This window comes from Rhinoraja longicauda, chromosome 22, assembly GCF_053455715.1.
Source record: "Rhinoraja longicauda isolate Sanriku21f chromosome 22, sRhiLon1.1, whole genome shotgun sequence".
NCBI lineage: Eukaryota > Metazoa > Chordata > Chondrichthyes > Rajiformes > Arhynchobatidae > Rhinoraja > Rhinoraja longicauda.
Window position 1 is genome coordinate 21,453,809 of NC_135974.1, and position 288,358 is coordinate 21,742,166.

The window sequence follows — 288,358 nt, forward strand, 5'->3', positions numbered from 1 at the left end:
AAAGGAACTGCAATACTGGTTTATACCAAATAAAGATATTAAAATAAAGAATAAAAGTGCTGGAGTAACTCAGCGGGTCAGGCAGCAGGTCAGGGGGAGGGGGTGTGTGTTTGAGATTATCTAAAATTGGAGGATGCAATGTTCATACTGTAAGCTACCCAAGCGGAATACGAGGTGCTGTTCCTCCAGTTTGCATGCGGCCTCACTCAGGCAATGGGGAGGCCAGGACTGAAAGGTCAGCACAAGAATGGGATACTGGTCAAGGCCTACTGGATCTCCTGATTGCTAACCATTTTAACTACCCTTCCCATTCCCATCAATTCTAGTAGTTTATTTATATTGCTAGTATTTGCAATCTACAAATTGATTTGATCTGATTGAAATGATCTGTAATCTGATCATTTTGTACCTGTAAAATAGGGGGCTGGTCATTCAAAACAGATATGCAGAGAAATTAATTTTCTCAGAAGGTAGTGAATATCTGAAATTCTCTGCCCCAGAGGGTGGTGGGGCTCAAGATAATTTGATCTATTTAAATAGCTGAAAGATCAGGATTTTAGGGTTTTGGGGAACTGGCACAGAAGAGTCGTAGAGGCCAGCTTCGATCAGCCATGATCATATTGAAATGTGGGACAGGCTTAGATTCAGATATAACTATTAGGGCTAGTGGAATCAATAAGGATATGGGGTGAAAGTAGGAATGAGGTACTGATTTTGGATGAACAGCCATGATCATATTGAATGGCAGTGCTGGCTCGAAGGGCCAAATGGCCTACTCCTATACCTATTTCCTATGCTTCTATGTTTCTAAATTCTTCCCACATACCAAAGAAGAGCTAGTATGTAGGCTAATTAGGCGCTGAAAAATAGCCCCCGGTATATAGGTGAGTGGTAGAATATGGGGAGGAATGGATGGGAATGTGAGGAGAATAAAATGGGCTGTGTAATCCCATTGACCTGCTGAATTTGTCCACCATTTTCTGCTTTTATTTCAGGATTATAACATTGTAGTCTTTTGAATTTTTGTCTATTGTCTATTAAGTAGGCACCAGTCTTGAATTATTTAAATCATGGTAGAATGTCATGACACTTTAATGACAAGAGATGTAGTTTGTCGATTTTACAATAGACAATAGATTTTAATATAAATATAGACAATAGACAATAGGTGCAGGAGTAGGCCCTTCGAGCCAGCACCACCAATCAATGTGACCATGGCTGATCACTCTACCCCGTTCCTGCCTTCTCCCCATACCCCCTGACTCCGCTATCCTTATGAGCTCTATCAAGCTCTCTCTTGAATGCATTCAGAGAATTGGCCTCCACTGCCTTCTGAGGCAGAGAATTCCACAGATTTACAACTCTCTGACTGAAAACGTTTTTCCTCATCTCCGTTCTAAGTGGTCTACCCCTTAATCTTAAACTGTGGCCCCTGGTTCTGGACTCCCCCAACATTGGGAACATGTTTCCTGCCTCTAACGTGTCCAACCCCTTAATAATCTTATATGTTTCGATAAAATCCCCTCTCATCCTAAATTCCAGTGTATACAAGCCTAGCTGCTCCAGTCTTTCAACATAGGACTGTCCTGGCATTCCGGGAATTAACCTAGAAAACCTAAGCTGCACGCCCTCAATAGCAAGAATATCCTTCCTCAAATTTGGAGACCAAAACTGCACACAGTACTCCAGGTGCGGTCTCACTAGGGCCCTGTACAACTGCAGAAGGACCTCTTTGCTCCTATACTCAACTCCTCTTGTTATGAAGACCAACATTCCATTGGCTTTCTTCATTGCCTGCTGTACCTGCATGCTTCCTTTCAGTGACTGATGCACTAGGACACCCAGATCTCGTTGTACATCCCCTTTTCCTAACTGGACACCATTCAGATAATAATCTGCCTTCCTATTCTTACACCAAAGTGGATAACCTCACACTTATCCACATTAAACTGCATCTGCCATGCATCCGCCCACTCACACAACCTGTCCAAGTCACCCTGCAACCTCATAGCATCTTCCTCACAGTTCACACTACCACCCAGCTTTGTATAATCTGCAAATTTGCTAATGGTACTTTTAATCCCTTCATCCAAGTCATTAATGTATATTGTAAATAGCTGCGGTCCCAGCACCGAGCCTTGCGGTACCCCAATGGTCACTGCCTGCCATTCTGAAACGGTCCCATTTATCCCCACTCTTTGCTTTCTGTCTGCCAACCAATTTTCTATCCATGTCAGTACCCTACCCCCAATATCATGTGCTCTAATCTTCTATGTGGGATCTTGTCGAAGGCTTTCTGAAAGTCGAGGTACACCACATCCACCGGCTCTCCCCTGTCAATTTTCCTAGTTACATCCTCAAAAAATTCCAGAAGATTAGTCAAGTATGATTTCCCCTTCGTAAATCCATGTTGACTCGGAATGATCCTGTTACTACTATCCAAATGCTCCGCAATTTCGTCTTTTATAATTGACTCCAGCATCTTCCCCACCACTGATGTCAGACTAACTGGTCTATAATTTCCCATTTTCTCTCTCCCTCCTTTCTTAATAAGTGGGATAACATTAGCTACCTTCCTAATGTTATCCCACTTTTTAAGAAAGGAGCAATTATAATGTTATAAGGGCAACTAGAAAGCTAAAGGAATAAAAAAGCATATGAATGTAGCACAATTGCTTTGATTTTATGATGGCAATGATGGCTTAACTACCAGTGCTCACTGCTCTAACCTTTTGCTATTGACCACTGTTTTTTTTTTAGCTGAGCAGGAAATGCCATTATTTCACCATTGACTGCAAATTTTGTTCTGCATTGATCACATAGCCATTTGGCATTATATTTCAAAAGTACCGGTTATAATAATTGATTCAGGTAAAAATAAAACACCCCAAAGATGTACAACAGTAATCTAAGCCTGTCAATTGCATTTTTATTGGAAAATTTCATCAAATTTACCTCAGAGATTTCCACAGTAATCTGAGTTTCCAACCATGGAACATTAGTTGGACCAGCATATCATAAAATATCAAGACATTCATTAATCGCTTGCTATTAAAACCAGGGATCATAATTAACTGGAACTGAAGCAGAGTTTGTGGTCTTTAAACCACTTGCCTTTCCAGATGAATATTAAAAATCTCATGGGCCTTTTGCAACTTACATTTCTGCCTTCACTGTTTTAGGGAAAACAAAGGAGACAAGGAATAAAAGCAGGTTCCACTGCTTTATACTCACATCTATTATTTTTTTCTAAAGTTAATCACGGCAGGAATTTCTGTTCCTTTGTTCGTGTGCCAGTTTTCGTGAAAAAAGAAGATAGAAATGCTGATTGAGAGAGCTTGGCTTCTGTAGTTTCGCTAGATTGGCTAATGTAGGGCTAATTGACAATTAATTTTATCCAATGAAAAAATAATTCATATCTAGCACAAGAGCTAATGAGTGTACTTTATGCCAAATTCTCCAGCCGATGATATTTCAGTGATCTTGCAGGGAGAATGGCACAAGTCTTATCACCGAAGAGGGATGCTTCTGTGTATGTGTGTCTGTGTGGTCTGATATGATTGATGCATAAGAAAACAAAGCATATCTTAAGGCTATTAACCATCAAACTTAAAAAAAGAACTGGAATTCTGACCCCTGTGACCCATGAATCATGTTATGTGTGATCTATTGTTGTCGAATACAGAGAATAAAGAGATATTCTCAATGCTATCTTTACAAATCTGGTACATTTGATGAAAGACTTTATTGATTGATGCTCCATAAGATCCACATATCACAGAAAGAGACATACAGCTATGCCTTATCTCGATGTCACTATATGATTATATACGGAATATTTGAAAATTAAGGAATATTTTACCATCTACTTGGCTATATATCCAGAATCCTGCAACTCTCTGGGGTCTTGGATGTTGTATCAGGTGTAAACTAGTATATGCAAAAGATCCAAGTGCCTATATCCTCTTATGTTTTTTTTATGTACACTTGTAAATATAGGTAGGATAGAACTGCAGATGCTGGTTTAAATTGAAGATAGACACAAAATGCTGGAGTAACTCTGAAGTCTGAAGAAGGGTCTTGACCCAAAACATCACCCATTCTTTCTCTCCAGAGATGCTGCCCGTCCCGCTGAGTTACTCCAGCATTTTGTGTCTACCTTGTGAACATAGGGATGTGCACAAATGGCTAACTTGCCTAGAACTTTTCGAGAAAGCACACTTCGTGTTAGTCACAAAGCTCACCAGTGCACTTGAGTGTGAACCTACCACTTAGAAAGTCCAAAGCATAAGATGTTATGGGATTGGCTTGACTCAAAGGAAAGCCGCTCTTTTTTGCATTGCACAAATGCACAGTATGCAAAGGAAAGCAAGTAAGATTAGGGAGGTTGTAGAGGAAAGAGTTAGGGGAAGGAATGTGAATTGGGAGGTTGATTAGTGCCTGAGGAAGGATGGGATGGGCGTAATGTTGCATGAACTACGTGAGCTTGTGGGATTGATTCCGAAGAGGAGTGAGGATATGTGGGGGCAGAGCAGTAGGTAAATAACTCAGAAGAGGCCTGTTGAGACTGACCTCCCAGCAATCCAAAATAAAGAAAACTGCAGAAATCTAAAATAAGAGCAGAAAATAGTGAAAAAACTCAGCCAGGCTGACAGTGTCTATGAAAAGAAAAACAGAGTTAAATGTGTTCTGATGAAAGACCATTGATCACAAACGTTAACTCTGTTTCTCCTTCCACAGATGCCGTCTATATTTCCAACATTCCGTGTTTGTAATTTGGGTTCCAAGTCTCAGTTTGTGGGGTTTCCAATGAATTAACATATTCCATTTAATTAACAATTAAATTCCATAATTAACCATTCAATTTAATTAACATAACAGCAATGCTATGAAAACCTGCTTGGATTGTGAGTGACCAATGGCAGCAATGAATTTGATCAACTCACAATGTTCTAGATGAGTGACATCGATATGTGCAGCTCCAATGCATAGAATCATGATTCATGACGGAAAATGTCAAGGATTTGACTTTGAAAACCATGCAGTCACATAATACTTTCGATGTTCATGTGTTCTACTGAAAGAAAGGGCACACCAGCATATCATTGTGTAATTGAATTCCCCATTTGCCTGAAATCTGCCAAACCAACGTGACCAATTGCAAATGCATTTGCATATATTTTATCTTTGGTTTATAAGGCTTCCAACTGCAAGCAGGCTTCCCCCATTAAGAAAGCCTAGCTCGCAGACTGAAGTAATAAAGGTGTTGAGTTTCCATCACATGCATGTTCAAAACATGATTATTTTAAGGTGCAAATGATTTACTAGTCATATATTAACATTTTAAAATGTTATAAACTGATTAGTGTAGAGCAATGAAACTAAAATATGGATCAGTATAATTTTCTGAAGTAAAAAAATTTCTTCAGTGATGAAGGAATCGGGTTATTCACACACAAGTGGTGTTGAGTCAGTAATCACTGCCTTGAGGATAAGACATTAAATGCAGACATGCCTTCTCTCTCTAGTGTGCATGAGATTCACAAAGGAGAGAAGTAGATATTCCTGGTGTCCTGACCAATATTTATCCCTCACTTAACTTTACCGAAGTAGTTTATCTTTTCATTATCTCATTGTTGTTAATGGGAGACTGCTGTGCACCAACTGGCTTCCATCGTTGTTCATTATAACCAACATTCATTTGTGTAGGAAGGAACTGTAGATGCTGGTTTATACTGAAGATAAACACAAATGCTGGAGTAATTCAGCAGGTCAGCCGACATCTCTGGAGACCAGGAATAGGTGATGTTCCAGGTCAGAACCCTTCTTCAGACCTATTCCTTTCCTCCAGAGATGTTGCCTGACCCACTGAGTTACACCAGTATTTTGTGTCTACCTGTCCACCAACATTACTACATCTATTATGAAGCACTTGGTGACATCCTACAAGAGATGTACGACAAGTTATGTAAATCCACGTTTGGTATAACACACCATTTCAATAGAATTAATAGCTAGTTAAAAAATAAAATAAAAGTCATGAATATAAAATGTACTTTTCAAAAATAAATGTGATTTGTAGTAATGCGATTCCTACATCTCACTGACCAGCACAAAGACTGTTGATATTTTAGACAGGTGTTTACTCACTATGTAACCGTACAACTCCTCCCCCTTCTGTCATGGGTTAGACTGAGACTGAGAAATCTTTGCACATCCCCAATCCTTTCCACTCATCACTTTAATTTCATGTTTCATGTATTTTGTGTTTTTATGACTGTTGGCAGATCAATTTCCCTCCTGGGATAAATAAAGTTCTATCGTATCGTATCATATCGTATCGTATCCTACTCAGTGCAGGTCAGCTGTGTAAATGACACAGTTCTATTGAAAGTCACAGCGAGTTTTTGTATATTTACACGGTGAGCAATGTCTAGTGAGAAGAAACTTCGAGTGGGACCTAAGAAGTTGAGGAGATGATTTTATTAATGTTTTGAAGCCAGAATTGAAGTTAGTGAGCCAGGTGGCTTGCTGTCTGCTCACTGGCAAGGGACATCAACGTCATGAAGACATGGGTGAGGATTTTACATCAGTGAGATGAGATGAGTAAGCAATGTTTTACTGGGGGCTAATATTGGGGACTGACAAGTTATGGGATCAACATAGAGACAAGCACATCTGGAAATTAATGTTTTCAGTTTAATTTTGCGGCTACTCATTCCCACTACCCTCTACACCCGTGACCAGCATTCATACTTCAGAACAAATATTGAAACGAGGCTCAAAATTGTTTTGATCTTCATGCTCAAGTTTTTAGATGGAAAGCACATTTAAGCTAACCATTGCCTAAGTGTGAAACTAATCACGCCTGCTACTCATTTCCATGATTATCATTTTCCGCTTTTGATCATAAGATTGGGATAAAAAGTTGGGACCGTGGCTCTCTTTCCCACATGCCTTTTCGAATACCAGTATTAGGGAAACCCTTATGTCCTGCTTGTTTATTCACCTTCTGCATCAACTAGGTTTGTATTGCACTTGTATTGGTCAAGAACCAATAGGCTCAGCTCTGAGAAAGTTCTGATGAAAGTACATTGAATATTTTCTTGGAAGTACTAATTTATTGAAGTCCTAAGTTGATAATTTATTTCATATGCAACAACATTCTGGAAATTCTTAGGCAAATACAACAAATACTTGCGTCATGTTTCCTATTGAGGTTTACACATTTTTGTTGCAAAATGGGTATAGTTTAATAAACTGCCTGAAAAATGTAAGGATGACTACTATTCTAAACAATGGTAAGAAACTCATCACTGCTCTCCCTTGACTCTTAAGGAATAAAGCTTGTATACAGAGGTTCACCTGCACCTCCTCCAACCTCATCTATTGCATCCGCTGCTCTAGATGTCAACTTATTTATATCGGCGAAACCAAGCGCAGGCTCGGCGATCGCTTCGCTGAACACCTGCGCTCGGTCCGCATTAACGCAACTGATCTCCCGGTGGCCCAGCACTTTAACTCCCCCTCCCATTCCCAGTCTGACCTCTCTGTCATGGGCCTCCTCCAGTGCCATAGTGAGGCCCGCCGGAAATTGGAGGAGCAGCACCTCATATTTCGCCTGGGCAGTTTGCAGCCCGGTGGTATGAACGTCGACTTCTCCAACTTCAGATAGCTCCTCTGTCCCTCCCTTCCCCTCCTCCTTCCCAGATCTCCCTTTATCTTCCTGTCTCCACCTATATCCTTCCTTTGTCCCACCCCCGACATCAGTCTGAAGAAGGGTCTCGACCCGAAACGTCACCCATTCCTTCTCTCCCGAGATGCTGCCTGACCTGCTGAGTTACTCCAGCATTTTGTGAATAAATCGATTTATACCAGCATCTGCAGTTATTTTCTTATATAAAGCTTGTATACTTATTGACCACATGGGGAGAGCAATGAGCATTTCATAACACAGGCATGTTCTCCACTGAACAACAGAGGACAAGCCAATCTACAAACTTTTGAAATTCAGCAGATTGTCTTCTGAGAGCACAGTGCTGCCAGACTGTTATAAAATAGTGACTTTTTCTTGGTTCATGTTTTCAAGAGATACTGTAATTAAAGCCAGAGCAGAAAAAGCACACATTCTTGAACAGTGGCTTCATCTTCTTCTCATTCCACCCACACCACTGTCCAACGGCAGCCCAGAATCTGTTTGTTGTCATCACCAAAAAATAGCTGCTAAATATAGAAGACATGGATCTGGAATAAAACATTCCTGAATTAACTTTTCAGAGCCAATTTTGTGGCTTTCATCGTTGTTTTCAGTTGTGTGCAATGTTTGATAGTGTTAAGCATAAAAAAAAGACTTTTTAAGATGAATTTATCTTATTACATACAACAGTAAAAATGCCAGATTATGGGCATATTTCTAACCCACTCTACCTTAGAATGTGGCCCTGCACCGGCTCTTTAATAGGCAGTTCATTATGCTGCACTATGCAAAATCTCATTTGTTGTAGGTAGATCTTAAATTTTCTCGAGTATCCCAGTTATAAAACAATCAATGCTAAACTGATTCATAAGATTCTTTTGACCAATGTGCCAAGGAATATCCGAGGGTACTACAATATCTGTGTGTCAGAAATCATAAATTGAAGTTAGAGAAAAAATAATAACACAGTAAACAATAAAATTAAAGACAGGCATCTGGCAAAGAAATTGTGGAAAATTATTTCTTATTTTGTATGTCATAAATGCATTAGAATATAGGAAATAATTAGTATTAAATCCAAAAGACTAAGTCTCGATTAATTAACTTACTCTTTGATGAGATAGCAAGAAGGCTAATCTATTTGTATTTTCAAAATGTTTTGATGAAGTGATGCATGGCAACCTCACGACCAAGGGCTGGGATTCCAATGTCATGGAGTCGAGACGGACTGTGTGGTGAAGCAGAAACTTTCAGTTCAGGGAACATAGATAGTTCTGTGGTCTCCGTGTTCTTAACTGGACCACCATTACTCATAAAGAACACCAATAACTTGTGTTGATGAACAAGTAATTCCATTTTATAATGTGAAAAGTATAGCTAATACCGAGGAAGAATGCCACAGGGACAAGAAGTCGTGAGAACACTTTCTGGGATAGATGAACATTGATACATGTTAATTTGAAGTAATCTTCTCAGTCCCTTGGAAACGAGGATGATTTGCTTCCACTGCAGGTTCTGTTGGTTCTGAGATGGCTAATGACACCAATATGGCAACTGGCGGATCTTCTACAGATGGGGCAGGAGGTATCTGATAATGTGGGCACAACATATGAGGTAATGTACTTCTTTCGGTACTTACCAATACATGGAACATAGAACACAGAACAGTACAGCAAAGGAACAGGCCCTTTGGACCGCAATGTCCAAGCCATACTGATGCTAAGTTAAACTGATCTCCCCTGCCTGCTTGTGATCTATATACCTCTATTCACTGCATGTAGTGCTTATCCAAAAGCCTCTTAAAGGCCACTATCATATCTGCCTCCAACACCACTCCTGGTCATTCAGCTTAGACACTTACCATTCACTATATAAAAGACCTACACTGCATATCTTCTTTAAATGTTACCTCTCTCACCTTAAAGCTATGCCCTCCAGTCATTGACATTTCCACCCGAGGAACATGGTTCTGATTGTCTACCCTATCTGTGCCGCTCAGAACTATCACAGTTCTAATAGGTCTCCCCTCCCCCTCCGATGCTCCAGAGAAAACAATACAATTTTGTCCAACCTCTCCTTATAGCTAAGGAATGGTTAATGCAGTCAGGGTACTGAGTTCAGAAGTTGAGATGTCATATTACATTTGGCCAAGACGTTGGTGTATTGGAGTTGGTGTACACATTTGGAGTATTGTGATCAGTCTTGGTCGCCCTGTTATAGGAATGATATTGTTAAGCTGGAAAGAGTGCAGAGAGGATTTATGTGGATGTTGCCAGGACTTGAAGGCCTGAGCTATAGGGAAAAGTTGGGACTTTAATCCTTGGAGCACAGGAGGATGAGAGGTGATCTGAGAGAGGTATCTGAGATCATGAGGGGAATAAATGGGGTGAATGCAGTTTTTTCCCCAGAGTAGAGGAAGCAAGAATCAGAGGACATAGGTTTAAGGTGAGAGGGAAATAACAGGAAGCTATCTCTCCTTACCTCCTGTTGTAAGTTGTCCTCCCCCAATTTAGTTCTTTCCACCAAGGTCATTTTTCTTAACTATCTTCAAACTTACGAAGTTGTGATCACTGTTCCAAAATGTTGTCCCATTGAAAAAACATGCTATTTTAAGAATATGCTGCAAAGTTTTCAATTAGTTCTGAAGATCAGCTGTACACTCACAGGACGTTTGTTGTGGTAAAAAAGACACAAATATTGGAGTAACTCAGCGGGTCAGGCAGCACCAATGGAGAACATGGATAGGCAGCGTTTCGAGACAGGACCCTTATTCACACCGAAACGTCACCTATCCACCTACCCAGTTTTCCAGGGATACTGCCTGACCCACTGAGTTACTGCAGCACTTTGTGTCTTTTTTTGTAAACCAGCATTTGCAGTTCCTGTTTCTAAGTTTGTTGTGGAGTCAGATTTAGGAAAGTATTAGGGCAATATTTGACACAATTCATCACACCTTGGTACAATATACAAAAAAAACGCACCTCAGGAATTAAGGAACCAAATGGGTTGAAAAGCAATGGTGACCAGACAAAAAACAAACATAGCAGGTCATCAATCCAATTAAAATGTTAATAAAACATTAGGATTTATTTCCAATGATAAATAATTCAGAAACAAAATATAGTTACATTAAACATTTAGGATACATCAGACTGCACTTATAGTACTGTGCATGGTTTGAGTCCCTCTACCACAAAGGAATATAAGGAAGACTGGAGAAACATGAAGTAAAGTTTATACAGCTGGATAGGAATTGAGAGATTATAATAATTGGCAAAAATGGAACAGACTGGGACTTTTGAACCATAGAGAAAGGAAGACTTAGAAGAGACAGTTATTATTTTGAACGCCTGTGTTACCTCTTTGAAAAAATCTATCATATTAACTAAGCCTTGTCTAGCTATTTAGAATCCACATGAACTATTTCTAGACCGTGGCCGAACATCGAAAATGTGTCTAGATTTTGATTTTTGTGACCCATCTCTGGTATCTACTTGAAATTTGTCACAAATTTAGATTAAAAAATCATTGAGATGGAATTCATAACTCGTCAGTGCAAAAGTTGCACACTACTTAATTAAGCTAATTAGAAAAAATCAGCCACGGGCTCTGTCGATCCGCGAGACCCCGCTCTGGCCTGCTCTGGTCCCGGCTTCTCCGCGGCTTTCCGAGAGCTCTGAGAGAGAATTCTGAACATGCACTGCAGGGTGTGGCCAGGATTTACTGCAGAGATATTCTGTTTGTGTTGATATGAAAACTAAATTGGACAGAGAACTTCTTAATCTGTGAATTTGCGTTCTTAAATTGGTATCAGTGAATGCACTCTTTATTTAAAACATTCATTCAAGAAATGTGAGCATCACAGGCTGTGCCAGCATTGAATTACTCATCTCTTGATGGTCTTGAGAAGGTGCAGGTGAGCTGCTTTCTTGAATCGCTGCAATCCTTCTGTTGTTCGTGAGTGAGTGAGTTCCAGGACTTTGACCCATCAACAGTGAAGGAACAGCGAAACGTTTCCAAGTGGGGATGGTGTCTGGCTCGCAGAGCAACTTCCAGGTGGTGGGTGGCCTAGTCTTATGGATTTAGAAGGTGCCTTCTCAAGAGTTTCAATGACTTGCTCCAGAGCATCCTGTAGATGGTGCAAACTGCTGCCACTCTGTGTCGGGGGTAGGGGTGAGTGGATGAATGTGAATGGGTGTCAATTAAGAGAACCACTGTGTCCTGTTTGGTATCAAGGCTCTTGAGTATTGTTGAAGATGTGCTCATCTGGACAAATGGAGAGTATTCCATTACACTCCTGACGAGCTTTGTCGATGGGGGACAGGTTTTGGGGAGTTAGGAGGGGAGTTGCTTGCTTTAGTTTAGTTTAGTTTAGAGATGCAGTGTTGAAACAGGCTCTTTGGCCCACCAAGTCCGTACCGACCAGCGTTCCCCACTCCTCAACACCATCCTGCACACACGAGGGACAATGTATATTTACATTTTTTTCCAAACCATTAACACTATTCTACACACACTAGGAACAATTTACATTTATACCAAGCCAATTAACCTACAAACCTGTAGGTCTTTGGAGTGTGGGAAGGAACCAAAGATATCGGAGAAAACATACGCAGGTCACGGGAAGAACGGCGGCACGGTGGCGCAGCGGTAGAGTTGCTGCCTTACAGCGAATGTAGCGCTGGAGACTCAGGTTCGATCCTGACTACGGGCGCTGTCTGTACGGAGTTTGTACGTGCTCCCCGTGACCTGCATGGGTTTTCTCCGAGATCTTCGGTTTACTCCCACACTCCAAAGACGTACAGATATGTAGGTTAATTGACTGGGTAAATGTAAAAATTGTCCCTAGTATGTGTAGGATAGCGTTAATGTGCGGGGATCACTGGGCGGCGCGGACTCGGTGGGCCGAAGGGCCTGTTTCTGCGCTGTATCTCTAAATCTAAAATCTAAAACCTCGTACAGACAGTACTCATAGTTGGCATTGAACCTGGGTCTCTGGCAGTGCAAGTGCTGTAAGGCAGCAACTCTACTGCTACGGCACCATGCCACCCTGCTTGCTGCAAGATTAATAGCCCCTCACCTGCTCTTTTAGCCACTTTGTGTAAATAGCTAATCTAGTTCAGTTTCTGGTTAATGATAATCCCCAGATATCTATATTGCGGATTCGGTTAAGTAAATCCCAGTGAATGTCAGGAGATGATATTTGGATTTTCTCGTTTGTTATTGTCACAGCCTGGTACTTGTGCCGGTGAATCTTACTTGCCGCCTATCAGCCTATTGCTATGCATGGGTTTCAGGTCTTTCGGCATTTGGACGTAGAATGGTCTCAGTATCTGTGGAGTCATAAATGGTACTGAACATTGTGCAATCATTAGCGCACATCCCTCCTTCTGACCTTACGACTGAAGAAAGGTCATTGATGAAGCAGCTGAATGTGGCTGAGCCCTGGACACGAAGCTGACGAACTCCTGCAGAGATGTTCTGTGGCTGAGATGACCTCCAGCCACCACAACCATCTTCCTTTGTGCTAGTGTGTAGGAAGAAACTGCAATTGCTGATTTAAACCAAAGGTAGACGAAATATTCTCTGCTATGATCCCAGTGGGCTCCCTGCCTAGCTCGCCTGAAACAAAGCGCGTGATTGGTCAATTGGCGTCCGACTCAATGACAAACGTGCTTTGATTGGACAATTACTACTCGGAAAATTGACAAGATTTTGGAGGTTTTTTCCATATTTTAAAAATATGTGCAGGTTTTGTTCTTGACGAGTTTCAGATATAATTTCTATAATAATTTTACACAATATGTTATAAATGCAGGTAGATATGGGATGTGGGTCATGTCATGAAACAAAAAGGCACCTCGGCCCACGTTCTATTCAGAATTATTAATAGTTCGAAAGGGGAGAATGACCTAGATATTGTTCAGACTGAGTCCACATGGAACTGATACTCTGCAATAAAAAGGAACCGTAGATGCTGGTTTACACTAAAGATAGACCCAAAATGCTATATCTGAGAAAGCGAGACGCCTGACCTGTTGAATTTCTCCAGCATTTTATGTCTATCTTTGGGACTGATATTCTGTTGCAAGGAGGGGCTTTCTCATCAGTGGGAGGCTCCCAACATCCATTGACCCGGTTCCTTGATGGGTTTGTGGCTTAACTGGTCTGCTTTTGCTGAATGGGAAAGAGCATTGGAGAATTTGATCTTGAGATTGAGAATTTTATATTGCTGCTGCACCAGAGACGAATGCAAAATCAGTGAGCACTCAAGTGATGGGTGACTGAAATTTGGGTTCCAGATTTCATCTCCGAAGGATGGCAAATAATATACATCAGGCCTGTGAAGATAAAGGACAAAACAATGTTTAAATCTGAGCTCTACTTCAGAGGAAGCAATTATAAATTTAAGATTCTCTTAGAACGATTTTGTACATTTCATTTCACAGTTCCAATGATAAGTCTGGTCTAACATCTAAATCTCTTAGAGAATTGGGAGGACCTTTTCATCTCCAGGTTACTCATTTTTCAGTGTGAATGGGAGTAGAAGTTCCCTTTCTAACTATTAATGATTTTGAAATAGTTCAAATGGATTCTAAATGGCCAAATGATGTCTTGCTAAGAATTCTGAATTCTTTGAAGTAGTAAATGATGTTGTCATTATCTCCTCCAAGTTTAAGAATCTATTATTTTTTTGTCTGAGGTACCATTGTTCTAATTTCCAAATGGATCTTGATTTCTGTCCCTTCTTCTGTGACATTCCCTAGGGCGCGAGAACAACTCTCCACCCACTCAAATTTGTGTGTTCTGAGATGGCGATAGTGACCTTAGACTTCCACAAATGGGGCAAATGGTGCCTGATGGGACAAGTGGGTGGTATTTTGTGAGGCAATATACTCCTTCTGATGCTTATGCATCGTTTCTATGTGTCCTAAGGCACGATAGACCAACAAATGCTTTCTAAAGAGCATAAAGAGCATTTTCCTCTTGGGGTCACATATGCTGCTGGAACTGCTGTGATTTCCCAATTCCCCCAGCCTCCACGTCTGCCACAAGCCCTCACCTTTCCAAGTCTTTCTACTTCCCACAGGCCATCAGGACTGTCAACTTTTATAACCCCAGAGACTAAATTTTTGTCGACACTAATAGTAACTTATTAACTTTATTTATATGCTATAACTGTAATTCTTTTTGTGCACAACCCGCAGGCATTGCCACTTTCATTTCACTGCACATCGTGTATGTGTATGTGACAAATAAATAAATTTGACTTTGATTTGACTTTGACTTGATTCACTCCACAGGAGCAGTGATATATTTATATATTTCTAACCACCCAACTGCCTGCCAGCAGGGCAATGATGAAAGTTTACTGACTTTATGTAAATTATAAGGTCATAAGGTCGTAAGGAATAGGAGTAGAATTAGGTCATTCGGCCCATCGAGTCTACTCTGCCATTTAACCATGGCTGATCTATCTCTCCCTCCTCACCCCATTCTCCTGCCTTCTACCCATAACGTCTGACACCTGTACTAATCAAGAATCTATCTATCTCCGCCTTAATTATTTGATATTTGATCAACGTGTACCAATGACATGAGAAGAGTAGAAAAACCACTTTACCATCCGGTACCTCTATGTAAGCTTTAAATTATACCTGTGTTTACTTTCAATATTATTTAGATAAATCCAGGTGCATGTGAAATTATGATATACAATGTCAAGGAAGGTAACTTATTTTCCTGTAAATTATTGATGAAGTCTATAGATTTTATCAAAGCATTTGTTGATGGCTGACCTTTTATATATTCTTGCTGAGTAATTACTATTTATTTAGCTTAAATCAACAGATGCAACAGCTCTTCAGGATATGATATGGTCACAGGAGAGTGCACTGAGGAAATGTAATTGCAATTAAGTCTACCTAGGTGTTCAAAAATGCTTTTCATGTCTTTCTCCATTTATTGCTGCATTTACTGACTCATTGTCACTTTTTCCTTTATTGCTTTCATTCATCTATTAGGTGTGGCTATTATAACGTTGATTTTTTTTGTCTGGTGAAAGATGGCTGGGTACTAGACCGAAGAGAAAAAAGATAGTGGGGTGGTATCTTTGTGTTTTATGGTATCACAAAATGCTGGAGTAACTTAGCGGGTCAGGCAGCATCTCAGGAGAGAAGGAATGGATTGTAGGGACATACGGATTAGCGGGGGGGTCTCGAACCCTCGGTTGGGCTAACGAGTCACGGGATGCGGGAGCGCGAGGTATAGTTGTGTCTGGCGCCAAACTCAAGAGATTAGATTAGATTATGTAAGCGGACAGGTGGATTTCCAGGAGCTAGCGGAGGCTCAGCGCCTGGAAAAAACGGCCGAGGTGTACGCCTCCACAGCCTCGGGACTGCGTTTGGAGCAGGTGACGTATGGCCCCACAGGTACCAAGTTGTGGTGTGACGTTTCCCTTTCACGCCCTCGCCCAGTGGTGCCTGCCGCCCTGCGGCGTAAGGTTTTTGAGGCCATTCACGGCCTGGCACATCCGTCCATCAGGGCAACTTCTGCCATGGTGGCCGCCCGGTTTGTCTGGCACGGCCTGCGGAAGCAGGTGGCGGCCTGGGCACGGGCCTGTATTCCGTGCCAAACCTCCAAAGTTCATCGCCATGTCCAGCCCCCATACCAGAGATTCGAGGTTCCCCCAGTCCGTTTTTTCCACATCCACGTGGATTTGGTGGGTCCATTGCCTTATTCCAGGGGTTATACTCATCTCCTGACGGTGGTGGATCGGTTTACACGTTGGCCGGAGGCGCTCCTATTGTCGGACACCTCGGCGGCCTCCTGTGCACGGGCCCTGGCGTTGCATTGGGTGGCACATTTCGGCGTACCGACTATCATCACCACAGATCAGGGAGCCCAGTTCACCTCCTCCCTCTGGGCCGTGCGGGCACAGTTGTATGGGTCTCGTTTACAGCAGACCACCGCCTACCATCCCCAATACAACGGGATGGTTGAGCGCTTCCATCGGCAGCTGAAAGCGTCCCTCTGTGCCCGACTGACCGGCCACGATTGGGCTGACCAGCTGCCTTGGGTTCTCCTCGGCATTCGTACGGCCCCAAAGGCCGAGCTAGGCACGTCCTCTGCCGAGCTCGTCTACGGTTCGCCCCTGCGGGTACCAGGTGACATCCTCCCTTCCGCCCCCGCTTTGCCACCACCCGTTACGTCGGTGTTGGGTTCCCTCCGGGCACGGGTAGGTTCTCTGGCTCCAGTCCCGACCTCCTGGCACGGAAGCACGGCGGTCCACGTCCCGTCGGACTTGCGGGACTGTGATTTCGTGTTCCTGCGGAAAGATTCCCACCGCCCCCCTCTTCAGCCGGTTTATCAGGGCCCATTTCAGGTACTTAAGAGAGGGGTTGTCACTTTTACCTTACAGGTGGGTAATCGCCAGGAGCTCGTTTCAGTATCCCGGCTCAAGCCGGCCCATTTGGACCAGGACCTCCCTGTGTCGGTGGCCCAGCCGCCGCGCAGGGGCCGGCCAATGGCCGCCCCCCTGGTGCCGCCAGCGGTGCCTTGTTTGCCACCTCTCAGCCCCCCGCCGCCTATGGTTGGGCCCGGGCCCCCGTTCCCAATCAAGCGCTCTCCGTCGCCTACGCTCTCCGCTTCCGTGGCCCCTCCATCGCCTCCGGCAGCGGCGGCCTCCCCGCCTCCCGTCACTTTGGCGGTATCGGTTTCCCCCCTCCGTACGCGTTCCGGGAGGGAGGTCCGGGCACCCCTGAGGTATGGTTTCGAGGGTTCTGGGGGGGGGTCATGTAGGGACATACGGATTAGCGGGGGGGTCTCGAACCCTCGGTTGGGCTAACGAGTCACGGGATGCGGGAGCGCGAGGTATAGTTGTGTCTGGCGCCAAACTCAAGAGATTAGATTAGATTATGTAAGCAGTTAAGTTTAGTGGTGTCCAAAGTAAGTGCGCAGCTTGTTACGGTTTTGCTACGAATAAAGACCTTTGAACAATAACGCTCGTTTTGGACTCACTACAGGATGACGTTTCGGGTTGAGACCCTTCTTCAGACTTGTTTCATGGTGTAAAATGGGCAATAATGAATCATCAGATTTTTTTTAACATTTACAATTACCTTTATAGAAATAAATGTCAATGTTGATTCGAAACAGACTGCCAATTTGCTTTCAGCTGCTTTATATTATTGAATAAAGTCGAGATCAGCCGCATTCTTGATTTGGGGTTGTAATGAAGAATTTGGGCTTGAGGAAACTTTAGAAAGCAGGGGAAAAGTTAGGGATGCGGAAACATTTAGAAACAATGAGGGCATGAGTCTGAAAGAGCAATCGTCATAGAAACATAGAAACATAGAAAATAGGTGTTGGAGGAGGCCATTTGGCCCTTCAAGCCAGCACCGCCATTCATTGTGATCATGGCTGATCATCTACAATCAGTAACCTGTGCCTGCCTTCTCCCCATATCCCTTGATTCCACTAGCCCCTAGAGCATTATCTAACTCTCTTTTAAATTTATCCAGTGAATTTGCCTCCACTGCCTTCTGTGGCAGAGAATTCCACAAATTCACAACTCTGGGTGAAAAAGTTTCTTCTCACCTCAGTTTTAAATGGCCTCCCCTTTATTCTTAGACTGTGCCCCCTGGTTCTGGATTCCCCCAACATCGGGAACACTTTTCCTGCACCTAGCTTGTCTAGTCCTTTTATGATTTTACACGTCTCTAAAAGATCCCCTCTTATCCTTCTAAACTCCAATGAATACAAGCCTAGTCTTTCCAATCTTTCCTCATTTGACAGTCTCTCCGTCTCTGGGATTAACCTTGTGATCCTACGCTGCACTGCCTCAATAGCAAGGATGCCCTTCCTCAAATTAAGAGACCAAAACTGAACACAATACTCCATATGTGGTCTCACCAGGGCCCTATACAGGTGCAGAAGGACTTCTTTGCTCCAGTACCCAAATCCTCTCGTTATGAAGGCCAACATGCCATTAGCTTTCTTCACTGCCTGCTGTACCTGCACGCTTACTTTCAGTGGCTGTTGTACAAGGACACCAAGGTCTCGTTGCACTTCCCCTTTACCTAATCTGACACCATTGAGATAATAATCTGCCTCCTTATTTTTGCCGCCAAAGTGGATAACCTCACATTTATCCACATTATACTGCATCTGCCATGCATCTGCCCACTCACTCAACCTGTTCATGTCACCCTGCAACCTCCCAACATCCTCTTCACAGTTCACACTGACACCCAGCTTTGTGTCATCTGCAAACTTGCTAGTGTTACTTCTAATTCCATCATCCAAATCATTAATATATATTGTAAATAGTTGCGGCCCCAACACCGAGCCTTGCGGCACTCCACTCTCCACTGCATGCCATTCTGAAAAGGACCCGTTTATTCCTACTCTTTGTTTCCTGTCTGCCAACCAATTCTCTATCCATGTCAATACCCTACCCCCAATACCATGTGCTCTAATTTTGCTCACCAACCTCCCGTGTGGTACCTTATCAAAGGCTTTCTGAAAGTTTAGATACACTACATCCACTGGCTCTCCTTCATCCGTTTTACTTGTCACATCCTTTACTTTTCAGTCAGAGAGTTGTGAATCTGTGGAATTCTCTGCCTCAGAGGGCAGTGGAGGCCAATTCTCTGAATACATTCAAGAGAGAGCTAGAGAGAGCTAGATAGAGCTCTTAAGGATAGCGGAGTCAGGGGGTATGGGGAGAAAGCAGGAACGGGGTACTGATTGAGAATGATCAGCCATGATCACATTGAATGGCGATGCTGGCTCAAAGGGTCGAATGGCCTACCCCTGCACCTATTGTCTATTGTCTATTGTCTTTCCAGTAGTGAACCAGAGAATAAAGAGTAAGCCAATACTGGGAGAATGAAAAGTGAGGGGAGGGTGAAGATCTTGAAGGTAGACACAAAATGCTGGAGTAACTCAGCGGGACAGGCAGCATCTCTGGAGAGAAGGAATGGGTGACATTTTGGGTTGAGACCCTTCTTCAGACAGATGTCAGGGGAGTGGGAGGAAAAATCCCGAGTTCAATTTGCAGGCACGGAGGCCCGGCGGAGATTGATACAGATCAGGTTTACTAACTAGACTTTTGACGACGAAACGATGCTGTGGTATCATCAGCAGACTTTGGTTTGGAGAGGGTGAAATGACCATGCCAGTTTGAATGCTTTTTAAGATTTTAAAACTTTAGGTACCAGAAATGATTGGGAAAGGAATAGAGAGAAGAGATAAGGGAATCAAAACTTTTTGGAGTTAGATTAACGCCGTTTTGATGGCAAATTGGAAAAGGGAATACATGTTACATAAGATTAAGGAAAGTTCTCAGATCACTGGTTGGAAATCAAAATAAACGCGCACAGATGACACAGTGAGGCAGCTGCAGCGTGATCAATAGTTGAGTTGTCAGAGGTGGGGGGCAAGCATTGAATGCGCAGTGATGTTCATGGGGAAATATGAGAGTGAGAAACATAGAAACATAGAAAAATAGGTGCAGGAGTAGGCCATTTGGCTCTTCGAGCCAGCACCACCATTCAATATGATCATGGCTGATCATCTAAAATCAGTACCCCGTTCCTGTTTTTTCCCCATATCCCTTGATTCCTTTAGCCCTAAGAGCTAAATCGAACTCTCTCTTGAAAACATCCAGTGAATTGGCCTCCACTGCCTTCTGTGGCAGAGAATTCCACAGATTTACAACTCTCTGGGTGTAAAGGTTTTTCATCATCTCAGTCCAAAATGGCCTATTGCTTATTCTTATACCCTGACCCCTGGTTCTGAACTCCCCCAAAATGGGGAATATTTTTCCTGCACCTAGCCTGTCCAATCCCTTGAGAATTTTATAAGTTTCTATAAGATCCCCTCTCATCCTTCTAAATTCTAGTGAATACAAGCCCAGTCGACCCATTCTTTCATTGTATGTCAGTCCCGCCATTCCGGGAACTAACCTGGTGAACCTACGCTGCACTCCCTCAATGGCAAGAACGTCCTTCCTCAAATTAGGAGACCAAAACTGCACACAAAACTTCAGGTGTCGTCTCATCAGGGCCCTGTACCACTGTAGTAGGACCTCCTTGCTCCTATACTCAAAATACCATTTGCTTTCTTCACTGCCTGTTGTACCCGCATGCTTACTTTCAGTAACTGATGTACAAGGACACCCAGGTCTCGTTGCACCTCCCCTTTTCTGAATCTGACATCATTTAGATAATAATCTGCCTTCTTGTTCTCGCCACCAAAGTGGATAACCTCACATTTATCCACATGGATAAATGAATGAATTTAATGAAATAATCTTTATCTTTTGCTTTTTTGCTTATTTAAGCCAGTTAAGAAATTAAAAAATAGAGGAAGCTGAGTGAACATGGGTGCAAAGAAATGAATGGATTCTCAGAAGGAAGGAGGCAGACAGTACAAATAGTGGGCATAAAGTGAGGATAAGATTAATGAATGCTATGAGGTAAAATCAAAACGGTTGAAAGGGGTGGGGGGGGGGGGGGTGGGGGGGGAATATAAGAGGCAGAAAAGATTAGAAAATATCGGTCTAATGGTATTTTGGGCCCATTAGTATTTTGTCAGGTTGCCACCATTAACCCTGCTCCTAGTTTTCTAAAGTAGTAAATGAGTACGTTGGGAAGGAAGGTAAAGTATGAGTTAAAGAACAGGCCCTTACAAAAAAAATTTAAATGACCAAACTCGCCACTTTTGGGAAGGCCTTGGCCGTTGTAAGCTAAGCCATCCAAAACTAAAGTCTGAGACTAGAGGGAAATAGTACCTGTGTGAACTGAGGGCACATCAGCTATTGCTCTGCAAACTGTGATAAGCAGAGGATCTACATTTTGTTTATCTAATTAGTTTCTCGTGTTTTACGAAGGAATATTGGTCACCTATTTAAAATCCTCCCTAAAAAAATTGATGAAGGCAGGAAAATAGGCACCTCAGACTTACGGATGCCAGTCTTGGAATTTTCAGAGGCGCAGTTGAACATTTCAGCCAAACTTACTGAGGAATGGTTGTGGAAACATTCTTAAATAGTACTTCCTACTTTGACAGCGGCCACTTCCTTTATTCTTACACTGTTTTGGGAGTATTAGTATCTCCCAATATTCATGCCTTTTTGAACTTGCATATCCTGAACTGTCTGATGAACTCCCGTCCAGTCCATCTCCATGTTTGGTGGTCTGCAATGCTAATTGAACTATTTCCCTTCCTATTTCTTAATTCCATCCATATGGAGTCTGTTTAAACACAACCTTTAAGTTCTAGTGCTCTGATAAAATCATTAACTAACACTGTCCACCCAACTCTTTGTTTGCCTTTCGTTCAGTGCTATAACCAGGGACATTAAATTCCATCCCATCAAACCCAATTCATGTAGCCATTACTGCTCCGAACGCATTCATTTTGTTTTGACTGTTTCACATATTTATGTTTGGCCCGCTCAGTTAACCTCATTTTAACAACGTTATCCCTTATGCCATGTATTTCCCCTAATTCAGCTATTCACTTATTGGTTTTCATTTGGAAATACAATATTGAATTGATCATTATTTGCTGAGTGATATTGGATGGCATCATCACAAATTTATCTCAAGGGACCGTGCGCTGGCAACATCACTGATAGATCAAGGATAACAAGGAATAAACATCGGAAAAAAAGGGAAGGGGAAAGAAAAATGTGCTCAGCATGTCTGAGTTCCTGGATAAACAAAATACAAATTGCTGATTAAAAGTTAAAACCACTTGGACAAAAGCTTCCATGAATATCAGTTTACTACAAAAATGTAAGGCTGTTTTTTAAATGCAAATCTCTTCTAAAAATACATCAGGAGTTCGACTTTAAAATGTTGCAACACATTTCATATTCACTGAGCTAGTAAATTTCCCTGCTGTTTCCTCTGTATAATTGTTTCCATTTGTCTCTGCATATAGTTCATTCGCCTTGCTGCCTCCGCACACAACTAATCAGAATTTGATTGGCTTTCTCAGCAATCTACTTACCTCTATCACTTGTTTTCTTTTCCCCACACTGTTGCTATCTTGGTTAAATTATGTCTTTTTGCTGGATTTACATATCCTTAGTGGATTTATGGCAAGATTGAAATCAAGGAAAAAAATCTAAGTAAAACATAGAGACGAGGAGCATAGGAGTTCAGAAAAAGCGGCAACAAAATAAAAATTTAGTAAGGTAACTGAAAACACAAAAAGAGATTGAGGAAAAAAAAATGAAGACACAAACAATTGCAAATGCAGAAATCTTGCGCAGAAAACTAAGTGCTGGCAGAACTCAACATATCTGGCAGCATCTCTGGAGGGATATGGGTGGAATGGGATAGGGGGACAGCAAAGATAGGGGATATAAGGAAAGACGGGACAATGGGATGGTGGATGAGTGTATGGAGATGGAAAAAGGAGCAGGGTGACTAGGATTGTGAGAGATGGCTGGAGAAATGTGTAGGAACCAGGAAGGGGATAGGGGCAGGGGAAAGAGAAAGGGTTGAAGGAGGGGTGGTGGGGTATTACATGAAATTGGAGAATTCAATGTTCATACTATTGAATTATAAGCCATACAAGTGGAATATGAGGTGCCATTGAGGTGCAGTGAGAAAGTCCAGGACCAAGGCACACAGAGGGGTGCTAAGCCCCAGTTCCAGCAGCTTCTCAACCAGTCTGCTGGGGACTATTGTGTTGAATGCTGAACTAAAGTCAATGAACAGCATCCTCACATAGCCCCCCTGGCTGTCCAGATGAGAGAGAGCGGTGTGTAGAACCTGGGAGACTGCATCATCCGTGGACCTGTTCGGACGGTATGCGAACTGTAGTGGGTACATGTTGCGAGGAAGGAGGGCGCAGATGTGCTTCTTGACTAGCCTCTCAAAGCATTTCATGACAACCGAGGTGAGGGCCACCGGTCGGTAGTCATTTAAACCCGCTGGAGAGGCATTCTTTGGCACCGGTACAATGATGGATCTTTTGAAGCATGCAGGGACCACGGACTTTGCCAAGGAGAGGTTGAATATTGTGGTGAGCACTGGAGCAAGCTGAGTAGCACAAGACTTTAGTACTCGCCCAGATATACCATCTGGGCCTCCAGCTTTCCTCGTGTTCACACGCGTCAGAGCTCACCTCACCTCATGCTCGGACACTGAGAATGTGTGCACATCCCCGGCGGTGGATCCCCCTCCAGTCTCGCTAGCCAGCGCCCCTTCGGTGCTGTTTTTAGACGGCGAGCTGGTGGTGTTACCCATCTCAAACCGTGCGTAAAAAGAGTTCAGGTCATCAGCTAAGGAGGAGCCGGCACTTCCGGTTGAGGGGGTGCTGGACCTGTAGCTAGTTATAGTCCATAGCCCCTGCCAAAGGCGCCTGGTGTCCTGCTGCTCCATCTGTGACTCCATCTTGTCCCGGTACCTCCTTTTTGCATCCTTCACTGCCCTTCGCAGTCAGTAGGACTCTCCCTTATAGTCGTCCATGTTGCCGGATGCCAGGCCGGAGTTGTAAGCAGCGGTGCGAGCATTCAAGGCCACGCGAATAGACCTGTCCACCCAGGGTTTTTGGTTAGGGAAGATACTGACCCTTACCGTGGGGATGATGGTATCGGCTATTGTGGCAATGAAGTCTGTAACCGCTTCCGTAAACTCATTTACGTCTCTGGAACTTGCTTGGAACATGTTCCAATCGACTTCGCCCAGTGCATCCTGCAGCATGGCCTCTGAATGGTCAGCCCACCGCTTTACGTCCCTCGTCACTGTCGCTTCCCGTACTACAACGATGAGAAGGCCTACCGGGAGGTGGTGGCTGATCTGGCACTCTGGTGTCAGGACAATAGCCTCCTCTTGAATGTCACTAAAACAAAGGAGCTGATTGTGGACTTCAGAAGGGCTAAACATCCAAGGACGTACACGCCACTGGAGATAAATGGGTCTATTGTGGATAGGGTGAGCAGTTTTAAATACTTGGGAGTCCGCATCGCAGAGGATCTGACGTGGGCAACGCACATTGCCGCACTGGTGGGTAAGGCTAAGCAGCGCCTTTACCACCTTAGACAACTGAGGAAATTCAGAGTGTCTCTGAGGATCCTTCATTGCTTCTAGTCTGGGGCTGTAGAGAGCATCCTGTCCGGCAACATTACAGTCTGGTTTGGGAACAGCTCTGCCCAGGACAGGATGGCCCTGCAGAGAGTAGTGCGTTCGGCAGAACGCACCATGGGAACTACACTCGTCCCCCTGCAGGACCTATACATCAGGAGGTGCAGATCCAGAGCAAGCAAGATCATGAGGGACCCCTGCCACCCCAGTAACGGACTGTTCCAGATGCTATGGTCAGGCAAACTCCTCCGCTGTCACGCTGTGAAAACGGAGAGGATGAGACGGAGCTTCTTCCCACAGGCCATCAGGACTGTCAACTTTTATAACCCCAGAGACTAAATTTTTGTCGACACTAATAGTAACTTATTAACTTTATTTATATGCTGTAACTGTAATTCTTTTTGTGCACAACCCGCAGGCATTGCAACTTTCATTTCACTGCACATCGTGTATGTGTATGTGACAAATACATTTGACTTGACTTGATTGTCAAGTAAATGTGATATAGTTTTCAAAGTTTAATTAAGTGAAGAGCAAATGTTCCTGGATCAAAACTAAAATAGAAAATGAGAGAATGAAAAACCTAAAAGTGATATAGGAAAATAGAGTTAACTGATGTAAAAATAAGATCATAAGATAAAATCTCACTTATAGATTGATGGTTCATTGCAATAGTGAGTGGTACCGACCTTGAAAGTTGCATGGTTGCTACTACAGTAACTGACCTTGACAAAGGTACCAGTTGCCATAAGCAGCTTCAGGATAGGAAGAAATCTACTCAGGATTTCTGCTGCTGATCATTATGTAATATCCCCCACTGGAGAGTGGGGTTTTGCATGAGTCCTTGAGCAAACATGTCAAAAGAATCATTTACAATTCACTTTCCCTCATTTCACGCTTTCACTTGAATCAGTTACACCCCTCATGCAAACTCGAATCACTCATGGAAAGACTGCAAAGGGGTTCCCAGTGTTCAAATACTTCCCTCGGTCTTTTTTCAGTCATTCAACAGAACATTGCTGCAAACACCAAAGTGCTATATACTGTAAATAACCGTAAACTACATCCCAGATACAGGCTGTCCTCGCCAAATCCTTAATGTTGACTTTTATATTTCCCTTGAGTATCTTTACATATTTTATTATTTAACACTATATGTTCTTTCCTCTCTCAAATGTTTACATAATTTCTCTTCAAATGCATCTGTCCTATCCTCAACTACTGCCTGTGGGAACGTGTTTTGTGTTCTTTTCTCTGGGTGAAGTGATTCCTATTTGTTTACTCTTACCAACTGGAAAGATGCTGTAACTTGTTTTATATTCTTTCCTTGAATATATACATTAATGACAAGGCCAAAACTTGGTGTCCTTCCATAATTGACCTTGGAGTGACATCGAACCAGTTTATTGAAGGTCTTGTTAGCAAACATTCTCCAGCAGTGCTGGTGTATAGTGAGGTCCATGGAGGCATAATTGTAAGCCTATAATGATGCAGCATTGATTCAATTTTATTAGTTATTAGAATTAGAATGATTAGATTGTTTTTCCTTTTGTAGACTGGACATATCTGGGCAAATTTCCATGCTCGCAGGTAGTGAATGGGGTATCTGGAGTGTAACAGCTTGGGTAGAGGTATTACTATGTATGAGCACATCTTCAATATTAGGACCCAGATAAAACATCTTATAAATTTAAAGATCTCCTGTAAATCTTCTCTAAGTTATCACTTTTCAAGTGTGTTTATCATTTCCTGATAGGCATAATTTGATATTTCCAAAAATGTGAGTTAGAAACATTAGTCAGTCTGCTGGCCCCAGATCATGGTTGGTCTAATTGTAATAATGCTCCACATTCCAGTCTACCTGTGGTAACCTGTCAATACCTCCCAATTTTGCTTATCAGGTATTATCTACTTCTGCCTTAAAAATATTCAAAAACTTTGCTTCTACCCCCTCTCTGAGAAAGAGAATTCCGATGTCTCATGCCTCTCTGACAGAAAATAAATTGCTTCATGATTACCTTAAATGGATGACTACTTATTTTTAAACAGTAACCCCTAGGTCTAGACTCCTCCTCGGGAGGAAACATTCTCTTCACATCCACCCTGTAAAGGCACTCCCACACCATCCCCCCAGCGCCACCACCCCCTTCCCTCCATGATTTTATACCATCTGCTACAATCTTGGGGATGTTTTTGGCAATTCTGTATCCCTTTTATAAGACATTCAATGGAATGTACATCATACTCCAAATGTGGTCTGACCAATGTTCATTATAAGGTTTGCATAACTTCTCTATTTTTTAAATTCTATCATTTTCCTTCCTATTAGTTGGCATACATTTTTATATTGGCCCTATTGACCTAACTTGAGGAACAGCACCTCATATTTCGTCTGGGCAGCTTGCAGCCCAGTGGTATGAACATCGACTTCTCCAACTTTAGTTAGTTCCTCTGTCCCTCTCTTCCCCTCCCCCTTCCCAGATCTCCCTCTATCTTCCTGTCTCCACCTATATCCTTCCTTTGTCCCGCCCCCCTGACATCAGTCTGAAGAAGGGTCTCGACCCGAAACGTCACCCATTCCTTCTCTCCTGAGATGCTGCCTGACCTGCTGAGTTACTCCAGCATTTTGTGAATAAATACTTTCGATTTGTACCAGCATCTGCAGTTATTTTCTTATAATATAACTTGTTACTTTTAGTTATTAGTGTATTTATTCTTTGAGAACCTTTTGTTCCTCCACCACATTCAGATCCTACTAAACTGTTGAAAAGTATCATGTTAAATTCATAATAATAATAATAATAATAAGCATTTATTTTATATAGCGCCTTTCCAGAAGCTCAAAGCGCTTACATAAACAATCAAACATAAAAACAAACAGACAAACTATGTTTAGTTTATCTATTTAATTTCATCTATGTTGAAATTCATTCATTAATTATATTTACATTTCACAAGCTTATTAATGCCATCTTCTAATATGTTGTTCTTCAGTGTTGATATATTGCACAAGTTGGTGCCATCGAAAAGTTTATAAAATATATTTTTGATTCCAATGTAAGCCATTAGAATGTGTTGGGAACTTAAGTGGCTCCAATCCTGATCCTCATGTGACTTGATTCCCCGACTGTTGTTACTTTGGAAAGCTACCCTTTACCTCTACTCTACTTTCTGTCTCAGCCATCTCTTTTTGTCCAAGCTTTCCATTCTGTTATTCATCTGCTGCTGTCCTCATCTTTGACAACATTCATTAGTCTATTGGAGACACTGGGAAATGCAGATGCTGGTTTATAAAAGACACAGTGCAGGGGTTACTCAATGGGTCATGCAGCATCTGATGTTCCTTGTGTCAGACCCTCTCTCACTGCTCACTCTCTGTGATTGCTGCTGCTCTTTACTCCTGCCCTGACTAATCCATCTACATTTATATTAACATGAAGTATTTTGTTACTATTTTGTGTTATATTCCTTATGTTCATAGTTCCTCTTGTCTTTTCAGCTGTATTTTGATTTATTTCCTAATTTTGTTCTTTTAACGTACTCATCCAGAGTTAGTACACTTAGCATAAGCTTCTTTATAACATTCAATCTTTCTCTTATGTCATTGTTTATCCATGGAGTCTCATTACAGTTTAATTTGTTCTTGTTTATTCATTGAATATATTTTTCCTGGACAGATCAAAAGGTTCAGATTTACTTTGTTGTTTTAAATCATTGTTTGCCAATACTTTTGTACATTTTATTTTCCCATGTTCTCAAATTGCTCTTTCTCCAATTCATTACATTGGTCTTCGTCATACTTGTCCTTCTCACTCATTAAATCAAATTATATTGTGGTCACTGTTACTTAACTACTCCCTTGCTTTTATTTCTAATCTCTGACTAAATTCTTTGTTGACTTTTTAAAATCTATCTGGTTAGGAAGTAGTCCTGTACACATTGTCAGGTCTCTCTTCCCTTCTGCCTCACTGCCTACCTTTTCATGCCAACTAATTCTGGTGTTATAATGATGGGATTTACATTTTCTTCCTCTGCTTGCTTCCTTTGTTAGAGTGCCTGCATACTATTTTAATTGGCCTTTTATAAAATCTCTTTCACTGTTTTGTTCAGATGGATTCCTTTTATTGGTACTGAGTCTATCCCTTTTATCATCTCCGCCTTTTCTGAATGTGTCATATCCTGCAGGTTCTTTATTCAAATCCTGATTTTTCAACACCAATGTGAATAATCACTGTTAAACTTAGTTCTAGATGTTGTTGTCTCCAGCTGCCTTGCTTTACCACGGATGCTAAATTAATACCTTACCAGTCCAACTTTTTAATTTTTTTTCATTCACTCATTGGGAGTGGACATCATTTGCAAACTTTGTGTTTGTTGTCCATTCCCTTTTGCCTTTGAACCAAATAGTTTTTTTGTCATCCGAGTGGGATTTAAAAAGTAACTACATTGTTCTGTGCCTTGAATCATAAGTAGGCAAAAATGCTAGACTTCCTTCTTAAAGGAGCTTGCCAAAACAATTGTTTATTTTTACAACCTGGTAGTTTCATGGTTACAATTATGGAAAACAGATTTTTATTTTGGATAAATAATTTATTGAATTTATATTCCCAGATCATGGGATTGGATTAAAATTCATGTTTCTGGAGTATCGCTCCAGGATACAAGTTCAGATACAAGGAGACAGAATTTAGATTAGTGAGTACGCATGATAACAGTTCCTCCTGTTTCAATTCTTGTAGATCTTTGTCCAACTGGTGTTCCCCATGAGTCTCATCCTACACAGTTCTCTCTAACTCTTTACAAGTGGAACTTTCAATAGGTTCATTCTGTACTGGACCCGTGTGGAAATCCATTTTGTGGAAACACACTGCTTTTACTCCAAGAGTTGAGTGCTGGCATCACTTGCCAGGATTCTGAGTCTTAAAGTCTGTCTGACGTTTCAAACTCTTGAGGGATCATTACACTTGAACCTCTGACATCTGCTGGGCCTCAAGGCTGAAGGCAGGTGGAGCAGTGGGGTCACAGGCTTTGACGTATTGGAACGTGTTGGCTTGTTAGAATAAGGAACAAGTGCCAGAGGAAGTGGTTGAGGGGGCCTATATAGCATTTAAAAGACACTTGAACAACTACATGGATAGGAAAGGTTTAGATGGATCTGGGCCAAACAAGCAAATAGGACTAGCTTAGATAGGACATTTTGTTCAGCATGAATGAATTAGGCCAAAGGGCATGTTTCTGTGATGCATGAGTCTATGACTGTATTACCAGCAGAGGCTGAAAGAGGAGGGAAAAGGCCTCTAGCTAGGAAGTTCTACTCTCCAAGTGTCTTTGGAAACATAGCTTTACCGTTATAGATGAGCAATGTATCAAAAGGGTAGGATTTTGAAAAGATTTGTTTACTGAGATGTACTATAAATTCCAGACATGGTTTAGGATTTGAAGTTTTCCAACAATCCATTCTCAGTTGAGTAAAACTGCTCAGGTGCCTCCTCGATGGAATGCTTGCAGTTTTTGAGGAATGCTTCTGTTGCCATCACAGAATCTGTGATTGAGCGACAGATTTGAAGGCGCCTTGTTGTTGTCCATCAGTCACCATGACTGTAACCATGTCTGGACCATTCTTCCTGATGCTGATGGCTCACAACCTTGCCTCTGGCTCATTGCTAGTGGTGGTGGGGTGGGGTGTGGCTGGTATGAGTTGTATATTACAACTTGCAGCTACTAGGTGTGGAGGATGACAGTGACTCTCAAGTAGAAGGGAATTCATTTCCTTCCACCTTGGTAAAGCAGAGGCAGCATAAAAATACAGTTTGCCAACATGGATATTTTCTAAAGGTTCAAGGAATAATAGATGAAATGCTGAGCTCCTGCCACTAATCCAGACTGTTTAGAATGAATTGCAGAATTAAAGAAAAAGTGGGAGTGAGAAAAATGAAGCATTGAAAATAGTTTCTCTCTGAATATATTGTAAGGGTGGGGTTAATCACTCTTTACTCAGCTGACAAGCAAAAGCAAATGCTGCCTGACATCAGGGAATGAGGAAAACCATGCCATATGCTGAAGTGTAATAAAAAAGAACTGTAAATGCTGGTTTATACCAAAGAGAGACACAAAATGCTGGTTTATACCAAAGATAGACACAAAATGCTGGAGTAACTCAGCGGGTCAGGGAGCATCTCTCGTGAAATTAGATACGTGACATTTCGGGTTGGGTCTGAAGAAGGGTCCCGACCTGAAACGTCACAAATCCATTCTCACGTGAGATGCTCCCTGACCTGTTGAGTTACTCCAGCATTTTGTGTCTACCCATGTGCTGAAGTTTTGGACATCTGCTTCGGATTGATTAATCCACACCTTACATATGGTGTGAGTCAATATCCAACCATTTCTCCTTGATAATCAACAGTATTACTATTCTCAAATCCCAGCATCAATATTATGGGGTTCACAGATAACTAGAAACTGACTGAGCTATGATGGGTGGGAGATGGTGTCCGGGGTATGATGGTGGAGATGTGTCTATTGTCTATTGTCTATTGTGTCTTGGTGTCTCCATTAAAAAACATGTAATTTCTTCCGTGGTTCCAGATATCCCCAGCAAAGGAACCATCCACTTAGCATAAACACTTGAGACCCTTCAAAATCTTGAAGGAAGAGGAAGCTTAAGGTGCTCTGTAGGATGATCAGATGTAGCTCGGAGCCTGGATGGCTCAGCTTTGACCTGTACAATCTTGTCATGAGTGGCGATAGTCTGGACTAGGTGACTGATGGGCAACAATAAAGCACCATTATGGTGGCTGTAGTTCAGGCACAACTTCTAGGGATGGCAACAGATATGTTCGTCAAAAAAACGACTGCCATTCTGTTATATGGATGCCTCAGTAGTCCTATTAATCTACTGGAGAATGGGTTGCTGAAATGCTGTAACAACCTCAAAGCCTAAAGTAATCCACCAAAGAATGGATTGTCGATGTACCATAACAACTTCAAAACCCAGAGTAATCTACAGAAGGTGGTTTCATGAGTCAAAACTTTAAGGGTATTTATTTTCCCTATATTGACCCTGAAAAACGTTGAACATGCAGCTGTGAATGGAAAGTAGTTAGTAGAAAGCTAGTTTAGATTAGAAAATCAAAGAACACAGAGAGAGGCCGTCTGCCCAGCAATCTATGCAGTTTTCTGATGAGTTTAAATCAACCATGTCACTGCTTTCCCTTTTTATCCCTGGAAATTTGTCCCTTTGTATTATCTTATATTTTAGTTATAGAGTCATAGAGTGTGGAAACAGGCCCTTCAGCCCAACCTGCCCACTCCGACCAACATGTCCCATCTATACTAGTCCCATTTGGCAGTGTTTGGCCCATACCCCTGTAAACCTGTCCTATATATGTACCTGTCTACTTGTTTCTTAAACATTGCGATAGTCCCTGCCTCAAGTATCTCCTCCGATATCTTCTCCACAGCTCGTTCCAAACACCCAGCAACCTTTGTGTGAAAATGTTCTTACGGTTAAGAAGGAATCCATTTGACCATTGGAATGCTGGTTTTCAAGCAACTCCATCAATCTTTCCCCTCACTAATTTCCTTGTCACCAACCTTCTCTCACATGTCCATCAATTTCTCCTGATGGTCCTACTATCCACCTATTCTAGGGTTAACTTGCAGAAGCCAATTAACATACCAACTTGTCTTTGAGATGCCGTGGAAATCAGGTGACCATAGAAAGAACATTCATAATCTATATTGACAGCAGATCAACCTCTGATCACTGGAATTATGAATCATGGTATCAGAAAAATATCTGGAAACAGGGCCTCAGCCCACCAAGCTTGCACCAACTACTCATTTACACTCATCATACATTAATCCCATTTTATTCTTCCCACTGTTTCATCAACTGCCCCCAGGTGCTATCACTCACCTACACACAGTGGCCAATTAATACAACAACCTGCACATTTATGGGGTGAGGGAGCAAATTGGAACATCTGAAGGAAACCACTCGTGCACAGAAAGAATGTGTAAATTCTGAATCTACAGCACCAGAGGTCAGGATTGAACCCATTTCCCTGCAGCACTATCTGCTGAGCCACTGAGGCATTCTAAGTGGAGACTTGATTCTATTTAAAGTTTATTTCCAAATATGTTGTTACTTTTTCACAAATGCAGAGAAATTCTCCACACCTCCCCATCAGTCTTTTGGCCACGCCTCTGGTATCCTCTGGTATACTTAGTTTGAGATACAGCATGGAAACAGGCTTTTCGGCCAATTGAATCTATGCCGATCATCAATCACCCATTCACACTAGTTCTATGGAATCCCACTTTTTCATCCACATTTTACACATTAGGGGCATTTTCACAGAGCAAAAATTAAACTTGCATATCTTTGGGGTGTGAGAAGAAACCGTAGCACCAGAAGGAAACCCATGCAGTCACAGGGACAATAGACAATAGACAATAGACAATAGGTGCAGGAGTAGGCCATTCAGCCCTTCGAGCCAGCACCGCCATTCAATGCGATCATGGCTGATCACTCTCAATCAGTACCCCGTTCCTGCCTTCTCCCCATACCCCCTCACTCCGCTATCCTTAAGAGCTCTATCCAGCTCTCTCTTGAAAGCATCCAACGAACTGGCCTCCACTGCCTTCTGAGGCAGAGAATTCCACACCTTCACCACTCTCTGACTGAAAAAGTTCTTCCTCATCTCCGTTCTAAATGGCCTACCCCTTATTCTTAAACTGTGGCCCCTTGTTCTGGACTCCCCCAACATTGGGAACATGTTTCCTGCCTCTAATGTGTCCAATCCCCTAATTATCTTATACGTTTCAATAAGATCCCCGTGCAAACTCCACACGGACTGCATCCGAGGTCAGAATCAAACCTGGGTCTCTGGAGTTGTGAGGCAACAGCTCTACCAGCTGCGCAACAGTGTTGCCCTTAAAATCTGAAAATTTTGGAAACATTCAAGATGTCAGGCAATAACTATTTCTTTCTTCATAGATGCTGCTTGACATGTTGATTTTTTCCCCAGCATTTTCTGTTTCGTTTTGGATTTTCAGCATCCACAGTTTATTTTTACATTTTCATTTCCTGTATTCTTTGGTTATTGGCTGTCTCACCATTTGAAATGGATTGTTTATGCTCACCCAATTATGGGTAGTTCATTGGAAATCAATGCATTTTCTAACACTAACTCCAAACAAGATAGATTTGCTCGGTCGTGGCAAAGAGTTTCTGCGAACCACTTCACTCTGGTGAAGCTCAGTGACGGAAAAGCGGAATAAAAATGTTCATTTGGATTTCACACTTGAGGATTGATTATGATTTGGAACTGTGCCAATGGAACTGAACTCCAGCGACTGTTGGGGAAAGGCAGGGAGAATATTGTAAAAATAAAGAGAGTTAAAAGATGGCCTCAAAATTAAATTCAGAAGAGAATGAAACAGCTATGAAACTGCATGCAATTGTGTTTCTAAACAATGTGCGTTGCAGGCCAAAAGTTCATGTGACAAAGAAGCTAAAAGCATTTTAAATGCTGATTTTCAAAATTTCAGAATATTGTGCAAGAAAACTGAACTTAGACACAGTACAGCACTGTAACATCACAACCGGGCATAGCTGTGCATCTTCAGAGGTTGAAAACACTGCACGGATCATATTGCTTGTTAGTTCCGAGGCTGCTCGGGAGAGTATTGAAATGTTGCCACAAAGCATACATCCCATCCAGCCCAAACTTCTGTATCTTATGCTATTACAACAAAGAAGATGGCAAGTTTCCATTAAAACTCTTTGAGATCAAATCCATTGGAGGTTGCATTTAACAGTTTCATGATGTGTCACAGAAAAGGGAGCCTGCTCGCTTGTCAGGAAATGTTGGCAAGCAGACAGGGGGGCGGGATTCACTGGATTATTGAGTGGAAAGAGGAGTGCCAGTTTGTACAGTGACATAGTAGCTCAGTAGCTCAGACGGAGTTGTACTTCTAAACTCAGTGTTAGATATTGCAGAATTATCTAGGGCTTTTTACAGCTGTTACGCACAAAACAAAAGCAAGCCGTGGTATATGAAAGGGCCTTTGTGTTTCGACAAGCTGTAAGCCTATTTACAATGTGGAAAGGAGAACCTAACACATTTTTCTGGCTGTGCAAGCACCATAAAACTGAGAGGAGCACGGGGTTCTCGATGACAAGTGCAAATATTTGCTGCAAGATTAATGTATCCTGTGAGAATAGAGGCAAGAATGGACTTCTGCGCAATAAAGCATGAGGCAGTGTTAACTTACCTGAGCAGGAAAACCTTCTTGGAAACCTTTGCATTTGGAAATCTTTAAAGAATCATGATTTTGCCAGCCATAACTGGTACTTCAACTCTCAGTGAAATGTTCAACTGAAGCTTTATTTCAACTGGTTCAAGCTTTTGGAATTTCTGAAGACAGCTTTATTTTTGTAGGCCTCCTCCACTCCCTCCCCTTTTTAATCAGCCTACTTGTCCACTGAAGGAGGCACATTCATGCATTGCTTCTCCCACAGCAAATCACTTTTCTAAGTTCAACAGAGCTCTGAATTCATCGTGTCATGCTGCATTCTTCAAGCTTGCTGCTCCGATGAGATCCTACAGTGTGTGGCTGAATGCAGGACTTTGATCGTTATGAGTGGGGAGTGCTGACCCTTAGTACAGACTTGTTCTTCTGAACACAGACAGTGTGGGCGGACCATACATCCTGAAGCAATGCGGTTGTTCAATGGGATAACAGCGATATACTGAGGAAGATGGTAAAGTTCTTTCAATTCCTCTTTTGAAATAGCTGTAAGCTTAGCGTTTAAAACTGCCAGTTCAAAAACGAAATGAAAATTTAAACAAGATTGTAAGAAGTAATAACATTAAGAAATATTCTTTGATACATTATCTATGTTTTGTTGGTATTATAAAACTGTTTAATCAGCCCTGCATTAATTATTATTTCTAGTCTTTTTGCAAAAAAATTAAACTTAACCAAAATGTGACTGTTTCCAAAAGAATTTTATGTGAATGACGTTGGGAGATATTAATTTCAATATTATCAGAGAGTTTCTCTTCAGTACTTGGCTTATGTTTCTGTCAGAGAAAGAAACAACATTGGAATTGATCAATTTGCCTTTGGGGATGGATTGTACATCTTGCTGATGAAGCAAAGAATAACAATGAATACTTGTTAAAGTTGTTTTCCAAGAGCTTGCACTGTTGTCTTATCACAGGCCTTGATGTCAAACCCACGCGTCACACGATTCCTTCCATTCACAGCGGCAGAGAATAATTAAAATCGACAAAATCAAAATTCCATTTCCAGCATTGCCTTGTTCCTGCTAAAAGTTCCTAATGTTAACAGCAGGGTTCAGGGCCTCAGTGATACTCTTGTCGTTAACAAGCGGGACCTTTCTTAACGATGCAAGAGGTGCAACCTCATAACTTGGTTTGCACTGAAGTGTCAATGTTAAGCAAGAGGGAATTTTGCAGAACAATGAAAGGGCACACTGAATAGGGGTCAGAAATTGTAACAGCCTGGAAATTGCATTCTGCTTTTTTTTTTCCATGTGATGTAATAAACATTTTGCTTTTCTGGGGAGAAACATAGTATCAACCATCTCTGATTTGCTTCACTTGCACGGAAAATATATCAGGCACTTTCCTGTTGGCAGTCACCCTCGCAATACAAACACGATATCTATATCAGGGGTGTGCGTGGTGACTCCATTCTCTGTGCAATTGATAGAAGGGGAAGCCTGAAGTCTCGGTGACACGCACCTGTTGTTGGATGCCCTGGAGTCAACAGGTTTAAACTTAGATTCTGAGCTGTGTACCAGCAGAGCATGTGCAGTACAACATACTCATAATCACCTGCCGTCCTCACCTGTAAAACAACCCTCCCGTGTCCACTGTGCTCCAGCCAGCTCACTCGAACTCCCAGTCTGTAGTGGGTGCTTGTTACTTGGAGGAGATAGAGTCACCTTGTTTACGCAGCACCTAAACACACTTAAATAGGCAAGGCAACGAAGAAAAAGGATCTGTATATTCCCGTGAATGAGATCTCCTCCAACTGCATAGTCCCCATTCCCACCTAGCAGGAGATTCAGGTTCCCTGATTTTCCTTTGCTGATGGTCTTGACCCCACTCCCATGCATCAGAAGATCTTTGTCCTTTCTGATACCCCCGTAACCCCTGCAAATCCTATATTCCCTCAATCCCAGAGGCTCCAGACTTCATCTCCAATTACCACACCCCCATCCCTTTCACATCCATTGTGATTCATGCCCTCCCACCAACAATCTGATGACTCTGACGACTGTTTCTCCCCCAGCAATCCGCTGGTTCTAATGCCCCACTCCTCCCCCCTGCACTCCGCCCCTTATAATCTACTGCTTCTGAATCTCCCCCTCAAGCTCTGCTGGCTCTCATAACCCAGCACACCAACAACCCATTTGTTTTGAATACTGCTGACCCCCCTAGAGATACTACTGTTCCTCACCACACTCACTACCAGCTGCCCCCGTGAATGCTGGGCTTTGGTGATTCAGCCTCTGGCTGAAGATGTACTAAACCCAGTTTCAGTAAAAGAGGGCCAGGTGTCCCTTCCAGCCTAACGTGCATCCTTAACTCTTTACAGACCAGAATCAATAGGAAAGGTCTTCCCAAGGTATTCCAGCATCCAATCATGGCACACAAATTTAATTACAACCTGTCTTGGTTTTTTAAATTTGCAACTTACAACACTTTTGGCTTTTGATGGCACTGGGCCTGTACTCGCTGGAGTTTAGAAGAATGAGGGGGGAACCTCATTGAAACGTACCTAATAGTGAAAGGCTTGTATAGAGTGGATGTAGAGAGGATGTTTCCACTAGTGGGAGAGTCTAGGACTAGAGGTAATAGCCTCAGAATTAAAGGACGTTCCTTTAGGAAGATGCAAAAGAATTTCTTGAGTCAGAGGGTGGTGAATCTGTGGAATTCATTGCCACAGAAGGCTGTGGAAGCCAAGTCAATGGATATTTTTAAAAGCAGAGATAGATAGATTCTTGATTAGTTGGGTGTCAGGGGTTACGGGGAGAAGGCAGGAGAATGGGGTAGGTTGGGTTAGATCAGCCATTCTGTTCCTATCACTTATGACCTTATGACTTTCCCATGCAATGGCAGGAAATGCAACAGTTGTCCTTTCAATTCCACCTTTTCCAGCTACCAGGTGAAGAAGTGACTCACTTACACAAGAACTCAAGAGAAGTAGAAGTCAGCTACCAGTCACCCCAAGCCTGCCCCATCAGTCAATATGATCATGGCTGATCTACGCTGGCTTCAGCTCCACTTCTGTGCGAGTTCCACATAATCCTTGGTTCCTTGATGTTTCAAATATTTATCTATCTCCACCTTAAATATATCTAATCTGGCCTCCACCCCCTCTCAGGGGCAGAGAATTCCAGAGGTTCACTCTGCTCTGAGGGAAGACATTTTTATGCACTCCGTTTTAAATGACGGGCCCTTTATTTTGTTATATGTCCCCTTGTTTGTGACCCCGAATTATTCCCCTTGCATTTCCAATCTAGTCCTATATTTTCTCTCTCATCCATCTGCTTTATTCTTTGCTAACTTGTAGTTGTCAACAAGTTCCAAAGTAGATGGAAGGTCCAGGAACAGCCGCACAAGATTATGTTTCCTGATAATATTGATTCGTATCTTCTGTTTATAAAAATAATTCAGGAGCTAAGAGTAAATTTATTCTACACACTAAAACATCCCATTTTCCAAAACTCATTGACTTGTAGCAAGAAAGTCTTTGCAAATTAATCACTTCCACAAAATAACTACTGTTTCACTTATTGCACGTCACATAATTTGGACTGATGTTTGCCTTCTGCTGTCAATAGATCCCAGTTTAAAACAGTGTGAACAACTGGGACCAGTATCTCACCAAAGACTACCACAGGCCAGCTTTTACAGACCAATGTCAGAACTGTAATCTGTTTGGGGAGAAGATCAGAATTCAATAGTATAGGTCAAGAGCCAAGAGTGTTGTATTGTCATATGTACTGAAAAGGAACAATGAAATTCTTACTTGCAGCCGCTTGAGAACAGATTTATAAACACAGTACTCAATAGATAATCTAATGAGCAAACAAAAATTCTTCAATAAATAAAGAAACCCAATATAGGGCAAAAATAAAACAAAGCTCAAAGTCCCTAGTGCAACCTAGGCAGTCCGTAGTTCAGAGTTTAGTTGGAGTTCATAGTGTTCAATAGCCGAATAATTGTTGGGAAGAAGCTTTTCACACTCTTCATGATGGCAGGAGTGAAATGAAAGTGTGGCCAGGGTGGTTGGTGTGGGTCCTTGATGATGCTCACAGCCTTTTTGAGACAGTGCTTCTTATATATCCCATCGATGGTGGGGAGGTCAGTGCATCAAATCACAACAAAACAACTCTATCCACACAGAACAAATCACATTCATTCTGCAGGAGAAGGCAGTGTCAGTGATGCTCTTTTTTTTTGTGAAACAGGCAACTCTATTTAGTTTAGTTTAGAGATATAGCGTGGAAACAGGTCCTTCGGCCCACTGGGTCCGTGCGCACCAACAATCACCCGTACACTAGTGGTACCCTACACAGAAGGGATAATTTACAGAAGCCAATTATCCTTCAAACGTGCACATCTTTGGAATGTGGAAAGAAACCAGAGCACCCAGAGGAAACCCATGCAGAAAACTCACAGGGAGAATGTGCGTATTCCATACAGACAGCATCCGTAGTCAGGATTGAACCCGGGTCTCAAGCATTGTAAGACAGCAACTCTACCACTGTGCCACACTGTTGTCGTACATTGTGTCTTGAGCATTATGCTTTGACAGCAGTTTGATTGGTTGAGTCCCAACGACATTCAATAACCCAGGGCACGACGACAAAATCAAGAGAAATTACCTGCACTGGTGTGAACAGAGGATATTTATGAACTAGTATCATTGTCAAAGATCACAATGCAGCACATTAGGGCAGCTGGGATCTGTTACCTCACAGGATGTGACTCAGGTTTAATCTTGACCTTCGGTGCTATCTGTGTGGAGTTGTTCTGTTCTTCCTGTGATCTCCAGTGTTTTCACCTGTTACTCAGGCTTTCTCCCACATCCCAAAAATATGGGTTGGTGGGTTAATTGGCCACTGTAAGTTGCCCCCTACCGTGTAGATGGTTGGTCGAATTACTGTGGGGGGAGGGGTCGGGGGTGAGTTTGATGGGAATTTAGGGAGAATAAACGATGGAACCGATGTTGGATTAGCCGAAGTACCTGTTTCAGTGCTGTATCACTATGACTATAAGACCACAATATTCTTGTATTTTGTGTATGAGATCTAAGCGAGTGCTTACACTGTATTTAAAGCTTCCTTGTGCTCTCAAAAATCGTGAAAGAAAATGTAATTTATGTGTTTTGCCATTTTTTGGCAAATATTTCAAAACAACTTTATTTTTTGCGTTGAGTTGTGATATTTCAATTTCCATCCCAATCACATATGTTACAATTGTTACCACTTTGAAGTGTTTGAACGGTTAATTAAATGTTATCTTTCTTCCTTCCTGGCTTGCTCTTTGCAAGAATTCTTTCATATAGTTGGTTACTTCACCAGTTGGGTGACGTCACACCATATAACTGCGGTAGCGATTGCTAAACCTTTAGCTAGATCTTTTTGAAGTCTGCATCAGGTTCTGTTGCTTTCCCTTTTTACTGTAAATTTTAGCCATAATGGTTATCCTTTCATGATTTGTACACAGTGGGTTCAGTATGTACCATATACTAACCATATTATGCACTGTAGCACCTCAATTAAGCTATCAAAGCAGCCATAATATAATATCTCCTCCAAATAGTTGTTTGTTGGCTCGTTAACATTTCTTTCCCTCCATCTCATCCCTGTGTCCCACCTGGATTTGCACCAATTTCTCCCTTTCCCCCTCCCCAGGCTTTGTCCAGACCCCTCATCTCTTCCAGCTTTCTCCCCCCTCCACAATCAGTCTGCAGAAGGGTCCCAAACTAAAACATCACCTATCCATGTTCTCCAGAGATGCTGCATGACCCACTGAGTTATTCCAGCATTTTGTGTCTTTTTTGTCCCATGCTTAGGCTCAGCATAGAGTTAATGAATAGGCTCAACACTTCATGGTATTTAACAGGCATAAGGGTTGGCACAGTATACTAAGCTTCCATAAGCTGTGGAGTTGTTATCCAAAATGCTCTGAGCGACAATGGTTATGGAAGTCTAAAAATTGCATTTCGTGAAAATCTGAAATAAAAACCGAAAATGCTGGAAACACTCAGCAGGTCATGCTGCATCTGTAGAAAGAGAAGCAGGATCAATGTTTCAGATTACTGTCTATTCATCATGTAATTCTTTTTTTTCACTTTTGTTGTGTGTTGTGTGTGTGTGTGTGTGTGTGTGTGTGTGTGTGTGTGTGTGTGTGTGTGTGTGTGTGTGTGTGTGTGTGCGTGTGTGTGTGTGTGTGAGATGTGTAAGGAAAAGAAGCCCTCTGTGGTTACTGGCTCAATTCTTCATTTGGAAACATTGCAAACAAGTTTTAGCATTAGGCAGTGTTGTATGTGCAAAATAAGGACACACTGCTGAGGCTTCTCTTGCATAGATAACTTGAACTTTGCTAGACTTTACCCCATCACCGTAACCTTACCTTCTTTCCTAGCTAATCAATTAGCATCAACTGTAACAATGTCTGGTGGAAATCTAGACTAGTAATGGATCAGACCAAGAAATAATTCAAATTCAGTTAAGGTCTTAGATTTTGGGGATTTGATGATGACCTCTTTCTCTTTCATCTGTCGCAAACCATTCTTATCCACTCTTAAATCTAAATACTTAATTTCCTTTTGCACAAAAGCACATTAGTGTGTTTTTTTTAAAAGCTTGACGAATCCCTTGCAAATTCTTACCATTGTTGAACAACATCATGAAAGTGCTTTATCGCAGACGCAATCAAGGCTACGACCAAGGCTGTATAAAATGGAGAAATAATAGATGGACACCGAAGGAATTACACAGGGAGATTTTGGAAGAGTTCCATGCAGAACACTAGGCTACAGAACATATAAAGATAGTGCCTGGGGAAGCTACCAATAAATCTGACATGTACAAGTTAGAAATCTAGTAAATCGATGTAAAATATGTTTAGACTACAGATTACACCATCCTGTACGGTTATTCAAACACGTCCATTTACCATTGAAAGGGTGCAGAACTTGGTATTACTTCAGAACTAGTTGAGCTGCCTCATAGTAAAACTTTTTAAAATTCATCTCAGTTTGTAGAGCAATGGAATGAAACACAACTTTACTTCTCCTGAACACCCTCTTCAAATGAGGAAGCAGAAAAGTAATTTTGCTTGGTAGAGAAGGTTTGAAGAAATAGGGGTATGGAAGGCTGACTGACCATCACCACAGTTTCATCTTGCTCCTTAAGAATAGGCCAATACACACCGCCTTTCTGTCGGTGGTCTCCTCCATTATCAGAGTGAGGCTAAACGCAAATTGGAGGAACAGCATCCCATATTTTGCTTGGGCAGCTTACAGCCCAATGGTATGAATATTGATTTCTCTCACTTCAGGTCACCCCGGCATTCCCTCTCTTTCTATCCCTCCCCCACCCAAGTCGCACTAGCTTCTCGTTTCACCCTACAAACAGCTACCTGTTTTGTTTAAAAGCGTTACTTTTTTGCATATCTTTCATTCATTGTTCTTTATCTCTACAGATCACTGTCTATATCTCTCGTTTCCCTTATCCCTAACCGGTCTGAAAAAGGGTCTTCACCCAAAACGTCACCCATTCCTTCTCTCCAGAGAAGTTGCCCATCCCGCTGAGTTACTCCAGTTTTTTGTGTCTATCTTCAGTTTAATCCGGCATTTGCAGTTCCTTCCTACACAATACTCACTGCAGTGCAGGATTTCCTACAGCTGAAATGTTAATGAGCAGAAGACAAAATGTAGTTGAGACTTGTCCAATCCAATTTGGAAGAGAAAATGTGGGAGAAGCCATTGAAGCAGGGAAATCATCATGGCATCAAAGAGGTGTTTGACAGAGTCTGTGTATGAGGATATGGAGGTGGGATATTAGGGCGATACTGGAATTTTACATGTTGAGAATTACCTGTTGAAAAGCAGTAAGAAATTTGGTAAGGTTAGTGTTGACCCTTTAACCTCATATATGGGACCTCGGTGAATAACAAATCTGCAAGGTGAAAATGTTTATAAACAGAGTCCAACTATTTTGCAGAAATCCACATGGGATATCTCTAATGTCAGTTAGGGTGAGATAACTGGCATCATCTCAGCCTAACTGGGGAGATTAGGCCAGTTAGGCCTAACATTAACTCCTACATTAACACCTACAACACTAGGTGAATTTGCACCTTCAACATCAGCATTACTGCAGCAATTATAGTGTGCAGAAGTCAGTTCCTCAAACAAATTTGTAATGTATGTTTAATTGCAAAGGGCATTGAGAGTATAAGAACCCACTGAGCTCCATACTTTACTCCCACGTTGTTACCCCTGGACAAACTCCAAACTCTTTCTTTAAGTTCTTCCTGCTGCCTGTGTATGGGTTTGCAACTGGGCTTTGAGAGTTTAAGAACCCACAGCTCCATACATTGCATCTCCCATTGTGCAGTTTTAACTCTCAACCAACACTTTGACACTTCCACACTTGGCATGATCTCGCTTACATTCAGAGCACCAACTAGCTGAAAAGATGAAAAATGAGGAAACAGCAAGAACAGCAGCAGGAAAAGCTTTCTGATTATCCAAGCGTAATCTAAACAGAAGGTAGATAACATTCGGGTAATGGTTGATAAGAATTGATAGGTCTGTTGACTGATTGATGCTGTAGCAACCAGATTATGGGTATTTCTCTGGAATCATATTCTGCAAGTTTATGTACATTTCGTGGCTTGCCCTTTGAGTAAGTGCTTATTTAAAGCATTACATCACAATCGCTGGCTTCTCTAACCTCATTATTTGTGTCCTGGGAGTCAAAATGTTTTCTAAGATAATTATAGAAATAACAAGGTAGTAGGTTTGAATTAATATTCCTGCATAGTGGTTTTTATTTGGAAAGTATTAGTTTCTGGAAAACCTAAATGATTACCAGGAAAATGTTTGTGCCGCGACAAATTTTCCACATTAATGCAACGCATGCTGTTAGCTTGGTGGTGGAGAATGGGGCCATTCAGCCTGTCAAGTCTATGCCAGCCCACAGTCTGATACCATCCCTCCATTCATTTTCCTTGTAACCTGTTTTTCTGACAATGTCATCAAGTCTACCTACAGAAGAGTTCAATTTACAGCAGCTAATTAACCAATAAACCACATGTCTATGGGATGTGGGAGGAAAACAGCATTTGGTGGAAACTCACAGGGTAGAGAGACAACATGCAAACTCCACACAGACAGTATTAAAGGCCTGGATGAAACCTGGGTTGCTGGAGGTGTGAGGTAGTGGTTCCACTTGATGTTCCTAAGTTCATATGTTCTAGGAGTAGAATTAGGCCATTCGGCCCATCAAGTCTACTCTGCCATTCAATCATGGCTGATCTATCTTTCCCTCTTAACCCCATTCTCCTGCCTTTTCCCCATAACCCCTGACACCTGATGTCCCATTGTGCTACTTCCTGATCATTGCATCTATTGCGGAGCAATTCCGTAGTTATTTTTTAAATTTAATTTTAATTCTATCTTTTTAATTAAAGATTTTTTTGCATGAAATGTTACAATGGCCTTGAGTCCAAATCTGAGATATAAATATTAAAGATTAATAAAGCAAGTCAGTGAGAAACTTGAACTTTGTAGGACCCATTGTCTTGATGCTAAAGATGTGGTGGCATTGCAACAATCTGGTTGGTGTCCCATCTGTTCGTTCCTACTGGCGCTGTACCTTTATTGAATGCCCCACATGGTTTCAGGGACACCTACCAGCACTTACTACAATACACACAAGATGCATGGAATGGTTTTAATTGTCCAATTAGTTTTAGGTAGCTCTGACTGGCACCAGCCAGCCACAAAATCAGGCCTCCTGTTGAGGTAATGAGTGTATTTTGAATGAATTTCAGGAAAAGATACAATGCACTGATGGTCTTTCAGTATGTTTAACACAAACAACTGGTGATGCATTTCTAGGTATTTTCTTCACAATAGAAGCACCAGGCCAAGTGGGTTTGAATTGCTTGGTGCTTACAAGAAAGGAGCAGCCTCTCAGTATTGTGCAAGCTAGGCTCTGTTTAGAAGTGGGTCTTCTGCTCAAAATATTGAATTCCCAATCTCAATGTAATTACATTTCCCTGTATTCAAGTCTACGCAATTGTAACATGATTCCAATCTCACCATCTAATCTGATCCTTCCACGAAGTTTAGACATTAAAAGCCTTGGTTCAGAAGACCGTATGTACTTCCTGCATTTTCAGATAATATTAACAAGTAGACAGCAAGGAATGCTTCCGCAACCTAATTATGTTTTGAGGAAAAGCAAGTTTATTTAGGTTAAGGAGATGAGTAAATTCAAGTACTTAAATAGTTTAGTTCAGTTTAGTTTAGAGTTAAAGCGTGGAAACAGGCCCTTCGACCCACCGAGTCCGCACCGGCTAGCGACCCCCACACACCAACGCTATCCTACATACTAAGGACATTTTACAATTATACTAAGACAATTAGCCTTCAAACTTTTGAAATACATCAAGTTTCCAGCACTTTCAACTGATCAAAACTCGTCCTGAATCTGGAGGTATGTATTTTCACACTTCTGCATCTCATGCATGATGGAAGAGGAGTGAAGAGGGAGTATCTGGCTTGAGACTCATCCTTGATTATGCTGGTGGCCTTGAAATGTAGATGAAGTCAATGGAAGGGAGGTTGGTTTGCGTTATCATCTGGGCTGGATCCACAATTCTTTGCAATTTCTTGCGGTCTTGGATGGAGCAGAAATGGAAATTGTGTAGGCAATCAGATAACATAGAGATAGCATGCTGATGGGTGATCAAAAGTCAGTGTTGACTCGATGGGTTGAAGGGCCTGTTTCCATGCTGTATCTCTAAACTGAAACTACAGGAAAACAGTGACATAATACAAAATTAAATTAATTCTTTAACACACTTGGACATAAATGTATGAACCAGTTCATTGGCAGAAGACATGACACCATTATCTATATACTAAAACTTTCGTTTGTTTGTTCCTGAACTACAGCCAAAACGGTACACGATAGTGTGACAATTTTAGGCCCACCTTACACACCGTCGTCCCTTTGGTGCTAATGGAAGTTTCATTGAAATCGGTGTTATATTTTTAAAGTTATTCACATTTTAAAGTTTAAATCTATCTCCGAGGGAGGGAGGGGGAAAGGAGGGAAATGGGAGGAGGGAGGATAAGGGGGGTTGAGGGGGATGGAGTGGGGAGGAGGGGAAGGGGGAGGGGAGGAGGGAGAGGGACGGGGAGGGGGGAGGAGAGGGTGCTGCACCAATGCAGGAGAGGTTTGGGCCCAACGGGTCCACTTGGTCTAGTTGGCTTTAAAACTGGCCAAGTCAACTTTTTCTCAACACATATTCTTTGTAAATTCATTATCAATTGCCGAATGCAACTTTGTTAAAAAAAATCTAAAATATTATTTTCCTGACTATTCACCAGCTCCCCTTATCTCTCAACGACTTTGTCCTTCAAAATGAGGATTGTTCATTAATTAAGGAAACAGTCACAATTTTATGATCGTAATTACCGAACACATCCAATGGAAAATGCACCTCATGATTAAATTGCGAAAGCATAGTTTAAATGGAGATGCAAGAGATGGCAGATGCTGGAATCTTGAGGAAGATCTAAACAAACTTCTAGAGGAACTTAGCAGGTCAGGTAGCTTCTGTGGAGGGAAATGGACAAATGACATTTCAGGTCTTGTTCAGTGATAAAGGGCAGATAATTGGTCGAAAGAGGGGAGTGGAAGGAGTGGAGCAAGAGCTGGCAAGTGATAGGTGGATCCAGGAGAGAAGGGATGGATTGGCAGATGAGCTAGGTGGGGGATTGAAGGGGGGAGATGGTAATCAAGGCTGGAGGTGATCAGTGAAGAAGACAAAGGGGTATAAATGGCAGAATCTGATGAGAAAGGAAGAGGGGGAGTGAAATGTAGAACCAGAGAGAGGGATGGTGGGTAGAAGAGGACAGAGGAAGGGAAGATAAATGGGTCACCCAGAGTAGGGAAGTTTGGGTGATGTGGAGATGTCGGAGGAGGAAGGAACTGGATGACAGGGCAGGTGAGTAGAGTAAGGTCTTGCAGTTAGGTCTGTGAACTGATCATGTATTAAAAGCTAGATATATCGTTTATTTGAAAGCTTAGGCATTCAGTCATTAAGTGCCTTTTTCTTTTGGTGTTGTGAGTCCCAATTTGTTAGCTTTATTATGGAACCAGAACATACAGGAGTGCAGCACAGAAACATGCCCTTCAGCCTGCAATGTTTGTGCTGAATTTGATCCCAAGATTAGTTTATCTCATCTGCTTGCACATGACCCATATCCCTCCATTCCCTGCATATCCATGTTCCTATTAAAAAACTTATTAACTATCACTGTGGCATCTGCCTTCACCACCACCCTTGACAATGCATCCCAGGCACCCACACCCCTCAATATAAAAAATAAATTGTCCCATATATCTTCTTTAATGAAGGTCAAATGAAGGACTTGCAGTTATGTCAGAGTTTAGCAATGGAGAAGGGAAGGACACTTAGCAGTGACAGGGCTGAGGGGTCTTTTAAGCGAATGAATACTGAGCTATTAAATCATGAATTGGATTCCATAAGAGGAGAGCAAGTCAGCTCATTCTCTTTTAATTAACACCAAAGCTGACTGCAGCTCAGGCCTGCTTTGGTATGAGGGAGTTATAGAATTTGTAAGGACCATATGCACAATTTCTGCTGCCAAATTCTGTTTTGCACACAACTTGACATCAGCGCATGTGGCTGGCAGTGTTTCTGCTGACGGCTGAATCAGTCGAAGAGCAGACAAAGGAGATGAAACTCATTTGCATGGCACATAAAACTGTGACATTGTCTGTAGGAATTTGTTGTCCCCTCTTTTTGGATGTACTTCGGAACAACAACCTCCCGTTCGTATATAAAATGAAGCTTGTGTCATTTCACACGGGTGACTAGTAAAACATAATTGATACTGAGCCACAAATGGATAGGTGATGAAAAACTTGGTCGATGAGTTATGTTTTGAGGAACATTTTAAAGCAGCATACCTAGCAGAAAGAGGGGGAGTTGCAAAGCAATAAGAGAGCAGCAGTCAGTATTATGTAGTCATAGAGCTGTATAGCACAGAAACAGGCCCTTCATCCCACCAGGTCCATGCCGACCAACTGGGCATTTTGCACTTGTCCCACTTGCCGGCATTTGGCCCATAACCCTCTAAATCCTCCCTATCCATATATTTGTCCGAAGGTCTCCACTTCTACAGCTACCTCTGGCAGCTCATTCCAGGTCCTGACTAACCTCTGAGTGAAATAATTGTATCTAAGGTCCATCTTAAATCTCTCCTCTCTTAACTTGTTTTGAATAATTGAAATAACAGATGCTCCAGGAGTTAAAAGAGGAGCTGAAGATTCTGGTGGGTTAGAAGAAATAGTCGAACTATGAGGCAAGGGAAGCTTCACTGCGACTTAAAACCAAGGGTGATAATTTGAATATTGAGATATTGTCACACCAAGAAACATTATGAGTAAACAGGACTGGTGTGAATTAGGTTACTAGATTACAAGGTGAAGACAAAAGAATGGAGTTGCCAGAGCACAATTTTGTTAATTAACCCACCACAGTCGCCTCACAGTTTGAATTAATTGTGTATCTCCACGATAATGTTAAAGTTAGGTCCTCAGTTACAACCTGATTTGGTTCTTTTGAGAAATGGAAGTGTTTGCTAACAATAAATCCTTTTGTCGTCTTATGGTTTTCTTCTTCATTCGTGATGAGAACAGGTTATGCAGCAACGTCCAGTAAATCAAAGAAGTGGGGAAGAAGCTTGAATCGAACATTTTTCAAACAAAGCTATCAGTGTTCGTACCACCAGCAAAACTCATAGCATGAAAAGCGTAACAGTTTCCACAATTCTGTGAGGAGAATTTTTATGTACTTGGTATATTGTTGTCCCTTAAGATCTGTAGCTTGGTTTTCGGCAGTGCCATTAATTAAAAAATAGGCCTTTTTCAATGCATTCATAGACTTTAAACAAGACCTTTGGATTTGTTTCTTCATACTGAATGAACGTATTCACATAGAAACTCAGCCTCACCAGGTTAACTCAACTAGGCTCTTTAATTTAGTTTATTTCCTGTTTACACTGCAGGCTGCAATTTCAGACGGGAGTCGCCTAAATGTAGTTACAGAGCTTTTAGGCTATGGTTATTCTACCCTTAACAACACACTGGAATTTACTATGGCATTCGGGGTTTTTTTGCTGGCGAGGAGTAAAGATAAAATGAGTTTTCCTTCTCCTTGACAGGCCAACATTTTGTCATTGATATTGTGGATTATCTTTTGACACCATTCATAAGGGTCATACAACATGCAAACAGGCTCTTCAGGCCACAAAGTCTATACTGACCCATCAAGCACCCGTTTGCATTATCCCCACTCTATACTCTTCAGATTCCCATCACCTATCTCCAGATTCTACCTCCCATTTAGGGGCAACTTACCGTGACCAGTTAACCCATCTTTGCGTGTCGTTGGGATGTAAGAGGAAAGTGCAGTACTGAAGGCAGGATTGAACCTGGATTGATGGAGCTGTGAGGCGGTAGCTTTTAAAAAATTCATTCAAGAAATGTGGGCTTTGCAGTGTGAGCCACAATTTAATCGCCCACCTTTATTGCCCTGGAGAAGGTGGTTATGAACTGTCTTCTTGAACGCCTGCAGTCTTTATGGAGTGGATATACCCATAATGCTGCTAGGGAGAGTGGTCCAGTATTTTAACGCAGTGACAATGAAGAAACGGCAATATATTTCCAAGTGTAGTTTGGATCACAATTTTCAGATGGTGGTGTTCTCCTGCTACTGTACCACTGTGCTGATCCTATTGTGTTGGCCAATTATTTTTAGTGTGCCCGACAATGAATTGCAGGCAAATGAGATTTACAACATTTTCCCAGCAAAGGGAAATTTCTGATGAACCCCATTTGGTGATGTTGATGCAGCTTTGTGCCATTTGGGAATGTGCCATTGTGTCATTTGGGAATGCTATGCAAAGAGCTCAAACTTTAATTGCAATGTTGACAGAGCAACGCTGTAAGGTTCCTCTACATAATGGTATTGGTAAAACATCACCTGTGCAGTTCCTGATAACAGCTCCCAAACAAATTGTTGCCAATAGTTGCCTCGCCGTTTGCCCAGGAGTCAATCGCCTTCGAACGAACACATACCATGCCAACCAGGACAAAGCATCATGAAAAGCTACCATAGAGACAGGAGAAAATGTGGGAAGACAGTCTAACCAGGTAGTCATCTTACTGTAGTGGCCCCAAACCTTTACAATTTATGGTTCACAAAAGGTGGTGAACACGACCCAGTCCATCACAGATGCTGACCTCCTCACCATCAATGGGATCTATGGGAGGCGTGCCTCACTAAGGCAGCCAGCATCATCAAGAACCTACACCATCCTGGCCAAACTCTAATTTCACTCCTGCCACAAAGAAGGTATGAAAAGCCTGAAAACTGTAAATGTCCAGGTTCAGGAACAGCTTCCCAATAATCATCAGGCTATTGAACACTAATAACTCCAACTAAACTCTTTTTATTGTTTATTATGGCATCTACCATGTTTACATTTTCATTGTTCAATTTTTGGACATATGACAATAAAACCCTTTTGACTCTTCGTGACTCTAGACTGAGGATATAGGTATAGAACAGAGGTGTTGTAATCATTTCCAGTTTAGCTTGAATACAGAAAAATGAGCTGGATGGGGCAGTATGCAAATCTTTAATGTTTCTCTGTGGATCCATTTATTTTCTGTTTTTCAGTGGGATTTGCTTCGTAGTTTACTTAGAGTTATAAAAATTGGTCATAGGTTACACTTTTATTGATCAGTTTCTGTGAGTAAACAGTAAATGGCATCTGTGTGTTAGATGACATCATTAAGTGCAAATCTGCAGTGGGTCAGATATCAGACTTGCTGCAGTTAATGGCCCCTGGAAGACTCCAGGCCTAAACGTTGTTCATCTACCCAGGGATTATCACTTGCGTAATCCATCACCTGTGAAGTGGCATTCGTGTACAAATTGTACTTAAGACACATTTCAAATGGGTCCAATATCCAAACAGTTGACTTTACCTATACATAGAATATACTAGCAGACAAATTGTTACCTAAAATTATTCTTCAACCCTAACGCTTGATGGATATAGGAGTGGAAAACCAATAACTGTGGTATTTGTATTGGTTTATCATTATTGTCATGTGCACTAAGATACAATGAAAAACTTTGTGTGTGTGTGTGAGAACTCCATTAAAAACTTAATTCTCACTTGATTCTCAAGGCCTCTGCCACAACTGACTGGGTGCAGTGCAATGTGCTTCACAATACTCTGCAGTGTGGTAGCACTTGTGAGGGCTGTAACCAAAGGTTGAATAAGGCCTGTGCTGTTGACAGAAAGGCTGGAGAGAGGCATGAAACTGCTGGGTAAATTGCCCGGTGAGTGTAAGGCTAATAATTGGTGGATTGGTATGACTATGCATGGCATTGGTGTCTGTTAGTTGGGTTAACTCATTTCAGTCTATTCCTTAAGGTTAGGCTGTGAAAGAATTGTGGGATTCACCCTAATCAATGGAAGTCCATTGATGGCTGCAGGAAGGACAAGGTGTTAGCCAGATGACTAATGAACTAAACCTATAACTAAAGCCATATTGAGTACCGCTAGGAATTAATTGGGTTACCTCTTTAATGCGAGGTGGAGGTTGTGATCGCACATATTCAAATCAGTCTAAACCTCCGAAGAAGGGTCCCGACCCGAAATGTCACCTATTCCTTTTCTCCAGAGGTGCTGCCTGAGCCGTTGAGTTACTCCAGCTTTTTGTGTCTATCTTTAGTTCACCAGACAGTTATCAGCAGTCTGAGAGCAAATTCCCAGTTTGGATTTGTGATAATGATTAACTCTCTCTCTGCCATTACATTATCTCACTCGGTGAATGAACTATTAAAACTTCACAACCTGGCAGGAACAATTGTGCAGCCAGTGGTATGTTAGATAAGATCCGATTGAGGTAGTATTTGTGGACAGTTTGATTTGCCAGAACTAACAGATCGATTCCCCATGCTGCTTACTTTTCGAGCCTTTTAACAGTCCTTCAGAGTGCAAGAAGGGGGAAATGCAGAGTGAAGTTCTGAGGTAACGTGTTGGTACATGAGGGAAGTAGTCGATGGGCTGTGCTATAATCAAGCTAGAAGTTCCTGTCATATACAAATACAACATCTTAATTTTCATTTTTGTGTTCAGTTAATGTTATCTATGACTTTAATCAACACCTTTAATCTCAAGCCTTAGTCAGTAGAGCCACTGTACTTCTGTGAGCTGTGGGGAGGAACCACATGTTAGAGTAGCTCAGTTTACCTTAATGAATTTTGAACTTTGGAAAAGCATAGAAGGCGCCCAACCTCTAATTAATTTCTGCCATTCAAACTTGCAGATATAGCCCTGACATGTTGATGGCTCAGGATAAAAGGACAGCCGTGGTATGAGGTGATTATTAAAAGCGGGTACGAAAAATAGGCTAAGAGTGTGTAATGTTTGCACAATTGGCTGGATTTATTATGCTAAAATAGAATGGAGAAACATCACTTTATATTCATTTTACAGAATATTACTGTGGTATGATATTTAATTGCGATTGTTTCAAACATTTAATAGCAACTGATTGCAAAATTGAAAGAATGAGATCAACAGAGGAGAAAAATTCTTCTCTATGTGTAATTACATTGATGAATGTGTGTGCTGGATGGGTGTCGCAGCATGACCATTAATGATTAGTTTTAAATACATTATTTTCAAGATTCTTGGTAGTCATAAACAACATTTGTTACAAATTTATCTTTATATATTTACAAATGTTTGTATGTTGGATGGATAATAACTATTATTCTAATATCATTGGAACATCTACACTCAGTTTAAGTTTATTTTTAAACTCATGACAAATTTTAATGGCAAAATGAAAGTTAGTTTTGATCACAAGCCAAACAATAAATTTAATAAACATTTTGTTTCTGCCACAAAAAAATCTAAAAGGGAGCTGAAGTCAATTTTTATCATGCTGCTGTTAATATTTGATTTCTTGGCTGGGATTAACACAATGTTATATGTGTTCATTGCTGGCCTGTTGTCTTTAATGACCCATGATAGTGGTAGAGCTGCTGACAACCTAACAGTGAATTATCAGCATACATGTCTATGCTTTTGGAAGGTCATATTTAGTATACCACAGCAAATTCACTTCAGGTCTATTCATAGCATGTGGTAGCCAGTGTTTGACATCAACAGCTGGCTTCCCAAGTTCTTGGTGCAAATTTATTTGCAAATGCCATGGAATTAACCTTTTTAAATGTTGAATATAAATATTAATAAATTGAATACTCTTTGGGTTGTCTTCCTTTGCATCTGTGAGGACATATCTGATACACAGTGATGTTATTTGCTAAGAGATCGGGCATTAATGATGCCAATTGGTACAAGTATGTACTTTCCTTGTTCTCCTAAAGGTACCACTGAGACACAGTTACAGTACCAAGTTGTCACTTATCATGTATCCACAACCGAAAGAAATTGAAGATAGAATTAGATCAAAGAAGAAGCAGTCAATGCTGCCAAGCGAAAGCTTAGAGATTGAAAGAATTTTATGAACCGGAAATGATTGGCTAAACATTTGATGAAAAAAATAGATTGTGGATGAATTAATAAGACATAAACTTTTAAAAATGTTAAGAGTTGTTCCAGTTCTGTAAGAAGGAGGAGTGTAAATAAGAGCCAGTCTAATTGAAAATTAGCAGAAGAAATACAATAGTGAACAAATAAATCTCTGAGGTATTAATAAATCATTTGTATCTGCGTTCATTACAAAGGACATGATAAATTTAACAAAAATAAAAGGGTACCAGTTATCTAGTAACAATGAGGAGCTTAAATTGGATAAATTAAAAAATAACTGTTGAAAATTAAGATTTTGCTACAGTTTGCTAACGGAATCAGGGGATATGGAAAAAAGCAGGAACGGGATACCGATTTTGGATGATCAGCCATGATCATATTGAATGGTGGCACTGGCTCGAAGGGCTGAATGGCCTGCTCTTGCACCTATTTTCTATGTTTCTATGTTTTTATCTAAAATAATGACTGAAACAGCTGTAAACACAATAGGTCATAAGTAACATAAGTAATGTTCTAGGTCAAAGATCAGAAATTGATCTGAGGAACAGTGTTCAGACTGAAGCAGGTCTGTTTCTCTTCTCAGATGCTGCATGTTTTGCTGTGTTTACAACATGTTCTGTTTATATCAAAATATCACTTTAATGATGTTAGACAAATCTAATGGAGCATTTGCAAATGAAGCCTGCAGGGTAGATGAGAGGAAAGTCATAAGATGTAATCTCTAGACATTCAAAAGGTATTACATTGCATTAAGTGAGGGCTCGAGGGGTATGGGTGAAAAATTGGTTCCAGACAGAAAAGCATAAGTAATTCAGGTCAACAGGCTGGGATCACTCTGCTGTTTACAATTTATATGAATTACTTACATATTACATTAGTTTATGATACATAGCTAGATGTGATAATGAGCTGCCAAAGTAGGTGAAAAGAATTTACAAACAGATTGACAATAGACAATAGACAATAGACAATAGACAATAGGTGCAGGAGTAGGCCATTCAGCCCTTCGAGCCAGCACCGCCATTCAATGCGATCATGGCTGATCACTCTCAATCAGTACCCCGTTCCTGCCTTCTCCCCATACCCCCTCACTCCGCTATCCTTAAGAGCTCTATCCAGCTCTCTCTTGAAAGCATCCAACGAACTGGCCTCCACTGCCTTCTGAGGCAGAGAATTCCACACCTTCACCACTCTCTGACTGAAAAAGTTCTTCCTCATCTCCGTTCTAAATGGCCTACCCCTTATTCTTAAACTGTGGCCCCTTGTTCTGGACTCCCCCAACATTGGGAACATGTTTCCTGCCTCTAATGTGTCCAATCCCCTAATTATCTTATATGTTTCAATAAGATCCCCCCTCATCCTTCTAAATTCCAGTGTATACAAGCCTAATTGCTCCAGCCTTTCCACATATGACAGTCCCGCCATTCCGGGAAGTAACCTAGTGAACCTACGCTGCACGCCCTCAATAGCAACAATATCCTTCCTCAAATTTGGAGACCAAAACTGCACACAGTACTCCAGGTGCGGTCTCACCAGGGCCCGGTACAACTGTAGAAGGACCTCTTTGCTCCTATACTCAACTCCTCTTGTTACGAAGGCCAACATTCCATTGGCTTTCTTCACTGCCTGCTGTACCTGCATGCTGCCTTTCAGTGATTGATGCACTAGGACACCCAGATCTCGTTGAACATCCCCTCTTCTTAACTTGACACCATTCAGATAATAATCTGCCTTTCTATTCTTACTTCCAAAGTGAATAACCTCACACTTATCTACATTAAACTGCATCTGCCATGTATCCGCCCATTCACACAACCTGTCCAAGTCAACCTACAGCCTTATTGCATCTTCCTCACAATTCACAATTCCCCCCAGCTTAGTATCATCTGCAAATTTGCTAATGGCACTTTTAATCCCTTCATCTAAGTCATTAATGTATATCGTAAATAGCTGGGGTCCCAGCACCGAACCTTGCGGTACCCCACTGGTCACTGCCTGCCATTCCGAAAGGGACCCATTTATCCCCACTGCTTTCTGTCTGTCAACCAATTTTCTATCCATGTCAGTACCCTACCCCCAATACCATGTGCTCTAATTTTGCCCACTAATCTCCTATGTGGGACCTTGTCGAAGGCTTTCTGAAAGTCGAGGTACACCACTAGATGGTCTAGTTTAAAGGGCACAGAAAAAACACCACCAATTCTTCAAGCAGCTTCAATGTCGGGAGCCCCGACCGCCCCGACTTACAGCGGGGCTTGGGTCGGCCCGTTGCGGACATTTCACCGTCCGGCGCAGCCTGGAACATGGCAACGACAACAGCCTGACCGCAGGAGAAGACGGCAGGGGAAGAGAAAAAGACATTCTGGCCTTCCATCACAGTGAGGAGGGGACTGGAGGAGACTCACTGTGATGGATGTTTCTTTTTGGGGGGTTTTGTGTTGGCTGGGGTTGTGTAATTTGCTTATTTTATTGCTCTTATTGTTGGACTGTGGGTGACGAAATTTCGTCCAAAAAACTTGTTTTTTGGATGACAAATAAAGATATCTTGAATCTTGAAATAGTACATTGATTGGTCTCTATTGATCGGTGTTTCAGTCAGGAAGACCTGATATTGTCTAAGTTCTAGCTGAGGAATCTAGAAAAAAGGGAATATAATGGTTATGTAATAACCTAAAGCAGATATAGTTTACATAAGCTTGAAAGTAATCTTTCAATTTGTATCTGAGTGTTGTTGGACAATTTCTATAATTACTGGACCTTTGATTTGTATGTATAATTTCTATAATACCCTTACCCCTGCCTCTCCTTCAACGTGTAGCATTCTTACAAAATATACCCGAAGATGCCTTCAAGTATATGACTGCTCCTTTATTAATCAATGTGCAAAACAATACAAAATCAAATTATGGTGCAGAAGTGAGGCAGAGAGGCACAGTGGCACAGCTGGTAGAGCTGCTGCCTCACAACACTGGAGACCTGGGTCGGGTGCTGTGCATGTGGAGTTTACATGATCTCTCTATGACTATGTGTGTTTCCTCCCATATTCCAAAAGACCTGCAGGTTTGTATGTTAATTGCCCAATGTAAATTGCCCTAGTGTGCAGGTAGTAGATGTGAAAGTGGTGTAACATAGAACTAGTGTGAACGGGGGATCGATGGTCAGTAACTCAGCGGGTCAGGCAGCATCTCTGGAGAGAAGGAATGGGTGACGTTTCGGGTTGAGATCCTTCTTCAGTTTACTGGCTACGATGGTCACGGTGGAGTCGGTGGACCCAAAGACTTGTTTCTATGGTGTATCTTTCAATCAATCAACAATATAGAAGCATTTCAAGTTCAATTGTCTTTCGGATCAGCTGGTGTATTGTGCGTCCATGGACAAGATCTAATTTCAGTTAATACCACTGATACCCCACGATAGATAATTTTAGAGCTCAGATATATAGCGGAACTGAAGGACTGATTATATACACAGTGTCAATAAGAACTACATGTTAATAATGTTGTACCAACACCTCAGTTTGCAAGGTATCTTTACAAACAAACCTATCAGACTGAGTTTGGAAACTTTCAATTGAAATAACTTATCAACTCTCTATTCCTCCATCCAAATCATTTAGACATATCTTGAATTGCCAAAATCCCAGTGCAGCTGCCGGGGAGATGTCCCTAGCTGTAGTTTGACAATCTGAGTACATCGCCTTCAACCTTACCTTCTAGTCCCTACCAATTCTTCAATCAGGAGGGAAAGTCCAATTTAACACATTCTCATTTTTACTTGATAGTGTTTTATCTGGAACCTAGTTGTATGTGTACTGGAAGCCGAAGTGAATAATATCTATAGTTACTCCCTTATAATTAAAAAGCAAAATCCCTTCTTGTCCTTACAATTGTATTTTAGCTTTATAGAAATACAGCATGGAAATAGGCCCCCACCTAGTCCACACTGACCATCGATCACCCATTCACGCTACTTCTCTGTTTTCCCACTTTGTCACTGGTGCAAAGTTCACACAGATAGCACCTGAGGTCAGGATCAAACCTGGGACTCTGGCTCTGGGAGGCAGTGGCTCTTCCAGTTGTGTCACTGTGTGATTTGGTATTCGAAGGTTTAAGAAAAATTATTCAGCTAAAGAATTGATCAACTGTAATGTCCCTATCTGATAAGGTACTTGAGCACAATTTAATGTCTGTACGGAGTTTGTATGTTCTCCCCCTGACTGCATGGATTTTCTCCAAGATCTTAGGGTTTCCTCGCACACTCCAAAGACGTACAGGTATATAGGTAAATTGGCTTGGTGAATGCAAAAATTGGCCCTAGTGTGTGTAGCATAGTGTTAATATGCAGGGATCGCTGGTTGGCGTGGGCCCGGTGGGCTGAAGGGCCTGTTTCCGCGCTGTATCTATAAATTAAACTAAACTAGACAAGAAGTTTAATTATTTACAATTCAGCACTGGAAAAATAATCTGAGCTGATTACATTTCACTATGCTTTTAATGGCATGCTAACACATAATTACTATACAGCAAACACCCTGGCCCTACTTAGTTAATGTTATGTCTGAAAGCTGTCATTTCCTTCTTTAAATATTTCAAAGTTGAATGGATTTTATAGTGATAAAACCATGGTTTTGTATATCTTCATACAAGTGTATTTATGTGAATTATTTATTTGGCCTTTATCATACATTTCTGTTTACTTAATACCATGTAAAAAACTTAAAATATTGTAAAAAGATTATGCTGAAGATAGACACAAAAAGCTGGAGTAACTCAGCAGGGCAGAAGAAGGGTCTCGACCTGAAACGTCACCCATTCCTTCCCTCCAGAGATGCTGCCTGTCCCACTGAGTTACTCCAGCTTTTTGTGTCTATCTTCGGTTTAAACCAGCATCTGCAGTTCCTTCTTACACAAGTAAAAGTTATGCTGATCCTTTCTGATTTCATGTCTGTGAGGATTCATGTGATCAGTTGCTCAGTCAGTTTAATGGCAGCACAATTGCTAGACGCCAGGAATTCTTCTGAACTTAAGCGATCTCACAACTTTGTGCCAGCTGTCACTGGAACTTGGTGAGTAGTTTGCTTTGGGTGTGCCATACTGCAAAGTCTAGGCCTTTGACAAGGAGCAAAATGTCCGATTAAAGTGGTAGGTTTTATGAACGAAGAGGGCATCACAATTTAAAGAAAAATCAAAATACTGCAAAGAGAGGGAGGTGCTCAGGTTAGCAAGATTCCCATAGGTCTTTTCTGTTAACTTTTCTATAGCAGAGTGACCAAAACTAAACGCAGTAATTCAAATGCGGCCTCACCAATGCCTTGTGCAAATGTAATATAATGTTCCCAATTCTATACTCAATTTCCTGACTGATGAAGTCCAGTGCCAAAAGCCTTCTTCACCACTTTATCTATCTACATTGCCACTTTCAGGGAACTATGTACTTGCATTCCTCAATACCTTTGCTCTACAACACACCCCAGGGTCCTACCATTCACTGTGAAGGTCCTGTCCTGGTTCCACTTCCCAAAATACAACACTTCACACATCTGACAAACTCCAGTGGCCATTCCTCGGCTCACTTGCCCAGCTGATCAAAATACCGCTGTAATTCCTGATCACCATCTTTACTTGTGCAATACCACCTATTTTAGTGTCATCTTCAAACTTTCTAATCATGCCTTGTACATTCTCATCCCAATCGCAGATATAGATGACATACAAAAATGGCCTAGCTTTCTAGATGTGACACCACTCATCATGGACCTCCAGTCCGATAAACAATCTTCCACCAGCACCTTCTGCTTCTGCTTCTGTTTGTTAATGAACTCAGATACCAAAGCCTTAAATTTTCGATTTCCCTTTTTCAAACTCCCCACCTCTGTATCTCTCCCCAATTTAAATCTCCTGTGACAAGTTCCTCAGTTATTGTGTCTTTATGCAGCTTCATGTTTTGTTGTTTGGGGAAAAATGACTTGACTATTTTTATTGAGTGAACATTGATCACTGCCCCTCGCAGACTTTCAGCAGAAGTAGCAAATGGCACAAAATCAGAGGAAGTGAACCTATGCTGCAAATCTAGGAATTATACATCTAGTGCTGGATGTGGTGTATATTTCACAATATTTCTGTTGATTGTCACAATTTGAGAAGTTAATCATATTTTGGATTGACCCAATAAGACAAAGTGATTGCAAGCAGATCCAGACAGTATTACTTTGCAGGTTACATGGTTAGCCAATGTACATTTGCTATATTATTAGGTGTGTTTACTAATCTGAATCAGGACTGTGTGGGTGTGGGGTGTGGCCATTTTTCTTATGATTCAAAAGGCATGTATCAGCTAATGCCCTAAAGTATAGACACTACAGCCAAACACACGATTAGTTATCGCTAGAGGAAAGATATTCATGTAAGTACAGTATTTCCTTTTGCCATTTTTAGAGTTAATGAAGATTATTTTACTATACCTCTTACACTTATCATTTTTTTCATGTAGTCATTTTTTGCAATCTTGAAGTTATTTTCAGATGAGGTAAAGCTTGCCAGAAACATTGCCACAATCATTCGTATTTCTGCCTGTATTTATTGTGTCTACAAGATGATACTGTTGTTTCATGTTAAAAGTTTAAACTCTTGTTAAAGGTAAACCCATAACCTTTTCCTGGTGTATCCTTTATCCTTGTTTATCGCAGTCTTAAGGGAACATTAAGAATTTGGTTTGTTCAAATGAAATTGTTGTCGAATACTTGTACATTCCAACAATGAATGCAATGCATTCCCCAAGCTAGCAGATCATATACATATTATTTCAGTTTCATTTATTAAATGAAATGTGAGGAATATAAATTTATACACAGGAATTGAAGGTGTGATCTGGCTGGCCAGTTTCATATTTTCTTCAAGGGAATTATAATTTTATCAATGTACTTGAATTAAAATAATACCAAAAATCTCATGCAAACCTGCACATATCCTGGAATCTAAAGCACTTGATTTTTTTTAGACTTTCATTTGTAAGTGCTATTTCACTGGCCTGAGGCAAACTAGAACTCGACAGTATATCAGACAAAGGTTACATTTCAATTTATGTCGCTGGAAGTCCATATATTATCTGTTTGATAATCTCCCAAATATTCATGCAGATAAAGGGTGGAATTTATAAATGATGCACAGATGGCATTAGATTCACTGACATGAACGTTGTTAAACTTTAATATTTAATCAGTGCTAGAAATGTTCCAGATTGGCATCATTTCTCTTTAACTGAGTTTGCATGGCAATCACAGAAATCATAGAGATGAAGCAGGGCAGTAGTTCTGTATGTGGGCATCTGAAAAAAAAACATTGATGCAATTGGTTTCACACCAAAATACTGCAACAAAAATATCTGGGGGGAAATTATGCATAAATGGTTCAAAGATTGAGAAGTAAAATCTGTATTTCTGATCTTTATAGCCCCTGAAACATTAAAACACTCCCATGGCATTCCTCCAATTTTGGCTAGATGTATCTCCCACTTTCTTCACCCCATCTTTAGTGGCTGCTGCAGACCCTTAGCTCTGCAATTCTCTTATTAAACTCTCATCTCACCTTTGAAAATTTATCTTGAAAACATTGTTATTACTACTCTGAGAAAAACGTAGCTTATTTTGTCCGTCGGTTATCTTCAAGGATCATGATGCGTGCCTAACTTTGCTTCAGTGTTAAAGGGTTTTGCACGGCTTACTTCTCCTCTCTCTAAACTCAAATGAGCCCACGGTGTTGAAGGTGGTGCTGAGTTTGGAATTTGGCAGTGGATTTTAAGCTAAGGTGAATTTAAAAAAGCTAGTTGCGACTTGTGTGAAAAAATGTTCTGGCCTCAAGTACATTTCTCGTGTCAATGCTGTTCACTGGCAGAATTGATGTTAATATATGAGAATACCATTGCAATGAAGAAATTACTTAAAATTACACCAAATCTGACTGACAGTTCAGAAGAAATACAGCACATATATTTCAAACAATTTTTATTTATTTAAGGGATTTGTTGGTTGAGACAGCGCTTAATTGTTTATCTTTAATCACCCTTAAGAAGGTGGTGGTGAGCTAGCTTCTGAACTACTGCAATCTTTGAGGTGTGGGTACACCACAGTGCTATTAGGGAGGGAGTTCCAGGATTTTGACTAAGCTATGGTGAAAGAAGGGTCATACATTTTCAACTCGGGATGGTGCATGGCTTCAAGGCAACTTCCAGGCGGTAATTATGTTCCTTTGTGCTTATTGGCTTTATCTTTGGTACGTTTGGAAGGTGCTATGTGAGGAGTGTTGATGAGTTGGTACACACTGTTATTTCTGTGCATTGGTTGCAGTGAGTGAATGGTGTAGATGGGGTGAAAATGAAGCGGGCTATCATGCACGAACATTGTGAACTTGGTGTGGTCAGCGAATAAATAAATAAATTCCAGAATATTGTGTTCATTGGAGTTTGCAGACGTATCTCACTTGACCACAGCTGTGTGTGATATTTTGTTTATTTGACTACACCCAATTAGAACATGAGCATCAAATATACTTCACTCATAAGATAGTTTGGGTTTGGATTCAGATGTTGTTCATTTCATGTGTATATCCCATCCCTGCATTATAAAGGCTCTAGTGTTGCTGAAGGAGTTTAGTTTAGTTTAGAGATACACCGTGGAAACAAGCCCTACGGCCTACTGATTCCATGCCAACTAACGATCACCCACACACTAGTTCTATCCTACACAAAGGATAATTGATAAAAGACAATTAACCTACAAAACTGCACATCTTTGGGATGTGGGAGGAAACCGGAGCACCCGGAGAAAACCCACATGGTCCCAGGGAGAATGTACAAACTCCATACAGGCAGTACATCCATGTCAGGATTGAACCTTGGTGATCGATCTCTGGCCCTGTAAGGCAGCAATTCTATCACTGCACCATTGTTCCACCCAAGTTCACCAGCTGGACTTGTTGCTTTTCGGTCCCGTCTTTCCACAATTACTTGGTTTAGAAGATTGAACTTGCTGGCCATCAGTATTCAAGAGACAATCAACAGTGCGTGTATAAAATTAGGGCCTTGTGTGGTGTATCTGGATCACATGGACAAGGTTAAAAAAAACAAGTTGTTGGAGGTACTCAGCGGGCCAGGGGGTATCTGTGGAAGCAAAGTGATGGTCGATGTGTTGTTCCAGATTCCAACATCTGCAATCTCTTGGGTTGACATGGATAAAGTAATTTTCCCACAAAGCTACTGGGTGTATCTTTCCACACCCCAGCAATGCTGCCTATCAGTGTTGACAAGCCTTTGAAATGCTTCTGGATATTGTTTGCATTGAGAAGTACTCACATTTTTTTTCTAAAGAATTAGAAAAATTAAACATTGTTAACATTCTGCCTAAAACGAACAATCATCTCAAAAAGAACCTTTAAATATTTACATCCAACTCAAATGATTAAAATACATTTAACTCATAGCTCTGCCTTCCTTCCTGGCCGACGTAATGTTTCCACCAAAATACTTGGAATAGCAGGTCTTGGCATGGGTGCAGCATCTGCACCAGATTCTTCACCAGGTTCATGCCTGATTGCTGGATCTTGTGTGGACTCCAGCAGCAGAGTGTATTGGCAAGAATCTATCAGCGAGTCTGAGACTTTGGATTCGCATCCACCAAAGTCCTGGACCTTAACCAGGATAAACATCAGCAGTTCATCATGGAACTGTTAGCATCCATTTGCAAGATTTAGTCCAATACCTCCATTGGGTTTCTAAGGAAAACCACTGTTAACTGATTGTTATCAATATTAAATGCTCTAGACATGAATGCACCTCCTTCCTTAAAAGTAAAGAGAATATGTTCGAAGCAAAACATTTAACAGATGATCCTTAAGAGGTAACATTTTGCTCACAGTTCCCACTATGAGCACCAGTGATTTAAATTTTAAGGTATGTAAATAAATGCACAACAGGGAACAGCAGTGTATCAAAGAACATATGATTCTTATTTGATTGAGAACAAGGCTATTATTTTGCTTACTGTTGACTTTATTTCAGAAATACTTTCAATTCAAATGCAGCCATAATAATTTAAACTCCATCAAATAATTTAAATTGACTTCATTCAATGCATTCTGTGGAAGAACGGAAGACTGGCTATCAAAGAACAACAGTCATATTTTACAAACTTGTCAATGCTCAGAAGAAATAAACCTTTTATTAAATACATTACATCAACTAAAGTAGGCTGCAATATGAATAAATCTTTAATGTGCCTCCCAGAACAACAGTAGGCTTTTCAGTGTGGTGAAGTTGTAAAATACTGCCTAAATCAGGCTTTTGCTGAATACCCTATTGATCTCGAGCACATAGTTTATCATTGATACTATACCCAATGCCTGAAGAATGCACATTTGTTACTAACTAAAATACCATAAGCTGAAGTTTGAGCCAACTCTCTGCAAGATTCATATAATCACTTTGTTGTGTCTATAATGTAATACTTTAATGAAGCTGAGCTCTCATCTTAAAGTAATGTTGGAGCCACAAATCCACAGAACTGAAATTCCAGTATTTCTGTTTAATCGTCTGGGGGTGATGGGATGATTTCCCCAGGCCCTTTCATTGATTTTGGCAATAGTCTGCTTAGCTCATTGAGCAAGGGGTTCAATCTTCCATTTAGTGATTGTCCAGGCTATTTCTCTGCCTAGATCCCGATTAGTAACTCAACCTCATTCAAGTGGAGTCCATTCAACTTCATTCGTGTCATTATCCTGGTGTGCAGTCCTCCTGACTTCAACACTCCGCACTTATTGTTCTAAACCAAAATTGCCACCCTGATGCTATTATTTGTCATTTAAAGAGAATGAAAGGATTTCTCAAAAGTTCCCTGAAATTGCATAGAATCCAGACCTAAAACATCACCTAAGATAGACACAAAATGCTGGAGTAACTAAACAGGTCAGGCAGCATCTCTGGAGAAAAGGAATAGGTGATATTTCAGGTCGAAAAGTTTCTCCAGCCTGATGAAGTGTCTCGACCAGAAACGTCACCAATTCCTTTTCTCCAGAGATGTTGCCTGACCCGCTGAGTTATTCCAGCATTTATTGCCTATCTTTGGTGTAAACCAGCATCTGCAGTTCCTTCCAACACCTGAAACATCACCTATTCATGTCTTCTGGAGATAGTGCCTGACCTGTTGAAATACTCCAGAACTTCCAGCAAAAAATGCTGGAATGACTATGCAGGTTAGGCAACATCTGTGAAGGGAGAAACAGTTATAATTTCATGTCTGAAAATCGATACAAAAGACTGGATTAACGCAGCGGGACAGGCAGCATCTCTGCTGCCGGTCCCGCTGATTTACTCCAGCATTTTGTGTCTATCTTCGGTGTAAACCAGCATCTGCAGTTCCTTCCTACCCTATCATTTCATGTCTTGGATCTACGGTTCTTTTGATTTTAATTGGACATCAGTTGTTTTGCCAGCCTCCAAGTTGAGACATACCAGGAACAGACTGAACTGTTTGGAATCGTGCCACTGTTATTGCACAATAAAAATTCCAACAACACCTTTTTGTTTATACACACACAAGGTAAAATTCTATAAATCGTATTCCAGTCTATGATTATATTAGTTGCATGCAATAGCACCATGGTAAAATTATCCTTGATATTTCTCCATCATGTGTTTCACCACATAATTGTCCTTCTGAAGAAAATGTTCCTTTAAAGATATGACTTAATTTGTGCACTACAAGATCCCGTAATAGGTATGAGATCATGATGAAGGCTGAGAAATTAATATTATCCATGACATCAAGTAGAACGTCCTTATCTAATTGTGTAGGAAGGAACTGCAGATGCTGGTTTAAATCAAAGATAGGCACAAAATGCTGGAGAAACTCAGCGGGACAGGCAGCATCTCTGGAGAGAAGGAACGGATGTCATTTCGGATCGAGCCGAAACGTCACCCATTCCTTCTCTCCAGAGATGCTGCCCGTCCCGCTGAGTTACTCCAGCGATTTGTGTCCATCCCTTATCTAATTTATACTTTTTATACAGGTGGGGACATGATTTAACATCTCTTCTGGAAGACATTTCCATGAGTGCAACCCACTTTAAACTGAGTGCACAGACATTACATGACTCTGTCTGGAGCACGATTTGAACTCACAGCTTTCTGATTCACCAAAGGTGCCAGCCACAAAGCCACAGCCCTGTGTGGCTGTCTGTTCTTGATTCCTGCCCATCCCACTGCTGACAGCATGCCATCAACCCTTCGTGTCTCTAACAAGATTCAATGACTCACAGATGGAAAATCATTCCTTCTGGCATTGTATTGTTACTTTATCATGTAAGTTGCCTGAAGTCAAAAGTTTATTGAATCCAATATTCAAATGCAAATTGACTTCCTAGTCTGAACAAGGGTAATATCTGTCCCGAAATATCACCTAATTGTGTTCCCCAGAGATGCTGCCTGACCCGCTGAGTTACTCTTGGACTTTGTGTCGTTATTTTTCAAATGCATATTCAAGAATTTTCACCAATGTAAGCTCTTCAAACATGAATTAGTTGCAGAGTTGCTATGATCTGGAATTTGGTGTGAAGAATTATATGAGGCTATTGGCGCCCATTATTATCATGAAGAGAACAACATCAAGTTCTTAGTTTAGTTTAGTTTAGTTTAGAGATACAGCATGGAAACATGCCCCTCAGCCCTTCGAATCCACACTGACCAACGATCACTACCCTAGTTCTATCCTCCATGCTAGGGATAATTTACAGAGCCAATTCACCAACATACCTGCAAGTCATTGGGATGTGGGAGGAAACGATATGATATGATATGATACAACTTTATTAATCCCCGGGGGGAAATTGGTCTGCCGACAGTCACGACAAAAAAGGTACACAAAAACCTGAAATGAAAAGTAAAACAAAAAGAAAAAGACAAGCGATTGTTGGCTGGCTGCCCTGTGCACAGCGACTTCACAGGAACAAATGAACAAACAAACAAACGAATACAGACTTACCCCCGGGCAGAGGATTCTAAACTAGAGTGCCCACCCTCCTCCACACTGGGTCCCCCTTTATTCTCCCACCGTCCTTCATGGGGGTCCCCCCGTGTCGGGTCCTCCATTGTTCTTCACAGCGGTCCCCCCATGCCGGGTCCCCATTGTCTTTCTTCCCCCTCCCCTCCACGCTTATCGACTGCGAGGCCCCACCGCCACTGAGGCGCCTGTAGCCACCGAGGCCCATGTTACCGCTGCGGCCCATGCTGCCACCGAGGCCCATGCTGCCGCCATCGAGATTTCCGCCGCCGCCACCAAGGCTCCCATCGCTGTCACCGTTGAGGCTCCTTCGGCCCAGACAGGCTACACCGCAGTCCCCTGGGAGGCCTATGGGGCGAGTTGGGCCCATCGGGGTGCGTTCCAGTCCTCAGTCATGGTTCTGGTAGTCGGCGGCGTGTTTATTTGGCACGTAGATTGGGCCCGCGTGGTTCCCCGGGACACTCCTGCCGTGTGCGCGGCTCTCCGAGAAAAACCGGAGCACCCAGAGCAAACCCATACAGTCACAGGGTCTGCAAACTCCGTACAGACAGCATCTGTAGTCATGATCGAACCTGAGTCTCTGGCACTGAAAGACAGCAACTCTATCACCCAAATTACACATGCAGGGTTAAACAAGGAAATGCAGCAGCAGCTTTTAATGATTTATTGCTCGTATGTAGGTCAAGTTTTGCTTGAACCTTCTCCAATGTAACATTACAGTATGAATGAAATGATGAGAACATAAAATGTCTATAATCCATTCTCACTTTGAGGCAAATTAAAAATATTACGCTTTGTTGCATGAAATTTTACTGAGCACTACTTAATATTTATCAGCCTCTTCACTTTTAAAAATGTGAGTCCTATGGAATTTATGGTAATAAATTATATCAAGTAAAAAGTGAAGAGTGTCACATGTCCCAAAACGGAACAATTACATTGTTACTTGCAGCAGCATACAGATATGTTTACATAGTACTCTGTAAACACCATTATAAACAACAAATAAAGCTTTTATATATATACATTTATATATCTATACATACATAATGCCCCTTCGTGTATGTAGTTTGGAGCTTATTTGGGTGATGTTGAATAGCATGACGGTTGTTGGAACAAAGTTGCTCCTGAACTTGGACTTTACAGTTTTCAAGCTCCTATACCTCCTTGCCGATGACAGGAGTAACATGAGAGTGTGGCCAGGGTGGTGTGGGTTTCTGAGGATGCTGCCTAAAATATCTAAAATATAACTACTAATTTATCATTTTTCAGTTTCTATCTTTATCAGCAAGAATGTTGTAATCTTTATTTTATTGCCTGTGAAATGTGAGTAGTTTCTTTTATTTTTATTTCATTTGCTCCCTGTGTGAATTCTTGAAGGAATTGATGGAAATCCTGTAGGACTGTAAGCCGTTCAGCACATAACGCCAGGAACAATGAAATCTATACCGTATGGTTTTCTATATTGTCATGGGTAGCTTCCTTTGAGGTTCATGGCCAACTGTGCTGGTCTACTGTAGCATAAAATCCAGGCGAGTGTTTCATTGTACCACATGACTCCACTGGGTTGGGATTTGCTGGAGAGGCAGGATGTTTGGAATCATTGCTTGATTGCTGTTGGGATCAAAGTATGTTTATACCATCTCTCGGGAGATTAAGTAAATGCAATTGAAGCCAGGGTCACGTAGATTATATGTGCTTTGTGGAAAGAGCAGAGATGTTGAGCAGAATCCTTTCTCCTTGTGTGTAGAAAAACAAATCTAATGTTTCCTGATTTCATTGCATGGATTACTCTCTTCCACACTTGGGTACCTCCTTTGATTTGACATTTGTTTCTTTAAATTGAGAATCTATCAGAATGCCACATGCAGAAGAAACTGGGCTATAAGATCTTCTTCATTTCTTGTTTTTTTAACTCTGGGACAGGAGAACTGGGTAAGGGCTGTGGGATATAGAAAGGAGGATCAGTATTCGAAGAGCAGTAAACACATTGATTAACGCAATCAACACTTTAAACACATTTGGTAATAATTGTCATTTGGCAATAACAAAAGTCGTACCTATAGACGTACTCAGGGTAGACGATAGTACAACTAGTAGAGCTGCCGCCTCACAATGCTAGAAACCCGGGTTCGATCCTGACCTCAGGTACTGTTTGTATGAGTTTGCACGGTCTCTCTGTGACCGAATGGATTTCCTCTGGGTGCTCCGGTTTCCTCCCACATCCTAAAGACGTACAGGTTTGTAGGTTAATTGGCCTCTGTATTTTGTCCCTAGTGTGTAGGGCTGAGAAAGTGGGTAACATAAAACTGGTGTGAACGATGATCGCTGGTCAATGTGGACTGGATGGGCAGTAGGGCCTGTTTCCATGATGTATCGCCAAAACTAAGCTAAACGAAACTAAACTGATAGGGCCAGATGAAGAATTGCAAGGAGCAACGTGAATTTGTTTGGAACAACCAGGGCAAATGATTTAAACGCTACCCAATCCTCCACACACCTGATAGATTATTTGGAAAGGAACAATACAGCTCCTTGCGGACTCCGAACAATTGAAATTGCCATTGTATAAACAATTCCTTTTACGAATATGGTGTATTGAACATTTGCATTAATTTAAAGGCTGCTTATCATCTCACACAAAAAACAGCCTCTGAGAGAGTGTTGAAATCCAAAGGCAATTTTATGACACACATAGCCTAAGGATATATGCAACTCTCTTGCAAATCGTTACAATAACGCTTCAAAAGAATGAGTCAAAATAGAGTCATCATTGCCTTGGCATTGATAGTCAAAGGTGTGTTTATGTACAATCAGCATGAGGTTTGTGATTTATTGTTTTATGACCCTTCTTATCGTGTTGCCATCCTTCCTGTTACTGAAAACGTCTCAAGGTGTAATCACAAAATGTACTACCCTACTTTCTCTTCGCTTCTTCAATCCATCTCTAACTGATCAATAACACATATGTTATTGATGTTATTCTGCATTTCTTCCCTTTTACAGGGAGGGCCTTCTCCATCTCTTAACTGCTGATGTCACCAGACATCACCGGTTTCTCAGCTGACACTTCTGTCCATGCAACCATTTTAGTTTAGTTTAGTTTGGAGATACAGCGCGGAAACAGGCCCTCCGGCCCACTGGGTCTGCGCCGTGCTTGCCATGACTACCATTGCACTGTGTCCAGCTGGACAAGTCATGCTTAGTAATGCATTGTGACTTACACAAGGATATGGAGGCGAATGCTATTAATGATATTACACAGCCTGATTCTGTGGTATCTGTCTTTTCCCGACCCAAACTGCTTTATTTCACCCAAACTGTTGGACTGCTCTTGGCTGAACTCTTCAGAATTTTGAATTTGCCTTCTTCTTGTCTCTCTCTTTCTGCCATTAGTTGAAAGCTAAACTGCTAGATATTTGATAACCATGTCACTGGTCATCCTCTGGCTCAGTGGAATTTGTCCCAATAGAACGTTCCAAGTCAAGTTAAGTTTATTGTCAAATGCATGAGTACGGTGAGGTACAGGCACGATAAAAATCCTGCTTGCAGCTGTATCACAGGCTCATAGACTCAGACAACACACAAAAACATCAATTAAACTTACATTAAAGATTCATTCTGAAAGAGAGAAAAAAAACTGTGGAAAAAATATATATTCATACAAACCAGGCGGAGAAAACAAGTTCATGGTCATGGAAGAGTTGGTCCCAATGTTTCTTTGATGATGCAGGATTAAGGTTGTGCAGATCAATTTTAAGAGACTGATTTTAAAGAAATTTAAAGAAGACCAAAGGAACAGGTTTTCGTACAGATGGTGGTATTGTTCTTTAAGCTCTTCCTTGTGTTTTTACGTAAAAAATAATTAAAAACCTATGAAATTGAGTAGATAGCATTTTGGATCAGTTTGGATCAATTGATAATACATATTTCTTTTCTTACTCAGAATTCACATTCGCTGGACACCTGTATTCAGAGCATTCTCTCTGCTTTGTATCCCCCATTCAACGCTACTGCTCCCACTGTGCTCAGTCAAATCTTCAGGGTGATCGACACCGTGTACAAAGGAGATGGACTCTGCTGCTTACTAGATTTCCTGATTCCAGCAAAGCGTATCCTGGAGACTGTGCAGCAAGATGCTTGTGTAAGTATGCTGAAGGACTTTATGCTTATCTTAAAACACAATCTCAAGGAAGGATCCAGGTGACAGATGTTAACAAGACCCAGTCTAGGACGAACACTTTTTTATCTCATAATTTTATCTCATAATTTTAAGTCATAAAGCCACAGCTCCTGCATGTTGCTCCACCATATTCTGTATGCATCCATCCAGAATATACAACCTGGAAAATTGCACAAAGTGTTACATAACCTGTCTGTTTCCCCCTGATGTCACTCATCGTGCTCCTCACAGTCTACACTGCCACCCATCATTCTGTCTTCAGCAAACCTGGGTCATTTACGGTTTGTCTTAACATCCAAGTTATTGATAAAGACCGTGAGCATTTGGAGTCTTAACCTCTGATCCCACTGGTACCCCACTAGTCATGGCCTCCCAAATGGACAATGTTACTCATTCCTCAATCCAAGCGTCATTAAATACTGTCCAACAAAACTCATCTGCTCATTTTTGTTTAATAATCTTTTGCATGACTCCACTGTGTGCAATTCTAGTCGCCCAGCTGAATGTCATTAAATTGGAAAGAATGCAGAAGAGGTTCACCAGGCTGTTGCCTGGACGTGTGGGCTTGAGTTAAAGGGAGAAGCTGGAAAGGCTGGGACTTTGCACTTTGCAGCATTGGAGGCTGAGGAGTGAGCTGATTGAAGTATGTAAAATTGTGAGGGACATGGATAAAGTGAACAGTCTTTTTTCCCAGGATAGAGGATTGTAACACTAAAGGACATGGGATCAAGGTGACATTAGAGTGATTTAAGAGGGACAACTTTTTCGGTCAGAGGGCAGTCCATGTCTGGAATGAGCGGCTAGAGGAAGCTACTAAATTGGATACAGTTATGACTTTCAAACAACATTTGGACAGGTATATGCACAGAAAAGGTTTTGAGGGGTATGGGCTAAATGGGGGCAAATGGGGCCAGCTCAGCATAGACAAATTAGGCTGAAGGGCTTGTTTTCAAGTTCAGCTCACAGATCTCAACATTACAAAATGAAATGCTGTTTTTTTTCTGATTGCTCCCACTTTCAATTACAAGTGCTGCGAAATGCAGTAGGTTCTGGCAATCTGAGAAAAGATAAGAAAGGTTGGAAATATTTGATAGGCATCTCATTTCCTTCGTCCGTGAAGGAAAAAGCAATTGTGGCCAATAATATTGTATCAGAACTAGGAAATATTAGACATGATTGAATTTTGAGATGAAGAGGAGTAAATAAAAGAAAAGGTCTTTATTGGGGGAAAGAAAAGAGAAATTCATTGATTAAAGGGGTGGTGGTGCAAAATGACAGAATGGCAATAGAGAAAATGAAGAAGCAGAGGGATGGTCAAGAGCATCCTTACTAACTGTATCACAGTATGGTATGGCAACTGCTCTGTCTCCGACCGGAAAGCACTGCAGAGAGTGGTGAAAACTGCCCAACGCATCACCGGTTCCTCACTCCCCTCCATTGAGTCTATCCAGAGTAGGCGATGTCTGCGAAGGGCGCGCTGCATCGTCAAGGACAGCTCTCACCCCAACCACAGATTGTTTACCCTCCTCCCATCTGGGAGGCGCTACAGGTCTCTCCGTTCCCGGACCTGCAGGTTCAGGAACAGCTTCTTTCCTGCGGTCGTTACCTTACTTAACTCTGCGCTTCGGTGATTGCTGCCACCCCCCCCCCCCCCCCCTCGGGCACTCCTCCCATCAGTGACTGATCTCGCTCACCGGAATTTCCACTACCGCTACTGTGCATATATGTATATATTATATGTTTTACTATTCCATCACATGCACTCTGGTTAAGATGCTAACTGCATTTCGTTGTCTCTGTACTTGTACTTGTACACTGCACAATGACAATAAAGTTTGTATTGTATTGTAAAGAGGTGTAAGTGTAAGTTACTGTCGTAAAAAATAGTAAACTGGAAAGATGGGATGAAAATGGTCTGTCATTTGTCTGCACCTTACTCTTAATGGGCTGAACGTTGTCAGCTATGTCTCCAGTGGTTGGTTCAGTTTGAGGACTTCTTGCACAGTTGTATTGGTAACGTGGAGCTTGGAGTCCAGTCCAGAAAGTGTAGAAACACTGGGTGCAAATGAACGAAAGAAGTAGTTAATGAGAGACAAAAGTTAGCTTCAGCATAAATGTCTTTTTACACTGCATTTCTTTGACTAATACTGTCTACTTACTGCACGAGCTGTCTGAAATTCGTATTGATGCAGGTTTACCTGGATGAGTACAGATGAGCAGATTATTAGCGATTTACCAGACAATTCGCCTGGAAACAATTAAAGTCTGAATTAAAGTTTTCATTTGCACAAATAACATGGTTATCAAAATATAAAATATAAAATCATTAATCATTAGCCCTCATCATTGGCTGAAGTGGAACCAAACCTTTGCAATTCATACTGAGTTTAGTTTTCTATCTGAATAAGGAAAGCAGGGCTTGAAGCTTTATTCCTCAAATTAAGTCTTGACACATTTGTAGTCAATAATTCTTGTCAAACAAAATTATGAAATTATTTGGCTGCTCTCCTGGCTGTTTACTAAATTCCACAAGAAATTCCACTGTGCTACTAAAATTGGTGATATGGTAGATAGTGAAGGTTACCTCTGGGATCTTGTTAACTAGATCAATAGGCTGATGGAATTTTGCTAATGGTTTTAATTCAGATAAATACGAGGTATTGCATTTGGTCAAGATAATCCAGGGCAGGACTCGCACAGTAAACACGAGAGGCCTTGGGGCATGTCAATAGACAATAGACAATAGGTGCAGGGGTAGGCCGTTTGGCCCTTCGAGCCAGCACCGCCATTCAATGTGATCATGGCTGATCATTCACAATCAGTACCCCGTTACTGCCTTCTCCCCATACCCGTGGCAAAGAAAGTCCTAGGAATGCTGGTATGTGGTTCCATGAACGTGGTGACACAGCTTGATAGGTTGGTGAAGAGGGTGTTTGGCAGAGAAAATGTAATAAAAAGGAACTGCAGATGCTAGTTTATACCAAAGTTAGTACAAAATGCTGGAGCAACTCAGCAGTTCAGGCAGCATCTCAGGAGAAAATAAATAAGTGACGTTTCAGATCGGGATCCTTCTTCAGACTGATTGTAGTCGGGAGAGTGGGGGGGAAAAACTGGAAGCAAAGAAAAAAACAGGATAACTCAGGGCTGTTAACAGATGACCTCAGGCAAGGAGGTTCCCTGATAGGCTGACTGTTGGCGAGAGACAGGATTGAGCCCAAGGGGATTACATAGTTGCGAACTGTGGAATTAGTTAACTGACCTACTGACTTGTCGTGAAGATAGGGAGAAATGAGGGAGGGGGAGGAAGGCGTTTGTAGAAGTTACCTAAAATTGGAGAATTCAACATTCATACCATTGAGCTGTAAGCTACCCAAGCAAAATATGAGGCACTATTCCTCTAATTTGCGTGCAGCCTCACTCTGGCAAAGGAAGGGGCCCAGGACAGAAAGCTCAGTAAGAGAATGGGAAGGGGAGTTAAAATGGTTAGCAACTTCTTCTTGCGTATGGCGTGCACAACCAAAAATTGTAGGTCACATCCAAGCCAGGGCAGCATCAGTTGCTTGGTGGATGGCCTTGATGCCACTAGGGAAAAGCCTCAGTGAGCAGTCATTCACTATGTGTGGGATGGTCTGGTCTGGATATCCGCAGTCACAGGAAGGGCTGTCTGTCATCCTTCAGTTGTGCAGGCGTTGGGCTGTTCTTGCATGGAGGGTGCGGATCCTGTTCAGGGTTAGCCATTGCTTGTGATGGAGGTCAAATCCCGGTGGTTTCACTGTGGGGTCTATGATGACCTCTCTGTTGTTGGTGTTGGCATCTTTCCAGGCTCTGTGCCACTCAGTCTTGGGGGTCAAAGTCTTCCAGGGATTTGGCTGAAGACCAGAATGGTTCGTGGGACTTCAGCGCATGTGGGGCAGATTGTTCAAGTCAGCATGGATGGAAAGGTCAGAGTTAGCCTCGATAGTGCACCAATCTTTCACCATCCTCTCCCTTCTGTGTATGCTGGGAGGGGCGATGTGAGAGAGGACAGGGAGCCACTGCAAAGATGTTGACTTAAGCGTCCCTGTGATGACCCGCCTTGCAGAGTTAAGGAGAGTGTCAACTTGTTTGGTGTGGCAGCTATTAGCCCAAGCTGTTGAGCAAAACTCGGCTGTTGAGTAGACTAGGGTTAACCTTGCGGTATGGAGGCTATGTGCATTGGATCCCCAGCTGTTGCCTGCAAGTTTCCTGATGATGTTGACCCTTGCTTTCAGTTTATCAGCCACCCTCTTCAGGTGTTCACGATAGGTGAGGGTGCGGTCCAGGGTAACTCCGAGGTACTTGGGGAATTCCTCATTCTTCACCGGCTTACCACAAAAGGACACTCGGAGCTTTGCATTGGCAAGACGATTGCTGAGGTGAAAGGCAGTGACAGTTGTCTTAGATGGGTTGGGGTGAAGTCGCCAGAAGGTGAAGTACTCCTCTAATCCTCTTCAAGTCTTGGTTAGCAACTGGGAGATCCAGTGGGCCTTGGCAGAGCAAGAGTTCAGCGACATGGTCGCCTAGTCTATGCTTGGTCTTGCCGACGTACAGAAGCCCACATTGGGAACACTGGATAGCATAAATAAGGTTAGAGGAGGTGCATGTGAACCTCTGTCTCACCTGGAAGGACTACTGGGGTTCCTGGATAGAGGTGAGGGAGAACGTATAAGGGCAGGTGTTGCATCTCCTGTGGTTGCAGGGGAAAGTACTTGGAGAGGGGGTGGTTTAAATGGGAATGGGTGAGTGAACCAAGGAGTTATGGAGGGTGCGGTCTCTGTGAAGATGGAAAGGGGTGGAGATGGGAAGATGAGATTCGTAGTGGACTTATGTTGGTGATATGTTGGATGCAGAGGCTGGTGGGGTGAAAGGTGAGGACCAGGGAAACTCTTTCCTTCTTGCGTCTTGGGGGAGGAAGCAAGAGCAGAACTGCAGACACAGAGGAGACACATGTGAGGAACCAATCTATGACAGAAGGGGGAATCCAATATTTGGCAGGCTCACATTCATCGGTCAGGATATTGAGTATAGGAGTTAAGACATCATTTGCAGTTGTACAAGATGTTGATGAGGCCCCATTCGGACTGCAGTTCTGGTTGCCCTGCTGTAGGAAGATGTCATTAAACTGGAACGAGTGCAAAAAATATTTACTGGGTTACTGGGCTTGGAGGGTTTGTGTTAAAAAGAATGACTGGATAGGCCTTTTTTCCCTGAAGCATGGAAGGTTCAGAAATGACCTTATAGAAGTATATAAAATTAAGAGAGGCATATATAAGGTGAAAAGTTCCCAGGATAGGAGAGTCTACAATAAGAGGCATAAATTTAAAGTGAGAGGAGATTCATTTAAAAAGTACCTGAAGGGCAACATTTTTACACCAAGAACAAGGCATGTATGGAACAGGTACGTGGATAGGAATCATTTGGAGGGATATTTCCATATTCGATTAATCTTTTTTAGGCAGAGATAGATAGATTCTTGATTAGTATGGGTGTCAGGGGTTATGGGGAGAAGGCAGGAGAATGGGGTTAGGTGGAAAAGATAGATCAGCCATGATTGAATACCATAGACTTGATGGGCTGAATGGCCGAATACTGCTCCTATCACTTATGACCTTATTGGCCAGATGCAGGCAATTTGGACTAGATCAGTTAGAAATCTTAGTCAGAATGGACAAATTGAGCTGAATGGCCTGTTTCCCTTATTCTAAATCAAACATTAAAAGCTGAAGGAATTCACCGAGTGGATACTGTTGAATCATCTGATCCATTTAAAGATATTTAGTGGTTCTATGGATACATAATTGCTGAAAATAAATGTGGCTCCCTTTTGAAAATTAGGAATGGGAAAATACATTTATTCCAGTTAAAATTATATGTAAATCTTTTATATAAGTGACACCTTGGGTATGGATGAAACAGAACCAAATTAATTTGAATTAACTTTAACAATACACACTGTGTCTTCTTATGAAGGAGTTTAGTTCTTGGAGCAAAAGATTGCTTGGCACACTCTCTTGATTGTTTACTAGATTCCGTAGCAAGGGGAATATGCCTACTCCAGAACATCACCAGCACCCACACTCCAAATTCATCCTTACCCACAGCTTTAAGTCTTTTATTTGGAGAAATAACAAATGACAAGATTGAATAATTGACATTTTTTTATTTTACTTCTCATTCCCAGAGTGAAGTAAGGTTGCAATGGAAAACACCCTAGCTTTATGCTAATACAATATTTTAACCTCATACAAGCAACCGTCACTGCACAATCAACTATTTCCTTTCCCGGTAGACTCGGGTTTGTGACCTCTTTCAACATACTTTCTTCAGTCAATGTACTGCGTAATTCAAACTAGTTCAGCGTTTGCTTGGCTGCCATCTGATTAGATTGAGATTGTCCCAACCCCAATTGTAGTGTAAAGATTAACGGGGAAAAAAAATCATCAGTTTCAATGTTACCTCCACCCTAACATTTCATTGTACACTAGACATGGGTGTGTTAGTAAAGCTCCAACATTCTGGCCCAGGACCAGAGGAATGTTGAATGCAGACATTGTTAGTTGAATATGCAGCTGGCTGGTTGGAATCAACTTTATACACTTTTCCTGGCCAACGGGAGGAAAATAACTGTATAAAATCCAGATGATTTATTTGTTGTTTGGCTGATGTACCACAGAAATGTAGCAGTTCATTTTGAATGTACTGTCCAAATCAGCGTCCAAAGTTATTAAAGGTGAAAGTTTACTTTCTGTTTATGTTGGAAAGAAGCTTCCTTTTGGAGAACATTAATTAACTACTGTGAATGGCGATGTTGCCAAAATTTCAAAAATAGCAGATCTGAAAATTATTACTCTGAATGATTGTACAGTGTTCCCAGTGATTCCTTGAACTGAATATTATGTCTGATATTATCCTCTGCAGAAAGGAACACATTTCAACTGTTGAGTTCTTGTTTACATTAATCCTATCAATTAGCAGTGTTTTATATTTGCGTTCTGCAGCAAGCAAGCAAGCTTTGTGTTTGGGTGCTGATTCCACTCGCACATAATTGATGCATAAAACGTTGCTATCCGTTGACATGGCTCGAGATCCTACATTGGCTTAGATCCTTTTCAAACCTTTTGGCATCAGATGAGCTTTCCATTCACAATGGTAATTCTTTTTTTTCTTTATTAGCGTGGCTGACTCTGCTCTGTATTCCCTGCACATTCTGTTTTGATCACATATTTTAAGAGCCAAGAAACAGGAGTAGGCGCAAGTTAGTCTCCAACTCAAAACCACTGCCATTCATTAAGAGCATGTGTCAGATTCAATCTTGCCCTCAGCACTGCGTTTCCAGTCTCACTCCATAGTCTTTAACTTGCTTGCAATTATTTATGTTCGAATACTGCACCTCCACAACTTTCTGAGAAACAGCATTCACAACCTTCAGAGAGATGGATTTCCTCCTCATCTTTGTCTTAAATAGGTGACTCCTTGTTTTAGAACTATGCTCATAAGTTCTAGATACGTCCATTCGAGGAATCCCCTCGGCATCCCTGTTTGGGATCTTATGTTTCAAAAATTTCCCTCCTCATTGTTCTTAACTCCAATGACTATAGGGTTAATCTGCCAAAACCCTCTTGAAACATCAACCTTTTCATCCTAGGAATCAACCTAATTAAACTCTCTGCATTGCCTTCAATGGAAGCATATAATTTCTCAATCGCAGAGACCAAAACTATCGGCAGTAACTGGATAAACACTCACCAGTACAATAGACAATAGACAATAGACAATAGGTGCAGGAGTAGGCCATTCAGCCCTTCGAGCCAGCACCGCCATTCAATGCGATCATGGCTGATCACTCTCAATCAGTACCCCGTTCTTGCTTTCTCCCCATAGCCCCTCACTCCGCTATCCTTAAGAGCTCTATCCAGCTCTCTCTTGAAAGCATCCAACGAACTGGCCTCCACTGCCTTCTGAGGCAGAGAATTCCACACCTTCACCACTCTCTGACTGAAAAAGTTCTTCCTCATCTCCGTTCTAAATGGCCTACCCCTTATTCTTAAACTGTGGCCCCTTGTTCTGGACTCCCCCAACATTGGGAACATGTTTCCTGCCTCTAATGTGTCCAATCCCCTAATTATCTTATATGTTTCAATAAGATCCCCCCTCATCCTTCTAAATTCCAGTGTATACAAGCCCTATCGCTCCAGCCTTTCAACATACGACAGTCCCGCCATTCCGGGAATTAACCTAGTGAACCTACGCTGCACGCCCTCCATAGCAAGAATATCCTTCCTCAAATTTGGAGACCAAAACTGCACACAGTACTCCAGGTGCGGTCTCACCAGGGCCCGGTACAACTGTAGAAGGACCTCTTTGCTCCTATACTCAACTCCTCTTGTTACGAAGGCCAACATTCCATTGGCTTTCTTCACTGCCTGCGGTACCTGCATGCTTCCTTTCATTGACTGATGCACTAGGACACCCAGATCTCGTTGAACTCCCCCTCCTCCTAACTTGACACCATTCAGATAATAATCTGCCTTTCTATTCTTACTTCCAAAGTGAATAACCTCACACTTATCTACATTAAACTGCATCTGCCATGTATCCGCCCACTCACACAATCTGTCCAAGTCACCCTGCAGCCTTATGGCATCTTCCTCACAATTCACACTACCCCCCAGCTTAGTATCATCTGCAAATTTGCTAATGGTACTTTTAATCCCTTCGTCTAAGTCATTAATGTATATCGTAAATAGCTGGGGTCCCAGCACCGAACCTTGCGGTACCCCACTGGTCACTGCCTGCCATTCCGAAAGGGACCCATTTATCCCCACTCTTTGCTTTCTGTCTGTCAACCAATTTTCTATCCATGTCAGTACCCTACCCCCAATACCATGTGCCCTAATTTTGCCCACTAATCTCCTATGTGGGACCTTGTCGAAGGCTTTCTGAAAGTCGAGGTACACCACATCCACTGACTCTCCCCTGTCAATTTTCCTAGTTACATCCTCAAAAAATTCCAGTAGATTTGTCAAGCATGATTTCCCCTTCGTAAATCCATGCTGACTCGGAATGATCCCGTTACTGCTATCCAAATGCTCAGCAATTTCGTCTTTTATAATTGATTCCAGCATCTTCCCCACCACTGATGTCAGACTAACTGGTCTATAATTACCCGTTTTCTCTCTCCCTCCTTTCTTAAAAAGTGGGATAACATTTGCTATCCTCCAATCCACAGGAACTGATCCTGAATCTATAGAACATTGAAAAATGATCTCCAATGCTTCCACTATTTCTAGAGCCACCTCCTTAAGTACCCTGGGATGCAGACCATCAGATCCTGGGGATTTATCAGCCTTCAGTCCCATCAGTCTACCCAAAACAATTTCCTGCCTAATGTGGATTTCCTTCAGTTCCTCCATCACCCTAGGTTCTCCGGCCCCTAGAACATTTGGGAGATTGTGTGTATCTTCCTCAGTGAAGACAGATCCAAAGTAACGGTTTAACTCGTCTGCCATTTCTTTGTTCCCCATAATAAATTCCCCTGCTTCTGTCTTCAAGGGACCCACATTTGCCTTGACTATTTTTTTCCTCTTCACGTACCTAAAAAAACTTTTGCTATCCTCCTTTATATTATTGGCTAGTTTACCCTCGTACCTCATCTTTTCTCCCCGTATTGCCTTTTTAGTTAACTTTTGTTGCTCTTTAAAAGAGTCCCAATCCTCTGTCTTCCCACTCTTCTTTGCTATGTTATACTTCCTCTCCTTAATTTTTATGCTGTCCCTGACTTCCCTTGTCAGCCACAGGTGTCTCTTACTCCCCTTAGAGTCTTTCCACCTTTTTGGAATAAATTGATCCTGCAACCTCTGCATTATTCCCAGGAATACCTGCCATTGCTGTTCTACCGTCTTCCCTGCTAGGGCCTCCTTCCAGTCAATTTTGCCCAGCTCCCGCCTCATGCCTCTGTAATCCCCTTTGCTATACTGTAATACCGACACTTCCGATTTTCCCTTCTGCCTTTCCATTTGCAGAGTAAAACTTATCATGTTGTGATCACTGCCTGCTAATGGCTCTTTTACCTCTAGTCCCCTTATCAGATCAGGATCATTACACAACACTAAATCCAGAATTGCCTTCTCCCTGGTAGGCTCCAGTACAAGCTGTTCTAAAAATCCATCTCGAAGGCACTCTACAAACTCTCTTTCCTGGGGTCCATTTCCAACCTGATTTTCCCAGTCTACCTGCATGTTGAAATCTCCCATAACCACCGTAGTATTACATTTTTGACACGCCAATTTTATCTCCTGATTCAACTTGCACCCTATGTCGAGGCTACTGTTTGGGGGCCTATAGATAACTCCCATTAGGGTCTTTTTACCCTTACAATTTCTCTTTTCTATCCATACTGATTCAACATCTCCTGATTCTATGTCACCCCTTGCAAGGGAATGAATATCATTCCTTACCATCAGAGCAACCCCACCCCCTCTGCCCACCTGTCTGTCTTTTCTATACGTTGTGTACCCCTGAATATTCAGTTCCCAGCCCTGGTCCTCTTGTAGCCATGTCTCAGTGATCCCTACAACATCATACTTGCCCATGACTAACTGAGCCTCAAGCTCATCCACTTTATTTTTTATACTACGCGCATTTAAGCACAACACTTTAACTTCTGTATTTACCTCCCCTCTCACATCGGTCACAATTGACCCTGCCCTTAATTTCTTTCCCCCTCTAGAACGTCTGTTCCCATTCTTCCGAGAGTCTTTTACAATATCTCCTGCATTCCCTTTTACCTCATCTTCATATTCACAATTTGTTAACCCCTCCCCCCCACTACTTAGTTTAAAGCCACAGGTGTCGCACTAGCAAACCTGCCTGCCAGAATGTTTGTCCCCCTGCTGTTAAGATGTAACCCGTCCCTTTTGTACAAGTCACCCCTAGCCCAGAAGAGATCCCAGTGGTCCAGAAATCTAAATCCCTGCTCTCTGCACCAGTCCCTCAGCCATAAATTCATACCCTCTATCTCTCTGTTCCTGGCCTCACCAGCACGAGGTACCGGTAGCAGTCCAGAGATAACCACCTTCGACGTCCTACTTCTCAGTGTTTTTCCCAACTCTCTAAACTCCCGCTGTAGCACCTCCTTCCTCTTCCGCCCGATGTCATTCGTGCCCACGTGCACAACGACTTCAGGTTGATCGCCTTCCCTCACTAGGATTTTCTGAAGCCGGTCCGTGATGTGTTGAACCCTGGCACCAGGGAGGCAACAGACCATCCTCAAGTCCCTCCTGCTGCCACAGAATCTTCTGTCCGTCCCTCGGACGATGGAGTCACCGACCACTACGGCTCTTCCTGACTTCGGTCTCCCCTGTCGAGTATCCTTGCCAACAGGTCCGCCAACGTCTTCTGCACCGACAGTTCCCAAGAGGGTATACCTATTTGCAATAGGCACAGCCACTGGGGTCTCCTGTAGTCCTCGTCCACTCCCCCCTGAAACAGTCTCCCACCTTCGCTTGACCTGGACCCTTGGCGTGACAGTCTCACAATAGGTCCTGTCGAGGAAACTCTCGCATTCCCGGATGGCCCTGAGGTCATTCAACTGCCTCTCCAACTCCACCACACGTCCCTTCAGGAGCTGCACCTGGACACAGTTCTTGCAGGTGTAGCTCCCAGAAGCTCCAGCGACGTCCCTGTCTTCCCACATCCTGCACGAAACACACTGCACCATCTTTTCCGCCATTACCTTATGTCTATAACCAGTTCTGGCTTAAAACAATTGTATCCTCCTCACCTCAGCCTCCTCGCCGAAGACTCGCAGCCAAAGACTCGCACTTTTCTCACTGGGCTGCACCTGAACAGGGCTGCACCCTTTTGCAAGTCTTGCTTATATCTCCAATTAAATTGCCTGATTGTCCAATTTACTCGACTTCTCACTTAAATTAGCACTTACTTTTCTGCTCAGCCAACGGGCGTCCTTGCTCTGCTCCCGGACTTTTCAAACTGACTACTAGGTCCTTTTGGCGCTCTTTTTAAACTGCCTTTTCCACTGTAATTAGCACTTACTTTTCTGCTCCGCCAACGGGCGTCCTTGCTCTGCTCCCGGACTTTTCAAACTGACTACTCGGTCCTTTTGGCGCTCTTTTTAAACTGCCTTTTCCACTGTAATCAGCACTTACTTTTCTGCTCAGCCAACGGGCGTCCTTGCTCTGCTCCCGGACTTTTCACTCACTGTAGTGATAATAAAACTTTCTGACTTGAAAGTTACATATGCCGTGCAATAAAGATCAATATTTCATTAGACTTCCCAATTATTTGCTGTATTTGCATGCTAACTTTATGAATTATTTCCCTCAGATCACTTTGAATCCACCCCAACATTTTGTGGTCTCACTTGATTTCCTCCTTTTTTCTTCCTTACAAATTGGATAACTCCACATCACATTCCACCTCGCACCCTCCCACACCCTCCCACACCGTCCCCCCTTTTCCTCCCGCACTCCTAAGAGGTACAGGTTTGTAGGCTAATTGGCTTCGATAAACTTGCAAATTGTCCCTCGTGTATAGGATAGCGTACGGGAATCGTTGATCGATGGGCTCAGTGGACCGAATGGCCTGTTTCCGCGCTATATCTCTAAAGTCTAATGATAACATCTTGCATTTATATAACTTCTTTAATGTATTGAATTTCTCCAAGGACCTTCATGGAAATACTAATTGTATTAGGACTGGGGACCAAAAGTTTGCTGATAAAGATCTGATTTGGAGACCAGACTAATGGGGGACAAAAGATAGAGCAGCGGAAGTCCAAGGACAGAATTTCAGATTGGTGCTGGTGGGGAAATGGAGGTATGGCCAGCAATGGCATGGTAATTACATTTGGGAGCAAACAAGCCAAACCCCTACATATCTGAAGGAAATAAATGATTTCCCTTGGGCTTTTATGGCTGGATGAAAGTACAGTATATTTTTCTGATGGTTCATTCTGCTTTTTAAAACACATACACACTCCACAACTGGAGCAGCTGTGGAAGAAATTGCTTTGTGGGATAGTGTGCTGACTGCCAGCCAATGCAAGCGATTGGGGAATCATTGGTCTTTTCATGCTCCCTTGTTGATGGCTTGTAATACTAAGCCTAATATAAACCAAGTGGTCCTCTAAGCTAGCTGGAACACAAGTTTCCATCAATTCACAAATCTGTTCTGAATTTAATCATGGCAGTAAAAGAATTTTGTACGCTAGGTTCTTGAAAAAATGCCTGTTTGGTAAGAGGGAAAAATGACAACAGATGAATTCGGCCAACAAATTTGCAATGCCAATTGTATGGGCAGTTTTTGTAGCTGTGCTATTTGTGGACATCCTTCTGAATATTCATCGTAAGTGGAGAGAAATTCCATTTCACGTAACTAACCATTGTAAACAAACTGGCCATAAATGCCACAGGACTTTACTGCTACGTATTCCTTCTGTCACAGTAATATAGGCACAGACCTATTCTACACTCAATGGCAAGATGACTGATGTGTGCTCATCTTTGTCAAAAACCCACAAAGGTTATTAGAAATTGTTGTAATTTTAATTGCCAATTCGAAGAGTGTTCCAAATGTATTCATCCTATGCAAGTAGTATTGTTTCTTAAAATTGTTTGTGCAAAGCCTGACTCTAGTTTTGAAACTATAACCCCTTCTTTTAGAGTCGTCAACCTACAGGATTGGTTTATCTTTATCTAATCCATTGACCCCTTAACATCTTGAGAACTTCAATCAAATCCCAATTAACCATTTAATTTCACCCTTTGAGTCAAAGCACCATCCTGCTAAATCTATGGTAGATTGCCTCTTAGATCAATATATCTTGAACAGTTTTACATAGAAGTGGTCATAATACTGAATGTGTTCGACCAGGGCTTTACATAACTGCAGTTTAATTTCTGCTTCATTTCATTCTAATCTCCAGGTACAAAGCCCAACCTTCCAACAGACTTTCTGATTATATTCTTTATCTATCTATGACTTTTTGATCATCTATGTACAAGGAACTTTTAAGTCTCGTTGGTTGTTCAATAGCTGTTCATTATTAAGGAAGTTCTTCATACTACTGGTTTTTACTTCAGTGGGTGACCTCACATTTGTCTGTATCCCACATTTTTTAAACTAATATTCCTGATTTATTATTATTTCTTAGTAATTTATTATTTCATCTGCATTTCTTAGTGTTTAGATTAGTGTCATCAGCAAATTGGGGTATTTGTCCTTCTATCCCATATCTTAAGCTATTTCATAAGTGGTCCGGTGAATAATTTCAACCCCCCAACACTCATACTCCCAGAACACTACTAGTTGCATCTTAACAGTTCCAGTCCTTTCCCATTATCCCTCCTTTCCTTAGCTTCTCAAGCAATTTCACATCCAGAATAATAATTCGCTCTTGAAACCATCATTAATAACTTTAACAAATATCTCTCATGAAGGATTTTGCCAAATCCGTTCTGAAAGTCCATATCAATAACACCCATAAACCTTTCCATGCTTCTTTGTGCAACTAATATTCTGGGAATTTCTGGGTACACCACAAAATCATTTATGTAGGAAAATAACTGTAGATGCTGGTACAAATCGAAGGTATCACAAAATGCTGAAGTAACTCAGCAGGTCAGGCAGCCTCTAGGAGAGAAGGAATGGATGACGTTTCGGGTTGAGACCCTTCTTCTGTCTGAAGAAGGGTCTCGACCCGAAACGTCACTCTTTCCTTCTCTCCTAGATGCTGCCTGACCTGCTGAGTTACTGCAGCATTTTGTGATACAAAATCATTTATAGTAATTCATTCATTTATAGTAATTCATGCATTTGTCATATGAGAGAGATTAAGCAGACCAGCAGAGGCATGAGAGGTGATCTCATTCAAATGTACAAAAGTTTTACGGTGCTTGACACAGTGATGATATTTCCTTTTGCTCTGATGTCAGAGATTGTGGTCTCAAAATAAAGAGTCAGCCATTATCTGTTCACCAACAGGATGGCGACTCTTTGGAATTCACTACCTAAATTAAATTTGGAGACCCAAGTCACAGTCACATAATGAAGATTAATAAATCTTTGGATATCAATAGAATCAAGGGCCATGAGGTTAGTGCAGTAAAGTGCTGCTCAGGTAAAAGACCAGCCGTGATGTTATTGCAACATGGAGCACACTGAATCGAATGGCTCACTCCTGCTTCTATTACTAATGTTTTAATGAATTGCCTTTGTGACTGCTCCTTGCAAACTCTGATCTGCCTTTTCCAAATTCTGTAATTTCCTTTGTCTGTCAGTTAGTCATCTTGTTCATAATGTTTCACAACAAGTCATATCAAGTTTGATGTTTATGTAATCGTGAAATAGGAATGCTCTTCAAAATCATGCAGTCATTAGGTTAATAAAATCCAACTGAACAAGATTAAAGGAGTGTCAATTCTTATTTCATGGGATACATGTATTATGCTAAAATATTCTTCTATTATTTCCATGTCCACGTCTAATGAGAATGAAAATCCATCTTAATAGCATTGATGTACAGAGGGATCCATAACAGCATTGATGTAAAAAGGGATCCATAACAGTGTAGGAGCCGACTGAAGAAGGGTCTCGACCCGAATTGTCACCCATTCCTTCTCCCCAGAGATGCTGCCTGTCCTGCTGAGCTACTCCGGCATTTTACATCTTTCTTCGGGATCCATAACAGCATTGACAGAGGGATCTTAGGGTCCAATTCCATGAAAAAATGGAATAGAATCGGAGAATTTAATCTGGCAGACCATTAAATCCATCAAATTTCTGCTGGTTCCAAATACAGGAACCGCCAGTCCCAATCCCCCAGCTTTTTCCTACAGAACATGGTGAATGGACCCACTCAGACCTTCGTATCTATTACAGAAATGACATTTTATACGGTAATCAAACTCCAGCCATTGAGAGCACATGTCAGATGATTATTTTAAGAATATTACTACAATATTTATGATATATCATTTGGTGTAATAATGGTGAATATTAAAGCAGATAAAATGAAGAGTGGCACATTGATGCAGTGGATTGTGCTGCTGCCTCACTGTTCTAGTGGCCCAGATTCAATCCTGATCTCTCGTGAAGTTTAGGTGGAGTTGATACATTTTGTTCATAGCCCATGGGTTTCCGTCACGGGGAGAACGTACAAATTCCAAACAGAGAAGCGACCATAGTCAGAATTGAAGCCATGGTCTCTGGCTCTGTAAGGCAGCAATTCTACCGTTACGCCATTGGGCCAGCCAATTTTGTTGTGCCTTTGAAAATTACACGTTATTTTACTCTTCAATGATTTCAAATTTTTGCATAAATATTTTCAGGCTAAGGTAAGCCACATTTTTGAACATTTTCTGTTACTAAGTAGAGAATTTATGTCAACATATCTGTGGGTTGCACAATTTTGTGTGTACGAAAAAGTGTGCAGCTCATTTGAACATTTTAATAAACTGTTGTGTTGGTCTAAATCTGCAACTAATTAATATGGAGGAAACCAATAAAATCAGTGGATGGTTTCCCCTTTGCGTATAGTCGGGTATCCATTTCTAATTTGTGGTGGAAATCACAACCGTTTTCCAAAGTGTCTGCCATAGATTGTCTTTCTTCAAAGCATTTGCATAATCATAAATGCAAAATCATAAAATTTTGCAAGTACAATTAGACAGCACAATGGATGGTTGTTTCTCATTCCTTGTAGTGATGTTTTAATTAAAGCATTGCAACTTGGTATCGCCTGTTATTATTACTTGTAAAAATTGGTTTATCACAAAATGTGAACAGTTTTAATAAATGTGCCTACTTCACTCAGGTGGAAGCTGATTATAAATCACTAATATCTTACATCAAGCCATTTATGCGTTTTGTTGGCAGACTCTGGTCAAATGTTCATAACTGAGGAACTGGCTGTACTTTGCAACCATGTGAGGAAAGGCTGCGATTTGTCATGCATCCTCATTTGATGAATGTCTTGTTTATTTTCTTAATGTCTTAAAAAATTTAAATAAGCTATTTTTAAATACATTTATATTATGTATTTATACATTGTATATTATAGATTTCTATATTATTTAATATTGTATAATTCTTAAATATTATATATTGTTATACTTTAATTATTTAAATCAAAATGATCCAAAGATTCACCACGCTCTGAGTGAAAAACATTCTTCTTATCTCAGTCCAAAATGGTCTCCCCTTATTCTGATACTTTAACCCTCGTTTTAGACTCCTCAGCTAGGGAGAATATCCTTCCTCACATCTGTCGAACTCTCTAAGAGTTTTGCTGGGTTCAGGAAATGCCTTTGAAATAAAATAGGGTTGTAAAATTCCTCCTCTCATTACCTATTCCTAATAATTAGGTTTGGCTGGAGAAATGGCACAGAAAGTGCACAGATGATTACACCATGGTATAATGAGCCTTTATTTAGTGATCAAAGGTTAAACCTCAAAACTTTATTTTCATTATTTGGTAACAGTCTGCTGGTTATGTGAACAATGAAAATGTTTGTATCTCTAGGCACCCCAGTCCTCTCTTTCTTCTCCATTACACCTCCAAACTAAAAGTAATAATGCCTTTAAATAACACCTTTTATAGAATAAATGCTCATGTATGGCATCTTCCACCTTGTTTGATAACCCTGAGCCTGCTGACTGAGTTTGTGCATTAAAACATCCAACGACCCAATATAATGCAACTTGATCAAATGAGATGACACAGCAATGTCGGTGCATTTGGTGTCATTTGGTGCGATAGAACTTTATAGGTTAGGATCACAAATGGAGGGAATGGGGGAAAAAAAGGATACTTGGCTGACCATGGGAATGTGGAATTAATTTCCATCTCTATACTAAGAACTAATCTGCTTAAATAGTTCTGTGGCTACCCAAGTTGTTTGCTTATAGCTATTTTGCTGCAGTGAGTTTTCTATTAATGATAGTTCATTGTTCTTCTTTCTCAGGCTGAATATTCAAGCCTCGTGTTCCGTCACGAAGGCTGGCCTTTGTGCCTCCACGAGAAGTTAGTGGTGCAGTTGTCATCATTCAACATCTTTCTTCTGCGCCCAGGTGATTTCTACCTCCAAATTGTACCCGTTGGGAAGCAGTCTGCACGGATTGTGTTGAAATGCTTGGGCAGGGACCTCCGCAGCGTGGAAGAGAAGTTAATACCGGAAGTATCCTACACTAATATTTTTACCACAGAATGGCTGGAAACAATAAACAGTGAACGTTCAGGAACGCCATTGCAAACTTGCCTCCTGGCTACTGATAATGGTGTTGTAAAAGAGCTCTGGTCTAAAATAGTAAACCCTGAATTTGTAAATAAGAGCAAAGCAGCAACATCATCTGGGCACGAAACGTCTTCTGTTCAGGAAACGGAAAACAACTGTGGTTCCGCTAGGATGACTTTGCAGACGGGAATGGAGACGACTCATTCGGTTGAATCTTCTGAGCTAGATTCAGATAATAAAATCAAAAATCCTTTGACGAACTTGGGCCAAAAGGAAGGAGCAAAATGTTTAAGTCACCTATCCATGAAATCGGGAATAATTTCACCAAATCAATTTGAAGTCTCCAATGAAAATGTTGAAGGAGATTATGTGGATTTAATGATGTTTTCTAAAGAAAAATGCTCTGATAACAGGACTGCACAGCTTCCACTGAAGAAAGGTGCATCTTCTGTGGTTCCGGTCAACGGTTCATGGGCATGTGGAGGGACAATTAGGTTTGCAACAGAACCTTGCACACCATGCTTAAGCAGAAGGTCAAACAGAGACTTTGATGAGCAAGGGATAAAATGCCGCTATCGTGAATCTTATATAGAAGCCCTGCAAAACCCTTTGAACTTTGGGTTCAGCTTTCAAGCAGCAGAAGCTTCCACAGAGGACAGGAGTGATCTGACCAACCACAAATTCAACCGTGATTCAAAAATCCCAGTCTGTTACAGGCAAAACCCGGAGCGCAACGATTCCACCAGATCTACCACTGCGCCATCGTGCAAAACTACACACAAGGCCAAATTATCAGTGCATCCCATTCCATGTTCCACTTCAGTTAAGGCACCATGCCAATCCATGGCTAAGTTTGATGCTCGAATAGAGTCGATATCTTCAGATCTTCACACCAAGCATACAGTTCCCGATGGCTCGAGATCATGCCTGCCAGCTGGTGATACTGTGTCCTCTGAACCTTTGGCTGGCAGGAAAAGTATGGAAGCTACAAAAAGGTGTTCAGCTGGTTACGTATCTCCGAGAAACCGAAGATATAAATCTCAGGACAAAGGTAAAAGCAGAAATAGTTATGCTTGTACAAAAAATCTGAGTGCAATTATCAATCAGGACAGTTCATTTACAAAAAAACCTGATTGCCTATATTCCTTTGCTTTGAAAGATTTCAGAATTTATTACAATCAGATTATTCTTTCTGAAAGTAATGAGGACTAGAAGCAAGTGAGGATATTTATTTACAAAGTCACTAGATAGCGAATGAGCAATGAAGAATATACAGAATACTCAGAACTAGGGGAGTTTTTCAGAGTCGGTAGGAAGGATCCGAACTATAGTATTCTATATAGTATTTCTTGGCTATTCTGTTTTATTCTGGTTTAGTTTGAAAGCACTGGAGATTTTGGAGCATTCTGCTCCCTTAAGGCTAGATTATATGGGAAAGAATGGGTAATATGCAAACTTCACACAGCCGGTGCAGGAGGTTAAAATCGAACGCAGGTCTCGGGTGTCATCTGCAGCCCACACAGCGAGCTGTCAAAACCTGTCAGGACTGTGAAGGGCAACAGGTTCCACCACTGTGGACTGGTCTTCAGTTGCAGATCGTTCTCCCTGATGGGATGGCAGCACCAGTCAGGCTTCCAGCTTGATCAGCCCCCAATATCATTATAAGACTAACATTATTTTTATTGCTGTCTTCCATTTTATATGGATGCAGGAACTCTTAAGAACTTTTGTTCAATATCTCACTAAATTAGTCTCATATTGTACTTTACTTCTTTTTTGTGCAGTTATTACTGCTTTCCAAAATATTCCATTTGCGAAACATATCACTCAACATCTAAAGCTATCTTTGGTTTCCTTAATTAACACCAGACAGATCACCTTCATGTGGAATTTAGGTTTCTCAATGGACGTTGATTGATAATTTAGAAACATTTGAGTGGAACCGATGAAGTTCATAAGAAACTTCTGCCCATTAATTACTTTCATTCATTGGAATTACTTATTGGATGCAACAAAATCCTATCTGAATCTAATTATTCCCGTTTCTTTACAATGTTAGAATCATACAGTTCAGAAGGAAGTCATTTCGTCTCATTGAATATCAGCTGGCTTCTTAAAAGAATATTACATCATTCCCTCTCATGTGCCATTTCCTCATATCTATATATTTTTTCCCTTATAAAATCACATTCACCACTAAAATGACCCCATGGCTGTAATGAACATAACAAATGTTTATCTTTATATTATTTTTTTCCATTTAACCTGGTGTGAATGGAGCAATGAGCTTTCTAGCTTTTCTGAGATTGTCCCTGTAAGTTTGAGCTTTATTATAAAATGAATTTCAAAATTGCTTGGTACATGACCTTGAAGCTTCCTATTGTTGTCCATGCGTCTGGATATATGACGGGCATTGTGAAGAGCTGACCGTTGCTTATACTGGGGATGGGTGAAACTGAGCCCCAAAGGAGGCAACTGTATCACAGGCATGCAGTGACATGGCTGATATTAATGGCATTACCGTGTCATCTTTAGTGCCTTTGGTGGACTGCATAAATATATCAATGAATGGGGAACAGATGGGAATAATAACTTTAATAACTTTATTGGAATAGCACTTTTCATAAAATTGAATGCAACCCGAAGTGATTTTCACAAAAACACAGGTCTAAACAAAAATACAATTTAAAACAGTAAGGCAAATGGAATATTTTGGATTGGGAATGGGAATGGGAATGTGACAGCGAAAAATCTAGGGAAGTAGCCCATCGGGCAAGCAGGGGCTGGTCATGACATGGGAGGAATTGATTGGAAGTGAAATATGAGTGAAGGGAAGGCAAACACTTGCTTCTGAGGCCTGGAATAATAGACTTCCTCTTCCACGTGCTCAAAGAAACATTATAAATGGAACTCCCTGATCATCTTCCAGTTTGGGTCATATTTGCCCTGATGGTCAATGGGTCACTGCTCTCTTGTTTAGGCCTCCAATGCGAATTGCCAAGTCAATTGTGGTGAAGGCAATCCTGGTCTGAACCTTATCCCAAAAAGAACACCATTACATTCAAGTCTGTGTCCAAATCATTAGCTCTGAAACATGAGAGGAATGTCAAAGGGGAAGATTGCTGGTATCTCTTAAACTACAGGATTGCCCATTGTCGCTCAGATGGTGTGAGTTCAAACAGCTCCAGACTTCCGAGTTTCTAATCTTTACAACAGCACATTGTTTACTAAAGAATGTTGGAAGCTACACCTTTCCCACGGGCCTAATAATACTGAGCTGTGGGAAGTGTATATGTACTCAACATTTTTTCCAGAGTTGTCCAATATATTGTTCCATATTTCATTCTAACGGCTATTTAAATCATACTCCTGAGAGGAAGATACTGAATAAGAAAACAAACATAATCTAGTTGGGGGAAAATCTTCATGAAACTTTTTTTAAATCCCTTATATTCATGAATAATATATATTTTTATTCATTTGAGGGATCTGGGCATCACAGGCTGAGCCAGCATTTAATTGCCCATCCCTAGTTGCCCTTGAGAAGATGGTGGTGAGCTGCCTCTTGGACTTCTGCAGTCCTTGAAGGGTGGGTACACCCACAAATCTATTAAGATTGAAGGTATGTGGCTTGGAGGTGGTAGTATTCCAGGCGGTGGTGTTCCTTTGCTTTTGATGCTCGTCCTGCTGTCTAAGGAATCTCAATTTGTTGCAGTTGTCTGTAAATGATACATACTGTTTAATCTGTTCATCGGGGATGGAGTGATCGATGGAGTGATCGAATGGTTGTGGATGGGATGCCGATCAAGTGGGCTGCTAAGTACTGCATGGTGTTGGCTTTCTTGAGTGCCTTTGCAGTTGCACTCATCCAGGCATCATTTAACACAATGCATATCACTGGAAATTGATGGACTTATAATAATGTACATAGAAAGTTAAACCATTTCTCAGTGGATGAAATGACTTGGATGAGGCATTGACGTTATAGCTGCGAAATTCACTGATGGCATGACGATAGGTAGAAAAGTAAGTTATAAGGTGGCCATAATGTCACATTAGGTAGGTTAAATGAGTGAACAAGCAAATGGAGAATGGTGTGGAAAAATGTAAAATTGTCCAACTCCAGCAGGAAAAGTCGAAAGAAACATTTTATCAAAGCACAGCAGATTGCAGAGCATTGAGACAGAAAGGGATCCGGGTATCCTAGTGCATGAATTCCCAAAACATACAGGTTGGGTAAATAATCGACAGAATAACAGTGTTTGCCGCGAAGGGTATTATATATTTAAAAAAAATAAGGTGGCCATACTCCAGTGGTTTGGGTTTCAGATGACCCCCACAACTGGAGTGTTTTATATAATGGTCTCCTGCTTTAGGGATATGTTAATGCATTGGAAGCAATTCAGGTATTTGTTTTTACTAAACAAATACCTGGAACAGATGGGCGGCCTTATGAAGACGGATTGAACAGGCTATGTTTGTATTCACTGGAGTTTAGAAGAATAAGGGGAGATTTGATTGCAATATAAGAATCTAAGCAGTCTTGGCAGGGTGGATGTGGAGTGGATGTTTCCTCTTGCTGGATAACATAGAACTGGGAGTTCCTGTTTAAAAATAAGGGACACTTATTTAAGGCAGAGGTAAGGTGAATCATTTTTTTCTTTCAAAGGCTGTAAGTCTTTTGAACTCTCTTTATTAAGGCAGTCTTTGGGGTATTTTTAAGATGAAGGTTGATGGATTCTTGATAAGCAAGGGGATTAAAGAATATCATGGGCTGGTAGGAATGTGGAGTTGAAATTAACATCAGATTAGCCATGATTTGATTGAATGGTGGAGCAAGCTAGAGGGGCTGAGTAACCTACTCCTGCACTTAATTTGTATGTCATATGTGATAAATGAAATTAACTCAGAATTAAATCGTGAAGCACTTTGGTGAGAAACGAAAGGTCATAATTGTCACCAAAATAATGATTGACCTGCTTTTGATTTTATACATATCTTGTAAGTGATAGAATGATGCATGGCTTGGTACCAGCTTTCTTGTACAAACCTGCAAAATGTTAGATATAGTTTGGATAACTAGTTATTGGATAAATAGTTCACTTGTTCCGTTCCTCAGTCATTCAAGAATCAATTAACTTTCCATGGTTCAAAAGTTTCTTTCAAATACTTTGATGCAAATCTATAGACTGATATAGCTCAACTCACACTTTCATCATGTTTGGAGCTGCTTCCAAAATCATAACATAGCAACATGGAGCAGTAAAACAAGATACAGCAATATCCATTTTGATATCAAACACCCAACCCTCAGGCCATCCATTTAGAATTGCACATTCTCCAAGACTTAAGTAACAAAACTTACAACCAGATCATCCAGCTAACATTCAAATGTTTTTCCTTTCTGGTTATATTCCAATTCCTCAGTGTAAATGATTCAGGCTGTTACCTGCACAGAGTATGGTTTTAGAACCACAAAATGTACAATTCCTTCTGTATTTCAATGTTAAATTATTCTCAGCTGTTTTTAAATTAGCCTTGTATATTCATTGTAAGCTGCCAGAACAGAAATGTTACTTGAGAGACCATTTATTGACATGGTTCTCTTTCCACATAACAATAGTTTGAAAGATTGAGACCAAATTATAAATATTCTCGGGCTGTAAAAATTTAGTGTATCAAAATATTACTTTACATTTAACTGAAATAATGTTGATTAATCCAGCTGGTTACCTCATATTTAAATTCACATAAAGAAGAACTGCATAAAGAAGATATTTGATTCTATGTTTTTTACTAAAATTTCCTTTCTATGGAAAGCTATAAACTTTTTGTGATTCGACAGGAAGCAGCCTAGAGCACTGGACTGATTAATTGGATTGTGGCCAAGAGTATTGGTTGGATGTTGCCATAAAAAATTACAGTAGTTGAATCTGACGTAATTCTAGCGAGTCTGAATTATATTGTTCCAAACAGTTTTGTAGCATCTCCTGGCCAATATCTATATAGTTCTGGTAGATTGTTGAATTTTCCAAGGCACTTCATAGCTCTTTGGTTTGTTTCAATGCCAAACATGTACGCTCAGTACAGTCACTGAATAATAAAAAAGTGAAACATTAGCCTTTGGTTGTGCTGGACACATTAAACCAAATATCACATAACTACATTCATCTCGGCTAAAGCACTAATGCTTGAGGAGTAGAGACTGGTCAATGTAGTTCAGTATTAAATTTTGCAGTGTATCCTTCTATTAAGATACTGGAAATGTCATTCAAGCCAGTAAGTATCTAATTCAAACAATACATTTACACAGAGGGTCTAAGAGAGTGAACCTACTGACCATGGTTATTTTTGGTGGCTGTTTGGTTATTTTAAACCCATTACAGATGCTTCTACATTTCAAACAACGTGGAATGAGAGGAATTTAGGATCTCTGGATGCAGCTGCAAAAATAATTTGCAGATTATCTTTAGGACAGTGAGCAATATGTCACTAAAACTAGAATAAGACATACTGCTAGTAAGTGACCTGTGCCCTAGTTATTCATTTTGATGCTGGTATCACAGCAAAACAATTTTTAATGTGATTAAATGTTATAATGTTATTCAAATTATTTAAAAGTCCAACTTCTCTCTGCACCCAGTATTTGAATTAAAAAGTCTAACAGCTTGTAAATATTTGAGTTTAGGTTAATCATCTTTATTTTCATTTGTGGAAATCCAGCATTTAATGGGCTGCCAACATTTTTTTGAATAATGAAATTTCAAAATTATGTCGTTAAGCACACATCTTCATGTTGTCACCAACAAACAAACAATGCAAATTTAAAAGGATAATTGAATAATTGCTGTCATTTTTTAATATGTGCCCATTCACAACATGCGGTATAAATATCTAAGATTAAATAGAACGTGCAGTACAAACACTGTCCATTATGAGCACTGGTACCAGCTGGTATTTATTTTCCACGTAAAGTTCACCCATTCCTCTTCATCAAACACAATCATAATATCTTTCTGCTCCTTTCTCCATCATGTATTTATCCTGCTGCATATTAATTGCATTAATAAACCTCTGTTCATTTTCTGAAAGGTTCGATCGGTGAATGATGGAGAGATGTTGTATGAGGATCATGTACAGGCAGATTAGATTAGTTTAACTCGGTATCATGTTCAGCACAAACATTGTTGGCCAAAGGGCCTGTTCCCGTGCTGTACTGATATGTTCCATGTATAGCAGGGCTACTCCAGAACAAGAGTTTCAGAAAACTAATTTTGGACTTTAGTTTATCTGACTCAGTTGTGTATACACATCCAGGGAACAATCATTCATAGAGATGAAACAAATCAAAAACATGAATTTTCATTTTGGTGGTTTTACAAAGCTTTAACTTTTACAGTTTGCATTCCAACCGCTGAGATTTCTTTGTGAGTGAGACAAGCAGCCTGATGCTTTATTACCCCTGCTATCAGCTTCCTGCTCAGCAGTCCTTTTTAAACTGTGATCAGTTTTGGCAGATGAAAGAGAATTCACTACTTACAGTCTTCGTCTGTTGTTGAATACGGTGTCTTTGATGATGACAGATGCAAGGCACTGTGAGGTTACAGCAAACCATCTCAGGATGCAGAAAGATGTATCATTGGTAGTGGTCATTTCCTCGATTCTTGTAAAGTTGCAAAATAAAAATTAGATATTTTTTTTAATTCCTGACCTTCGTTCAGGTAGGGACAAGCTTATGATTATTGCATGCATTGTAAATGATGTTATCCATAGCGTGATACAGAAATGATGTCTTAATCTTGCATGGGAGTTTTTCTGTCTTCAACAATGAATGTCACAGGAGCATAATCCAGCAGTTTATTGGCATGTAATTGCTTCTTCTATTCAGATTAAGATGTGCTCATTGAAATAGGCAAGACTGGTAACATCGAGTAGTTTTATTAATGTTGTAGAAAATGGGTTTATCTGCAAAAATTAGCCATTATACCTCTTGTGATGCATCTCACTTAAAATCATGGAAAATGACCGAAGTGACATCATCCTGAACCATTTAGTAGCTTTACTGGTTTGCACAAGTTAATTTCCTAAATAGTTTAGAATAAAAAGTTACATAGTTGTTTTCTTAACCAGTAAAGATTTCCCAACCTTTGTATTCAGATGAATCCATCTTAGTTTGATCTCAGGTCTTGCTCAGTATTGCAGGTGCAATATAGACCCTCCATACTTTAAATTTTCTTTCTCAAACATTCTGTCAAACTCATGCCGTTGAAGCAAAGCAAGGCTGAAGGAAAATTTGGACTTGGGTAGAAATTCAGATTGCATTGTATGAAACACTGCCTCATAGGCCAGCAAAGATCTTAAATTCATTGCGAAGAGGGTAAATATCAGTTCAATTTATCTGCAGTTCTCAGCAGTGTAGTCAAGTATTAAGAACAGGAATTTTGTGTGCAGGAGAAGTGCTGCTTGGTATTTAAAATACAGTATAAATTTTAACAGATTACACTCAAATTAAGAATAAAATAACAATTGTTTAAACACTGATTTAACATAATTTGAAGCATGAAGCTAAGGTATACAGACTCAAAGCATAGTCAAGAGTCAAGAGTGTTTTATCGTTATATGTTCCAGATAGAACAATGAAATTCTTTCTTGCTGCAGCACAACAGAATATGTAAACATAGTACACTGGCGGCTCAGAGTACAACATGGAACATAAAACATACAACAGGACAGTACAGGAACACGCTCATCAGCCCACATTGTCTTTGCTGAACACGATGCCAAGACCAATTCTTATCGGCCTGTTCATAATCCATATCCCTCAATTCCCTGCATATCCACGTGCTTGATCCAAAAGTCTCTTAAATACTACTATCATATCTGCCTCCACCACCACTCCTGACATGGTATTCCACACTCCTGACATGGTATTCACCACCCTCTGTGTAAAAAAATCTGTTCTGACTATCTACCCTACCTATGCCTCTCGTAATTTAATCTACTTCTGTAAATATAACACCAGGTTCTCAACCTCCGGCATTCCAAAGAAAACAATCCAGGTCTTTCCAACCTCTCCTTGTATCTAATACCCCCCAATCCAGGCATCGCTCTTGTAAGTGGTCTCTAGAGCCACTAGAGGGAGATACGTATAGGAACACATTTACAGAAACACAAAGGATACAGTATGAAGATTATTGACAAAAACTTCTAACACAAAATGAGGAAAATCTTTTTATGGAGTGAGTGTTTAGGATCTGGATTGTATCGTTGGAGGGATAGTAGAGATAGATTTGATCATGGTGTTCAAAAGGAAACTGTTTAAACACTTGAATGGAAATAATGCAGTGTGAGGAAAAAGAATTGTTTCACAAATTGGATTTGTTTGGCATGGAGCTGGCAGGGATTCATTGGGTCAAATGGCTTCCTTTTGTGGTGTGATATTTCTGTGATGCCAGCCTTTTATCTTCGGATTTGTCTCAGTGTAATTCAATTTTTATTGCCTTGGAATCATCAAACACATTCTCTTACAGTCAGCAGCACCTATTTATTATGGTCTGCAAACATTGTTGATACTTTTTTCCAGTTTGCCAGTCCTATGTTCTGGCATCTTTGATTTTTTGTTGTTTTTTGTCTCAGTCATGTCTCAACGTCCCATTTCCATGACAGCACAGTGCTGTAATGGTGTACATCTGCACTTGCTGCTCTTGTTGGAGTAATTGATCACATGTCCAGTCATTCCACTATTGTCAGCTGTAAGATCTGAATAAAATCTAACTGGACAAATATAAATCTGTGGTCTTTTAACTGAAGAGCTACAGCATCAATTGAACAGATGACTCACACTGTCAAATTCCAAACAAATTAGTTTAGTTTGGGGCCAGGGAGAATAGTCACCATCTATTACTTAACTAAGTCCTGTGCAAACTGACTGCCTGAGCCTTTTAGAAAATATCCAGTATAAAGTTCTGCAGAAGAAACTTTCCTTTGATCTCATCCAGTTCTGCACATAGATTTCGGTGATAAGTGAAGGCATAACCTCTTTCATCATGTTCCCTTCTTATACCGTTATTGTTTTTAAAGGAATCCCTTGTAATAAATGAATGAATATATTTCCTTGGTATTTGTCAGAATCTATGCATTGCAGAAGTTACTGTACAAACCAAATCAGGATCTGAACTCAAACTAACTGTATCAGGCTGAAGGTTAACAGAGCTGAACGAACAATAAATTCTGCATTTTAAACGATTGATGGGTTTTACTCTAGCATAGCATTACTGCATATTCATGCGCTCATAAATTTCTTCCTAATGCAGCAGCGAAAATTGGAAGCAATACTCCAGTTGTGTTCTTTAAAGGCTCAACATGATCTCCCTGTTTCTGCAATCCACCATTCTACTATTGACACCCAGGAGTGCATATCTTTTACCATCTTCTTAACATGATTTGCCATCTCCAAAGATTTTATGCCTGTCTGCATCCAGGTATTCTATTCCTGAACACCTTTCACTGACACTGGGTCAGATTGTCATTATTGTGTATGACAGAGCAATTGTCCTTGCACTGACCTCTGAGAAGCACCATAATCTTCCATCCTCCAGTCCGAGAAATACATTTTTAGTAGAATACTCTGGCTTTGTGAACTTAAGCCAATTTCTTAGGCGTGCTGGCACTGATGCTGTTATTCCACAAAACTTCAGTGTATTAACTGGTCTTTTATGTGGGACTTTGTTTAACGGCTTCTGAAAATCCTTGTGGATGGTATCCACTGCATTCCTTTCATTAATCTTCTCAGACACATCATCAAAAAAAATCAGTCAGGGAGACAGCCAAACATAATTTGCCTTTAACACAAATCTGTGCTGACCCTTCTTTATTAACTCAAACCTCTCCAAGTGTCTAATGCTTTTTTCTCTGATTATTAATTCTAAAAGTTTCTCCACCAACAAGGTTAAACTGAGCAGCCTGCAGTTACCACAGATAACCTATCACCCCTGTGTGGAGAACAATGCCTTACTTCAGTTTTCAGTCATTTAGGATCTTCCTTGTACCTTGGAGGAGGGGAAGCTTTACAAGTCCTCCAAAATCTTTGGTTCACTTCTTCATTGATCTGATGTGCATTCTGCCCAGGTCAGTTGACATTTACTCTCGAGTCAAACTTTCTGGTGTCTCTTCCTTATTAAGTTTCACCCTTTTCGTTATTCCTGCCACCTTTCCTTCTACTGAGAAAAATATTTATTAATATTCCAATCATTCTCAGTGCCTCTTATGAATCACAATCTTGTCCTTAATTAGCCCCATCTTTTCTCACACTATTTGCTGTCTGCTTGCCGAACCTTTTTTGTTTAGATCACAACTTTTCATTACCTGTTCCCTTTTAGCACTTTCCTATTCACTTATATTCAACTTGGGTCTCACTTGCACACTATCCAGCTGACATGCTCTATGCACATTTCTTCATCATTTTCCCTATTTCTTTTTGGCAGCTTTGACTTTGCTTCTGCTGCTGGGGGTTTGACTGTCAACTATATCTGAAGCTGTTGAAAGCTCGCTCATCTATTATTCCACAACAGTCTTACATGCCTTTCATTGGTTACATTTTACTCTGCAGGATTTTCTCTCTTCCCATTTTCCCTCACCCAATTATAAAGTTCTGCTCCAAAACTTGTTAGAATTTCTTCTTTCCAACAGCTGTGATATACATTTACTTAAGATATTTTTACATCTGTTGCGTATTGACAATAAATAGCATCATGCCCGACCTAATCTGCTTCTTGCCTTTAGCCCCTATGTGATCCTTGTCATTGGAACAATACTTTAATTAGGTCTATTAAAGTTCCAGACCTTGTTTTTGCAACCATATAGCAGAGGAGTCTGCAAGTGCCAACTAAATCTTCAATTGTGTGCTTATCTGAAGCTAATTGTATTCCATGTATTATTTCAACTACATTATCCATCTTCAGGGAATTAGTTTATCGTTGCAAACGATTCATGCTTGGTGGAATAACCATTTCACTTTTCCTTTCTCCAACAGATTTCAGTGCAGAGGTTAGGACCCAGTCAAAAACTCCTCTCACACAGAGTGATGAAACTGAGATAGCCTCATCAGCTACTGCTGCTAATGTATTAACCGCTGACCTTTCTTTATCAGAACGACTGCAGAAGAGGTTCCCTACGCAATCGCTGGATTTAAACAGTGAACTGCTACATTCAGGAATTGCTTGTTTACCAGGTAATCTCAGTTATCAGCATTCAGCAAAAGATAGCGACATACATTGGTTATTTTTAATAAATTACAACATAGCGATGAGTTGAAAATAGAGTGAAATACATCGGAAATACCTTTCACTCTCTATGGCATATATTGAAGAATAAAATGGGGATGCTAGTCAGTAAACATTGAGTATCATTAGTTAATATGTTACCAAATTCAGACGTTGTTCATTAAAGGACATATAAGAATACAGTTAAAACCCAACAATATATTGTGTCATGTGCTGTTTCTAGTGGTTAAATTATACTCATAAATATTTTAATTTAGTTGAGAAGAAGCATAATTCCTGACAACTGAATATCAGTTGACTAAACATTGGTAATCTTTCAGATGCAATAATCTGAGGGCAAAATTAACGCTTATTTACAAATTATGGAATAATATTTTTTTTCTGCTGGTATTTTCAGGATTTCATACATTTATTTTCTAAAGACAAATCGTATTTGACTATTAAAAAGGAACTGCAGATGCTGGTTTATACCATTGTATTTGACTATGTTGCTCAAGTTCCATGATGCCGTTTTGACAGGTCTCCCTGTAACATCCTGCAATCCAGAAAAAACAATCCAAGTCTGCCCAACCCTATAGCTAATACCCCCTAATCCAGGCATCATTCTGGAAAACCTCCTCTGTAACCTTTCCAAAACCTCCACATCCTATAATGGAGCAACTAGAACTACAGCAATAGTCCAAATGTGGCCTAAAAGTCCTTTAAAGCTGCATCATATCTTCTTGAATCTTATACTCACTATCCCGACCTATAAAAGTGAGGATACCATATGCCTTCTTTACTACTGTATCTACCAATGTTGCCACTTTCAGGCAGTTATGGACTTGCAACCCAAGATCCCTGTGTATATCAAGATTCAATCCTAACCTTAAGTGCTGCCAACGTGGAGATTGCATGTCCCCCCTGTGATCATGTGGATTTTGTTTGGGTAGTTTTGTTTCCTCCCACATCCCAAGCCAGTGTGGGCTAATGGGTCACTGTAATTGGCCACTGTAAATTCTCCCCAGGGTTATTGTGTCTGTAGGTGAGTGGTGTAATCTAGGTGGGGTTGGGGAGGAGCTGAGGAGATTGTGTGGAGAATAATTGAAAAAGGAATAGATTAGTGCAAACCGGTGCTTAATGGTTGGCGTAGACTGGGTAGACCAAAGGGCGTATTTCTGTGTTATGCCTATGACTAAATGACTCATGTAAGAGCATAGATAAATAGCAAATATATTCCTGTCAAAAGGTGTGTGCTTGAGCAATTTAACCTCAAAGGTGGGAGTGAGTTTTGAAAGATCATTGAGGCAAACATTCTGTTACTTGCTGTTGTCTAATTTGATAAAGGAGAGTCTGCACTGATTTATTAACGGTAAATTGTGGTTGCCTAACCTGAGGAATCTTTTGATGGAGTAACAGAGGGTAGATCCCTTTCCCTGGAATTTTAAAAGATATTTCAGAAAGTTCTTCATGGAAGGAAGGTTAGAAAAGATGATGACTATGGAGTTAAAGGCTTATTGGCAGCGTCGATTAAAAAAAAGTGGGCTGTAAGTAGGGAGTTGTGTTACTATTTTTCGGACTTGAGATAGATAGGTTCTCATGGGGTTGTTACCAGGACTACTGGCATTTTCAATTTACAGGATTGTGTGGGATGACATTTTTAAAAAGTATGGGTGACCCGAGGCTTGGAAGAACACTGAATGGTGAAAAAAAGTGTCATTGACATAAAATATAGCAGGCTAGTAGAATGGGCCAATATACAATAGATAAAATTAAAAACGGAAGGAACATTTTGTAGGCAGAATAAGGAAAGGCATAAACTCTAAATGGTAGAGTTCTAAAGAGGATTCTGGAACAGAGAAACCTTGATGTTTATTACATAACTCTCTTTAAAGGTGGTCTTTGGAGGCATATTGGAGGCCTGACAGTTTCACAGATTGCAATGTGGGAGTCTGGTTTTGCTGACTGTCAAATGTTTTCTCACTTAGAGTCACAGAGTCATGCAGCATGAAAACAGGCCCTTCGGCCCAACTTGCCCACACCGACCAACATGTCCCATCTACACTAGTCCCACCTGCCTGTGTTTGGCCCATACCCCTTTAAACCTGTCCTATCCATATACTTGTTTTATGGTTGGGCTTCTCTGGCCCTTTCACTAGACCCAGTAACATTGTGCCAGGCCTGACACCATGCAGAGCCTTGCCAATTGATGCAGGAAACTCCTGACCAGCAGTTTGGTCTTGCAGACCCACACCAGACAGCTGGGTACCCAGGCAGTGAGTACAGGGAGTGGTGCACATTCAACAATATCTGTACCTTTGTTGCTCCTGGAAATTGTTCCTCCACTGTGTACTACAGCAGATGTGGAAGAGGTGTCTCACACTGACTCGTATATGTATTGTATGCAGATGGAGTCCATGCATTGCAGATATATATCTATAGTTTTCAGCAAGAATCAGAATGATTTAATAAAAGAACTGGATGAATGCATAATTTAACATTCTTTTCTAATCTTTCCAGGAAGCAGGGATAAGGCAGGAAGAGCTGTGTTACAAATCTGCGCGGATAACAGCCTGCTGCAAGGACAAACCTGTACCAGCAATGACCTCACCAGGCTCCTGCTGTACCTCCACAACATTCCCAGGTGAAATTTTCCTCAACACTGTTGCCTCATTATAGGAAGATGCTTCAAAGTTTGAGGAAATTTCATTTTTCACTTTTAGGAAAGTAAGGCTCAAAATTACATCAGGTTGGCTGCTGCATTTAACAGTGTGGAAATTACAACCAGTCGCAATATAGCCAAGGCGCTGGCTGGCTAGCCAACAAGATCCAATTCCAATCAGATATGTCGAGCCTCTAAACACCACTGCAGGAAACAGATGGCTTGGCTAGGTTGGATTTGAACTCTCACTGCAGCAGTGATGAAAAGATTGAAAGTGAAGCCTGTTCTCACTTGTGCTACTGACCCAGGTCTTGGCAATTCCGTGCATATCTGAGGATCAAAAACCAAGGTCATCTTAAGTTAACATGAGCAGCACAACGATGTAGCAGCTAGAGCTGCTCTTGCAAAACTCTCGGCACAGAGTCTGAGTCTGACTTTGGGTATTCACAATATAGAGTTTGCATCATTTCCCCATGAGTGTACAGGTGTCCTGACGCATGCTCCTATTTCCTCCTACACTCCATGGCGTGCTAGTGGATTAATCCGGAATTGTAAATTACTTCTTAGTGTAGAAAAGCTGCAGATGAATCAAAGGACTGTTGACCATGCGTGAGAATAAAATTCAGGACACATTGAATGGCTGTGCTGGTTTGAAGGGCCGAATGGCCTACTCCTGCACCTATTGTCTATTGTCTAGGACACAGGGAAATGAAGAAAGGTGAATTGGGAATGATAGGATTGGCCTGCTCGGATTGGCAAGGACCAAATAGACTGAATGGCCTCCTGCTTTCTCAAAATAGATAAGTTGAACCAGGTGGGAATGTTGATAAGTTTGGGCGTAAAGTATTTTTTGTTAGGAAGCAGTGAGAGTGAATCCTACAAAGTATGGCAATTTTGAAATGGAATGATTTTAGACAGCCGGCTACATCTTTGTTTATCTTATTCATTTACAAGCTAAGTGCAATCAAATTGATTGTGAAATGCAATAAAGAGCAAAAGTTTACTGTATTCCAATGTTTATTTGATGTCTGTCTCTTTGTTTGCAATGGAGATTAAAAAGTCAACCGTGATGGTTTAGTACTGCCATCTACTGGAAATAAGAAACTTCATTTATAGTGTTGCATTGTGAAGAGAAACAAGGCTTGCTTGCATTTATGCAGATGCTGATCATATTTCCTCAACTGCATTAAACAATTTTCAAATTGTAACCCAGTGATACAAAGTTCCCAACAAGAGAGCATTTGATATTGGTATTGGGTTATTATTGTCACATGTACAGAGATACAATGAAAAACATTGGTCTGCGTATCATCCAGACAGATCATATCACTTATGAGAGGGATCTCACAAATACGACAGGGAGTGCATAAAAGAGAAAGAAAGCTGAGTGCAGAATATAGAGTTACAGCTAGTGTAGATTAAAAAAAAGCTACAAGGTAGACAGGGAGATTGGGAATACATGCTTGGCTCATACAAGAGTCCGATAACAATTTAAGGATGATGGAATTTCCTTGGTACTTAATTACTTTTCCTCATCCAGTGACCATAGATTGAGTGACATCATTTTTGGTGTGTTAGGTGATTTGATTTTATTGACAAATCAAATGTGAAAGATGGAGACATACTCCAAATTACAAGACCCATCAGTTTCTTGCCAAGCAGGGGAGTTGAAGGCTGTGGATGCTGCTGATGGGATGTGTGGACACACGTGCAATGTTTGCCATGCAGAATCAGGTCTTCAGAGCATTAAGTGTGACTTAAATGAGACCTACCTGAACAGGTACCAGCTTGTATTATAAGATTATTAAGGGATTGGAAACGCTAGAGGCAGGAAACATGTTCCTGATGTTGGGGGAGTCCCGAACCAGGGGCCACAGTTTAAGAATAAGGGGTGAGCCATCTAGAACGGAGATGAGGAAAAACCTTTTCACTCAGAGAGTTGTGAAGCTTTGGAACTCTCTGCCTCAGGATGCAGTGGAGGCCAATTCCCTGGATGCTTTCCAGAGAGAGTTAGATAGAGCTCTTAATGATAGCGGAGTCAAGGGATAGGGGGAGAAGGCAGGAATGGGGTACTGATTGTGGATGATTAGCCATGATCACGGTGAATAGCTATGCTGGCTCGAAGGGCCGAATGGCCTACTCCTGCACTTATTTTCTATTGTCTATTGTCTATTGTCGAGCCACTGGAAACTTGCCCCATGCAAGGTCCTTTGAGCATTGTCTGCCTATTCCTTGGGACCACAGCTCTTGCTAGCAAGCCATTCATGCACAAATGGCCTCCTGAACTGCCCATCAATTTAGAAAGGGCATTCTTATCATCCATCCATCTGCCCATCCGATTAGTAACTGGGGACTGAATAAAATAGCTGGAAAACTCTACGACTGATTGTGAACAGGACAAATTTCAGCAACGGTCCTCTGTGTATGTGGTCGGTGTATCTTGTTCCTTTGAGGCACCTAGATATTTTGGACATCCATAGTTAATTATGCCAAAGTTTATAAGTACTAATTAAAACAAAAATAAGGAAACTTTTACTTTTAATCTGAATTTTTCTCATCGCAGGAAGGAGGTTGGAGATCTGGGTCTGACGATAGCTGTGGATGCTCGAAAACGCCCCCCGCACCCCGTGCTATTTAAGGCATTTGCATTACTACAGGTGAGCATGAGTGAAATATTCCTGTGCCCCATTAATATTTTTAAAGGCTCATGCTTCCTTCCAAAAAACTCACGAAATTCCAGTCATAAATAGTTGCATGGGTCCACTCACCTTGTCCTACTAATAACATGATCTGTGCATCATTATGTGTGCATTTTGATCCACACTCAGGGTTCATAACTTTTGTACAAAGAGGCAAAAACAGCGGTTTTACTTGAAAGAATTTGTCATTTCCTTTCACCACACAATCTGTCTGATGGATACACTGCTGTCCCTTGTTCTGACATCCTGATACGAGGTCTCCACCTGAGACATCGTCAGTCCATTTCCCACCACAGATGCTGCCTGACCCTCTGAGTTCCTCCAACAGTTTGTTTTTTGCAACCAGATCCCAGCTTCTGCAGCCCCTTGTATCTCAAGGTTCTGATATCTAACTTTCTTCTGATTTTATATGGAAGGGAGGGTAAAGGGTAAAAACAAAGGCAGATAGGTGATGTGTAACCAGATAAGGGCAGGATGATGAGAAAATGGTACTAAGTGGGGAAGAGGATAGGAAAGGCGAAGGTAGACGCAAAATGCTGGAGTAACTCAGAGGTACAGGCAGCATCTCTGGAGAGAAGGAATGGGTGACGTTTCGGGTCGAGACCCTTCTTCAGATCGATGTCATGGGAGTGGGCGGGACAGAGATAGAATGTAGTCGGAGACAGTAAGACTGGTGGGAGAACTAGGAAGGGGGAGGGGATGGAGAGAGAGGGAAAGCAAGGGCTATTTGAAGTTAGAGAAGTCAATGTTCATACCGCTGTGGTGTAAGAAAGAAAATATGAGGTGTTGTTATTCCAATTTGTGCTGGGCCTCACTCTGACAATGGAGGAGGCCCAGGACAGAAAGGTCAGATTGGGAATGGGAGGTGGGAAAGGCGAACCAAGAGTCGAAACTCAGGACCATAGGTGGGTGAGTATTGGGCAAATGTTACTGGGTGAAGGAGGGTACTGCATCAGAGTAACAAGAGGGCGAGGGGAAGGAATGGAAAAAGTGAACATAGGGAGAGGAACCCTAAGTGGGTCGGTGGGAATGGGAAAGAAACACAAGGAGAGTGGTTACCTGAGCATGAAAATTGTAATGTTCATACCATTGGGCTGAGTTGCTGTTCTACTTTGGTCTCACCATGGAAGGCTGAGGACAGGTAGATTGGCAAGGGAGTTGAAATGAAATGCAACTGCAAACTCAAGATGACCATTGTGGACAGAGCACAGTTGCTCTGCAAAACGGTCACGGTGTGTATGCTTAGTTTCACTTGTATAGAGAAGACCACATTGTGACCACCAAATGCAATAGACTGGGTTGAAGGAGGTGCAGGTGAACCTCTGCCTCACCTGGAAGGTCCCTGGATGATGGGGAAGGAGGAGGTGTAGGAACAAATGTTGCACCCAGGGAAAGTGCCAGGGGTCAGAGAGGGGTGGGTGGGAATGGATGAGCAGACTAGGTGGGCACAGAGAGAGCAGTGCCTGTGAAAAGCAGACTGGGGAGGTGGGGAAGATGTGGCCATCTTCATATAGAAAGAAGGGGATTGCGTTCTCACAGAAGACAGGGCAAGAGGAAATGTAATCAAGGTAGCTGTGGATTTATGGTAGATATCAGTGGATAGTTTAAAAAAGAGAAGTGCCATATGTATTCCAGGTGAATCTGAGGACAGGGTGGGAGTTGGTGACAACGATATTGTTCCTGGAGATGTATGGTGAACTAAATTATTGCTTTTACCAGCTGGGCATAAAGGTTGTTCTCGAGTGACTGCACAAAAATTGGATGACACCCATACATGAATAGTCATATAGTCACCTTCTGTTGATTTAAACTGATGTTATGTACATTAGATTCAATTAATTTTCTTGTGCTCTGTGAAACTGGTGGTTCATATTTAAACCGTAATAAAAATCTCTGCTCCATTTAGAGAGTACTTTGATTCTTGGAATATGCAGGCAGCTTTTAAGTGTGGTTAGCATCTCCCATCTCATATGATTGGTTTACTGACATACACAGTCCTAATGTCTCCACTATTTTAAAACCTATGTTGTTTCACTTTGCAGGAACGTGTTCCCCACTCTATTCACTGTGTACTGATATTGTCAGATAAAGACGCAACTGTCAAGCTTGAGAAAAGTCCTGGAATATCAGTAAGTGTTATTTGGAAGAAATCTTAGCTGCAATAAAAGGCTGTTTGAAACTAAAAATTACAGTGATTTACTCCAGTTGGAACTATTCCATTAACATTTTTTATTTACGTTTTCCCATAGTCATGTTAGTCTATGGGCAAACCTCTGGCGACATTTAGCTCAAGAAATGTCTCTCATCAATCCCACTCTATATTGACTTTTCAGAGAGGCAACCAGTTCTCAAATGAGGCTGAGTTGGTAGCACTCATTCTTCTGTGCCAGGTGTCCTCGGGATCTAGTCCCACTCTAGGGACCTAAGCACAAAAATCAAGGCAGACTCCACAGGGCATTACAGAGGAAACTCGATCTGAGATATAGGCCTGGAAATTTGATAGCAAAGTGCTTACGATGATTTCAGATTTATTGCTGGATATTAGAATGTGGCTTGTGTGGATCAACCACTAACCACATTGCTCAAAGCGACTTTCTACTGTGAGAAGCTTGGTGAAGATGGCTGTAAAACCTTTCAGTTGTTGGGAATGCTCAATTTCACCAGGTGTTAATACTACTGGTGCCCAAGCAACATTATTTAAAGAGGAAAATATCAGCACTCCTCTGACAATCTGATTTCAGGTAGATGCTCTCCATCTTATTTACCTGCTCGCCTTTGGACTTCAGCCAATGAACATACATTTGTGGGCGCTGACAAATTTTGAAATAAAGTATTTTGAATGAAACATTAAAGAAATGCCTATGTCTACTGTCTCAGGTTTATACACAAGATCCATGTAACTATTAAGAGTTATCCCTAATGTCCTCTTCCATAGCTAACCTTCAAACAAAATCGCAAAACAAATGTTTCAGTTATCACGTTGTGGGAATGTCAGGGTATCGATTATATTATCAGACTGAGTTCAAGTTACACAATGGAGAATCTGAATTAAAATATTTATTTAATTAAATAAGTCTAGAAGTAACTACTAGTATCGTTAATCATGGCTGTAAAATCCATTCTCAGCAATGTAGTTGCTTATTATCTGCTCTCTGAAATGAACAGCATTTTATTAGATCAAACGACAATCCTGCAAGTTCTACTATTAGGTTAGCAATGGCAGCAGGCACACAGAAAAATCACTGTCTCCAAGTTTCCTCTCCTAGTTACATACCATCCATCCATGCAAAATGTAGCATCACTATGTTAGTTTAGTTTAGTTTAGTTTAGAGATACAATGCGGAAGCAGACCCTTTGGCCCACCGAGTCCGCGATCTCTCCACACTAACACTATCCTACACACATTAGGGGCAATTTACAATTACACCCAGCTAATTAACCTTTGGAGTGTGGGAGAAAACTGGAGCTCGGAGAAAACCCACACATGTCACGGGGAGAACGTACAAACTTCATACAGACAGCACCTGTCGTCAGGATCGAACCCGAGTCTCTGGCACAGTAAGGCAGCAACTCTGCTGCTGCACCACTGTTCCACCATTCCTTCATCAATAAGAAATAATGCTTTTACCCTTACAGAGTAGTTGTGAGTAAATGGATTACACATTGGTGTGATTTTTCTCTGAATCCTGAAAGCATCAAGTGAAGTGATATGAATGGTTGCTGGAATGGATGCCCCAAATATCATATAATCATTGAATTGTTTTGTTACAAAAGGGGAGTGTAGTGCAGCACCCGGTATAAATAACTACTAGGGTGCACTGACTGAAACCCATTTGTTTACTTACATAGGTGGAAATTGAAGGTTCTTGTGCTCATTATTTTCCTGGCAGTGGATATTCTTATCAAGGGGACTGGTCAAGGGAATCAGTCGTATGGAATAAAGAGCGGTGTTTAAAAAATTGGACAGTTACAGTATGTTCTGCAATGTTATGATAGCTTTAAAAATGAATTATAAATTATACAATATTTGGTTTTTTTAAACAGATGGAACTTTTGACATCCTTGAAAACACTACATAAGTCCATTGACAGCACTCAACTGACTGAAAATCTGGAGGGAACATTCCCTTACAATCACTCTGGATGGATTCAGTTTCGTACGGTGAGTAATTGATCAACACCTCTGAGAAAATTCACAATGTTTAAATAGAGAACACAAATATAGATTGAGCTGCATTTCAGAAATACACTTATAAATAATTTATTTTGATGGATGTCATTGACAACAGAGATGCTGTTGATTTTCACTGCAGGTATCTGGGCTGTCTCTTGTTCGAGTCTGTTGCAGACCACTTATGGAGGCACAGCCACTGCCCGACATTTGTCTGTCCAAGTCTGGAAGTTGTCAAGTCCTGGTGATGTGTGCACTGCATTAGTATTGGTAGTCATTAAACAAGCTTATGACAGGAATTTGATCATTGGTGAAACAGCTGGAGGTGTTTGGACCTTGGAGGCATCTCTGGAGATTTTAGAAAGATGCTCTGAAGCTGTGACACGTGATGTCCAATAACCACAGCCACATTTGCACCAGAGGTGTCTGCAGCCACTGAGGATTTCATTCTCAGCCGATTTCAGCATAACTTTCTTGTTTTTTTATACAGTATCTTTTTTACACCATAATTTTATACTATGAAGCCCACAATTCTACATTTGCTCCTGCAGACTCTTTAGGACTATGGCTTTAAATCTATACTGCCTCTCCCCATTCCTTCAGCCAGAGTACATCATCTCACATCTCTCTGCATTAAATGCCATCTGCCATTTGTCTACCTATTCAGCCTGTCAACATCTTGTTGCAGTCACTTGATATCATTTTTACTGCCAAAGACTCAGCTTTGGTATCAGTGGAATGTTCTGAAGATTTTATCCTATCAATATCCAAGCCATAGGTTCATAAGTTAATTAGATCTAGGAGCCAAATTAGGCCCTTTTGGCCGATCAAGTCTATTCAGCCATTCAATCATAGTTGATCTATCTCTCACTGTCAACCCTGTACTGCTGCCTTCACCCTATAACCCCGACACCCAAGTTATTCATATATTCAAAAACAAAGCTCTGGTCCTAAGTGAGCTCTACAACCTTGCACTATGGAAAAGCTATTAGTTACCATGGCTAACTTTTTATCTTTAAGCCATTTCTTAATCAAAGCTGATAGTGAACCTCCCAAAATAATGGAGCTTCAGTTTAGTTAACTAACTTTTTACGTGGTACCTTGTCTTCAAATCCATATACCCCAATAGCTGATGGGAGGATTGATTACATCTGTTAGTACGGAGTGGTTAAAAGAGATTATCCGATTATTACCACATTGTTTTTTATGGGTGTACAATTCAGCTGCTGTGTTTCCTACAACAGCCTCTACTTTACCAAGTTGACTGTGATATGTCTGGAACATCATGGGAAAATGAAAGACGCTGATATAAATATAAATACTTCCCTGGTTTGGAATGGGCTAATGCACACCTGCTCATTGAAATAGGTTTGTTTAAGGATAATTGATGTGTTCCTTAGCAGCACCAAGTCCATAGCAATATCTTGGCAAAAGCAGTACCGTGTTGAATTTGAAAAGTTGGTTAATTACCACAGCTAATTATTAATAAATGTGAAGTGAAGTGATACGGGTAGCAGCGAATATTTTAAGTTGGCAATAAAACCAATGTGCGCTGGTTGTGCTGAATGGCCTGTTCTTGAAATAAACCTCCATGCAAAACTGCTTTCTCAATTTTTGCATTGTGCTCCTGGCACTTGAATCTGAAATTCTCATGAAAAATACAAAAGAAATGTTATGAAGAGAAAGCATTTATTCAATGCATCAAATATGCCTTCTCATTGAGCATTCAATATGAAATGGAAATTCAGCAATTTGACTGCATCACAAGGCAATCTGTAACTTTATTGCATTCAGAATAAAATATGATGATGCCAGATGTTACCATTCCATTGTACTAAGTGCAACAGTTTGCATGAATAAATGTTTATTGAATAAAATAGCTACAGGGTAATGGTTTAATGGAGGTCTTTTAATTAATACCAGTGCAATATCCTCAGTAATGTCGCTTGGTGCCAAAGGCTTCAGTACAACAGTGGCAGATGTTGTAGTTCCATCATGTTGAATGCTCAACAATCTGTTTGAGTAAATATGTCCTAGAAAATACATCACCATTGGTTTTTCCATTGTAAATCATATTGAGATTCTTCACAAGAAGGCAAACAGCAGGAAGCAGGAGATAAATATGAAGGTTCGGAAAAGAAGAAGTCAACCATAACTTTGTTACATAAATCATTAACATTTTGGGAAACAGTAAAAACAATACAAAAGTATAGGGCATTGCTCTCTTGCTTATACTGTCAACAATAGACCCGAAATGTCGCCCATTCCTCCTCTCCAGAGATGCTGCCTGTACCGCTGTTACTCCAGCATTTTGGTGCCTCTCTTCGGTTTAAGCCAGCATCTGCAGTTCCTTCCCACACACAACAGCAATTTGAAGATGGGCTTTCAGTTTTCTTCCATAATATTAGGCATGTATTTTTGTTTTAATTTGCCACCTGCGGTAGGTTCGCTCCCTCAGGGAAATAGAATTGATGCAACATCTGTCCTTTTTTTTAACATTCATGTATTCATAACAAAAGTTAATATCAAAAGGCAATTAGAGTAGCTGAAGCTGAACCCTCTGGGCTTCTGAAACGCCTCCTATGGCATCAAGCTCATTATGACCCTCCTCGGTACTGTGCCATGACTACTGCACTGAACAATTGTTCCCAACATTAATTATTCACAGTAAAAAAAATAATTCTAACATCTGCCTTCAAATGACATGGTCCAATTTCAGTTTATATCACTGAGCCTTTCACTTCCAACTTAAGATAACCGTGTAAACTTGCACTATTGAAACTGGTGAATATTTAATATCTCAATGTAATCTTTCTTAATTGTTTTCCTATTCAACTATCAATCTTAACCTTCACTAATCAAACTTTCTATTTCAATCCCTTTTATTTTGGAAACAATTTTAATGTTCTTTCTGGCAGGTAATCAAGATTAAATTCAGTATTCCCGTGGTGGTCTGACCAATGTAGTTCAGAATCCCAATGTAACTTAACAGATTTGCTCTTCAACCCAGGCACATTGTTAGGACATTGAAAGCATTGAGGGAATTATTAATCCAGCCTCTCTTGCTGTCTGTGAATTTGCTTGCAACATAGATTGAAACAGCAGAGTTGCAAGCATATATTAAGAAACCTTGCTCAGTAACAATCCTTTGTGTGTGACATTGGTCCTGTCCTGGATCCTCTGCTCCCTTTTGGTGAACTCAACTCTGACCCAGTTGATACCGCAAAGCCACATGGTAATAAGCTGGGGGAGTTGTGCTTGAACATCGATGCGTTTATTAACTTCGGCTAATTTGAACTGGGTTAATCTGCCGCGGTTTAATTCGCAAAGTCAGAAATACGCTGCAAGGGTAACATTTTATGGGATGATCTTCTGAAATCTAGACCTACATTCGCACTGTTGACTCATAAAACAAAACAACATGCTAAGGGGCTGGAGTTCTGAAATCTATCCTCTGCTACAATGCGAGTTAGCATGCTGTTATATCACCTCACTGTAGTGCTTTCCATTCCATGCTGTTGTTTACAGGTATTTGTTGGACTGTTACTTTCCAACGTGTTAAACTGATTTTAAATTTCAGATACCTGATCTATTTTCAAGCAGTCCAGAGAGAATGTTGGGTGGCACAGTGGTGCAGCGGTAGAGTTGCTGCCATATAACACCAGAGACCCGGGTTCGATCCTGACTATGGGTGCCGTCTGTACGGACTATGTACATTCTCTCTGTGACCGTGTGGGTTTTCTCCAGGTGCTCTGGTTTCCTTCTACATTCCAAAGCCGTGCAGGTTTGTAGGTCAATTGGCTGCTGTACATTGGCCCTAGTGTGTAGGATAGAATTAGTGTACAGGTGATCGCTAGTCGGGGTGCATTCTGTGGGACGATGGGCCTGTTTCCATGCTGTATCTCTAAACGAAACGAGTTAACAAATGAATCAACTTTTAAAGTATCCTAAGAATGACAATACAGAGTTTCAGCCAACAGATGTCACTGCTGTGCTTTCTAATAGAGTGACTAACAAGCGAATGTGTGAGTATAAAATTCGAAGTGTTGGGAGGGGGATGTTAACTTACAGTTACTTTGAACTCCTGACTTTGTGACTCACAATATGCTTTGCACACAGCCAACATATTGCTGTCGTAGGGTGTCATTATTCTCATAGGAAACCAGGTGCAAGCAATAATGCGATAAACTCAACTGCTAAACTTAGATTTCAAATTTTCAGCGACATAAATGCTTTGTATCTCTGAGATATTTTCTCCATCCCCTTTCCCCGTTGGCCTACTCCTATTTCCATCTCCTCCAGATAGATCAGCAGTAACGAACGAGGCTTCACCACCCCGCTCCATCTGCACCAAAACTGTTTGATTTTCCCTTGGGCTCTACCCTATTCTTTAGCTTTCCCTATTCTATGCTCTTCTCCGTAGATTAGGTTTAGTTTAGTTTAGTTTAAAGATACAAAGCGCAAAACAGGCCCTTCAGCCCACCGTGTCCATGCCAACCAGCGATCCCCACACACTAACACTATTCCACACACACTAGGGACAATTTACAATTTTACCAAGTCAATTAGCTTACACACCTGTATGTCTTTGGAGTGTGGGAAGAAACCGGAGAACCTGGAGAAAACCCACGCAGGTCACGGGGAGAACGTACAAACTACGTACAGACAGCACCCGTGGTCAGGATTGAACTGATGCTGTAAGGCAGCAACTCTACTACTGCCCCGCTGTGTCATCCGTTAAGCGATGTTTGATTTCTAATCTCCGCATTCTTAGTTCAAGGACATGAAAGAACATTGACTTGAAATGTTAACTCTGTTTTTCTCTCCGCTGCTGCCACCTGACCTTGTCATTTTCTATATCTTCTTGAAATTTACAGCATCTGTTGTCTTTTTGTGACTGTAAATGTTTTGATGTTTCAGAAACTCGAGTCATTCATTGCAAACTGCAGAGAGGCTTCCAATTTGTTAATGGACACCATTAGAATGTTTGAATATAATAAAGCCAGCAACAATGTGCAGGTACGTGGCCAAATGACAAAATAAAACACAGCAAGAATGCAACAGAAGAGAGAATGACTGGGTTATGGATAAATCATGAAAGTATTTGCAACGATTATATGAACACTGACATTTTGATCGAATTGTGTGAAAAATATTTCAAAACCTTTTAATTGTACATTAGTTGTTATAGCTTTTAACTCAACTGGCCATTTTCCATATGCTCATAGAATTAAAGTTCAGTTTAGTTTTTCAGTTCAAGTAACTTTAGTGAAAGAAACTTCAAATTAAGTAACACCAATCTCAAAAATAAATATAAAGGAAAATTTGATGATCAGCTGTTATAATAACCTGATGATTTCCATCTTGCTCATAAAGCAATGATTATGAATCATCCTTTGTAGAACCTATTTTATTTCTATTGATCTCGATGAAATTGTAGCCCAGTGCTTGATTGAGTGAAAAATGTTGCCCATCTTAGCTTGTCGGACTCACTTTCTCAAATCAAACTAATTGTACCATCAGTCAACAGCATCGTGGATAAACTATGATTATTTAACTAAATAGCATTTCCTGAATTAAAATAGAGGCAAAAGAAAATTATACACATCCATTTCAATTCATTAAATTGGTTCCTGGGATGGCAGGTCAGCCATATGAAGAGAATGAATAGATTTCTGGATGTTGGAGGAATCTAGGGAGATGGGGGGGGGGGGGGGGGGGGGGGGATAGGCCAGGAAAGTGATACTATCAGATCAGCTATGGCCTTGTAGAATAGTGAATCAGGCTGGAGGGGGCAAATGGTTCACTCCTGTTCCTATTTATATGCACAGTTAGTCTTGTGAACATTTGCGATAATAAATCAAAACAATAAAATATCAAACCTATATCCTGGATAATTGAGTTGCGTACAACATTTAGATTTTTTTTTCTTTTTGTTCACTGACCTTTTCCTTTGTGTATTTGAACTATTATGTTTTTAGATTGCTTCCTCACCAGCTAACATGGATAAGGGTTGGTGGGATAAATGAAACATCAGTAGCAGAGTAAAAATCAACAAGGGTTTGAGTACAAATTAATCACAGATAACACTTTGTGGGAGCAAATTGAATTCTAGTACTCTGTAGGAGCAGCAGGTTAATCAAACATCTTTGATGGCCATCATAAGAACAAACATAAAGAACAGAAGCAGGTGTAAGTCTGGCTGCGGTTTCAGTAAGATCACCAAATCTTGGCCTCAGCACCACCTACCAGCTCATTCATTCCCTCATAGCTCAACTGCGAATATATTCACTGATTATGCCTTCTTAGATCTCGGGGGTGGGGAATTCCGAAGAATCACAACACTCTGGGAGCAGAAATTCCTCTTTACATATATCTTTAATGGGTGATTCCTTATTCTGAACCCATGTTCTCTAGATCTGTGTAGCCCCTTCAGGTGTAACATCCTCTCAACAACCATTCTGCATTTTCCCAGTGACCGTGTGGGTTTTCAGTGAGTGCTCCGTGCTCCCCCCACACTTCAAAAGACGTACAGGTTTGTAGGCTAATTGGGTTCAGTAAAATTGTAAATTGTCCTTATTGTGTAGGATATTGCTACTATATGGGGTGATGGCTGGTCGGTGTCGCCTCGGTGGAGCAAAGGGCATGTTTCTGCACTGTATCGGTAGGGTCTAATGTCTAAAGCATCAAAACCTTTGGTTGGTTTGCGCCTGATACTTTTCTGCAGTTACCATTTTGTCTTTACCTTTATTTGAAGGAAGTTATTAACTGCATCAGTAACCACAACTTGACCATGCAGAGGGTTTTGCAAGATGCACGGTTGGTTAATTTACAACTGGAAGGTGGAGCGATTCTCGCCAGACTTAAGAAAGAGGAAACTCGATTCAGTTTCTCTGAGGACTACAGGTGGGAAACTAATACGATTGAGTTGAAAAATTTCAGGATGGTTTCTGCCCTTGTTTAAACTACATCAACACAATTATTATCTGCGTAATCAGTATTTGGAACAATTTGCAATGTATAACATCAAACAATAAATGTTACCAACACTATTGCCTACAAAGCTCTCACTCGCACTTCAATTAACAACCCAAAGTTAAACTCTCTATCCATTGCACTTTTCCCCCTTGTCCACAACTGTGTTCATTTTCTTCTTCCCCTACAGATCTGCCCACTTGTCATTTATGTCCTTGATAACATCTGCTGGCTTCACGCATTCAAAATAATTAATTCCAAATTCTTACATGTGTACAACTTCCTCCACCACTTCGCCATACCCTCCACACGTAGTCTTCTTCAGCTCTCTTTCTTAGCTTGCTCCACCTTCTCTTCTTCCCCCAAACTACTTTGCACCCCATTCAGTTCACTGTTCCATAAATTACAAAGCATTCAATTCTCTTCTTCCCCCAAACTACTTTTGCACCCCATTCAGTTCACTGTTCCATAAATTACAAAGCATTCAGTGATATTGGAATTGCACTCCAGAAATCCCTAAACACCACCATCTTAATAAATCCCTTTCCAGTGACTCCTCAACATTTCTCTTTTCCTGAGGAATTTCCTGGACACAATGTTCAGGAAACGTAGAATTTACAGCACTTCCCGGGAGAAAGAGTTGAGACTACAATTTTAATAAAGAATGGCTTGTGTAATTACTTGTGTGATGGGTCCAGATTGGCACCAGAGGATTCGTTTTGAGGCTGTACTCTGAAAGAATGAACAGAAAGAATCATGAGCAAGGGAGAATGAGTGGTGTGGGTACCTGAATCATGATGGTCTTAAGACCTGCCATAGAATCAGTCGACAAATAGATCTAAACAATTAGAACACACTTTTCGATGTGATGCTCCAGGGCAAAGAGTTGCAGCAAAGTGGCCTCTGTCTGTGTCCATTATTTCACCTCCATGAAAAGGATTATAAGCATCAATTAATTGATATAATCCAGAAGGAGACCTTTGCACCCATCGAGCCCATGCCTGTTGTTTACAGGTCAATCTTATCAGTCCCACTCCCCAAATTATTCTCTCTCAATTTATCATCCAATTGCCATGTGTGAGCTCTGATTGATTCTGTTCACACTGCATTTACAGGCAGAATGTTTCAGATCCCACATTTATTTTCCCCTTGGTTCTTTCTTGTATTTTTTTGCCTGTTCCCTGAATCATCTGTGAAAGGAAGCAGCTTCCCTCTATTTATCGTCTAAACGAGTCATGCTACCACATTATCAGGTCTCCTCTTCAATTTCTTTGCTCTCTTTGACAAACAACCCCAGATTCTGTTTTCTGACTGCTGAAATCCTTCAATTGTGCAAGTACCTTGGTAGAGTCATTGAGTTAGACAGCACAGAAACAGGCCCTTTGGCCCAACCCATCCATGCCAACACTGATGTCTATCTGAGCTACTCTCATTTGCCTGCGTTTATCCATTTCCCCCTTATCTGTTCTTTCTATGCATCTGTCCAAATATGTTTTAAAATTTCTAACTGTACCCATCTCTGCTGCTTCCTCTCGCAGGTGGTTCCATATAACATAGAAAATAAATTAGGTGCAGGAGTAGGCCATTCGGCCCTTCGAGCCAGCACTCTCAGAGCTCTCTGGGTGAAAAAGATTTTCCTTGTCTCAGTCCTACATGGCCAACCCCTTATTCTTAAACTGTGACCCCTGGTTCTGGACTCCCCCAACATTGGGAAAACTTTTCCTGCATCTAGCCTGTCCAATCCCTTAAGAATTTTATATATTTTTCTATAAGATCCCCTCTCATCCTAAATTCCAGTGAATACAAGCCCAGTCGACCCATTCTTTCATCATTTTTCAGTCCCGCCAACCCGGGAATTAACCTGGTGAACCTACACTGCACTCCCTCAATAGCAAGAATGTCCTTCCTCAAATGAGGAGACCAAAACTGCACACAAAACTCCAGGTGTGGTATCACCAGGGCCCTGTACAACTGCAGAAGGACTTCCTTGATCCTAAACTCCTAAACTCAAATCTTCTCATTATGAAGGCCAACATGCCATTGGCTTTTTTCACTGCCTGCTGTACCTGCATGCTTACTTTCAGTGACTGATGTACAAGTACACCCAGGTCTCGTTGCACCTACACTACCCACTACCCTCCCTGTGAAAAAGTTACCCCTCGAGCCCCTTAAAAAAATTTCCCCTCTCATCTTAATTCCATTCTCTCTGGTTTTAGACACCATTACTCCAGGAAATGATTGCAACAATCCATTATCCACGTCCCAAATAATTTTATACACCTCTATAAGATCATTCTTCAACCTCCAATGCTTCAGAGATAAAGGTCTCTCCTTATAGCTCAAGCCCTCCAGTTCCAGTAACATCCTCGTTAATCTTTTCTGCACCCTTTTCAGTCTAATGACATCCTTCCTCTAGCTGGGGGACCAGGACTGCACCCAATACATCGTCTTACTAATGACTTGTACAGTTGGTATTTGTACGGAGAAACGCACTTTCATTTGTTGTTGCATTTGTTAGTCATGTAACCTTTATATTTATAATGGTACTGTGAATATATATGACTCGCAATGTTTTGTAACCTTATATATTTGCAGGGATGCCATTGATTTAGTAACACCTCTCTATAATACAGTGGAAGAAAGTGTCCATGCACTAGTGATGAAGTCCAATCAGTGTCTACAGCATTTGGAGTTCTTGCAGAATCTGAGGACACTCGAGGATAAATTTAAACAGGTTGGGAATTTCACCCTGAAACTCTGTCTCTATTTCTCTTTCCTCAGATGCTGCCTGCCCTTCTGAGCATTTCTAGCATTGTCTGTTGTAATTTGGGGTTATTTATTCCAGCTCAGAATGAGGGCATGTTTCTTGTCCTTCAATAAAGCAGATTTGGTAAGTTTAACAGAGTGTTTGAAGAGGATACGGGATGGATCACGTGTAAGGAATTCTCATTTTATTAGCTATTCTCGGTTGTCTCACGATGAGTTCAGCTAACAATGAAAGGATCTTTATTGCAATTTAATTTGATTGGGGTGGGGGGGGGGGGGGGGGGGGGGTGGTGTGGCAATGGATATTGGGAGGTAAAATAAGGAATCAGAAATGCTCCAGAAATATGCTGGAAGAATATGGTGTGAGAGATCTTGCTATTGAGGGCGTGCAGCGTAGGTTCACTAGGTTAATTCCCGGAATGGCGGGACTGCCGTATGTTGAAAGGCTGGAGCAATTAGGCTTGTATACACTGGAATTTAGAAGGATGAGGGGGGATCTTATTGAAACATATAAGATAATTAGGGGATTGGACACATTAGAGGCAGGAAACATGTTCCCAATGTTGGGGGAATCCAGAACAAGGGGCCACAGTTTAAGAATAAGGGGTAGGCCATTTAGAACGGAGATGAGGAAGAACTTTTTCAGTCAGAGAGTGGTGAAGGTGTGGAATTCTCTGCCTCAGAAGGCAGTGGAGGCCAGTTCGTTGGATGCTTTCAAGAGAGAGCTGGATAGAGCTCTTAAGGATAGCGGAGTGAGGGGGTATGGGGAGAAGGCAGGAACGGGGTACTGATTGAGAGTGATCAGCCATGATCGCATTGAATGGCGGTGCTGGCTCGAAGGGCTGAATGGCCTACTCCTGCACCTATTGTCTATTGTCTATTGTCTATTGACAATGTGACTACAGGGATATAAAGGCATGTCAAAGGAAATACATGTTTTAGATTTTATAGCAACGCACAGGGTCCAACTGCAAAGATTTAATGTTGAACTTATACTCTAGCTAAGCCACAATGGTGATACCTTTGTGCATCTAATTACAATGGAACCACTGATGGGTTAAAAAGCCCACACTACAGATTCATTCATCATCCTCTCTGTGAGAAAAAGGACAAGTGTGGCCCTGAAAATGGGCACACACTTGTAGCTCTCTTCTGGTTCCAATCCCACCCACCATGTTTTGTCCTGTTGTCCAATGAATCCAATGGATCGCTCCCGAAATAATACAAATAGGGACTTTAGAATTACATAAATCGCCAAATGTTGTTTGCACTGTGGGAGAGTCTCGGACCAGAGATCATAGCTTCAGAATAAAAGGATGCACCTTTAGAAAGATGAGGAGGAATTTCTTTAGTCAGAGGGTAGTGAATCTGTGGAATTGATTGTCACATTCGGCTGTGGAGGCCAAGTCAATGGATATTTTTAAGGCAGCGATTGACAGATTCTTGCTTAGTATGGGTGTCAGGGGTAATGGAAAGAATGCAGAAGATTGGGGTTGAGAGGGAAAGATAAATCAGCCATGATTTAAGGGCATGGTAGACTTGATGGGCCGAATGGCCTAATTCGGCTCCTGTAACTCATGACCATGCACTTATGAAATGCAATTACATGCTGCAAATTTGGGGATTGTAAACCATGCACATATATATTCCTTTACTCGTCCCACACCGGGGAAATTTGCTGCTTAATTATATCAAAGTCGCAGAGTAATTGGATCAAATGATGTGTCCTAACTGTGTTACAAAATGCTCACCTTAATCCAGACTTCAAATGCCATTTTACAGAATATTAAATTACATAATTAATTTCCAGGACTATAATTGCTGGAAATATAGCGCAAAACTGAAAATGGCAGCAGGTCCCATGGAATGCTAAATGTGCATCTGTGATTTCCAGCATTTCCCATTTATAATTGCGGTAAAACTTACTTAATGCTGATTAAAAACATGTATTCAATCTTATCCTGATTTAAATCAATTTTTGGTGAGTATCTCTTCATCTCTTTACTGTCTCTTCAGCAAAACAACTGGCTTCTTTGTGAAGGTGAACCATATCTGCAGAATTCAGTTACAAGTGGAGATTCACTTAAAGTCATACAACAAACCCAGCAAAAGTTCAGTGAATTCTTTATCTTGGCCACCGTAAGTCATATTCACTGTACCTATATGTTTTATTTATGTATAATTATAACATTCCTAATAATAACATTCACATTTTAAGGGCACCCATAAACTGAGTGCATTCACCAAATTAGACGATATTCAAGGCTGGACATGGTTTATGTGAAGTAGGTTAATATTTGCAATTTTTTTGGAATTCATGCACAAGGTGTAAGCACACTGCTCATCCCTAGTTGTTCTCGAGCTGACAATGGTTAGAAGCTTCTTTAGTCAGTGTTGCAGTGCTAATTTTCTAGGTGCCAGAGCTGTCGCAGGTGCCGAAGCGGCCGCTGTTAAATTCCCCGCTAATTAAAATTCCCCGCTGTTTATTTTGGGGGGGTTTTACAGAGGTGCCGGAGCGGCGCTCCAGTGAGCTCCGGCAGCACCGACCCCCTACTTTAGTCCACTGTGTGATGAAGTTGCGTCCACCGTGCTGACAAGTGGAGAGACACAGAACAATGGAGGAATGATTATATTTGTTCCTATTAGTTTTGTGTGATTTTGAAGGAAATTGGAGGTGACAATGTCCCCTTTTGCTGCCTTTGGACCTCTGGGTGATAGGAGTTGTGGGTCTGGCAGATGCTATTGAAGAATCCTTGGTGAGGTATTGCAGTGCATTTAGTAGAGAGTACTCACTGCAGCTTCAGTGTGCTGGAGGGATGGGATACTTAAGATGGAGGTTGTGATACCTATGGTCCAGATAGCAGCATATCCATGATGGTGCTCGGCTTCTTGAGTGCGTTTGGAACTCACACATCCAGGTCGGTCGAGAGTTTCTGTCATATTCCTGCCATCGTGGGTGACCTGATGGTGATGCAGTCAATGCTGTTCCCCACATCTGTGGGACCCAGATGGATCTGACCTTGCCGTCTGCATGTGCAGCACTTTTCACGTTCTCTCTGTGAGCAGATGTGTTTACTGCCATTCCGGTTTTCTGCCATGTCTTCAAGGTTTGCTGGTAGTTTAGTTGACCACTATAAGTGATCCCTTATGGGTAAAAATAATCAAAAGGGAGTTGATAGGTATGTGTAAAGAGATTGGCACTGAGGTACAAGGGTATAAGGAGAGGGGGAATGGAACTTATGGGATTGCTTCCCTGGAAGCTGGCATGAACCCAATGAGCCAAATGGCTTCCACCCCTGTTGTTATATTTAAGATTTATCTTGTAACTGATGGAAAGGCTTTTGGCTTTTGCCATTTTCTTGTAGTTACAATATCAATTGTTGTCAATTCAATAATATATGAAAATGGAGGGAGTCAGCATACATCCTTTTATTACGTGAGTTATGGACCTGACCTATTAGTTCAGCAGAGTGCCTTGTATAGATTTCCAGTTACATCTTAAATTTCTGTCATATCAATGAAAACATTATTGACATCAGTATGAAAAGAATTCAGAAGATGGATGGAAATATAAAGATACAAACGCAGTGATTAGGACAGTGATACTTAAATTGTACTTACTCTCTAAACCGTGCCACCTCATGGAACACAAAACACCTTCATCTTATACCTCCCTATATGACTTAGCATCATGTGTTGACACTCTTATGAAACACCTTGGGTTAATAAGGTGCCACAAGTATAAGTTGCTATGTAATATAGAAACTAACATTGCTCCACTTTACGATTGTCTGACAATTGCACCTTACAGCAGGAATACAAAAAGAGTTTGGAGCTGTTGCAGGAGGCAAATCAACTGGATGGTTTCTCGTATCCTGAGTTTTCAGTGTTCAAAGATATGGTGGAAGAGTTCAAAACCCGACTTGACAATTTTCACAGTAGTGCTAAGAAACAGCAGGCAGAATTGAATGCTCTAGTCAACCTGTACGACTACTGTGATAAGGTTTGTATAAAGAAAAACATAACGGCAAGTACTGTAAAATAAATATCACGTTTCCTTGTCTTCCTCCCCCAATATTGCAGAATGTGAAGCTGAAGAAAATATAATATGAACTTAAAAGAAAATTCTCCAACATGACTGATTGGCACATAAATAAAATCTTTCAAATAAAAATTTAAAAGACTAACCAATGTGCAGAGATTGTAAGGGTATCTTCCTTAGGAAGTTATTGGCTGATATTGGCCCAAATAAGTTCCAGTTGTCAAAATTGTGACATGATTTCCACCCAAACAGTCGTGTACTGACTGTACTCATTCCTCAAATGGTAAGCTAATTGAGATATTTAATTAGAATTTAAGCAGCAGAAAACAAAGGATAAGAAAACTTTGCATCAGTAAAACCTGCAGACAAGGACATTGAAAGGGTGGTTAGGAAATGGATGGTAGTGGGCAACAGCATTTAACCAACCTGGATGATATTTGAAAAGCACTGTGTGGCTTTGGCTAGGCTGAAGAAGTAAGAGATTAGGCAAACATGAAAGGAAAATAAACCCTACACGGAGACAAGATCCACAGACATGTGAGGGTGCAACAGTTTCAAGATGCCCACTGGTGTAAACTTTACCTTAAAAAGGAGTTCAACAAGCATATTATATGTGAAAGGAACATAAGAAAACTCTCACATCAGAAATGACCTCACCAAATGTGTGGGCAGAACACCACAGCCAATATATGTCTAGGTTTTATTTTCCTTCTAACATACCACAGGAGAACTCCACTGGCTAATTGAATAGATTCAGTCAAGGGATTCAGAGGCAGAAGAGGGCCAGCACCTTCAGGTGATTCAGGCTAGAAAGCAGGTGTTGATGAAGGGATTTGCCAGGTGCATCATAGTCAAGCAGATTGTTCATTCTCAATTGTGGAAACAGAATTAAGAAAGGCTGGTAATCACAGAGCTTTGAAACATCAACCCCGACATTATGAAATAATGATTAAAACTGCTTTAAGAAAACTGCTCCCTCACTTTCTCCGCCGAGCTATGTTGAACTGCTTGCTGGGGAGCTGATGATAGGGAGCTGAATTTCCCAAAAGGCTGCCCTTTTTGGTTGCTGCAACTTTGGCAGGATATTTATAGAAGCACCAGAGAAGCAGAACAGACAGCTTTTGTTCATTTCACTGGTGTTTCTGCAAATCTTATTGCAGGTACCACAGACAACTGGGAAAATCCCGATGGAATCTAACAGAGTAAGCCTTATGAATTTTCAAGTATGTGAGTGTTTTGCCACTCAATATATGGGGAAAGCATATGACAAACCTGTTTCACCTGTCAAAAGATCAAATCCATGCCTCCCAGACTTACGAATGTAAAGGGATACACAAAGGATGTGTGGAAGCTCAACGCCACTCACTTATGAAATGGGGTCTGTAATTTTGCAATGTTTATCTCGTATTAGACATTTATCTCATGCCAAATAGAGAAAGTGCCTGTGAAATGAGATAAATGGATAATTCTTCAAAGATATTTGTTTCCTTTCTCCAATTTGCTATGTATCTCCAGCATTTATTACTTCTGTTTCAGATTTCTATCATTTGCTGTATTTTCCTTTTCAATACCATTCATTACACGTGTGGTCTCTTTTGTTAGGCTCTGAAGTTGATCGAGGATTGCAAATGTTGCTTGGCCCAGCTGGGAACATGTAGCTCCACAAAATTCAGCGAAGAAACACTGCAGCATCTTGAAAATTATCATCAACGATTTTCAGAATTCTCTGTGGAAAAATTTCATCAGATGAAGAGTCAGATCCATGGCCTGAATAGCATTCAGGGCAAGAAGATGTGGGATGTAATTTTGTTGAATTATGAAGAAGTCAGGCAACTCCTTGAGGAAAACCTAGAGTTGTGCAGGAAGGTGCTGAACGCTGATGGAAGTTCTTCTTCAGACAGCAAGGGAGAGTCAAAGAGCGCTGAGCAAAAAAGCAGTATGGACTTGGTCTCAAGTGCCTCTCATGTGAGTGGGAGTTTTTGGACTGAAGAAGGAATAATCTGGCAGAAAAAGGAAGAACATAAACATTTGCCTGCGAAGAGCATTCATAATCACAAAGAAAATGTAACAAACAAACCAAAAAGGGTACAAGCAAAGTCTTCAGTATTTGAATGGTCAGTGTGTCTGAATACAAAAGACGAGTCGAGTGATGAGAGGAGCCCTCAGATCTCTTCCCTCCCTTCCTACTCAGACCCAATCTTTTCTCCCACTGTTCGTCACAGAAGTTATCCCTCAAAAAAGATTATGCAGGCAGCACAGGGCTTCCAGCTGTCACGACATGCGAGCTTTTGCACCGAAAACAAACATTATAGGAGCATTGCAACTGGCAGTAGAAGCAGTGGTGCTGCTCCACTGATTAGATCTGTTCTCAGTGAACCTGAAGGACCAAGCACGTCACGAGGAGCAATACAAGAATTGACAAAGGAGAATTCATGGTAATAATAGAAGTTTGATATTTGGCAGAGACCTGTCTATCAGATGTGAATATAAGGGAATAATGCATTTTTCCCTCAGTGTATTGTATCATAATTATATTTTTTAATAATTATTCTCCAACGTATCTGTGTTACCCATAAGCCCAAGGCAAGACAGTCACAAAGTCCCCTTCACTTGCATGAATAGTTATAATTACTGTGACATTGCAAAAGTTCATTAAATAAAGTAGTCTGTTCAACCAGTACCTCATTACCAATTAATACCTGCACCTTCACTTCTACCCCAGGTAATAAATGACATAGAGTCATAACATAATTGGATGCACACCTCAAAAGTTTTCTGCTTCTTTTTTGAGAAATTATGACTTTATATGAATTTAAACTTCCATTCTGAGATGAGGAATATGTGGGGAGATTTTTGATCTAAATATTGTGTGATACTCCATCAGAACATCAGTCACAGACCCAGACAAAGTTCATAATATTTGGAGGGGATCTTCTATAATCCAATGGATTTATTCACAATATTATCATCTTGGGATGTAGAATAGATCTTCTGACATTTCAGATCTGGGGGGTTCTTAGGTATTGTCCCATGGAAAAAAATGTAAACTGCTCCTGGCAATGGTCAAATAAAGCAGTCTTTCAGGAGGACAGGTTATGAACCTGGCCAGGAATTCCTATGTGGACCCAGACTTTCATTCTAATTCAATTTACTCCGATGGAACATGTAACACATGTTGGGCGGTTTGTGAGTGTCAGTTGAGTTCAGTTCAGTTTATTGTCACGTGTACCGAGGTACAGTGAAAAGCTTTTGTTGCAAGCTATCCAGTCAGCAGAAAAACAATACATGATTACAATCGATCCTTTTACAGCCTCTAGATACATGATAAGGGAATAACATTTAGTGCAAGGTAAAGCCAGCAAAGTCTGATCAAGGAAAATCTGAGGGTCACCAATGAGGTAGATAATAGTTCAGCATACTTTCTGTCTTACTTCCAAAATGTGTAAGTTTCAGTTTACCTTGCCAGGTGCCTCCGTGCCTCCGGTATTACCATCAAGTTGGGACTCTTTTGGAAATCTCTTTTTTGCACTGTTTTAGTCGGCTATTTCCTTGACCAATACTTAAAATGAAAAATAATCAAACCGATTATTGCCTTGTGGGTTTCCATAGCTATGTTAAAGTCATCATTTAGTTTGTTCATAGTTATTTCAGTGGTGTAGTTTGCAGTTAAGCAAGATTGAAAAGCCCTTTTAATATAATGTGGCAATATAACACAAATCTGAGAGCAGTGGGAATGAGTAAATCTACCTCTGGTTGCTTATACCCATGCAAACTCAATACAAGACTAATCGTAAAGTCACAGAGTGATACAGCAAAGAAACAGTTCATTTGACCCATCATGCCGATGACAACCATCAAGTACCAATCCCATTTACCAGCATTTAGTCTGTAGCTTATTTTCATTTGGCAACTCAAACCCTCATCTAAATACTTCACAAATGCTGTGAGGCTATATTACCTCCACCTCCACCTCCACCTCCACTCTGGCAGTGCCTTCCAGATTTAACCATCCCCTAGGTAGTAGAGTTGTTTCTCACATCCCCTCTGAACGTCTTACTACCGATCATCTCTTCCTTACTAATCCAGGCACCCACCTTCCCTTTGAGCACTTCACCCTATCCTTCTGCTCACCTTTTCTTTTAAACTCCCACTTTCAACGAGCTCCCCGTGCTTAATCCTTATTTGGTTAGTCAAAATACACGACCTTAACCCCACATTTCTCTTGTTCTTATTCATTTAAAACATTGTCTTGAAAACTGAAACTCCAGATGGTGTTCTGATTGATAACTTTAGAATGTTATCTTTTTTTTATTGTGGATTTTCACAATTGTTGAAAGGAACACTCTTAAGTAATATTTTTACTTCCGTTTGCTTTTTATTTCTTCCAAGCAATAAACTGCAACACATTATGGAGGAGATATTGATCACTGAGAGGGAGTACGTCCGTTCCCTTGGATACGTCACTTCACACTTCATCCCTGAGATGGATCGTATGGACCTTCCTCAGGATTTGCGGGGACATCGAGGGACCATCTTTGGGAATTTAGAGAAACTGTATGACTTCCATAGCCAGCACTTCCTGAAGGAGCTGGAAAGCTGTGCAAGGGTCCCCATCAGAGTTGGCCGCTGCTTCCTTAGACACGTGAGATGCCGATTGATATCCTACATATTCTTTGCCAAGATAAAAAATAATCTGTCTCTTAGATTACACACTTCTTTTGAATTATAGGACTTTGTTTAGGCTGCATGCCGTTCTGGTCACCACGTTACAGGAAAGACGTGGAAGCCTTGGAAAGAGCTGAGAGGAGGTTCGCCTGAATGATGCCAGGATTAGGGGGTATTAGCTACAGTGAGAGGTTGGACAGACTCATATTGTTTTGTCCAGAATGCCAGTGCTTGAGGGGGAGACCTGATAGAAGTATATAAAATTATAAGTGGCACAGATAGGGTAGACTGTTGGAGGATGGACTGTCCTAGGATGGAAATAACAAATCCAAGAGGGCATAGCTTTAAGGTGAGAGGGACAAAGTTTGAAGGAGATGTGCGGAACAGTTTTTTTACACAAAGTGTTATGAATGCCTGGAACGCGCCACAGGGGATGGTGGAGGTGGCAGATATGATAGCGGCCTGTAAAATACATTTGGATAGGCACGTGGATATGTGGGAATGAAGGGATATGGATTATGTCCAGGCAGATAAGAGTAAGTCTTGGCACCATGTTTGACCCAGACATTTGGCCCAAAGGGCCTGTTGTTGCGCTGTACTGTTCTATGTTCCATGTTCTCTCTCCCTTTCTCTGTGCATTCCAATATCTTCCTAATTTATTTTCCTTCAGAAGCAACATCTTTGGAGGGAAATGGCCAACAAAGGTTTGGGTCAAGACTCTTCATGTAGGCAGTCTGGATGAAGGGCTCTGGCCCAAAACATCAACTGCTCATTTCCCTCCACAGATGCTACCTGCCCCCGCCACTCTCTCCCTCTCTTGCTCTTTGGCAGCTCTCCCTCTCTTGCTACAGATTCCAGTATCTGCGTCTGTGGTGCTTCTCCACTCCCTTACAAAGTCAAAGTCAAAAGTCAACTTTATTGTCAATTTTCAGTTAGTTTACACAGACAGAAGATCGAAATACCGTTTCCCACAATCCCGAGGAATAAAGTGCATTAAATTAAGTTAAAATTAAAAAGGCACAGCAAACAACAGTCAATATATACAGTTTAATAAAATATAGTCACTTCAATGAAAAAAGATGAAGATGAATATATTACAATCAAAAATAATGAACAGTAGTGCAAAGCCTGTCCATAGCAGCATGGTCCATAGCAAAGCCTGTCCATAGCAGCATGGTCCATAGCAAAGCCTGTCCATAGCAGCATGGTCCATAGCAAAGCCTGTCCATAGATTACGCTTGTATCAAGTTTCTTTTTACATTAATTATTGCAATCCCTTCAACTTTCGTTGTGGTTTTCCCCTTAGTTTCAATAACGATAACCTATGCCTCTTACTTTCCTTGAGATGTGCATAAGCATATCTTTCAGCATTATTTTGCAGATTCACACATTTTAACAACACCAACACGCAGGGAATGATCGGAACATTTTAAAGAAGTGTTGCTCGAAATCAAGTGGTGCGCACTAAATGTTGGAAACGCATGTCTGATCCACATTACAGCAGTTGCATCTAGAAATGCTTTGTACATTAATGATGACAAACTGCATGTTTGATTTTCCCCATGAGATACAGCAGGAAAATCACACAATTCATGGAATTTCCAGCATTCCACAATTTTCCAATGTTATTTGACTTGCATTGGAATTAAATTGCACTGTGCACAAAAATGAGACATTTAATAAATCCATGCCAGTAATGTTTGATTTCTGCTAGGACACGATCATTAGCTTAACTGTTAATCCTATCAGATCCTTTGAAGTATGACAAAGAAAAACTTTGTATTAATAAGCTGTTGTCAGTGATAATTAAATTGAGAATTACAATTGCTTCATTATTAAAAAGGAGTTTGCACCTTTCTTTTTTTTTAATTTAGGAGAAGCAGTTTGGACTCTATGCGTTGTACAGCAAGAACAAGCCCCGATCAGACTTACTGCTCAGCAGCCATGGAAACACCTTTTTCAGGGTATGTGTTTCAACTTATCTTAACTCTGCAGAGATCTTGCATTGAAGTGACCGACACCTCGTGAATTCAGGCTGCCACCCTGCTGAACAAAAACTGTAGCTAATCCAATATGGTGGCCATCACTCCTCCAAGCAAAGTTTGGCACATGGTTCTGACAAAATAGCCTGTCTCATTTATGTTAGTTTTACTCCAAAACACAGAACAAAGCAAGTTGAACCTTTTGTGTACGAAGGAAATGCAGGTGCTGTGCTTAAACCAAAGATGGACACAAAAATCTGGAGGAAAGTGGTTAGGCAGCATCTCTAGAGAAAAGGAATAGGTGACATTTCAGGTCGAGACCCTTCCTCAGAAAAACCCTTCACAAAAATTTACTTTTTGTGTCTATCTTAAGTTGAACATTTTGGCTTCCTCCTTTCACCTCAGTGTTCCAACCCTGAGATTCACACCAAACTAAACTTACCTCCAAAGCTGTGTGACTTTGGAACAACATTCATAAACATCATTAACAATAAGAACCACATGACTACTGTATGCCCTACACACCACCCCATAAAATGCACATTTGACTTCAGATGTAGTCAAATCCTCTAAAATTTTCATCAAAATAAAACCCCTCATAATCACATCATATTTTCTCTGTTCTAATATTGAATAAATAAATCTGGGTTCAGATGTATTATTGTCACATGTACTGAGGTGCAGTGAAAAGCTTTGCTTTGCATGCTATCCAAACAGATCAGTTAAATACAATCGTTAAACTCAAGTAAAATAGATAGAGCCAAAGGGACGATGCAGAGTGCAAAATTTAGATCTCAGCATTGTATCGCATCAGTTCCATAGACAAAGTCCAATGTCTACAATGGGGTAGAGGTGAATAGAGGTACTGAATGATATTGACCGAGAGGTTATAGCCCTGACACCATGTCTGTAAGTTCTCTATCTCCTTCCTGTACACCATCTCATCATTGTTTGTGATCCGGCCCACCACTGTGGTGGCATCTGCAAACTTGTGGATGAAGTTAGAGACAAATTTGAATTGAACTGAATTGAATTGAATTGAATACATTTTATTAGCCATACATACAAGGAATTTGCCTTGGTGCTTTGCTCGCAAGTAACAACATGATATACAGTAAACCATTAAGAATAAAACATTATAATTTAAACATGTGAAGATTGAAATAAAATACCAGAGCAGTCATGAGTGTACAGGGAATATAATAGGGGACTGAGAACGTAACCTTGAGGAGCATCAATGTTGAGAATTGGATGCCTTCAATGTAGGTCGGGCCTTCAGTCCTTTCAGGCTTTGACATCAGGATATGGTGTCAGGTGCTCCGGGGGGGGGGGGGGGGGGTCAAGGCCTGCACTTGGTCGGGTCTGAAGGTCAGATAGGGTCGGTGCCTCTTCAACATCGGGCCCTGCACTCAGTCAGGCCTTGTGGTTCGGTGGGGTCGGTGGTCTTCCATATAAGGGCCCAGTCACCCAGTCAGGTCGGCAGTTACATGAGCGCGAGGCATAGGAGGATATGTGTAAGCTGCAGGCTTCACCATTCGCAGTAGGCCTCACCGTTCAGTCGGCTCAGGTCAGTTGTAAGGCTTTCGTTCCTGCGGATGATGGGTTCTTCAGACCTGCAGGAATATTAAAGAAAATATTATTAGGACATTTATAAATGATGCTATAATTACAAGTAGAAAAGAGATTTAAAAGATTAGAGCAAATGTATCACATAGTAGTCGATCGTTCTCTGAGAAGCGCACGCAAAGAGTCGCCATGATCCAGTGACATGTTGCCATCTGCGGTATCCATGTACATATGCCATTTGAGGAACCAATCTGTATAAATATGGTAATGAGTTCCCAGACCACTCGGGGCTAGTGGCTACACACATTTTGGCATCTCAGCTGCTGCCCTGATAGAGAGCAGTCATTGTTTGCACAGCTGCATCTTGTGGCTTCGAAACTAGTCCCTGCTTTGAATCACAACACTCGATGAAAATTGTTCATTGATTGCTGCTTGCATATATTAACACTTTCTATATTATTGATGTACCCATTGACCATACTTCAATGCTCTCTAACAGTTATTAAGAGTCAAGTCTAGAGTTAAAGCATAGTTAATTGTCACATGCACTGGGAAGGGAATAATGAAGTTGTTACTTGCTGGAGATTTACAGGCACATTAACACAACAGCACAACAAATAAATATACAATAAACCACAATACGATAAATTAATAGTTATTCTAGATAACCAGACCAGAATTGTGCAAGCAGATAGAGTGCAACCTGTAAAAAGGGGGAGTGGAGGGTGGAAATAGTCACAAAAGCTGGAGGCGATAAATGGAACGCACCCCAGACACACACTTCCTCTCTCCTTCTGACCTACACAGGTTTTCACGTGAACACCTTTCTTTCCACTTTCCCTCCCCTTTGTAACCCAGTCCCTTTCTCCTCCTTCATCTACTTTCTCACCCATCCCTATCCCCCCAGGTCCCCTCCCCCTTCCCCATCTACTCAACATCCCTCCATCTGGTCTTATATTTCACTCCTCACCTTCCTTTCTTATATTTTACCATCTGCAGCCTTTGTTTTCTCTACTTATCACCTCCAGCCTTTGTGACTCTCTAAGGCACTGCCCAATTCACCACTAACCAATTTAGGACATTGGATTTTGTCAATGGAACTTGTGTGCTATAATGCTGAGAACTATATTCTGCACTCTGTATCTTCCCCTTTGCCTACCTGTTGTACTTGAGTTTGACTTGATTGTATTTATGCATTAGCATTATCTGAACTGAACTGGATAGCTTGCAATACAAAGCTTTTCACTGTACATGTGAATGTACAGTGACAATAATAAACCTAAAGCCAAACCTATCCCCACCCTTCCTCCACCCACCTGACTACCCTGTTAATCTGACCCTCTCTACCTGGATATACCATTCACTTTACATCTTGCCCCATCCCTTCACTCACCTCTTTCAACCAGCTATCTCCCCTCTTCTCCAGTCTTGAAGAAGGGTTACAACCCAATACATCGTCTGCCTATTTCTCTCCACGGTTTTTTGCCTGACTCTCCAGCAGTTCGTTCATCGCTGCATTGATATTATTGGCACTTTATTTTACAGTGCATATCAGAAAGGAGACAGAACAGTGAACGTGGTTGGAAAGAGTTCAAATTAGATTATTTGTGTAAGAGGGAACTGCAGATGCTGATTTAAACTGAAGACAGACACAAAAAGCTGGAGTAACTCAGCGGGCCAGGCAGCATCTCTGGAGAGAAGGAATGGGTGACGTTTCGGGTCGCTTCTTCATACTGGTTAGGGATAAGGGAAACGAGAGATATAGACGGTGATATGGAGAGATAAAGAACAATGAATGAAAGATATTTTTGAAAAAAGTAACGATGATAAAGGAAATAGCCCATTGTAAGATGTTTGTAGGGTGAAAATGAGAAGCTAGTGCGACTTGAGTGGGGGATAGAGAGAGAGGGAATGCTGGGGCTACCTGAAGTGAGATAAATCAATATTCATACCACTGGGCTGTAAGCTGCCCAAGCGAAATATGAGATGCTGTTCCTCAAATTTGCATTTGGCCTCACTCTGACAATGGAGGAGACCAAGGACAGAAAGGTCTGTGTAGGAATGGGAAGGAGAATTAAAGTGTCCAGCAACCGAGAGATCAGTTGGTTCACAAGGGCTGAGCGAAGGTGTTCCGCGAAACAATCGCCCAATCTGCGTTTAATAATAATAATAATAATATATTCCTTTATTCGTCCCACGCTGGGGAAATTTACAGTGTTACAGCAGCAAAGTGGATAGCAAGACATTATAAATAAATAAAAGTAAAGACAAGAGATAAATTGTCATCAAATTTTTGTGTGTTCTTAACTGTTAGTGTTGACTCGTCAGCTGGGAGCAGTGCTGGTTGTGCAGACTCACAGCAGCGGGAAGGAAGGACCTATATCTCTCCTTCACGCACTTGGGGTGAAAGAGTCTGTCACTGAAGGAGCAACTCAGTGCAGTGACAGTGTCCTGCATGGGGTGGGAGTCGTTGTCCAGCAGCGATGGACAACTTTGCCATCATCCTCCTCTCTCCCACCACCTGCACCGAGTCGAGGGGGCAACCCAGGACAGAGCTGGCCTTCCTGATCAGCTTGTCGAGTCTCTTCCCTTCCGCCGCTGAGATGCTGCTGCTCCAGTAGACCACTCCATAGAAAATGGCTGATGCAACCACCGTGTTGTAGAAGGTCCTTAGGAGTGCCCCCTGCACTTCAAAGGACCTGAGTCTCCTTAGCAGATAAAGTCTGCTCTGGCCCTTTCAAACATCGGCATTTGGTCTCGCCGATGTATAAGAGTCCACATCTTGAACAACGGATACAGTAGATGAGGTTGGAGGATGTGCAAGTGAACCTCTGCCTAACATGAAAGGACTGTCGGGGTCCCTGGACAGAGACGAGGGAGGAGGTATAGTGACAGGTGTTGCATCTTCTGCGGTTGCAGGGGAAGGTACCAGGGGAGGGGGTGGTTTGGGTGGGAAGGGATGAGTTAACCAGGGAGTTGTGGAGGGAACGGTCTGCGGAAGGTGGAAGGGGGTGGAGATGGATAAATGTGGCTAGTGGTGGGATCCCATTGGAGGTGGCGGAAATTTCGGAGGATGCGAATGTTCGGAGGATGTGGTATCCAACGGCTGATGGGGTGGAAGGTAAGGACGAGGGGGGCTCTGCCTCTGTTGTGACTAGGATGAGGGGGAGCATGGGCAGAGCTGCAGGGTACTGAGGAGAAACAAGTGAAGGCCTCATCTATGATGGGAATATTTGCTGGGGTTATTCCAGCATCATGGAGAATGTAGCTCAAGCCTCCAAGCATGTTTATGGATACCTTGGGCCAAAACAAACTTTAATCAGGGAAATTGGAGATCACAGAGCGACGGGTTTTCAATTACATTATTGCAAAGAAACAATTGCAGTTTTCATAAGGTTTACAGGATTACCACTCAAATGTAGGCAGGGCAGGGTTCAACACTTGTTTGCAATCTGAAAGGTTTCACTGGTAAATTCAGCACTGAAACAGTTTAAAACATTGACTTTCTCTCGACACAGGCCAAACAGCTAGAATTAGGTGACAAGATGGACTTGGCATCATATCTTTTGAAACCAATTCAGAGAATCAGCAAGTACAACCTACTCCTGAGGGATATGTTCAAAGAGTGCAGCACAGCCCAGGAAAAAGAGTGCAAGGAACTGCAGGGAGCCCATGAGATCGTGTGCTTCCAGCTCCGGTATGGGAATGACCTTCTTGCCATGGATGATATACAGGAGTGTGATGTAAGTTTAGACAGACTTTTGCACTTTGAAAGCATTTTAAAATTATTTTATACTCAACCTTACTTTTTGCATTATTGCATATTCAATGAGATAAAGAATCGAGGATTATGAAAATTGCAGCAACGTTATATGATTTACAATTTTATCGCAAATTTAAATTCTTCAATATGTTGCAATTTTAAAATGTTTTATTTATTAGAAGGACAAGGTTAAATATCCTGCATCTCACAATATTTTGCAATCTAAATAACATGGTATATTTGTGTTGTCATTTTCTATTTTCCATTTCCATGTGTTGAAGATATTGATACGTTCGAAGGACTATGGCATTGTACCCATTCTTCATATGTGAGCCATCACAACAAATTGCAATTTTATTCTCACCCAGTAATTATATCTGGGCACATTTCATATGATTGAGAATTGAGATAAGAAGTATAAACAGTAATGGATTCCTCTCTACTAGGGCACATGGATCAAGCTATGTGCTGATTTGAAGATGGGATTATAAATGATATATCATGTAACATGAAATACTAAAAAAATATGCATTCATTATACTTAATACAGATTATACTTCCCGGTGTAATGGGTTTTGTTTGTGGATTTTTAATGAACCTTCTTAAGAAAAACAGACTATTATAAATAGAAATACATGAGAAATGAATAAAAATGGAATAAAAAGGAACTGCAGATGCTGGTGTATATACCAAAGATAGACACAAAATGCTGGAGTAATTCAATGGGTCGTGCAGTATTTCTGCAGAAAATACAGCGGTATAACCTATCCATTTTCTCCAGAGATGCTGCCTGACCTGCGGAGTTACTCCAGAAATTTGTGTCTATATTATGAGAAATTAATATCAATGTTTTACCTGTATTTAAGAAGGGGGATAGTAAGGTGTTTTAGTTGTTTTATGTTTTCTTATTCAAATAAAAAAATATTCCATTTGTAATATTTCTGAATGCCAGAGACATTTGAAAATGTGGAAACACATAGCAGAAGAGAATGTGTACAGCACATTTCCTTTCTCTTTAAGGAGAAATCTGAAGGCTGATTTTTTTAAATTATTAAATGTTTGGATGCTGTGCAATTCAAAGGAAGACCAGAACTAAATATCATAGATGTAAAATAGTCAACCGTAAATCAAATGGCTAATTCAGAAGAAATGTCTTTTACCCAGAAGAAAGAGTGAACATGTGGACAAGGCTAATAATATAGGTGCCTTCAGTGGGATGTTAATGAGAGAGAACTGCATTGATAAAGTTAGAAGAGGAAGAATCGAGGTTTAGATGAAGCACAAATGCCGGCAGGGACTTGTTGGTCTGAATGGTTTATTTCTATGCTGTTTCTTCTGCATTGGCTTCTCAGTCTTGTCACCCAACCAGCACAGACCAGAGTGTAAACCTAAGAATTTGTTTTCTGTATGTTTTCATACCACATCTGAGACTGTGTGTAGTCATTATCCATGGGAGTTCCCAAGGGATTTTCAAAACTTAAGTTAATTAAAATGTGGCACCACTAATCATATCCTTAATTGTAACCGTGTTGGTCCTAGGTGAACCTGAAGGAGCAGGGCCAATTATTACGTCGGGATGAGTTTGTTGTATGGTCTGGGCGAAAGAAATGTTACAGGCACATCTTCCTCTTTGAAGATCTCATACTCTTCAGCAAGACCAAGAAAACAGAAGGAAGCAATGACATCTACATTTACAAACAATCCTTCAAGGTACAATGAGCGTATTCTAGTTAGCGAATTTCCTTCTCAATCCATGCTGTGGAATTGAAATAGACTTCAAGTCCCCACTTTGAATATGACAATCTTAATAATAATAATAATAATGCATTACATTTATATAGCGCTTTTCAAACACTCAAAGACGCTTTACAGGGATTACTAGAACATAGAGAAGAAAATAAATAGATAAATAAGTAAACGAACAGAAAAAGGAGACAGAAGGTGAGGTGACGGTCAGTGGTTGAAGGCAGTGCTGAACAGGTGAGACTTCAGTGATGTTTTGAATGTGGTGAGTGAGGAGGAGTCTCTGACGGTTTGGGGTAGTGAGTTCCAGAGGGTGGGAGCAGCGATGGAGAAAGCCCTGTCCCCCCAGGATCTGAGTTTGGTCCGGATGGGGGGGGACAAGAGGTTGGCAGCAGCAGAGCGGAGGGTGCAGGTGGGAGTGTGCCTGTGAAGGAGGTCAGCCAGGTAGGATGGGGCCAGGTTATGGAGGGCTTTGTAGGTCATGAGGAGGATTTTGTACTGGATTCTCTGGGGGATGGGGAGCCAGTGGAGCTTGTAAAGGATGGGGGTGATATGGTCACGGATCGGGGAGTGGGTGAGTAGACGGGCAGCGGAGTTTTGAATGTATTGAAGTTTACTGATGATTTTTGAGGGTGAGCCATAGAGGAGGCTGTTGCAGTAGTCCAGACGGGAGGTGATGAAGGCGTGGATGAGGGTTTCTGCAGCTGTGGAGGAGAGGGATGGACGGAGACGGGCGATGTTTTTGAGGTGGAAGAAGGCTGTCTTTGTGATGTGTTTGATGTGTTTGTCGAAGGAGAGGGTTTGATCAAAGATGATTCCAAGATTCCGGATGTGAGGGGAGGTGGATACTGGGAGACCATCAATATTGAGGATGAAGTTTTGGGTGATTTTGTGAGCGTTTTTGGACCAATGATGATGATTTCAGATTTGTTGCAGTTGAGTTTGAGGAAATTTGATTGAAGCCAAGATTTTATTTCAGTGATGCAGTTTGTCAGTGTAGAGTGTGTGGTGGTGGAGATTGACTTGGTGGAGATGAGGAGCTGGATATCATCGGCGAAGCAGTGGAAGTTGAGACCATGACGGCGGATTAATTGACCAAGGGGGAACAGGTAGAGGATGAAGAGGAGGGGGCCAAAGACTGAGCCTTGGGGGACACCTTGGGGGAGGGGAGCGGTGGGGGATTTACAGTTGTTAATGGAGATGAACTGGTGCCTGTCAGAGAGATAAGATTTGATCCAGGATAGGGCTGTGCCGGTGATGTTAAAGGAGGTTTCAAGTCGGGTGAGGAGAATGGAGTGATTTATGGTGTCAAAGGCGGCGCTGAGGTCAAGTAGGATGAGGATGTTGAGGTTGCCAGCGTCAGAGGAGAGGAAAAGGTCGTTTGTGATTTTGAGGAGCGCAGTTTCAGTACTGTGGTTGGAGCGGAATCCGGATTGGAAAGTTTCATACAGGTTATTGGTAGAGAGGTGGTATTTGAGTTGAGAAGCTACAGCACGTTCCAAAACTTTGGACAGAAAGGGTAGGTTGGAGATTGGTCTGAAGTTGTTTGGGGTGTCAGGGTTGAGACCAGGTTTTTTCAGAATGGGGGTGACAGCAGCGATTTTGAGGGATGGCGGGACGATGCCAGTGGACAGGGAGGAGTTTATTGTTGCAGTGATAAGTGGAGAGAGAGCAGGAAGGCAGGCCTTGACAAAGCTGGAGGGGATGGGGTCCAGAGAGCAGGTGGCAGTTTTTATTCCTGTGAAGAGGTCAGAGAGGTCGGTGGTGGAGACTGGGGAGAACTGAGGCAGGGGTTGACAGGATAAGGGGGGGCAGGTGGTTTGAGGGGGAGCTGATGCGTTGGTGGTTAAGGTGCTGTAGATGCTGTCTATTTTGCTTTGGAAGAATGAAAGGAAAGTGGTGCATTTGTCAACTGTGAATGATTGGGAGATGGTGTCCAGGGGGCTGAGGAGTTTGTTTATTGTAGAGAAGAGTGCTTTTGGGTTTCCGGAGCCAGAGGGAATTATTTGAGAGTAGTAGGTGGAGTGGGCGCGGGAGAGGGCATCTTTGTAGTGCTGCAGGTGGTCTTTGTAGGCTTGGGAGTGAATTGTGAGACCTGTTTTGTTGCGGAGTCTTTCAAGTTGGCGGGCATGAGTTTTCATCATGCGGAGTTCAGGGGTAAACCAGGGAGCAGAGTGGGTGAAGGAAACTGTTTTGGTTTTTATAGGTGCAAGCTGGTCGAGGCAGGAGGAGAGAGTGTGGTTGTAGTAGTCAGTGAGGTCAGAGGGGCTGTGGAGGTCAACGAAGGGAGAGGCGGACGTTATTTCAGAGAGGGAGGATGAGAGCGAGGTAGGTGAAACAGAGTTCAGCTTAAGGAAGTTGATTTTGCGTTTTTGCCTTGGAGCTGGGGTGGGAATGTTGACGGACATAGTGATGGCTAAGTGATCAGAGAGGGTGAGGTCGGAGCCAGAGAGGTGATGTAGATTTAGTCCAGTGGAGCAGACAAGGTCCAGAATGTGCCCACGGTTATGGGTGGGAAAATTGACGTGTTGAGTGAGGTTAAAGCAGTTGAGTATTTCAGTGAAGTCAGCGGTTATTGTGGAGTCAGTGGAGTCCATATGGATATTGAAATCACCGAGGAGGAGGATTGAGGGGGAGAGAGAACAGAACTGGGTCAGAAAGTCGGAGAAGTCAGAAAGGAATGATGGGTGTGGTTTGGGAGGGCGGTAGACAACTGCCATGGCTAATTGTGTGTGGCCAGAGAGTTTGAAAGCCAGGTGTTCAAATGAAGGAGCAGATGAGATGGAGATGAGGCTGATCTTGAAGTCCTGTCAGTGAATTACGGCAATCCCACCACCTCGGCCCTCCGAGCGTGGTTTATTGATGTAGGAGTATCCGTTGGGTGTAGTGAGGTTGAGTGGGAGGTAGTCCAGAGGTTGTTGCCAGGTTTCAGTCAGACAGAGGAATCTTAAATGCATGTATAGGGCATTTAACATTCCACTCAAACTATGCCAGATCACTGTAAAGTTATTCATTTAAATAATATAGAACATAAAAGAAACTTGATTATATTTCATCAGCATGAAAACCTAAATAAGCAAACTATGATTATGTTAGAACAATCCTGGTATTAACCTCGTGCTTACACATTCATTTATGCAAACATTTCTCACAATGGAGACATTGTGAATCTTCAGATGAAGAATTTCTATCTAAAGTAAAGCAATAATAAATTGCATTTAGCGTGACAAAAACGTAATATGTTAATATCGGTAGCTTTCTCTTATCTTTCTTTTAAGAAGTTAAATGAATATTTTATATGTGATTTATTGTCTGATTATCCTGTTAACCTGGAATAATAATGATTTACTCGAAGGTGTTAACTTACTTAACAAAAAATGGCATCCTGCAAAGTTTAATTAGAGACTGCATAGTTTCTGCAGACCTCAGCTCAATTATCAGTTTTCATATGAAATTGTGTATGAATATTTGCACCATTCGGCCCATTAAACCTGCTTCATCATATAAGCAATCTGAATTTTGCACCTTTCTCGAAATGCACCTCTGACTTGACAAAAAAAAATCAAGACTGCTCCACTGGCCTTTGTGGAAGAGAGTTGCAAAGGAAAATGACCTGGAAAAGTTGCTTTGCATTGATTTTGCAAACAGTAAGTGTACGGCATCAGCAGCCTGATAGTTCTGTGCAGCAAATACATATCAACAGATTCTCCATGCACCCTCATAATTGAATTTACAGGAAAGTGGTCGTGACACTGCCAACATTAGTCTCTTAGAATATCAGTATCCTTAGGATTTCCACTGAGACACATGCAAATGTGGGTGGGTCTAAGCTATTGCCGGTAGTCTACAGCAAGGAGGTGAAGGATTTGACAAAGATAAATAAATCATGAGTTTCCAAAGGATAAATCTATTGCTGTACGATTGACTTAATCTTGATCGTTGTGTGTTTTGTTTTATTGTTTTGTAATTCAGACTTCTGAAATTGGAATGACACATAATTCTGGTGAAAGTGGACAGCGTTTTGAAATTTGGTTCAGAAGACAGAAATCCCATGATACTTATATCTTGCATGCACCAACTCCAGATGTGAAACAGGCGTGGATAGATGATTTAGAGAAAATATTATGGAACCAAGCGTTAAGAAACAGAGGTCAGTAAATTAACAGGAATTAACTGATCAGATGAAGAATGCCATAAAGCCAGTAATAGTCTTCTCCTTAAACTCAAATTTCTCCTAATTATGCTAATTGAACTTGATATGTTGTGCACTCTTTTTAAATTATTGTATTTAAAAAAATAAAATTAATTATTTTGATGCATCTTGTTGTCATGGGACTGAACATAACATGCATGTTTCAGTGATTATTAATAGTAAGTGGTCTGTCACATTAATGACAGAAGATAAAATATATTTATTCAGTGAAGTGATCATTTAATCTCTTGCACAGATTTACAACAATACTTGGAGGGCTAGCTTCTTGCTTACTATTACCATTACAAAGTCCCCAAGTTACATTCTAAAATGTGCGGATAAAAAATATGTGGTTAGGATAGCTTTGCCGACATCTTACTGGCTGTGTGTGACCTTTGGACGTTGGCAAAGCTAAATGTAACTTTATTGAATTGAACTTGTTCTGGCTTTTGTCATTGCAAACCTTTGGTGATCATTATTTGGAGGCAAAGGGTCAACATGCTGCTAACATCTGGTCAGTTTATGAAATGTTAAGGCATCAAGGTCATAAGTTTCTTTTACAATATGTGCCTAATTGTTTTTATGGTAACAGCAATGATTTTTTTTGTGATGGCATGCACCAGTATGGTGTTTGGGCACCTCTATAATGTTGAAAACTAGATGGATGTACAGCAGCTAATAGTGTTGTGTGAAGTTATTTGTGAATCAGCACCTTTTATCTGCAAAGAAAACACTGGTGACAAGGTCTGATTCAGTGTAAAACGTGGAGCATGGAAAAGTACAGCACAAAAACAGACCCTTCGGCCCATAATGTCTGTGCCGAAAATAATGCCAAGATAAACTAATCTCATCTACCTGCACATGATCCCCATCTCTCCATTCCCTACATATCCATGCACCTATCTAAAAGCCTCTTAAATGCCACTATCATATTTGTCTCCACCACCACCCCTGCCTGTGCATTCCAGGTACCCATCATTCTCTAACTGTCTGCCCTATCTATGCCTCTCATAATTTAATATTATTTTATCAGGTCTCCCCTCAACCTCATTCCAGAGAAAACAATCCAAGTTTGCTAATACCCACTAATCTAGGCAACATTCTGGTCAACCTCTTCCTCACCCTCCCCAAAGTCTCCACGTCCTTCCTATAATGGGGTGACCAGAACTGCATGCAATACCCCAAATGTGGCTCTACTTGAGAAGTATAACCAACATAAGCCTTCATCAGAAAAATCACAGGAGAAGAAAAATATAACAGAGAACGATAGAGAAATACAACATGGACCATCAAACAAACATTTTCACTAATCATCTTGTATTCTCCCCCACAATTCCATCAACTCTTCCCCCCAGATATCACCGTTTATCTACACACTGTAGGAAATTTACAGTGGGTAATTACCCTACCAACCCACATATTTTTGCTTTGTTGGATGAAACCAGAGCACACAGGCAAAATACTGTACATGTTTCTCATGAGGAACATACAAATTTCCACCAAACAGCACCAGAGGTCAAGATTGAACCTGGGTCTCTGGCGCTATGAGGCATGTTTATAAAAAATCTATAATTATATTGCCTGTTTCATTTGACCATTCATACCACAGATCCAACCAATGCTAAAACTATTCATTTCTGGCAATAGGCTTCATGTCAATTTTAAAGTGTTGTCCAAAACATTTATAAATTGGCATCGGATTCCAAGGTGGAATGGGGGAATCTCAGGATTCTGTTCACCATAGATGGATGACAATGTGACATTAATGATGCACTATACATTCTATGTGGACAGTGAGGAATGTGATTACATGTTCAAGGTCTGACACTTCTTCTGCCCTCATTGGTTGATCATTTGCACAGCTTTTGTGTGAATACAGATAAACTACCAAACTAAATACGACTTTTCTTTATTTATGACATTTAAGGAGTAAATGAAAAATGAGGCTTGGATTGGTTCCAAAAGCATTGGTCATCTATGAGCCTTGATGAAAAAAATAACTTTCAAATGCTGACATTGGAAGTAACAACGAGCCATTTAAAATAAAAACACAAATATTGGAGGCTATGTTACTGTGATGGAAGTCACCCTGCAATCCCAATGTCAATAGGTTAGAGGGAAGTAGATAGGAGAGTAGATAGGACTGCACTGATAGCTGGCATAAACTTGATTGGCCAAATGTTCTCCATAATGAAATATCCAAGTTTAAGAATAAGGGGTAGGCCATTTAGAACGGAGATGAGGAAAAACTTTTTCAGTCAGAGAGTTGTAAATCTGTGGAATTCTCTGCCTCAGAAGGCAGTGGAGGCCAATTCTCTTGATGCTTTCAAGAGAGAGCTAGAGAGAGCTCTTAAAGATAGCGGAGTCAGGGGGTATGGGGAGAAGGCAGGAACGGGGTACTGGTTGTCAATGATCAGCCATGATCACATTGAATGGTGGTGCTGGCTCGTAGGGCCAAATGGCCTACTCCTGCACCTATTGTCTATTTTCTATAATATTATACAAAAGTAACGTAAAAATTATACACAATTATTTTTTGATTAGATTGGTTCACAGTATTGAAACACAGAGTGAATTAAAATCAACATAGGAGAGCCTATCAAAACATACATATTATTCTTGCACCAAAAATATGCAGCTAAACGTTTTTGATCTAATTATCTTAGCAACATGGCTGGTTGTGAATGGAAGTAATTTCTGGCATTATGCTTATATATCGTACACAAAAGATTGGGAAAATTTGAGTAGAGGTGTTTGTGACTTTGCTTAAATCTCCACAATCATTTATGTTGATTACACTGCAGTCAACCAAATTGCACTCCAAAAAAACCCCACTCCCACAAACATATACCATAAGCCATACACCATGATGTTTAGAATTAATCAGACAGTGGAAGATGGTCTTCTTCTACCTGCTAATATTAGTGAAAGGTGGATGTTACTGTAAAGTGTGCTTCTTTATTCTGCTAACATTTGCTTTTCTAAAGACATATTGCCACTTGCAATTCTTGTCTGTTGTGCATTTTCTATTCTAGGTAGAAATAACTGTCCAAATGTCTGCACTGAAGCCTCTGGTTGGATATTGCAGTGTGCAGGAACTTGGTGTCTTGTTTAACTCCTAGGGTGTCCACTAACTGGCATGAATTGTTTTGCTAGTTATAAGTAATTTAACATCACCCACGAGTTTGGAAATTGTTTTCCAGTTTTGTTTAAACATTTTGTGTTAACTAATTGCAAAACAGTCCCTATCAATGTTGAAATTCCTTCTTTAGAACTCCAGAAGCAGGAGAGGGTGTTCATGGGCATTGGCAATAAGCCATTTATGGACATCAAACCTAGCGAAGCAGCCATCAGTGACAGGTCGGTTCACTGCATCACAAAAGGGAAAGGTATGAGTTTAACTCGAAGGCTAACTTAGTGAGGGACCAGATTCTGCAGTGTATCAGAAAAAGCATCCTATGTCTTGGAGGCTGAGCTTAAAGACTTTTCTTCCATTGATTAAGAGCAGAAGGATTTTTGATAATCATAACTATTAAAAATCCCAAAAAATTACTTCAGTAAAACGTTAATCGACAATCATCTCCGAATCATCTTCAAGGTCCCAAGAAGTAAATGTTAGAGGTTGAAATGTCCTATTCCTCATTGGTTGGAACCAAGGTATTAAGCAACAGGAGTATTAGGCTAGATTCAACCATTGTCATAGCTGTCTTTCACATGTGTTTACAATCTTTAGGCACATAATAGAAAAGTATTTTATTATTTGCTGTTTATTCATTTTGAAAAGTATGCAACTTCCTATGATATAAAGGCACCAATTTCATTCATACTGGAAGGACTACAGCATTATAGTGCTGTGAAAGTTTGGATTATTTTGATACTGTAGCTACGTTGTTCTTTGATTAAATATCTTATGCGCTGCGTAAATTCAAGTCATCAATGCACCTGTTTGTTGTAAGTGAAAATTGTTATGATGACCATTTGTTTCTTCATTTCTTCTGTGCTTGCAATGCAGAAGAACAGCTTGTGAACCAGAAATCTTGTGAAAGAATGAAAAAGTTGCATTGACATTATATTTACTTCATATATGATATACATTTTCATCCAGCCACCTTCACATTTAAAATAACTAATCCAAGCCTGGAACAATATCCCATATGCTTGCTAAATGATATTGGAAGTCTGATTCTAGAGTGCTGCTACAAAGGGCACATAAGACATATGATGTTTCACCTTACTCACAGTGGTTCCAAACCTGCCAAAGTCTAAAATGTACTGGGACATAAATCAAGGAGTAATATTCTCTGAATAATGCACAGCCTTCAGGCATTTCTCCTTGACCAATATTCACACCCTCAGACTTTCCACCGAGCCTGTTATTGGTAGGCAATTTTGATTGACTACATATCAAAATCAAGTTTGTGATCAAATCATATATAATGGCAGAGCCATATTTTTTACAACCAAAACATATGATATCAAAACTTTATTTGGTCAAACTACATGATTTTCTCAGAATGGAATCAAAGCTGAATTAACTCATACACTGATTAGAACATTCATAACATTTTCAGAATTTCTGGAACATTTCCAAAAAGGTAGATTATCTGTTTGCTGATGCTGATCAAAATATGTCTTCACTCTCAACATTCTAACAAGGTTAGTTATGTTTGTTATAGAGCAAACCAAGAGACCAAATTCCATCGGATCCAATGGCAGTGCTTCTTCCTCAGGAAGCCAATCTTCTTCATCATCTTCTGGCATTGGTTCCCTGAATGTGCACAGTTACTCCTCTTCACCGTCAACTTTAAGAAGCAATACTGGTACCAATTGCTTATATAATACGCGGACATGCATTGAGGAAGATGACCTGGAGAATGTTTCAAATGGGAGACCTTTTATGAGTGAGTGACCAAATCACAACTACCTGTCTGTAATAATCGAGGCATTCATCGCCACTGATACGTTCCTCAGATACATTCTTCAGCTTTGGGCTGCGTGTGGAAACTGGAGCTCCCTGGGGAAAACGTGGGCAGCTTCAGAGGTCAGCATGGAACTAAAGTTCATTGAAGTTGTGAGGCAGCAGCTGCATTAGTTGCACAACTGAGTTGCCTGCATTGGATAACATGGTCAATGGTATGCTGTCCACAGTCTGACGTAACCAAAAGTTACATTTCTGATATGTAATGTGGTTAGTTTGCCAGAATTAATAGGAAGTGGAAAGTGAGGTTTACTGGAAGCATCACTTTCTTATGTTGCAATACATTTCCTTTTGCTGAAATATTAAAGGAGGAGAAATAAATTTTCTAATAATTAAATAAATAGAAGTATTGAAAATTATTAAACGTCAGTACTGCTGATTTCTCTGTTTGCAGGCCAGGATGGTCCAGTCTGCAGGCATTGATCCACTGGTTGGTCAGTTGTTGGTGTAGCTCAAAGAGAAAAGCCTTCCTAATTCAACACTTTATTGCTGATGGCATGTTGATTGGTTTAGTCACTGACTGATATAAATCCAAATCAAATAGAAATAGAACTGCCAAACCAAAGGGTGACAAAATCATTCACATTTGGGAACCTTTCTTTCCACATGTTGGAGTATTTCTTCATGTTGGCGATTGTCTCTTGCAGATAACTAAATCTAAAGAACAGGTTAAGCAACAGCCCTGACATAGGTGTTTTGGGATAAATAATCCAAGTTGAAATGTATCCTCTCCAAGAGCAGATGATTCAATCACAATGTGTAGGAAGGAACTGCAGATGCTGGTTTAAATTGAAGATAGACACAAAAAGCTGGAGTAACAGTGGGTCAGACAGCATCTCTGGAGAAAAGGAATAAGTGACGTTTCGGGTCGAGACCCAAAATGTCACCTACTGGGTCTCGACCCGAAACGTCAGACCCCTTTTCTCCAGAGATGCTGTCTGATCTGCTGAGTTACTCCAGGCTTTTGTGCCTATCTTTGATTCAGAGGTCTGGTACAGTCAGTCTTGAACAGCTCAGTCCATGGTCCCACTCAGTGCCAAGGCACCACAATGGCCCATTATGAATGCTTCCGATCATTCAATGGCTGAACATTTTTATGTAGTGGAAATGATCTGTTGTTTATTGCATCTACTCAAATAGAGGTGAATATCCAGAGGTGTGTTCCATCAGTCATTTGTTTTAACCTTGGCGGAAGAGCTTTTGAAATAAACAATGTTGGAATTAATTGGAATGTTTTTGTAAGCTTTCCACTGCTCCTACTTCAAGGCTACACCAGACGAATGAGAAATTTACTATGTAATGATCGATTCCTATTTGCGTAAATCTCGGTGAATGCCAAACAAAATGGAATGACAGATTATTAGAAAGAAACATGCGAGGAAGATTTTTCACTGTCTTTTTTGCCTTTTTAACATGCTTACTAAATAACAGGGAAGGACTTGCTATATTTGGAAATTGTACTGGATGTTCCACATGCAGTAATGAAGGACTGTGTTGATAAAAGTTGTTTGTTTCATCCACAGTTGAGAGTTTAGAAACATCCTCCCAGTGTAACTCGACAGACAGCGTCAGTGGCTTCAGCAGTTCCGAACACAGCAGCCTTTCCCTGACTGGAAGAGAGACTGAGGAAGTGTTGTCCACCTGCCCTATATCATACAAGCCCAGTTCGGAACAATGCTCACTCTATGCACATCCATTATTGCCAAAGGGTGAACTACCATTTGGAAATTTGATCAAAAAGGTATGTGTTCTAATACAGATGTGTTTTCTGTGCTCTTTTCCCCTTTTCCATTCACTGGATTTATAAACACTGGTGAATGGTATTATTCATAGGCTTCAGCTGTTCGCCTGGATCTCAACTAATTGCTCCTCTTCAGTGGTATACCTTGCACCATCTTTGCCAACATATTTTTCTACAGCCTGTTTTCTGCAACTTATCAAATAAAGTTGATCCTTGTTTCAGTTAGTAACCTGATACAAGTCAGTCTTATTTATATTGAGAGTGAGTAATTCAATCACCATGAGCACATAGCTGAATCAGAAATTGCCTTCACAATACATTTCATAGTCATACAGTACAGAAACAGGCTCTTTGGTCCAACATGCCCATGCTGACCAAGATGTCCCATCTACACCACTTCCACCTGCTTGTGTTTGGCCGATATCCCACTAATACTTTCATATCCATGTACCTGGTAATTTTAACATCATGAACATTCCAATAGATATCATCATTTAACAAAGATGAGAAATTGGATTATTTGTCCTATCAGCCTGGAACTAGTGTAGGCATCCAATTGCTATCCCATCAAAAATCACAAAGCACCCTCTAGGGATGGACTCTTAGACCATCAAACTCCACATTGGCATTGCTTAATCAAGATAAAAACATATGTGAATAGCTTACAGACACATTTGAAATAAGAACCAAAACAAAATTGCTGGATATAATGGTCTCATCATTGTGAGGATTAGTTATTTTTTAGTTATCAGTTCTTTTTAAAACCATTAAGTAGGTAGCATCCTGACATAGTGAGCAGTCGTCAGTACAGGTTCTCATGAAAAATGATCGGCCTGCAATGTTAAATCTGCTTCTTTCTCCACAGATGTCACATTTATTGTTTTTTCTAGCATTTTCTTCTTATTTCACATTTCCTGCACTTTCAGTTTATTGTTCTTTCATTAATGACACATCTGGTTAGTTTTGATTGAAGTGATTTTGTTAAGGATGAAAAAATTCCTACTATTTTATATTATATTAATGTCTTTGGATCCTTATTGTAATTTTAATTTTTTACTCTAAATACCACTCTGTAAATATTTTTTGTAAGGCATGGGAGATGAAGGAGATGATATTTCCGGGACGCTCTAACCAATTTGGTGTAAGTTGAACTAGATTCTTTCTGTTACCGACAGATCCACGAAGGATACAAAGTATTGGCCCATAATTAGCAGATAAGTGCTCTCATATTAATTTTTTTCAGTTTGGTGAAATGCAGGGCCTGTGAGGATGAGACCATTACTTCTCTTTAGGGGTATATAACCTTTCCTTAATTTAAAAATGGGATGTGTTCCTGGAGAGTAATTGTTTTGTAAATGTTAAAGATGCATTAAGGATATGTGACATATGTGACATAGGGCAACCCCATGCATAGAGAGTGGTGTGCTACGTTGTTGTGAAAAACAACTCTGTAAGTTGAAGGCATGTGCCTCAAAGGGTCAATGGCCATGCAGTGAAAATTTGTAAATCGAGGTGTACCTGTAGTCAGTAAACCTGTAGGATTATTTGCTACTTGGCACTGTCGTGTGCTCAGTCCTCAGCGTGGAATATTGATCCACTGAACTGGATCATTTCCAATAGCAGAATCAATCAGAAGACATCTAAATGGTGAAGATGCACTTGGAGTGGATGTCAGGCAGTGATTCACATCCCACAGCTATCGTTCCACACATCATACTAAGATTACAATGTTTCTCACTGCTGGTTGTCCTGAGTGCAGTATACAGTAAACATAACCTGGATGGGACTCCTCTAAATCTCTTACACCACACTAATGATACTAAGATAGGTGGTGTAGTTAATAATGAAGTAGATTTTCAAAGTCTACAGAGAGACTTGGGCCTTTTGGAAGGGTGGGCTGAAAGATGGCAGATGGAGTTTAATGCTGATAAGTGTGAGGTGCTGCATTTTGGTAGGACAAATCAAAATAGGACGTACAGGGTAAATGGTAGGGAATTGAGGAATGCAGTGGAACAGAGGGATCTGGGAATAACTGTGCATTGTTCCCTGAAGGTGGAATCTCATGTGGATAGGGTGGTGAAGAAGGCGTTTGGTATGCTTGCCTTTATAAATCAGAGCATCGAATATAAAAGTTGGGATGTAATGTTAAAATTGTACAGGGCTTTGATGAGGCCGAATCTGGAGTATGGTGTGCAGTTCTGGTCGCCAAATTATAGGAAGGATGTCGACAAAATGGAGAGAGTACAGAGGAGATTTACTAGAATGTTGCCTGGGTTTCAGCACTTAAGCTACAGAGAGAGGTTGAACAGGTTGGGTCTTTATTCTTTGGAGCGTAGAAGGTTGAGGGGGGACTTGATAGAGGTTTTTAAAATTTTAAGAGGGACGGACAGAGTTGATGTGGGTAGGCTTTTCCCTTTGAGAGTGGGGAAGATTCCAACAAGGGGACATAACCAGAATTAAGGGACAAAAGTTTAGGGGTAACATGAGGGGTAACTTCTTTACTCAGAGGGTGGTGGCTGTATGGAATGAGCTTCCGGTGGAAGTGGTGGAGGCAGACTCGATTTTATTATTTAAGAGTAAATTGGATAGGTATATGGATGGGAGGGGATTGGAGGGTTATGGTCTGAGAGCAGGTAGATGAGACTAGGTCAGAGAAAGTGGTCGGCGTGGACTGGTAGGGCCGAACGGGCCTGTTTCCGTGCTGTAATTGTTATATGGTTATATGGTTATAATCATTAATGTACAATTATTTGATTCAAGCTCTGGCATATAGATAATTATAATTCAATAACATGGTGAACTGTCTAAAACTAGGAAAATGATATTCACTGTCATATATCTGCCATGTTTTTTTTTAAATGTGGAAATGTTTAAATACGTTTGTCTTACTGATCAGAATTAAGTATGTTGCCTTTCTTTGCTTAAAGTTATTCAAATAGAATGACACCACATGGTATTAACAAGCCCTGATAAAACACAAAAATTACACAATAGCTTTTTTTTCGTGGAAATTGTTTTCTGTACACGGGCATTCTTGCCCTTGAGAAGTGTGAGGCTTAGCAGAAAATAAATCCTCAGACAGTCTTGTGTAAAGGAGAAATTCTAGGGAAATCAGTAGAGGAACTGATTGTATGATTTGATGACTTGGCACGCAGTAATGTCTGAGTCTTAAACAAAATTGAGAAATGATCACAGTACTTTCCTTGTCTTTCGATACTACCACCAGTTGCATCAGCTCAACATATTGGATCATACCTATTGAGTATGTAATTATGTGTATAAATGGGCCAATACGTTTCTTATGTTTAACGCTCTTTATTTTCATTACATTTACAATTTAATGATTTGATGCAGGAGAAATCACCTGAAGTGCCTGGGAAACGTTCAACAGCTGTCTGATGCTCTGAAACGCCACTTTGGTACGTACTTCCATCTGACACCAGATTTAATGTCACGGAAGCACTTTGACTTTCACTCTACTCCTGGGAGGCAGAGGTTGATTTGGCAAGTACCAAGTTGTAGCATTTGGCCATGGAGTGGGCATTTGCAGTTGCAATCTTATGGTGGAGAGGATTGGGGTCATAGTTAAGGGCTTGCAAAGGAATTAAAGGGTGAGTCCAAGCTAGCCTATTTAGTATTGGACTTGATCTAACAAGTACACTAAATAGTAATGAAGCAGGCCTCATAGACAATAGACAATAGACAATAGACAATAGGTGCAGGAGTAGGCCATTCAGCCCTTCGAGCCATTCAATGCGATCGTGGCTGATCACTCTCAATCAGCACCCCGTTCCTGCCTTCTCCCCATACCCCCTCACTCCGCTATCCTTAAGAGCTCTATCCAGCTCTCTCTTGAAAGCATCCAACGAACTGGCCTCCACTGCCTTCTGAGGCAGAGAATTCCACACCTTCACCACTCTCTGACTGAAAAAGCTCTTCCTCATCTCCGTTCTAAAATATTCATTGTAAAGCTATGCTTCTGCTTTAATAAGCTTGGCCATTCCCAAGATGTGCTTTCACTGCTGGATTTTGTGGAAATGGCATCTAAACACGATCCACAAATACCATTGGAACCCTCTACACCCAGGTGCACTATATACATGGAGCTCCTGGAAGCAATTTAACATTGCTCAGAACCAAACTGAACTAACCAGTCGTTGGTAGAGAATGGTCCTCAGGCACAATTATCTGGTGCAGTGCATGCATTCAGTACAAAGGTGTGGATTTACTTAGTGACATGGTCTGGTATGCACTACTGTAAATGGTGGTAGAGGCAGATTCTGGAAACAACGTTGGCAAGTAAAGCGGATTTGAACTAGCATTACCATTATTTTCATGATAAAGTGGAAGTCAGGGGAAATTGGAATTATTAAGTCTCTCTCTCTCAATGAGCAAACACAGGAATGACGGCATGCTTCTTTGTTGCATAACTTCATGACTCTGTCTTCAAATCATAGAATCTACTTTTTTCTCCAAGTGCAAGCCTATTGGGGGAGGGGGGGAGGGGGAGGGGGGACGGGGAGGGGGGCTGCACCAGACCTGAATGTTCATTTTGAGATGCTGCAAGTCTTACTCTGTGAAGTCTTAGCGTCATAGAGTAATACACTGTGGAAATGGGCCCTTCGGACCAACTTGCCCACACCGGCCAACATGTCCCAGCTACACTAGTTCCATCTGCCTGCATTTGGTCCATATCCCTCCAAACCTGTCCTATCCATGTACCTATCTAACTTTCTTAAATGTTGGGATAGCCCCTGCCTCAACTATCTCCACTGGCAGCTTGTTCCATACACCCACCACCCTTTGGATGAAAAAGTTACCCCTCAAGTTCCTATTAAATCTTTTCCCCTTCACCTTAAACCTTTGTCCTCTGGTCCTCGATTCACCTACTCTTGGCAAGAGACTGTGCATCTACCCGATCTATGCCTCGTGATTTTATGCACCTCAATACGATCACCCCTACTGCTCTTGCACTCGAAGGATTAGAGTCCCAGCCTACTCAACCTCTCCCTGTAGCTCAGACCCTCTAGTCTTGGCAGCGTCCTTGCAAACCTTTCCAGCTTGACAACATCTTTCCTATAACATGGTGCCCAGAACTGAACACAATACTCTAAATGCGGCCTCACCAACGTCTTACACAACTGCAACATGACCTCCCAACTTCTGTACTCAATATTCTGACTAATGAAGGCCAATGTGCCAAACGTCTTTTTGACCACCCTATCTACCTGTGATTCCACCTTCAAAGAACCATGCACCTGCACTCCTAGATCCCTCAACTCTACAACACTCCCCAGAGCCCTACCATTCACTGTGTAGGTCCTGCCAATGTTAGACTTCTCAAAATGCAACACCTCACATTTCTCCGTAACACTAATTCTTTGGCTTGCACTGTTCTCAGACACTCTGCCTGGTGACAAGAATTGGTAATTTAAGCTCCAAATTTACCAAGTATCTTTAGGGGGTGGAATTTGTATCTAGCTGTTCAAGGAGCGTTAACTGGGAGGTTTGTGATGAAGTCTGCATCACAGAGTAGGATTCATGAAAGAAAGCTGTAACATTTAATTTTAATTCTGTGATTTACCAGGTCTGAAAATCGATGAATTACTGGTGGAAGATTGGAATCCCAACTGCTGCTGAGCTCTGAGATTTAATTCCAGTTAAGAGTTGCAGTGAGTGAACAGATTTGTGAGAGATTGCTTGCCTTCTGGGATTTCCTCTGACAGATTGTGGCTTTCATTTCCAGTGAAACAGATGCTGGAACATCGCAGCATTCTACGAAAAATAACCTCATTATTCTCGGAACTGGCCACATGAGTCAGGTGGTTGGTCGTGACATAACCCATGGACGCGGTATATTTTAAGGTCACTGTAATGGAGATAGGATGTACTTCTTTTTGGCCTATGCTTTTACGTTTCTTCCAGGATACATGGACCAGTAACATCCAGCTTTATGTTTGATCCCGAACCCTGTAAGGTTTGGAATGGCAAGCTCAAACAAAATAAAATCCATTTACTGCAGGATGAAATATCAACTAAGAAAATCCGATTTCAGAAAACAGCACAAAGAGGTCTAAAGGGGAAGGGCAATATAGATATAATCTTTTCATTTAATTATTAATTCATAAATATATTTTAATATGTATCATAAAGGCCTATTGATATAACATTGTACATTGTATTGTTGCCCTCTTTTGCACACCTTTTAGCTTTAATTACAACATGGTTATGAAATGTGGAGAAAAGTCAGTTATAATACTTTTATATTTTTACAATATTAAAAACGCCATTGCTTTTCTTGATGCTAATCATTTTTTGACCCTACTTTAATATGTTTTCGTATAATTCTCAGATATCATTAGCTTTATATTAAATACCACCACTATCAACTTTATGTCCCATTCGTGTGAATGCCTAAATCAATTGACACAGAAGTAATGGATCTAAAGTTATTCTATTGCCTCCAAGGACTCACAGATCAGACAAGACATTGCTCAATAATTGTCAATGAACAGGCACCACACATTCAACCCAAGGGTATCTATCCGTCGGTCAACTCACACTTTAACATCACTGAAAATAGACTTAATTTTTCAAACTGTTTAAAAACTATTCAAAAATTAATTGAATCCAATTAATTCAATTAATTGCCTGGGAATCTTCAGTCTTCTAAAACTGGTTGCAGTTAAATTCTGATGGATATATGTTCAAAGCAATCTTTCGGAGTTGCAGTGCTGATCCTCCCCCCCCCCCCCCCCCCCCCCATAATATCAACAGGATTCTTCAAATTGGACATAACTGATGGGGGTATCACTTTGCTGGGTGTGAGGAGCACTGTAGCAATCCTTGCGGTGTGTTAAATTGGTGACAAAAGAGCCACATTAGGATCTTTATGAGTTGTATATTTGCATGATGATCCGTGCCCCACATAAGGCAAGGATATTAGAAGTGAAAAGAGGTTTAAGATTATTAGTTCCAGATCTTCATAGTCTGTTGCCTGCATTTTCCAGCTCCTACATTGATGGGCTTGGTAAATCACCTGTCAGAGATCTGTGGTGCTGAGAGAATAACCATTCTGGCAACCAGGCGCTCGATTACACCTGCAGCTAGAAGCAGTTCCCATTTAATATTAACGCAAACTCTGTGCCATAACTCCTCTATTACTCTTGTTTCAGTATCTCATGCCTCCACAGAGGTCGCTGTGCCCTGGAGGTGTAGGAATTAAAATGCTGTAAAATATTGAAGACATTGACATATTTCTTGTAACATTTTATTTTTCTTTGTTCTCTGACTTTTACCACAATGGTGGTGCAAAAAGAACGATTTTGTACTCGACAACTGTGCGCTGCAGTTAACAAGTAGAAGAAAATACCCCCTTTAGTCGTTCTATGTGCCCTTCTTATGTAAATTAGAATCAACATGTTAATAACTGCTGAATTTTCGGGAGTTACTGAGTAATTTCCATTCTCTCCATACTGTAACATTGTTGCTACGCAACTGAAGATGTATTAAAGGTTTGATTTGAACCATTTGATATCAGAAGCTGTGTCCCATTTGTGCTTCCCTTCTAAAATGAATCGTTTGGTTGCAAACTAGAAGACAGCAAACGTTATGAGTATTCATTGAGATTGATGGAATTGGAACATCAAATGGTCTCAGAGCTGTCTGGTTTCTTCAACACATTTGATGAAAATACATTTGAATTAAATTGAGTTTACTAAATTACTGTGTTGAGGCAGGTGCCTCGGGAATACATAAATATGTAAAAATGTTATTTGTGGTGCAGGTGCTGCTTGGCAGACATGTGGTATTGGCCTGACGTGCTTTGGAAGTAATATGCCATCAATTTTGCTTTGATAATTGAAGTGCTCAGCAGACAGCTGAATGATGGCCTAAAGAGGGGCAAGAATAGTCCCCCCCAATATTCCTGGCTACACAGTTCCCAGGGCAGCACTGTGGTGTACCTAGTAGAACCACTGGCTCACAGCTCCTGGGACCTGGGTTCAATCCAGATCTCTGGTGCAGGCTGTGAGCAATTTGCACATTCTCTCTGTGTCTGCCTGAGTTTCCTCCCCTAGCCCAAAGTCATGTGGCGTCAGGGGAGATGCTGGGAGATATATAGGGTGAACTCACATATATATTTTATTTATAATAGTAAGAAACTCCAGGACTGGCAACTCAGTCCTGGTCTTCAGGATCTTTGGCTTCTTCCTGCAGTTCATCCTTGCTGCTCAGCTTTTGTTTTTGTACACATGGTGCCAGCTGCCTCGGGGTTATCCTGGCAGCTCCGTCTTTGCCTGTGTGTGTGTGAGTGCAATCCCTGGTTGTCCGTGGGCAGGCCGAGGCACTGGCATCTCAGGCATGTCCCAGTCACTCAGTCTTGGCCTCAGTAGAGGTCTTAGTTGTCTCGGGCTATGAATTATGATACAATTATGAGAGGCATGGACAGGAGCGACTGTCAGACTTTTTTTCTCAGGGTGGAAATAGCTTTAATGTTGAGGGGAAAATTTTAAAGGAGATGTGCAGGGCAAGTTTTTTTTACAAAGTGGGAAAAGGGAAGTGAGATGGGGGGAGGGGAGTGAGAAGATGTGAGGGGGTGAGGCAGTGGGGAGGTGCTGCTGGTCAGATAAGGTGGAGGTGGGTTTACCTGAAATTGGAGAATTTAATGTTGAAGACATTGGGTTGCAGGCTGCCCAAGCAGAATATGAAGAGCATTTTTAAAGTCTGTATGTGGCCTCATTTTAGCAGTGAAGGAGCTGAGGACAGACAGGGACATATGGGCAGTTGAAGGCTAACTGAAGTGGCTAGCACCTAGGAGCACCAGCAGGTCCTAGAGGACAGAGAGCAAGTGTTCAGTGAAGCAGTCAGCTTGTTTACAATTGGTCTCACCCTCCCTCTGGTTCTGCATTTTACTCCCCATCTTCCTTGCTTATCAGATCCCACCATTCTTCACCACACGTCCAGCTTACGTTACCCTCTCCATCGTTCAGGCCCCATCCAGATTGGTCTGCCAATCAAGCCCTCCTTAACTGGATCCATAAGTTGATGCTCATAAGTGATAGAAGCAGAATTAGGCCTTTTGGCCCATCAAGTCTACTCTGCCATTCAATCATGGCTGATCTATCTCTCTTTCCTTACCCCATTCTCCTGCCTTCACCCCATAACCCTTGACACCTGTACAACTTACACTCCCACTTGCCAGCTCTTGCCCCACCCCTTGCACTCGTCTCTTTCTACCCGCCACCCCCTCTCTACTCCATTAGTCTGAAGAAGGGACTAACCCAAAACGATAAGTCACCTGTGAACCTAACACACATGCGTTGACATTAAGGGCGGCACAGTGGTGCAGGGGAAGAGTTGCTGCCTTACAGTGTCAGAGACCTGGGTTTGATCCTGACTATGGGTACTGTCTATCCGCAGTTTGTACGTTCTCCCCGTGGCTGCATGGGTTTTCCCCGGGTGGTCTAGTTTCCTCCCACACTCCGATGACATGAAGATATTTAGGCAAATTGGTAAAATTGTAAATTCTCCCTAATGTATAGGATAGTATATGGGGATTGCTGGTCGGCGCGGACTCGATGGGCTGAAGGGCCTGTTTCCGCTCTATATCTCCCAAACTAAACTAAACTAAACTAAAATAATACTTACAAGTGATATTAGGCCTGTGTTGCTGAACCCTGCTGCACGACTGATGCACAGAGGAATGGCAAGAAGTCACAGACATTGTATAACTGACAGGTTGCAGATTTTCCTTTGTCTTTTTAAAATTATATCACATCAGACTAAAACAATCACATTTTCCTCGAATGACATTCGTAATGATTTCCCTGTTATGTAGAGGCAAACTAGGGAAACTGCTGCCCAGAGAGGAGGACTGGCTCTGGATTTCAATGAGGAACCATCCCAGTGGTGAAATCACACAGCGACTTTCAGTTTCAAGCTGCAACGACAGTGGGCACTGATGGAATGGACTGCAAAACAGCCCTGGATGATCTTGTGCAATTGTGCACCTCAACTCCAATTCTTTGCACAATCCCCTTAATTTCCTGCAGTCTATTAATCAGTTAATTTTAGCCTTCACAAAGCGCCCACAGTGCCTGAATAGCACAAAATGGTGGCACAGCGTTAGAGTTGCTGCCTTGCTGATCCTGACTACGGGTGCTGTCCATACGGAGTTTGTACGTTCGTCCCCGTGACTGTGTAGGTTTTCCCCGGGTGATCCAGTTTCCTCCCGCATTCCAAAGATGTACAGGTTTGTAGGGTAATTGGCTTTGGTAATAATTGGTAAATTGTTCTCAGTGCTTAGGTTAGTGCTAGTGTAAGGGAATCGCTGGTTGACATAGACTTGGAAGAGCCTGTTTCCACACCGTGTCTCGAAACTAAACTAAACTAAACTAAACTAAACTAAACTAAACTAAACTAGAGAATATTGCAAATTTGCAATCTACTGACTAACAAGAGGATTACATCAAAACCTTAACAATTAACTCTTTATAAAAGTAGAATGCCATATTCATCTACATTAAAGTGTATTGGCCATAGCTCATCTTATTTAAACAGTTAATGCTGAATCATCAGGTTTCTGATTATGTGTATTCGTGGCAACAGGGATTCATGTTGCTACTAATTTTGCTCTCATCTTAATGGCTTCTGCTTTAACACCCCCAAAAATCACAGTTCAGCTGAATACACACATTCATTGTCTGAAGAAGGGTCTCGGCCCGAAACGTCACCCATTCCTTCACTCCCGAGATGCTGCCTGACCTGCTGAGTTACTCCTGCATTTTGTGAATAAATTCATTTTTTGTTTGTGGGATCATGCTGTGTGCAAATTCTCCTTGCATGTTGGAAACAGCATTGGTTTTTGAATGTGTAAGCAATTTAACATACCAAAGGCATTGACAATCAATTATATAAGTTATATCAGGGCGGCACGGACTTGGAGGGCCGAAAAGGCCTGTTTCCGGCTGTATATATATGATATGATATGATATGATATGAAGATTAATAAGGTGTGTAAAAACAGCCTATAAAGTGACAGAGAAAATACGAATAAATGGTGAGATACTTAAATTATCCAGAGGATGGCAGCAAAGGGTAATTCATAGTATAAGAAGATAACTGCAGATGCTGGTACAAATCGAAGGTTTTTATTCACAAAATGCTGGAGTAACTCAGCAGGTCAGGCAGCATCTCAGGAGAGAAGGAGTGGGTGGCGTTTCGGGTCGAGACCCTTCTTCAGACTGATGCTTACAGTCTGAAGAAGGGTGTCGACCCGAAACGTCACCCATTCCTTCTCTTCTGAGATGCTGCCTGACCTGCTGAGTTACTCCAGCGTTTTGTGAATAAAAAGGGTAATTCATGTTATAAATGGGACTATTTAAAGACATTTTCCCTTACAAAAAACAGATAGGTAACAGTTCATTCACCACTAGTTAAAGTATATTTCTGATCTATGCACATTGTAATTAAGAAATTTAAAAAAAACTGAAGATGCTGCAAATCTGAAATGAAAGCAGAACATGCTAAAAAGGCTTAGTAAGTCAGTTAAATATTTTCTCTTTCATAGACGTACAGGTATGTAGGTTAATTGGCTGGGTAAATGTAAAAATTGTCCCTAGTGGGTGTAGGATAGTGTTAATGTACGGGGATCGCTGGGCGGCACGGACTTGGTGGGCCGAAAAGGCCTGTTTCCGGCTGTATATATATGATATGATATGATATGATAGGGTCTCTGTCCTAAACAATTAACACAATTTCTCTTTCCACTGATGCTGCCCAATCTGCTGAGTGTTTCCAGCATTTTCTGTTTTTATTTATGATTTATAGAGCATTGAAAGTTGCATATGGACAGAAATAGCTGATTCCAATGAGCTTTGATGTAGGATGCAAATTATGTGGGAGATGCTTTTTAAAGGACTTTGTGAAGGAAAAGGGGAGTGTTGGGGTGATGTACCAACTGAATTTCTGGAAAATCTAATGTTGTTCTACTTTTTCTACTTTGCATCAGTAATTTGGATGCAAGAGCTCATTATACTTCGTCCAAATTTAAAGAAAAATACAAATGGGGAGAAACAATGACGTTGAAAGTAATAAGTTTTCAACAGCAGAACTTGTAGCTTCATGCACCATGAACATATCAAGTTGTTTTATAGGATAGCCAAAATGTCAATTAGAGACACCGAGATACATGAGCACCAGACTGTGCAAGGATGGAAGAATCGTTCCACACCTCCCATCTAAAGGCTTGTATGTCCTCATAGGATGCCTCCTGTCCATTACCTTTCATTAAACTTGGCTCACCATAAATCCTTTAATCTGCCCCGTACCCCACACCAAATTCTCCTGCAGCTGCACCTTTGTGCTTTCCTGCCCCTGGTCTTCACGCCTTAGTGATTCCTCCATTGGCATCCATTATTGGCCTCTTCCTCCTATCTTTATAACTTTAATTAACTGCACAGGTTCCAAAATGCCAGATATTTTAGACACCTCCCACTCATTACAGCAATACCTGCTACATACTTGAGTTATTCTACGAGAGACCGCGCCTTTTTTGATATAACCTCACAGATTCAGTGGAATCACTGACCCATTGCTTTTCTCTTTTATTTGATAACACCAGACAGCTCCGGGAGGTTTATTCCATTTGCAATTCCTCAGCAAAGGAAGCAGCTCAGACCTGCATGTATGAACACCTAAACCACATTCAGGAAATAGCAGATGAGAGCTATCACAAAGTTTCCAGGCAATGACCAATTTCTAGTGACTCTGACCATTTGCATTACTATCGATGAGCACCACACCATCAATATCCTGGGAATTACCAGTGATCAGAATCGTAACTCAACCAGTCAGATAATTTGGTGGCTTCCCCATCGGGTCACAGGCTGGTTATCGGGAGGCAAGTGACTTCCTTCATGATATTCCAAGGCCTTTCCACCAACGACAATACACAATTCAGGAGCATCATGGAATCTCCTTCACTTGCCTGAAGAAGTACAAAACCAACATCTCTCAGGAAGCTCAACACCATTCAGAACAAAGCATCCCACTTGACTGGAACCCCATGATCTGCCCTAAACAGTTACTCCCTTCACCGCTACAGTAATGCAGCTGGTAGCATCAGAGTAGCAGGTTTGATTTTGATGTCTGTGTGAAGTTTGCATGTTACCCATGATTCCATGGGGTGTCCTCTGGGTGCTCCAGTTTCCTCCTACATCCCAAAGACATGCTTCTTGTTAGTTTAATTGGACACCTTAAATTTCTCCTAGTGTGTAGAGGAGTTGCAGAATCTGGTGGGGGGAGTCAATGAAAGAATGAGATTAATGTACGATTAGTAAAAAATATGTGGTTGATGGTGTGGGTGGGGTGGGCCGAAAAGCCTGTTTCTGTGCTGTATGTCTCCAAACCAGTACATGGATCCAATTTCCAGATGTGTTCCAATAAAGTCCCTCCTTTTCTTGAAGTAAAACATGCTGAGGGATGACCCAATAGAAGTTTAGAAGATGAGAGGATTTTTGTTTAAAGAGTGGATTGTCAAAATCTTTTCCCCACGGTGTGGGTTAAAAAAAAGTACGGATTTGAGCTGAAAGGAATGAGTTTTCAGGGGAATCTGAAGTGTAGGGGAGAGTGTTTGAGAGTGATGGTGATATGGAATGTACTGCCAGTGGACGTAATGGAAGAAGGGCGATTGCTTTGTTTGAGCCAGTCACTTGAATAGGCTATGCATAGAAGGAGACATTGCAAATGCAGGCAAATGGGGAAACAGGTGAGCATGGATGTGGTAAACCGAAGGGTGCATCTCCCTCTATGCTGCACAGCCACTGGAGAGCTGAACTAAATTTATATGGAACATCGACACCAGTGCCAGTGACATAGACACAAAAAGCTGGAGTAACGCAGCGGGACTGGCACCATCTTCTTCAGTCTGAACAAGGGTCTCGACCCGGAACGTCACCCATTCCTTCTCTCCAGATATGCTACCTGTCCCGCTGAGTTACTCCAGCTTTTTGTGTCTATCTTCGGTTTAAACCAGCATCCGCAGTTCCTTTCTACACACCAGTGCCAGGAAGAATGAATAATTGGTTTCTGTGTTGTGAAATTGGTGAAAGGAACTCTGAGAGCAAAAATTACTTTCAGTTCTGTTTATACAGTTCTGTGGAAGATTGATTTTTATTACTGATTTCCCTGTATTGGGCATGGCGTGGAAAGCAGGCTGGGCCCTTATGATAAGGGTGGAGTAGGTGAAATGAAATAGTGAATCAACTTTTTCCCAGTCATAGACGCACCCCAGGATGGAGTGTGCCTTGTGGTGTGGAACATCTGAGAAAGCAGTTCAGAGCAAAGAGCAACGTAGTAAACTAACAGGCGAACCAGTGGAAACATCAATTCCCCAAATTCTCAAATACTTGGCTTTTTATCAATTTTATTTTTAAGCAGATTTAGCTTTTCCTGTTCACCTTTATTTAGGAAACATATTAGTCTCTCGGCTCAGTAACAAGAGGACATTCATTCACATTTTACTCACTGACAACCGGTTACTGTTTTATGTTTTCCACTCTGTTTCTCCATGAACACGACAAGATGATGTAAGTTAGTTTTAAATCCACCCCGCCGAATAAATTTGAATAGGTTGTTGAATTGCAAATTTTTATCACACAGCAGTCCCCAGAGCATTCAGGTTCCTGAGATTTGTAGATGAGGAAAGGGCCATTCAATGGCAGGGCAACTGGGGTGGGACAGCTGAAAATTACAGGGCACTCAGCTTTGCTGAATCTTTTCCCAGTGTTTGCTTCCCTGATTTGAGAAGCAGTAGGTGTTTGTGGAACTGCTCTCCCCATTTTGCGGATGGTAATGGAAAAGACAGATTGCTATCCTGATATCGCCTGTCAGGCATCACTGATCACAAAGTTGAGGCTGAGGGTGAGAAGGTTATGAAAGGGAGCAGGGCTGTCTGATTACTTGGGGATTGCTCTGGCAACATTCCTGCCACCTGCTTCATGGCTTGGAGGTGTAGTTCATATTACTGAAGATGTTTATGGTTGCTGGAGGTTACTCCATATAGATCCAAGCCACCGCTGCCAGAGCTTCTCAGAACACTATCCTGGACCCAGCCATCTTGAGCTCCTATCTTCTTTCTATTATTAGATTAGAAGTGGAAACATGTGCTGATGATTGTACAACGTACAATTCCACCCAACTCATCAAATTAACACACCATAAACCTAGACCACATTCATGCTTGAGCATGGTAGAAGTGTGAGCAGTGACCATCTCCAACAAGAAAGCGTCTAACTATTAACTGTTGGTGATGGTAATGCCATTGAATAGAGGTTCCTACCATTAATGTCCACCTGAAGAAGGGTCTCGACCCGAAACGTCACCCATTCCTTCTCTCCCGAGATGCTGCCTGACCTGCTGAGTTACTCCAGCATTTTGTGAATTAATGTCCACCTATATGACTGCCATAGCCAAAGGAGCATATCAAAAGCAGGGCATTTTGCTGAAAGTGCAGTACTACCACTAATCCAACCCTCAACTATTAAAGCACATAACTAACACACTAGGTAGTGAATGAACCATCACAAGGGATGCACTTGTTTCACCTTCTCCTCACCAGTCTACCTGTGACAGATGCATCAGTGACAACATTGGTAGAAGTGACTATTGCGTAGTTCCTGTTGAGCAAAATGCTGGTCAATGAACATCTTCAATAAGAGAGTACAACTTCCTATCCTTGACATTCAATAGTACTGCCATCATCAAGTCCCCCACCATTAATATTCTGGGGATCACTGTTGACCAGAAACTGGACCTACCACCCACACAAATGCTGTGGATACAATTTTTTTAAGTCATCCATTCCTCACCTAAGCTACGATGACTGCACTTCCCAGAACTCCAAGGTCAAGACCAGCAGCTGGGAACACTGTGGTGTTATTGCAATGTGCCTTTAAGACTACACAGGTCTATTGGTAGGGGGTCATCAGAGGGTGACAGGGAGGAGCCCGGCGGAGCAGATGTGCGGTTGAATAAACACTCGCGTAAAAACACAGTCGGACTCACTGTATCTTTTTAAAGAACACAACATGGTGTCAGAAGTGGGACGCAAACACAACATGGTGTCAGAAGTCCTGTAGGGTGCGTGAAGTGTACTTTGAGTCGAACAACTATCGTTTGGAGCTCGTTGACGGCAAAAGAGAAAGAAGAGTGCGACATGCAAGACGACAACGCACAGAGAGCCCCGGTAGGACCAAATGCTACATTTAGCATCCAGCCTCCGGAGTCCTTCGACTTTTCAAAGCCGCAAGAGTGGGCCAAATGGATACGGAGGTTCGAAAAGTTCCGTCTGGCAAGTAACTTGAATGCCAGCTCCGAAGATAATCAAGTTAACACGCTGATTTATTGCATGGGAGACGAGGCGGACGATGTTCTGCGCGGGTTAAACCTGACAGTAGCACAAAGCGGAACGTACATAGGGGTGCGCGATGGCTTCCAACGATTTTTCATAGTAAAGACAAATATAATCTATGAGCGTGCCAAGTTCAACATGCGCAGGCAGGGAGAACATGAAACAGTGGATGCCTTTGTCACTGCGTTATATGCGCTGGCAGAGCACTGTAACTACGGGGTGCTACACGACGAGCTGATACACGACAGGCTTGTTGTCGGACTGATGGATAAGCGGCTGTCCGAACGTATGCAGCTTGACGCAGAATTGACGCTCGAAAAGGCCGTCAATATGGCGAGGCAAAGTGAGGAGGTGAAACGGCAACAATCTTCTCTGCGAGATGACACCAGGACAGAGACAAGTGATGCTAAATCTGTGGACAGAGTGTATAAGAGCAGTAGTAAAGGTGCCAAAAACAAACCTCACCAGGCTTATGGCCACCAACTCAAAACACACAGCGCCCAACACAGCAGGGGGAAAAGTGTACAGTGCCATAAATGTGGCAGCTCTCCGTCCCATCCAAGGCAGGATTGCCCGGCAAAGGATGCGAAATGCCATTTATGTGGGAGAAAGAGACACTACAAGCGTGTGTGTAGATCACCCAAAACCGTGCAGGAAGTTGAAGAGGACGAGGATGTTATGTTCCTAGGCAGCGTCACAGCCGATGGAGAGCCATGGATGGTAAACATCGACATAAATGATAAAAACGTGTCATTCAAAATTGACACCGGCGCCGATGTTACAGTCCTACCCCACACCGTGTTTAAAGAGATCTATAGAGACAGCGATCCACCTACCCTCCGTAAAGCAACCAAGCCACTGCTGGGACCCGGGAGAAGTCCACTAGAAGTTGTGGGCGTCGCTGGGCTGTTCCTGGTGAAAGGAGAGAAAAGGGTGATGGAGGATGTGTACGTCACACGACACCTGCACACTGCATTGCTAAGGGAGGCCTGCTATCGGCAAGCTGGAGCTTGTGGTTCGGCTAGGCAGCATCACCATAGAGACACTTAAGACTAGCTACCCGAAGCTATGCAGTGGTCTCAGGGAGGTACGACAGCAGTATGCCATCAAGCTGAAACCAGGGGCCCAACCGTTCTCATTGAAGACACCCAGAAGGATTCCGTTGCCGCTGATCGGTAAAGTCAAGCGAGAACTGTCCCGCATGGAAGGCCTGGGGGTGATCACCAGGGTTGAAGAGCCTACTGACTGGTGTTCAGGCATGGTGGTGGTGCCGAAAAAGACAGGAGCCGTACGCATATGCGTCGATCTCACTAACCTCAACGAGTCGGTGTGTCGAGAAAAGTACATCCTGCCATCGGTGGAGGAAACACTGGGGATGCTGGCTGGAGCCAGAATATTCAGCAAGTTGGATGCCAACACGGGGTTTTGGCAAATACCCCTGACCGAAGACTCAGCAAAATACACAACATTCATCATACCCTTCGGTCGTTACTACTTCAAGCGGCTGCCCTTCGGCATTGCCTCTGCCCCCGAACACTTTCAAAATAGGATGGTGTCAGAGGTCACGGAGGGACTCGAGGGAATCGTCTGCCACATGGATGATGTACTGGTCTGGGGCCAAACACGAGAGGAGCACGACGCTCGTCTGCATACTGTGTTGGCGAGGATCCAAAAGGCGGGCATTACGCTTAACATTGACAAATGTGACCTGTCGAAGGAAGAGGTGACCTTTCTTGGTCATGTCCTCTCCTCCAGTGGCATTAGTCCTGACCCGAGCAAGACTGAGGCTGTAAGGAAGATGGAGGAGCCGACCAATGTGAGTGAGCTGAGGAGTGGTTAACCATCTGGGGAAATTCATCCCGCAACTAGCAGAGAGAGACAAGGCTCTGCGAGACCTCCTGTCAAAGAGGAACTGCTGGCTGTGGGGCGTCGACCAGGCAAGAGCGTTTCAAGATTTGAAAAATGCACTGGTATCCCCACCTGTACCAGCCATGTACGACACGAACCGTGAATGCAAAGTCTCAGCAGACGCGTCATCTTACGGCCTGGGAAGTGTACTTCTCCAAAAATGGGATGAGGAGTGGAGACCGGTAGCCTATGTGTCACGATCTCTCACACAGACGGAGCAGAGATACGCGCAGGTGGAGAAAGAGGCCTTGGGCCTGACCTGGGCTTGTGAAAGGTTCCGCAACTTTCTCATCGGTAAACACTTCCAGATGGAGACGGATCATAAGCCTCTCCTGAGTCTGCTGGGGTCACAGGCACTGGATGCTCTCCCTCCACGGATTCAGCGTTTCCGGATGCGCCTCATGTGCTATTCTTACTCCATTTCTCATGTGCCAGGAAAGTGTCTGTGGACAGCTGATACGCTGTCGCGTGCTCCTGTGAAAATGGGGGAAACGCCTGACGAAAAGGAGTTGTTTGAGAATACAAACATCTATGTGGACATGATAATAGAGAACCTGCCGGCAAGCACTGCCTACCTGGATGAGTTGAGAGCGGAGCTAAAAAGGGACAGTGTGTGCGCACGGGTAATGCAGCTGTGTCAGGAAGGATGGCCAACGAATAGCAACAGTGAACCGGCACTCAGGCTGTACTGGGCAGAACAAGCATTGCTCACGGTAAATGACGGACTGTTACTCAAAGGGGACAGATTAGTCATACCCTCAACTATGAGGAACGACGTGCTGACCAGACTACATGAAGGTCACCAGGGAGTGGTGAAGTGTAGAGAGCGTGCACGACAGTCAGTGTGGTGGCCTGGACTAAGTCAGCAGCTGAACGAATTGGTCCTCAACTGCCGGACATGCAGCAAAGAGAGACAGAACCACACAGAGCCGCTGATGCCATCACAATACCCAGGCCGACCATGGCAAAAGCTGGGAGCTGACTTGTTCATGCTGGGAAGCAAGAACTACCTGCTGGTAGTGGATTATGCATCGAGATACGTGGAAATCGCTCCACTCAGCCCCACCAAGTCGACAGATGTAATCCACCACCTCAAATCAATGTTTGCACGTCACGGCATTCCGGAGACATTGGTCACAGACAATGGGCCTCAGTTTGCCGGAACCGCCTTTGCTGCGTTTGCAAAGTCGTATGGTTTCCGCCATGTCACAAGCAGCCCGAGATATCCTCAGAGTAACGGGGAGGGCGAACGTGCAGTCAAGACAGTGAAGGGTCTCCTGAAGAAAGCGGCGGATCCCTACCTCGCTTTACTTGCATATAGAGCGACCCCACTGCAAAACGGGTACAGCCCGGCCCAACTCCTTACGGGGAGAAGGCTTCGCACTACGGTACCAACACTTCCAGCCCTGCTGAATCCTGCTCTTCCCGACAATGAAGTGGTTGCGTGGAAGGAAAAGGAGAAGAGAATCAGAGATGCACAACGGTACAACCTGCGGCATCGTGCACGGAGTCTCAACAGGCTCTTTCCCGGACAAGAAGTGTGGGTCACGGATCAAGGCGAAGCTGGAGCTGTGATCGGCAGCCACACCGCCCCCCGCTCTTACATCGTGGAGGGACCTCACGGGATGGTCAGGCGAAACCATCGCCATCTAATTCCCATGAAACCCTTGCCGGACCAGAGCGGGGGTGGTATGAAAGAGCAACTCCCGGGTTGCATTCCAGAGCAGAGCTCAGCAGAACCACCAAAAGAGAACATTCCAGAGCAGAGCTCAGCAGAGCCACCAAAAGAGAACATTCCAGAACTGCCATCCACTCCCAGAACCAGGTTTGGGAGAAGAGTGGTGAGACCAGATAGGTTGAACTATAAGTGGAAAAAAAAGAGAGTTTCTAAAGAAAAATGTTTTTCTAATTTAGTGAAAAGGGTAAAATCCTTTTCACTAAGACAATGTGTTCACATGTACTTATGTTGAATTAATTTAGTTCAGATAGGAACAGACCTTCCAGCTAAAGAGGCAGAATAATCCTCTAAGGTCTGGTGAATCAACCGCAGTCTACCGATTGATTCTAGAAAGGGGAGATGTGGTGTTATTGCAATGTGCCTTTAAGACTACACAGGTCTATTGGTAGGGGGTCATCAGAGGGTGACAGGGAGGAGCCCGGCGGAGCAGATATGTGGTTGAATAAACACTCGCGTAAAAACACAGTCGGACTCACTGTATCTTTTTAAAGAACACAACAAACACTAGCCCCAAAAAATGAATATATATATAAGAAAACCTTTTTGTTGATTAGACCATTTGCAGACCAGGCTGGACAATCTCTTTTGTAGCAAACAGTACTTGACCCCATCTCGCATTCCCTGGTTGGAGTGACAATTCCCCATGGTTTTTCCAAAGTGCATAATTGGAGGTCAGCGGAAGGTCTTTGTCTTTGGGTGGAGTATATTTGCAGTTACTTAAACATTGCTTGGAATTGCTGATTCGAATGTAGATAATGTAATGAACAACGTGTGTGCCAGATTATTAAACTGCAGTGTCTAGGCACCCCACACTGTGCCTTCATTGAAGAATTCAGGTCCATGGAATATCTCCATATGAACCTCCTCCCTTTGTGAATAAATTGCACCCAGCATATAAATGCATGGCTGATATGGCTAAATAATACTATACAGCCATGTGTAGCTAAATATATTTCAGTAATAATGAATATCATTACTTACTTTCATCATTATGGCAGTGCACTCCTGTGAAATATATTACATACATCTATCATCATTTGGACTTGACAGCCCAATGCCAGGAACTCAGTCCTGCATATGCAGAAAACGAAATAAATCATTCTGCACTCAGTTGAATAAATCCACTGAATGACCAGTTAAGGAATGCATTAGGTGGGCGAGGCAGTGCTGGCAGCAACAGCTCTTTCAATTATGAACTTGGTGCTACAAACTTCCCTATTGCCAGCAAAAATATGTGATCCTGAACCGGGGGCTCTGAAGGAAACAGAAGTTGTTGGACCCGTGGCAGTATTGGTGATCACCTTAATGCCTAGGGTTTGATGAGGGTTTTTTTTTCAGGACTGGGGGATTGGGATGCAGTAAATGAGCTACATTTTAGGTTGGGTTAGTGATAAATTGCCTACCCTGTTTATGGCCCTCATGATTTTGTATACATCAATGAGGTAGACCTCCTCCTCTTCTCTCCAAGGAAACAAACCAACCCTGTTCAATCTATACTCATAAGGGAAATGCTTCATCTCAATGAATCTCCCCTCCCCCCTCGACAGTGCTGTCATGTTCTTCCTACAGAGTGGTGACCATCACCTTCCTGCTGTGATATTCCATGTCCTGGCTATTGAAAATAAGTATCCTGCATTTCTGCAGTATCTTACCTACCTGCCCTACTTCCTTCAAAAATCCTGGAACGTAAACAGGGGTCCCTTTGTTCAATACTCCTTCAGTCTCATCATGCATTGTTCTGCCCTTATCACTCTTCCCAAAGTCAAGTCAAGTCAATTTTATTTGTATAGCACATTTAAAAACAACCCACGTTGACCAAAGTGCTGTACATCTGATTAGGTTCCAATGGAAAAAAAAAAATGAAACATACAGTAGCACGCAAACAGTTCACAGCGCCTCCTCAATGAGCCTCAAATGCTAGGGAGTAGAAATAGGTTTTGAGCCTGGACTTAAAGGAGTCGATGGAGGGGGCAGTTCTGATGGGGAGAGGGATGCTGTTCCACAGTCTAGGAGCTGCAACCGCAAAAGCGCGGTCACCCCTGAGCTTAAGCCTAGACCGCGGGATAGTGAGTAGCCCCAAGTCGGCCGACCTGAGGGACCTGGAGTTAGAGAGGGGGGTTAGAAGATTTTTGATGTAGGGGGGGAGTGTCCATTTAGGGCTTTATACGTGAATAGGAGGAGCTTGAAGTTGATTCTGTACCGTACAGGGAGCCAGTGGAGAGAGGCCAGAATCGGGGTGATGTGGTCCCTTTTACGGGTACCCGTCAGGAGTCTCGCTGCGGCGTTTTGGACCAGTTGCAGGCGGGACAGGGAAGATTGGCTGATCCCAGTGTATAGGGAGTTGCAGTAGTCTAGGCGGGAGGAAATGAAAGCGTGAATGATTTTTTCTGTGTCGTCGAATTGGAGGAAAGGTTTGATTTTAGCTATGGTTTGAAGTTGGAAGAAGCTGGCTTTTACCACAGCGTTGACTTGCTTATCAAATTTTAATGCAGAGTCAAATATCATGCCGAGGTTTTTGACATGCGGTTTGACTAGGCAGGATAGACTTCCAAGACTGCCTGTTATCAATTTGATGGAGTCGGGGGGGCTGAATAGGATGACCTCAGACTTGCTCTCATTTAATTGGAGGAAGTTCTGTGCCATCCAACATTTTATGTCCTCAAGGCAGTGTAAGAGGCTGTTTAAATTTGACTGGTTGTTGGGTTTCAGGGGGAGGTAAAGCTGAGTGTCATCGGCATAGCAGTGGAAAGAAATGCCGTGCCTTTGAATGATTTGGCCAAGGGGGAGCATGTATAGAGAGAAGAGAATGGGGCCTAGGATGGAGCCTTGTGGAACTCCACAGGAGAGGCTAGCTGGAGCAGAGGAATAACTGCCTATGTTGATGGCGAAACTCCTATCTTTGAGGTACGAAGCAAAACAGCTCAGGGCAGTGCCATCAATGCCAACCGCGTACCGGAGACGGTCAATAAGGATGGTGTGGTCCACTGTATCGAACGCTGCGCTGAGGTCGAGAAGGAGCAGGATTGCACAGTCGCCGGTGTCGATGGCGAGAAGCAGGTCGTTGTGTACCTTCAACAAGGCAGACTCTGTGCTGTGGTGGGCTCTGAAACCTGACTGGAAACTTTCCAGGATGGTGTTTTGGTGCAGGTAGGGCACTAATTGGTTTAGGATTGCCTTTTCAAGGACTTTTGACAGGAATGGCAGTTTGGAAATGGGTCTGTAGTTGCTAGGCAAGGTGGGGTCTAGGTTAGGTTTTTTCAGTAGGGGCTGGACCACCGCGTGCTTGAAACTGGTTGGAACAGTGCCAGTGGCCAGAGAACTGTTGATAATAGAGAGGATGCTGGGACCGGCTATTGCAATGACATCCTTCAGAAGGGCAGTGGGGGCAGGATCAAGGGGGCAGGTTGCAGGTTTCATAGCGGAGACAAGCTTTGCAAGGGAGGATAGAGTGACGGGTTGGAAGCAGTCCAATTTAGATGAAGAGACTAGTGAGACAGCTAGGTCACGGGTGGGAGGGGAAATGTTCATTCTAATGTTCTCAACTTTGTTGGTGAAAAATTTAGCGAATTCTTCGGACTTAGCAGGGGACCCAACTAAGCTGGTACTGGGGGCGGGACATATGACAGAGGTAATTGTTCTAAATAGGACCTTGGAGTTATGAGAGTTTTTGGAAATAAGGTCGGAGAAGTATTGTGCTCTAGCAGACTTTACTGCTTCCTGATATTTGAGAAGATTGTTTCTCAGAATTTCGAAAGAAATTTGAAGCTTGTCACATTTCCACCTCCTTACTGATTTTCTGCACTCCCTTCTTAGGGCTTTGGTGGAGTCATTGAGCCACGGCCAACCTTTGGGCTTAGGCTTTTTCATTTTAAGGGGAGCGATAGAATCCAGGATGGAAGAGCAAGTGATATTAAATAAAGAGGCGAGATCCTCAGTGCTGAGATGGGGGGGGAGAGGCCTCAATAGTGCAGATGTTGGGGCAGCTATGAGAGCCTCGGAGAATTTACTGGCAGTCAATGAATTTATGTTGCGGGAGTAGCGAACAGGGAGATGAGATTTTGCGGGAGATAAAGGCAGAGATGCGTCAAAAATGATAGCGCTGTGGTCCGATAGACAGGCTTCAGTAGTTTCGATGTTGTTGATTGGGAATCCGGACGATAACACTAGGTCGAGAGTATGGCCTAACTTGTGAGTGCACCCATCACCTCACACTTAATTAAATTACACCTCTCATTGGTCTGCATATTTTACCAACTGATCAGTAACATTGTAATGCAAGAGTATCCTCCCCACCTTCAACAACATCAATTTTCATGTTATCTTCAATTTTGCTAATCATACCTCTTGTATTCATTTTAAATCATTAATGTACATGGCAAATCACAGGGTCCCATCACCAATCTTCGTGGTATCCCTCTGGTCACAGATTTCTAATCACAATCCTCCACAAACACTCTCTATCTCCAATCACTTAGCCAAATTTGGAGTCAACACTAACTTATGATGGATTACTGGGCTCGGCTCAGGAACCAGTCGCAATGTGAGACCTCATCAAAGGCTTGACTGAAGTCCACCTAAACTAGCACAAACTGCACTGCCCATTTTGTTACCTCTTCAAAATCTCTCTCTCTCTCTCTCTCTCTCTCTCTCTCTCTCTCTCTCTCTCTCTCTCTCTCTCTCTCTCTCTCTCTCTCTCTCTCTCTCTCTCTCTCTCTCTCTCTCTCTCTCTCTCTCTCTCTCTCTCTCTCTCTCTCTCTCTCTCTCTCTCTCTCTCTCTCTCTCTCTCTCTCTCTCTCTCTCTCTCTCTCTCTCTCTCTCTCTCTCTCTCTCTCTCTCTCTCTCTCTCTCGCTCTCTTTCTTGTAATTGGATGACCAGAACTGTACACAATATTCGAAATGCAACCCAACCAAAGTCTGATAAATCTGTATCATGACTTCCTGACTGTGGTACTCATTGCCCTGACCCATGAAGGAAAGCATACCATATGCTTTCTTTACAACTCTATCCAGTCGTGTTGCCACTTTCAGGGGGCAATGGACGGACCCAAGATCCCTCTGTACATTCATGTTGTTAAGGGTATTTCCATCAACTGGATACTTTCTCCTTTCCTTTGACACCCAAGTGCAACACATCACACTTGCTTGGATTAAACTCCATCTGTCATTTCTCCATCCATTTCTGTAGCTGATCCACATCCCATTGTATCCTTTGACAGCCTTCCTTGCAGTCTGCAACTCCAGTAATCCTGGCGTTGTTTGCAAACTTACTAACCAACCCATCGACAATTATGTCCATGTCATTTACATATATCAGAAATCCCAGCGCAGATCCCTGCAGACCTCCAGCATGAATATTGTCCTTCCACCACAACCCTTCTATCAGTAAGCCAGTTCTGATTCTATACGACCAAGTTACTGTGAATCCCATGCATCTTAATCGTTTGGATCAGCCTACCATGGTGGACTTTATCAAATGCCATACTGAAAATTAAGCAAACATCATCCATCTTTTTTCCAATTGAGCTCTCAAGCTGAAATATTAACTGTCTCCCTTTCCATTGCTGCTGCTGACCTGCTGAGTGTTTCCAGCATTAGTTTTCTTACAACAGAAATCCAGATCATTCGTGGGATGTTCTGCCTGAAATTAGTCCATATGGAAAACAGATGTGAACAGACTTTACTTCATGTATCTCTTTAAAATAAATGTTACAGTTCAACAAACTGTGTCTGTGTTTCATTCTTTACATATTATTTGAGGGAATATAAATTGATGTTATAACCACAGAGGTACATAGAGGAACAATACTGCATTGAAACCACTATGGATGTAACTTGTATTAATATCTTTTCATTGTATTATTAGCCCATGCATTTCGTTTTCTTGCAATAATTAATCATTACAACATATATTTGAATAACATTGGTTGGCCCTGGGAGAACTGTAACAAAATCGAACGCAAAACTCAAACAAACCTAATTATCTGACAGTGTAAACTGAATTAACTGGAGGGCTGGTAATTGGAGATGTGTGATCTAGCTTATAATTGTGTGCCTACTAAATTGAATCTATAATAAAGAATTTAAAAATAGGAGTTGACAACGATACTCTTTGAATGATTCGTAAATCACCATCAGTTCTTTGAAAAGATATGGAAAGGTATGCTCAAAGGTGCCTTGCAGTAGTCACAGGAACAGATTGAGAGGCAAGTATCTTCATTATAACAGAGGAGATCTACCTAGCTAAAGAATCAGCCTGTACTGGCAACAGTCTCTTCAACCAAGTCCCAATATGCGTAGGTCAAATTAAATCAATTTTTAAAAAATTGACATTTATGGAACATGACCATCGTGGTCATCACAAATTTACCCCCCTGACCTGAAAGTTTTCCAAGCTAAGGGCAGCACAGTGACGCAGTGGTATAGCAGCTGCCTCACAGTGCCGGAAACCCAGGTTCAATCCTGACATGTCTGTGTGGAGTTTTTATGTTCTCCCTGTCGCAGTGTAGGTTTTCTCCGGATGCACCCGTTTTCTCTCACATTCGAAAGACGTCCAGGTTTGTAGGTTACTTGGCTTCTGTAAAATTGCCCTTAGTGTGCAGGATGTGAAAGTGGGATAACGTAGAATTAGTGTATGGGTGATCGATGGCCGGTGTGGACTCAGCGTGCCCTTGGGCCTGTTTTCATGCTCTATCTCTAAACTGTGCCAGAAGACAACTAAATGTTAATCACATTGGTGGGACTGGATTCATAACAGATGAGACATTTCTTTTTCTGAAAGGCTGGACCACCCGGTTGAGCTTTTGCAACAATCCAGTATTTTTATGCTCGACATTACAATACTATGAATTTAAATTAGTTCAACCTTGTATATCTGGGTAACTTGTCTAGATCCCTGGATACGTTCAATTATATTCAATGCTATTGTTCATATATGATAAGGCATAAAGCAAACAATTTGATTGAGTTTTGTTATGAGATGTTCGGGTAGTGTATGACATCCTCTTTGAATAGGGAACTTCCTGTTCAGGCCATACTTAACTACTGTGAGTTCATTAGATAATCTAATGGTGCTCCGAGACCCTGTGAAGTTATAATGCGTGTACTGGAGGAAAAGTTGCTTGTATTATCATATAATCTTCTTCTTCTTCTTCTTCTTCTTCTGTCGTATGTCTTTTAGACCTGCAGTTCCGTTGAGGCGAGCCAGGCCAAGGTGTCATCGTCCAGGTCAATCAGACCTCGTTCACCATTCGGTGACCGGTATTTGGGGCAACTGGTGACTATGTGCTCCACTGTCTGTGTTGGGTCGCCACACTCGCAGGAGGCACTATCCACGAGACCCCACCTCTTAATCGCTACTCCATAGCATCCGACGCCTGTCCTCAAGCGATTGAGGGCTATCCACTGCTTTCAACGCAGGTCCTGGCCAGGGACATCCATGGGTTCACCGATGTAGCGGTGTAGCCTAGATGGTTCCGCTGACTTCCACTGGTCTCTCCATCTCGTCTTGACCGAGGTGGCCTTGGAAGTGTCAACCGGTGGGGTACAGAGCAGCTCGTGGGCTTGCATGGCAAAGGGGCGCCGTGACTTGAGGCGCACATGTCGTGGCGTCTCTGTGACGATCTGATGGAGAAGGTGGAAATCACTAATCATTTCGAGAAAGGGCCAGCGTGGCTGCTTCTCGTCTGATGTTGGCCGTGGCGATGCCGGCAAGGACGGGCAGTTGGTTTACTGGGGTAGCTCGTAGGCATCCGGAGACAGTCCGTAGGGTGCTGTTGAGGGCAGCATCCAGCTTCTTAGCGTGAGGGCTACGGCACCAGACTGGGGCGCAGTACTCGGTGGCTGAGAACACCAGGGCCACTGTGGACATGCGCAGTGTCTTTGTCGTGTCTCCCCACGTGGTGCCGGCTAGGCGGCGCATCAGTGCGGCACGGGCGCTTATCTTTATCTTGGCACCTTCCAGGTGTTGTTTGAATGACAGCGTTCTGTCGAGCTTCACTCCAAGGTACGTGGGGGCGGGCTGGGACTGTAACCGGGCGTTATCCACCATGACGTTCATCTCGCGAGTCGCTTCCCTGTTGTTAAGATGGAACATTGAGGATGTTGTCTTACCCGTGCTGAGCTTAAGACGCCAGTTCCTCAAATATGAGAATGCAACATTACTTGGATGCCTTTCAGTCTAGAGTGGTATTGAACATAGCTCTCGCGACTGAGACAATGATATGTGGAAGAGTTGAGAAATTCAGCAAGCATGTAGCAGTTGGACAGATACATACTTTGGAGCTTTGGATGTGGTGAGGGTTGTGTAAGAGGAAACAATACTTTCAAAGGTTTCAAAGGTCTTTTATTGTCACGTGTACCAATTAAGGTACAGCCATTGTAAGATATTGTGAATAATTCTTGCTCACCCATGTATGTTGCAACCAGAAACAGTTTCTTGGAAGAATATTGTGGGAATTTATTTTAAGTAGTTTTCTCTTCCAGGTTGTTAAATATTTCTAGGCAAATATTACTTTGATAAAGAGTTTAGCACAAGAGAGTTACAGTGAATTTCCATCTACTAGGATATTCTTTATATTTCACTCAAGAAGCATTGGGTTGCATAATGCTGGCTGGGGGCAAATTGAGTGAGATTTCAACCGCCATTAAAAGGTGTCCGAGAAAGTTGGGAGAGGGGCAGCTGGAAAGTATACTAGTCTTCAGACTTTGACATTACTCTTAGCAGTTCAAAATCAATTTGTTGTGGGTTCATGCTCTACTCCTGTGTTGTTGGAGGTACACCTTGTAGATGAAATATTATGACAAACCTTTTACCTCACCAGTCAGTTTATTGGAAGAGATTACTAATCATTTTGATGAAGGTTCTCCAATATACTGGCTATCATTTATCACCAAGGAACTAATCAGTCAAACCAACTGCTCATTTATTTTCTCATTCCAAAAGACATTTGTGCAGAGAAATGGGTAGAAACATTTTGGAGCGAAATGGGCAAATGGGACGAGTCCAGGAAGCTAACTTGGTTGGTATGGACAAAATGAACTGGAAGGCCTGTTATTGCTTTATGAATTATGCTTTTGCAGCCTTATTCTATGCAAGCTAGTTACTGAATTTCCTTATATGATCATGATAATTACACACCCAAATTACTCCCATTATCTATAAAGTGAATTATAATGTTCTGAAGTGTTGAAAGAAGTAATGAAAACGTTTGTTTCTAGCTGTGTTTATGAGGTTGTGGAGAACATTTTCCTTTCCTACTATACTCAATGGAAGCTGCCAAATTATTTTAAAGAATTTAATTTCACTTGAAAGGCACTTCCCAATTTTGAAAGTTTAAAATTGAACTGTAAAAAAGTTTAAAACCCAGAGACTTGGGTTAGATCCTGACATTGGGTGCTGTCTGTGCGGAGTTTGCATGTTCTCCCTGTGACTGTGTGGGTTTCCTCCGGGTTCTCCGGTTTCCTCCACATTCCAAAGATGTGCGGGTTTGTAGGGTAATTGGCCCTCTGTAAATTGCCCTCTGGTGTGTAGGGAGTGGATGAGAAAGTGGGATAACATAGAACGAGTGTGAACAGGTGATGGATGGTTAGCGTGGACTCGATGGGTCGAAGGGGCTGTTTCCATACTGTATCTCTAAATTTCTACCACCAAGACGGATCATAGGAACATCATCTATTACTTGATCATATTCAGCAATTTCTTTATTGAATACAGAATTAATACCTGGAATTTCCTGTATTTCCTGATTGTTAGAGTCCCGGAATCATTGAGTGATACAGTGTGGAAACAGGCCCTTCGGCCCAACTTGCCCATACCGGCCAACATGTCCCAGCTACACTCGTCCCATCTGCCTGCCTTTGGTCCATATCCTTCCAAACCTGTCCTATCCTTGTACATGTCCAAATGCTTCTTAAACGGCGGGGTAGTCCCAATTATCTCCTTTGACAGCTTGTTCCATACACCCACCACCCTTTGTGTGAAAAAGTTACCCCTCAGATTCCTATTAAATATTTTCCCCTTCACCTTATACCTATGTCCTCTATTCCTCGATTCACCTACTCTGGGCAAGAGACTCTGTGCATCAACTCGGTCTATTCCTCTCATGATTTTATACACCTCTATAAGATCACCCCTCATCCTCCTGTGCTCCCAGCCTATTCAACCTCTCCATATAGCTCAGACTCTAGTCCTGGCAACATACTCGTAAATCTTCTCCGTTCCATTTTGCAGCTTGACTACATCTTTCCTATAACATGGTGCCCAGAACTGAACACAATACTCAAAATGTGGTCTCACAAACGTCTTATACAACTGCAACATGACCTCCCGACTTCTATACTCAATACTCGGACTGATGGACAATACTCTGTTGCAGCAGAAACAGCACTTCTTCAGCTCAACAAAAGGTGGTCTAAATATGGTCTTGCCAGCTTCATCTACATTCTATAAAAAGAAATGACGAGCAAAGGTTAACAACAAATTTCTCTTATTTTTCAGAAACTGTTATATTGCAATGAATGTATCTGTAGTTCTAGTCCATCAAAATAATCATAACGCCTCACTAACATTTCTGAGTTCAATGTATAGGGCGGCACGGTAGCGCAGCGGTAGAGTTGCTGCTTTACAGCGAATGCAGCGCCGGAGACTCAGGTTCGATCCTGACTACGGGTGCTGCACTGTAAGGAGTTTGTACGTTCTCCCCGTGACCTGCGTGGGTTTTCTCCGAGATCTTCGGTTTCCTCCCACACTCCAAAGACGTACAGGTATGTAGGTTAATTGGCTGGGTAAATGTAAAAAATGTCCCTAGTGGGTGTAGGATAGTGTTAATGTACGGGGATCGCTGGGCGGCACGGACTTGGAGGGCCGAAAAGGCCTGTTTCCGGCTGTATATATATGATATGATATGATATGATATAGGGTGAAAGAATAATTAATAATTTTGTTTCAGTTATCTACTAGTTTATCTATCATGCAGGACTTGCAGATCCTGTTGCATCTCAGGTTGGATGACAGCCTGTGGGGAGCTGGAACTGTTCTCTGAATTTTCACCAGCTCCAAATCCTCAGTAAAGAGGCTGGAGGGTGTGGAGGGGAGGATGTGGTAACTGGGTAAGGAGGGTGTGGAGGGGAGGATGTGGTAACTGGGTAAGGAGGGTGGGAAACAACGAGATTTTTTCTCCTTCAGGGCACTTTCTCTGCTCTTGTCTTGAGGCTTTCTTGTGGGCATGAATGCTTTTGATATAGTGCGATATGTGGGCCAGTTTCTCAAAAACATTGATTGTTATATTGTGATCTTAAGGGCAGTACTGAGGGGTGAAATGTCTAGTTGAAATCAACCAAAGCAGCCTGCCCCCTCCTTGACTGAGAGGGACAGCCGAAAGTCTTTGAAAAGCGAGTATTCAGCGGAATCAAACATAGATTTTTTTTTTTTAAGAACCTTCAAAGCTGAGCTTGTTTTTTCACGTAATTTTGTGGTTACTAACTGGTTAAACCCTGGCTACAAGATAACAATTTTCCATTTAGTGAAAACACTAACTGCACTCAACAGGGTGCAGCTCCATGAACTGAAAATGTTTGGTCAAGTTGAGAAACAAATGTTTTCTCTGGCCGGACTCCAATGAGCAATGGATGGCAGAGTTTATTTTTCTGAACCAGACCCTCACCACTGAGGGGGAGGCAGAGGGCACAGGCAGACAGTTTGAGCATTTTATTCGGTGGCCGCTTCATTCGATTACATCAGTGACTTAAAAATACTTTGATGCGTGGCTGTCCAATGGGAAAAAAAGCAGAAGTCTTGTTTGTGCAAACACTGTTTTGGTGTTACATTTCTCATTTCTGAAGATTATTAAATGGAAATGGGATGATGTAGTCTGATGAAAATCAGAGACCTATTTGCATCTCATGAGACATAAAGATGGGAATGTGTTGCAAGCTGATGGGTCTAATGCTCTACCTTCTGCTAATCCATAGAGTTATGTGACTTGAAACAAGAGTTTACATGAGGATAGCAGAAATCAGAAAACTGTTAGTTCAGGTCGCCTTTATCCAAATAGATTGATTAAAATTGCTTCAAAAAGGAAACTAGATATTCTTTTACAGCATGAAGAAAACAGAGGAAAAAATGAACAGGATTTGTGACATCAATAGCCTTATCTAATCAAAAAATACAGAGGCTTTCCACTTTCTATTGACCTCTGTAATTTCTCTTTGTTTTTTTATTAAACATGTCAACATGTAAAAGTGTCAAGGGAACACTAACAAAAACAGTCAGTTTTACATAATTACTAACACAGTGAGATGAGATAAGCACTTATTCTATCAATTACTGGGAAGGAATGCGTGTGAAATGAATAAGGCAAAGACTTTTTTCTTTTAGGGGCAATTGGACAAATACCTAAAATTTGCAAAGCAGGACCAAGGAACCAGTTTTGGGTGGCATTAACAAATAGTGACAGAACCATGATGGGTTGTGATCTTCTGTGATATTAACTACAGTACACTTGGATTATCCTTCCAAGCCTAGGAGGACATGATTAGCAAGTTTGCGGATTTCACAAAAGTGAGCGGTACTGGAGAGAGTGAGTATGGTTGTCACAAATTGCAGCATGATTTTGATCAGGAAATGGGTGATGAAATTTAATACAGAGAAATGTGAGGTGCATTTTGGGAGCACTAACATGGGCAGAACCTACACAATGAATGGTAGGGCTCCAGGGAGGGTTGTGGAGCAAAGGGATCTAGGAGTGCAGATCATAGTTCTTTGACAATGGCGTCACAGGTAGATAGGCTGGTCAAAAAGGCTTTTGACACATTGGCTTTCATCGGTCAGTGTATTGAGTATAGAAGTTGGGTGGTCATGTTGCAGTTATATAAGACACTAGCGAGGGCACATTTAGGGTACTGCATTCAGTTTTGGGCACTATGTTATAGGAAAGATGTTGTCAAGTTGGAAAGGTGCAGAGAAGATTTACGAGGATGTTGCCAGGATGTGGGGGTCTGAACTATAGGGAGAGGTTCAGCTAAGACTATTCCTTGAAGCACAGGAGGATGAGGGATGATCTTATGGAGGTGTACAAAATCATGAGAGGAATAGATCCAGTGAACCCACAGAGTCTCTCACCCAGAATCGGAGAATCGAGAACCAGGGTACATAGGTTTAAGGTGAGAGGGGAAAGATTTGCTAGGAACCTAAGGAGTAACTTTTTCACACAAAGGGTGGTGGAAGTATGGAATGAGCTGCCTCAGGAGGTAGTTGAGGTAGATACTATCGCAAAGTTTCAGATACCTTTAGACAGGTACATGGATATGATAGGTTTAGAAGAATATGGGCCAAATGCAGGCAGGTGGGACAAGTGTAGATGGGCCATGTTGGTCAATGTGGGCAAGTTGGGCTGAAGGGCCTTTTACCATACTGTATGAACCTGACTCTATGCCTTTATGACAGTATGCCTGAAACAAAGGCTTTACTAAATGGATGGTGAACCTATCAGTTCCATGTCATCAGGAACCCATAAAATCTGGTAATTCCCAAAAGATCAACTTAAGATTGACCTTAATGCCATGGGTTAATGGGAGCCTTGATTGACAGGCATCTATTTTATTTAGTGGTGATAAGAAATGATTGCCTTGTGTATTTTACAGCTTCAATTTTTTTTCTGATTTCCTTTAAAACAATGATCTCTCGTACATTCCCAGTGATAAAAGTTTGTACACTCCATCTGCTCTGAGGATACAATTCCCTTGACTTTTCACCCCAGAGCCTCAGTGACTATTTCAAATTTATGAATCTGGTCAGCATTCCTTTGCTATGATTGATGGTGTTTACAGGCAATTGGGATAATGGGAATGCAGTCAGGGAACACAAATGATGCGCTGCAAGGAACGATGCAGGGGCCTCCACAATCCTTTGTATTTATTAATCAGTTGTTAATCAGAATGAACCCAGGTTTTTCTCAACCAAGGTTAGTTTGTTGCAATCAGGTCTCTTGCTACCAGTGCTCAAAGGGACTCTGAGATGTCCTACTACTCTAGTAATCTATCTTCACTAAGCCAGAAGGAGTTTTATACTTTATAAAATGCTAGTCCTATGGTTTACGAATGTGCTGTGCTTATTATGAGATCTTTTGTGACACTATATTAATTAATTTATTTCCCATGATCTGGATATCATCAACAAGGGCAACATTTATTGCCTTGCCCTAATTATCCTTGGAAAGTGATAGTTAGCGACCTTCGTTAATCACTGCAGCCCTTCTGCTGAAGGTATTCCCACAATGCTGTCAGTCGGGGGATTCTAGTATCTGGACTTGGTGACAATGAAAGGCTACAAAAATATTTTCACATCAGGATGGTGTGCATCTTGGAGCAGAACATGTACCAGGCAGCGTTCCCAGAGTCTGTGGGTCAAATCCTTCTTGGTGGTAGAAGTTATGGACTTTTAATGTGCTGTTGGATTAGCTGTGTGAATATGTTGAGTGAATTTGGAGAATGATACGAACTGCAGCCAATGTGGATCAGTGGGAATGTGGATGAATGTTCATGGTGGTAGATATGGAATTACTCAACCTGGCTGCTTTATTCCAGATGGTGTAGATGTTTTAAGAGCACTTGGATCTGTCCTCATCCAGGGAAGTGGAGAGTATTCCATCATACTATCTTGTAACTGCAGTATCAGGAGATGAGTCCACCTTCTCAAGCCACTGTCTCTGACCTGTTCTTGTAGCCATTATTTTTATGTTGCTGTTCCAGTTGAGTTTCTGGCCAGAGTTGACTCCTATGGTATTGATGGTCGAGGTTCTTAGTGATAGTAATGTCACTGAATGTCAAGGTTATATGTTAGGACTGCCTTTTGTTTCAGATGGTCAATTCCTGGCAGTCAAGTAGGGTGATTATGTTGTAACACTCATTGGCCCAGCCTGTATTATTAAGGCTTGCAGCATATTAGTATAGGCTGCTTTATCTGGTCATCAGCGAACATTTTCATTTCTGACCTGATGATGGGAGGAAGGTTAATGATAAAGCAGCTGAAGATGGTCGGACCCAGGACACTGCCTATGGAATTAATATAGAGATATGTCTGGGATGAGTGATACCCATCGACCACTATCACTTTACATGTGTGTGTATTGACCCCTGCCATTGGAGTGCTGCACCCTTGTTGTACATTGTTTTCTATTTCTCCAGGGTACTTTGATTCCTTTTAATAATAATAATAATAATAATAATATTCATTTATTGTCATTGCAACGAGTACAACGAAATTAAAAAATAGCCAATCCTGACGGTGCGTACAAACATATATGCAATAAATGCAAAAACAAATAAATACATAAATACAATTAAATACAATTATATGACCGATTTTTTAACGGTGTTGCCTAGTGCAAGGTAGTGTTCAGTTCTCGTATGGCCCTGGGGTAAAAACTGTTCTTAAGTCTGTTTGTTCGGGATTTGATCGACCTGAAACGTCGACCAGAGGGCAGATGAACAAACAGACGGTGGCCGGGGTGGGATGGATCTTTTATTATTTTGCCTGCTCTACTGAGGCAGCGTAGGCTGAACAGGTGCTCCAGGGAGGGCAGTGAGCAGCCGATGATTTTCTGGGCCGTCGTGATGACCCTCTGAAGGGCCTTCCTGTCCTTTTCTGAGCAGCTGGCATACCATGTGGTTATACAGTATGCCAGCACACTCTCGATGGAGCAGCGATAGAAGGACAACATGAGCTTCTCCTGCAGGTTGGTTTTCCTGAGGATCCTCAGGAAGTGGAGTCTCTGCTGTGCCTTCTTTACTGTGGTGATGGTGTTGGTAGACCAGGTGAGATCCTCTGCGATGTGCGTACCCAGGAACCTGAAAGCTGGTACCCTTTCCACACAGACCCCATTGATGTAGAGTGGGTCGTAATCTCCACTGGTTTTTCTAAAGTCAATTATAAGTTCCTTTGTTTTGGAGGAGTTCAGGACCAGATTGTTCACTGAACACCATGCTGCCAGCCTTTGGATTTCATCCCTATAGGCTGTCTCATCTCCTTCTGAGATGAGTCCAACCACAGTCGTGTCATCCGCGAACTTGATGATGGTGTTGGTGGGATGGGTGGGGGCGCAGTCGTGAGTGTAGAGGGAGTAAAGGATGGGGCTCAACACACAGCCCTGTGGTGAGCCGGTGCTCAGTGTAATGGTGGAGGAGAGGTGAGGGCCTATTTTGACTGTCTGGGGGCGGTTGGTCAGGAAGTCCTTGATCCATTGGCAGATGGTTTGGGAAAATCCAAGGTCGGAAAGTTTGGTGACCAGTCTGCTCGGGATGACCGTGTTAAAGGCAGAGCTGAAGTCGAGGAAGAGCATCCTCACATAGCTCCCCTGGTGTTCAAGGTGGGTCAGTGCAGTGTGAAGAGCAGTGTCGATGGCATCCCCTGTAGACCTATTTGCTCTGTAGGCAAACTGGTGTGGGTCGAAGGTGGGTGGGAGGCTGGCTTTGATGTGCTGCAGGACCAGTCTCTCGAAGCACTTTGTGATGACCGGTGTGAGTGCTACCGGACGGTAGTCGTTAAGACCGCTGATGACAGACTTTTTCGGCAGTGGGATGATTATGGCGGACTTCAGGCAGGGAGGGATGGTGGATTTTAAAAGGGACAGGTTGAAGATTTTTGTGAAGACCTCAGATAATTGGTCTGCACATTCCCTCAGCACTCTGCCCGTCACACCATCGGGGCCTGCAGCTTTCCTGGGATTCACTGCTCTGAGCACGCGCTTAACATCATACTCCTGCACAGTGAAGGTGTTGCTGTCAGGTGCTGGAGAGGGTGTAATGTCTGCCACTGTAGCTTTCACCTCGAAACGAGCAAAGAAACAGTTAAGTTCCTCAGCCAGCGAGGCGTCGCCGTCGGCAGTCGTGCGGTTGCTGGTCTTGTAGTTGGTGATGTGCTGGATGCCTTGCCATACCCGCCGTGGATCATTGTTGGAAAAGTGGTCCTCAATCTTCCTCTTGTAGGACGCTTTGGCATCCTTGATGCCTCGCTTCAGGTTGGTTCTAGCAGCACTGTATAGAGCTCTATCACTAGACCTGAAGGCGGTGTTACGGTCCTTGAGGAGAGACCTGACTTCCTTTGTCATCCACGGTTTTTGATTGGGGTACAACCGGATGCGTTTGTCGACGGTGACATTGTCAACACAGTTTTGGATGTAGCAAAGTACAGTTGATGTGTACTCCTCCAAGTCCTGATCCTCAAAAATATCCCAGTTGGTCCTTTCGAAGCAATCCTGCAGCTGCGAGGAAGCTCCTTCAGGCCATGTCTTAACAGTCTTTATGGTGACTGGAGCTTTCCTCCTGAGTGGGGTGTATGCTGGAGTTAGGAATATGGACAGGTGATCTGACTGCCCCAGGTGTGGTAGTGGTGCTGACCTGAAACCCTTCTTAATATTTGAGTAAACCTTGTCTAGTCAAACAAATACTGCCTTAATGTCATGAAAAGCCAATTTCACCCCTTCTCTGGCATTCATTCTTTGGTCCACATCTGTGACGAGGACTGGAATGAGGTTATTGATGAGCAGTAGTCAATTTGATAACACTGCCAATACCAGCTTCATTCAATTTACTAATGATTGAGTTGGCTGATTTGGGTGGTAATTAGCCAGATTAGATTTGTCCTTTTTCTGAAAGAGAGAGAAGATTGGGAAATGTTCCACATTGTTGGGTAGATGCCAGTAATGGAATTGGTTAGTAGATGTATAGGTTTTAACTGCTGCAGCCTAGGATGTTGTCTGGCCTCACAGTCTTTTCTCAGTCATTTCATGATATCGTTTGGAGTGAAGTGAATTTGTCTTAGACTGTCTTAAGTGCCAGTAGAGAACCTCTATCCTTGTATCATTTTTGGTTCTTTTGCCAATTCTCTGGTATATATCTGTTGTGCCGCTGCAACTAAGAATTTTATTGGTCAGTTTCAGGACATATGACGATAAAATACTATTGACTCTTAACTCTTGACTCCTCTGTCAATGAGAACAGTTTCTCTCGATCTACTTTGCCTGTCACCTTCATGTTTTTAAGCATTGGCAATTGTGGTAACCTCCACTTCTCCACAACCCGTAAAATCTTTTATTTATGGAAATAAATTGACAAGATGCACCTATACAACCAGCTATTTGTATTGAGCCTATTGACATGTTGATTTGTCTGAACGAAAGGTTCAGCCTAAAACAATGTTTCATTTTATTGAGAAAATGAGCAAATACTGAAGTAATTACAACCAAACACAAAATGAAATGGACAGGACATTGAAATAACAAACACGAGCCATATCTCACGGTGACAGCAATTGTGAAATTGTGGAACTACATATGAATCATTGGGTAAGCATATCATTTCATGTTGCAGTTATTATCAAGTTGAAGATTGTGATGTACTTGCTTTATTTGGCAATGACAGCAGGACAGTGATGTGCAAGAAGCAAAAGAAGTTAATAGCAGAAGTTGGTTTAAAAGTGACTGATTCACTGCAAAATTAAAACATTGAACTCTTGGAGATAAACCTCTGTACACAGGCCTCCAATAAGGATAGAGTTCAGTCAGAGAGTTGTGAATCTGTGGAATTCTCTGCCTCAGAAGGCAGTGGAGGCCAATTCTCTGAATGCATTCAAGAGAGACCTAGATAGAGCTCTTAAGGATAGCGGAGTCAGGGGGTATGGGGAGAAGGCAGGAACGGGGTACTGATTGAGAATGATCAGCCATGATCACATTGAATGGTGGTGCTGGCTCAAAGGGCCGAATGGCCTCCTCCTGCACCTATTGTCTATTGTCTATTGACATATTTACCTCAAAGTACATTAACATCTAAGGGGACAGGTAGCTGTAATAGAAAGTTACATTTTTTTGCCTTTAACCCCCCAAATAATTATCAGTCTGACCACACAAAGATTGACTACAAAAAGTTGACTACAAAGTATGTTGCTGTTGTCTACTTCCTTCCCAGTGCCCTGTCTATCACCAAGACCTATAAGTAAATATACATATAATTTTGTTTTTGTAGAACTATGATCCATTAAGTCTGGGTTTTTCCCCGCAGATGCTGCCCGATTCGCTAAGTGTTTTCAACACTTTAATTTTTATTTCAGATTATCAGCATTTGGAGTATTTTATTTTCATCTATGTCTAGTCTATTTTTGGTAGGTCCCAAATGTGGCCAATTTACTCGACTCATCAATTGTCAGGAAAATATCATTCAGTTTGATATTCTTCCATTATCACACCAGAAATGCTATCTTGGGGAAAAAAAGACTACAAGGAGTTGATTAGACTTTGTACAATTGGTCCTTATATGTAGGTGAGTGGTAGATTCTGTGGGCAGTTAATTGATATGGAAGATGTAATAAGAGTAGTGTAAGATTAATATAAGCGTGTGCTTGATGATTTTGTGCACTGTGATAGAGTCATAGAGACATAAAGCATGGAAACAGGTCCTTCAGCCCAACTTGTCCACCGACTAACATGTCCCATCTACACTAATCCCACCTGCCTGCTTTTGGTTGATATCCCTCTAAACCTGTCATATCCATGTACTGTACCTGTCTAATTGTTTTGCATGTGCATTTGCTTTGATCTCTCCATGCGCCACCACCCATCCCCATATCTCCCTCCCCAACTTCACTGCAAGTTTAAGTATATCTAGAAACATAGAAAATAGGTGCAGGAGGAGGCCATTCGGACCTTTGAGCCAGCACCACCATTCATTGTGATCATGGTTGATAATCCACAATCAATAGCCCGTGCCTGCCTTCTCCCCATATCCCTTGATTCCACTAGCCCTTAGAGCTCTATCTAACTCTTTCTTAAATTCATCCAGTGATTTGGCCTCGACTGCCCTCTGTGGCAGAGAATTCCACAAATTCACAACTCTCTGGGTGATAAAGTTCCTTCTCACCTCAGTTTTAAATGGCCTCCCCTTTATTCTAATACTGTTGCCCTTGGTTCTGGAGTTCCCCAACATTGGGAACATTTTTCCTGCATCTAGCTTATCCAGTCCTTTCAGAATTTTATATGTCTCTATAAGAACCCCTCTCATCCTTCTAAACTCCAGTGAATACAAGCCTAGTCTTTTCAATCTTTCCTCATATGACAGTCCCGCCATCCCAGGGATCGATCTTGTGAACCTACGCTGCACTGCCTCAATTACAAGGATGTTCCTTCCTCAAATTAGGAGACCAAAATTGTACACAATACTCCAGATGTGGTACTCCCAGGGCCCTACACAACTGCAGAAGAACCTCTTTACACCTATACTATGTATATCTATTTTCTAATTTTCCCAGTTCTGAACAAAGTTCATTCAAACTGAAATGTTAATCCTGTTTCCTTCTCCACAGATGTGCCTGTTGTAATTTATTCCTCACTTGCCTGCTGCTTTGCACATCTATTCTCACTTCTTAAATACACCCCAACAATTATTCCTGGTTCCTAATACATAATATCTTACCATAGCATCTCTATATTACCTTAGGTATGGTCCATTGCTTTAAACATTTTGGATTCTGCTTACAATCAACATTCTTGCAGCTTCTCCAGTCTGCTCCTGTTAACATGCTCAAAGATGGAATCACTTGGGTTACTGGTTGATATTGCTAGTTGATAATTACCAATCGATGTAACAGATTTTACAGGAGAATGACATGCAGGGCTGGGGAAGGGGTAGGGGTGAAGGATTAATATTTTTTTAGTTGATTGATTGATTTGCCAAGCCAATTAAATCTATTCTTGAGTAGCAATGAGAGTGCTGATACGAAACTATGGAATAAACTGCCAATGACTGTAATACATGGGCAATTAATAATAAGAAAATTATTATGTTCCACTCTGTGCACACCAGCCAGTTGTGATTGATCTATTTTAATACAAACTAATCACACAATCAATTTTGATTTACATCACCTCATTTTGTCATGCAGCTTTTATATGTGCACAGACATGAAGGTTGGTGTCTGGGTAGCGCTGAGATGAGGGTTAGTGTATGGGCAGCACTTAGATGAAGCGTGGTTAATGGACATCACTGAGATGAGGTTAGTGTATGGGCAGCATTGCAATGAAGGCTTGTGTATGGGCAGCACTAAAATGGTTAGTGCATGGCAGCACTGAAATGAAGGCTGGTATGTGGATGGCAACAAGATTAAGGCTGGCAAATGGGCAACACTGTGTAGATGTCTCATTTCATCAGACTATTTTTCTCACATTTTTCAGCATGTGACAGAATTCCTACTGCGGGAATTCTAGTAATCCAGCGTGCTGGGAGTTAGCAGATATTCAACACAGTATTAATTCGCTTATTTTAGATGTGGTGACAGTATAAACATTTTCCAGTGAACCAGGTATTTAAAAAGGAAGCATAGGATTCTGGCCCCGATGAATTTAAAAGGGGAAATAGGAATGGGGCCAAGTAGGTTTAAACGGATGCAGGAAATGGGGCCCCTGTCATTTAAAGGGGAATACATGATATAACAGAGCTTTATTTGTCATTCGGTACCGAGGTACCGAACGAAACTACATAGCAGTCATAAAAAAAGAACACAAAACACATAACCCCAACACAAACGTCCATCACAGTGACTCCAAACACCCACTCACTGTGATGGAGGCAACAAAACTTCCACTCTCTTCCCCACGCCCACGGACAGACAGCTCGTCCCCGACCAACCCGCACAGTCCCCGCAAGGGGATGGAAGTCCCCGCGGCCGAATCGCACCGGGCGCTGAAACGTCTCGCGGCCGAGCCGGGCGATGAAAGGCCCCGCGACCAAGCCTTGCACAGCTAAGTCCCGTGGTCGAGCCGCACCGGGCGATGTTAAGTCCCGCGGCCGAGCCGCACCAGCGATGAAAAGTCCCGCGGCCGAGCCGCACCAGCGATGTAAAGCCCCGCGGCCGAGCCGCACTGGGCAATGTTAAGTCCCGCGGCCGAGCCGCACCAGCGATGAAAAGTCCCGCGGCCGAGCCGCACCAGCGATGAAAAGTCCCGCGGCCGAGCTGCACCGGGCGATGTAAAGTCCCGCGGCCGAGCCGCACCGGGCGATGTTAGGCCCCGCAGCCGAGCTGCACCGGGCACTGTTAAGTCCAGCGGCCGAGCCGCACCAGCGATGTAAAGTCCCGCGGCCAAGCCGCACCGGGCGATGAAAAGTCCCGCGGCCGAGCCGCACCGGGCACTGTTAAGTCCAGCGGCCGAGCCGCACCGGGCAATGTAAAGTCCAGCGGCCAAGCCGCACCGGGCGATATTAGGCCCCGCAGCCGAGCCGCCCCCCGCGCCGTTGGGAAGAGAAAAGTTTCCCCCACCCCCCCACCCACACCACCACCACCCCCCCCACACATACACAACCAAAAAAAAATACAAAAACCATCCCAACACCGACACACAACAAAAAAAAAGGAAAAAAGACGAACAGACTGCTAGCGAGCCGCAGCCGTTAGGCGCCGCCACTTCCGCAAGTCCACCCAATGGGGCCCTGGGAAGTTTAAATGTAATGTGGAAATTAGGATCCAGGCGAACTTAAAGGGAGCATGGGAAACAGTGCCTTGGTGAGTTTGGAGAGCTCTGAAAACAGGGCTTGGTAAGATTGAAAGGATCGTGGGAAACATAACCTGGTGAAACAGTGGTGAACCATTGGGTTTTAGAGAATTAAGAAGTGGATTATTGAGGTTTAGCTGTAGATTGTTTTGTTAAAAACACATTCGGAAACAAATATATTGGGTCTGACACTGCTAGAATACTGTCCCATTGAGATAGCAGAGCTGTGAACTCACATTCACGTGATGCTAATACAAATTGTGAATGTTTGTGTTTTTAGCTGAAATTCCATTCTCATTACATACAATGAGTCTGACCAGAGGTGGGATTTTAAACAGCAATGATTAATTGCAATGATTTGAAGCTTGTAAATTTTTTGAAAGATTCAAAAGTAGTCAGCTGGCAGCGCAGTGCATCCCATTGTATTGATTAAATGTACATGTACATATTCTTGGTTGATTGGAGATCATTGATAAAAGCACACAGTGATATGGTGTAAAGCCTGTCCTGATACAACAGTGAATGATAATGATTGTGTGATGATTAGAGACAGATTACACTTCTTAAAAGTTGCCCAATTCTCCTCAAAAGGCCGTAGTAACCCATTTATTCTGACTCTCTCAGAGATACTTCATAAATCCTTAACATTGGTTCAGAACCTTCATTACCTTAAAACAAATTTGGTTTTCCTCATTACTTGTTCTGACAAATGGTATCAAACCTGAAACATTAACCCTGTTTCTCTGTGCACAGATGCTGCCTGAACTGCTGAGTTTGTAGCATTTTTAATTTTTATTTCAGGTCTCCAGTATCAGCAGCTTTTCCTTGTTTTCATTCACAGCAGAAGTGTGTGGTGGTTACAGAAGACAAGTTTTGTAATTTCCATTTATCTTTGAACCTCATTGTACACAAACAGCATGAATTTAGTCTATCATCGTCAAGTCATTCGCATAATTTGTCATCCATTAAACAATTACTTTATAGAAAAGACATAAAGAGGCATGTAAGAACCAGGAAACAGATTTGGTCAAATGGTCTACTTGGTCAGATGGTCCCTTGTCCCTGGTCTCTTTCAAAGGTATCACTAAATGCTGGAGTAACTCAGAGGGTCAGGCAGCATCTCAGGAGACAAGGACTGCCTCAGAAGGCAGTGAAGGCCAATTCTCTGAATGCATTCAAGAGAGAGCTAGATAGAGCTCTTAAGGATAGCGGAGTCAGGGGGTATGGGGAGAAGGCAGGAACGGGGTACTGATTGAGAATGATCAGCCATGATCACATTGAATGGCGGTGCTGGCTCGAAGGGCCGAATGGCCTACTCCTGCACCTATTGTCTATTGAATGGGTGACGTTTTGGGTCGAGACCCAAGAAGGGTCTCGACCCGAAACGTCACCCATTCCTTCTCTCCTGAGATGCTGCCTGACCCGCTGAGTTACTCCAGCATTTTGTGATACCTTCGATTTGTACCAGCATCTGCAGTTATTTACCTACCCTGGTCTCATTCAGTAAAATTTGAACATGACTTCAATTCCACTTTCATGCCCCATCCTACTTACACTTCACTACCTTTAGCCCAAGTTATCATTGAATGATTCAGCTGTCACAGTTGTCTATAGAGAATTACAAAAGCTCACAACCCACTGAGAGAACAATTTACTTCCTCAGCTACTTTTTAAATTGGTGACCTTTTTAAAAAAAAAACATGCCCCTTAGATTTAGATTCCCAAACATGGGTAAAGATCCCCCAACACCTACATTTTCAAACCATTCCAAAATTATATATCATATCATATCATATCATATATATACAGCCGGAAACAGGCCTTTTCGGCCCTCCAAGTCCGTGCCGCCCAGCGATCCCCGCACATTAACACTATCCTACACCCACAAGGGACAATTTTTACATTTACCCAGCCAATTAACCTACATACCTGTACGTCTTTGGAGTGTGGGAGGAAACCGAAGATCTCGGAGAAAACCCACGCAGGTCACGGGGAGAACGTACAAACTCCTTACAGTGCAGCACCCGTAGTCAGGATCGAACCTGAGTCTCCGGCGCTGCATTCGCTGTAAAGCAGCAACTCTACCGCTGCGCTACCGTGCCGCCCCTCTCTTTTTCTAAATAACTGACACAATTGTTCTAAACAAGCACAGTCTGCCTAGCTACCATGATATTATATAATTAATATTTCCCTTTGCCTTTCTACATATATTTCCAGTCCTTAATTCTAATTTCAAAAAGTACCCAAAACACTTCATACTTGAGGTCTAAATGTTCTTAGAATTCTCAGAATGAACTCAAACAAATTTGCCTTTTTTATGCCATTGTTGTTCCTCAAGAATAAGCAAGCCCACAAGACTACAGCTGGAGAACCTGCACTGAATCACCACCAATGCAAGTAAAACCCATAGAATGCATTTTATCAGGATGCATCACAGCTTGGTTTAGGAAGAGCTCCATCCAAGACCGCAAGAGATTTCAGTGAATTGTGGACGCAGCCCAGACCATCACACAAACCAACCTCCCTTCTATTGACTCCACTGCTGGCAAGGCCAGCAGCATAATCAAGGACGAGTCGTACCCTGGCCATTCCTTCTTCTCCCCGCTTCCATCAGGCATGAGGGAAAGAAGTGTGAAAATGCACACTACCAGATTCAGGGACAGTTTCTTCCCAGCTGTTATCAGGCAACTGAATCATCCTACCACAACCATAGAGCAGTCCTGAACTACTATCTACATCTTGTGTGACCCTCGTTGATCAGACTTTATTGGCTTCACCTAACACTAAACATTATTCCCTTATCATGTAACTGGATCGATTGTAATCGTGTATCGTCTTTCTGCTGACTGGTTTGCATGCAACAAAAGTTTTTCACTGTACCTCGCTCGGTACACGTAACAATAAACTAAACTGAACTGAACTGACTAAATAGGGAGATTTGTACACCATGATTCAGATATTGTCTCATTCACACCATGTAGTTGTGGAAAATATCCCCCGTTTTACACCACGCCCTTGCAGTAAAGGCCAGAATATCATTAGTTGTAACGCCTTTCTAGTTAATTAGTTGCTGCATCTGTCGGCTAATTTCCTGTGTTTTCTCTTGGAGGAAACAGATCCTCTGACCAGCAGCATTCAGAGGTCACTGTCCATTAATATTGTCCGTTTCTGTTTGTCATGCCGGAGGTGAATTTTTGCCCATTCCTTTGATTTATCAGTTCCCCTTTGCAGCCTCTGTTTCTTCTCACAATTTACTTTCCTATCTTGGGTCATCAGCAAATTCCGCTGCAATATGCTTAGTTCCTTTATCGAATCATCAATAAAGATTGTAAATAATGATGGTCCCAGTATGTCAATGTAAAAGTGGTTATTTATCCGAAGTGTCTTGGCACTATTAGTTAGCCAGTCATCATTTTGTACTAATGTATTACATTTAACATCATGAGCTCCTACCTTGAGCAATAACATTTCACGTGCTATCTCATCAAATATTTTTCGGAATTCCAAATACACAGGATCTGTTGGTGTCCTGTTATCCTCCATGCTTCCCACATTAATTTAGTTTAGAGATACTAAAGCGCAGAATCAGGCCCTTTGGCCCACCAAGTCCACGCCGACCAGTGATCCCCGCACTCTAACACTATTCTACACACACTAGGGACAAGTTACAATTATACCAAGCCAATTAGCCTACAGGCCTGCATGTCTTTGGAGTGTGGGAGGAAACTGGAGCACCCGGAGAAAACCCATGCAGGTCACGGGAAGAATGTGCAAACTCCATACAGACAGCACCCGTAGTCAGGATTGAACCCTGGTCTCTGGCGTTGTAAGGCAGCAACTCTACCGCTGCATAACCATGCCACCCCTATTTCTAGTGGGTTCATATCCAATGAACAATAATAAACATGTCAATCGTCATGTTCATTTCTTAAGAGCGTTGATAAGTACATGAGTGTGTTTGTTGCTTCAGCTTAATAATATTATTATCTTCCAAATATTTTACTTCCTTCATAACAGATTCCATTATTTCAGGACAGATAGTTGGCTAACTGGCCCACAGTTTCCTGCTTTCTGACTCCTTCCTTTGTCAATTAAGGACATTAATTTGACAGTTTTCCAATCCACTGGAATTTTTCCAGAATCTAGATATTTTTGGATGACAAGGACCATCGTTCCTTTGCAGCCATTTAGAGTTTAGAGATTAGAAATACAGCAGGGAAACAGGCCCGCGTGTCCACAGAGTCACACCAACTATCGATCAACGATTCACACGAGTTCTCTGCTATCCCAATGTCTCCTCCACTCAGTACATAACAGGGACAATTTACAGAAGCCAATTAGCCTATAAATTCAAACATCTTATGGATGTCCGAGGAAATGAGCACCAGGAGAAAACCCATGCTTTCACCGGGAGAATGTGTAAACTTCACAGAGGAGTTCCACTCCATCCAACTGTAAGGGCTTTCCTACCCATCACACCATGCTGATGTGCAACAAGTAAAAAGATCTTTCGGCAGATGCTCCTGGTCGATTCCTCTTACAACGTCCAATCTCAGACCCACTGTTTCTGACAAACTAATGACCAAACAGCTTTGGTCTAGTTCATCTTGGTTCACAAACATTCAAGATAACATGCAGTTAACTGATTGCAACAACTGCATGCAAAAGTCACTCCAAGAAGGGAGATGTTTTGTAGCACGTTAGCGGGTAGTTGTAAAACCAAAGATCCTTATCGCAGTTAACAGAAACACCAAGAATTGTTACCATTTTGTTTACATATTAAACACACAATTCTTTGATAGTTAACCTACTTTGTCAAGCTTCCATCATGATTTACACTACACTTTTTATTACTATTCACAAATAAAAAAAAAAAAAATGTTTGTTCGACACTTATTGGTGTATTAAGTCCCTTCCTTATTATGGCTGAGTCAATCCACAGATTCTCTGATCATCTAGCTACATGAACGTTTTACTCGGTTGGAGTCTACTATAGGCTGCTGTTTGCTACCCTTTCCATTTCCTCAGACATTCTAAACTTTCACAGAGTGGAGAATTCGCGTCGAGGTTATTTTGGGGCTTTCCCAAACTATTTTCTTACAAATCTGCTCCGGCTTCTTTCCAACACATTATCTACTCGACAGAATTCTTGGGAAATGCTAGCAGCCTGTGGGTTATGACAATTCGTTATTGTTCAACAGCTGTGGAGCTTTCAGCCTCTGGTGTTCAGAAACAGATGTTACCCTTCAACTATTTATCCAGTACATTGATGAACACATTGGTCCTGCTTCCTACACTCACATGTAAATTAAAAGCCTATGTTATCATATCATATCATATCATATCATATCATATCATATCATATCATATATATACAGCCGGAAACAGGCCTTTTCGGCCCTCCAGGTCCGTGCCGCCCAGTGATCCCCGTACATTAACATTATCCTACACCCACTAGGGACAATTTTTTTTTTTACATTTACCCAGCCAATTAACCTACATACCTGTACGTCTTTGGAGTGTGGGAGGAAACCGAAGATCTCGGAGAAAACCCACGCAGGTCACGGGGAGAACGTACAAACTCCTTACAGTGCAGCACCCGTAGTCAGGATCGAACCTGAGTCTCCGGCGCTGCATTCGCTGTAAAGCAGCAACTCTACCGCTGCGTTACCAGGGTTCACATGCTCTTATACTCACATGACCTCTCTCTGCCTCTTCCCTTCCCCTGGTGGATCGGTCTGTCTCCATTAGCAACCTATATACAGTACATGCTGACAGACACCCACAGGACAATTGATTCCTCTCACCTGCCTCCTGTAAGGAGTCCATTCCATGTTCCCAATTAATCCATCTCCCTCATATCTGCTCTGATGTCAAAACTTTCTTTTGATGCAATTTTCCTTTATCCTTAACCATAACATAGAAACATAGAAACATACATAGTAGAAAATAGGTACAGGAGGAGGCTATTTGGCCCTTCGAGCCAGCACCGCCATTCATTGTGATCATGGCTGATCATCCACAATCAGTAACCCGTGCCTGCCTTCTCCCCATATCCCCTGATTCCGCTAGCCCCCAGAGCTCTATCTAACTCTCTTTTAAATTCATCCAGTGAATTGGCCACTACTGCCTTCTATGGCATAAAGTTCCACAAATTCACAACTCTCTGGGTGAAAAATTTCCAGAAGTGCCAGAAGTTGCAGTTTCCTTAAGGCATCTGCTCTATTTTCTAGGCGTCAGAAGGAACTGCAGATGTTGGTTTACAACGAAGATAGACACAACATGGGTCAGAGGGTCAGGCAGCATCTCTGGAGAAAAGGAATAGGTGACGTTACGGGTCGAGGCCCTTCACCAGGCTCTATTTTCTACATTCCTGTTCACAGCCCCTCTCCTCCCAGCCACAGCAAGGATAGCGTTCTCTTGGTCTTTACTTTCCATCCCATCAGCCGCCGTATTCAGTGCATAACTTTTCATAATATTGGCCAGCTTTGACACAATTCCATCACCAGTTGCATCTTCCCCTTGCCTCCATTTCAGCATTGCAAAGGGTTTATTCCTTTCACAATTCTCTGTTCTCCTCTTCCACCTCTACCAGCCACACCACCTCATAGCATTTATCCACGCAACAGCTGTGCATGCAATACCTTTGGTTTCACCTCAGAACCAATGGATACAAACAGTCCTTCTAGATTAATCTCCTCCACTTGCACCTCTTCCAATCTATTGCTTTGCATTCAGTGTTCTAGTCTCCTCTATGCTGGTGAAATCAAGTGCAGAGTGGCAACTGCACCAGCTCTGTACTATACGTTGCTTCTGCACTCTTCCAGCCATGCACAGGATAAATATCAATATCACATTTGGGATAATAATATTTTGGGATAAATATCAATATCACATTCAGATCATTTGCTTTCAGTGTTTGTTTCAGAATTGGCCATTTGTAAGGTAGGTTATCCATCTGTAATATTAATTTTGTTATTCTCTCTCCTCAGATACTGACTCATAGGCTGGGCACTTCCTCTATTGTCCTTTCAGTGTCAGGCTTTGGCAACAGCTGTGACCTGCATATCACAGGGTTAACCTGACATTTTCTTTAGTTTCTCTCTCTAACCACCCTCATTAATCTATCCACCACACAACTTTGTAAACATAGGATCACTTTGACAACTCTCTCCTCAACCTCCGTAGATACTTCCTTGTCCACTGTTGTTGGACGATTTATGGGTACTGATGAGTCAGAGTACAGGAGGGGGATCGATCATCTGATTGAATGGTTCCAGAACAATAACCTTGCTCTCATCTTACCAGTTCTAATGGACGATTTTCAACCAAAACCTCTGTTTCTTTTTCCACTGACATTGTCGGACCTGCTGAATATTTGCCACATGTCCTAGATGCAATGACCATCTTGAACTTCCAGTTGCATTTAATTTTAACCCTCCTTCCCATTCTCAAACCTACCTTCTGTCCTCTGCCTTCTCCATGGCCAAGGAGAGGCTAAATGTAAATTGGAAGAACAATAGCTCATATTCTACTTGGGTACCTTACAACCCACTAGTATGAAGACTGAATCTCCATTTTGCATGTCACCCACATTCCCAGCGTTCTCCCATACATACTCTCCTGTTTTTCTTCCTGTTTATCTTTTCCATCCTGCTTTCCTCCCTTCCCCACCAGGTCCCATTTTCCCATCAGGTCCCACCTATTACCTACCTTTCTCATACTGCTGTATCCTGGAAATCTCTCCTCTTCTCTCCCAGTTCTGAGGCTGGATCTTGACCCAAAACATCAACATCGACCTTTTGTCTCCACAGGTGCTGCTTAATCTGTTGTATCGGTCCAGTATTCTGCTTATCGATCCACCAAACTTATTACACAATTTGTTCACTGTCTTTTCAAATACGAAGCAGATTGCCACAGCTTGATTCAGTTCTTACAAAACCAAAGATCCTTATCACAGTTGACAGAAGCACCAACACATGCATGTTTACATACTCACTACACAATTCTATAACCCTTAACTTTCTTCAATAAATTTCTCTGCATGCCTAACAATTTCACAACTATTCATAAATAAAAGAACAAATGGGGTTTGTTTGATACGATGGCCTTCTTAAATGTTTTACAACAAAGAGAGCACTGGAAGAACTCAGTAGGTCAAGTAACATCTGTGGAGCAAAAGAACCTTTTATTGGGACAGTGAGGGAACAGGAAGGATTGTCAGTATATCGCAGTATATGGGGGGGGGGGTTATTGGGATGGAGACTGGCAAGTGATAGGTGGAACCAGAACTACATTTGTTATCAGCAAAGTAGAGGAGGCCACTTCGCGAGCACTGCATGCCATAGACCTGGCTGGAGTAGGGGCAGGTAAACCTCTGCTTTACCTGGAAGAGATGTTTAGGTTCTTTAATAGTGATGAGGAGGGTAGATGAAAAGACAGGTGTTAAACCTTATACGGTGGCTGGGGAAAGTGGCTGGGGATGGGGAGGCAAAAGATGTAAGTCAACATTTTGGATGGTGACCTTTTATCAGGACAGAGGGATGAGTGGACTTGGGAGTCCTGACGAGAGTGGTTCCTGTGGAAAGCAGAAAGCAGAGTACCATCACAGAGCACATCGGAGTGTGAAATGATTATGGCAGCCCTGACCAGAGGTATTCAACTGACTATAGACTGTCAGAAGTCTGGACTTAAATGGATAGTCCTTGCTACCCAGAATTAATTTTAGGTGTAGAATTGTGTAATTATTTCTTAGAACCTCATACCGTTAGCTGTTTTTTTCTGATAAAGTGGTTGCGTGACTAATGAAAGCATGATTACGTTATCTAGGTAAGGCCACCAGTTGGGTGTAAGCTATTCTCAGAAGAACAATCTTGATTGAAGCAAAACATAGCCAAGAACTGAATTATATGAGGAAGCCACGAAGGGTTACCCAGCCAGACCATGGCATTATCTGCACTACACATGGGGTATTACAAGACTGGGAACTTCTGTAGTTGGGCTTCACTGAGGACTAGGAGGCACTACCAGAAGGAGCATCAGGGAGAATCATCGTCTGCATGGTTCACAGGGGTATGGGTTCTGGGGGCCATGACACCTCCATAGAGTGAAGTGGCGGCGCCTAACGGCTGCGGCTCGCTAGCAGTCTGTTCATCTTTTTTCCTTTTTTTGTTGTTGTGTGTCGGTGATGGGATGGTTTTTGTATTTTTTTGGTTGTGTATGTGTGGGGGGTGGTGGTGTGGGTGGGGGGGGTGGGGGAAACTTTTCTCTTCCTCACGGCGCGGGGTGCGGCTCGGCCGCGGGGTCTAACATCGCCCGGTGCGGCTCGGCCGCTGGACTTTACATCGCCCGGTGCGGCTTGGCCTGCGGGACTTTACATCGCTGGTGCGGCTCGGCCGCTGGACTTAACAGTGCCCGGTGCAGCTCGGCTGCGGGGCCTAACATCGCCCGGTGCGGCTCGGCCGCGGGACTTTACATCGCCCGGTGCAGCTCGGCCGCGGGACTTTACATCGCCCGGTGCAGCTCGGCCGCGGGACTTTACATCGCCCGGTGCAGTTCGGCCGCGGGACTTTTCATCGCTGGTGCGGCTCGGCCGCGGGACTTAACATCGCCCGGAGCGGCTCGGCCATGGGGCTTTACATCGCTGGTGCGGCTCGGCCGCGGGACTTAACATCGCCCGGTGCGGCTCGGCCACGGGAATTAGCTGCGCAAGGCTCGGTCGCGGGGCCTTCCATCGCCCGGCTCGGCCGCGAGATGTTTCAGCGCCCGGTGCGACTCGGCCGCGGGGACTTCCATCCCCTTGCGGGGACTGTGCGGGTCGGTCGGGGACGAGCTGTCTGTCCGTGGGCGTGGGGAAGAGAGTGGAAGTGTTGTTGCCTCCATCACAGTGAGGGGGTGTTTGGAGTCTCTGTGATGGACGTTTGTGTTGGGGTTATGTGTCTTGTGTTCTTTTTTGTGTATGACTGCTATGTAGTTTCGTTCGGTACCTTGGTACCGAATGACAAATAAAGCTCTGTTATACTGTTATACTGTTATACTGTTATTTCCGATTGAGAACTACGACAATTGGGAGGTAGGCGCAGACAATGCAATAAATAGGAGGTTACGTGAAAGAGATGGTCAGGAAAACCTTTTTGATAGACAATAGACAATAGACAATAGGTGCAGGAGTAGGCCATTCAGCCCTTCGAGCCAGCACCGCCATTCAATGCGATCATGGCTGATCACTCTCAATCAGTACCCCGTTCCTGCCTTCTCCCCATACCCCCTCACTCCGCTATCCTTAAGAGCTCTATCCAGCTCTCTCTTGAAAGCATCCAACGAACTGGCCTCCACTGCCTTCTGAGGCAGAGAATTCCACACCTTCACCACTCTCTGACTGAAAAAGTTCTTCCTCATCTCCGTTCTAAATGGCCTACCCCTTATTCTTAAACTGTGGCCCCTTGTTCTGGACTCCCCCAACATTGGGAACATGTTTCCTGCCTCTAATGTGTCCAATCCCCTAATTATCTTATATGTTTCAATAAGATCCCCCCTCATCCTTCTAAATTCCAGTGTATACAAGCCCAATCGCTCCAGCCTTTCAACATACGACAGTCCCGCCATTCCGGGAATTAACCTAGTGAACCTACGCTGCACGCCCTCCATAGCAAGAATATCCTTCCTCAAATTTGGAGACCAAAACTGCACACAGTACTCCAGGTGCGGTCTCACCAGGGCCCGGTACAACTGTAGAAGGACCTCTTTGCTCCTATACTCAACTCCTCTTGTTACGAAGGCCAACATTCCATTGGCTTTCTTCACTGCCTGCTGTACCTGCATGCTTCCTTTCATTGACTGATGCACTAGGACACCCAGATCTCGTTGAACTCCCCCTCCTCCTAACTTGACACCATTCAGATAATAATCTGCCTTTCTATTCTTACTTCCAAAGTGAATAACCTCACACTTATCTACATTAAACTGCATCTGCCACGTATCCGCCCACTCACACAACCTGTCCAAGTCACCCTGCAGCCTTATTGCATCTTCCTCACAATTCACACTACCCCCCAGCTTAGTATCATCTGCAAATTTGCTAATGGTACTTTTAATCCCTTCGTCTAAGTCATTAAGGACATTAAGGACATTAATTTGACAGTTTTCCAATCCACTGGAATTTTTCCAGAATCTAGATATTTTTGGATGACAAGGACCATCGTTCCTTTGCAGCCATTTAGAGTTTAGAGATTAGAAATACAGCAGGGAAACAGGCCCGCGTGTCCACAGAGTCACACCAACTATCGATCAACGATTCACACGAGTTCTCTGCTATCCCAATGTCTCCTCCACTCAGTACATAACAGGGACAATTTACAGAAGCCAATTAGCCTATAAATTCAAACATCTTATGGATGTCCGAGGAAATGAGCACCAGGAGAAAACCCATGCTTTCACCGGGAGAATGTGTAAACTTCACAGAGGAGTTCCACTCCATCCAACTGTAAGGGCTTTCCTACCCATCACACCATGCTGATGTGCAACAAGTAAAAAGATCTTTCGGCAGATGCTCCTGGTCGATTCCTCTTACAACGTCCAATCTCAGACCCACTGTTTCTGACAAACTAATGACCAAACAGCTTTGGTCTAGTTCATCTTGGTTCACAAACATTCAAGATAACATGCAGTTAACTGATTGCAACAACTGCATGCAAAAGTCACTCCAAGAAGGGAGATGTTTTGTAGCACGTTAGCGGGTAGTTGTAAAACCAAAGATCCTTATCGCAGTTAACAGAAACACCAAGAATTGTTACCATTTTGTTTACATATTAAACACACAATTCTTTGATAGTTAACCTACTTTGTCAAGCTTCCATCATGATTTACACTACACTTTTTATTACTATTCACAAATAAAAAAATAAAAAATGTTTGTTCGACACTTATTGGTGTATTAAGTCCCTTCCTTATTATGGCTGAGTCAATCCACAGATTCTCTGATCATCTAGCTACATGAACGTTTTACTCGGTTGGAGTCTACTATAGGCTGCTGTTTGCTACCCTTTCCATTTCCTCAGACATTCTAAAGTTTCACAGAGTGGAGAATTCGCGTCGAGGTTATTTTGGGGCTTTCCCAAACTATTTTCTTACAAATCTGCTCCGGCTTCTTTCCAACACATTATCTACTCGACAGAATTCTTGGGAAATGCTAGCAGCCTGTGGGTTATGACAATTCGTTATTGTTCAACAGGTGTGGAGCTTTCAGCCTCTGGTGTTCAGAAACAGATGTTACCCTTCAACTATTTATCCAGTACATTGATGAACACATTGGTCCTGCTTCCTACACTCACATGTAAATTAAAAGCCTATGTTATCATATCATATCATATCATATCATATCATATCATATATATACAGCCGGAAACAGGCCTTTTCGGCCCTCCAGGTCCGTGCCGCCCAGTGATCCCCGTACATTAACATTATCCTACACCCACTAGGGACAATTTTTTTTTTTACATTTACCCAGCCAATTAACCTACATACCTGTACGTCTTTGGAGTGTGGGAGGAAACCGAAGATCTCGGAGAAAACCCACGCAGGTCACGGGGAGAACGTACAAACTCCTTACAGTGCAGCACCCGTAGTCAGGATCGAACCTGAGTCTCCGGCGCTGCATTCGCTGTAAAGCAGCAACTCTACCGCTGCGTTACCAGGGTTCACATGCTCTTATACTCACATGACCTCTCTCTGCCTCTTCCCTTCCCCTGGTGGATCGGTCTGTCTCCATTAGCAACCTATATACAGTACATGCTGACAGACACCCACAGGACAATTGATTCCTCTCACCTGCCTCCTGTAAGGAGTCCATTCCATGTTCCCAATTAATCCATCTCCCTCATATCTGCTCTGATGTCAAAACTTTCTTTTGATGCAATTTTCCTTTATCCTTAACCATAACATAGAAACATAGAAACATACATAGTAGAAAATAGGTACAGGAGGAGGCCATTTGGCCCTTCGAGCCAGCACCGCCATTCATTGTGATCATGGCTGATCATCCACAATCAGTAACCCGTGCCTGCCTTCTCCCCATATCCCCTGATTCCGCTAGCCCCCAGAGCTCTATCTAACTCTCTTTTAAATTCATCCAGTGAATTGGCCACTACTGCCTTCTATGGCATAAAGTTCCACAAATTCACAACTCTCTGGGTGAAAAATTTCCAGAAGTGCCAGAAGTTGCAGTTTCCTTAAGGCATCTGCTCTATTTTCTAGGCGTCAGAAGGAACTGCAGATGTTGGTTTACAACGAAGATAGACACAACATGGGTCAGTGGGTCAGGCAGCATCTCTGGAGAAAAGGAATAGGTGACGTTACGGGTCGAGGCCCTTCACCAGGCTCTATTTTCTACATTCCTGTTCACAGCCCCTCTCCTCCCAGCCACAGCAAGGATAGCGTTCTCTTGGTCTTTACTTTCCATCCCATCAGCCGCCGTATTCAGTGCATAACTTTTCATAATATTGGCCAGCTTTGACACAATTCCATCACCAGTTGCATCTTCCCCTTGCCTCCATTTCAGCATTGCAAAGGGTTTATTCCTTTCACAATTCTCTGTTCTCCTCTTCCACCTCTACCAGCCACACCACCTCATAGCATTTATCCACGCAACAGCTGTGCATGCAATACCTTTGGTTTCACCTCAGAACCAATGGATACAAACAGTCCTTCTAGATTAATCTCCTCCACTTGCACCTCTTCCAATCTATTGCTTTGCATTCAGTGTTCTAGTCTCCTCTATGCTGGTGAAATCAAGTGCAGAGTGGCAACTGCACCAGCTCTGTACTATACGTTGCTTCTGCACTCTTCCAGCCATGCACAGGATAAATATCAATATCACATTTGGGATAATAATATTTTGGGATAAATATCAATATCACATTCAGATCATTTGCTTTCAGTGTTTGTTTCAGAATTGGCCATTTGTAAGGTAGGTTATCCATCTGTAATATTAATTTTGTTATTCTCTCTCCTCAGATACTGACTCATAGGCTGGGCACTTCCTCTATTGTCCTTTCAGTGTCAGGCTTTGGCAACAGCTGTGACCTGCATATCACAGGGTTAACCTGACATTTTCTTTAGTTTCTCTCTCTAACCACCCTCATTAATCTATCCACCACACAACTTTGTAAACATAGGATCACTTTGACAACTCTCTCCTCAACCTCCGTAGATACTTCCTTGTCCACTGTTGTTGGACGATTTATGGGTACTGATGAGTCAGAGTACAGGAGGGGGATCGATCATCTGATTGAATGGTTCCAGAACAATAACCTTGCTCTCATCTTACCAGTTCTAATGGACGATTTTCAACCAAAACCTCTGTTTCTTTTTCCACTGACATTGTCGGACCTGCTGAATATTTGCCACATGTCCTAGATGCAATGACCATCTTGAACTTCCAGTTGCATTTAATTTTAACCCTCCTTCCCATTCTCAAACCTACCTTCTGTCCTCTGCCTTCTCCATGGCCAAGGAGAGGCTAAATGTAAATTGGAAGAACAATAGCTCATATTCTACTTGGGTACCTTACAACCCACTAGTATGAAGACTGAATCTCCATTTTGCATGTCACCCACATTCCCAGCGTTCTCCCATACATACTCTCCTGTTTTTCTTCCTGTTTATCTTTTCCATCCTGCTTTCCTCCTTTTCTCCCTTCCCCACCAGGTCCCATTTTCCCATCAGGTCCCACCTATTACCTACCTTTCTCATACTGCTGTATCCTGGAAATCTCTCCTCTTCTCTCCCAGTTCTGAGGCTGGATATTGACCCAAAACATCAACATCGACCTTTTGTCTCCACAGGTGCTGCTTAATCTGTTGTATCGGTCCAGTATTCTGCTTATCGATCCACCAAACTTATTACACAATTTGTTCACTGTCTTTTCAAATACGAAGCAGATTGCCACAGCTTGATTCAGTTCTTACAAAACCAAAGATCCTTATCACAGTTGACAGAAGCACCAACACAATGCATGTTTACATACTCACTACACAATTCTATAACCCTTAACTTTCTTCAATAAATTTCTCTGCATGCCTAACAATTTCACAACTATTCATAAATAAAAGAACAAATGGGATTTGTTTGATACGATGGCCTTCTTAAATGTTTTACAACAAAGAGAGCACTGGAAGAACTCAGTAGGTCAAGTAACATCTGTGGAGCAAAAGGACCTTTTATTGGGACAGTGAGGGAACAGGAAGGATTGTCAGTATATCGCAGTATATGGGGGGGGGGGGGGGGGGGGTTATTGGGATGGAGACTGGCAAGTGATAGGTGGAACCAGAACTACATTTGTTATCAGCAAAGTAGAGGAGGCCACTTCGCGAGCACTGCATGCCATAGACCTGGCTGGAGTAGGGGCAGGTAAACCTCTGCTTTACCTGGAAGAGATGTTTAGGTTCTTTAATAGTGATGAGGAGGGTAGATGAAAAGACAGGTGTTAAACCTTATACGGTGGCTGGGGAAAGTGGCTGGGGATGGGGAGGCAAAAGATGTAAGTCAACATTTTGGATGGTGACCTTTTATCAGGACAGAGGGATGAGTGGACTTGGGAGTCCTGACGAGAGTGGTTCCTGTGGAAAGCAGAAAGCAGAGTACCATCACAGAGCACATCGGAGTGTGAAATGATTATGGCAGCCCTGACCAGAGGTATTCAACTGACTATAGACTGTCAGAAGTCTGGACTTAAATGGATAGTCCTTGCTACCCAGAATTAATTTTAGGTGTAGAATTGTGTAATTATTTCTTAGAACCTCATACCGTGCGAGGACCTGACCGTGGCCTGAATAATGGAATGGAGGAAGAATTATGTATAATAAATCATGGATATATCTCCAATGATAGATAACTTTTTTAATACTCCATTCATTTCTCCAATTTGGATTTCTTATTTTTATTTTATTTTTCTCTATCTTTCCCTCTCTGGAAAAAAAGAAAAAAAGTATAGAAATATGTAAGACATAATTGTTAATATTAATAATATTACGAATGTATGTGATAAGTATAGTTTATTAATATGTACTTATGTTTAATAAAAATATTTATAAAAAAAAAAAAAAGAACCTCATACCGTTAGCTGTTTTTTTCTGATAAAGTGGTTGCGTGACTAATGAAAGCATGATTACGTTATCTAGGTAAGGCCACCAGTTGGGTGTAAGCTATTCTTAGAAGAACAATCTTGATTGAAGCAAAACATAGCCAAGAACTGAATTATATGAGGAAGCCACGAAGGGTTACCCAGCCAGACCATGGCATTATCTGCACTACACATGGGGTATTACAAGACTGGGAACTTCTGTAGTTGGGCTTCACTGAGGACTAGGAGGCACTACCAGAAGGAGCATCAGGGAGAATCATCGTCTGCATGGTTCACAGGGGTATGGGTTCTGGGGGCCATGACACCTCCATAGAGTGAAGTGGCGGCGCCTAACGGCTGCGGCTTGCTAGCAGTCTGTTCGTCTTTTTTCCTTTTTTTGTTGTTGTGTGTCGGTGTTGGGATGGTTTTTGTATTTTTTTGGTTGTGTATGTGTGGGGGGTGGTGGTGTGGGTGGTGTGGGTGGGGGGGGTGGGGGAAACTTTTCTCTTCCTCACGGCGCGGGGTGCGGCTCGGCCGCGGGGTCTAACATCGCCCGGTGCGGCTCGGCCGCTGGACTTTACATCGCCCGGTGCGGCTTGGCCGCTGGACTTAACAGTGCCCGGTGCGGCTCAGCCGCTGGACTTAACAGTGCCCGGTGCGGCTCGGCCACGGGACTTTTCATCGCCCGGCGCGGCTCGGCCGCGGGACTTTTCATCGCCCGGCGCGGCTCGGCCGCGGGACTTTTCATCGCTGGTGCGGCTCGGCCGCGGGACTTAACATCGCCCGGTGCGGCTCGGCCACGGGGCTTTACATCGCTGGTACGGCTCGGCCGCGGGACTTAACATCGCCCGGTGCGGCTCGGCCATGGGACTTAGCTGCGCAAGGCTCGGTCGCGGGGCCTTCCATCGCCCGGCTCGGCCGCGAGACGTTTCAGCGCCCGGTGCGACTCGGCCGCGGGGACTTCCATCCCCTTGCGGGGACTGTGCGGGTCGGTCGGGGACGAGCTGTCTGTCCGTGGGCGTGGGGAAGAGAGTGGAAGTTTTGTTGCCTCCATCACAGTGAGGGGGTGTTTGGAGTCTCTGTGATGGACGTTTGTGTTGGGGTTATGTGTCTTGTGTTCTTTTTTGTGTATGACTGCTATGTAGTTTCGTTCGGTACCTTGGTACCGAATGACAAATAAAGCTCTGTTATACTGTTATACTGTAATACTGTTATTTCCGATTGAGAACTACGACAATTGGGAGGTAGGCGCAGACAATGCAATAAATAGGAGGTTACGTGAAAGAGATGGTCAGGAAAACCTTTTTGATATAAGAGCAGAACTGGTAAAGCACCGCCATCCCTCTCCCACGGTCTGGGAAAATGAAGCCCGCCCTTACAGAATGTCCAGGTCGGGATGGAGAGATTGCAGGAGATTGCCACACATGAGGTCTTAACATGGATACCTGGGACGGGCCTGACCATGAGCTGTTATTTACAGAAGTGATGAATAGAATAATGCAAAGTGATCCGTCACAGTTACAAGGTCCAAATCTAGCCTTACAGGGACGGCTAGTGGGCAGAAAGTAGGAAAGGCGGTGACAACATGAGGGTACTTGGAAGATGTGGGCGATGGAAAAAGTAAGCTGGAGCCTAACTTAAGGTGCAGACTCGACCTGTTCATGCCCCGAGAAAAGGAGGGTCTCAGGGAAATGACATTAGAGAGCTCTATCACTGGAGAGAAATAATTTTGGCTCTCCTGTGATTGGGAATGGAGAAGATACAGTTGGGATTCCAACAGGACTATGGAAGCAACATTGTGGGAAAAGGAAAGAATTTCCAAAACTGTCTGCACCCCTGTATGCGACCTTGAAGGAAGTCCTCCCTGTGACCTGTGGGTTTTCTTTGGGTGCTCCGGTTTCCTCCCACACTCTAAAGACATACAGGCTTGTAAGTTAATTGTATTCTGTAAAAATTGGAAAAATGAGTGTGCAGAGGTGATTGTTGGTAGGCAAGGACTCGTTGGTTTGAAGACCATGTTTCTACACTGTATCTCTAAAGTCTAAAGTCAGTCTAACTGTGCCATCTTTCAACCCAGTTGAACAACCATTACCTACATGGACTAGAGTTAGTGAGGCACCAAGCTGGTGCTTTCTAACTACATTGGTAGAGGTACACAGAAACAAAGGAATTTTGCCTCAGTGCTTCAAACTTGCAATTTGTCAACCTCATGACTTGAAAAACTGGAAATTGTGGCTGTGGGACAATGAAATGGAAAAATCATAACTCCAGCAATGTAGTTATTTTCCATTTCTTCAGTTCCTCTGCTGAAGAGGTTTTGTTGAGGTTTGATTAAATGTGTCAAAAAGGAAAAAAATTACTCCCACGGGCAGAAGTTTATTAGAGGAAGATTTTGGATTACAGTATGTCATCCTGGCTGGATGTCTTTCACCAGTGGTATTTCAAAGGAATCAATGGTGGGACCCCTGTTGTTTGTGATATATGCAAGTGACATGGACACAAACATAGATTGATTGGTTATTAAGTTTGCAGCTGACACAAAAACTGTGGAGTTGAAGACAGTGAAGAAGACTGTTAAATAATCAAGAGGATGCAAAGCAAATATGAGTGGAGAAATGGCAGATGGAGTTTAATCTGGGCAAGTGTAAGGTGTTATGTTTTAGAAAGTCAAGTGAAAGAGCAAAGCATGCAGTTAATGGTAGGGCCATCAACAGTAGTGACGTCCACAAGAATCTAGAAGTCAAATTCTATAGCTCCATCAAAATAGCAACATAGTATAAAGAGTGGTAAAGAAGCATATAGTAATCTTGCCTTTATTGTACATACAAGTCAGGAAGGTATGCAGCAAGCTTTGTAAAAGTTTGGTCAGTCCACATTTGGAGTATTGTGTCCAGTTCAGGTCACCTCATTACAGGAAGGATGGGATGCTTTTGAAAGGTTACAGAAGAGGTTTACCTGGATGCTGCCTGGATTAGAAAATATTATCTACAAGTAGAATTTGAGTCTGAAGAAGGGTCTCGACCCAAAACTTCACCCATTCCTTCTCTCCAGAGATGCTGCCTGTCCCACTGAGTTACTCCAACATTTTGTGTCTATCTTAGAAGTTGGACAAACTTGGATTGTTTTCTCTGGAGCATCAGAGGCTGGGAACATCTGATAGAAGTTTTCTTCTATCAGAAGCTCCAGTTTTCTCCCACATCCCAAAGATGTGCATGTTTGTAGGTTAATTGGCTTCTGTAAATTGCCCCTAGTATGTAAGATGCTTAAAGTAGGATAGTATAAAACTGGTGTGCAGCTGATCAATAGATGGCATGGACTCAGTGGACTGAAGAGACTGCTTCCATGCTGTACCTCAAAACTCTACAGCTCAGCACAATAGTAACCTTCCTGCATATGGTTGACATTATGTGCATCATGGATCAGAGCAGACGTTTCTCTCCCAGAATCTCCTTGATAAATATCTTCAAGGAATAAGCCTTCTAATTGCCTCACTGAACCAATGGCTTTGCACACAGAGCTCTTCAGAGAAAACCTAAAGAGCAAAGCCTGTATTGTTTGAGATGCACTAATACCAGTACTTTAAAGAATACTAGACCAATTGGACCTGTTGGGCCCAAACCTCTCCTGCATTGGTTCAGCACCCTCTCCTCCCCCTCCCCCTCCCGCTCCCCCCTCCCCCTCCCCCCCTCCCTCCACCTTCCACTCCCACTCCCTCCCTTCCCCCGCCCCCTCCCTCCCTCCTCCCCTCTCCCTCCCCCTCCCCCCTTCCCCTTCCCTCCCTCCACCCCCTCTCCCTCCCCCTCCACCTTCTGCCTCCTCCTTTCCCTCCCCCCACTCCATCCCCCTCAACCCCCCTTATCCCTCAATCCCCCTTATCCCTCCTCCCTCCTCCCCCTCCCTCCACCCCCCTCTCCTCCCCTCCCTCCACCCCCCTCTCCCCCTCCCTCCCTAGGAGATAGATTTAAACTTTAAAATGTGAATAACTTTAAAAATATAACACCGATTTCAAACTTCTTCCATTACTACCAAAGGGACGACGGTGAGTAAGGTGGGCCTAAAATTGTCGCGCTATCGTGTACCGTTTGGCTGTAGTTCAGGAACAAACAAACAAACAAACGAGAAGTTTAGTATATAGATGCGCAGAGCAAAGTTTTTACACAGAGGGTGGTGAGTGCCTGGATCATGCTGCTGGGGGTGGTGGTTGAAGTGGATGCATTGGTAGCATTTAAAAGACTTTTAAATAGGCATATGGATAATCAGGGAATAGCGGGATATGGGTTATGTGCAGGTAAATGTAATGGTCTTGGCATCGTGATCAGCGCAGACGTTGTGGGTCGTAGGGCTTGCTCTTGTGCTGTACTGTTCTATGTTCTCAGATTCTCCTCATCTCACTCTACCTATCATCACCCACTACTGTGTTATGTGGCCTTGCCCTTTCCCATTAAATCTCTTTCTTTCTCCTCTTCTGAACCCTTCCCCAAAGCTCCTTTATTAGCTGAAAGCCCTGTCAGTTTTCCCATATCCTATTATTTATTTGCTGCCCTGGCTGTGAAATTGCCTGGGAGTTGGGTACATCCATCACCCAGAATAAACTGCTCCAGGAATGACACAATGCACCTATTCCTCCCATCCTCTCGTTTGTCATATTCATGCTCCTATTCTGATGGGAGACAGCAGTATTGAAAAATAATCTATTTTTAATAGATTTATTTATATTAATATTAAAATGTTTCATTGTTGGGTTCCAGGAAATCAGCTCAAAAACAATGGTTGAAAACTTCATTTCGGTGGATACAATGCTTGAATGAGTACAAATGGTCTGAAACATTGTGATCAGAATGCAGGGAGGACGGTTTTTTCCATTTTTGCATTTGGTATGAAATATAAATTCCAGTTGCAACACTGGAACAAAAACAGAATGCTTTTGAGGCAGTTTATGATTTTGTAATATGTTATCACCACGGAGAAGACTGGTGAAAATGGCTGGTGAAAATGATTTAAAGGAACAAATGGAACACAAGACACTACCCACTTACAGCAATTTCCATCAAACTTACCCATTTGACTTCTGTACGGGCTTTATTGTTCTAATTAGAAGAACCAGACTAATACCGAGGGAGATCTTCATACTTCACAAACTATTTTCATTTGAAAGGAGAAAAGGCCCCAGCTTTTGTTCAAGAGACTAGCATCAACAATTGACTATTTCAGACCCATTAACAAAATCAATAGGTTAATTGGCCACTGTTAAGCATCATGGATTGCAAGAGAGTGGTGGAATCTGAGGAGGGGAGCTGTTGAAGACAATGTAAAAAGAACAAAATGGGATTAAACGTTGGATTAGTGCAGACAGGTGTTTGGTCGTCAGCCCATACTTGATAGTCAGCCAATACTTCCAGTAATATTTATCTATCTAAAGGAATTCTGTGGTTCTGGGACGCCAGAATGCACTGCTGAGCCTACTGGAGACGTCGTGGGTCCAATCAGTGAAACGTCGATGAAAGTAGGTGCCCACTTGATAACCCCAATGACGTGTCTGCCTAGCCTTTCTCAACATCGGAGGAGCATAGGTGAGTGCATAAGCCTCCCATTACCACCGGGAGCAAGTTGACATTTGGCACTTTGGATTTCTAACATCTTGTCCTGTGTATTTGGAAACATCAATGAAAGACCTGAGCATTAAAAGTCATAGATACATCATTAATCATCTCATCTTTGCTTTTTTATGGAACTCAATTAAATTCAGACCTACCTCATTAATTGGCACAGGTTCTTAATTCTATATCAGCCATTCGTTGGGGATGTAATCGCATTTATTCAGATTTTTTCAAACTTGAGAATAACGTTGGCAAAGTCATTACCAAATAATGAGCAAAACTACTTGTTAGACAGAAAAAGCTGGAATAACTCAACGGGTCAGACAGCATCTTTGGACCAAAGGAATAGGTGACGTTTTGGGTCAAGTCCCTTCTCGACCTGAAAAGTCACCTAGTCCATTTCTGCAGAGATGCTGCCTGACCCGTTGAGTTACTCCAGCTTTTTGTGTCGATCTTCAGTTTAAACCAGCATCTGCAGTTCCTTCTTATACAAAGCTGCTTGTCAATGGACGGTGGTAATTACCGGACAGGATGAAAACTGCATTTAAGTAGTATTGAGCTAATATAACTGGAAACCTTAGAAACTTTTACTCCTCAATTTATTTCTAAACAGAAAGGTCTCATTAACCAATCCACTCTCTCGAGGAAAGAGGAAATGTGGTCCATTCGCATATGTACTAAAGATTTCAACTGTCATATCTGGCCCATTTGTCCATGGGTAACATACTAAAGTGGCCCATTGAAGGGAGACATAATGATGAAAGTAATTGAAAAATGTGCATAGATTCATTAAACATCCATTGTATGTATGATGGTTGCAAGGGCCCAGGTTTCAAACCCAGTCAAAGTTTAATCAATTTCCAGATGTTATTTGACAACATTTCTTGGTCTGATATAATACATCACCAATAGGTTTGCCCTCCAAACCCTCTGGAGTCCAATAGAAGCCAATTAAATTCACTTCAATTGATATTTAAAACAATGGCTGAGAGCACTGGAAACAGCAAAGACTATGTGACCAGACACCACCACCTCTATAGTATTGAAGTCCTGCATACCAAAGCAAGATGCAAGTCTACCCAAGCTGTTCCAGTGCAATTACAACTTTGGCATTTATAAGATCATAAGATCATGAGATAGGATCAGAATCAAGCTATTTGGCCTAGCAAGGTTGCTCCACCATTTGATTGTAGCTAATCTATTTTTCCCTCTCAATCCCATTCTCCTGCCTTCTCTGTGTAACCTTTGATGCCCTTACTAATCAAGAACCTATCAATTTCTGCTTTAAAAATACCAATGTTTATCCGACAATGTGAAAAATTGCCCATGTGTGTTCTGTCCACCAATAGCAGGCCAAACCCAATCCAACTTGTTACCACCAATCTATCCATTGTTAATAATCAATAGTATGATGAAATTGTCATTTACAGTGCTGTTAAATGGAAATAACCATTAACCAGCTCTCCAGTGCCCTGTTTGGGGTTAATCAAGACCACTCTTCTCCAGAACTTACTCCAGCATTGGTGAAACATGGATCAAAAGGCTGAACACCAGAGATGAGGTGGGAGAAATCATTCTTGGCATCAAGGCAGCATTTGAATATGTGTGCCATCAAGTGGAAACTGCCCCAAAGGTTGCTATATTTCATATGGGAGAAGATGATTGTTGGAGAATACTATTCCAGACCCAGGACATTCATGTAGGAGCTCCTCATGGCAGTATCCTAGGCCCAACTATTAATGAGAAGAAGATATCTCGTCACCTCGAAGAGAGTGAATCTTTAGAGGCTCGATTTTCAAGCCAGAGACTGACAGATGTTAGATATTGAGAAAATCAGTGAATGTGGGGCTAGTACCTGAAAGTGGTTTCAAGGTAAAAGACCTTCTACAATCTTATTGAATTGTGGAGCAAGTTTAGTTTAGTTTAGTTTAGAGATACAGTGCAGAATCAGGCCCTTCAGCCCACTGAGACCATGCTGACTACTGATCGTATGCTAACTCTATCCTACACACTAGGGACAATTTGCATTTTTGCCAAAGCCAATTAACCTATGAACATGTACGTCTTTGGAGTGTGGGACGAAACCAGAGGACCCTGAGAAAATCCACATGGTCATAGGGAGAAGGCACAAACTTTGATCGAACCCGGGTCTCTGGCACTGTAAGACAGCAACTCCACTGCTGCGCCACCGTGCAGTTCAATGGATGGAATGGCCTAGCATATTTGTTATATTCTTATGACATGTAGTACTTGGGCCAAATTAGAACTTCCAGAAAACAGTCACAGAATTGTCTGTGAATGGGTATGCAGCAACATTAGAATGGTTTCCACCTAAAAGGATGTGTTGTCACCTGATCAGAGCCTGACTGATGCACTCCGCAATTGGTCACATTGCCTCCACTTTGCGACACAGGAATGAGAGGTAATATTTGGGATACTGCCTGCGCCATACAATGGCTTCATATCCTTCACCAAGGAAGGAGATCCCCATGCACAAAAAGGAAAAGAGGACTTTCAGGAGAGCAACCCGCCAGGCTGTGAGACTGACCTCTCCACGTCAAAACAGAGGTGTCTGTGAAATGAATTTCTCAGTAGTTAGCTAACTTTTCCAAAAAATACTCTTTGCCAGCTTGAGCTTTTGGAAGTTGGTGAGTGGTCTTCATTGAGCTGTCATATGATGCATCCTATTGCCAGTTGTCTACCTTTTAAATGGTGTTTACAGCTAACTCAATAGGTGTTCCCCGTGTTTTGTTCTGTCTGCCAAATGGTGGATGTTTCCTGGACCTGGGAATGTCAATTTATTCCCAGACTGCACAAAAAATGCTGGAAGTCAAATGATGTGCTTCGAACATTTAGATTTTTTTAGATTTAGAGATACAGCGCAGAAACAGGCCCTTCGGCCCACCGAGTCCGCGCCGCCCAGCGATCCCCACACATTAACACTATCCTACACACACTAGGGACAATTTTTACATTTACCCAGTCAATTAACCTACGTCTTTGGAGTGTGGGAGGAAACCGAAGATCTTGGAGAAAACCCACGCAGGTCACGGGGAGAACGTACAAACTCCGTACAGACGGCGCCTGTGGTCAGGATGGAACCTGAGTCTCCGGCGCTGCATTCGCTGTAAGGCAGCAACTCTACCGCTTTGGGAGTACATTGGGAGTACTTTGGATGTTGTTCATGGACCCTATAGGAGGTGACCTTTCCTATTTTGGAATTGCCACTGATGCAGCTTACTCCACCTTAAACTAAATTTGGACAGTTCTACTCAGACAAAATATCTATACACTAGCCTATTAAACTAGTTGTAATCAAGATTCACTGAATAAACATGATATTCTTGCTTCTGTTAAAGGTTACTCATTTTGTTCTGATCCACTTCTTTGATTCTGTAATCACCCCTCATCCTCGTGTGCTCCAAGGAATAGAGACCCAGCCTACTCAACCTCTCCCTATAGCTCACACCCTCTAGTCCTGGCAACATCCTCGTAAATCGACCTGTGAGTATTTCCAGTGTTTCTGGTTTTCTTTTAAATTTCCAGCATCTGCATCTATTTTATTTCATTTTGCACTACTGTTCTTGCCTGGCTACTGTTCACAGGACAAGGTACCAAGTAAGAAAATGTAAAACAAATTTGCTAAAAATTGGCTTTGGGTAACATCACGAGACAATTTATGAAAACTTAAAAGGAAAGATTTGTTGGTTTTGGCATCATATTACAGTTTCCTTTGATTTGATCAATTTGAGTGTTGTTTTCTTCGCAGGAATGCAAGGTCAACTGAAGCTGGAAGAACTTCCATTGAATTCTGCATTTAGAATTAAAGATATAATCTACAAAGTCATACTTCAGGGTAACAGGCACTCCAATGCACACTGTTGATTAAGCAATCTATTCACATAAATTATGGGCTCATCCCATTTTATTTTCCCCACATTCCCCTCGACTCTCTCCAGATTCCACCATTCACCAATACATTTGGTGGTTAATTAATGTACCATTACACATGTTTTTTGGGATATAGGAGGAATTCTGAGCACCCAGATGAAACCCATATGTTCACAGGATGAATGGGCAAACTGCAGAAACAACATCATTAGTTAAGCTTCCCCTTTGTGCTTTTGAACACTGGCTGCTAATTTAGTCTCCTAAATCCTTAACTAAGAAAGGATTTACTTGCCATAGAAAGAGTGCAGCCTAAGTTCACCAAATTGTATACTGTGCTAGTCAGGTCTGTACAAGGTATGTATTAGGAGAGTTTAGATCAAATAGGCCTCTTTTCACTGGAGTTTAGAAAAATTACAGGCGCTCTTTAAAAATGAGCAATATTTTGACAGGGCTGGCAGATTGGATGAAAGGAGGATATTTTGTCCAGCAGAGAGTATCTAAAATCAAGAGTAAGAGTTTCAGGATATGGGCCAAGAAATTGAGGACTGAGTTGAGGATTTGTTCCTTCACTCAGAATGTGGTAAACCTATGGAATTCTCTGGCACAGAAGGCTGTTTTTGGATATAAGAAATAGTTAGGTTTCTAATTATTTCGATTTATTGCTCGTCATACTATGCAAAGAATTAATCTAACATCATTGAGTATGGTTTGGAGGACAACAGTGTCAGCCTGTGTTGTAGAGGTCAAGTTGCTGAATGTATTTCAGAAATAAATAAATAGCTTTCTGCACAGACAAGGCATTCAAGGGTTATGGGAGAAGAGTGAGAACATGATCATATTGAAAGGATTGAAAGTCTATTGCTCTTCCTGTTTCCATGTGTCTGTCTGACTGTTATAGTTAAATGTTGAACACCAGGACTGAGCAAACAGAAGAGTGCAGCAAGAAACTCACTTCTCAACATTCAAAATGAGTGTGATAAAATGCTTTACACAGCCAACTACAACATTTGTAATACTCAGGAAACTTCAAAGGCAAAGCATTGTGCTGCAAAACACCCTGTCCTCCACTGAGACCATTCTACCGCTTTGGGAGTACATTGGGAGTACTTTGGATGTTGTTCATGGACCCTATAGGAGGTGACCTTTCCTATTTTGGAATTGCCACTGATGCAGCTTACTCCATCTTAAACTAAATTTGGACAGTTCTGCTCAGACAAAATATCTATACACCAGCCTATTAAACTAGTTGTAATCAAGATTCACGTGAATAAACATGATATTCTTGCTTCTGTTAAAGGTTACTCATTTTGTTCTGATCCACTTCTTTGATTCTGTAATCAGAGAAGGTTCTTAATAACCAAGGATTTATCTGAGGGAAATCATTTAATTCAATCTAACTTTGATTATGATTTCTGGTAATTCAGCAGGTTAATGTTTGGTTTTGACTTGATTCACATGTCCTTATTTAACTTTCACGTTATTAAATTTTTACAATGGAATTTTTCTTGAAATTGCAACACTGGTGGGTCTGTTAGCTTTTTTCCTTTGAATTTCTACCCTCATGCTTCATTCCATTAAAAGGGAAGGATATTTCAATTTTTTTATGGCTATCATCAGGTTCTCACAATTGCCATTCTGCCCATGTTCTCCATTTGTCAAGCATCCTCTTTGTGGATTTCAACAAAGCCCACTTCTCTTGCCTAATATAAAATAGAACATGCTGGAAATACTCAGCAGGTCAGGCCGTGACCGTGTGAAGAGCAGCAAAGTTAACGGCTCAGGCAAGGATCCTTTGACAAAGCTGGCCCTTCAACCTGAAATTGTTTCTCCTCCCACAGCTGCGGTCTGACCTCATAGAGTCACGGAGTCATAGAGTGATACAGTGTGGAAACAGACCCTTCGGCCCAACTTGCCCACACCGGCCAACAATGTCCCAGCTACACTAGTCCCACCTGCCTGCGCTTGGTCCATATCCCTCCAAACCTGTCCTATCCATGTACCTGTCTGTTTCTTAAACGTTGGGATAGTCCCATCCTCAACTACCTCATCCGGCAGCTTGTTCCACACATCCACCACCCTTTGTGTGAGAAAGTTACCCCTCAGATTCCTATTAAATCTTTTCCCCTTCACTTTGAAACTATGTCCTCTGGTCCTCAATTCCCCTACTCTGGGCAGGAGACTGCATCTACCCGATATATTCCTCTCATGATTTTGGATACCTCTATAAGATCACCCCTCATCCTCGTGCGCTCCAAGGAATAGAGACCCAGCCTACTCAACCTCTCCCTATAGCTCACACCCTCTAGTCCTGGCAACATCCTCGTAAATCGACCTGTGAGTATTTCCAGTGTTTCTGGTTTTCTTTTAAATTTCCAGCATCTGCATCTATTTTATTTCATTTTGCACTACTTTTCTTGCCTGGCTACTGTTCACAGGACAAGGTACCAAGTAAGGAAATGTAAAACAAATTTGCTAAAAATTGGCTTTGGGTAACATCACGAGACAATTTATGAAAACTTAAAAGGAAAGATTTGTTGGTTTTGGCATCATATTACAGTTTCCTTTGATTTGATCAATTTGAGTGTTGTTTTCTTCGCAGGAATGCAAGAGTAAGAGTTTCAGGATATGGGCCAAGAAATTGAGGACTGAGTTGAGGATTTGTTCCTTCACTCAGAATGTGGTAAACCTATGGAATTCTCTGGCACAGAAGGCTGTTTTTGGATATAAGAAATAATTAGGTTTCTAATTATTTCGATTTATTGCTCGTCATACTATGCAAAGAATTAATCTAACATCATTGAGTATGGTTTGGAGGACAACAGTGTCAGCCTGTGTTGTAGAGGTCAAGTTGCTGAATGTATTTCAGAAATAAATAAATAGCTTTCTGCACAGACAAGGCATTCAAGGGTTATGGGAGAAAAGTGAGAATATGGTGAGACATGATCATATTGAAAGGATTGAAAGTCTATTGCTCTTCCTGTTTCCATGTGTCTGTCTGACTGTTATAGTTAAATGTTGAACACCAGGACTGAGCAAACAGAAGACTGCAGCAAGAAACTCATTTCTCAACATTCAAAATGAGTGTGATAAAATGCTTTACACAGCCAACTACAACATTTGTAATACTCAGGAAGCTTCAAAGGCAAAGCATTGTGCTGCAAAACACCCTGTCCTCTACTGGGACCATTCACTACCTCCATTGATGTGTACTGTCTTCAAAGTGTACTGCAGTAATGCTTTTGCACCAGCTGCCAGGCCTACCATCTCTAATTCATAAATTCATAAATTCATGTTATAGGAGCAGAATTAAGCCATTTGGCCCATCAAATCTACTCCACCATTCAATCATCTTTCCCTCTAAACCCCATTCTCCCTGCTTCTCCCTATAACCCCTGATACCCATACTAATCAAGAATGTATCAATCTCCGCATTAAAAATATCCATTGACGGCCTCCACAGCCTTTTGTGGCAATAAATTCCAGAGATTCATTACCCTCTGACTAAAGAAATACTAATACTAGATGGACAGAGATACAAGATGGGATTACCGCCACACTGGCATGTACACCTGGACGTAAAGTTGACTCCTTTTGTCGGGACATATTAAACAGATGCATATTACTAATGTTAATCCCTCTACCATTGAAGGTGGAAACATAAGCGACAGCAGATGTGTAAATATTGAGCCAACAAAACAAACAGTTGGAAGAACTTAGCAGGTCCAGCAGTATGTGTGGAGGAAAATGGATAGATCCTCACTTCCTCATTTTTGCCTTCTCCTCAGTTTGTATAGCTTAAGTCCTACATAAGTGAGAAACATTAACTCCCTTCCCCATCCACACCATTTTTTGTAGTGAAACGGTTATCCATAATCAATCCAAAATGTGACTGAATAGTCTAAGAAGCTAAAGTGCCCTTTTGGGGGTCATCTTGACATAACATAACCAATGCATGCACAAAAAGCTTAATCAATGTAATTCAAAATAATTAAATTAAATTCTTGCTAGTCCTCAATTTCAGGGCAGGAACTCTAACATTTCATGCAGGGCAAGCAACATTTAATTCCTTTGAACACTATATCATCCATCATTATGGACTCATAGGAAATCAAAACATAATTCATCAGTTAGCATGAATTTATCATGGCAAAATTAGGATTGACGAAGGTAACAGATTCTCTTCAAATTATCATAATTGCAGCATTTAATGAAACCAATATAGAGTTCAAACAGTAATTCAAAACAATTAAACATGGGGAGCATTTCTAAAGAAGCTACACTTATCTATAAAGTAATTCACTGAAGGGAATTGCTAACATCACGATTGCAACATATATTTCTCTGCACCAACTCCTCTAAGCACTCCTCCCCATCCCATTGCCTGCCAAGTTCCACTTCCTTCCCATTGCTAAGATGCATATATTATCGTGTAACACACAACTTAAACAGCCATTGAATTGTTACGATATGGAAGTAGGTAATTTGGCCCATCATGTCTACAATGCTTTCCTGATGAGCAATTTATTCAATACCACCCCGCCTTTTTTCCCAAAGGTTTGCAAAGTAATTCCCAGAAAGTGAAGTTCAAATTGGTCAAAAATGTTATTGCCCCTGTTTGCAACACTTCTACATGGAGTTAGTTTGAAATAATTTTTATTCTCTGTTTAAGACACAATTTTCTTCACAAACCTCCAGGTATTTTTTTCCCTTCACATAGAATCCACCAGCTCCCAGACAATCTGCGATTGGGAACTTGTTTTTTACCCTGTGTGATCCAATGCACCACAGTCCACTCTCGGCCACTCTCACTTCAAGTGAAACAGCCAAATGTTCTCCAGTCTAACATAGCTAACATGCATTGGACATGGAGAGTGATCAATTCTTGAACAGTAAAGGAGATTATGGAGGAAATAGGAAGTTACATTGGAGGCAGGGGATTTGGTTGAATAGCAGAGCAGACACAGGGGCAATATGCCTCAATTCCTCATTGTTTTTTTTTGCATACTGCTAACCTTCTCCAGTATTAAACATAAATATCTTAACATAAAATCTTCAAGACAGTAAAAGGATAAAGGACTGTGCAAAAAAATTTAAAAATCGTGCAAAGCGTAATAAGAAAAAACAAGTCCATGGTAGTGTAAGAGATTAGTAGTATTCTGTTGCTGGGATTGGTTTTGCATGTGTGGATCAGTTCAAGAGCTATATACAGTAGTTGTACATAGACAGCTGTTCCTGAACATGGTGATGTGCTGCTTCAGTAATCTGTATCGCCTGTCTGAAGATATCTACAAGAACAGGGCTTTACCCAGATGGTGGGTAATTGAGGATAAATACTGGCTCTCGAGGCAGAGCCAAATGAAGTGATAGGGAGGGATGTGCCCCTGATGGGCTGGGCTGTGCTCATCACTCCCAGCAATTTCTCACATTACATTGCATTGGAATTGCCGTACTAAGCCATGATCTAACCAATGTACTTCCTACTTCTACAGTGCATCTGTATAAGTTTGATAGAGTATTTGGTGACATGCTAAATGCTTTTAAACTGCAAAGAAAGTAGAGGTGCTGACACCCTCTCTGTGATTACACTTATGTGCTGGGACAGGTCATCTGAGTTGTTAAAGTCCAGAAATTGGAAATGGCTGACTGTCACCACTATTGACCCTAGAGTTGCCAACTGTCCCGTATTAGCCGGGACATCCCGTATTGTAGGCTAAATTGGTTTGTCCCATACGGGTCCGCCCTTGTCCCGTATTAGTATGGTTGCCAACTTCCTCACTCTCAACTAAGGGACAAAGGGCGATGTCACTGCCCCGCGCCGCACGTGACCTCACACAGCCAGCGGCCACGTGCTCCCGCTCCACCGATGGCGGCTGCCCGGGCCGGGAGGCGGGTTGCAACGCAACCTCCATCAGGGGCTCCCAGAAATCACATCAAAATGTAGTAATAATCAGCGAGGTCTTAAAATCCCGGGTTTAAATGTACAGGTTTGGGCTAACTCGGTGTAAGATTTAACAGAAATGCCGCGGGGAAAAGCTCAGTGGGTCAGAAAGAGAAACAGAGTTAATGTTTTGAGTTGGCAACTGGTCATCATTCCCAAATCGCTTTACGTCGGACGGTGGATGATTGTGACTCCTCGTGTAAAGGTCGGAAGGTGGTTTCTAAAATACAAGTGGGGATCTCTGCAGAGTATGGGCAGGAAATACATCATGCTCTTGCATTGGGTGGTGATCGCAGTGTGAGTGAGTACGGCCAGCGCCTGCTCCATATAAATAATGGCACTGGAGACATCAAGGGCAGCTCTCTCAGTGTTAATAATGCCGGCTGCACACCATGTTCCCATTGGGGCAGCTCGGCCCCCTGTTCCTCCTGATGGCCGGCATTATTAACACTGAGAGAGCTGCCCTTGATGTCTCCAGTGCCATTATATATATGGAGTAGGAGCTGGCCGTACTCGCTCACACTGGAATCGCCACCCAATGCAAGGGCGTGATATCACAATGCTCACTGTCCGACTTAAAGCGATTTGGGAATGACGACCGGTCGCCAACTCAAAACATTAACTCTGTTTCTCTTTCTGACTCGCTGAGCTTTTCCCCGTGGCATCTCTGTTAAATTTTATACCGAGTTAGCCCAAACCTGTACATTTAAACCCGGGATTTTAAGACCTTGCTGATTATTACTACATTTTGTTGCGTTTTCTGGGAGCCCCTAATGGAGGTTGTGTAGTAACCCGCCTCCCGGCCCAGGCGGCCGCCATTGGTGGAGTGTGGGCACGTGGCCGCTGGCTGGGTGAGGTCACGTGGGGCGCGGAGCGGTGAAGTCACCTTGCCCCGTATTTGGGAGTGAGATAGTTGGCAACCCTAATTCACCCACCAATCAAAATTGGCACCTGGTCTCCTGGCTTTTCCTTACTGAAGTCAGCCATTAGTTCCTTGGTTTTGCTGACGTTGAGCAAGAGTTTACTTTTGCAGCAGTCATGCCATGAGCTACCAAAACTGTTCTAGAACTCTTTCCCTAAACCTGCCTGCTTGTTTGATCTATTTCCCATTTAGCGTCTCCTTAAATCTATCACTTTAAGCAAACTTTCAGCCATCTGCTTAAATATTTCTAGATATCATAAGAGCATGGAGCGGCACAGTGGCGCAGCGGTAGATTTGCTGCCTTGCACTGCCAGACGCCCGAGTTTGATCCTAATCTGCGGATGCTGTTTGTAAGGAGTTTTTAATCCTCTCACCGTGACCGCGTGGGTTTTCTACGGATGCTCCAGTTTCCTCCCACACTCCTAAGATATGCAGGTTTGTAGGTTAATTGGCTTTGGTAAAATTGTAAATGAATCCTAGTATGTAGGATAGTCCTAGTGTGTGGGAGTTGCTGGTCGGTGCAGACTTGGTGGGTAGAAGGTCCTGTTTCCACGCTCCATCTCTAAATTAAACTAAACTAAACTAAACTAAACAGGAGCAGAAATAGTCAATTCTGCGTACTCCACCATTTATCTATCATCTACCGCGATGCTCTTTGCCAAGATGATCCCTCATCATTTAATCCTCTTAATGTCGCGAAATCTATCAAAATCTGTTTTGCATGAACACAACTAATCCTTCACAGCCCTCTAAAGAAGGAGAGAGTTTCAAAAGTCCACCATCCTGCCAGTGAAGAAATGTTTCCTCCTCTTAATCCTTATTCTGCAAATGGGTCCCTGGTCCTCCACTGCCTAGACCAGAGGAAACATCCTTCCCATGTCTACCCTGCAAAATCCATACAAGAACCTCCTGCAAGATTACTGTTGGTACGTTTTGCTGGCTTGAAAGCAGACGTATAAGGGCAGAGGAATGTGTAAGAAAGAACTGCAGATGCTGGTTTACACCGAAGATAGACGCAAAATGCTGGAGTAACTCAGGGGGTCAGGCAGCTTCTCTGGAGAGAAGAAATGGGTGATGTTTCTGGTCAGGAACCCTCTTCAGATTGAGGGTCAGGGGAAAGGGAGACACAGATATATTGTAGAGTCCCGTTTTCACAGCTATCCGAGATAGACGCTCAAGTTGTCACGTATCCAGCGAGCGGGCTCTATGTACCACCAGAGGGAGTTCTTTAAGCTCTTTCATAAAGTTGTGAACTTTTCACAACTTCAGGAAATATTGATTTGCATACATCGTCCGTCATAGTACTCGGTTTAGACTTTCGATTCATGACAAGTTGTGGTGGGGCGCATAGACTGGACTATAAAAGTTTCCAGTCCAGACCGTGAGTTTGCAGAGTACGAGTGGAGGGCAAGCCTAGAGGACACATCCCTGGAGAAAACCATGTCTCAAAGTGAGTGAACTTCATGGAACGATCAACTTTCAGCAGCAATAGTCCTAACGTGTTTAAAGGATGTATTTATACAATAAACACTTATGTTAACCAGTGAAAATGTATTTTTATTTTAAAACGTTGAATTTCTCGAAATTATTCCATATATTGAACAATACTGTGCTAGATTTATTCACAAAATGCTGAGTTACTCCAGCATTTTGTGAATAAATCGATTTGTACCAGCATCTGCAGTTATTTTCTTATAACACTGTGCTAGAAATTGCTGTGCTTGCATTCGAATAAGATGGGTGCAATAACTAACTGTCGTTTTGTCCCGTGTACAAGAAATTAAGTATAATTCAATCAGGGTTTGGGAACCGTTTTTTTGTAACATACCCTTCTTGAATGCATTTTTTTTCGCAGCTTTGGAAGTGGGAGCTACAGATTTGAAGTGCAAAGTGAATAACACAGCGCACAATGCGGACGAATTCGGCTTCGAACGACTGGTTCTGAGGAGGGGAAGTCGTTTCACCATCACTGTGAATTTCATGTCCAGGGGATACCAGCCAAATGATGACAACATCTCCTTCATCGTGCAAACAGGTAAAGGAAACAAGAACAGGCTCAAGTGCAATTTGTAATGTTCGGGTATGGGCTCAGAGTTAAGGAATGAGCTTGTATTTACGTAGAGCTTTGCAGAAGGCATCCCAGAACAATTTCGAACACGTAGTACCTCTAATGCAGTCTCCATTGCAATGATGGGAACACAAGCCAATTTCTGACCATTAAATATCACCTGGTTCGATGATGACCAGGTTGTGCTTTTTACTGAAAGAAAAAGAGAAAATGTTGCAAATACTCAGCAGGTCAAGTATCATCATCAGAGAGGGAAACGGTCGGCAGTTCAAGTTGATGGGTCGCCATCAAGTTCTGTTAGGTTCTGATGGAGGAGCATTGAACTGAAACATAGTTTTTTTCCAGTCAACAAATGCAACCTGATCAGCATGTGTGAGTACAGCTCACACTGGCAGCATTGAGCAAAATAGTTTCGATTTTTGTCATAAAATAGACTGCTGGAGGAATTTTGCAGGTCAAAACATTCAAAATTGACTTGGAGGAAGGAGTTGTGGAAGGTAGTTGTGCAGTAAGGGACTGCAGCTCCTGGTTAAAACCTCTCTATTCCCATTTAAGTAGTCTTAAAATCTATCTGACAATTGTTTACTCATATGCCTTAATATCTTATTATGACAATTTCAAAATTAGCAATATCATACACTTATGAATCATTTCTGAAAATCTATATGCATTCTGTACATTCTATTGCACTAATATTAGCTTTGAAAAATAGTATTTTATATTATGTTTTATAGCTTGTTCAGAGCATTCATGAATGGTTATCCTTAATATCAAAACTTATCCTGCAGTGAAATGCATAATTCTGTATATTTTTCATGCATCATTCCCTTAATAGGACTCGTCTTCAATTGTTCAATATTCTGCAGATCAATACTTCATGTGATCAAATGGTCTGTTGAAACTCTCAAGGCATGTAACCACCTCATTTCAATAGACAATAGGCGCAGGAGTAGGCCATTCGGCCCTTCGAGCCATGCAATGAGATCATGGCTGATCATTCTCAATCAGTACCCTGTTCCTGCCTTCTCCCCATACCCCCATTTCGGTTCCTTTTTCTATGAAGAAGAACTTTACTGTTGTCTAATCTAAGTTAGTTGGATGTAGTAATGCTGTCGGTCAGATATTGCATAATAAGACACTCTTTGTGTGAAATGAAAATTATAAATGAAACCAAAAAATGAAGTAGCCCTGTAGGAAGAAATTAAGAGCAGTCCTGCATCTGACCTTTCTTACTCATCCAACACTTTTCTGTCTTTTTTTCTGGCAAATTAATATACTTTATTATTAGAGAATTCAATAGGAAATTCTTTACCCAGAGAATGGTGGGAAGATGAAGGGAACCTGCTTCCGCATGGAGAATGTGGGGAATGACATGGATCTCATTAAGTGAAAAAGAGATAAGTGCAGAAGGAAGGGAAGGAGAGCAGATGGTATCAATAAAATTAGTGTGAGGGGGCTCAGGTAAGAAATTAATACTGGCACCCATCAATTGGGTGAAGTAATCTGCTTCACCTCTGTAAACTCAGTTGGATATTAGAGTATTAAAATAACTAAAGCCCAAAATCAACAACCTTACTTCCTATCATATCATATCATATCATATCATATCATATCATATCATATCATATCATATCATATCATATCATATATATACAGCCGGAAACAGGCCTTTTCGGCCCACCAAGTCCGTGCCGCCCAGCGATCCCTGTACATTAACACTATCCTACACCCACTAGGGACAATTTTTACATTTACCCAGCCAATTAACCTACATACCTGTACGTCTTTGGAGTGTGGGAGGAAACCGAAGATCTCGGAGAAAACCCGCGCAGGTCTGTTGGCTGTGTTAAAATAACCATTCTCTTTTTGATCAAAAACAGGTTAAACTCCTACATCTCAGTCAATGGTGCAAACAACACATTTCACAGAAAAAAACGTTCAGTAAATTGTTGGAGTTCTTGCAGTTAAAACTAAACATATGGTTTTAATCTACAAAGATTCCTGCAAAACAAGTCAACTACAGTTAAGCAAATGGTGCAAAAGTGTATTGGAGTTTGCTGAAAGTTTTGGTCATCTATTCAGCCACTGGATCCTCAGCTTCATCATAAAGTAGGTGGTGTAAAGGATAGTGGTGGAAAACTGGCTAAACTAAACAAGGGAGGATGAAACAAGACTCCTGCTTTATGGCACAGCAAGCATCTGGTGCCCATTCTGATGCCCATCATTTTAGACGGCTTACACCTCGGCCCTACAAAAGGTGTTCTGCATTCCTACACTAAAAGATCATTGTTGGATTGGCATGAAGTTGATGTCTTAAAGATACATTAACCAGACAGATCTCAGTGAATCAAGAAATGTTTTATTTGAGGGCCGTCTCTGTCTAATTCAGCAGTGACTTAGACGAAGGGATTAAAAGTACCATTAGCAAATTTGCAGATGATACTAAGTTGGGGGTAGTGTGAATTGTGAGGAAGATGCAATAAGGCTGCAGGGTGACCTGGACAGGTTGTGTGAGTGGGCGGATACATGGCAGATGCAGTTTAATGTAGATAAGTGTGAGGTTATTCACTTTGGAAGTAAGAATAGAAAGGCAGATTATTATCTGAATGGTGTCAAGTTAGGAGGAGGGGGAGTTCAACGAGATCTGGGTGTCCTAGTGCATCAGTCAATGAAAGGAAGCATGCAGGTTCAGCAGGCAGTGAAGAAAGCCAATGGAATGTTGGCCTTCGTAACAAGAGGAGTTGAGTATAGGAGCAAAGAGGTCCTTCTACAGTTGTACCGGGCCCTGGTGAGACCGCACCTGGAGTACTGTGTGCAGTTTTGGTCTCCAAATTTGAGGAAGGATATTCTTGCTATGGAGGGCGTACAGCGTAGGTTCACTAGATTAATTCCCGGAATGGCGGGACTGTCGTATGTTGAAAGGCTGGAGCGATTGGGCTTGTATACACTGGAATTTAGAAGGATGAGGGGGGATCTTATTGAAACATATAAGATAATTAGGGGATTGGACACATTAGAGGCAGATAACATGTTCCCAATGTTGGGGGAGTCCAGAACAAGGGGCCACAGTTTGAGAATAAGGGGTAGGCCATTTAGAACGGAGATGAGGAAGAACTTTTTCAGTCAGAGGTTGGTGAAGGTGTGGAATTCTCTGCCTCAGAAGGCAGTGGAGGCCAGTTCGTTGGATGCTTTCAAGAGAGAGCTGGATAGAGCTCTTAAGGATAGCGGAGTGAGGGGGTATGGGGAGAAGGCAGGAACGGGGTACTGATTGATAGTGATCAGCCATGATCGCATTGAATGGCGGTGCTGGCTCGAAGGGCTGAATGGCCTACTCCTGCACCTATTGTCTATTGTCTATTGTCTATTGAAGGAGGTTCAAAGTGTCAAGCACTGGTGAACAGACTTCTCCTGTCTGCTCCACTGTTGCAAAACATGCAAAGAGCATAATGTAAATCTTGATCTGGGGCTGAGTTCAATGGGCTGCAGCGAGAGGTATAGATGATTGTGCATTGTAAAGGTGGATCAGGCCGGTTTGATGGGAAGAGGAGTCAGGGTGCGGGTGGACCAGATTGATGTATTGGTGGGTCCAAAAACTACTAGTCAGGATTTGGTATTGCTAGTTTGGTGTTAGGTTTGTTAATTTGGTGGGTATAATTAGTTCTCAATAGGTTTGATTGGTGGTGCGGAGAGAGTTGTGGCGTTAGTGGTTATCTGGAGAATAGGGCTTCAAGGGAGGTGGGCCTGATCCATAGGGCAAGGTCCATAGATTTGGAGGGAGACGATTGCTCAGACTAGCCGAGGGTCTTCAGTAGTTTAAAGGGACACAATGGGTCAAGGCTGACAATCGATTGAAGTAGACAGTGGCAAAGGCAGATATTAAAATGATCCTTAATGTTGGGTGAGGGTCCACACTAAAACTTGGTTGAAACTGGATTAATACCAGTCTCAGTGACCAGTTGCAAGTAAAGTGACCTTAAATAAGCCCATTGCACAGACTCCAGGGTGGGAACTTAACATTGCACATACAGTATATGGCAAAACAGAACTACCCACGGCTTTCATAGCACACAACACTTTAGAGCACAGCATGTTAATCATGAATCCCTTTATCTTATGTACTCACTATGTATGTGGGATTGAGATAATGGGGGAAAGTATATAATGGGTGGCATAAAAAACGACGTATGCTTTGTATCAGGGAGCATCTGTGTTAGGGCGGTTATCTCGCAAATTGGGCAATTTGTAATAAAGAGCGTTTGTTCTGAAGGTAAAACATAGAGTCCATGTGAATTCTTCATGTCTACAAATGAAGAGTCTGTTGTGTTACTAGCTTAGAGGACACGTGTCTGGCTGGATAGGAATGATCTGAACTACTCAGGTGATTTCCTTTTAGTTAATGCTCATGCAGCCGCCACTGGCTGAGTGTAAGCCTGATTGAAACACCTGACTCACAGCACCATGTGGGATTGAAATTCACGGAAATAGTATTCCTGAGTGCATTGGGAGTCAGTGGATACCAATCACCATGTCCGGAGTCCCCATGTCATGGAATTCCAACCCACAGAGAGCATGGGACAAATGAGGACCCTGTAGCCCTCACTTTCCCATTGCACATCTGAAGCAGTGCACACCTGTAAAGTCGTATGCTAACATCTTTGATCTGGAGCTTGAAGCCTCTCTGTGATCTGAACACAATAATGCTCCCACTGAGTAAAAGCTGACCTTCGACTGGTCCATTGAGTCTGAAGTGTTTCATAATGCTTTTGTACTAGATTGAAAATTGAAAAGTCAGAGCTACTGACAACAGTGACAACAGTGAACAGGTCGATCCACTTTCCCTACAAGTGAGATTAGATGATAAACAGTGGCTACTCTCGGGAATAACAACATGTGACAGATTGGGAGGCAGTTTAGTCCTGCATAACAGAAAACACTTAATGGATAATCAACTCTTTTCACCCCATAAATAAAAATAGATAATAGATGTTAATAAGATGAATGATTCTCACATTGAGAGGGATTGTTATTCACCTTGGCAGTCCACCAATGTCTTTGGTGGCACTGATGAGTTAGGACTCAAGCTAAGGAACTGAATACTGATTAAGATATAAAGTGAGAAGAGATCAAAGAAAAATGAGAAATGAAGATACAGATGATTTTAATCGAGTAGCGAACATAAATAAATGTAAAGTTAATTATGCATGTAAAGCCTACAGTAATTAATTGGTTAATGGATTAGATTTATCAAAGATCAAATATCACATTTTGATGTGACGGTTTGCTTGTGATATTGGCAGCTGTTCAAGGTAATAAATTCATTGATGAACTTTCAATGACATAATTTGAGGTGGCAATCTAATTCATTTTTGGAAATTCAAAAATCCTTTTTTTTCCCAGGTTTGGAGGCTTCAGGGGCATTTGAAAAAATCACATTTCCACTTTCAAATTCACTGGCTGAAAATTCATGGAATGCTGCCCTTGTAAGCAACGTTAGAAACCAGTTAACCGTGTCCATTTGCTCACCATCCACCAGCAAGATTGGTCACTTCTCCTTGAATATGGTGTGCTCAACAAAGGGCCAATCTAGAATGTTTAATCTGGGAGAATTCATCCTGCTCTTCAACCCCTGGTGCTCAGGTACAATATTGTGTGAAATTATCAAAATATATATCTCAAAGGCAGAGCAATCTGTAATAATTGCTCCTTGGCCAGCAATGCCGACACCCTGTGCAAGAAAGAAAATAAATCTTTTTTTTTTCTGTTAAATTATAGTAAGTGTAATAATTTTGTTTGAAATGCATTGAATAACTGCAATAATTCTTTACATTTAGGCTGTATTGATTCCCCATATTAATAATGGTCTTTATTATGGGAAATATTGACAAGATTGGAAACAGGATCTTTCAAATATTTTATGTTGCTATGACATATCTGGGAGAAATAGTATCTTTCCCCATTTAATTCCACGTAATCTATACATACAAACTCAGAAATGGGCTTCTTATTATATCTGTTATGCTTCACTTTACTGTTCCTAAGACAAGGCATCTTCTGAATGCTTATAGTTTTCAGTTTAAGCTATTTATGTTAACAACAGTATATACTTGGACGTGGACTGAATGTGCTTCTGATTATTTTGCTTGGTACCCTTGACACCAAGAGAGAGACGGGATTATTATCAAAATTGTCACTAAAGCATTTGGATCATAATCATTGAGAGAGCGGACCTTTCTGTCTTTGTCCCTTCCCAACAATCGAGATACAGCGCAGAAACAGGCCATTCGGCCCACCGGGTCCGCGCCGACCAGTGATCCCCGCACATTAACACCATCCTACACCCACTAGGGACAATTTTTACATTTACCAGGCCAATTTACCTACAAACCTGTACATCTTTGGAGTGTGGGAGGAAACCGTGAAAACCCATGCACCTCACGGGGAGAACATACAAACTCCGTACAGACAGCACCCACGTACAGATCGAACCCGGATCTCTGGCACTGCATTCGCTGTAAGGTAGCAACTCTACCGCTGCGTCACCATGACTGCCTTGCACCTAGCTGACCAAAGCTTGCTTAACTTTGTTAGGCATTGTTGTGAAGGTTCGTTTGTGATATTGGCAGCTGTTCAAGGTAATAAAATGTTGTCAACTGTTTGGCATTAATACGTAAAATAAATTCTCCAAGTCAGTTTTCCATAATGTGTCACAGGTAGAATCATAAATGTCTTCATCCGACTGTGTTAAAATATAATAAGAATAAAACAAAATAGACCACCAGGCATTGACTTGAACCTCTGCAGTTCGTCGGTGAGCATTACCAAAGTGCTGAGCTTCACCACTCAGAAGGACAGGGACTTCCTTCCTTCCACCACCAACTGCAACTCATACATTATCCTAGCATTAAAAATATATATTGATGTTCCTTTCATCATCACGAGGTCTCAGTCCTTTATCCACTTCTCAACACCTTCCCTCGCCAACTATCACAGTTCATGAACCCACCTCCTCCCCATCCACTCAAAGGAAGGTTGGAACAAAGTTTGCAGATGTTTATGAAAGTAAGTGTGTGAGGATATGTTTTGGCTAATCCCCCTGATTTATATTCAAATTTCAGCTGATGCCGTTTTCCTGGATGCTGAGGATAAACGCAGAGAATATGTGCTGAATGATCAGGGGTTGACATATTATGGTACACATAAAGATATTAAGTCCTCGGCCTGGAATTTTGGACAGGTAATGAAAACTTTACCAGAGTGAGTGAAGTACGCATCAAAGAAACAGGAGTGGATGCAGACACACAGATGTGCACGCACATGGAAATACATACACACACATACATAGCCATACACATGCACATAAATAACACATCCACACAATTACATATACACATGCACTCGCATGCATATGCCCACATGCACAAACATGTGCATGTACACATATGCACACCCTTGTACATATACATATTGGTGCACACATGCATATGCATATTTACATACATGCATACATAAACAAACTCATACACATGCGACACACACATGCATGCACACAAACATGCACATGTACATAAACGCATATACCTAACAACTGATCAATTCTCACTTTTCTGTAGATTTTATTTCCCATGTATTTTGCTCAGTCGCTTTATTATTGGAAAGGCTAAAAGGAAATTTCATTTACGTGTTCAATATGAAGAAAAGGATTTAATGTTTGAAAGGAAAAACTGGCAAGAAAACATGAGATATGATGAGGGTGTAAATTATGGGCAACTGCATAAAGACAATTGATAAAGAAAGAAGCTGTGTGTTGATATTTATTGTGCAATTAATCAGGTTGTTAATTTTGATAGAAAATAGAGAAAAGAAGCACTAGTAAATGTGATGTACAGGGAAATGTTGCTGTACTGATTCATGAAAATGTAGAAAGTTAACAGCCAAGTACAGCAGGCAATTAAGAATGCAAATAGAAATTGAGCTTTCACTGCAAAATGGTTGAAGTATAAGAACAATTCAGATTTAACTGAAATACAGTTTAGGTGATACTGCATCTGCACCACTTATATGCCAGTTTGATCTTCCTACCTAAAGATCTACACGTCTGAAGATCTGTGCAGTGTAGATTCACCAGATAGATTGTTTGAAATAAGTGTTGTCCATTGGGTAAGACAGGTTTAGAAGAAGAAGAGGTGATATCACTAAGAATAGGGCGGCACGGTAGCGCAGCGGTAGAGTTGCTGCTTTACAGCGAATGCAGCGCCGGAGACTCAGGTTCGATCCTGACTACGGGTGCTGCACTGTAAGGAGTTTGTACGTTCTCCCCGTGACCTGCGTGGGTTTTCTCCGAGATCTTCGGTTTCCTCCCACACTCCAAAGACGTACAGGTATGTAGGTTAATTGGCTGGGTAAATGTAAAAATTGTCCCTAGTGGGTGTAGGATAGTGTTAATGTACGGGGATCGCTGGGCGGCATGGACTTGGTGGGCCGAAAAGGCCTGTTTCCGGCTGTATATATATGATATGATATGATATGATATGATATCATTCACATCTTTAAGCCAAAACCAACTGTAAATCTGAGGAATGGGATCATTTCAGTGTTGAGCAGACATGAACCATGGCATTGATGAGGAAAAGGAAGGCATACAAGAAACTTAAAAACAAGTGTAAGTTACAAGTGTAAGTGTAAGGGTAGCAATCATCAATATAGAACTTCTACAGAGTGAGATAGGAATAATTATGTAAGAAAAAAACCAGATACATTTCCAATATTTTGTTCCTGTCTTTATGGAAGAAGTAGCAAACTTACTGAAAATAATGGAAGACTACTCGTCTAGTGTAAGTGAGTTCCCACAAACTGGTAAGGTATTAAACATGACTCTACTATTTTAGCATGGTTGTAGGAGCAATTTAGGTGGTTGTAGACACCCACCTTAACAGCAGGAGTAGGGAAAATGTTGGAAACTATTTTTAAGGAAGTGAAACAGGGCGGTTGGAACATAAGAATAGGAGTGCAGAAAGACAACATGAATTTATGAAAAGATTTATATTGACAAATCTGTATGAAGTTTTTTATGGTTATAATCAACACAAAAGATAAAGAGGAACTGGCTGATGTGTATTTGGACTTCCAGTAAGGTACCACACAAGAAATCATTAAATAAACAAAGGGCATGATAATTTGTATTGCTCTGTGGATTGAGAATTGATTAAAGGCCAGAACATCAAAGTAGCAATAAATAAGAATTTACCATTTGGAAAGCTGTGAGCTGCGGGTCTGCTGAGATCAGTGTTGGGGCTTCAACTGTTCATAATCTGTATTTATCATGATTGTGGGGATCAAGTATAATATGTCAAAGTTTGCTGGTGTTAGTTTGGGCCACGTGGGGAATGTGGACAGGCTAAGTAAATGGATAATGTCATGGCAGATGGAAAATAAGTAGAAAGAATGTTGTCATCCATTTTGGAATTCATCCCAAGGATGAGCATGGGCACCCAGTCATGAGTACAAACCATGATATCATGCATTGGAAGATACACCAGACTTCATAATGTAAAATAGACACTTACTGTGCATTTTATTATTGATTCTTAACTTTCAGTTTGAACATGGCATTGTGGATATTTGCCTGAAACTCTTGAACAACAGCAAAAACTATGACCAAAATCCAAAAGAAGATTTCTCCAAAAGAAATGATCCTATTTACATCAGCAGGATTATAACTGCTGTGGTAAGCATCAAGCCTGGTGTCATACCAGCCAGCCATTGCTGTCAGTAACTTAATAAACTCCATAGGGATAAAACCAATAGCCCTTAACAAATGTCTACATATACATTTTGATGGACCAATTCATTGCCCCAGCTGTATTAACCTGGTAAGACATTTAAACTTTCACCGTTATAATTAAATTTATATTAAGGAGATATATGAAAAGATAAGACTCATAATGTCTATTATTTCAAAGGTAATCAAATTTCAAAGTAAATGGAAGAGACATGAAAACTGGATAAGGTTGCTCATCAAGCAATTTGTTTTAGAAACATAGAAACATAGAAAATAGGTGCACAAGGAGGCCATTTGGCCCTTCGAGCCAGCACCACCATTCATTGTGATCATGGCTGATCATCCACAATCAGTAACCTGTGCCTGCCTTCTCACCATATCCATGATTCCACTATCCCCTAGAGCTTTATCTAACTCTCTCTTAAATTCATCCAGTGATTTGGCCTTCACTGCCCTCTGTGGCAGAAAATTCCACAAATTCACAAAACTCTGGATGAAAAAGTTTCTTCTCACCTCAGTTTTAAATGGCCTCCCCTTTGTTCTAAGACTGTGGCCCCTGGTTTTGGACGCCCCAACATTGGGAAATTCTTTCCTGCATCTAGCTTGTCCAGTCCTTTTATAATGATATATGTCTCTATAAGACCCCCTCTCATCCTTCTAAACTCCAGTGAATGCAAGCCTAGTCTTTTCAATCTTTCCTCATATGACAGTCCCGCCATCCCAGGGATCAATCTCGTGAACCTACGCTACACTGCCTTAATTACAAGGATGTCCTTCCTCAAAGATTTCCATAGAGATTGTTGGCAAGAACCTGAACTTGAGGTTTTTGAGGCATTCTACCAAGCTTATGTCAATAAAAACTGTTGCTTGTTCCCAATCTTCTCTCTGTGCCTGAAAATTGAAGATGCCCACAAACTCTGGCAGAAATCCTGCAGCCCTGAGGGTTGCTTTCATCCTTTTAAGTTACTTAACAGTAGTTTTACAAAGCAATTTTAGGATTCCCATTCAAACTTCTGGTTCTAAAGTGGATAGGTGCAAGTCTAAGATTCAAATGTCATTGGCAATTATCCTCATCACCAGTGCTATCATTACCTGTTTATTTTCTTTGTAAACCAGAACAGTTATTTTCCAAGGAAGGTTACTGCAATGTAAACCAAGCAGGGGAAATACTACAAGAGAAAATAATTAACATCTGAAATTAGCATGGAACTACAAAGCTTTAGTTCAAGAAACTCGTATGAATCCAAGCCACTGAGACACCCACATCTCATTATCTTCACAATGACTTTATACATTTTTACCTCGAACGCAATTAATTATGTTGCAGTTGATCATAGTTAAATTCATCAATACAACACCTCACAGACCTAGAATCCACAAACACACCTTGCTTAAAGCGTAATCTTCAGATTCATTTCACATTCTTGAAATTCATTGTTTTTTTATTTGAATAACTGTGCAAAGATTTACATTTACTCACTTCTTTACAGGTGAATTGTAATGATGATAATGGGATACTAAAGGGTAAATGGGACGGTGAATATTCAGATGGAATATCTCCATCGCAGTGGAATGGAAGCATCTCTATCCTTCACCGATGGAATGAATCCGGCTGTCAGCCTGTCCGCTATGGTCAATGTTGGGTGTTTGCCGCATTAGCCTGCACTGGTATGTAACTCTCTGCAATGGTGTGTGATGACGAAATACTAAAAGAGATAAGACTTAATGTCTGGAATTAGCATGGAACTGCAAAGCTTTAATTCAAGAAACTGGTGTGATCCCAAGTCACTGAAACATGCACACCTCATTATCTCCGCTATGATTTCACACATTTTTATAATTCCATTTGAGCTTCCAACGTCTATTGTGAAATATTACACTTATTTTTCTCCACTTTCCACTTTCCACTGCGATGCGGATGATACACAGATTTATCCCCCCCTGAAACCCAACAGCCGGTCAAATTTAATCAGCCTTATGCACTGCTTTGAGGACATAAAATGTTGGATGGCACAGAACTTACTTCAACTAAACGAGAGTAAGTCTGAGGTCATCCTATTCGCCCCTCCCCCCCCCCCCCCCCCCCCCCCCCGACTCCATCAAAACGATAACAGGCAGCCTTGGAAGCCTATCCTCCCTAGTCAAACCGCATGTCAAAAACCTTGGCGCGATATTTGACTCTGCATTAAAGTTTGACAAGCAAGTCAACGCTGTGGTAAAAGCCAGCTTCTTCCACCTTCGTACCATAGCTAAAATCAAACCATTCCTCCAATTTGACGACATTGAAAAAATCATCCACGCATTCATTTCCTCCCGCCTAGTCTACTGCAACTCCCTATACACTGGGATCAGTCAATCATCCCTGTCCTGCCTGCAATTGGTCCAAAACGCCACAGCGAGACTCCTGACGGGTACCCGTAAAAGGGACCACATCACCCCGATTCTGGCCTCTCTCCACTGGTTCCCAGTACAGTACAGAATCAACTTCAAGCTCCTCCTATTCACATACAAAGCCCTAAACGGGCTTGCCCCCCCCCCCCCCCCCCCATATCAAAAATCTTCTAACCCACCTCTCTATCTCCAGGTCCCTCAGGTCAGCCGACTTGGGGCTACTCACTATCCCGCGGTCTAGGCTTAAGCTCAGGGGTGACCGCGCTTTTGAGGTTGCAGCTCCTAGACTGTGGAACAGCATCCCTCTTCCCATCAGAACTGCCCCCTCCATTGACTCCTTTAAGTCCAGGCTCAAAACCTATTTCTACTCCCTAGCATTTGAGGCCCTCTGAGGGGGCGCTGTGAACTGTTTATGTATGTGCTGTTATGTTTGTGTGCCATTGTATGTTCGTTCTTAGTACCTGAACTGATGTACAGCACTTTGGTCAACGTGGGCTGTTTTTAAATGTGCTATACAAATAAAATTGACTTAACTTGACTTGACTTAACAGTTAAATATATATATGCAAACCACAAACCAATAAACATATATCACACTACTTTCCTTTTAAAAGAAACAAAATTTAAAAATATTAAAAGCAACGTTGTATAAATAGGTGAACATATTTACATTGAGAAATTTTATACACAAAACATTATGAACAGCACAAACATATTAGTTGAGTTACTTACAACAACTGTTATATTTGTATGCCAAGCACTGTTTTTTTTATCCCTTGGGACTTTCTCAACAGTGTGAGTGCATCCAGCACCTCACACACATCTTCTCTGGATGCTGGCATTGCTGTTTAGTTCAGTCAGCATCTCAGAATCTCTAATGATTTCCCTTTGATCCCGTTTATTGATTTGTGGCTTATTTCTATTATACCTTCTATTACTTTAAAATTGATGGGAATCACTACTTCCATAAGAAACTGTGTCACATGGCAAATTACTGCAACATTGCACGCTTCAGGTTTAGTTAAGAGTAGTTTGTTACGAAAAACTGTTGTGTTTCTTTGATGCTCCTGATATAAGAAAGTTTTGTATATCTGCAGCACCAGAACACAAATATATTTTACCAGTGAGAAGGTATATACTCTACCTACAAACTTGCCTGCAATTACTTCGAATGATCCTTTGTTTTGATAAAGATTTTTGTAATAATTTTATTTAAACCATTATTTAAATGAATCTGTTTAAAAATATATATTATTTGACTAACAACAAGGCAAAGTGAACCACATGCCATGGGAAATTGTTTAAAAATAACTTTAAGGCCTGGGGTTATTGCGGATATGAAAGCTCTTTCATGCTGCTCTCCAATTTTGGTTAAAGCTCATCTCATCCTGTCATGTTTTGAGCGGCTATGTATTAAAACTGTGGTTTTCCAGCTTTTGGAACTGTTTACCTTTAGCTCTGAATCATAGAATTGCTGTGAAACCATGGAATCAGCAAAAGTTCTGAGTTGTTCTCTATTTTTTTTGTCTGCCACAGGGTGGAAGACAAATCCCTACATTGCTTTAACGTAATGTGTTGCAGTGTTATAGTCATTTTACAAGCATGAAAGTACTAACATGACATGATTTCATAACAATGATGAGGGGGATATAAAAACCAGGGAAAACATGACGTGAGAGTGATTTGCAAATACCTCAAGTATAATGGCTTGTAGATTTCAATGACCAGTGTTATTATTGTGCACATTTGAGAAATTATGTGCCAAGGGAAAAGCTGGTCATTTTAACCTGGTAGAATTTTTTATATGTTATGTATTATATATTTATATGTTTTGTTTTATTATGGTCACAAAGCAGAATTTGAATTCAACTGTCAGGGAAATAAATGGGTCAATATTCTTCTGTGATTAAAAATTGGAACAGGTTCCATAGAATTTGTAACTCAGACCGTAAGGCATATCTTGTAAGATTAAGCCATGTCAATCAGACCTTTTCATTGTTTCAAGGCAAATGGCCTAGATTCAGGAAATCCCAAAATTATTAGCAAAGTGGGCGGTACATTCAAAGTGTCGATAAAGGCAATGTTGGGGACTCTGGTTTGCTTAAAGTTCTAGGCTGCGTCCACGACTCTACCCTTGTGGACATTTCAGACTCAGTGTCTTCTCTGTAACTTCCATTTTTTAGTGTTCCTCTGAATCTCAATCCTAACTAAAAAGAGACCTTGTGAATTTCAAGTTCATTTATTGTTTCTCTGTTTTAAGTGTTAAACAGCTGATATGGTGGAGCATGGGAAGTTATCCAGGGATAAACAACAAAACTAAATCATGATGTCATGTGGATGTTCCACTAAATAGTGTTTCATAATGCAACATGAGCTAAATATGCAGCGATCATTCTTCCAATCACTAATGTACTGAGAGCAAATCGGAGGGTTGAGATGGGGCAGAGTTAGATGGTGGAGGGAGGGGGGTGGTGTGGAGGAGGGGGGGGGCTCACCTTACTGGCTTAAACTGATCTTAAATATCATTTGCATTCAAGTCTTCCTAATGATTGTTGTTCTGCTCCAGTTTTGAGATGTTTTGGAATTCCCACTCGGCACATCACTAATTTCAACTCTGCCCATGACAAAGAGCAAGATTTGAAAATTGATAGCTTCAGCGATGAGAGAGGAAAAACGTTGAACATATCAAAAGATAGCATATGGTGAGTTACTTCTCTGCAGGTACAACAACCATTCATACACTAAAAGCATTTCAGGAAAATTAAAAACTTGTTAGAGAAGCAAAATTTATATGGGTGAGATCAATACACATCATTAATCATTGACCTGATGTCATTATCCTAAATAAAAAATAAAGTTCAACAATAAATGAGATATAAGATTTCACTTTTATAGAGTTCATGGAGACATAATCCCAGTCATTCAGACAGGTTTTTATCTTAGTTACATGAGTTTGACAATTGATCCAGTTCCAGAGGAGAAAGCATTTGCGATATTTTCTGAGGGGAATTGTGTCACTTGTAAATTTGACTGTGCAGTTTCAGGCATGAACATAGTGGACCAATGTGCCCAATTCTGTGCCATATAACTCTATAACTCCATAACTCTATGACATTTGCATTAGTTTGGGTGACATATTTCTGCATCAGAATTTTTCCTGAATGAAGACATTTCTCCCTGCAAGCCTCTATTGGAATTATGGCTGAAGCAATAATTTCACATGCTTCTCTATTACCTGCCATTGCAACCAGAGTTCAATTGATGTTGCTTTTTTTTGCAATAGTGCATATAATGGGGGCAGACAGGACCCAGCCCCGAATGTAAACCTGGCACAGACAGGTCTTCCTTAATGTTGTTACTTATCTGTATTGTTTTTGACCCTCCTGGACATAAAGTACCCAGCTGACCAACCCTGTTCCATCCTTCGATATCCTAGATCACTTTTTCCCCCAGGAATCAATTCATGAGCTTCAGGTGTTGAAATGCTGCCTGATCTGGACTTGCAAACAATGGTCCATGACCTCTCATAGCCCCAGGACCCAGTGCGATTAAGCACTAGGCTGGCCACTCACCCCATGACCTGGACATGCTCTCAGGAGTATCTGCAATCTCCTTTGCCTCCTCCATCTGGGGTATGTGATAGTCAAAAGCCTTGTGTCCATGATGTTGTATGACCAATTCCTGATCCTCTGTGTGCAGTATTGAATTTCTAGGCCATGCAGAGCCCTATAATGTGTCCGTTTTTAAAAAGAATGGGTTATGTATACTTTCTTTGAACTTTGTTTAGAATTATCAAGTTTTGGGGTAACTGCTTTAAACAGAACATGCCCATTTGTCACCTTTTGGTAGGAATAGCAAGGGTTAATGGAAACTGACCTTAGCCTACTCTGCCCTTGCCTCAATGTACCCTCTGCCCCAAAAGTAATCAAGATAATAGTCGTTGTTGATAGTTTTGACTTTAACCAATCAAGTAAAAGTTGTTGGATTAAGCACTCAGCCAAATCTAACCTAACCTTTCCATGACCATCAATAACATAAAAAGTTGGGACAGATTTATAATAAAGGTTGCTTATTATAATTCTGATTCCCAGATCAAAATTATCATGATTAATTTTCATTATTGTCAAAATATCGAGAGATGAGCGGCTCATCACTAACAACGGTTTTTACTCTGCATGAATTAAACTGATCAGACCAGAGTTACTCCGGAGTACAGGTACATAATTTCTTGAAAGTGGCATCGCAGTTGGATTGGTGAAGAAGGCTTTTGGAATGCTGGCCTTCATTAGTCAGGGAAATGAGTACGCAGGTTGGGACGTTATATTACAGTAGTATAAATATTTGTGAGGGGCACTGAGAATATTGTGTTCAGTTTTGTTTATTCTGCTTTAAGAAAAATGCCATTAAGCTGGAAAATAGTGCAGATTTACAAGGATGTTGCCAGGACATGAGAGCCTGAGAGGTTGGGCAAGCTATTGAGCCACAATTAACGTGCTGAGAGGAGCATTCAGGACAGAGATAGATTAGTGCCTCCCTAAATGAAGGATTCTTATGACTTGCTTATTAATTGAGGCCATTTGGAGATCACTTAAAGGGTGGTGGTCTTGCATATATAATTGCCGTAGGTAAAAGTTAACTTCATTCTACTTGGAAAGGAAGGTATTAGGAATTTGGTCAAGGAGGGAGGTTGGTTTTGCTCTGAGATTTGAGGTCTTCTGGGATAGTTAGGTTCTTGGGACACAGAGTAAATAAGAAGTCCAGCAGCCTCATGCACTGAGTGACCTCCAATTGACCCACAGTCTGCAACAGGACCCAAGTACATATATGCCAGTCCTTATAATATGAGTCAAGGTCTTGCAATTTTTTCCATTCACATATTTTCTGAAATAAAAATAATCCAGCTAAGAATTTTGTCTGTAATTTGGACACCTGAATGGATTCCAAAGTGTATGTTTGAAAAACTTAAATCCAAATTCAAATAATCAATAGGAAACTAGCTCAGCTACATCTCAACATGTAAATACACAAATCAGACACCAGGTCAAAATTCATTTCTGGAAGGCTAAAGTTTGCTTCATGATTTTTGTGAAAGTTTCCCTCGGAAAATAGGTTGGAATTTTTGAAAAGGTGAAAAACATGTGATCTGCAGCTTACAAGGAAGAATGATTTCCTTTAATTTGATGGCTTTCTTAAAGAACAGACTAGGAAGAACATAATCTTTGAAAATATTAAATCCTAAAATACACAGCACCGGATTTATTCTCACAGTTTTCATTTTATCATGTGATCAATGTCAACTTTGAAGAAAGAACATTTTCCTCATCAATTTATTAATATTATAAGTTGTTATTCTCTTGTGTCTCTGAAGGAACTTCCACTGCTGGGTAGAGAGCTGGATGACACGCCCTGACTTGAAGCCAGGCTATGATGGTTGGCAGGTTCTGGACCCAACTCCACAGGAAAGGAGTGGAGGTAATTGTAGATGATATAAGGTATTCCATAGTATCACAAAATGCTGGAGCAACTCAGCGGGTCAGACAGCATCCCTGGAGAGAAGGAATGCGTGATGTTTCGGGTCGAGAACTTTCTTCAGACTGAAGAAGGGTCTTGACCCAAAACGTCACCCAGTCCTTCTCTCCAGAGATGCTGCCTGACCCGCATTACACCAGCATTTTGTGATACCTTCGATTTGTACCAGCATCTGCAGTTAAATTCCTAAAGTATTCCATATGTCTTTCATTAACATGTTCGTTACATAAGGACTTATTTTTATGTCACTCATAAACATAATGGAGAAGTGAATATGAAAGTAAGTATTCTCCTAAACTGCACAGTGTCTCCAAATGAACAGCTATGTTTCCCTGACCAAACAAAGATTCCAGTTGATTGGTTTCTGCTCAAACTCTTTTAACTAGAAAATGAACAATGATAAAATTGTTCCCATCTAACACCCATGTCTTAAATCCTTATTAAAGATACAGAGCATCATTTGAAAATATAATATTGATCAATTCATGCAGGCACTTCTGAACTGAAGCAAACAATTTACAAGCAGTTGCAAAGACCCCCTGATGTCAACAGTGTACAGCCAGCATCAATTATTTGGGCATGCCCCAATAACCTCCCTACTTTCATGTTATGTTAACATGTTATGTTAACAGACTGTCATGTTAGCAGATGGACACCAAACCATGCTTCAGGTCCCATGTCTCTAGTTCTGCAAATGCCAGAGGCATTGTATTTTTTTTTAGTACCTAATATCATTCACTGCAAATGCCCAGGGCTCAGTTAATATAACCTAAGGCCAAGATCCTGTGAACATTCTGAGCAACCATTACTTAGTAATGTAATGGCCAAAAATGATTAAATTTGCCTGCATATTTATGAACATACAGTAAAAAACAGAAGTTGGAGTCAGCTTTTTAGCCCCTCATAACAGGCACTGCAAATACGATCATGGTTATTTAACCATTATTTCACCATGATGGGTTATTTTACCCTAGGGCCTATACTAAACTTATCTCTCTTGATTCCTTTAATGTCCAAACATCCAACAAACTCTGCCTTGGTCTGATGAAGGGTCTCGACCCAAAACATCTCCCATTCCTTCGCTCCAGAAATGCTGCCTGTCCCTCTGAGTTACTCCAGCATTTTGTGTCTAAACTCTGTCTTGAATATATTCAGCAACTATTCCTCCTCAGTGTTATTGGCTAGAGAACTTCAAAGATCCACAATCTCCTGGATAAACAAATTTCTTCCCATTCCTATCTTGAAAGCCCTTATTTTGAGACTATAATCCCTGCATGTGTATATATCCCAACTTGGGATATGTTCCATTTACTCTGCATTTACTCTGACAACCTCTGTAAGAATTTTTGATGTTCCAATAAAGTCGCCTCTCTTTCTTTGAAACTTTAGAGGGCATAAATCCTGTTCACTTAATTACAGAATCAACCCTCAAAAAGGAATCACTTAGTCTATGACAAGATTTATCCTTATTTAGGTAGGAAAGTCAAACTTGTAAACATTATTCCAGGTGCATGAAGCTTCGAAACTTACAAAAGCTTTGGCAATTCCAAGTATTATAGACGATTAACATTGTTCAGTTGTTCATTGTTGTCACTGTAGTGATGTTAAGCATTGCTCTTTACAGGTGTGTTCTGCTGTGGACCATCTCCTCTCAAAGCCATTAAAAATGGAGATGTTGATCTGAAATTTGACACTCCATTTGTCTTTGCTGAAGTCAATGCTGACTGCGTGTCATGGCTTGTCTATAAAGATGGTTCAAAAAGACAGATTAGCGTCAACCATCAATTAGTTGGTCAGCACGTCAGTACAAAGGCTGTTGGGAGAAATGAACGCGAGGATATTACACACAATTATAAATATGCAGAAGGTAAGCAGTGAGGATGCTGATATTAAACTGGTATGCATAACAAATGGTACAGGAGACATTTCAAAGCCAGCTGGTTGAAACATATTTAATAATCATAAATGAAATTATGTAATGTTAATGATTAACTGGTATTTGGACAAATCTATTATTTACAGGAGCAAGGGAAAAAAGATAGACAATAGACAATAGACACCAGGTGCAGGAGTAGGCCATTCAGCCCTTCGAGCCAGCACCGCCATTCAATGAGATCATGGGCGATCATTCTCAATCAGTACCCCGTTCCTGCCTTCTCCCCATACCCCCTGACTCAGCTATCATTAAGAGCTCTATCTAGCTCTCTCTTGAAAGCATCCAGAGAACTGGCCTCCACTGCCTTCGGAGGCAGAGAATTCCACAGATTTACAACTCTCTGACTGAAAAAGTTTTTCCTCATTTCCGTTCTAAATGGTCTACCCCTTATTCTTAAACTGTGGCTCCTGGTTCTGGACTCCCCCAACATTGGGAACAACTCTCCTGAGAGGGGAAATTCCGGGACCACACGAGGGGACAAAGGAGTGGAACTAATTTGCTCACTCTTTGATATAGTTGGCATCCATATGTACTTAATTGTACTGTGACTGCATGATTTTCTAGGCTGGATCGAAGGCTAATAGATTTGCTGCGCAGAGTTGCAGTAGGATCATTGCCAGAAAAATATAGGCACCAGGTGGAAATTCAAATGTTAAAAAAGGAGAGAAAGACCTCCAAACTAATTTATTTAGGTGATCATAATTATCGCAGATTGATTCTTTGACATCCCTTGACTCCCTCTTTGGAGGCAGAGTTTAATAGAGAGATAGAGTAATTGGGTCACACTCTTATCTCCAGGATATTGCTCAAAGTCCATATTATGTCAAGTTGCATGTATGATATTTAGCACCATCTCCTGCTAGGGATGGTGAAAAGCCAATGATGTTTTAATAATGCTATTTTCTCCCCACTGGAGGTGAAAAAGGCTGACTTCAGAAGTCCTCTCCTTCAAGCACCCAACACTACCCCAAGGCTTCAAACCGTATGGATGACCATTCTCCAGAACAACCTGTCCCTCCCCACATACAAACACTGCCCCGTGGTCACAGCCCTGATCATTGATCCTTTCAACCAACCTGCAGATCTCCAGCACATCCATACTTCCAGCATAGCACAGTTCACACTACCTCCAATCACCACCACCACAAGCACTACAGACTTGTGATTGCTCCTTGCTCACCAGCATCTGACCCAGGGTCTGATCATGATGCCCCTTTTCCAATCTACAACCCTTGCTTCCCTCGACCCCTTCCCCCCACCACATTCATTTGTGACATCCCTGCCCCGATCCTTTGTGTGCTTTCTACTTGGTTTCTACCACAGGGGAAGGGCCAATGTAGTGGCGCCCACTCTCTAAGCCTCAGACACTGAATTTTCAAACGGTGGCCTCACCACCAATATGACTGAGGTGTGCCATGCGTAAATGTGACTCTGCAGTAAATCATACATTTCTGGATAAGTCCATTTTCTGCCAAAAATGAGTCGTACATGAGAGGGAAATCCAGATCTACATGACGAATAAGTTCTACCCAGTCAATAATGTTGAATGGCATGGCAAAGTTAATAATTAATAATGCTGCTTCTTATAAATCTATAAACATCAGGTATTTAGGATATTTTTAAAACTTTTGGTGGGAGGAAAGTGCTTTTTAACTTTAAACATTGAAAAGAATCTTATTCTCCATGATGTCTCTGGTGCTTATTTTCCTTATGGGAAATTTTGCACAAAAAAGGAAGGAACATTTCTTACTGTTCTAACATATGCAACAATTATTCAATTAAAATAAAGATTCAAAGAAAGAAAGGGATACTTTCAATAAAGCAGATGCGAAAGTCAATTTACCGACCATGTTGGATAATCCGATGACTATAAAACTGAACGCAAGCCAAGCCAACCAGAATGGAAAGAATTTTGAGACCTCTGTTGTTGTTACAAATAACACTTCAGCAGTGAAGACTGGTGGACTCTTTCTCTGTGCCCAAACCATCTTCTACAATGGGAAACCAATTCAGGAGTGTGGATGGAAAAATGTGGAGAACTTCAATCTTGGACCTCAGGAAGGTAATGTTGCGATTGTGAAGGTGTTATAAGAGTTTAATATTTGAATCATTGTGAAGATAATTGAAACAAATCCTAGGAAATAAAGAACTTCCTATCTACACGTGGATGGGTACATGCGACTGGGATGTAAGTAGCCATGACAGAAACCTGGTTAAGTGAGGGACAGGACTGGCAGCTCAATGATCCAAGGTACAGATGCTTCAGGAGAGATAGAGGTGGGAATAAAAGAGGAGCAGATGGATTAAGCAGGATGTTACGGCAATGGTCCGAGAAGACATTACTGATGATTTGTCCAGTGAGGCTATATGGATGAACCTGAGAAATAAGAAAAGGATGATCAACTTGTAGGGAATGTACTACAGGGCCCCAATTTGTCAACGGAAGAGCAAATATGCCAGGAGATTGCAGGCAGCTGCTGAACTAATTAGAGTATCATTGTAGGTGTTTTTAACTTACCCATTCATAGTGCAAAAAGTTTCAACTGGTCACAATTTGTCACATGTGTTCAGGAAAATTTCCTCAGGCATAATGTGTAGAGGGCCATATATGGGAGAGGGCAACACTTGATCTAGTCTTATAAAATAAGGAGGCGCAAGTGGATGAAGTGTTCGTGGATGAGCTTTTTGGAACCAGTGGCCACTGTTCTATTAGATTTAAAAAGGAAATCAAGAAGGAAAAAAGGGGGCAGGAGATATCTCTGGCAGATAATATTAAGGATAATCCCAAAAGACTTTCTAAGTACATTAAGGGAAAAGGGACAACCAGAGAGAGAATGGGGCCCTCTGGAATTAAAGTGGCCAACTTTGTATGGAGCCACTGGAATTGTGCAAGCTCCTTAATGAGTACTTTTCCTCTGTTTTTATCATGTAGAAAGGCATGAGGATCAGGGAACTTAGGGCAATCAATAGAAGTTTCTTGAGGGAGTCAGTATTACGGTCGAGGAGGTGCTAAAGATCCTAATGCATATGAAGGTAGACAAATCTCCTGGCCTGACATATATCTGAGGACACTGTGGGAATCTAGAGAGGAAATTGCATGTGCCCTGGCTGAGATTTATGAGTCATCATTATATACGGGCGAGGTGCCGGAAGACTGGAAGGTGGAAAATGTTCTGCAGGGAAAAGCCTGGGAACTACTGGCTAGTGAGCCTAACATCTGTGGTTGCTAAGTTACCAGAGAGAATTCTGAGGGATAAGATATACATGCATTTAGATGGACAGGGCATTTAGATTAGCGATGGACAGCACACTTTTGTACGTGGGAGATAGTACCTCACAAATCTGATTTAATTTTTTGAAGATGTAACCAAAAAGAGATGCAGACATTGTATTTATGGATTTCAACATGGCATTTGACAAGGTTCTGCATGGTAGGCTGCTTTGGAAGGTTATATTTTATGGGATCCAAGGAAAGCTAGCTGACTGGATAGAAAATTGGCTTCGTGGAAGGAGCAGAGGGTGATAGTGGAAGGTTGTTTCTTGGACTGGAGACCTGTGACCAGTGGTGTGCCTTAGCATTCTCTATGAGGTCAATTGTAGTTTGCCATCTATATCAATAATTTGGATGAGAATGTACTAGGCATGATTAGTAAGTTTACAGATGACGTTAATGTGGGTGGTATTGTAAATAGCAAAGGTGGTTGTCAAAAATTGCAGCACGATCTTGGTCAGTTGGGCAGGTGAGTAGGAGTTTAATAAAAAGAAGTGCAAGGTGTTGCATTTTGGGAAGTCAAACCAGGGCAGGACCTACATCGTGAATGTCAGGGGTCTGTGGCGTGTTGTAAAGCAGAGAGATCTAGGAGTGCAAGTACAACGTTCCTTCAAAGTGATGTCACAAGTATATCGGTTGGGAGGTCATGATGCTGTTGTAAGAGACATTGGTGAGGCCACATTTAGAGTGTAGCGTTCAATGTTGGGCACCATGTTGTTGTCAAAGTGGAAAGGGTGCAGAAAGGATTTACGAGGTTGTTGCAAGGACCCAAATGCCTGAGCTAAAGGGAGAGGTTGAGTAGGCCAAGACTTTATTCCTTGGATCGCAAGAGGATGAAGGGTGATCTTTTAGAGGTGTATAAGTCCGTGAGGGAAATAAATAGGGTAGATGTACAGATTATTTTACCAAGAGTAGGGGAATCAATAACCAGAGGACATAGGTTTAAGATGAGGGGGGGAAGATTTAATAGGAACCTGAGAGGAATTTTTTTACACAAAGGGTGGTAGGTAAATGGATCAAGCTGCCGGAGGAGATACCATCATAGTGTTTATGAAACATTTGGACAGGTACATGGATACGATAGGTTTAGAGGTACATGGGCCTTTGGACTCCAAAGGAGTACAGGTTTGTAGATTAATTGGTTTGGTATAATCATAAATTATCTCTAGTGTATGTAGGATAGTGTTGGATAGACAGGGATTGCTGGTTGGCATGGACTCGGTGGGTCAAAGGGCCTGTTTCCGAACTGTATCTCTAAACTAAACTAAACTTAAAAACTAAACAATGCAACAGAACAGCAATGAGAAAGCAAGAAAATCAAGAATGTTTTTCAGTAAAATATATTTAATGTATTACTCAATATTATTTCTTTTCTTCAGTAAAAACCGAGACCTTTCAGGTGCGTTATTCAGATTACAGCAAGTCCATAACAGAACACAATCAGATTTGCATCACGAGCCTCGTTGTAGTGTACGACACAAACGAAGTCCTGGTTGCCAAAAAAGTGATCACACTGCAGAATCCAGAACTGGACATTAAGGTAAACATTACCAGGCGATATAATAGGAATTATCATCTCTTTGCAAAATCTTTTATATTTTATATGATTGTATGAAAAAACATGCAGGTCTGAGACATCGAGTGGTCTGCTTGGTGAAATCCTGCTGAGCCTCATGTCTGAACTGAAACTATCTTTGAATATTGATAGCCCAGGGGATCACGTGCTATATTTTATGTCTTACTAACTGAAGCTGTTGTTTAACACACCAAATATGGTAAACCACCAAATATTGCTGGGTGGCTCGAAGACACAGCTTGTTGAGCTGCTGCCAAATGTGCTCTGTTGATCCAGATTCAGCTGTGATTTCCCTTCCTGTGATGTTCTTTTTGGAGTTTCCTCGTGACTATGTGACTACCGCACGGTAGCGCAGCGGTAGAGTTGCTGCTTTACAGCGAATGCAGCGCCGGAGACTCAGGTTCGATCCTGACTACGGGTGCTGCACTGTAAGGAGTTTGTACGTTCTCCCCGTGACCTGCGTGGGTTTTCTCCGAGATCTTCGGTTTCCTCCCACACTCCAAAGACGTACAGGTATGTAGGTTAATTGGCTGGGTAAATGTAAAAATTGTCCCTAGTGGGTGTAGGATAGTGTTAATGTACGGGGATCGCTGGGCGGCACTGACTTGGTGGGCCGAAAAGGCCTGTTTCCGGCTGTATATATATGATATGATATGATATGATATGTCCCCTTATGCTTCGGATTCCTCCCACGTCCCAGGATGAAGGTCACTGTAAATTTTCCTCAACGTGCAGGTGAATGGGAAAATCTGGGGGAATATTTGAGAATGTGCAGAGAATAATGTAGATTTGGTGTAAAGATAAATAGTTGATGGTCAGCATGGCATATATGACCATGATGCAATGGTATATAATGCCAAATAAAGGGAGAGTGGATGTGGCTTCTGAGCATCAAACCCTCATTCACATGCTCAATCTTCAGCCTTTCCAAGGAAAGTATTGAGAACCACTGAATCTCAAGCAAGGGTATGTGTGAGAGGATGGGGGTGGATAGTGGGATGGTGGGGCATGCTATCTGAAATTAGAGAATTCAATTTTCACAATCCAAGTTCTCCAGAGATGCAGCCTGACCCACTGAGTTACTCCAGCAGTTTTGTGTATTTTATTGTAATCCAGCATCTGCAGTTCCCCATGTCTTCAACATTCCAAGTACGGACTGATCAATTGCAATATAACTTCCTTACACCTGTATTCAAATCCTCTCAATAAATTATCTCAAGAAAAGCTACAACTCTGTTGCCCCCTTAATCTTGATGCTTCTGCATGTTGGCTTTTGGCAACTTGTGTACAAACACCAAGATATTTTTGAACATCGACTTTACTTAATCTCTCGCTATTTAACAAATACACCACTTTAATATGTGCAGCATTGTAGAAAACATCATTTTTTCTCATTGTATTCCATCTGTTAGGTCCCTGCAATTCAGTCTACTGTATCACCCTCAAACCTCTTTGCATCCTCTGTACTTAACTCCCATCTGTTTACTCTCCGCATGTGTAGAACTACGACATTTTCTCCTATCAATGAAATCATGATACATATAGTACAAAGCTGGGCCCAAGCAATCCTATGATGCTCATCAGTCACAGTCTGCCAAGCACAGAACAAACTATTTAGTCACTCTCTATGCATTCTCTCCAATAACTGATTCTCAATCTATGTAACAACGTAACCCCTGATTCCATGTGCTCTGATCAACCTACTGTCAGGGACATAATTGAACATTTTCCAGACACACAAATAGACCATGGCCAGTGGTCTGTCAGACCAATTAACAGATACATCCTCAAAGATCTCCAGCAGATTAATCTAACATGATTTTCCTTTCACAAAGGCATATTTTCCCCTCCTCAATCTTATTTATTTTCAAGCTGCTTGTTCTTACAGCCCTAGTTATGGATTCCAGTATATTTTCCCTGCAGCTGATGTCCGTTGATATGTTGGTTCTTTTTCCCATTATATATAAAATATAATGCAATGGAGAGTGGGCACATATTTGTGCCCTCCAATCTGCAGAAACTATTCTGAAATCTCCAGAACTTTAGATGATAACTAGAACTTCCACCATCTCAGTAGCTACCATTATCGAAACTCTCTTCAAACCGTTTCCTAATGCGCTGGAATGAAAATCATTGGATTCTTTGGATTTTTAAATTTTAAACCCGCCAACTCCTCCTGTTTTTTTTTGGGATTAATGCTTAGTTCCTTCCGTTCCTAGAGACAGTGAATACATTCTATACTGGGCTCACTCTCCATTGCAAGCAATTTCCTTTTCATTACATTCCAATCACCCCATGTTCTACCTTTCCCCATTTGCCCTCGCATTGCTGTAACTTCCAGCCTTTCATTCCTAGTGCCATCCCAAGAGTGCTTGGAATCTTAAACGCTATGTGGGTCTTCCTCAATCAAATGCAATAACCACAACTGATAATAAATAGCACACTGTAAAATAATTATTCAATGTGGCAGAAGATCAAAGCAAATAAAAATTGAAAAAATGATGCGCATCAAAAGGATTTTGTTTTGTCCGTTTAAGAGATGTGTAATATTTTAATGCAAAGCAATTGTTTAACAGTTTGCGCAGAACAAAATATGATGAGAATTAAACAACGTTTTTGGCCCCTCAGATCATAGGAGAACCAGAACAGTATCGAGAAATGGTGGCAGAAATTTGCTTTACTAACCCGCTGCCGGAGGATCTGTGCAATGGGGTCTTTCATGTAGAGGGAGCTGGCCTCACTGATGAACAGGTGTTTCAGTGCCCGTAAGTAGACGTGTTGGGGCCTATGTAAAGTGCTTTTTTGGATCAGTTTGGAGCTGCCACACCTACAACCAATGCTTGGCTGCAGTCCACAACCATTGTTGAAGGTCTGATTTAAAGCATTATATCAGTCCCCTCTTGACTCCCTGAGGCCACATAAATGATTGAAATGCAAGACGTTTCTCTCAGAATCCTGCCCAAGATTTACCCATCAAACAGTTCATTAAAATAGACTAGCCTAGGAATTCATTGATAATCAGTAGCACCATGCATTGTTTTAATAGCATCACTGAATTGTACTATGCCTCTGAAATTAAATCAGACTTTCAAGAGAGAGCTAGATAGAGCTCTTAAGGATAGCGGAGTCAGGGGGTATGGGGAGAAGGCAGGAACGGGGTACCGATTGAGAATGATCAGCCATGATCACATTGAATGGTGGTGCTGGCTCGAAGGGCCGAATGGCCTACTCCTGCACCTATTGTCTATTGTCTATTTAGTGGAATCAAACTTCAAAGTAAAAGTGCAAAGTATGGCCAGTATAATAAAGCATGCTTATTTATTTAAGCTTGTTCTTTTTTTATTGCACAAACATCTCCTTTTGTTGACCAGCTCACTGTCAACTTTAGCCTAATAGTGCAACAGCTGGGCACTGGGTGGAGTTTTGCAATTTTAAATGTGTAACACAGCCAAAAATCAGAGGATGCTTTCCAGACAGAAATGGTTTCAAAGATTTTTCTTCAGAGTGAATGCAGCTCAGGCAAGGTTCAATAACTATTCTCTTCTAATTATTCCAGGAAAGTGTTTGTAGGAGTAGTGTGCTTTGATTGCTGCATCTCCTGAGATGTGTTATATAGAATGTTGTGTGCACCAAATTGGTCGACTCGTTGGTTCACCGTTTGTCTGATATAAAACTTTAATTGTTAATGAGTTGATTATTTTTCAGAGTTGAATTAATACATTTGAGTTTAGTTTATTGTCACATGCACTGGGGTACAGTGAAAACTTTTTCTTTCATGCTAACCAGCCAGTGGAAAGCAAAGATAATAGAGCAGAGCAAGATAGACCACTCGACCCTAAAAACCGTAGTATGTCATGGCACCATTTTAGTAGGCAGAAACATTTAAAAAGAAAAATAACAAAAATCTGTGAACTGATAGATGAGATATATTCTGCATTTTTATGGTATCATCACACATACTGTTCCCCCCAAACAATTACACTGCGAGAGGCATAGCGAATGGCAGGTTTTGCTTACTAAAATGGCGGACGTTACGCTCCTTTGCGTACTACACTTCAGTATAGGTGATTTCAACAGAGTGGTTCATCTTGCTCTTCTAGTATCTTTGGTGGAAAGATGATACACGATTACAATCGAGTCATCCACAGTGTACAGATACATGATAAAGGGAATAACGTGAATAACGTTTAGTGCAAGATAAAGTCCGATAAAGTCCGATCAAAGATGGTCCGAGGGTTACCTATGAGGTCGATAGTAGCTCAGGACTGCTCACTAGTTGTTGGTAGGATGGTTCAGTCGCCTTACGTTGCAATAAAAACAAGAGGCGTAGACTGAAGAAGAGTCTGAAGAAGGGTCTCGACTCAAAACGTCCCCTATTCCTTTTGTCCTGAGATGTTGCCTGACCCGCTGAGTTGTTCCAGCATTTGTGTCAATCTTTGTAATAAAATCAACCATTGGTTAACTTCGCTCTTTTTTTCCAGGATTAAGTCAATTAGGCCAGGCACGGAAGTAAAGGTGAGGGCAAAATTCACGCCTCAGAAATCAGGCCTGAGAAAACTGATTGTGGACTTCGACTGCAACAAGCTGAAAGATCTGAAGGGTTCCAAAAACGTTATTATTAAACCATCTAATTAATATTGCCAATCATACTGAAGGAAATGCTGCATCTGAGATTGCACCTTAAAAAAGGACAGGGAACTCAGCAGAGATTAAATCTTGCATTCCCTTGTCTCTTAAAAAGTACTTCAACGATATATTATATTTTAGTGATAAAATGAACCACTGTTGTGCAGCCTTGTTCCATTATTTTGTGCTCTTATGAACAGACAAAACCAGGTGCTTTTGGTGTGGGGTTTGTGCAGGGATGGGGAAGGAAGAGGCTTGTGTTTCTCATAAAACTTCGGAACGCCCGTCAGTATTTTTGTTGGTGCTTCCTGTCTGACAGCTCAGCGTTTTGGTACACTGACAGCCTGCAACACAAGGATCCTCAAATAGGCAAAAAGCAATAGGGAAGCACTGAGACTACAGAAAGCTTGGAGTTAGGTGGGTCTGGTCAACTGATGCGATGATGCTAGAGACTGGGGGGAGATCATACATTATAATCAAGAACATGATGGTCAGTTGCCGGCTGACGCTGAGCATTTCCAACATTTTTTGATTTTATTTCAGATTTCCAGCATCAGTGCTTTATTTTTTATTCTTTGTTGCTCAGGAACATAATTAAGAACATGTAGAAGTCCACACGGCATCTTTCTAACTTCCCCAATTAACCGTATCTGCATCGTCTTCTATTCTCTTCTTATCTATGCCTTGTTGTCTTTCAATGAAACAAAAATATACCAGGAGAATTTATCTTTTTCATGGGTTGGGCAAGCGTAGTCAGGGTGTGGGATGGGGTGGTTGTTGATGGGCGGCTTGTGGAATACCATTCCAGTCATCCTGAGACAAAGCTGTGTTGTAAATAGCAGTTCAGGAATATTAACCTGCTTTCTTACCAAGCCTCCAGCTTCCGAGTATAAAGATTGCTTCCAAACATCTGGTCTCTGCATTTGCATCTGTCCTGCATTTCTTCTATTATATTCCATTTAAGATGCAGCTGATCTGAGAGGCTTCATTGTCCACCAGAGGCCACTGTGTGTGTGTGGACCTCTTTATACACGAGGCAGGCATTGTGAAATTGCTGCTTTAACAACTCTCCATATGTATTATTTAAAGAGAGTAAGCAATCAAATATTACATCAAGTCATTTCATGGCAGTAATAGCTATTCAAGATTGTTAAGACACTGAACCAAATTACTAAAGTTATCTCTCAGAAGTAATCCTCTTACTTTGAAAACAGAAGGACACAAAGTGCTGGAGTAACTCAGCGGGTCGGGCAACACCTAGAGAACAAAGATAGGTACATTTTGGGGTCAGGACCCTTCAATAGCATAAGGATCCAACCTGAAACGTCACCTATCCATGTTTTCCTGAGATGCTGCCTGACCTGCTGAGTTACTCCAGCATTTTGTGTCCTTCTGTGTGAAGCAGCAACTGCAGTTCCTTGTTTCTTCACTCTTATTTTGGAAGTTAATTCCAAGCCCAATCCATTAACATGAGCATAAAATTAAAATTGGCATGTTAGTGCAGTTCAAAAGTATTCTCCCTCTAATTGTAAAAAGCTACCATGAAACCTTGGCCATTTATTACACTGTTGGCGTGGTGGGGTTGTTCCTGCATTTCCTTGCATTATAACAATGACAGTAGTTAAGATGTGTTTTCCAAGCGATAAAGCAGGTTAGATTACGAATGCAAATGCCTTCAGTACTTATGTTTAAATTAGCTTTAGAAATTGCAAAGTTGAACACTGGAATGTAAATTGAGGTTGAGAACTATGATGATGTGTGTTATTTTAATGGAAACAGCAATTTCTTTATCTGACTTAAATCTAAACTTTGACTAGGTAATGTCCTTATTATTGTTGCAAGCTAATGTGCGTATTAGATTTTTATTTGCCTTCAATATAAACATATTATAAATCATAATGGACTTTTGCTAATTATCAATAAAATGTTTTACAAGGAGTACAGAGGACTATTGTGTTTTTATTTTCTCAATCTGAACACCTGTCAGATTTCCAATAGGTGTTCTTTTCTTTCAATTTGGTATCCTTACTGCCCATCCTCGGGTTTATTTGTCTTTTCAGTTCAGTTCAGTTCAGTTTCTCATCACGTGTAACCAAGGTACAGCAAAAGACTTTTGTTGCGTGCTAACCAGTCAGCAGAAAGACAATACATGATTACAATTGAGCGATTCACAGTGTACAGATACATGATAAGTTAACATTTAGCGCTAGATAAAGCCAGTAAAGTCCAACCAAAGATAGTCCGAGGGTCACCAGTGAGGTAGATAGTAGTTCAGGACTGATCTTTAGTTGTGGTAGGATGCTTCAGTTGCCTGATAACAGCTGGGAAGAAACTGTCCCTGAATCGGGAGGTGTGCATTTTCACACTTCTATAGAAACATAGAAAATAGGTGCAAGAGTAGGCCATTCGGCCCTTCGAGCCTGCACCGCCATTCAATATGATCATGGCTGATCATCCAACTCAGTATCCCGTACCTGCCTTCTCTCCATACCCCCTGATCCCTTTAGCCACAAGGGCCACATCTAACTCCCTCTTAAATATAGCCAATGAACTGGCCTCAACTACCTTCTGTGGCAGAGAATTCCACAGATTCACCACTCTCTGTGTGAAAAAAAACTTTCTCATCTTGGTCCTAAAAGACTTCCCCCTTATCCTTAAACTGTGACCCCTTGTTCTGGACTTCCCCAACATCGGGAACAATCTTCCTGCATCTAGCCTGTCCAACCCCTTAAGAATTTTGTAAGTTTCTATAAGATCCCCCCTCAATCTTCTAAATTCCAGCGAGTACAAACCGAGTCTATCCAGCCTTTCTTCAGTAAGTCTTTCTTACCTTTTGTCCGATGGGAGAGGGGAGAAGAGGGAGTGGCCAGGGTGCGACTCATCCTTGATTATGCTGCTGGCCAGAGTGAGGTATAAATGGGATCAATGGGAGTGGTTTGTATGATGGTCTGGGCTGCATCCACAATTCATTGCAATTTCTTGCCGTCTTGGATGGAGCTGTTCCCAAACCAAGCTGTGATGCATCCCGATAAAATGCTTTCCACGGTGCATCTGGAGAAGTCGGTGAGAGTTGTTGTGGACATGCCAAACTTCCTAAGCCTTCCAAGGAAGTAGAGGCATTTGTGTGCTTTCATGGTCATTGCTTCAATATGGGTGGTCCAGGAGAAGTTGTTGGTGATATTTACTCCAAGGAATTTGAAGTGTTCAACCATCTCTACTTTGGTACCATCAATGCAAACTGGGGTATGTGTATCGCTTCCCTTCCTGAAGTCGATTACTACCTCCTTTGTCTTGCTGACATTGAGAGAAAGGTTGTTGTCTCCACACCAGGACACGAGGTTCTCAATCTCCTTCCTGTACTCCGTCTCCATCTCCGTCTCTGTTTGGCACAGGACCAGTAGCTCCTGTGCTAAAAATTGCCATAAAATCCCAATAGATGGTGGTGAAAATACATGTTTTTCCAAAATGCTTGAATTTATGTCTTTCTGTTCCACTCCATATCTTAACTGGTATACTCGTGTGAGTTTTCACTTTCATCTAAACCAGTGTCCTGCAAATGAACACAGTGCTACCCCTTTTTAATCAACACCATGTACCTCTTCAATTGAATACAGTTGAATTACCCTGACAAGTTTCATTTTATAAATAGTTTGGTTAATAATCCAAATAATTGCTCTTTATTTCTCCAACTCACAGTTAGGCGCCTTGCAAATAGGTTTGCACAGAGATTTCTGCAGTCATACATGTTTTAAGAGCCAATATTGGATGACTGGGAAGCATTGATTCTCAAAACATGCAGTGAACCAGCAGCAATTAACTCAGGATTAACCGACAGATGTGATATTCGGAATTAAATATTGACAAAGTTTCTGATACCATCAAATCATGGGGAGTTTTAATGACATTTTAATAATAGGATGTGAACATCATGAATTTCTGAAGAATCCATTTCCTTTTTATGAATACCTGTGCTCAGGAAGGTGCAATGTTGCTTCCACCACACTTGGCTTCAACTTCAAAAACATTGTGAAATATTAATGCTGAATTCTTTGTTGGCATGAAAGTGTTTAATTAGCTTTTCAAACTGCCGAAAAACCCAGAATTTTGTAATCAAAGCAAATAACATTTCCTGAGTGAAATGAGGCCAGTTAATTTGTAGACTTACAACAAACAAACAGGATGAAGATAACATATTGGCACAGTAGGGGATTTTAATTTTTCCAATATAGACCAGAACTGCCAGAGTGTCAAGGGTTTAAATGGGGTGAACTTTGTCAAATGTGTTCAGAAAAGTTTCTTTAGACAATGTTTAGAGGGCCATACAAGGGAGAGGGCAAAGCTTCACCTCTACAGGGCAAATGACTTAAGTGTTAGTGGGCGAACCTTTTGGAACCAGCGACCACAGTATTAAATTGTTCCTCTCTCACTGTAAACATATGTCTGCTTGTTCTTGATCCTACTACCCTGGGTAAAGAACTGCACATTTACCCTATCAAATCCCCTTATGTTTTTAAACACCCCCTCAGCTTCCTGCCCTCCAAGGATTAAAGTCCTAGCTTGCCCAATCTCTCCCTGTAGCCCACACCCTCAAGTCCTGGCAACATCCTTGTAAATCTTCTCTGCACTCTTTCCAGCTTAACGGCATCCTTCTTATAGCAGGGTGACCAAAACTGAACACAATACTCCAAATGCAGCTTCAGCAACATCTTCTATGATACAATCTACCATTGTAACATAACATCCCAACTTCTAGACTTAATACCCTGACTCTTAAAGGTCGATGTACCAACAGCATTATTTACCAACCTCTCTACTGTGACGCCATTTTCAGGGAACTGTGCACCTTTTCTCCTAGATCTCCCTGCTCCACAACACTGTCTAAGGCCCTACCATTCGCTGTGCAAGTCCTGCCCTGATTTGACTTCCCAAAACGCAAAACCTCGCACTATTTATAATGCCATCTACTTTATTGTCATCTGCAAACTTACTAATTATGCCTACCACATTTTCTTCTCAATCGTTAATATAAACCACAAACAGCACCAATCCCTGAGGCACATCATTAGTCAAAATCCTCCAGTCTGAAAAATGATTTTCTACCACCACACTCTGCTTCATTCCATGAAGCCAATTCTCTATCCAGGCAGCTAGCTCCCCCTTCTAACCCTCTAAAGCACCCTGCCATGTGGAATCTTATCAACGGTGTCATTGAAGTCCATATAGGCAAAGTCTATAGCCTTGCCCTCATCAACCTTGATTACTTCTTTAAAAAACTCAATGAAATTGATCAGACAAGATCTCCCGTGTACAAAACCATGTTAACGATCCCTAATCAGCTGGTGTCTACTCTAATTCACAGAGTTAATCCTCAGAATCTTCTCCAGTAACTTAGCTACCACAGATGTTTGGCTCACTGGCTTTCCCAGGTTTTTCTTTGCAACCTTTCTTAAATCGAGACGCAACAATGGCCACCCTCCAGTCACCCGGCACCTCTCCCGTGTCTAACGATGATTCATATATTTCCATCGTGCTCCTGCAGTTTCTTCTCTAAGTTTAAACGGTGTTATTGGGTTTATCTGATCAGGCCCAGGAAACCTATCTACCTCCAAATGTCTTTGGGCATCCAGCTCCTCGTCGATCGTAATACAGACTGTCCTCAAGGCATCCCCATTAACTGTCCCAAGTTCCCCAGTTTTAATGTCTTTCTCCACAGTAAAAACAAAGATGAAATACTGAAGACCCTGCTCATCTCTTAAGGCTCCTCACATGGATGACTGCTATTGTTTCTGAGGAATCCCATTCTCCCCCTAGTTACCCTCTTTCCCTTAATGTGCTTATAAAATACTATTGGATTCTCCTTAATCTTATTTGCTCGAGATATCTCTTGTTCCCTTTATGCCCTCCTGAGGTCCTTCTTAAGTCTGTTCCTCAGCCCCCTAAACTCCTCCAGGGATACACTTGATCACAGCTTCCTACAGCTGGTCCATGCCTCCTTTTTCCTGACCAGAGCCTCAATTTCTCATCATCCATGCTTCCTTGATCTCCCACCTGCCTTGTTATTCACTTTAACAAGAGCACGCATGCTTTCAACTCTCACCATCATGCTCTTAAAAGCATTCCACTTTCAGGACCTCCCTTTGCATGCAAACAATCTACTCCAATCAAGTTAATGCAATCAAAGTTGACCTTGCCCCTATTCAGAACATTGACCTGTGGACCAGCCCTGTCCTTATCCATAACTATTTTAGAACTGCTAATAAAACTGTTGTCGCTGGTCCCAAAAGGTTCTCCCACTGACATTTCAGTCACTTACCCTTTTCAATTACCAAAGAGTAGGTCAAGCTTTGCCCTTTCCCTTGTAGGGCCTCTACAGATTAGTTGGGAAAATTTTCCTGAGCACATTTGACAAATTCCAGCCATCTAAGCCCTTGATACTATGGCAGTTCCAGTCTATAAATGGAAAGTTAAAATCCTCTCCCATGACGAAACCTATTAGTCTTGCAGCTGCCTGCACTTATGGGAGAGTAATACGATATTATTTTATGCATGATATTATTTTATACATTAGACATTGTTACGGTATTATTTTATACATTGTTGTTTAAGGTTTGTAACTACTTAGGCATTAGGCGCCCTCTCCGTAACTAATTAAGGCGCTCTAGACATTCCTTACCCTTGACACGTCTCTGTAACATAACACTCCTTTGCTTTAGCCTTGATGATAAGGGTAGCAGAATCCGAAGGGATGCGGACATTCGTCAATGAGTAGGATTTAATGGTGGCAAGAGAAGAGATAAGGAAAAACATAGGCCTTGGGGTGATGGATGGATGTGAGGGATGGACTAGCAGGAAATAAGGGAGGCGAAATATGAAGGGATGTGAGCATTGAGATAAGGATATATTACTAAATGGGATTTAATGGTGGCGGGACAAAAGGTACTACAAAGAAATGAAGGACTGAAGAAAGGAGTGTGGGTATGAGGTAATGCAAAGGAGATAAGGTTTAGAATAATCCTATAAAAATAGGCTGCCCGGTGTACTAAGGGGGCAGTCAGATGGTTGACATCCTGATTGTTCCAGCCGTTGTTTGCAAATAACCCTCCCTCCCCCCTCCCCCCTCCCCCCTCCCCCTTCCCCCACCCTTCCCCCCCTTCCCCCCCCTTCCCCCTTCCCTTCCCCCCCCCTTCCCCCCCCCCTTCCCCCCCCCCCTTCCCCCCCCCCCTTCCCCCCCCTTCCCCCCTCCCCTCCCCCTCCCTCCCCATCCACACCTCCCTCATCCCTCCCAATTCCCTCCCCCCCACTCCCCTCCCGGTTACAATGGAAACCCTACGAGGACGGGCCCAACAGGCACACTTGTGCTAGTAATCCTATAAAAATAGGCTGCCCGGTGTACTAAGGGGGCAGTCAGATGGTTGACATCCTGATTGTTCCAGCCGTTGTTTGCAAATAAAGTCTTTTAACTTCTTGAAGAATTCTCCGTGTCATCTGCTTCATTTTGAACACCAGTAACCACGACACACTCTCCCGGCATATTTGTTCTTCTAATTCTTTTTAACTATTTGGGGGTTGATAGTACATTTCCAACAGGGTGATCATCCTCTTTTTATTTGCCTCGAGGCATATAGCTGGACGAAAGTAATGTCACCTTGAGCGATTGTGGTGACATTCTTCTTAATCAGTAACGCCGTCTCCCTCCCTCTTTCACCTCTATTTCACCTGCAGCACATGTACCCTGGAACATTAAAGTGCGAGTCCTATCTCTCCATTAGCCAAGTTTCCATAACCTCTATAACTGTCACAGTCTGTCCAGTTCACTCACCTGCCAGCCACGCCCACCACGTTAAGCCAACTCCCCTCACCTGTTCCAGATCACCAATCAAGCCAGCATATAAACCCTTCCTGCACATACACTCTTTGCCAGATTGTTCTTAGCCCTGATGCAAGACTCTCCAGCATTCTCTCGGACTGATGTCCCATCGCCGACCCTGCTTGCTCCTGACCCTCATGCTCTTCGTCGCCATGGTGAACGCCTCAGTCTTCTGTCCTTGACCACGAGCAGGTAGAAATAAAGCTCTTTCTAAAACTATTTCCTTGGTTCCGTGTGCTGCATTTGGGTCTACCTGCGGTCCGTTACAATAACGTCCGCATTTGTAAGTATCTACCACGTCCTCAGTTCATCCGTCGGGCCTCTCACAATGAAATAGTTGCAAGTTAATCCAACAGTCCTTCCTCGTTCCCTGGCAAGCTCAGTTTGGTTTATTGTCATGTGTACTGAGGAACAGTGCAAAACTTTCGTTATCCAGTCTATCCAGTCGAAAGCTTGATATCATTCTGCAGAGCCAATACATGATTACAATCCAGCCATTACAGTGTATAAATACATGGGACAGGTATAGGTAGCTGGAATTGCGTGTCTCCTTGAGTGAGGTTTCTGGAACCAAGGATCATACTTAACAAGAAACTGAGGAGATGAAACAGGGATTTGGTCTGAGAGATAGATCTGACAAATAATATCAAGGAAAATTCTGAGAGATTTTATAAGTACATTCAGGGAAAGAAGAGGCTTGATGCTGATGTTGAGCAGAGGATGATTAATTCAGCTCTCAGGCTCTGCACTTTTGCTTTCTGGTGCTAGTGATCAGGAATGCGTTGTTCACATGGTGGCCAATTCAGGGATCTGGGGCCAAATCCCCGGCATTTGGATGCTCAAGGCCTTTTCACTGATTGGAACAAAATATTTATTGTTTTCTTGGTACTGAGTGCAATGCAGCCTCAGAATTGGCCAATAACTGAAGAAAATAAATATTTATAACATGTTCTAACATCTACCATCCATCGCAAATGTTTTCAATTCCACATGGCAACAATGTTTACATAAATTTTGTTACATAAATGGAACGGAAAAGTTTAGACCGAAATGGGCCAAATGTGGGCAAATGGAACAAACTTGATGGGGCATCTTGGTTGGCACGGGTGAGTTGGGCTGAAGGGCCTGTTTCTGTGTTGTATGATTATAATTCCATGTCTCTAACTGTGTGAGAAATACTCCCACGCGTTACAAATTGATGGCTTCTCAACAGTTAAAACCCCAGGACTTTTTATTTGCTTTGGAACCTCAATAAAGTATGGTTCACACAGTTTGTGGTGCTACTGTCATTTATATTTTACACCGAATTTGCATCTGTCATGTTGATCGTTTTCTTCCTTTGCTGATTATGTTGTCACAGCCGATGTCCATTTCCCTCAGAGGCCAGAGAGAGCCTTGGTTCTGAATCCAAAATTGGCTCTGGACAATAAAAATCTCCTTCATTTATATGTGAACGGAGTGAAGCCACACTTTGTCCAGAAGTAAAGCTATCTGGGTCATTCAGGCTCGTGCATATGATCAATGAATTATTGTTGCATTGACAATGGTTAAACCAGATGGAATCAGAAGTAACCAGCTTGAGTCCTGTGGGTCGGTGCATTTCCCTGATAAGACATGTTATATGTTGGCCAATGGTTACTGCAGGTTAAGTCACATGTTGAGAGTGTGGACACAAATTGAGGATAGCTAAGCAAAGGGCATTTAATAAATACATTGCCAAATATTCCTACACATTATCAAAATGAGCATTGCCAAGATGCTGAAATAGACATTGATGAGAAACATAATCCTATCTCACACAGCGGAGTTAGTATGTGAACTATGCCTTGGCAACTCAGAAACATGGATCTCCCAGTGGTTGCTACAGGGTGGAGGCATGGAGATATTAATCTGGAGCTTATTGAGATACGTTTCAAGAATGTACTTGAAAAGATAAAGAATAAATATAAAGTCTGGAGAAGGAGCAAAGAAAGTTTTAATTGAAAATTTCAGAAAAATCAATAGCTGCTGAATTGATTAGATCATTTTGAATATGCACCTCATTCATCTTGAACAATTTTGTGATAAACTCCCAATATTATAATTTATATTAATACAGGAAAAGGTTCTATTCTGTTTATTTTGGTTTTGAGCTTCATAGGCATCTGAAATTACATTTCTTTTTTAATTTCGAAGAACTCGTTCAGTTCCTCAGTCCCTTGTGTTCAATAACAATACTGTTTTTTTATACAATTAAATTATGTATGCAACATTATAATTTTTTCAAAGACACGACAATAAATGATTTACAAGAATCATACCTTTGTCAAAATTGCCTATAATAGGTGAACATAAAATAGATAACAATTGTTTTGTGTTAAATCACACTGAAAATGTTTTACTTTTAAAACATTTTCTCATGTAATTTTGTACAAGGTTTTGGTTAATCTTTACATGTTTATTTATGATGCTTATTCTGGGAATCAATGATCGCGTGGATAAACAGCTCCTGTTTAGGGAGATGGGAATTAAGGGCAGATTGGCCAAACTATCCTTGGATTTGTGGAAGAACCTAATCAACAAAACTAGCTTGGCCAGACATTCAGTCCGAGCTCACATGATAGCGATGCGGTTGTAAGCATAGATGCTACTGACCACCCTGAAGCTCCATTGATCAGTGTATAAATATTTACGTATATTGTCTGCCCATGGAAAAAGAAAAATAGAGGCATACTGACTGGAGCCTTGGTTTCCTGCCCTTCCTCATTTGGAGGGTTGCAATATAACTTCCCCAAAATTAATTATCCTTTGAACTGACTAGCAGTGGTACTTCTACTTCGCCATCCGATTGGTCAAGCCGAGAAAAGATTTTGGAATGCCGCAGCAGGTGGATTATTAATCCCCTTAATTATACAGGGCAGCAATAACTCTATCCTGGTGGTCAGAGGTAAAGAACCTCATCAGCAGCCAGCAATGCCAGTGAGGACCACAGCCAGCAAAGGTCTCCTCCGAGTGCTCCAACCAAGGGTATGAAGTCAGTACCAACATCACCTGAGGCAGAACAGCCTTCATGAAGAGTAGAAAACCATGGACCTTTGGGGGCCCAGGAAGATGCCTGTGGCTAGCCCCAAGTGTAATGGGTGGTGTTTGGAACTCGGACAGATAGTTAGAAGCTAACTTAACCATTGCATGTTGAACTCTTGTGAGTCTGAATATAGCTGCGTTTGTTTCAGGACTCGTTTTTCTACCTTGAAAGGTTGAAGCATCCGGGTAAAACACATAAAGAAAAATTGGTCAAAGGGCTAAGAAATTACAGATGCAATGTTAGTGTGAAATAATTTTTTTTTCTCTCAACCTGAGGCAATCCTGCTATCAGCAATTTGATTTTTGCAATTTTTCCTTTTAATCTATTTATTTGTTGGAATCTAGGCATTGAAGGAATGACCAGCATTTGTTGTCGATCCCGGAATTCCCATGAGAAGGTTGTAGGGGAAGCACTGCAGTCCTGGTGAAGATCCAGTCGGTTAAGGGAATTCCAGGATTTAAATCCAGTGGCGATGAAGAAACCTGGATGCTTCAGCAAAGAATGAAACGGATCAATCAATAGAACACATCACATGGATTGGAATTTTTGAGTCCAAGGTAAGTGAATTAAATGACTGTCATTCATTGTTGCCCAAAGCTATAGTAGAAAACAAAAACTGTAATACAATTGCTGCACATGGAAAGGTGACGGGTCCTGGTGTAAAGCTGTGGTACGAGTTGAAAATATGAAAGAAGGGAATACTTTTTGGGACAGTGAAAGAGTTGCAAGATTGTTTCTTGGAACTGGTGGGATTGCAGCATCATAGACTGTTCAAGTGCTGATCTCCAAGGACTACACACATGTTTACCTGACTGTGAGACATCCAGCAATGCAATTAGTGCAATTCAATGCAGTGAGATACTTGGACAGAATTTTCCCACTGTTGAAGTGCCTGGGAAGCAACTACAAGATAGAAAGCTGACATTATGGAGCATAACATCAAAAGGTCCAAAGGCTCAGGTTATAGGACAGTTCCACATCAAAAACATTCAGTTTTAGCAACCTAAGTCTTGCGTAGTATTTGAGCAATGTGAGTATTTGCAGTGGTCAACAGCGACCTTGGAAGACTCTATGATTTGCTTAGATGACACAAAACATCTCAACCTTACTCTGTCATGTCGCCTCGTGAACCTATATGTTTCAATAGGATTACTCCCCCTTCTGGTAAATGCCCAGGAAAAGATATCTAATTTACTTCACAGGTTGTGATAGTACAACCCTGTCATCCCAGTAAATATGACTATCATCCATGTCATGACTGTCACGGTGGTGCAGCGGTAGAGTTGCTGCCTTACAGCGAATGTAGCCTCCGGAAACCCAGGTTCGTTCAGGATTACAGTGCTGTCTGTACGGAGTTTGTACGTTCTCCCCAAGACCTGCATGTGTTTTCTCCAAGATCTTCGGTTACTTCCCACATTCCAAAGACATACAGGTTTGTAGGTTAATTGGCTTGGTAAATATAAAAATTGATCCTAGTGGGTGTAGGATAGTGTTAATGTGCAGGGATCGCGGGTCGGCGTGGACCCGGTGGGCCGAAGGGCCTGTTTCTACGCTGTATCTCTAAACTAAACACATGAAGCTTTTAAATGCATGGTAACCATAAGAAACATCGTTTTGAGATATTCAATAATTCCCATCTGGACTTTCACAAATGCCATAGATGAAAAATTGTAAACTGATAATTCCTTTAATGAGAAGCGAAAATTGCTGAGAAGAAATCAAATAATAGTCATTACGTGTCATATGAAACCAAATGTACATCTGGAAAACTAAGTGATATTTTCAGTAAAACAGAATAAATAAGGATAAGGTCAGAGACGATAAACCTGTTCATTAAATCAAGGACAATTGCTTTACTACTGGTCAAAGTGTTGAAAGCAAAATCAACTCAACAAATGAATGTGAGATGATTTTGTTTTTTAAAGAAATTAGCAGGGTCACAATGAAAAGAAACAGAAGATGTGAACTTTTCAACTCATTGATAGCATCAAAGAAGCTGGTATACCAAGAGTTAATAGAAAGTGCATTCTGCCTGCACCTAACTTAGCTGAGTGTATCATAGCTAGGTAGACACAAAGTGCTGGAGTAACTCAACGGGTCAGGCAACATCTTGGGAGAGAAGAAATGGGTGACGTTTCGGGTCGAGACCCTTCTTCAGACTCGTAGCTAGTTTTGCCAACTGTCCCGTATTAGCCGGGCCATCTCGTATTTTGGGCTAAATTTGTTTGTCCCGTACGGGACCACCCTTGTCCCATATTAGGCCCGGGGGGCGCTGTCGGCCCGGACACTGCAGGCCCGGACATTCTAGGCCCAGGGGCTGCTGTAGGCAGTGTGTTCGGGGAGTGGGGCCGAGTATGTTTGCCTAACGGAGGTTGTGTGGCAACCCGCCTCCCAGCCCGGGCGGCTGCCATTGGTGGAGCGGGAGCATGTGGCCACTGTCTGGGTGAGGTCACGTGGGGCGCGGGCAGTGATGTCACCTTGTCCCGTATTTGGGAGTTAGAAAGTTGGCAACCCTAATCGTAGCCAGGCAAGTATTTGAGACATAATTCTAAATTGATTATCTTTGTGGTTTCCCCCATTCTGAAAAAACAAAGGGTAAAATACAATTATGTGCCAGATTTCAAAATGTTTTGCCCATGATTCCAAAGTCTGCATTTCCTTGTATCTATCAAAATGTTAGCTCTCAGTTTGACTGCAACAAGATTCCAACTGTTATCATATACTAAGAGGCATGTTGCTATTTTTGGTTTTAGGCACAGGAGGAAGGAAAATATTCAACTCAAATATCAGTCATCACTTACCTTAGACGCAAAAATTTCAGGCCACTTACAATGTTTTCCACTAATTGATCTGTTTCATTTCCCTCAAAAACACTTTGCTTATTTCACGGTAGGGATTTTTGACCTGAAGTTAAGCATTTAGATCTAAAATTACATTCTGATTTCAGCTATTTATGGTCATGTTGAATTATCTTGACATGCCCCACTTAGCTCCCTGCATTCAGGAATATGTGAAGTATGACCTTAAAGGGACAAGCCAAGTTAACATCACAACCATAATTAACTACAAGGAAGTTCACTAGTATTTTATCAGAAGCAAAGTTTTAGGCAGTAAACTTATCATCAGCTTAATACACATTTTCTTCTGTTGTACTTTACCAACTGAAAGTTGCAAGCTAATTCAATTGACATCAGCTGCGTGACATAGGATTGTGGAAGGAACTTCATCTGATCATTATTTTAATAAAGATGGCAGTAACCCAAATCTAATGTGCACAAAATTATCCCACTTAACTTATCAAATTATATTTACTTTAAAAGTAGATGGTCTTTGGAAGGCCAGAGTATAGTAAACACTTGCCACCAACTTAATGTCATGGTATTTCAAAATACTTGTTTGTTCTGAGCCAGGTTTCAATGGTTTAGATGGTTTAGAGCCTTTTATCTACTTCTGAATATATTATCAATAAATATATATATTAATCAGTAAATATTTGTATTTATTGTTTAAGGATTGCACCACTTCCTACTCCAGTAAAGAATATTGATTCTCTCGGGTGGGAATCTGCCTTTCATGCTGAAGTTACACTGATTATGTATTTAAAAGTGTAAGAAAATAACTGCAGATGCTGGTACAAATCGAAGGTATTTATTTCACAAAATGCTGGAGTAACTCACCAGGTCAGGCAGCATCTCAGGAGATAAGGAATGGGTGACGTTTCGGGCCGAGACCCTTCTTCGGGTCTGAAGGCGGGTCTCGACCCGAAACCTCATCCATTCCTTCTATCCTGAGATGCTGCCTGACCTGCTGAGTTACTCCAGCATTTTGTGAAATAAATACTGATTATGTATTTGTAACTTCTGGAAATTGCAAAGTTGGTAATCATAACTCATTCCTGAATCAGTATAAAATAGATAATACATTTATCAGCATTGAACAGTAGTGCTAAAAGAAAGCTCACAATTTATTTTGTAGTTCTGAGATGTGTTTCAAGCCACAAAAAAAAATCTAAATTGATGTAAGGACATATCTAAACTGAGTCTGCACTACCAGTCTCACTAGTCGGAGACATTCTATCTCTGTCCCGCCCACTCCCCAGACATCAGTCTGAAGAAGGGTCACGACCCGAAACGTCACCCATTCCTTCAAGTTGATGACATTGGCCTCCCCCTGAAGCCCCAACCAGCAATGAAACCTGTCTTCAACCAAAGAATGTGTAGGAAGAACTGCAGATGCTGGTTTACACCAAAGTTAGACACAAAATTCTGGAGGAAAGCGGGACAGGCAGTATCTCTGGAGAAAACGAATAGGTGTTTTGAGTCAAGACCTTCTTGAGACTGAGAGTTAGGGGTAAGGGAAACTAGAGGTATGAAAAGGTAAGCAAAATCAGATCCGGCACCGATAGCCAAAGAACCCACAATGCTCCATTGTTGCTTGTGGAGGAGGGGATAACGAAGGGATATGAATGGTAAAACTGGCCAGATATTAGGATGGGGGAGGGACAGAAAGAGAGGGAATGCAAGGGTTATTTGAAACTGGATAAATCAATATTTAACCACTGGGTTGTAAGCTGCCAAAACGAAATATGCGGTGCTGTTCCTCCAATTTGCATGTGGCCCAGGGCAGAAGGGTCAGTATGCGAATGGGAAAGGGATGTAAAATGTTTGGCAACCATGATATCGCGTAGGCGAAGGCGGATTGAGCGTAGGTATTCCCCAAAATGATTGCCCAATCTGCGCTTGGTCTCGCCGATATATAGGAGCCCACACCGAGAACAACGGATACAATAGATGAGGTTGGAGGAGGTGCAAGTGAACCTCTTCCTCACCTGAAAGGACTTCCAGAGTCCCTCAATGGAGTTGATGAAGGAGGTACAGGGACAGGTGTTGCATGTCCTGCAGTTGCAGGGGATAAGTTTATGGGTGGGTGGACAGGCACTTCTCTGGTTATGCAGCAACAGACTTTACTCATTTGAAGCCAGATCCTGCTGAAGCAACTAAATTTCAATAGGATATATTTTTAATCCATCCATGGTTTAAAAAGTTCGGACATTTTTGGCATAAATTATTCAGTTACTTTAAACTTTGAGGTTTTATTGACAAGCAAACATAAACAAACATTGAAAAGCATGCCAGGTTCAAAGTGGAGACAGCTGTTGGAATCTGGTGCAAAAACAAACTGCTGAAGGAACTCAGTGGCCTCTGTTGAGGGGTTGGATAACCATGGATTGGCCTCATCTTCTCCGCATTGACTCTTCTAATGCCGTGTTGACTCTCCTCTAATGCCAGTGTGCAGTTCAAACTACACACCAATCTGAGACTCTAACCCAACTCAAAAAGCCTCTAATATTCTACTATCGATGTTAAACTTCCATGTCACTTTTGGGACCACTTCCAAGGCCGTTCTTTCAGCAGCATGTCTATAATCGTCTTCGCTTGGTTATCAACGCAGGTTGAAACCTCTTGAGCTACATATTTTACCCAGCTGCAAGGAATTCATTTTAACTTTCCATTACCTTGCTCCAACATCATTCCAGTTTATTAGACTTACCTGAAACCTTTTGTTTTTCCTTCTGTTCACTTGAAGACTGCTCTGATATTTCTGAAGATCTACCATCTTGATTTGTTATACCTCCAGCTTCACTTGATTGTTCTCTTAAACTTCTGAATGAATGGAGATGCTCCACAGATATTAAGTTGTGGTACACTTCCAGTTACTCTGAATTGGCATCCACTTGTTTAGATGCTACATTGCAACTTCTCAACTTCTTATTCTTCAGATAGTTCTATTGCAGTCATTAACCCATTGGTGTCTATAATTGCCTCTTTCAATCTCAGGCCTGCAATCCTAATTTACAAGTGTCTTGTAGCTGGAGATTCTTTGAAGACACCCAAATCCACCTAACCAGTTGTCTACTGTTAACATGTCAGTGAACTCTGAATTCAGAGTTACTTTTTGATATCTTCAACACCCATGTCTATGATCCCTTCATGAATGTTGTCTCCCAGTTTCAGTAACCTGCGGTACAGTGAAGCTGGTAGACCTGCTGCTTCACAATGCTGGAGACCCAGGTTCAATCCTGACCTGGGGTGCTGTCTGTGTAGAGTTTGAACATGGGTTTCGCTGCTTCGGTTTCCTCCTACATTCTAAAAATGTGCTAGTTTGGTGGTTAACTGTCCTCTGCAAAATTGCCCAGAGTGTGTGGGGAGTGGATGCAAAAGTGGGGTAATATAAAACTGGTGTGAAAGGGTGATTGATGGTCAGTGTGGACCCAGTGGACCAAAGGGTGTGTTTTCATGCTGTATCTTTCAATTAATCAATCAACACGATTCAGTCTGTCTGTGATCACTGGTGCCTGCACATGCCTGTAATTACACAGGCAAACCGGAGAGCCATCCCTACCAGGCAGCCAGCTGCACATCTCACCCATGACTTTAACCCCTGTCCCACTCAGGCGATTTTCTAGGTGACTACAGGTGACTAGGCTGTCACCACATGGTCACCGGGGTGTCACCTGTATGGTCGTGAGTAGTCTCCAAAGAGTCTTTCTGGTCGCCGCTGGATTTTCAGAATGTTGAAAAAAAAAATCAGCGGCAGTGGGTTTGTTGCCAATGAGCGCAGCTTGACATATCCTGACGTAGGTGGTGTCGTATGTTGTCGCCAGGTGACGTAGGCTGTCGCCGGTGCTGACCTCGATGAATTCCATTGGTGACAACCTACATCAACCTATGTCAACCGGCGACAGGTACCAGCGTCAAGAGAAGTTAAGTTGCAACAGGCATTGGGAAAACCCAAGTCCACAGAAGTCCACAGAAATCAAGCTACAACAGCCAGTCACGATGCTGATGAATGAAGTCCATTTACGCCTATGTCGGCATCAATCCACGACAATGTACGACCATACGGACAAGCTACAACCATGCCGGCGACAACTTATGACAACCTACCGCAACCTACGACACCTGGCTTCCATTGCCGATAGTTGATGGGTCTAGCTACGCCAGGCTATGTCAGTGGTGTCGCCGTGGCGATCACCCATGCTCATGGGACTAGGGCGTAAAGGGAATTCTTAAACATTTTGACGGAAAATTGAGGTATGGTATTTCAGAGTAGTTTCTCATGGCATCACTTTCAAATAGTCTGAAGAAGGGTCTCGACCCGAAACGCCACCCATTCCTTCTCTCCTGAGATGCTGCCTGACCTGCTGAGTTACTCCAGCATTTTGTGAAAGAAATACCTTCAAATAGTCATGATGCAGAATGATTGGAAACCCTACCATACACCCCCTTTTATAGGGAAACTGGGTGATTCCATTGTTTTGGAGGCCAGAATGACGTGAATTGTCTTCAGTTGTCTTCAGTCTTCAGGGTCGTTGCTTGTCGTAGCTTGTCGCCTGTGTGGTCGTAGGTTGTCGTAGGTGCGGTCGTAGGTGGACGTCCTCGTCACGACAATTGGGTCGCCGGTTGCCGTTAGCTTGCCGTAGCTTGACATCGACTAGGTTGTTGTAGCTTGTCGTAGACGTTGTCGTAGGGGGGGGGTCCGGTCGCTGTTTTTTCGGCGACCTGCTACGAGTATTACAGTCGCCGACAGTCGCCTAAAAAATTGCCTAAGTGGGACAGGCCCTTATCTCTTGGACACATGGGGAATGTCATCTTGAACTCCTACAGTGCAAAGTGGTGGAAGAATTCCAAATACACATCCTGCTCACTCCGATGAGAATATACATATTTATGGTTCCTCTCCTAATTAGCATGTAAAATATTCATGACACTCTTTGAATGAACTACAAACACCACAATTTCCAACTCTCCGTCCTTAATTCCACTGTATTATAATAGCTTGGCTCCTCATCGGTTTGCTTTGGAAACCTTTTGAGATTATCTTGTTTATCAAGCACTAGTCTGTTGAAGAATCAGCACTTTTGTAAAATGTGCACTATCCTGCATTGATTACATCATCATGGAAAGCAGACCACTACCAATAAAGACAGTCCAGCTGCCGAATACGTAAAAAACATTATCAAAATGATGCATCTACCAAACTCTCATACTGTGAAGCCCAATTTTGGCTTCCACTACATTTCTAGTGGCAACATGGCAATAATTATAGCATTTCTCATTATGCCCCCCAGCAGATATTGCTAAAAATGAATGTTTTGTAAAATGCCAACTAATCTGATGTGATAAAAGTCCTTTGAGTTTCCACCAACAACAAGTTGAGAGTATGCTTTCTTTCTGCCAAGGAGTATTTGTGGGTTGGGAATTGGAGCTGTAATGGCCACATAAGTATTCAAGTGTATGAGTGGGTGTGCGTGGGGTGCTTGCCACATGGACAGTTGCCCCTGCCCCATCTGCCTGCTCCTGCAGACTGAAAAGGCAGACGTTTCCTCTTCCAGAGTAGAGACCTCCTTGTTGTGATATGTGGTATTTATCTATTTTAACACCTGCAGACTGGAACAATCCTGAGGGTAGAACTTAAAAGCCAAGGTGACCTTGATCTTGATGTGAAAGGAATCCAAGCTCTTAAATTAGCTGATGTTCTTTTTTATTAGCAGCGGAAGATGATAAGAAGATGTCAGGAATTTAACCTTGCATGTTTTCCACATTAATCATCCTCTTATGTTAAGTTCCATTAGCATTCTGCTGCTACATCCAAATTAGCATTTGCAGTAGCTTCTGCCCTCTCAGCTATGAGCAGAGAAATTTCACTCAGCATCCAATTAATTGTGACTTGTGAACGTACATGAGGGTATTTACAATCCGTGGGTCCTATAAGCAAGTGGCTTGGTGCCAATCAATTAATCGATGAACGCGATAAATATTTAAACCATTAATGGAAGCATTTAGTATCTGAATAAATAAAAGGTCACTTTTGATGATACAGGATATTTTTTGAAAGTTAATTACAATTTAATTGAAAGGCTCTTTCAGTTGGAGCATTCCGTTTTACTCAATGACTTTTCAAGATTTATTTTCAGGTCAGCATAAGTGACAGTTGAGCATGATGATATTTACAGCACACAAATGGGTACACTTCAGGAGACGTTCAAAATGCTGAGGGAAATACGTGCAATCAAGTACACTTCAAAGGATTCTTTTCCTGTGTTTTCCTTCATAGGATATAGGTGACAGGTACATGGATAGAAAAGGTTTAGAGAGATATGGGTCATGTGCGTATGAATGCAACAAACTTAGATGAGACATTTTGGTAGGCGTGGGCGAGTTGGGCCGAAGAGCCTATTTCCATGCTGTATGGCTTTATTATTTTATGACTCTAAGATTGTGAGAAGGACCAGTGCAACTGTTCAACACCTGGGCGTTGTGATGGTCAGAAAGTTGTTAATGCCATTGAGTGGCAGGTGTCGGTGGTTATAAATATAGAAACGTGGAAGTGTAGAAAATGGAGCAGGAGCAGGCCTGCTTACAATATTGTAATACACTACTTGATAGTGACCGATCATTCAAACCCAAAATACAGCTGCCTCTCCAGTACTCAATCTCTCTCATTCTAAGAATGATATCTAACACCTTCCTGAACATACTTCATGCTGTGCCTTCAATTACTTTCTGTGGTAGACAGGAGAAGGTGAAGTGGAAAAAGTTAAGGCGAAGGGGAAAATATTTAATAGGAATCTGTGGGCAAACTTTTTCAAACAAAGAGTGATGGGTGTATGGAACAAGCTGCCAGAGGAGGTAGTTGAGCCTGGGACCATCCCAACTTTTAAGAAACAGTTAGACAGGTACATGGATAGGACAGGTTTGGAGGGATATGGGCCAAACACGGGCAGGTGGAACTTGTGTAGCTGGGACATGTTGGCCGGTGTGGACAAGTTGGGCTGAAGGGCCCGTTTCCACGATATGACTATGACGAGACAATTCCGCAGGTTCACCACTCACTGGGAGAAGAAATGTCTTCACACCTCAATCTTAATCAGCGTACTTCTTATCTTTACACTGTAATCCCAGTTCCTAAGCTTTCTGGCCATCAGTGGATCAACACTACACACAATATTTAACGTGCAACCTCAGCATGGTGTGGTCTAATGGTGTGGAGGATGTAGCAAGCCATCCTCTTATTATGATGCCCAGCAGATAATTTGCTTTTCTTCAGTGATTGGTGTACAAGGACATCCAGGTCACATTTCACCTCCCACTTTTCCTATCTTTCACCAATTAGATAATAATCTCTCTTCCTTTATTGCCACTATAATGGATAACCACACCTTTACCCACATTGTACTGCCCTGTCAAATGCCTGCCTATTCCCTCAACCTGTCCAAAACAACTTGGAAGTTTTCTACATTCTCCATGTAACTTTCTTCCAATTACATCCTGAAAGTTGCGGTGATAAAACCCTTCTTTTGTTGATGCGGTGCATCTATCCTCTACTTTCTTCCTCTTCTTCTATTTCTTTTTATGTGATTATCTTCCCTACAACGGTGTTTTCTCGTATCATGTACCATAGATATGTCAGACTTTGATTCAACACGATGGCCTTAAAAGAATATTTGCTTATTTGACCAAAGACCTAGTTTGTCCCTGCTGACTCCAGGATTTTAAGCAAAGTTCGTCCTTGCCACATTTCAAATAGGTTGATATTCCATCTTCAGCTTTCCCTTAATCTCCAGCCTTCAGAACGGCATCATACCACAGCAAAATCCAGTTTTTGATCCTGCTCTTAGTACTGCCAACAACAAAAGGACACAAAATGCTGAAATAACTTAGCAAGTCAGGCAGTATCTCTGGAGAATATGTATAGGTGATGTTTCGTGTCGAGATCCTTCTTTAAGATCCTTCCCTGCCTGAAGTCCGCCATAATCATCCCACTGCCGAAAAAGTCTGTCATCAGCGGTCTTAACGACTACCGTCCGGTAGCACTCACACCGGTCATCACAAAGTGCTTCGAGAGACTGGTCCTGCAGCACATCAAAGCCAGCCTCCCACCCACCTTCGACCCACACCAGTTTGCCTACAGAGCAAATAGGTCTACAGGGGATGCCATCGACACTGCTCTTCACACTGCACTGACCCACCTTGAACACCAGGGGAGCTATGTGAGGATGCTCTTCCTCGACTTCAGCTCTGCCTTTAACACGGTCATCCCGAGCAGACTGGTCACCAAACTTTCCGACCTTGGATTTTCCCAAACCATCTGCCAATGGATCAAGGACTTCCTGACCAACCGCCCCCAGACCGTCAAAATAGGCCCTCACCTCTCCTCCACCATTACACTGAGCACCGGCTCACCACAGGGCTGTGTGTTGAGCCCCATCCTTTACTCCCTCTACACTCACGACTGCGCCCCCACCCATCCCACCAACACCATCATCAAGTTCGCGGATGACACGACTGTGGTTGGACTCATCTCAGAAGGAGATGAGACAGCCTATAGGGATGAAATCCAAAGGCTGGCAGCATGGTGTTCAGTGAACAATCTGGTCCTGAACTCCTCCAAAACAAAGGAACTTATAATTGACTTTAGAAAAACCAGTGGAGATTACGACCCACTCTACATCAATGGGGTCTGTGTGGAAAGGGTACCAGCTTTCAGGTTCCTGGGTACACACATCGCAGAGGATCTTACCTGGTCTACCAACACCATCACCACAGTAAAGAAGGCACAGCAGAGACTCCACTTCCTGAGGATCCTCAGGAAAACCAACCTGCAGGAGAAGCTCATGTTGTCCTTCTATCGCTGCTCCATCGAGAGTGTGCTGGCATACTGTATAACCACATGGTATGCCAGCTGCTCAGAAAAGGACAGGAAGGCCCTTCAGAGGGTCATCACGACGGCCCAGAAGATCATCGGCTGCTCACTGCCCTCCCTGGAGCACCTGTTCAGCCTACGCTGCCTCAGTAGAGCAGGCAAAATAATAAAAGATCCATCCCACCCCGGCCACCGTCTGTTTGTTCATCTGCCCTCTGGTCGACGTTTCAGGTCGATCAAATCCCGAACAAACAGACTTAAGAACAGTTTTTACCCCAGGGCCATACGAGAACTGAACACTACCTTTGCACTAGGCAACACCGTTAAAAAATCTTGTACTTAATATAATTGTATTTAATTGTATTTGTGTATTTATTTGTTTTTGCATTTATTGCATATATGTTTGTACGCACCGTCAGGATTGGCTATTTTTTTAATTTCGTTGAACTCGTTGCAATGACAATAAATGAATATTATTATTATTATTATTACCGTACTTGATTCAATCTACGATTTATTTTTCTTCCGAATTTTGTCCTGTCAGTCTATCATCACTTATGCCTATTCTTTGCCCCATAGGAAAATTAAGTTAACTCCATCAGGCCAATACTCATTTAAATTTTTTCTTGATTTGAAATGTCGTAGCGTTTGCCTTTTTCATTTTCAGCTACAATGCGGCTATTGCATTTTCCAACCTTGGTTTTCAAAACAGATCCTTGGGAAAACCTTACTCCCAGTGAACACTGTGGACGAATGTGCATCTTTTCAGTTATTGACGTTTCAACCTTCCATTTTGATTCTTGCCTCAGATCATCCATTTTCATAAACTCAATCTTTGGGATAAACAAGGGGAACAGCAGGATGCATTGCTGTCTTAATTTCCTTTGCCATTTGTAAAAGTTAAAGAAGATTGTAACTGTTATTAAAAGTAACTGCAACTCAAAAATTCCTTGATTAGCAGCAAACTTTCAGACACCATTAAACTGTGAAATTAACACTAATCCAAGTATTTATTGCATTCAATAAATCAGTACCGTCTTTACGCTTCAGAGGTATTACAACTGATGTAAATTCTATAATAAACCAGCACAAATATATTCCATTGTTTGAGGAGGTTGTTATGGATGAACAGGAGCCAAAGGGTTTCTCCATACAGCAAGGTTCATGATATTTAACAGTTAAACAGTTTTGGAAACATCATACGCAGTCATAATCTATTCCACATTGTGGTAGGTATGATCTTCTAAAAATGCAGGAGAGCTACTGGTTCCTGTTAAGCCTGCTATATCACAGTGCACCACTCCATGACTGCAGTGTGTGATCAGGGAGTTGTCATAAGGAGTATAAGGTGAGTTACAATGCATCAGAGAGGGCTGCAATACAGATGCCTACTGTGCTCATCATAGTTATTATTTTCGCTACTAAAAATGGCGATTCAGGCTTCACAGTGATCACATTCAAAGTGAGGATTTTCTTTCAGTTAATCTGCAATTATGTTTGTCGAGTTGCTTTAACTGTGGAGTGCCAATAAGTATGTGTTTATTTATTTATTTATTCACCAGATATAGAAGTGCCAACGTGGATAGTTTTCCTTACCTGCACCAGAATTGAAGAGAAATTTAAAAGCCAACTGCATTGGAAGATTTGTAGTCAGATATAGGCCAGACTGTTCAGTGGGTTCTTACAATACATTTGTAGCTTAATCTCCAAATTAGATTAAAAATAAATTTGGATATTTGCTTGTGATCACGACAAACCACTGTGGAAACTAAGCTCAACAGATTTATGAAATAATTTGAATGCTGTACAAAGAAGCTTTACTTCACAAAGACAGTGGTCAGTCTGTTCTGAAAAGCCTTAAATGCTCCTCCTGTTGTGTTGTGCTGACTGTAGATTCTCCTCCTTCTGCTCACGTTGGTTCTCTCACCATCCCCAGACTTTATGCTCATTTGCTCTTTGAACTTACCTACTAACCACAAATTCTCTGAGCTATCTTGCCCCCTCCCCTGTTCCTTTCAAACCTACATTTAATGTTTTAGTAATTACATGTCCTGTCTCTTCTTATGCAGATCGAGCCATTCCATATCAATCTTATTTACTCTCTTGCAGATGAAGGTTCTCATTGAATGAAACCCACATACTAATTGTTGAGAATTCTGTCACAGCTTCTTGAAAAATTAAATGTAGTTGTTCTGTCCCAAATTCCAACAGCGTAAATTAGTGCCCTGGCTTTCACATGCTACAAGATTTAAACATAATCTCACAGGATCAGAGTGTTTAGCAGCTGGCAATATTTTTAATTTAACTGATTATCATGCTTTTCTGAGAACTGATCTCAGTGAAGCATGCAAAATCCTTGGAGATGTCAACAGGCCAGGTACAGTGAGGAGTCTAGCATTAGCGGATCACAGGCTTACTATAAAGGATTGATTGAAATGCAAATAATTTTTTCACTAAAAAGATAGCTGCGGTTATGTAAGACATTGGTGAGGCCACATTTCGAATATAGTGTTCAGTTCTGGGCATAATTTTACAGCAAAGATGTTCTCAAGTTGGAATGGATACAGATCTCCAATGTATGTCTCAATGGTTGTGGTTGGCAAGCCCATTTTAACAGCAAAGGTGAAAATAATTTCATTCCAGACATTTACACTTGTGTGCTTGCTTGATACATTCCACACCTTCTTAACCAAACCTCCATTTGCTTTCTCTTGTTGATACATTTACACCAGCATATACATTATTCTCAACACTTTGGTTTGGTTGTGCAAAGGGGCCACAGGCTCTCATTAATGAGTGTAACTTCAGCAGAAGGTTACAGGAGCAACACACCTTAAACTGTTCTAATGATCCCATAATTGAAAAGTTCAGTGAGTTTTTCCATTGAAACGCATAATTTGGCTATGATGTCAGTGGATTTCAAAGAAGAAGGGTTAAAGGAGGACATAAAAAACAGAGGCTTACACTGTCTTCAAGGGTGCTGCTACATACTTTGGATGGCACTGTACTTGTTCAGCTGCCTCCTCCTGTTGATTCATACTGAAAATCTGGAAGGAAAATTGCAGACTTTGCAATCAACAAGGTAAGTTCCTTATTTTCTTAATGGACATCTATTCAAAGAAAATTAGTTGCCGAAAGCAAAGAAATTGTGCACAAGGAGTCGAGGCTGGAAAATGTTGGACGTACAGTACACAATAGATGGGGTGGTATCTAAGTGTATAGACTATTGCTTTATCTTAAGCAGAGCACCGTCTGGCCTAATTTTGGTTCTGCTCATTGCTAGTTTGTCAGCATTGCCACTAAATTACTTGAGTTCCTTTAATGAGTGTATTAAATGCTAATTTGACATCACCTGGTTAACAAACTGCATGAAATGGAATTCTCTGCCTCAGAAGGCAGTGGAGGCCAATTCTCTGAATGCATTCAAGAGAGAGCTGGATAGAGCTCTTAAGGATAGTGAAGTCGGGGGGTATGGGGAGAAGGCAGGAACGGGGTACTGATTGAGAATGATCAGCCATGATCGCATTGAATGGCGGTGCTGGCTCGAAGGGCCGAATGGCCTCCTCCTGCACCTATTGTCTATTGTCTATTGTCTACTGAAACCTTACTTACTTTTATCAACAATAGCTTTCTGGTTTTACTCAATCCACAGAGTAATTTAAATCTGATATTCAATTGTGTGTGTCCTAGTGATGGTGCCATTTCACAGCTCCTTATTCTCCTTATAAATTGTGAAAAATTGATGGAATAAAAGAGGAAGGAAGTGAATATCACACAGACGTAGTAACAGAAATTAAATTATGTTGTTGAGAAAGACAGAAACCATTTACATGCACACTCAATCTGAACTGAGATCTAAGAAGACTGACAATTAGTGATAGTGTACCATGTGAAGTCCATAGTCACAACATGAAACCGCTGTCTAAAGAGACATAAATTGGAGAATAGGTTTGCAATAGGTCAAACCCAGAGTGCCTACTGCATGGAATTGACAATATCAGGATTGCAGTGTAGTTGGCAATCTCTATATTGTTGTATGATTGCATAATTATTGGCCTATAAGGAAGATCTTGGTCGTATGAATATACCTGCAACATAACCACGATCCACCACCAGCCCCCTCCCCCCCCCCCACCCCCAACATATAATAAGTATAATCCATACTCACCTTTGCAATCGATGTAGACTGAACATCAATGTCAAAAATCCTGCAGCATTTGCACTGAAGCATACTTCAAGATACAGTTGTTGGTGAGGTTCACTCCATGAAGCATTTAGTGTACGAACAAAACAAAAGGTCAGCTGTGATGCAACTGGATATTTATTGAATGTTAATTACAATTTAATTGAAATGTTTTTCAGTCAAACATGAATTGTTTTGCTCAGTGATGTTTCATTATTCATTTTCAGACGGACACTCAGCCCAATAATAGAAGAGCCTACAGAGGAAAATGCCGACAATGATTTTACAATGCATGAAAGGGTCTGTACAATCACATAGTCCTTGATAAAAAAAAATTTAAGTTATTGCAATGTGGGTGACGATGATCCTTGTAATTGAGGCAATGCAGCGTAGGTTCACGAGATCGATCCCTGGGATGGCGGGACTGTCATATGAGGAATGATTGAAAAGACTAGGCTTGTATTCACTGGAGTTTAGAAGGATGAGAGGGAATCTTATAGAAACATATAAAATTATAAAAGGACTGGACAAGCTAGATGCAGGAAAAATGTTCCCAATGTTGGGCGAGTCCAGACCCAAGGGCCACAGTCTTAGAATAAAGGGGAGGCCATTTAAAACTGAGGTGAGAAGGAACTTTTTCACCCAGAGAGTTGTGAATTCTCTGCCACAGAGGGCAGTGGAGGCCAAATCACTGGATGGATTTAAGAGAGGGTTAGATAGAGCTCTAGGGGCTAGTGGAATCAAGGGATATGGGGAGAAGGCAGGCACGGGTTACTGATTGTGGACGATCAGCCATGATCACAATAAATGGCGGTGCTGGCTCAAAGGGCCAAATGGCCTCCACCTGCACCTATTTTCTATGTTTCTATGTAGGTGAAGGTGATGGTGATCTCCAACAGGAACTGCTGCATTCCTTATGGTAAAGATACCCCAGCAAGGCAGGTTAGTATTTAAGAACAATAGTAACAGGAGCCATTTAGCCCTTCAAGTCTGTTTCTCCATTTAACAGGATTGGGATTGACCTTCTTCCTCAACACCATTTTCCTGCCCTATCCCCATATCCCTTCAGGAGATGAGTGCTGCCCCAGGTACCTCAGCAGACCAATACACTTTCTCAAGGAGATTTTGAAGTATTTTCATGTTGTAATAGAGTTTAGAGTAATGCTTGTTTTGCAAGCCTGGTGCCAGGCGTACAGAAAATTGGCCTACGCTCTGGAATTAGTTGAGCGTGATCAAGCCCTAAGGGAAGATTAGCCTTGAAGAAGATGTCAACATGGACATATTGATGGTGCCTCTCCAATGCTTCTGAGGTGCCTTCTGTAGGTTGTGAAAGTCCTAAAGCAAACAGGGGAGCAGGAATCTCTGCTGACTGACAGACTATAACATGGTTAATGAACCCACTGCATGCAGAGACGCCAGATCTAGTTGCAGTTTCTAAATTGGTAATTAACTTTTCAGTTTGGCTTCCACATTTTGATACCTGGTTAAAATTAACCATTCGACTGAAATCTCCAGTGACTCATGTAGCTAAAGCAATGATGCGGGAGTAAGATTTCAGGTTTAATTATTGTATTGGGAAGGATTGTTTGATCTCATTAATATACTACAACTGGCTACAGCCTATGAAGGAAAGGCCAGTCATCCAAGGTGCCAGCTGTCCTTCAGTGACCCTTGTGGAAAGGTCGCACAGGCTTAGTCTAGGCCAAGAATAAAAATGCTTCAAAAAACAAATCTTCTTTTCTTGGGTAACTCTTTAGTATCTCATCATTTCCTACGCACATCTATAGACAGATTAAAGACTTTGTTATCATCATATCATATCATATCATATATATACAGCTGGAAGGAACTGTAGGAAGGAACTGCAGAAGCTGGTTTAATCTGAAGATAGACACAAAAAGCTAGAGTAACTCAGCGGGACAGGCAGCATCTCTGGAGGGAAGGAATGGGTGACGTTTCAGGTCAAGACTATTCTTCAGACTGGTCTGGCTTTGTTGTTCCTAGCTGCTGTCCAGGAAACTGTACTTCAGTATAAGTTGATATTCTCAGAGACCGGGAGTAGAGAGATAATAGCAACCTCACCCATTAAGATGTTAAGTAGCTGTCAATTAGATAGCAAAGAAGATGTGTCTCATTATAATTTAAAACTATAGCATTAATTGAGAATACTCCCGGTTATGCAACAGCATTGATTGACAAGATGCATTCAACTCAAATCAGATTAGATTTGGATAGAGCTCTTAAGGATAGCGGAGTCAGGGGGTAAGGGGAGAAGGCAGGAACGGGGTACTGATTGAGAATGATCAGCCATGATCACATTGAATGGCGGTGCTGGCTCGAAGGGCCTAATGGCCTCCTCCTGCACCTATTGTCTATTGTCTATTAAAGAATCAAGCCTAGAGTCTTAACTAATCCATGTATTCATAACAGCAGCTTCTTGTGTGTACATTAGTAACTGTACGCCACCTATCCAGAGAGAACATTAAAGTTACAAGGTCAAAACAACAGGAAAAAAATTATTTCATTTTTAGTTAACTGTCAAGTATCACTTATTTTGATCAATTTGTTATATGTGGGCTTTCCATAAGGAATAGATGCAGCATTCTGAAGTTAACCTTGATAAATAATAAACCTGTTTTTCAGAAGAATCTTCAAGATATGGTTAAATCTACCTAACAATTTGAACAGCAGATTCTTTTTTTTAAAATCTGGAAAATATATTTTTTATTCCATGCTTTTGTGCCAACGTCAGTAAAATCCACACAATGAATTAAATTTTAGCTATGATAACAAATACATTTTCCTCAGAACTAATTAAATGACCGGTTGTAATGTCATCAAATCATTATTGATGAAGGCAGTTATTTGTCTATTTATTAAGCCAGTTGATTGATGTATCTGATTCACCTATCCATGTTCTCCAGAGATACTGCCTGACCCAGAGTTACTCCACAATTTGTGTCTCTGCTATATATATTGCCTGCTGCCATCAAGACTCTCAGACCTCAGTCACCAAATGGAAACACAATACTCCTTGGAGAGTCTTATATCTCTGAGTTGATTATAACTCTACCATTTCAATGGTGTAACCCAACATTGTTTTTTGCTGAATGCTCCAAATCACTTTGATCTTCAGCCATACTTTTAATATAATTCCTCTGGATACAAAACAATTGAAATAAATTTTAGACTTATATTTATGCAGCTTCAGAACAACAGAAATTTCAAAGCAGAAAGAGTGATGGAGTCATAGGTTCATACTGCATGGAACCAGGCCATTCTGCCCACCATGCCCTACACCAGCCAATGGACACCCATCTGTATTAATTCCATCTTTCAGCATGTGGCCTGCAGCCTGCTATCTCTAGATGTTTTGTGTTTGTCTCAACCTTCTTAAATGCTGACCGTGCCTCTACTTCCACCTCTCTCTCAAGCTGTGAATTCAGGATACCACTCTTTAGGTGAAATAGGTCTTCCTTAGATCCCCTCTTACCCCCTTACCTTGAATTTATGTCTGCTATTTTAATCTACCACTGATATGGCAAAAAGCTACAAACTCCAACAAAACTACAAACTACAAACCACCTTGGTTGTACTAGGGACCTTGGTCTTTGTTTTGTTATTGCATTACATCATTTTTTAAATTTATTGATTTTTTTGTTTGTTTATTATATTATCTATTGAGTACTGTATTTACAAACCCATTGTGCTGCTACAAGCAAGAATTTCATTGTTCTGTTTCAGTACATATGACAATAAAACATTCTTAACCTTTCCAAGTGACTATTAATGTAGTCCCTTAGAATGTGTTTTCCAGTGATTTTCCTGCTACTGATATTCATCTTACAGATCTCCAGATATGTGTGAGAGAGAGAGGTGACTATCCCATACAGCAAACCACACTTCTTCTCTTCTGATTTTTGATCCCTGGCTTTGCTTCTAGAAAAAGAGGACCACATTTGCCACCCTCCAAACACCTGGTACTTCACTTGAGGCCAGCAATGATTTAAAAATAGATAGAGAATTGGTTGGCAGACAGAAAGCAAAGAGTAAATGGGTTTGGCACAGGACTAAAATAAAAATAAAAATTTAAATAAAAAGTTGAAACTTGAGTTGAGGGTTGGATGTACAGCTGTGGTTTTTGTCTCCTGGATCTACTCCCGTTAATTTTTATTGTTAGATCCTTTTTTCTTTTTTTTTTTAACCCTCTTACTCTCTCTCCCCAAGTTTATAGTTTTATATTTTTATTTTTACTTTCTCTCTTTAAAAATTTAAAAATTGAAGCTATGTAAGAACGTTGTAACAAATGTGTTTTTTCTTATTTCGATTTGTACATATGCTTTTCAAAAAAAAAAAAAAAAAAAAAAAAAAAAAAAAAAGAAAGCAAAGAGTAGGAGTAAACGGGTCCTTTTCAGAATGGCAGGCAGTGGCGAGTGGAGTGCCACAAGGCTCGGTGCTGGGGCCACAACTAAACATAGCACAAAAAGTAAGGAAATTTGTGTTTGGTAGATTTGGTAGATTTGTTGTAACAATGCTTCTTGGCAATAAATCTTATACCGTTGGAAAGCCTGTTTATTTCCCTTTTAAATGGTGCCACATTTGTAAGGAACATGCATTTGTGGGATGAGCAGCAGAGCTGAGTATGTGGGTTGCGCCCATGAAAAATCTGCCAAATCTCTGCCAATGCCAAACAGCTTATTCTGCCATTGACTCTTGTTCGGTGTTGTTTGGTGGATTGGATGATTGAAGTCTGAAGAAACAAGACATATTGGCAATTTAACAATTTATTCATTTAATAAACAGGAGCCACAGTAGCGTGTGGAAGAACCATACACAGCCATAACAGCCTGGCACCTCCTCCTCATGCTGGTCACCAGCCTGGTCACACACTGTTGTGGGATGGCATCCCATTCTTGTCAGCACCTGGGGGTACCAGAAGCTCAAAACAAGAGTCAATAGCAACAGCAGAATAAGCTGTTTGGCATTGGCAGAGAAGATTAGGCAAATTTTTCATGGGCGCAACCCATATACTCAGCTCTGCTGCTCATCCCACAAATGCATGTTCCTTACAAATATGGCACCATTTAAAAGGGAAATAAACAGGCTTTCCAACGGTATAAGATTTATTGCCAAGAAGCATTGTTACAACAAAGAAATAATCTACCAAACACAAATTTCCTTACTTTTTGTGCTATGTTTATTTACAATATATATTAATGATTTGAACGATGGAATTAAAAGTAACATTAGCAAGTTTGCAGATGACACAAAGCTGGGTGGCAGTGTGAACTGCGAAGAGGATGTTGGGAGATTGCAGGGTGACTTGGACAGGTTGAGTGAGTGGGCAGATGCATGGCAAATGCAGTATAATGTAGATAAATGTGAGGTTATCTGCTGTGGCGGCAAAAACAAGGTGGCAGATTATTATCTCAATGGTGTCAGATTAGGTAAAGGGGAAGTGCAACAAGACCCTGGTGTCCTTATACACCAATCACTGAAAGTAAGCGTGCAGGTACAGCAGGCAGTGAAGAAAGCTAATGTCATGTTGGCCTTCATAACAAGAGGATTTGAGTGTAGGAGCAAAGATGTCCTTCTACAGTTGTATAGAGCCCTGGTGAGACCATATCTGGAGTATTGTGTGCAGTTTTAGTCTCCTAATTTGAGGAAGGACGTCCTTGCTATTGAGGCAGTGCAGCGTAGGTTCACGAGGTTAATCCCTGGGATGGAGGGACTGACATATGAGGAAAGATTGGAAAGACTGGGCTTGTATTCACTGGAGTTTAGAAGGATGAGAGGGGATCTTATAGAGACGTTTAAAATTATAAAAGGA

At 41.7% G+C, this 288,358-nt stretch overlaps 2 protein-coding genes across 4 annotated transcripts; both read left to right on the forward strand.

Moving 5' to 3' along the window:
* Positions 1–34,786: 34,786 nt before the first annotated feature.
* On the forward strand, positions 34,787–156,984 carry quoa (quattro a). Of its 3 annotated transcripts, XM_078418961.1 has the most exons (24): positions 34,787–35,578; positions 70,770–70,967; positions 89,009–90,329; positions 101,427–101,507; positions 104,059–104,182; positions 106,764–106,857; positions 108,942–109,028; positions 110,944–111,060; positions 115,990–116,088; positions 117,827–117,975; positions 120,640–120,778; positions 122,827–122,949; positions 124,622–124,813; positions 126,455–127,287; positions 129,242–129,494; positions 131,392–131,481; positions 136,584–136,808; positions 138,368–138,538; positions 142,544–142,721; positions 147,440–147,664; positions 149,265–149,482; positions 150,573–150,623; positions 152,837–152,901; positions 155,070–156,984. In XM_078418961.1, exons 1-23 carry the CDS (start codon positions 35,576–35,578, stop codon positions 152,879–152,881), a joined length of 5,016 nt encoding a protein of 1,671 aa, XP_078275087.1. In that variant the 5' UTR covers positions 34,787–35,575; the 3' UTR covers positions 152,882–152,901; positions 155,070–156,984. The 3 variants fall into 3 exon arrangements, with proteins under 3 accessions (XP_078275087.1, XP_078275088.1, XP_078275089.1); XM_078418962.1 differs by lacking the exon at positions 150,573–150,623; XM_078418963.1 differs by lacking the exons at positions 150,573–150,623; positions 152,837–152,901; positions 155,070–156,984 and adding an exon at positions 150,658–151,414.
* A 68,894-nt stretch (positions 156,985–225,878) lies between these two features.
* LOC144604488 (protein-glutamine gamma-glutamyltransferase 2-like) lies at positions 225,879–257,641 on the forward strand. The gene is made up of 13 exons (XM_078418965.1): positions 225,879–225,983; positions 226,389–226,568; positions 231,999–232,238; positions 233,717–233,835; positions 236,197–236,325; positions 237,870–238,047; positions 241,337–241,472; positions 244,139–244,242; positions 245,924–246,166; positions 248,025–248,297; positions 250,886–251,046; positions 253,711–253,847; positions 255,564–257,641. Exons 1-13 carry the CDS (start codon positions 225,974–225,976, stop codon positions 255,715–255,717), a joined length of 2,064 nt encoding a protein of 687 aa, XP_078275091.1. The 5' UTR covers positions 225,879–225,973; the 3' UTR covers positions 255,718–257,641.
* The last annotated feature ends 30,717 nt before the right edge of the window (positions 257,642–288,358 follow it).

Excerpts from the sequence above, each read along its gene's own strand:
- quoa (XM_078418961.1), top strand. Across the intron at positions 106,858-108,941 it reads AGGCATTTGCATTACTACAG|GAACGTGTTCCCCACTCTAT; the intron begins GTGAGCATGAGT and ends TTCACTTTGCAG. Across the intron at positions 150,624-152,836 it reads GACGCTCTAACCAATTTGGT|GAGAAATCACCTGAAGTGCC; the intron begins GTAAGTTGAACT and ends GATTTGATGCAG.
- LOC144604488 (XM_078418965.1), top strand. Across the intron at positions 246,167-248,024 it reads CAATTATAAATATGCAGAAG|ATTCAAAGAAAGAAAGGGAT; the intron begins GTAAGCAGTGAG and ends ATTAAAATAAAG. Across the intron at positions 251,047-253,710 it reads ATCCAGAACTGGACATTAAG|ATCATAGGAGAACCAGAACA; the intron begins GTAAACATTACC and ends TTGGCCCCTCAG.